Below are 287,036 nucleotides of genomic sequence, written 5' to 3' on the forward strand. Positions count from 1 at the left end.
GCTATGGAAATTGTTCCACTATAATAGTGGATTTGTCTTTTTCCTTTGAGTTCTCCTGATTTTTGCTTTATATATCGGGAGGCTAAGTTATTAAGTACATATAAATTTCAAATTATTAATTTTGAAATTATACCTCTCATCATTAGGAAGCATGCCTCTTTCTGTCCTGTAATATCTGTTGCTCTGAATTTTTACTGTCAGATATTAACATAGTTATAAGACCTTCTGTTATTTTAAAACTTTGCACTGTGTATCTTTTCATACATTTACGTTTTTATCCTTTGAATGTCCTTTTATATCATGTGTCTCTTGCATACATCAGAGAGTTGAATTTTATTTTGCATCCAGTTTGGAAATAATACTGATAGCAAATGAAAAAAAATTTTTTTAAAATATATCTTTATTGATTTCAGAGAGAGGAAAGGAGAGGGAGATAGAAACATCAATGATGAGAGAGTCATTGATTGGCTGCAGCCCACAACCCGGGCATGTGCTCTGACCGAGAATCGAACTGCCTGGATCCTAGGTCGACGCTCAACCGCTGAGCCACACCCGGTTGGGTGCAAATGAAAATTTAAAAATAACATTTATCTTGCTTCTCTCTCACATCGATGTTTCTCTCTCTCCCTCTCCCTCTCTAAAAAATCAATTTAAGCCTGGCCGGGCGTGGCTCAGCGGTTAAGCGTCAACCTAGGATCCAGGCGATCGGGGTTTGATTCCCGGTCAGGGCACATGCCCGGGTTGCGGGCTGCAGCCAATCAATGACTCTCTCATCATTGATGTTTCTATCTCCCTCTCCTTTCCTCTCTCTGAAATCAATAAAGATATATTTAAAAAAAAAAAATCAATTTAAAAAATACTTTTTAAAACTAACATTTTTCTTCCATAAAATATTTAAAAATCCTTAAAGAAGCCCTACCATCTTAAAAGTAGACAAAGAAATAAAGCCTTACCAATTTTTCTGCGTCTGTGTTCATTTCCCTTAATTTCTTGATATGTTCCTTCTTGATCATGAGGATTTTTGATAATCTGGTCTATAGAGAAGGAAGAGATATTTTGAAACAAATAGAGGCATTTAAGTACATCAGTTAGACATCAAATTCCCAGTTTTTCACTAAGATATTTTAGCAGTAGATTTTAGTGTTTCAATATAAATACAGCACAGGCTTTTTATTTTTTAAATCTAACTGGCCAATAGGAAAATATTATTTAAAATTCACTGCTACCAGGACATGTCAAAAAGACTAAGGAGTCCATCCGAACAAGCTTTCACTGGCCGAAACTGGGACAATTCATTGACCACTAATAATAATAACTGCAGTGGATTAACACAAATATGAACTCGTGGATTTTAGCACCAATATGTTAAAATCCATGACTGCATACTGATACTTAAAAAAAATTTAACCACTGTTAGGACTCTTTCGGCTAATAAAAGAAGAAGGGACGATAGAATGAGAACAGCACCATTTTACCATCCTAATGAGTGAAGGATCTAGGCAGTGATAAACAGTGCCAGCTAACGTTATATTTAAAAAGAGATAAAATAGTATGAATCTCCTATCAGAACACATAACAAAGTTCTTAAAATCAATACAATGATTAAAAAAATTTAAATATTTAGTCATAGAAAAAACTTTCAACTTCAATAACACAAAAGACACTGACTTTTTTAACAAACAGTCAATATATTCAAAAATATTCTTACCACTTGAATAAGGAATTCTACTGGAAAACCACCTAATGTTTCAGTGTCAGAACCTGAAATCTTACTTCTCCAAGGTGACTGACCTAATAAAGGATCATTATCCTATGGAAATAAAAAGGAATCATTTAACCACTGACTGTTCAAACGGAAGTATCTTATATTTACATAAAGAGTAAATTCTATTACATTTAATATATTAAAAATCCTACAACAAGTATTTCCAGAGTTGAAACAACTATTTACTTGTCTTATTTAAAATTTGACAACTCAAAATAATGTGGACACCTCCTGAGTTGCTGTAATGGATGTATATTTCATAAAAACATAGTTTACATTGATAGTAGTCATTTAAATTACTGATGACATTTCAAAATGGTACCGTAGGTGGTGCTGGGAGAAGGGGAGGATAGTGTAGCCGTGGTGGAGTCATAAAAAACCGAGAAGGCCGCTGTTTTTGTCCAAAGGCAGCAATTGGCATCGTCTCATGAGGCTCGTTACTCTGTGGGAAAAGAGAAAGGTCCACAAGATTTGTAGAACTTTGCCAGTCATTTTAGTCTTATAAAACATTATATCTCTGCATGATATGCACTAGCTCATATGCTATGATTTTTAAGAGAATATATTATCCTACGAAGATCAAAGGGCTAGAACTTAAGTCAGAGTATGAAAATACCACCAAAAGACTGAACCCACAAAACAGAATTAAGAAAAAGACCAAAAGATCAAAACAAAGGATCAAAGACGTTGTCTCTGTGTTAAAGACTATCTGAACGTTACCTACTGTAATGAAAGTCGACTCTCTGGCCACAGAGGAATCTTTAGGTGCTCTCATAAGAGAACTTACATTGATGAAACAGAAAGCAACCATCCTTTTTTGAAAAGGGAGGTTGAACGATCTCAACCTTTAATGAAAAAACTTATGGTTGGTGTACTTTGCTCTATATTTAATCCAAATTTTATTTCTCTTATTTGTCCTCTCTAAAAATTTGTTTAATAAGGAAACCCTCACAATAAACAGAGTCGTAGTTTTTAAAACGTACGTATCAAAAAAGGAAGATTCTTTATTTTTGCACTAAGGAGATAAAGAAGTTTTGATTTTTAATTGCAAGTTCATGAAACTTAAAAATCAAGTATAAACGAAATGAAAAAAGGGACACTAAAGGTGAATAATTTAATTTCATAATGCTTAGAGGCAAACAATTTTGCTATAAAAAGTGTATTATTGTCTTGGTGGGGTAGCTCAGTTGGTTAGAGCATCATCCCAATACACCTAGGTTGCAGGTTCAATCTCTGGTGTGGGCACATACAAGAAGCAACCAATGAATGCATAAATAACTAGAACAACAAATAGTTTTTCTCTCTTTCAAATCAATCAATAACATTTTTTTTAAAAGTTCATTATTCACTTTTTAAAAGCTTTGTTTGATTGCAGAGATTAGTTCTTAAAATTATTTTAACTTATTAGAAAGGTGTATAATTTTCATGACATTGCTAAATCTAGCATGATTGTGAAATAATGGCCCCATAGTTTAACAGACTGTATCAAAAATTCAAAGGCTCTGAATTCTAGTCTCAGTCCATCAGGAAACCAGCTCTAGAGCCTTGACTAAATTACTTACAGTAATTTGTAATTACTATGTCTCAGTTTAATCACGCAAAAAGTGGGGATAATTAACACCTACCTTATATAACTCTGAGGATAAAACAGGAGAACAAATTTTAAAGTGCAAGATGTTACTTCCTACTTTAAACATCATTTTGTAAGAAGACTGTACTTTAACAAAACAGCTGGAATGAAAGTGCTGCGCAGCTTATTCCCCAAGATGATCTCGTCAGAAGTGATCGGTTTTGTCACACTAAAGTGCTATGTGGTTAAGGTACAACAGAGAAATGACAGATTCTCAAAAATGTGGAAGACTGAAGTATAGTTCCGCTTCAGGGGTCCAGTAGGCAGGACTTGTACCCCTAAGGATCTCTGCCTCAGTAGAACTGAAATCTTGATTCTATCATACAGCACAATCTCTGAGAAAATTCTACATAATATGTTTAATGGGCATAATGTACAAACATGTTATGAAATACTTACAAGAACTTCATAGTCAGGGATAGTATGGGTTCCAAGCCCTGCCCTATCAAAAGTTACTCTGTAAGTAGCGTTAAGAGTGTCCACAGCATCTATTTGTCCAGTGAACAGACCGTCATGAACACCACGTAATCGTGCTGAGAAAAGAACCAAAAAGGAATTATGTTTGGAAGATACAAAGAACTGTCAAATATAAAACTGCTCAAAGCATGTAAAACATAGGAAGCATAGTATTGTTGTCTATTACAGATTCAAAAATTACACACTTTATTTTCAGGTTAGAGAAACAAAAAAATTTTTTGAAACAAAAAACAAAACTATGAATGTCAATCCCTACTTTGATATATGGATGAAATCACAAATCTACCAACCTAAAAACAAAATATTTTAAAATCATGGCTTTAAACTCTGAATTGCAAAACAATAAATAAATAACAAAAGGACTTTAGTCATTATGCTAATGGGGGGAGGAGAGAGACAGGGGTGCTGTGAAGAATGAGTACAGGAGGCCTGAGACTGCTACCCTTAGAAGGGCCCGCCTGGGCTGGCATCTGGGAACTTGAATTTCCAAAGTGTTCCCATACTGATAAAGGTGGTTTTCTGTGCCTAGAATGTTTGTGAAAACAATGAGATTTATGCTGTACACCTGCTTTCCTTTAGGAGTCTGAAATTCCAGTATGTGCTTTGCAAGGGTACCTATGTGACCTGTCCCCAATAAAAACCTTGGGGACTGAATCTCTAACAAGTTATTTTGGTAGACACCTCAAGTGTTGTTATAACTTGCTGTTGGAGGTATTAGGGAAGTCATGTGTGACACTACAGGAAGGAGATTCTTGGAAGCTTGCACTAGGTTCCTCTGGACTTCTGCCCTATGCACCTTTTTCCTTTACTAACTGTATCCTTGTCTGTAATAAGCCAAGGCCATGAGTGCTGAGCACTCTGAATCTTTCTAGTGAATCACCAAACTCGGGGGTAGTCACACAGATGAACTTCTGTATCACTATTATTGAAATCCAGTCTGAAATAACATCAGGAAAATCCAAGCAAGGACCAGCAAGAGTGAAAAAACATAAGAATAGCATTTAAGGCATTAAATTAGGCAAAGTGACACATTTTATATGGACAAAAAAAGTACAATACAGTATCATTTTAATTAACACAAATATTCAATGTAAAACTGCTGAAAAGAATCAACTGATTTAAAAAAACAATTGTAGACACCTAAAATATTCTCAGTCTTTGATAGATCAATGAAGGGAAAAGTAAACAGGTTATACAGAAGATATAAGTAATAAATAAATAAAGTTGAATAAACGAGCATAAACATAGAAAAGGACTTCCAGTTACAACAGCATGAAGAGGTTGGTGATTTTTCTCTGAAGGGACAAGTTTACACCTGCACGCAGTCGTCTGTGACAACCATCAGGGCCGTGTAAATGGATCAAACGCAGACAATTACGAAATGTTCAGTGTTAAAAGACAGCTGGGGCTTCAGTAAGGTCAGGGAAGCAATGGCCTTTTTGCACGAGGCTGTTCATGCCCCACATTACCTCCAACTTGGTTGGTGAAAATGGTTTTACTAGTGTAATGGCTGGTCAGGAAAACAAGCAGTGTTGTTGCCATACGGAGTAGACGGGATGTGGACCAGTGGGTAAAAATGTGTGACTTTGCCAGTTAAAAGTGGTGAACTAAATCAGGAAAGAATAAGAAAAACCTGCAGCTTTTGTAAGCCCATGGGGTAGTCCTGGCTGAGATGAGCAGCAGAACAGCCAGAAATTTAACAGGGTGATCCTGGAAACTAGAGAGCCATAAAAGGGCTGAAGTAAGGTCTCCATAAATCCTGGGCTAACTGGAAAACTACATGGATGGGTGGGGGACACCTAAGAGAGTCTGGTAAAAAGTCCCTGATTAATCCATTTCTCAAACCCTTTCAGTACAATTACCCAGTCACTTAACACCTTGCTATTTTTTGTACTACATAAGTTGCGATTTTAGTTTACCAAGTTCTTAAAGATTAATTTAAACTTGGTTTTGGTGGTACTTTCTCTCCATGTTATAGCTGAAGTGGATATATAGAATCACATCTATAAATTGACAAAATTTATACCCTTAGAAAATTGTGACCAAACTACCTAATGCATAATTTAGTTTTATTGAGTCATTAGAAATGGACTATTTCTAGACCTAAGGATCATAAGAAATATGGTGTTTGTGGACAACACAGAAAAGACTGCTTAAAAAAGGAACAAAATAGAATAATTTAAAATTTTGAAATTTAAACAATCCACAGATGAACAGTAATCTCTACAGTATATTGCTATAGAACTATAGTTTGAGCTTTCTAAATTTAAAAGCCATTTCTCTCATAGAGGTTATTTTAGAGAAAAATTACAAGTCAAAATATTAATTAGCTTATCTTTACTAACCTGTAACTTTGGTTCCAATAACCAGGGGCAAAGGAATCTCATCTGGGAGATCTTTGAATTGTGAAAGATCCGCAACTTTCCTTTGTTGTAAGAGCCGGATTTTCTGCCGTTTCTGTTTTAATGCTGATCTCTCTTCCTCAAAAAATGCAGAAGAACATCTAGGATAAATTATAAAAATAATATAAAATGAGAACTATCCTATACAAAAGTGTCAAATCAGACCATCCATCTCATTGTTCTTTCTTCCTCGCACTCTTGAGTACTGTATTTAAAAACGGGTTCATAGAAATATTCATTTCCTTCCTAAGTAAATTACATCTTTTTAAAACCAGGGCCTTGCAAGACTCAAAGATATATAAGCAAGTCTTGGTTATTCCTTCCTACAAAGCAGGAGGATCTGTTCACATCCTTTGACAAAACTGTAGCTGGATCCCAGGTCTTCTCTTAAGGACAAAGTCCAATTTTAATATTCTATTCAGGAGAACATGACATTTTCCTGCACATGGATGTTTATAGCAGCTTTATTCCTAATTATCAAAACTTGGAAGCAACTGAGATGCCGTTCAGGAGGTGAATGGTATATCCAGATAACAAAATATTATTCACTGCCAAAAAGAATGTGCTATCAAGCCATGAAAAGACATGGAATAAACTTAAATACATATTACTAAGTGAAAGAAACCAATCTGAAGCAAGATCATCTTTAAATACAAAGGATAAAACAAAATATTACCAGTTCAATTAAAATTTATCCTGTATTTCATCACTATCTCCAGAAATTATTAAAATTAATTTCCATTTCTACTTGGACATGTAACTTTATTATTTCTAGGCCTTCCTTGAATTTTCCCACCATTTAAAATAAAAAATCTTGCCCAGCCAGGCGTGGCTCAGCGGTTGAGCATCGGCCTGGGATCCAGGAGATCGTGGTTTGATTCCCGGTCAGGGCACATGCCCGGGTTGCAGGCTCAGGGGGCAGCCGATCAATGACTCTCTTATCATTGATGTTTCTATCTCTCTCTCCCTCTCCTTTCCTCGCTTTGAAATCAATAAAGATATATTTAAAAAAATAAATAAATAAAAATAAATAAATAAAATAAAAAATCTTGCACATGCTTTTTACTAAGGCAGGTAGACATAATATGAGAACTAATGATCTAATCCTAATATATTTCAAGAGTCCATTCAAAAGCAATATAAAGTTTTAAGATGTGTTAGAAAGCAAGTTAACACTGGAAAAGGAAAAGTCATTTCTAGGAAAGTAACTATTAGATAAATTCATTTAATTTGTTTTTATATAAAGTAAAATAAGGCTCTTGAAGTAATAAAAAGAGTTTCACAGAAGATTAAGTAACAATGTATATATAACTGTATAGCTCATTAAATACTTTTTAGTGCATTCTTAAATATTTTTGGAACACAGTGGGTATAGATAATTATCTATAACAAAATTATATTCAAAACCTATGATATAAACAAAACTGGAATTGCACATTTAGTTATAAGATGTGTAAGTACAAAAAGCCCTTACTTTAAGTTGGTTAATAGAATATATTTAACATATAATTATTCTGAAAACTTATGTTTTAGTACTAGTCCTCTTGAAGATTAAAACAAAATCAATGTAGTAATGATACTACTGACTTATTGATTTTATTTTAAACAAAAACTTTATTACCTCCGTGGTTTTCCCATAAGCCGCCTGATTTTTCCCCATTCTACTCTTGTTAATTTTCTTGTTTTCAAATTAGGAAAAGATTCCTTTAGACATACACAGAAATCATTATCACCTTCAAACAGTGGTCTATAAAATAGAAATGATATTTTAATGGTTAATATACAATATGTTACTTAAGAGACATAAAATTAAAAATATGCATTTCAATTTTCAACATCAAACCAATCACAAAATTCCAAACTTTCACTTCTACCCAAATCATATACACAACAGGTACACATTCAAAGTGTTAAAACGAAATTAAATCCTTGGCATTTGTGAAAAAAATGTGTAAAAGTTACTCAGGAAATACTGTCTGTGCTTGAGATGTCCAGGAGACCCGGATTTTTGTTAAATATCCTACAGGAGTATATCCTCTGGGGGGCTATCCTGGCCCTGGCATTGTAGCTACAAAGTATCTGCCCCAAAGGTAAAACCATCACCAAGGAATCCTCTTTGAGATTAAATCAATTTTAGAAAACTGGAGCTCTCCAGAGAGTTAGGTTGGAATTCAAGAACTCATCACACTAGGACACCCTCAGAGCTTGCTCAAATAAATACCTATGGAAAATCTGTGGACAAAAATAAAACAATTCTATTCAAGAGTTTGGGCAACCAGGAACCAGCAATGATACACAAAGGTTTGGGGCTTAAATATGAACACTCACGAGATTCACAAGATTCAGAGCAGGCCATTGGTGTGGAAAGCAGAGAAGGGAAGTAAAGGTAAGTAGCCAGCAGAGCAACCACCAGAGCATGCGTTAGATTAAGATGGATGAGAAATCAGAATTTTTCCTCAGCAAATTCTGTTGTTGAATAGATTTCACCCAAATCTCTTAATGTTTTATTTAAACATTTATGTGTAACTAAAGTACGTAAGTACTACCACATGAGAGACTATCTTCCTAAAATCTTACTGAATCAACTATTTCTCTACTACTATACAAGCACTTAAAAATCTGAAGATGTGTGAAACAAGTCCCATTCATTGCAAACAACGGTGCTTTGTTTCCTAGTCTTTGTAAATTACAACACAGAAATTATACTTTCATTTTATTTTTCACTAAAAAATGTAACATCTTCTTCCTCAAAAGAGGAAAAGGTGAGGAAAACTGTAAGAAATGGAAACGGATCAAACCCGAATGAGGAACAGGAGTAGTTTAGGACAAAGTAGGACCAAAATGGGCCACAGAAAAGATTGTAGCTTGTAATGTTTGAAAAACTTAAATTTTCAGCTCAAGTAACAGTCATGATATAACCGATGATACATACTTATCTATATTTGAGTAGAACCACTCATATATGCACCATTTATGTGCTTTGGGAAGCTTCAGTAGGTTACGTAATCGAAAACCAATCTTCTGTGAGGCTTTCTTATCTGGTGTTGACATTGTTGCTGTAAATTTCTATACAATAAAAAAGTAGAGATTAATTATAGTTCCACTAAGTAAAAATGAGCATCTATAACATTGAATACATTTGTAAAAAGGTAGATTGTGGTTAAGTACTCAAAAAAAATTAAACAGGCCGGTGTGGCTCAGTGGACTGAGCATCGCCCCCTGCACCAAGAGGTCACCGGTTCAATTCCGGGTCAGGACACACACCCAGGTTTCAGGCTCGATCCCCAGCAGGAGGCAGCTGATCGATGTTTCTATTTCTCTCCCTCCCTCTCCCTTCCTCTCTCTCTAAAAAATCAATAAAAACATTAAAAAAAATCAATATTCAACATGAAATTTTGGTTATTACTTAATAAACATTCTAATTAATTCTAACAGAGTTAATTAAAGCCTCCAGTTTCATAACATATTCTGACAAGGAAGGTGAAATATTTGCACTGTAGTACAGCTTAAATTAAGGTGTGCAGGAAAAAGATACTTGTGAGAAATATTCCTGGAGTTCTTGGGCCAGAAAAGACCAGTAAGAACTCTGCTACTCTTGAGAGGGTGAGAGAAAAAACATGCAAGCAAGCACTAGGCCTAGATGGTTTCCAACAAATTTTTATATCAAACCAGAGCTCCAATGCTATTGTTTTAAATCACTGATGAAGAGAAACAAAAGTTTCAAACTATTTTTATAAAGACAACATAACATAGATAATAAAATCTGCCCAAATATAATAAAAAAAATCTCAGCAAATAGTACTCATTTCTGTGAATTTTAAAAATGCTTGGAAAAGATATTCAGTGTTCATGGACTGCAAAAATTAACACAGGGTGGGACAGAAGTAGGTTTACAGTCATTCATATAGCAAATAATAATTAATAGATAATACAATACACTGTGTTTCACATACTTACAACTGTAAATCTACTTTTGTTCTACCTTGTATTGTTAAAATGTCCATATTACCCAAAACTATTTAGATTCAATATAATCCCTATTAAAATTCCAATGGCACTTTTCACAGAAATGGAATCAGCAATCCTAAAATTTGCATGGAGCCGCAAAGACTCCAAATCTCCAAAGCAATCTTGCTCGTGTAGGAGGCAACCAACTGACGAGTCTCTCTCTCACTGATGTTTCTCTCTCTTTCCCTCCCTCTCCCCCTTCTACTCTATCTAAAATCAATGGGAAAATATCCTCAGGTGAGGATGAACAATAAACAAACAAAAATGACAGGGAAATAGGGAATAACTAAGTCAAAAATCATGAATTTGATAGAAAAATTACACTGTTCTTGAAGTTCACATTTCCTTACCCAGTTTTCATTCACTGCTTTGATTCTTACATGTCCACTATAACTTTTTTTTAATAGATGTCAAAAATGAAAAAAGAGTTACGATTTCATGCCATATATTTTCCTCTTTTGGATAAAGGAAGTCTTCAACATGCTTCCCTCAGTGGTAAAGTAAAATCCCCTCTCATCTCCATGCCAAACCCCAAACTGATTCCATACTGCCATATCCATTTGCTTAATGTCCACTATCTATAACCGTGCTTACAAGAAAGTGTGTATTGTAAGACTGAGGATTGGCTTTCTACTCTGGTTTCAAGTCCATCAATAAAACAATGACCTTTTCTAGGTAACTAAAATAGGAGCTGAGCAGGAGCACTGATTTAAAGAAAAGAACTTGTGCCCTAGCTGGTCTGCTCAGTGGTTAGAGCGTCAGCCCACAGGCCAAAAGATCCTGGGTTTGATTCCGGCCAAAGGCACATATCTCGGTTGCAGGCTTGTTCCCTGACCCTGGTCGGGATGCATGCAGGAAGCAGTCCATTGATATTTCTCTCTCTACCCCCTACCTCCCCTTCCACTCTCCCTGAAAAGCAATGGAAAAAATATCCTCAGGTGAGGATTTAAAAAAAAAAAAATTAAAGAACTTGTTACTCAAAATGTAACAGAATAAATATAAAGTTATTACCCTGAGCAATTGCTCACTTTCCACCACGTGAAACAACACTTTAGCACACACATACCTGTGGAACCATTGCAACCCTCTGGTTTCTTTTAGGTGATCTTGTATTTATTTGTCTGTCATCTTCATCAGAAAAGAGTCGACTTCGTTTTGAATTTCTGAAAGGCTATGATATAAATTTTTTTATTTCATGAAAAGACTAAACGCTTCCATTTTTGTTCCAATATAATTCTATATTGGAAAATACAGCTAACTTTGAATTATCAGTGAGTAGTACAGAAGGATGAAGTATGGGTAATACAAAGTACACAAAATCAAATACAAATGATCTTAGATTTAGAAAGCAGTAAGATACATATTTATGCAATTTGTTTACAAATAAACCACCTAGCTAATGATTAAAACTAGAATCCAGCCCGGCCAGGCGTGGCTCAGCCGTTGAGCGTCGACCTAGGATCCAGGCGATCGGGGTTCGATTCCCGGTCAGGGCACATGCCAGGGTTGTGGGCTGCAGCCGATCAATGACTCTCTCATCACTGATGTTTCTATCTCTCTCTCTCCCTCTCCTTTCCTCTCTCTGAAATCAATAAAGATATATTTAAAAAAAAACAACAACAGAAAACTAGGATCCAAATCTCCTTAGTACACTGGCAGCCTGGAATGAAGATAGGAAAATAAATTCTGGAAACACCAGTTCTTATTATGCTGCTGTTTAGATTAACACCAGTTGGGTATATCACAAGATATGTCTATTGCATAGGGCTGGGCTGGGGCAAAGTTACTAGATCATTCTAGAGGGTAAATCTAAATGTGTATAATGTTATACCAGATCTTCTGTCAAAAATTAACAGAATTTCCATTTGTTAATGAAAATACAAGATACCTATAACAGATACCTGATAAATGCCTGTAAAACTAAAAAAAATTTTAAGTACCTGAAGTACATCATATTACTTAAAAGCCTATAATATAAAAAATTTTACAGTCCATTCTAGGTTCAGAGGCCTCATTAATAAAGAAGCATGACAGAAGTAACATTCCAATAGTACCTGCGTTCTTTTTGAAATCCTTCTTCCACTATTCAAGATAGAGTTTCCTGCCTAGTCAGAAGGAAGGCAGGTACAGAGGGCTAGCAACATATGGGCAGCATCCAATTGGGTCAATGCTAGAGGTATGGATCCTTGAAATTAAACCCATGGAAAGCCTCAACACTCCACAGCCCTGACGGAAAGTCCCTTCTCCCTCTCTCCCCCCTTCCCTGAGAGAAGGAAGGGAATGATGGTGGTAGAACTGACAGAGTGTAGAAAGTTCAGCACATTCGCTGTGGCCAGCTGCCCAAGTTACTGTGACCACTGCTGTCTATCTCAGCTCCAGGATTGTTTCATGATTGATCCCTAAAGCCTCCTGACTACCTAACTGGGCAGGGAAGTAGCAGAGGGCTCCCAAACCATTAGTCATGCCAACTATACACCCATCTCTACTTCCCACCCCTAAATGCAATTACCCGTGACCTACACAAGATTTTAATATCTTACCACTTATGTATATATCTTTTTGTAGAGCCATGAAAATTTTTACTAGCTAATAAAAGTATGATTTTGGGTTGTTGGGAGTTTTTCTGGTTTTGCCTACTTAAAAAAAACACTACAATTACTTAACAAATACTAATGATGAACAAATTATCACAGGCTACAGATTGTTTATCTATATATGAAAATATACTGCTCAATGACACTTAAGAGACTCAAATGCTTGCCCTGGCGGGGTAGCTCAGTTGGTTAAGAGTTCTTCCCGATATGTCAAGATTTCAGGTTCGGCCCAGCCAGGTGTAGCTCAGCGGTTGAGCGTCAAACTAGGATCCAGGAGATCAAGGTTCGATTCCCAGTCAGGGCACATGCCTGGGTTGTGGGCTCAATCCTCGGTTGGGGGCGTTCAGAAGGCAGCCGATCAATGACTCCCTCATTATTGATGTTTCTATCTCTCTCTCTTACCCTCTCCCTTCCTCTCCCTGAAATCAATAAAGATATATTTAAAAAAAAAAAAAGATTTCAGGTTCGATCTCCGGTCAGGGCACAAACAAGCAGCAACCAATGAATGCATAAATAAGTGGAACAACAAATCAATGTTCTTTTCTCTCTCTCTAAACTCAATCAATTAAAAAAAAGACTCAAATGACTGAAGTTGGGGAAAAACTTTGGAAAATTTTTATTGTGCTATAAGAACTTGCACATGACAATAATACAGACAATTTAGCTATCATGTTCTAAAGTGTGAGAAAACTAATTCCTTACCATTTCCACAGCAGAGCCTGTATTCCTGCCTTTCCAAACAGGTGTTTTTTGTAAAGAACTGAACTTTTCATTCCATGTGTTAGATAAGCTTCCCTCTGTAATAAATAATTATTACTAATAAGATTTAAGTTTAGTTCAAAGGATTTCATACTATGAACATTGCCTTTTTAATAACAGCAATATATCTGAAATATTTAGCAATATGAAAAAAATACAGATTGTAATAATTTTAGTCTATTACAAATAAAAATCTCTTCTGTGTTTTTTTTTTTTTGGTCCAACTCTAAATAACTTGGCAAGGCAATGCATCATGAAAATATTAAATATTAAAATGTGTGGCTTCTTTCTTCTTGGTTTTTAATAATTCCTCTATTCTAATTTTCCAAGAACTATCTCATAAATGCAATCTAACTGAAAGCAGGGCAATGAAAAAAGCTTCTTCTAACCTTGAATTTAGAGCATATTTCTAACTGTTTTCTGCCTCAATATATGAAACCCTTGATATCCAAAAATGAAATGTGTGGCGTTTCTGTTTTCCTTAATTCGAAGAAATGTCTTGAGTTGTATGCAACCAGAAGAGATTCAATCAACTGACTGATTAGTAATATTATGAAAAGAAGGATGAGTTTAATTTTTATAAAAAGAATATGTTTATACAGAGAGAGATAGAGAAACCTGGGATGAATGTACCAAACACAGTTAGTTTCATTTCCTTCTAGTTGCTCGCCAGCATTTTTTCTAATTTTTTCTATATGAAATTTATATCACTTGTATATATATATCTTTTAAATGATTTTAATACTGAGGAAAAATAATGAAATGCTTTTTCAGATGTATATTTTAATAAGTGCAAAAAAAGAGGTGGGGTGGGGTTGATCTTGGTAGGCAAATAAATTAGGGAAACTCTGGAAGATAAGTCTGAGGGATTTAATTTGATAAATTACCAATTCAAAGCACAACACAGTAGTTTTAAAAACTAGAAGTACTAAAAACTTTAAAATATCTATCTTGGTTTCAAATGTACTTACCCAGTAGAATCTTGCTCAAGAGGTAAAATTTCAAAATGAACTATATTAAGAGGGTTGGTCTAATGTACTACTTACAGAAAGAGTAAGACCAAGAAACATTATTTTTTTTCTCAGAAAATTACTATTGTTCTTTTAAGAGACTTGCATTATTACTTAGAAGGCAAGATTTTTAAAAAATAAACTATTATGCAAAAGTACAGCTTAGCACAATTGTTTAATAAATGTTTTAAAAATAAATGTTTTAAATCTAGTAAGGAAGTTCTTTAATCAATCAATAATTCTAGGGGAAAAAATTCTTAGTAATTTCTAACAACCCAGGACCAACTCTCATTAACAGTATATTAATTTAAATTTACCACCAGTGAAAACCAGTCCTTAAAAGCTATAATGAATCATAACTTAGAAAGAAAAGAGAAACAGTATATTCAAATTAGCTTAATGGATTAAATTTCTAGCTCATGCCATGCCTAAAGAATCATGCTGGGATCCTTACCTTTTAAACTGACAAGGGCTTTTGCTGAAGAGCCTGCAATTGAAACAAGTCAGTATTATTTCATGATCAGAGTAAGAGAAAAAGAACTTGGTTTGGGGGTAACAGTGATCCCCTTAGTTTTAGCAAATCATGTTGAGCTTGAAGTGATGGTGGGATGTGCAATTAGAAGTAACTAGCAGACAATTCAGGCTATGGACCAGAGCTCACAAGGTGAGGAGGAACTGGAGAGAGGCACTTGGGAGTCTTACTAACTTGTGAGACGCAGAGACCTTTCCTAGGGAGAGAAACGTGGAAAGAGGAAGACTAGGACAGATGCGATTTTGGATCTTCGTCCAGAGTGTGCTGTTGTTGGAGAAGGAAAGAGAAAGGGAACCAATATTTACGAAGGCAAAGACCAGAAGTGGCAATGGACTGGAGAAAGCAGAAGCGTCCCGGCACCGTCACAGCAGGCAGCGAGTCCCCTGGACGTCTAGAACGCAGGCGTGTGCAACACTTAAAGATCCAAGCTGCAAAAGGAGTTCAGAAAGGGCAAGAGGGACCAGCATGAAGTTGGATGGGCTCACTGACTAAAACAAACTTGAGTGTATATTAGAATAACCAGGAAGCTCCCCAAACACAAAGACTCTGTACGATGACAAAGGTCCTCAGGGATTCTGTGGCAGGTAACCCTGAGGCTCACTCAGAAACACCAAGCTTCTGTGTGAATACAGGACGGGGTCTATGGGTGGGGGGAGTAGGAGAATCGATAGGAGTTTTTATAAAAAAGGGAGAGCACTAAACTGAAATCTCTGAGTTGCAAAGAAGTCCAAGACATTGGAAAAGTAATAAAAGATGATCTCTGTCACTTACAGGTAGCATCTAAAAAACAAACAAACAAACAAACAAACTCAGCCAGGTACAAAGAAGAGACTGGTGGCTGCCAGGGTGGGGGAAACGGGTGACAAGGTTCACACTTTTAGTTGTAAGACAAATGGATCCTGGGGATGGAATGTTCTGCACAGTGACTATAGTTAACAATACTGTATTATGTACCTAAAAGTGGCTGAAACACATCTTAGAAGTTCTCATCACAAGAAAAAAATTGTAACACTGTGTAGTAATGGGTGTTTGTTAGACTTTTTGTGGTAATAACTTTTGCTATATATACGTACACCAAATCTTTATGTTGTACACCTAAAACAATACAATGTTATACAAGTTAATTATATCTCAATTTTAAAAATAAATTAAAAGGAAAAAAAAACCACACCCTTTCTATGCTCCAAAACAGGAACTGTTTAGAATACTTTTTTTCTTTTACTATAGTCAAATTATTTATCATTCTTTGTTTTCAATTTTGTTTTATTTTATAATCATACTTTCTCATCTCAGTAACTGTGACATCCATTTATGTTTGTAAGACTATAATCTAAACTCAGGCAGTAGTGAAGTTATTTGAAATGTGGTCAGTTACTTGCATTGAAAAAAGACAATTTTTTAAATAGCATGTTAAAATGTGTGCAAACATCTTTAAGGAGCCACTATGCCATATAAAAATCAATAAATAAAAGATGATCTCAGGGGATAAAGAATGAACATGGACTTAGTACAAAAATCAGTGAAGAAAGATTCTCCTTGGTGTTTAACACAAGCAGCAATGGGTTATGACTCATATAAATGGACAACAAATTTTAAATGAGAAGCAACAGATAAAGGATTGTAGTTCTGGCTATGAAATATTTTTATGTATCTCAGATCCTTAAACCTCAATTGACTTTTCTTCTACAGGGCAGAATGAGAGGCTTAAAGAACAGATATCCATCTACATCAAACCCACTGTTGCTTTTACTCTACCGTCTTGCCTAGATGTGGGGAATGGTTAACAGGACAACTTAAGAGCTTCTGTATGGCAAACTGAAGTTTAATGACCAAAGGCAATAAAGTTTTGAGGGAAGAAGTTGGGGAGAAATGCTGTAAAGTCTTGCTAAAAAACCTCAAACAACACAACTGGGAAGCAGCAGTAGTGGGCAGGATACATATCCATGTAGCGTAGCTACCATGAGAGATATGGTTCGTTGAGAAAAAGGAATAATCATGCACTCATTTGGTGAGTGTGTACAGACTGCCGACTGCATCCATCCCTGCTATAGGCACATGGGAGAAACGCCGAAGTCCCAGCTCTCATGGAATTCCCATTCTAGTGAGGAGAGACAAACAAACAAATGCTACATGAAAAAAATAATGCAGGAAAATAAGAACAGGGAATGTGGAGGGGCTGGGGGAGAGAAGACTACTTTTCTATAAAGTGCTTATGATTAGCTTCTCTGAAAGGTGATATTTGAGCAGAGATCTGAAGAAGAGGCGTGAGCAGCATGGATATCCATTTCTGCTCCATGAAGGCAGGAACTATATCTTAAGGAATCTGACCTACCACTTTTAACCTTTTATCTTTTTTGACAGCATTGCACAGTGGTTGAGAGCAGATTGAAACTAACTGTATTTGAATCTTGGCTCTCCCACATTCTTGCTGTGTTACCTTAAGCAAATTACGATACCTTTCTGTGCTGCTGATTCGTCATTTGTAAAATGGGGATTAAATGAGTTAATACATATAAAAGTGCTTAGAGAACAAGGCACATAGTACATGGCTGATTTTTATATCATGCTGTTAGTATTACTTTGATCAAACAACAATAACAACAACAACAACTATTAGGTTAAGAACATGAATTTTACAGAATTTAAGTTAGAATCCTGCTCTAACAGGGTATGTTCATTCATTCATTCATTCATTCATTCATTCATTCATTCATTCAATAAATATTCACTGAGTGCCTGACACAGCATTATTCTAAGGGCTGGGTTACCAGAACGAAAAGATAAACAAAGCGTCTGCTCTCAGGAAACTTACACAGTGGGAGGAGACACACAATAAACAAGCACAAAAAATGATAACTACACTCCTGGCAGTTGTTATAACCGAAATGAACAAGGTGATCTCAGTGTGGGGAGTTACTTTATACAGGGTAGTCAGGGAAGGCTCCTCTGAGGAGGGATCATCTGAAAGGGACCAACCATGAGAGAGCAGGAAATCAAATCTGGGTAGAACAGCAGGTAAAAAAGCCCTGAGGTAGAAAGTATTTGAGGTATTTAAGGAAGGAAGGGAGGCCACCGAGCTTGGGTAGTAGCTAGCAAGGGACAAATGGTACAAAAAAAGTCAAAGAAGTAAGCCAGGTGTTATGCATGGGACTGGAATGCAAGCATGAAGAAAAACAGTAATGTATCTTCTCTAGTGCAACGTCTAACCAAAGTTAACCAACCACAGTAACAAATGGAAAGCTGCAACTGTGACAGCTGCCACTGAGAAGTTACATAGGGGTAGGAAAAGATTTAATAAGAAGTAATCTTTGTCAGGGAGGACAGAAAATAGCTCTCTGAAGAGACTTAAAATGGGATCTAAAGGATAAGCACAAGTTAATCTGAAGTAAAGGGAAGGAAGAACATTACAAGTAGAGAGAAGAGCAGGTGCAAAGGCCCTGCAAAAAAAAAAAAAAAAAAAGGAAGCCTGGTGAGTATAAGGAATGAAAAAAATCAAATTTAGCTCAAATGGACAGAATGAAAGGAACAGTGCTACAAAATAAAGCCAGAGAGGTGCGGAGTGGCCAGACCATGAAGGGTCTTATAGCTACTAAAGTGTTTTAAGCAGCAGGATGACATATACATATATATCTATATATATATATGTAATTTTTGAAAGGATCACTCTAACTGTGCAGGTTGGGGTGGGATGGTGGGGTTGGGTGGTGGAATATGAAAGGCTGAAGTGATAGTGCAAATAATAGATGCTGACAGCTTGGGCTAGGGTGTAGTGAGAAGTAGGTAAACTCTTTTTTTTTTTGAAGGCAAAAGTTACAAGACTTAGTAAAGGCTTAAATATGGAAAGTAAAAAAGGGGGAAGTTCCAAATATAACCTCTAGGTTTCAGCTGAATGCATAGTGAAGCCATTCATTAAGACAGGAACCACTGGAAGTATCTCTGTCCTGGGATGGGGTTATGAGGTAGATCTTGAACCCGTGAAGTTTGAGGGGCCTCAGGCATCTAAGAGGAGATGTGAAACAGGCAAGAGATATCAAGAACAGGAGCTCAGAGGAAATATCTGGGCTGAAGATAGCCTCAGTTTCCTCATATATAAAATCAAACTAGTAAGAGTACTTACCTCAATTGAAATGAAGATTAAATGAGCAAATGCATATAATGTTTTGTACAGCAGCTGGTTTATACTAAGTACTCAATAAATGGTAGCTTTTAACCTTGATAATGTTATACTGGCTATTGTCTAATTTATTAGCTAGTACCCTTGATTAAAACTGGCAAAGAAACATATCACTCTTTCCTGTATCCCTTTTCAAGACTCAGCTCCACTTTCATTAATAATGCCTCTTACCCTACATTCAATTCCATATAAATCAAGTATTTATGTATATCTGGTTTCCGGCACTGTGTGACAAACCAGGTATGGCAATCCCTGCTTTCAACAAGCTGTGGTCTAGCTAAACAAGATATACCACACATATGCATGCCCCACCCCAATGTACCAGAGATGTGACAAAGTAACATAAATGATGTTATATAGTATGATAGTGTAGCTGGAATTTGAACCCTACTATGAGTCCCAAGTCTCTACAAAGATACAAAGTAAGTCCTCAATAAACATTTAATGATGAACAAATATTCCAAATGACAGTTGAAAGAAAACCACTTAAAACACCTCATTTTAACAGAATGAGTACAGTAACCAAATAACAGCTCTTGTGGTTGTGACTTCTAAGATGTGATAAAAAATTTTACAATAAAGAGAGCAAGGATTTTCAGATGACAAGCATACTGTGCTTAGTGGGCCCACCCTTACTTGGGAGCATCCTAAATCACAACCCACTGTATTCCCCAAACAAGAAACAGTAAAATTCCCCCGGTGCTCTACAGTCGCACGCTGTCCAACACAGTAGCCACTAGCCACATGTGACTATTTAAATTCAAATGAACGAAAATTAAGTAAAACTGAAAAGTCAATTCCTCAGTCACTCTAGCCACATCTGAAGAGTGCCACGGCCACATGTGCCTAGCGGCTACCCTATCGGACGGGGCAAGACATTTCCATCGCTGCAGAAGTTCCACTGGAACTTCGCACAGGCCTAGAGCAAATTTAAAATGCAAGCTCCTTAATACAACTTCTCACCAGTGCGGCAACTGAACTTTTATTTTAACTTTATAACACATTAGGAGTATATCACAAAGAAAACAGAACTGGCTGTCATTTGCCCCTTGCACAGATAACACTTAACAGTAGTGATTGAGCCTTTTTTTTGGGGGGGGGGGTTATACTAAAACTCTCAGAAGTGATATAAATACATAAACTGAATAGCGAGTGTGGGTCAGGACCTCCTTGTAATTAACTAAAATATTCGCCTTTTTTATACACTTCATGCGACGTTGTAAATTACATTAAGTCCTACCTACAGGGCTTCTACTAGGGCATTGGCGCTGTTACTGGCTCCACGGGAGAGCACGGGTCCGAGCCCGCGAGGGGGGGGGGCGCACCGCGCAGGGCGGGGGTCGGGAAGTGCGAGCAGCCCGGGCGCGGGGCGCACCCACGGGGAAAGATGCCCCGCGATTCCTAGGACACGATCGCGCAGAAAAAAGTCCAAGGTGGGACAGGGGCCACCTGAGCACTTGTGTACCCAGCCTGGGCTGCCTCGGGAAAGGTCCCCGGCCACCTGTGGTCCCGGGGGAAGGGGCCCAGCCCTCTGACACGGAAACACTTCCAGGGGTGGACACGCCGGAGGGGTGGGGGTGGCAGCGAGGACCACAGGTGCCTGCAGAGGCGGGGACTGTCACAGGACGCCATCAGAGGCTGATGCAAGAAGGGGCTGTGACCACCCCTCCCAGCCCGAGCCCTTCCCGGCCCCGGGACGGGCGAGTTACATAACCCGCCCCGCGTCCCTCCGCGCCGGGCGAGCGCTGCCGGCGGCGAGGACGGTGCCCGCGGCCAGGGGCCCCTCTTCCCCCGCCTCGGCCCGGGGCCCGAGTCGGGCCAGAGGCGCGGCCACCGCCTCCGCCCCGCAAGGGCTGGGTCCCCGGGCTTTCGGTTTCCGGCCCTGGCGCTCCCACAGCCCCAGAAACCAACACACAGACACCATAACAAAGGCGGCGACGCGGCGGCAACACCGGGGTGGGAGGGCTGGGGGGACCACGGTGGGGCTGGCAGTCAGCCCGCTGGCCGGGCGGAGGGCACGGCCGCCTGTCCCGGCCGGGGCCGCGGGCGGGAGGGCGGCGGGCGGGAAGAGGGGGGGTGCTTTGAGGTGCTACTCACTCTCGTCAGGCAACTGGTCGAGCTCCGCCATCTTGAACGAGCCGCGCCGCTTTTTCAAAGGCTGTCCGCCGCGGTGCATTGTGGGGCGGAGACTGTCTTTGCGAGGGAGGTTCGAATGCGGAGCTCGCTGCCCGCGGCGCCGCGTCCCGCCGCTCCCGCCGCGGCCGGCTGAGGGGCCGGGCCCCGCCCGCGCCCGCCCCGCCCCGGGAAGGAGGGGGCGCCGCGCGGGGGGCGGCGGCGCCTCGGCCCTTCGCCCCGCGGCCCGGCCGGAGGGAGGCGGCAGGGAGGCCGCGCCGAGAGGCCCGTCTCGCGCCGCCCCTGCCGCGGCCCGGAGCTGGAGCGCGGGGGGGAGCCGCGCAGGCTCCCGAGTCCCGCGGGCCCCGCCGCCGGCCCGCGCCGCCCGCCCCCTCCGGGGCTCGCTCCCGGCGCGCGGTTCGCGTCTCGCGCTGCAGCTGCGGGAACTGCAGGCTGTTTGTTCCGAGTGGGAAAGGGAGCGAAGGTGGGAGGGAGGGAGGCAGGGAGGGAGGCCCGGGCGGGCCGAGGCGAGGCGAGGCGGGGCGGGGGGGGGGCGGCACCTGTGGGCCCCGCGCGGGGACGGAAGCCCCGGGTGCCGGCTCGCGGTACCCCTGGGCGACTCCACTCCAAGTCCATTTCCACGGTTCCCCAAACCCACGTTTCTCCGGCGTCGCCGTCCCCTCCTTTCTCCCGAAAGCTGGGGGAGGCAGCGGGGAGGAGGGCTCAGGCCGCAGCCCCACAGCTGGTGCGTCCCGGGGACTCGGGGTTGCGGTCGGGGACACCCTCCTCCCCGGTGCGGGAAGAGAGACCTTGAGAGGTCACGAAGTTAGCCATCGAGGCCGGCAGCTCGAGAGCTGTTGCGCGCGGCCCTGCCGTCCGCTCGGCACCAGGCGCGCAGGGAGCCGGCAGCGCATCCCAGAGCCCGCCCGGGGGGCTTGGGGGCGTCCAGACGCCGGTGGGCGGCGACGCGACACGGTGACAGCACCGCGGTCCAAAGGGGCGACAGCACCGGAGGAGAATGCAACCCGTTTTGGAAGAAGCCCTGGGGAACGGTTTCCCCAGTGCTGTCGGTGGCTCCGTCCAGTAAATAAACCCCTGTTGCTTTTGTTTGTTTGTTTTTGATGTTTGTTGATCCTCACGTGAGACCTGAGGATCTTTTTTTTTCTCTCATTGATTTATTTAGAGAGGGGAAGGGAGGGAGATGGAAACATCGACGGGAGAGAGTCCAGGCTGGGGCGGGAGCGCGCCCGCAGCCCCGGGCCGCGCCCTCCGCGGGGAGCGAGCCCGCAGCCCCGGGCCGCGCCGCGACCGCTGCGCCACACCGGCCCGCGCCAACCCCTGTTGCTCTTCAACAGTTTAACCAATGTTAACTGAGCTCCAGTCCTCTCTCTCCAGGAATTTATGGGAGGGGGGTTGGAGGGGGTGGGTGGGTGGAGAAATGGGATAGTTAAGCAATGAAAATACAACAAGGGTGAATGACTGACTGCCAAAGACTAAAAAGTCCAAAACGGGTGGCCTGCGATGAGGGCAGCAGTGCACAGGCCAGCGCCAGCCAAGGACTCGCTAAGAGGCCCGAAGCAGTGGCCAGGCCAGGTTTTAAATAATGGTGGTGGCACCTTCCCGTTTGTATTGCAGAACAGAAATGTAGGTGATGGGTTGGCGTGTGAGACAAGGTGAGAGCCCTGGGCACCAGTCGGGGGGAAGCCTGTTGGGCAGGCCGGCCAGGGAGGGGCGGGGGGCCAGGGAATGTCTACACTGGCTACCCTAGAAGGTCAGAGAGTGGGCTCTGGAGTCCCAAGGACTGGTTGGGATTCTGCTGCTAGTCCTATGACCTCAGGCAAATTTGATTCTTAATTTCCTGTGCTTCAGTTTCTCGTGTAGAATGCAGATAGTAACAGGTTGTCTTGAGGATTAAATGAGTTGATGGGCAGGGGGGGAAAAACTTCTATAATAGTTTCTAGCACCCTTTCTTGCTCAAATGTTAGCTACTGCCACCACCACTTCCGAATAGGGAATATTATCGGTGATGCCAACTTTGTGCCTTGGGTGACTGGCTGCTGCTGCTTGCTGGGGGAGTGGGGTGGGGGTGCGGGGACAGGGTGTGAGCTGAGGTTTAAAAATTCAGTTTGACAAAGTAATCCTAGATAGCTAATTTACACCCCCACCCCACCCTCCTGCCATCTAAACATTCTGATCTACCTTCTAAGAACATGAAAAACAACTGACGATCCCTGCTCTCCGTCCCTGGGGCAGGCTGTTTGGCGTGGGGGAGAAAGATACTATCAATTTGGAGATGAATCTGAGAAAAGCTCCACCCTCTCTGAAAGTGAAAGCATAGAAACACGAAACACACAAACACAAAGTAGGGGAGTGGAAGTAAAAGTCTGAATGTAACCCATGCTACAGGTATCATAAGACCAAGGCAAATCATATTTTATCCTCGGGCAGTTTTCACACACAGTAGCAGGTCTGCTGTTTAAGTAATTTTAGGCCCCTCCTATGGTGATCTGCATTTCAAACAAAACCCCTAAATGATTAGTTCCCACACTCTGATGCCTGAAGTTGTATCCCAGCAGCAGATCTCCCACTAGTTACCTGTGTGACTGCAAACAAGGCCTTTGCTATCATTCTCAATGAGGTTCCTTATTGGATATTTATGGGAAGGGTATTAAAAATCATTGGCTTGGCCCGGCTGGCGTGGCTCAGCGGTTGAGCACCAACCTAGGATCCAGGAGATCATGGTCCGGTTCCCAGTCAGGGCTCATGCCTGGGTTGCAGCTCCGATCCCTGACCAGGTGCGTGCAGGAGGCAGCCGATCAAGGACGACTCTCTCCCTTCCTCTCTCTGAAATCAATAAAGATATATATTTTTAAAAAAGTAAAATATAATCATTGGCTTGATTCTCCCCCAAACCTGGTAACTGGTTCAAGGACAACATCCACCAGGCGAGAGAAGCAGGAATCTGGCCACTTTTCTGTGCTTCATTTTTTCCTTCCGTGATGTGATAACATCCATCACAGGGCTATTAAATTTTAAATTTTGTATTCTACTTTACAATGACATGACTGCATAAGAGTCATTGATTAAGAAAAAAAATTGGACAAGGACACTAAGTCATGAAAAACCTAGATGAAAATACACCATGAGAAAAACAAGCAGCCACATTTTAGGCCTATCAGGTTTAATCACTTCTAGTCCCATGGCCCATGTATCAACTATTGAGTTACTTCTGTGTAAACTTGTGTGCTTCAAAGGACATTATCAAGAATGCAAAAAGACAACCTTCAGAATGGGAGAAAAATATTTGCAAATCATATGTCTGATAAGGGACTTATATCTAAAATATATAAGATACTTATATCCAAGATATAGCAAGAATCTTACAACTTGAAAATATAGACAAATAATCCAATTCAAAAATGGAGAAAGCCTCCAAAAAGATGCAGTGTACCAGTAAGCACATGAAAACATGCTCAACATTATTAGTCATTAGGGAAGTACAAATCAAAACCACAATGAGGTACCACTTCACACCCACTGGGGTGGCTGTAATCAGAGAGACAGACAGTAGCAAGTGTTGGCAAAGTTGTGGAGAAATTGAAATTCTTGTCCACAGCTGGTGGGAATGTAAAATGGTGCAGCCATTATGATAGTTCCTCAAAAAATTAAACACAGAATTACCATACGATCTAGCAATTTCACTTCTGAGTACGGGTGTACGTCAAAGATACTGTGGGTTCTGTTCCAGACCACTGCAATAAAGCAAGTATCAAAATAAACCAAGTCATAAGCTTTCTGCTTGGAAGAGCTGGCTTTCAATTTGTTAAAAAAACAGAAAACATCTGTGAAGCACAATAAAACGAAGCACAATGAGACAAGGTATGCCTATAAATACTGAAAGAATTGAAAGCAGGGTCTTGAGATATCTGTACACCCTTGTTTATAGCAGCATTATTCATAACAGTCAAGAGGTGGAAACAGTTCAAGTGTCCATCAGAGGATGAATAGATATACAAAATGTGCTGTATATATACAATGGAATATTATTCAGTCTTAAAAAGGAAGGAAGCTCTGACACATGCTACAACATGGGTGAACCTTGAGGATATTATACTAAATGAAACAAGGCAGTCATAGAAAGACCAATACTTTATGATTCCACTTATATGAGGTACATAGGCTAGTCGAATTCACAGAGGCAGAAAGAAGAATGATGGTTGCCTGAGGCTGGGGGGAGAAACGGAGTTACTATTTAGTGGGTACAGCATTTGTTTGGAAAGAGAAAAGTTCTGGAGATGGACGGTGGTCATGGTTGCATGGCAATGAAGGGTAATGCCCATTTTCAAGGACTACTGAACACACAGAGTCTGAGTTGACATCGATAGTCATCGGCCTGAAGTCATCAAAACATCCCCTTAAAGATGGGGTGGAGGCAGCAGGTAATAAATGGAGTCCCGATTGAAGTCTGGCTTCCAGTAGGTCCAGGGGGACTGTGGATGCACTTGGTGGTCATTTCCCCAGGCTCTGAGACTAGAACCTGGCATTTGAATAAGCCCCTCATTGGCCAGTTGAGTCCTCATTGGCCTGTGGGGTGAGAACTACTGTCATGGGGAAGGTTAAAAGGGTAAGTGGAAGCCTCTGAGACTCCATTCTGCCTTGCCCAACAATATATTAAATAAAAAACAAAGTCAAATCCTGGGGGTGGGGATGGTGAAGATTAGTGCCACCATGAAAAGATGGTAACATCTCGGATCTGGTTTTTAAGTTTAACGTGGACAAGTTTTTCAGTACCTGTAAAATCACTCAGCCATGCCTTCACATTTCATGTCTTTTCATGTTCAACAAATTGATTCAAATAAAGTTATCTCACTGTATAAAGAGAAAAGTCTGTGCAGTCATTTTAAACCATGACACTATCTTGATTTGACCACGGGCTGCTTTTCTCAGAAGTTCTTGTAATTCTTCCTTTGACAGGTAACAATAGCTCTTAATCTCACAGGGATCTCAGTCTGAGGTTAGTCTTCCTCCCAAACACAATGTAGACAATTTCATGTTCACCACAAATATCATCAGACTGAACCTTGCACCTGTCCCATGGGAATTTTTAATTCGCCTTTTAAAGGGCTCTGTGCTACCCTTCTTACTCCAGTTGTCCAATTGCATTTTCTTCAAGTTTTCCTGGAAAACTTAATGGATAACTACAAGTATTGGTAAAACAACCTGAAAAGAAAGTTTTAGCATCTCACCTCTGCTGTAGTAGTAGCTTATTTTCTGTGTTGACTAAGATGGTGCTTATGGTCTTTTCTCAGTGTTTTCATTCAAGTGACAATTTGTTTTGGTTCTAGGTTCAATTTTATTGTTACTCTCATCAACAAGAATACACATCGGGCCCGGCTGGGTGTGGCTCAGCGGTTGAGTATCGACCTAGGATCCAGGAGATGGCGGTTCGATTCCCATGCCTGGGTTGCGGGCTTGATCCCCAGTCGGGGACGTGCAGGAGGCAGCCGATCAATGACTCTCATCATTGATGTTTCTCTCTCTCCCTTCCTCTCTCTCTGAAATCAATAAAGATATATTAAAAAAATCAACTTTATTGAGGTAAAAGTTATACATTATAAAACACACCCTTTTAAGTGTATGGTTTGGTGAATTCTGACACCTGTGTGTACATCACTGTAAGAAACACATTTCCATCACCGAAAAAGTTTCACTGGTTCTCCTCTGCAGTCAGCCCCACCCCTCCCCGTGCTAGGCAACCACTGATCTGCTGTGACTTTTTGGGATCTACATTCTTTAGCTCAAAGTTTTTGAAATTTATTCATGTAGTCACAAGTATCAGTAGTTTGCTCCTTTTAATTGCTGAGTAGTCAGTATTCCAATGTAGGGACATATCACAGTTTGCTTAGCTATTTGCCTATAGATGCTCATTTGGATTGTTTCCAGTTTGGGGTATTATGAGTAAAGCTGCCATGAATAATATGTATGTACAAGTCTTTCTGTGGTTATGTTTTTATTTCTCTTGGGTAAAAACCAAGGAGTGAAATGTCTGGGTCATATGGTAGGTGTATGTTTAACTTTATAAGAACCTACCGGATAGTTTTCCAAAGTGATTGTGCCATTTGACATTCCTACCAGTAGTGTCTGAGCGTTCCAGTTGCTCTGTATCTTTGTCAGCAAGTAGTATTCTCAGCTTTTTGCCCCCCTCCCCGCCATTCTGATAGATGTGTAGTGATATTTATTGATTTCTAGATTCTTTTGTGGTCAAAGAACATACTCTGTATTGTTTCTGTCCTTTTAAAGGTAAGACTTATTTTCTACTTGTTCTATCCATTACTAAGAGATGACTGTTGAACTCTGCATCTGTAATGGTGTACTTGTCTATTTCTTCTTTCAGTTCTGTCAGTTTTTGCTTCCTGTAATTTGAACCTATTATTAGAAAACACACACTTAGGACTCTTATCTTCTTGATGAATTGCCCCTTTTGTCATTATGAAATTATTATTTTTAAATATCTGGTAGTATTCCTTATTCTGAAGTTTACCTTATCTGATATTAACTTACATTGCTTATGATTAGTGTTTGCATAGTACAGTAACATCTCCCCTTATCTGCAGGGGATACATTTCAAGACCCCCAGTGGATGCCTGAAAGTGAGGATAGTACCAAATCCTATAAAATTATGTTTTTTTCCTTATACAGCCATACCTTTTCACTTAGAGGAAGCACTTTATGGCTCTCTTTGGCATATCCAAATTGCAAGCATCACTACTCTTGCACTTTAGGGCCCTTATTAAGTAAAATAAGGGTGACTTGAAACCAGCACTGTAATACTCAACAGTTGACTTGATAACCGAGATGGCTGCTAAATGACTAATGGGCGGGACATGCTGGACAAAAGGATGATTCACATCCCAGGCAAGTCAGAGCTGGATGGCTCGAGATTTCATCATCCTACTCAGAATGGTGGGCTATTTAAAAACTTTTGAATTATTTCTGGAATTTTCCATTTAATGTTTTCAGACTGCAGTTGAGCACTGGTAACTGAAACTGGAAAGTGAAACTGTGGATAAGGAAGGGACTACTGTATATCTTTTTTAAATGGATGAAAAAATCTGTCTATATATTCAAAATACATTTCTTTAGACAGTGTATGGTTTGGTCTTGCTCTTTTAATCTGACAATCTCTGCCTTCAGCTGAAAAGTTTAGGTCATTTACATTTAACATAATTACCAGTATGGTTGAATTTTAGTTTTCCACTTGGTTGCTTTCAATATGTCTCATCTATTCTTTGCTTTTGTTTTCTTTTTTGTTGCCTTCTTTTGATTATTTTTTATAATTCCATTTTTTCTTCTCTATTGACTTATTAACTATACTTCCGTTATTTCATTTTCTCTGATTGGTTGGAACCTGCCATAGACTGAATGTTTGTATCTCATCAAAATTCCAATGCTGAAACTGGGTTCCCTGTATTTGGAAGTGGAGCCCTCATGAATGGGATTGGTGCCCTAGTCAAGGACACCCTGGAGAGCTTCTTTATCCCTTCTGCCATGTGAGGACACAGAGAGGATACTTATGAACCAGGAAGCAAGCCCTCACCAGACACCAAATCTGCTGCCACCTTGATACTGGACTTCTCAACTTCCAGAACTGTGAAAACTAAATTTCTGTTGTTTCTGAGCCACCCAGTCTATGGCATTTTGTTATAGTAGCATGGACATACTAAGATAGAACCCAAATACCTCTCTGCACAGTGTGAGCTCTGGGAGTTGCACAACTTATGTTTCCCCCTGGTTATTTTTCACTAGGCAGGCTTTGTAGAGCTTCAGATTAGATAAACACAGTTTAGTCTTCAGCACAAGACTCTAAGAGATCCCTATGCAGATTTCTTGGATTTTCTCTGGGATCCTTTTTCTGTTACTCTGCCTTGCAAATTCCAGCTACCTTAGTCTCCTTAAACCAGTCTCTGTCCTTCAACTCAGTAAAACTGCCACTCTGCTTAGGCTCTCCTTGCACCATAGTAGTCTGGGAAGTATCTCCAGGCAGAAAGCCTAGGTGATCCTTGGGCTCACTGAATCTCAAGAATCACAGTTTTGTGTTGCTGATTGTACAATGTAGAACATTTGTTTCTTATGTTTTGCTCAGTTTTCTTACAGCTGGAGAGCATGCATGGTACCTGTCACTCTGTCATGACTAGAAACAGAAGTCCTGTCAGTAATTCATTAATTAAAAAAATATAAAAACTGCTAACACTGAAGAGTGGCACAAAGATTACATTAGTCACTCTCAAGCTCATACATTTTTCTGTGTGAACGGAATACTTTGCATTTTTCAAATTAAACACACTTAGTCACACACAAAATTCTACTGTGTCAATAATGTACTTGTCTTTGGAGCATAATAGGAATTAGCTGGCCTGAAGCAACTGCCAGGGACCCATCATTGAGAATTCACCCACCATGATGTCATTGTCTTTTACTTCCTATGCTCAAATAAATCCTCTGTAAATTTCAAGACCCTGCTCCCGTATAACACAGTCCCTTCCAGAATCCCTCTAGCAACTGTGCAGATTTTCCTTTCTCCACACTCCATAGACACGATAGTCCTGTCCCAACAATTTGCTTCTCCATCAAGCAGTTCGCCAGTTGATTCAACCAATATTCATACGTGCATCTTATGTGCAGGACAGAGTGCTCTCCAATTGCCTTTTGAAAGCAAATCTTGTGCTCTGGTTGCAAGTGTTCCTGGATTTATTGTGTCACCTGCATGAGCGAACACAGCAGGTATTTAATAACTACTTGTGCATTTACTGGCTCCCACCTCCGGTCCTGGAACTTGTTCTGTCTCCTACTACCTTTAGTTCTTTAACTCTAATCCTTCCCCTGGGCCTTTGTGTTCAGGAAACCATTTTACATCTCCATTAATCATCAGCATTTTTAACTTCTCCAAGTTATTTAGCACCTTTTCTTACTTAATTTCTTCCTGCATCATTCCAATTCCTCTTCTAAAGCATAATTTCTCCCAAACTATGTATATGGAATTTTGTCTATATTTAGCTCTTGGCTTTTTATGCCCCTCTCCTGCTCTGCCCTCATGTTCTGTTGCATCTGCTCCTCACATGTAGCTGTTCCTTTTGGGGGAAAACACACACACACTCTCTCTCTCTCTCTCTGAACTTCCCTTCAATGAGGAAAATCTTTTAAGTCCTTTATGCCTTGGCTGGTTTGGCTTTGTGGTTAGAGTGCTGGCCCATGTACCAAAGAGTCGCGGGTTCAATTCCCAGTCAACGGCCTTTACCTGGGTTGTAGGTTTGATCCCTGGCCCCAATTGGGGCACATGAGGGGGCAACCAATCAATCTCTCTCACATTGATGGCCTCCCCAACCCCTCCCTTCTTCCACACTTTCTAAAAGTCAAAGGAAAAAAATATCCTCGGGTGAGGGCTAAAAAAAAAAAGTTGATGTTTCATAGATTCCAGAGCCCCTTTGTGGAATCCCTAAATACAATACCTCTAAGGTTCCTTCTAGTTCCAACAGATATAATCTAATAACCCATGATTAGGAAAAACACAAGGGCAGGGGAAAAACTGGCCAAACAACAAAAACCTGAATACTCCACTCCTGCCCTATAGTTCAAGCTCTGATTCACACTGTACCTTTCTTTTCCTCCTTCTGGGTTTTCAATCCAAGGTCCTAGCAACTGACTTCGTCACTGTATTTCATTCCAAAGAACAGAGATGCTGAGCCACTGACATTTACAGATTGGGGAGCTGAGACTCCATTTCAAGAGAAAGATTGGCTGAGGTTTCAAGACCTCTCACTGTGAGACATGACACAAGTAGGGCTGTTGATGCTGCAAGGAAAGGTAGTTCTTACTGTCTAGTCTTAGACAAGGGACAGCTTGTTTAAGACACACTCAGAATCGTTCACTGATCCCTGACACCTTAACTCACTTGTCTATTAATTTATTTGCTTTCTATTAAATAGGAATAATTTCCATGATGGTGATTCCAAGAGTGTTCCTTGGAATTAGAAAGACCAGAATAGATTTAATTTTTTTACTTGGTTTTCAAGACTTTCTCCAAAATCATTTCTTGGTAATGATTTTGTTTTCAAACTGGAAGAAGTATTTAAAGACTTCTGGATATAAAACAGCTTTCTCAATTCAGTGCTTTGATGGATTCAAGGGGGAAAACTAATGCACTTGGTTCGCTGCCCTTGAAATGCCTGAGCACTTGGGGCAAAATACCAAGAGAGGGAAGGGTTTTTCGTACAGGATCCAGGTGTTTTTCCCAACCCGGAAATGCTGATTTTACTTTCTGTTGCCCCTTTGATCACTTTTGGAACAAGCAGGGTTGTGAAGAGTCAGTCTCAGGCATCGCCCGTCCGTTTCCTCAGAGATCTGAGTTTTAGTGAAAAGTGCTGGCAAAATGGCATCTGTCTGTGGGAGGGGCCTCCCTGCACAGGTTCTCTTGGGATGAAGGGGACAGTTTGCGGCTTGAAGACACTGCAGAAAATGAACGAGCCAGCTCCTTGGGAGACAGGTACTACATACCACCCGCTGATCTCCCACACGCAGGACATCAAACCTGTGTCCTCACGGCGGCGGGGGCCACTCACGGCTCCTGAACAGTGGGCATCCTTCGTCACCAAATGTGAAAGGACCTGGCCCGGTAGGGCCTGGGGGTAACTGGACACACAACACCCTAAAGGGAAAGATCCTTGGTGTTAAACCAGCCTTCTCAGGGGCCGCTTAGGACATGAGATTTATGTGAAAGGGAGGTTTGCTGGGAAATCCATCCTGGACTTGGCACCGCACAGGCCCTGAGCCCCTCAGGCCCACCAGCAGCCTTCTCCTGAGGGAGGCCAGCTCCCGTGCTTCCCTTTCTCTCTCGCTACTGTTAAAGACAAATAGGCCCTTTTCATTCTGAGAGTCTTCCTCTAACCTTTATGGGAGCAGGTAAGTTTTAACAGGGCCAAAGAGCAGCTCCCAAGGTTCCAGAACCTCACCAAGGTCTTATAGTGGGGGCCCCCGTCCCATGGTTTCTCTCTCATCCTTAGCAGAGCTCAGCGATTCCCTTTTTCTCTGTAAAAACCAACTTCCTAGTCAGAAAAAGGCAGCCAGTCCTTTGTAAGTGGTTCAGGCAGAAAACTGAGTGCCCCTTTGTCTCTCTCCAGAGGGCGATTACATCCCACAGGTGGATGAAGACTACAGTTCTGTTAGGAAGGGAGGCCAGCAGCAGTCTCTCAGGCATGTGTTCTGGAAGGCCAGCAGCTGCAGGAGCTGCCCACCTGCCTGTGCTGAAGTGCCTAAGGAGCCGGCAGATGACTGCCTTGGTGAGGAGGCACCAGCAGAAAGTCATCCACAGGTGCCCGAGGGCCCTGGCCACAGTGCCTTCTGTCTTGGGCTGAGGACATCCAGGGTCTGTCAAGGGAAAAGCTGATGGAAAATTCAAGGCAAGGGATGTGTGGCTGACAAGTGTAGACCAGGTGTAGGTGACCAGGGGGAGCCTGGAGGCACAAAGCAGGAGGTGAATGCCTGGATGTTAAGACCGCAATAGATGTACATCTGCCAGGTTCAAGGGGCCCAGTAGGGACCTCCTGGAAAGCTGATGAGAGCATTCTAAAGCCAGTGTTACCCACCTGCCAGAGCCAGGCTGGTCAGGCACCTTTCCTATTCCCCAGCCTTTGCCCCCTTCACCTCCCTGGGGTCCTGAAACAGGCTAGAAACATGGACAGGAAGTTGAAATGCTGAGAAAGAGAGCAACTGCCTCCCTTTCCCAGGGCAGGCCTCCAGCCTGAAGCAGGTCCAACTGAGCCGAAGGAGGGGGGGAGTCACGGTAATGCTAAATCAAGTTCAGAGATTTGACTGTAATCTTGCACTGGGCATTCCAATTGCTGAGCTGAAACTATGAATCTTAAGAGTCACCGTGGGTGTCTAAGACCATCTGTCTTTTACAGAGGGGAAGAGTCACAGGGCCTGCCTGCAGCTTTCCAGTAACAGGAGAGTCCCTCACAGAACAATCTTAAAAGGGCAGTGGGATCAATGGTTTTGATCCCAAGCTGTGCTTGTTCATCACAACGTAGGTAAGATGTGTTTTGTCAAACATCCACTAGTTTGGGAGGGGCGTTAGGTGTTTCCTCAGTTGCCACAAGCCAGGGCCTGCCTGGAGATGGTCACTGCACCAGGGAGGACGTGGGAAGTGCCCGACACCTGGCTGTGCCCCTGGGAGACCTGAGGTTGCAACAGCCAGTTGGAGCCATTTCCCGGTGTTCTGGGCACCGCCCCAAAGGATGGAATCACCACCAGTACAATTGGAATCTGGCAAAGGATTTCAACTCCAGACAAGCAGGGCAGGACCGTCCTCTAGGCAAGGACACGGGTTCACAGCACAAAATAAGCTAAGGAGAAAAAGCTGAGCTTGGTTGTCCCAGGGGTGCCTGACAATGGCCTCAGCAGTGACATTGAAGCCTGCCTTTGAGATTAGCACTAAGCACCACCATTGAAACTATTCTGGGCAACTATTTCTATTTCTGGGATGATTTACATCTTTCTTCACAAGTCACAGAATTTTGGAGGAGCTGAGGAGCCTTAGTGATTCTCTACAGCAGCATTTCTTAAAGTCCTTGCACTCATGGGCCACTGAGAATCTGATGGCTTCTACGGGCCCTCTGCCTAGAAAAGTGTGCCTGTGCCTAAAATGTATAAACTTCCCAGGTAGTAACATGTACTCAGCCATTCTTGACCCTCTTGGTCATTAATGGTAGAGCCCACCTCCCCCTAAACAGGCCAGAAATACCAAGTATTCCATGTCCAAGCTCCCTTGCAGCTGGGTCACTGGCATGTGTCACAACGCTCGCCAATGAGATTGGTCTACTGGGAGCAACGGACAGTTTTTCTTTCTGGTACAAATAGGATAAGGGCATAACTCTCTCCTCCTTTCCTGTCATCTTGCAACCATGAAGGGACAGCCAAAAGAAGTTATCGAGCTGAATTAGCCAATCCTGCCACAGTCCACTTCTTGACAAGAGGTCACGTGCATCCTTACTGTTGGAACTGTTGTTAGCTGGACTTTCCTTTCCTTGTAGCTGAAAGATTCCCTGATGACCATCAAGTATCCCATCTTCTATTTCACAGACCCAGCTTAGGAAGCTGTGAACTCGAGTCTGGTCTCCTCATTCTACCGATGTCTTCTCTGGTCTTCAACTTCCTTCAGTGATGAGTCATCAATGTACAGAAAGGCAAAGGTAGCTGGAATACAGATCTCTAAGCCCCAGTGGGCTGTTTCTCAACTTTCTGGAAGAATTTCATGGGGGGGGGGGGGCGCACGGCGTAAGAAACATCATTCAAGAAATATAGGTTCTCAACCTGCTCAATTCCAACCTGTGTTGAGACCTTGGACAGTCTCCTTCTCTGAGCCTCAGTTTCCACATCTGCCTACTTCATACAAGGTTGTCATAAGGTTCTTATTGGCATCTGTGGTTAATTTCTTTCTGATCACAGTTCTTCCACAGCATCAAAATGCAGCACATCCTCCTGAAATGGTTCAGAGGCTGGACTGGGAAGCTAAGCGGCTGGCTTTCTTCTTTCATGTTGACAGAGAGAGCAATGAGAAGTCAGTGTGTCCAGGATACTGAGGACCTGCCACCTGCCTGTTATCGGCAAGAGCAAAGCAGGAGCTGGTGTCACCATCTGCTTCCTCATGGCCCTCCATAAGCACTGTCTCCTGGCTTGTCCTCAGCATCCCACAGGCTTGACTGCCTGCTAGAGGTAGTCTGGGCTTTTGTTGGTTCAGAGAAACAAAATTCTTTAAAAATTTTATTTCTGGAATGCCTGTCAAGTCCTAGGCAGACACATAGATCACAGCAACTCAGCCTTGTTATTGGCTCCTAATCCAAGTTGCACACTGGCTTATTCAAATCTAAAAAGCCCAGCCTGGCCCCTGGGTGAGTACCACATGGCTAAAATTAGTCTGGCCATCTGCTGAGACAGCAGCTGGGCTATTCTGAGCCCCAGCAGGCCTGCCTGGAAAGTGGGGCTGGGCCTGGGGGACAGTGTTGGGGAGTTTGGTCTCTTCAGTCAAGGTGGAGGACCGGGAAGATCAAGCCACACTGAGAGGGAAGACCAGTGTTATTGTGAAGGTTCACAGGAAATTGAAAAGGAGGGCATAAGATCTCCTGTATAGCCAGCCTTACACTCTTCCTCCGAAGGCCGCCCAACAGCTCCCTACCAAGCACAGGATTCTGTTTGTCTTGGTTCCTGGTTTCTCCATTTTTACCTGGAGACTCATACACTAGTAAAACCATTCCCTGGGATTTTAGCAATAATGGCTGAAAATTATTGAGGGCACATCAAGGTCAGGAACCACACTAAGTACTTTATAGGGATTAGCACTCATTCTAAAACTACTCAGAGGCAGGTACCAAAAGATTTAAGGGATTCGGAATGGCCTGATTCATCTCTCTGCAGTCAGAGGCTTGGTTAAAAAAACATGACACTGGGAGCCCTGGCTCAGACGACCCCTGGGGCACAGGGGTTCTCTCCTTTGAGGCCTGACCTCTGCTTCTCCCAAGCTGAGCCCATAAACTGGTTTTGGAGGGGTGAGGAGTGGGGGCAGAGGAGTATCCCTTACAGAGTAACCTCTTCTTATAATCTAGATTATTTAGAAACTAGTAAACAATGAGAAAATTGGCACTACTCTCTTAAGGCAGAAAAAGGGGCAAACAGAGGCTGCTGTCTAATCTTCCAGGCAGAGACGAAATGGCAGAAGTGAGGATGCCATCACTGCACCAGACCTCACTAAACCAGCTATTAGCCCCAAATGGGGCACAATGTGAAAAGCCCTATCTGAAGAAGTGGTAAAAAATGCCATTCCTCAAAATAAAATAATAAATCCCAATCTTTTGGGAACTGAAACATAGAATTTAAAGGAAAGAAAATGACACCACTTTGGGAAATGAAATCCTTAAGGAACCTGGGTGACAAGGGAGCGAAATAAAACCAGTCCAACAGGTCAAAGAAAAACCATTCCTGATATTCAGATCTCCACAGTGAGAAGATACAAAGCCCAATGCACGTCCTGGTCAGGTGGTTCAGTTAGTTGGAGTGTTGTCCCGTACACCAAAACGTTCAATCTCCGGCCAGGGTGTGCATGAGAGGCAGCCGACTGGTCTCTCTCTCAAAGAGATATTTCTCTCTCCCCCTTACTCCCTAAAATCAATAAGACGACAAAAACAGCCCTGACATGGTAGCTTGGTTGGTTAGAGCCTCGTCCCGATACATCAAGGTTGTGGGTTCAATCCCCAGTCAGGGCACATACAAGAAGCAACCAATGAATAATAAATAAGTGGAACAACAAATCAATCTCCGCCCCTCTAATACCACTAAATCCACCCCCCCCCAAACAAAACCCCAAAAAACCAAAACAAAAACAAAGGCCAATGCACCTTGCAGGCTTTCAATGTGACTATTTAACAGCATGTACGCATTATGCTTATGACTGGGGCCAAGCTAACACTGGACTTCATTCAGGGGACTGCCTGTAACACACTGCTGAGGTTCACTCAAGATGAAGTTCCAGAAAAATCCCTCTAAGCAGCTTCACAGACATGCTCTGGGATGCTGAAGGAGCTGCTTTCTAACCTCCAAAAGGGCCACAGTGGATTCACAGCAATAGAACTGCCAATACAAAACCCACCAGTTAACACCATGCATAGAGCGTTTATAACCAGGCAAATGGCCACTGTGCGGAACAGTGTGATCTGAAATGTGAGCCACGTACTGCTCTGGGCAGCTACTGCCGGCCAAGGGCACTTCCAGGCACAGGAAGGAGAGAGGCAGCTCACCAGGAAGCAGAGGGCAGCACCTCTTCTTTCAGCCAGCACACTGTTCTTAATTTTAAAATTAATTGCACACATTTCAGCTGCACCCTGAGATAGGACTTGAATTTTTTTAAGGTGAAGAAAACCAAAACATGAATACTGAAACATAATATGGTAGGCTCCCTCTTTTAGACGAAAAATATGAAGAAATGCGAATCTCTCTTTAAGAAAGAAATCAGTTTTGATTACAGGGAACCCTTTAAGCAGTCACTCCAAAAAAAATTACTTTGTTTAATCAGGTACTGTGAGAGCAACTGCCTCTTTGTGCTGATAAAAAAATATTACTCTATAGAACAATATGCTGACATGAGTTTATCACCATGGCTGAAGTAGAGTGATTTCCGGGGTTTGGTGTTTGGTTTTCTGCCACTCACATGGGGCAATGCCCCATCTGCCACCTGGCACATTCTGGGGTTTCACAGATACGGGCACAATCTCCCTGTAGTCTTTGTGGACCTTGCATTGTGAAGACTAACTAGACTCCTAGTCAGAATGAGACACAACACACAAAACACAAATACAAAAGCCATTTTCATATTAATTGAGAATTATTATTAGCCCTTGGATATATCAGAGATATACTTTTAATTCGGAAGACAAAACTGCTCATAGGGAAGCTGAGAATTTCAAAAGCAACTTTTAATACACTACTTACTACATATTCTGAGAATGTCCACATTCAAGTGTCTCTAGAAAAGGAAAGCGCCGTTTGTTTCTGAGAAAAAAACTCTTAATGCTCTTTCTTTTGGTCTCCCCATACCCCTAACCAACCAACCACCCAACCAAAACCCCCAAAAGCTAAAAGGGTGACAATAAATGCAAAATAAAAAAGAAAATCTAAATAGTATGAAATTAGTTTTTATTTTTACCTCAAAATAAATGCTTAACATTTTTCCAAAACCAAAACTAAAAACGAACACTTAAAAGGATGGAAGATTAATTTTTCCTTCCCTGGGGAAACCAGTAAGTCAGAAGTTTTAACGTGGCTTGGTTCTTTCCTTAGGACTAGTCTAGACAAAAAACCCCTGCCTCTCCACAATTTTTCTATTGTCAGTTGTACCTACCAGGGTTACGGCTGGCAGGGAAAAGAAAATCCCCAAATACCCCCCCGACCAACCTGAACAATGGATTTGAGAAGTTGGGGAAAATTGTTTAACATGTGACCAAGTGTTCAAATCTAAGGAGGCTCAGTGGAGGTATGCCCTTGGCAACCCAGCTGAGGTCTCTGCCTGGTCGGTCAGTGCAAAGCACACCAGGCAAATTCATACCAGTCACTGGGCTGCGCCTTGGCCATGCATCAGTTCACCACAGGGACGTCTTAAAATTGAATTTCAGCTTCAGCAGATACTTCAGATTTACCTGAGCAGTGTCGTAGACAATGTACCTGGAGGGGAAGTGTGTCAAGGAGGAAATAATTTCATGGAGAGTGTGCGTGCTGCCCCCAATCTGGCAGAACGCTCCAGCTGGTCACACCCTGTAACCTGGGCTTGTACAGGTGGGGTGCTAGGTTTCACTCGGTAAAGGGAGAGACCAGTGAGGGTAACTACTTACCATGAGACCCACTAAAGGAGTCTCTCATCAGTCTGCCCCAGGTTAACTAGTTGCACAAGTGACTCGACCATCCCAGAACATCCCTTCAGGCTCACACAGCCTGTTTGTGAAAGGATACTCGTTATACAGCAGACAGGTGTCGTTGACACCAGACGAAATCCCAGTCCCAAGAGGAACCTCTACACCATCCAGAGTAATACTGGCTGAGGGGTCAGGGGTAGTCTTGCCCAAACCTGCAGAACAGAAGGCATGAATGAGACAAATTGTGAGAATAGATGCTGAGAATGTTCCAGGGAGATGAGTTCCACTTATGCTGGGTCTGTACACATTTCAAAGACACACGAATTCATCCTCTGGCTTTCTTCCAGATAGAAAACTGTGGGTTATAAATCAAGTTCCTAGGGCACCAATCTTACGTGATTTTAGTAAGAACAGTGCATGCTGCACCCCGTTCCCTTATATTTCTGCTGAGCAGATCTCCAAAGCAGTCACTTCGGGGTCCTAACTCATCAGGTGCTACTGGCTCCACAATCCAAGATGCTCGAGGTGCCACCAGGTCCTGGGAGGCCCCTCAATGCTGGAGCTAAGAGTCAGGTTAAAATGCAACACCAATGCACCTGGTTATTGGTGCTCAAACCGAGACTTTCCCATGGTGTTTATGACACTAGGTGCAGCCTTTCAGAGTGAAACTTTCAAAATGAACCTCTAGCCTGGCCAGGCGTGGCTCAGCGGTTGAGCTTCGACCTAGGATCCTGGCGATTGGGGTTTGATTCCTGGTCAGGGCACATGCCCAGGTTTCGGGCCTGGTCCCCAGTCGGGGGTGTGCAGGAGGCAGCCGATCAGTGACTCATCATTGATGTTTCTATCTCTCTCTCTTCCTCTCCTTTCCTCTCTCTAAAATCAATAAAGATATATTTAAAAAAATAAAATGAACCTCCAGTTGTTTTACAGCTAGCTACTGGAATGCTGCCTTTTGGGGAAAGAAAGCTCCCTCCTGTGCTGTCCAGGGTGACTGGGGGGAGTATAGCAGTAGCTTTGGAAACACATTACCTTTGACACTGTGCTTGCCCTTGGGTAACTTGTTGATGTGCAAAGCATGCTTCAGTTCATACCTATTCAAGAGAGGGCAGTCTCAGAAGAGCCTCCAAAGACACAGGGCTCTTCTGATTTGTACAATAAGGTCAAGTGAGAGAGTGAGATAAACTGCAGAGAATCCAGTCCATCTCCACTGCTAGGAACTCTCTTCCGCTCTGGCCTTAGAAACTGAGGGTGTGGTTCTTTTTGGAAAGTTTGTGCTAATGGTCACTGCTCTGGAGTTTAGAGCTATGGCGGGCCACTCTGGGGGTTTCTGTTCAGTCCATGATCCCTGAAACCCATGGTCTATTACATTACCCTGCTTTTTGGGGGTTACAGTTGATGGGACCAAAGTGGACTCAATCCAAGCTGGACCACCAGAACTGACTCCAATTCAATCTGAGTTGGTCTCTAAACATCAGTGAGGGCTATGGGGTGACCATCCTTCGTGCAAGTCAACCTGCTTCCATGCCTGACTACACTGGTCCTTTGGTTTGATAAGGCCTTCCTCTATCTCCCTTGTTCACTCACTTAAATAGGTTTCTGCTACTCAACACCTAATTGGTGGGTCCTGTAATTGTGGAGGGGAATTTCCAGGGTCATTTCCCAGCCAAGGGGAGATCTCTCCTTCCTAGAGCTCACCCCCTCCACCTCCACCAAGTGCCACCAGCCCCAAAGCCAGGTGTACTCACATGTTTCCAAGGGCAACTTCTCCCAATAGGATTAAGCCTACTGGGTCTCCCTGAGATGTGTGGCAGTAGTTGGCACTCTTGGAAACCATGTCAGCGAAATAGATCCCTTTGCCAAACATGTAGCCTGTCTGGAAGATTGGAAAAGGGACAACTGAAAACCTTTGGATGGGAAGTTAGCAGCACCACCTATGACTGAGTGCCAGTGCGCCAGGTGCCAAGCCGAGTGCTTCAACAGCCACTTCCAATTCTCTCTACGTGCCTAACGGGGCACTGAGGCCTGAACTCAAGGACAGCCTGTTCAGTTCCCAGGTCTGCCAGGTACGGAGAAGCCACAAGAAGTACTTCATCTATCTGGACCCCACTTTCTTCTCTGAACTGGGGAAAAGAACCTCATGGGGCTGTTGTGAAAACTAAGTGAGTTAATAAACGCTAGTGAAACTAGAAACTGGCGCATGTAAACACCCAATCAATGCTGGCTATTATTTTTATTCCCTTTTGTAAGTGAAACATGAGGTTCAAAAGTCACGTGCTATGGCACAGCACTAGAGAGTCATTAAACGTCTTCCTTCCCCCCTTTTTACAACCCTAAAATGAGAGGCTTGGAAGACCACCTCTAAGTTCCTGTCCAGCTGGTAACTTCCGTAATCAAGAAGGTGACATAACAATCCCTTGTGCCTGGGCAGGGCTTTACTCATTTATTACCACATCCTCCCGAGGAAGACAATGGAGCTTCATGGAGGTTACCCAGCTGGGAAGTGGTACAGGCAGGAGGGAACTCACCTTGGCTCATGGCCAAAGTCTGTTCTTTGCATGTCCACACCCCAATTAGCATTCACAGCAGGGCCTGGACACTTCACTTCTTTTGTTCCAGAAACCAAGCTTGATACACGTGCAGCCACACCACGGACAGAATTTGGGTCAGGGGAATGAGGGCAAAGCCACTACCTAGGGGCTGTGCTGTGCTAAAGATCTGGAGGGGGTGTGTGGCAACAGTCATCTGTCAGCCACAGCTGAGTCAACACCTACATCTTTAAACAAGGCCCCTTATTCACTGGGGCACATGCATTTCTCACCTAAACATCCATAAAGCTCTTTATGGAGCCCAATGCAGTGACAGGTACTGCCCACCCCACACTCTCCAGGCCAGGCACGTACCACAGGTGCTTCAGGTGGGGCGATCCGGAGACCCTGGGACAGTATCCCAGCAAAATTGGTGGTTCTAGACCCATGCCACAACAACCTTCGGTTATGCAGCTGCTTGAATGGCTTGTAGCGCTGATTTTCCCCTTCACGCTCAATCTTAAAGATCTGGTTGGAGTATTAAGTAGAGAGATGAAAGAAACCATCTGTTACTCTGGTTAACCCAAGGACCTGGCTAGATACAGGAGAACTGAGGTAGAAAACCCAACATCTTAAAGTATGAAAAGGGTTTCAATCAGGCTGGGACTAGTCAAGCAACCTGACTAGTCAAGGTCCCATCCAGCAGAGACTAGCTATGGAAATGAATAGGTGCAGTAGATGTACAACTGAGGCACTTCATTTTGGATATCTGATAATATTTTCTGATTCTAATATCAGGTTTTAGGACAGGAAATGTCCTTTAAAACAGAATAAAGTCACCCTCAAACTTTGAGACTACTAATTTTTCAGCTCAACAAATAAACTGGTCACTTCCCCTGGTTATTTCAAGCAAAGTTAACTGCTCTTTTCTACCCAGGCCCAAATTGGAGGAAGGAGCAGGAAGAGCTGGCAAAGGGCAGAGGGAGGAGAGATTCCTACCTCAAGGACTTTCAAGTCATATGCATTGTGTGTAGTCGCATGAGTGTTCTTAACATATTTCCTGATGATCTTGGCTTCCTCGGAATCTTTGTCCACCACCTAGGAGATAGGAGTCTTGGTATTAGAGCAAAGGAGACCTCAGGAGAGCCAGACAGAGGTGGGAAGAATAGGCTCAGGTGACACAGATCATAAAACCATGGCCTTCATAAAAACCCAGATGGGACTGAGGGCCCACGTCCGAGGCCCCACAGCTGGGGAGATCCCAGGCCCGTGGTCCCACTTCCTTGGGAATCGCCTTCTTTGGGCCATGAGGAAAACTAGAAATCTGGGGCTCACTGTGAACAGAGAGCCTTTAGAACAAGGAGCCAGCTCCCAGGTAACGGACCAATTCACAGAGTTAAGACATGGTGGCCAGGAGACGCCCCAAAGCAAAGACTTGCAATCAAAAGCAGCAAAGATCTGATCAATTGTGTGGCTTTTGAGGATGGGGCTCCTGACTCCTCAGGGCCATGCACACTATGGCTCAGAGCACTCGTCTACTACCTACCTGTCAACTAGTTAATATAATCTGTGCTAACCAAACGAGAGCATGTTATGAGAGGCTGTGTCCTATTTTCATATTCTTACCCAAAGTCTAGAAAACCTCGGAATTCTGCTCTTCTTCCCAGCCTCTTAACACAGTAACAATCCCTTCACACAGAACCGATCCCACAGCATTCCTATCCTGGAAGTGCCCCTAGGGGCAAAACAAATGACATTTGGTGTCTTACCCTGCTCGAACCCAAATCTATGCTTTGTCCTAAGCAAGAAGCAAAGGCTCTTTTTAGCAATGTACACAAGCCCTACCAGGTTCAGCAGACTCTAGTGAACTTGAACCCTGTAATTCTGCAGGAAAGGACAAAGGGGCTGAGTAGTGCACATGGGAGATGAGACCATGTTCAAGGTCAGGGCAAGCTAGGAGCCGAGGCAAAGATTCCTTCTCAGGTTAGCATGGGCAGGGTGATTTCTGCCTGAGCCTCCAATGCAGAAGTTCAAGGACTCTGTGTATCAATATGGCCACTTCAACCCAGGCATTGTATTTTTATTACAGTGCCATTAGGCATTATCCACTTCTGACATGAGATACCAGTAACAAACCTTCTAGGGTTCCTGCCACAGAAGTCTCCAAAAACAGAGATCCTCTCTAGATTAAGGAAAAAAGACCTTTCTGTAAAGCCCCCAAAAACCAGTCTCTACACCAAACTGAGGCCCTGGCTTGGAAGCCCACCTTGTAAACAATGTGCTTATTTGTAGGTGAAATGCTCTCAGAATCTCAAAGGACCACCAACAGCAACTGGAACTTGCTAGAGAGGCCAGTTTTTGGACCCCAGCAACCTGTTTTAGGAAGTTCTCCAGGAGATCCTGATGTACATTTAAGTTTGGAGACCAGGGCTCTTGGGAATAAGTGCTTAAGATGCTTCAGAGAGGCGGTTACCTTAATTTCAGTTTTGAGCTTCTCATAGTTGACATCGATGGGGTCCTTGCTGCTATCATCAGATCCACCCCTGAGCAGACTGTAGGCCACCTCAATGTCCAGCAGGTTGTCCAGCATTTCCACTTTGGCCTAGAGGAACAAAGAAAATCCTTGAGCTAGGTACCACAATGAGGGAGAGTCTTGCCCAGCCTTGGGACAGAAAACCTACACACAGGTAACAGCCCAAATGGACAGTGAAGGGGGGGAATTCCTAGCTGACTGGGGACAGCCTGTCATCCGTTCATAGTGAACATCACTGAGGATTCCTCAGAATGCCAAGGAGGGCTCCCTGTGGGAGGGGAGAGGCGAAAGCCACAAGGCTGTGGTAAGACTCCTCTTTCCTCTAGCACACACTGGGGGCAGGTGGCCACTTATCACTGGTTCCCTTGTGAGGCAGGGAGGGAAACCAGGGATGAAGATGCTATTATGAGGGCTCTCCCACTCCCAAAGCTTTCCCTGATGAGGAGGTGCAAGGGAGGAAAAACCATCTGTTCTGCCTGTGATCTGTCCCCACCAATGTGGGCAGAAATCCCACTTCAAAATGATGACACAGAAGCAGCCTTCCCAGAACCGGCCCCTGCCCTCAGGGACCATGACGTGGAGAGGGAGTCGCAGGGGGCAACACCATGAGCAGCACCACAGCCCAGCAGACCCAAGGGTCCCTCCTGGACCCCCGTGCTACCTGCACACTGTCTGTGTTGTTCAGGAGTGGAGGCTTCTTCATCCCAAAGTCGTGGGGGATCAAGGTGTAGAAGCGATTTGAGAGATCCAGAATCTGGGCGTCACTGCTGCCCTGGGACAATGCCTTTAGGGGAGGGGACAGATGGAACAGAGGCTGAAGCAGCAGTTCTGAGTCCCCAGCACGTGGCTGGGCTTTCTCCTCTAGAAGGTGGGTGCTGCAGTGGAGTCCTGAGGTATCCCGGTGAAGGAATGAGCCAGGAAACGTAGTGCAATTTCCAAGATGATCACCTTCCTGTTGGTGTCACATCACCCTGCAGCAGCAGGACCCCCATCCTCAAACTGTGAGACTCAGCATACAATTAGCTTCCCATAAAATTTCATTTGTAGAAATGAAAGAGCTGTAGAGTTTATAGATCCGCTATGCAAAATGTTAACTGTAGCATCTAGGTGGTGGGCTCATGGGAATTGTTGTGAAATTCTTTCAACTTTTTGTATGTTTAAAACTTTTTTAAAATCCTCACTTGAGGATATTTTTTCATTGCTTTTCAGAAAGGGTGGAAGGGAGGGTGGGGGAGAGGGAGAAACATTAATGTGAGAGAGAGACATCGACTGGTTGCCTCCCACAGAGGTACGTGCCCTTGGCTAGAATCGAATCGGGTCTTTCTGTCTGTGATCCCATGCTCTAACCACTGAGAAAATCAGCTAGGGCTGTGTGAAAACTTATCATAATGAAATGTTAAAAGTGAGAAAAAAAAAACAAACCCCAAAACCCCATTGCTATAAATTTCAGGCTCCCTTTATCCACTGAATTTCATCTTTAGGCAGGGAATTTATTTTCAGGAGGTCCAGGTGGCCAGCACGAAAGGGCTAAGTTCCCCTTCCTGCCACAATGACAATTAGTGCTCTGTATCCAAAAGGTGTTCAATAAATGCACAAAGAGATGGAGCAGCTGGACCACGAGATACTGCATACTTGGCAGACATCCTAGGTGGACCAAGGATGGCAGAGGGGCAGCAAGTTCGCATCCTGCAGCCGGAAGCCACAAGTCTGCTTCTCACAGGGACATTGGCTTCTCCAAACCATAAAATTTCTGTCTGCTGCAGTCTGCTCTGTGCAATGGGTAAGGACACTATCCCAGCCCTTCCACCTGAGGATTCTGGAATAGGAAAGAGCTTGGGCTGAAGAAAGCCTTTCACGTGTCAGTTGGTGGGTAACACAGAGAGAGGCCATTGCTTGACACCAGTTCTAAGTGGATTTAACTGCTATATGTCAGGGCCTCTACTCCAGCTCCAGCCATAAAGCCATTTTCCTGGCCCAACTTCAGCTTCCTGTGTGTTTTTCTTCTTTCACAAGCCAAGCCTGCCCCCTGACCCCAAATACAAGTGGGACCCACCAGGGTACAGTTTTAAAGCTCTGTGGATGGGGGGGGACGACGACGACATGAATGAAAGTAAGACTTTAGCTTTCTATTTGATAACTTTCTAGTAACTGCAAAATAGATGAAATCTAATTCTTAAGGACACACAAAATCAGAAGATTTTTAAGAGGTAGGAGAACCAAATTCCTCATCAAGTTCATAGGAAGATTATTACATATCTGATCACTGGAAACACTGATAATTCATTGGTTTTGTGATCATCTTTCGTTAAGTGGTAGCACTTGTCACACTTGTTGAATTGAAAAAAATCTCAATCATCATGAACTGTGGCCCAGAACATCCACTGACCTTGAGTAAATGTATTGCTGCACCCCAAAGATGAGGGGTCCGCCGGGGAGGTTGGCCCAGGAGACCCACTGGGCAGCTGGGACAGAGAAGGGGTTGGCTCCTCGCTTACCTGTTGGACCTCACTGAGGATTGAGTATGCGGCCTGGATCTGCCTTTTGCTCAGCTTCCCCAAGGGCATCTTCTGGAGGTCAATCTGAGGAGACAGGGGATTTCCCCTTTGAAAGCCAGGCACTGTGCAACATGGTGTTGGGAAAGGTGGACCGATTACCCTTTCAGGCCTCTTGAGGCCCTGATAGAAGCATTCAGAAGGCTGCCCCATCTTCCTGGGGAGATGCAGTGACTCCGCAGACTTTGCAGTCCGACCCCCACTGCTGGGGCCCAGAGTCTATGAGAAGATTCTCGCTACTTCATGTACGGCAGGGATAAGCCAACCAGGGCTCTCCCACCCCTGCGTTTCATGTGAAACAGACCAACACTTCTGGAAGATACAGCATCATTCCCAACTAATTCTGAAGTGAGGATGAGGGTGAGTCCAGGTGGCCTTCCCTGGGATCTCAGAGCCAAGGCAGTCCCCAGATGGAAAACCATAAAGTAGTGAAAATTATTTTTAAAAGAGCTTGCTTCTGAACATACATATTTATATCAAGTTGACAGTGTCTCTTTCACATCAGTCATCCCAGCAGGTTAAACATTTATTTCGACAATATTGCTACTGCTTACACCACCCTGGGAGAGGTGATAAGCTGTATTGGAAAAAAGCATGAGATTTACAACCAGAAGACCTGATCACCAGTTCTTAATTGTGCATCAACTTCTCAGTCTTGGGTTCCTATCTGTAAAATGGGGCCACCTTCCTCAAAAGGCAACCAATCCACTGTGAGTGACCCTGCCTGTACTGCTTGCCCTGCCCCCACGCACATCTGTGCATCAGGGGGACCCCACACTCTGTATCCTGAGACACTGTCTCTGGGGCTATTCACAATGGACCCTTCTGAGTTTCAAGGCCCAGACGATACCTTAGTCACCTCTGCATCCCCAGAACCTGCAGTGTCTGGAATAACGAGACATGGAACCACTGTGGTAATTAAATGAAATAAGCTGTAAAAGTGCTCAAAGTTCAGCAGGCACCAACCAGGGGCCAGCGGTGACAGTGTCCAATAGCTCCCATAAGCCATGACACATACGTGTGGCTATACGCTCAATACTCTTCATCCTGAGGGAGATCTGATTTCTGGGAAGAGTTAAATAGTTGGAGCTAACTCTGGGGAAGAAGGTGGATAATCTATTTTGAACCAGGAGATACAATAAGAGAGCAGACTCTTAGGATGAGTTATAAATTGGTTCTAAAGGCCATTCTAAATGAGGGACGTGGAAAGGTGTTCTGACGAAGGGCAGTGTGACCAGAGTGAGAGCAAGACTCTGAAGGGAGCAGTATTCCCTAAGCGGTGTTGTCTTGGTGTTTATTTAAAAAAGACTGGTCTCTCCAATCTGCACCCTCAAAACATACACAGGCGACTAGAACAAAGGGAGAGCTGAATCAACACAAGCTGCCCCCACTGCTGGAAAACAAACTCCAAGTACAGCCCTGCAACTGGGACAGAGGCTCCACAGCAGTTCAGCTTAGGGAGGAAGTGAAAAGTGGGAGCGATGCCCTGGGGTCCAGGAACCCCACCTGCAGCACAGGAAGGCTTCTAAGGCTGTATTAGTTAGGGGTTTTGAATTTAGCATCCCCCTTCCCCCATGCACCATTCTGCTCCAGGCTCAAAATTCACCTACTCACAGGGAGTGCCAACTTCCCCTACTGGGTATAAAGCTCCTAGGGTTTCCATGTTTACTATCCACCTGGTTACCTCAATCCTACGTGGAAACCGCAAGGCTAGGAGCACACATCCCAGTCTGCACACACTTTCACAGGCCCCCTCCAACCTATTCCAGCAGGGCCCCAGCCCTTTTCCTTTTGTGAAACTAGTTACTTATCTGAGTGAAAAACAGCATCACAATGTCATTTCACAGGAAGAGAGAGACTTGGGTCTGATGACAGGTGAGAACTTCCTTAAGTCACAGAAAAACCAGAGTGTAGGAAGCTGTAAACAACAAGTGGGGGATTCTGGCCTGGGCAGGAGAGGACTAATCTCACCACCAGCACCCCAACCCCACCCCACCTAGTCCAGTGACCAACCTCTTTCTAAAAACAGTGGATATGAATTTTATCTGATGAAGCGAGTGTCAGAAGTTCCCTGCGCTTCTGTCAACAGTGATCACAGCAGTTCTTTTACTGGAAGTGGGCTATGTACTGCACTTGCCAGGGCAACTCCAGATGGCCTGCTTGGGTGGGCCACAAAGAAGTATGCTACAGACCTTACCATGGCAACAAGAATAACTGTGAGGGGGACTGGGAACCCAGGGGACAGCTCTCTATAACACACCCTATATTCCACAGCAAGTCCAACAATCCTTCGCAAGCATTCCAGGCCTCAGCACACCTGCACCTTTCAGGCTTAAGCACAGGTAGAGATGCTGAATCCAGCAAGAACAGCCACTGAGCTCATTACCAGCTCAGTACTCCAATCAATGACCCCAGCAAACGCTCACAGATAAAAACAATAAAGTGCACTAACCTCAAATTCCACCATGGCTTTCTTCATACTTTCCACATCAAAGATCATCTTAATGAGGTTCTGCACTGGCTTGGGGAGCTTGGACTTGGTGCCAGGGTTTACTGTCAGTTTCTTCACAGCCTCTTCATCCTTTGGGGGAAAAGGAATGTTACGAAGGAAAAGAAAAACTGCAAAAGACCCATAGGCTGCAGATAGAAGACACAGGATGTAGTGCTACCAGCAAAAAGGCTAAGCATCAATCAACAGGGTTTGGGCAGCAGTTGCCAGGAAGAGTGTGTCTGAGTTTGCAGAGGGATCAGACACTTCTGGTACACTCCCAAGTCCTCTTGGTTGCTCCATAATCTTTTTAAAAAATATATTACTGACTTCAGAGAGAGGAAAGGAGAGGGAGAGATAGAAGGATCAATGATGAGAGCCATTCACTGGCTACCTCCTGTATGCCCCCTGCTGGGGATTGAGCCCACAACCTAGGCATGTGCCCTGACCAGAAATCGAACCATGACTGCCTGGATCACAGGTCAACATCAACCGCTGAGCCACGCTGGCCCGACCCTGCGCCACATTCTTACTCCAGCTGCAACTGCAGCACTCAGTCCTGCGCAGGCTGCCTTGCAGGCATTCAACACTTCCCTCACGCACACCCTTGCCACTTCCTGCTCATTGTCTCCGACCCTTGGGTTGCTGGTGTCCTGCATGGGAATTTGTTCAGTGCCCACCCATGTCCAACGCAGAAGTGGTTGGCAGCTATGAGGGCAAACCTTGGATCAAGGGAATACTGGACAAATTCTCCACTTCTCTTACACTACTTAATCCCAGGACTGATTGCCAACTGTATGAATGACTAAGTTCACACAGCTTTCTTTAAAGTCCCAAAGGACCAAGCAACTAGTCCCAGTTCCTGCCAGGCAGCTTGATAGTGTTAAAGTACATCCTAGCATTAACCACCCCCCCCAATCCCTACTCCCTGGGACTGTACCTCCTGATAAACTAATAGCATGCAGAGACTCAACCCCTACTGTCTGGACAACCCAGGCTAAGCCAAGACCAAATTATAATGGAAATGCCTTAACTCTTCTCACTTTTGAACCACATGAGGGCAGGGAGTATACACTGTCCATCACAGTGTCCTTAGAAACAATTAGCGTTTAAATTTGCTTTGACTGAAGGTAACTGGCATTGGGCTTTCCTGGGATCTGCTTGGCTAAACCAAGATGCAGAGAGAAACCTGTGCTGTGTTAGTGCTCATGGCTGCTGTTGTCAACATCACAGTGGATATACTCTTAATCCTGAAACACTGAATCTTAAATGCACTAATCTTCTGATTCTAACCTCACTGAAGAACAAACTATTAACATGTCAAAAAGCCTTATGTAAATGCACATACTCAGCAACTCCACCTCTAATGCTAATAGAGGAATAGATATTTATATCAGCATTGTCAAATCAAATACCTAAAACTAATCTAAATTCCTAATTGGGGGGCAACCACACATGTGAATTATGGCCACCCACAGGATGGAATTCTATACAGCCTTAAGAAATAATTCTCTAGATCAGTTTAATATAGTTACTGGTTTTGAAATGTGGCCAGTCTAAACTGAGATGTACTTTAAGTGTTAAAAACACACCAGATTTCAAAGATTAAAAAAAAAAAAAGTAAAGTATCTCCACCTCATACTTCACGGTGTGGATCTTACCCACGAAGGGTACTGGATTTTATTAAATGCCTTTTCCTTGTCTATTAGGACGGTCACGCGGCTTCTGTCCTTTATTCATGTTATATTACACTGATTTCCTGGGCTGAACAACCTTGCATTCCTGGGATAAATTCCACTAGGTAATGGTATATAATCCTTATGTGCTGCTAGATTCAGTCTGCTAGTATTCTGCTGAGGGTCTTGCATCCATGTTAATGGGGATATGGGTCTTCAGTTTTCCTCTCTTTATCTGGCTTTGGTATCAGGGTGATACCATATCTGGCCTCACAGAATGAGCTAGAACTGTTCCTTCCTATTACGTTTTTTAGAAGAGTTTGTGGAGGACCTGTATTAATTCTTTAAACATTTGGTAGCATTCACCAGTGATGCCATCTGATTCACGGCATGTTTTTAAAAGAATATGGTATCCCTTCCTTTTACTATAACTAGATAGTGTTAAGAGCATTACGCGATTACCTGGCCATAATCAATCTCCAAGGGGTAGAACTTTTTGGGATACTTTGTGAAGTTCTCGGAGTGCCAGGCATTTCCGGTTTTCTCTTCATATAATTTCATGAAGTGCTCAACAGCATCTTCCTTGGATGGCATTTGCTCCAGTTTGTTACTACCAATCACCGTGCCCACGCGGCCCCAGGACCTGAATATCCAATACCTATGAGGGCGGCAAGGGAGGGAGAGGAGAAGCATCAGATACAAATTTGTGGGTTAGCTAGTCACATTTCAGAAGGAGTTTCCCTTCCCTAACATTCCACTTGGGTCAGAAAGAACGGCAAATACCCCAAAATGATGGTGAGTGACACAGAGGAACAAAAGGAACTGACATTTCAACAAAGGACATTTATTTTACTTTTATTGAATTTAGAGTTATAATAAGTTTAAAGTAATTAAAGAATGTCCTTTCCAGTTGCCTATAAAAAGTGCCCAAGAACAGCTTAACAGCTTGGGCCTGGTAGCCAAGCTGGGGTCCTATAGACCTTTATTTAAAACACCCAATTCCACTCCCCAAAGAAATGTAGCAAGTATCATTTGGAAGTCATGTGTTTAAAGAGATGCAGCCATTAACAACATACCCTAAAGATAATATAGAACTTTTGGTTCGGATCAGAAGCTGAGATGCTATGAAATGGAAGGTGTGGGACAGTGGCATACAGCGTTAACCACCTTTGGACCCAGCCTATCATTTTATTTCCATCTCAATTTGGGGCACATGGGCACATATCACAGGTAACCTGTAGCTCCTGTGCTGCCTAGCTTTGGTTAAGTTAATTTTTCCGAGTGGAAGTAATGGATAAGTTAAATTTTACATCACCATAACTATTAATATATTAGAAACCCAAATATAAGACTTGTATGCGGTTTTAAGGTAAAACCAGAGTTCAAATAAAATTTGGAGCTTTCTGCTTTTTTACTGGGCTCTTGTCTAAAAGCATCTAAGTTTATTCTGTTGAGTTTTTGCCCCTCGAAATGTTTGGAAGACACCACACTGAATTACCTTAATAACCCACACTACCCTTTCACTCTGAAGACCAATAAATCCAGGCCGCCAGGAAAATGCACACATCTACAATCAACATTAGAATTTTTCGTTGTGGTGGAAAATTTTATTCTCATTGCCTGTCATTTAACAGACTGTGAGACTGTATTTCTAGAAAAACCCTATTCCTTGTCCTGCAGTACAATATACATCTAGCTTTTGGAAGCTGTATTTTACAAGCAAGAAACCATTTTTTGCTTTCAAATCTCTGACCAGAGTAGGTAATAAACTAAATGACAACTGAGGTTTATTTCTTTAGCAATTTTTAGTAGCCAACCAAATACTTTGTACTCTTCTTTATGGTAACCTCTGATGTTCACTTTTTAAATGAAAGGTTTGCTGAAAGATAAAGAGATAGGAAAACATGACAGTGCTTACACACTGAGGCTAGCAGGATTTACCAGGTGCTGATTTTTAATTCCCTTAGGCTACCATTACTACAGGGGTTTGCCTTTCCACCAGCAAACCTTTTTGGATCTCTTGGAGTTACAACGGGTAAATGGTTTTCATGTAATAAAAAGAAAAGGTCAGGTTTAACATAGGAAAGTAATTAAAAAAAAAAAGTCTTTTCACCATTAGAATTCATTAAGATCCTTCCACACAACTTTCCACCTACACACAGCTCCCACCCCATGTTGGTGGTTATGAGGGACGATCAACCAGTGGAGATGTGGATTATAAAAGCCAGTCCAGCCCCTAGGCCCTCCAGAACAGGCCCTTGCCTAGCTCAACCAGTTAAAAAAAAAGACAAATCCAAACCTCTTTAGTAACTAGAGAGGTTGACGTGAAATTAAACTTTATGTGCTTCGTAAGTTTAAAAACATGAGTAAAGGCATCAGAAACTCTAGAATCTTTAAGGGGCTATCAGAAATGAGTTGGGAGATTATGTGACACCACACCCTGTGAAGATGGTGACTGGACACAGAAGAGCAAGGCTGTCTGGCGGTGATGGCACCTTCCCTGTCTCACTGAAGGCCTCATTACACACCATGTTCTTTGTGAGGAGACCAAATTCCCCAGGTACTGAGAAAACTTGGGTTTCATGGGCCTACACCTCTCATGGATCTCAGCTCCCCTGAACACTCTCCCATCCCCAGAACACACCTGCTTCCTTTGTCATCCTCCAGGAGCTGAAGCTTGTAATAGGAATTGGTTCCTTTAACAATGTCCACCAGGCCGAGGGTGGCGCTGAAGACCTTCCCGCCTTTCTCCAGGACATGTGCAGTGTGTTCCAGACCTGTCATGGAGGGAGGGTTCCTATAGCTTCCTTCCTGACAGAGGGGCCAGAGCGCTCAGGGAGAAGGGTCTACAGGCATAGAGTCCACACCTGCTTGGATACTCTACCACCACCTTTGGGAGGTTCCCCACAAGATGTGCCTATTATCAGGACAGGACGGTTGGGGGGCCATGTGAGGAGGCACGAGCGCAAAGGAAGGCGCCACCCTGCTCACCCCATCCCTGTTTGCTCACCAGAATCAGGATCAACAGCAGCTCCTCCTTTAAGAGTTAATTTCACTGTCTTTTCAGATTTGTTGTTTCCTTGGGAGGGGACAGAGAAATGTGAACATTAAATTGAAAAGAGAATCTGGAAGGCAGACAAGTGGTCATTTTCACTTGTATCATATGCCAACATGGCACCTGTGTACTTTCCACCACCCCGGGCCATTTCAGGGGCATAAAGGGTGAAGTTCCGCATAGGCAGACATGGGACAGGCCAGGACCTAGGACAGAATGGGGCCACTAGCATAACTGGCTCTTAGCCCCGGGGACAGCAGCTCAGGGCCTCACCTTCCTCCTTGACAGGGCACTTGCTCTTTTTGGAGACTGCAGCTGACTTCCCTTTTGGGGCCACAACTGCAACAGGCTCGACCTTCACCTCAGCACCCCAGGGAGACAAGATGTGGGCTGAGACCAGCTCCTGAAAGCTCTTGGCTGAGGCGGCAATGTCCTGGAGGAAATCCTCAGACACAACTCGAATGTTGCCCTCTTTTACTTCCTCCATCTTTTTATTCATCTTTTCCACCTCCTCTGTTCAAATCAGGAAAGAAAAAAAGAAAAGCTAAACAAATTTAAAACAAATCTTAAATCCCAAATTACTAGTCATATTTACTGATTACTTCCAAACCCTCTTCACCCACCGCCCTCCATTCCTTCCAAATCTAGTGCTCTTAGGCAATTTCCACAACTCTTACCAGCAACACCCCCCTTCCTCTAAGGTGTGATGAATTAATGTCACCTTCTCTAGACCATTCTACAGAATAAGATGTTCAGAAACATTCCACAGAAAAAGGACTCTGAAGTCAAATATGTTTAGAAAATGCTATATATCACTTCTCTGGTCTTAGAGATTGATTACAACAGTCATCAATATAATAATGCTACAAAGAAACCTACTTACCTTTAACTTTAACTACACTTCCCAAATGTACTTAAGTTGCCAACTTTTGTTTGGGCAGCACGCCTACTAACACCTTGCAGCAGAGGGCTAGGTGATTAGAACAGTAGCCTCCAGTCTCTAGCAGGGACTAGAGGGCATGTGAATATGCTACAGCCCAGAGCAGCCGGATAAGGTGCACAGCTGGCCGCCCTTCCTACAGAAGCAGAGCAATGGCCCTGTCTGCGTGAGACACTGTGTTAAGCACATCACCACACTTAATCCCCATTGCAATCACAGGAGACAGAGCAGTATCTCGGGTTTACAAATAAGATTAAACTCACTTCTGGTGCTGATGCACAGGGAGGCTTTGTTGGCTGTCCCTGTCAACTTCCCCCCGAGTTTCTCGACCGTGGCCTTCACTTCATCCTTGTTCCGGGACAGTTTCCCAAGAGTCAGGATCCTCATGTTGGACAATGGCTTATCTGGGATGGCAGAACACAATCGTGACAGGCTGTTCCCCGGGGAAAACCCAGGACAGGCTATGGGGCCCCTGGGCAGCCTCAGCACCCCTCTCATCAGCTTCTCCTGAGGGAAGTCTATGAAAACAGAAGTAAAAGGCTAGTAGGAAAACAGAGGACAGGACAGCAGAATGCCACCGAAGCAGCTGCACTCATCCCTGGGCACAAAAAGGCTGTATTTGGAGCGTGGGGACCAGGGACCAGGAGGCTAGCAGTGGATGAGGAGCGAAGAGGTAGGTCACATGAACACCCAATTACTTTCATTCCTCTCCTCCTCTCCTCCCATTTCACATCTAAGACCTGCAATTTCTTATGCAAAGCCTAGTAATTAACCACACTAAAAAAATTAGACTTCTTCACGACAGTCACTCAAAGCTTTGATCACAATAAACGGAGACAACCGATTTCAGGCAAAAAGAAAACCCTAGCATTTGAGCTATCCAGCACTAAACCCAGGTCAGAAATCCCTGGGACAGGGGCATGCCTTATTTGTAGCTGATGGGAATGCAGTGCTGGCGACACATTCCTAAAACAAGAGGTGCCACAGGGAAAAGTCCTGCAAGCCCTCCACATGTCCCTTGAGTAAACAAAGGCAGTGGGGCTCTTCTCCTGACGAAAACACAAACTGACCTCACCATCTTTCTTGGTGTGGAGTATTTCTCACAAATACTGATCAGTAACTTCCTCTGCTACAATATATACAGCAGGTATCTGTATGCATGGGACCGCAGCACCGCATCAGGCTCAGGATGACTGATGGGTGCAGGGCTACCCAGAGGCAGGAAAGTGAGACCTGGAGAGATGCTCAGTAGGACAGTTGGGCAGGATACACTGATTACCATTCCAGGTAAGGCTATCTACCTGGCCTTTCTTAGGAGCTTCCCTCCCAACCTCCCTTTTCCTGCAGAGGGGAGTGTGACAGGGCTTCCTCACCGGATCAGCAATAGCGAACTGAGGAAGATATCCTGTTTTCCCAAAGAACAGGGCCTCAGCCTACCCCCCACCTCCACCCAGCCCTGGAGCTCTACCTGGTGGGGCAGAAGAGTTCACAGTAGCAGGCGCAGAAGCTGTGGAAGGCGGTGGTGCTGCCACCACTGGGGCACTGGTCTCTGGGGGAAATATACGGTCCTGCTTTTTGACCTTCAATTTCTTGAGGTAAGGGATTTCTCGGAATTCCTAAAGAATTTAAGTTTCAGTTAAGAAACCAGCTCTCCCTTGAAATAACCACTTGATAGAGCAAAGATAATTTCTCTTGTCCAAATTTTAAAATCTCTTGTTTCTTTTTACAATAAAGAATAACGTAAAAAAATGTGAGGCTTCTAGTATGAAATACGGTATTACAGATATGGTGCTTATTTCTAGTACTTCTAAGTTTATAATAGAGCTGCTACTGTGGATGCTGAAAAAAATAAAAATAAATTAAAAATTAGTTTACAATCTGGGAACCACTGCTGAAACCTGACTACCACTTCTAAGCCTCATTCTCAAGTTGTGCTCAAGAATCAACAGGCCTCTCTGAGTTCAGGTGCCCATCCCATGACCAAAAGCCCCCCAAAGACTGCACACAGCGGGAGAGAGATCATTACTCAGGTGGAAATCAAGGCAATTCCCTACCCTTCTTAGAAAAAAGTATGCACAAGGACAGAGAATCTGATAAAGATCAAATCCCAGGTCCTAGTTAGTGGCAGCCACGACTCTGCCCCAGGCAGCTGGGCACCAGCTCAAGCTGAGTTTGAGGACACAGATGGAGTCCTTCCAGCAGCCAAGTCCCCAAAGACATTGTCAGCCCCCCACCAACACAGTTCCAAATGAGGTTCCTCGATTGAGGTCTTGCACCTAAGAATTCAATAGGTAGTTCTATTACAGTAGAGATCAACAGATGATGTCTGAACTCTGGACCCAGCTCCCCCTCTAGCACCAAGGCAAGTAAACATCCTTAAGGAAAAGTCTTCTAACATAAAGGCAGAAATTATTATCCATTTATTCACCATATGTCCCCTGTGCCTATTAGATCAGTGCCTGGCACAGAGCAAGCACTTGATGAACACAAATAGAAATAACCCACGGTCTTTGCAAGCAAAAAGATTTTACACCAACTCAACAAACCTATACTCCAGTTAGAAATGCTTTGGTTCTACATTTGTGTAGTTTTTAAACTCATTGAACAAATAATATGTTATATTCTAATTATGAGGCTGGATCAGCTGTAAAGAAGTCTGAGGAACATTATCCTGCAGTTGTGGTGGCCTGGAGTGAGGGGATCATTGTTTTCCTGCCAACAGATCCCAGGATCTTGCCCCCTTACCTTTGGAGTCACCCACTCCTTCCGGTTGGGTGTCTGTGTCTTAACCATACACTTGGTCCAGGCAGTGACATCCCCGGTACAGTAATAAGCATCGCTCTTGAAGACCAGCTGGCCCGAGCATTCCTCGCAGGGAAGGAGGGCACCGAATACTATGCCATCAGCTACGCGGTCCAAGATCTGAAGCCAGTGAAAAAACATGTTGGAGAGAAAAGGAGTGGCTACAGAAAATGATGTTACCGATGTGGGATGAAGAATCTGCACAGACGGCACGAACAGAAGAGAGGGCTTGCCCCGAGGCTTGCTAGGATCCCTTGGCCAGCTGGTTTACAGGTGGGGCTTAGGTTTTCGTACTTTAAGTCCATGCATATTCCTGCAGTTCCCACTTCCCTCAGTGACTTAGAAATAAAGGGAGAGCCAGAGCACCCACTGCTTCTGCACAAGAAACAGAGCCAACCTTTCCACTAGTGAGGGAGAGGACAGGGCAGGGCCTGCTGGGGAAACTGGTCTCACAAGGTGGTCTCTACTCTCTCCGCAGACCTCACAGCTCTTGGCAGTGTGGGCAGAAGGCAGCAGAGAGAGTTCCTCAGGCAAGTGTGGCATGAAGATAGAAGACAAATATAAGGCCCACTTCACTCCTCAGCAAAATTCTAAACCAAGGGCTACCTTGTGTAAGATCCGAAAGGGCTTGGGAGAGCCTGCCCCCGGGAAATGGTGACCACGATGGTAATGACCATGCAACACAACTATGGAATTGTTACTCCTCCCAATTAATACCAGCAGGTGTTCAATCGGAGGGCCTCCCAGAGTCCGAAAGGACAGTCACTCCACAGCAACCTGGTTGCCTCCCACGCGTCTCACTTAACACAAAGGCAGCTCACCGCCGACTCCCCGGAGGGCACTTGCTGCTTGTTGAAGATGAGCAGCTCTTTCAGGTCATTCGTCGAACACACTTTCTTTAGCTCATCCTTGATGTTCCAGATCAGGTCATTCTGGGCCTATGGACAAGACCCAGCCGCTGAGAGACCAGCTCTTTTCAAAGAAAGAAACCCAACAACTGGAGGAAATCCCACCAGTCTTGCTTGTCTCCAACCACATCCTTAGCTAAGCTGCCCTCCGAAGATGGTCTCATCAATACAGAAGTGTACTTCCAGTCCTAGTCCTATGGATGCCAAAGTAAACCCAGAGCACGCTCGCTCAAGAACACAGTGGAAGGTGGGGAGGCGACCACTGAGGGACATAGGGAAGGCTGTGTCCAGGAACCAGGGTCCCTGAAATCAATCATTCACAAACACTAGGAGCCATAGGAAAGAGCCTGGAAGCCTTCAGGTTTATCAGCCCAACATCTGGTACCTAAGGGAGGTGGGTGTGACTGCTCTCCGCCAATCTGAGAGTGCATGGGGGGATGCCAAACACCTACTTACTCAGTGCAAAATAGCACCATAGCGCTATTGGAGTCACATCTGGACCATTTTTTACTAAGGGCAATCACAGCAATTTCTTACCAAACTGGAACAAGATCAGAAATTGCTTCTAATTTTTATACCACTGCCAAAAATTGAATACTCACATAAGAGCGCCAAGCAGACATCTCATGGAAATCAAGTTCCTAAAAGAGACTGAATGTTCTCCTCTAGTTCCCCAAACAGCTATCATTTTCTGATTAATAATTTGTGCTTTGTTTCAATGCACGTGTCAGAGTGATGAATCTCTGACAATGACTACTGATTTAATGGGTAGTCGCCTGCTCTTTACTATAATGCCTTTTATTCCTTTTTTAAAAACAAGAGATCTTCATTAAAAGAAAAGAAACTACTTTGTCTCTTCAAGGCATCTGTCTAAGCTAAGAACCTTTGGCTTCCTTAAATTTAATATTCAATTTCCAATGTTCACAAGTGACTCTACAGGTCCAGGATGCAGTGATGTACTGCGAGGTTGAAGGACGAATCTACCATCTCAGTATGGGGCTGGTAAGTGGGGAATGACTTCTCCACTCCTGCCTGAGCCTGGCTGCTGGTCTGGCACTGGAGTCTAAAGTGGCTTACCCTTCAAATAAGAACTGTGTCTTTGAGAGGAAGAAAACCACCTGGGGGAAAAGCTATGCTTTTATTATTTTTACTTATTTATTAAAAAAAATGTCTTTATTGGTTTTAGAGAGAGAGAGAGAGAGAGATAGAAACATCAATGATGAGTCATTGATTGGCTGCCTTCTGCACGCCCCCTAATAGGGATCGAGCCCACAACCTGGGTGTGTGCCCTGACCGGGAATTGAACTGCATCTCCTCGATCATAGGTTGATGCTCAACCACTGAGCCACGCCGGCTGGGCAAAACGCCATGCTTGAAACAACAGCTATCAATTTGGGAATCCCGAAAGGTCTTGGTACGTGGGACACACACCTCCTTGAACTTTTCCCAGAATGAGGAAAGAAAACTGAGACAGAATGGCGAAAGGAGACACACAGCTCAGAACTCACCTTGAGGGCCTTTTCAAGCTTACTATCCTTGTCTTTCTCTTTTTTAGATTTCTTCTTGGGAACTTGGTCCACTCCATCTACCTCATCGCCTTTCCTCTTTCTGAAAGAGATGCAGGATGTAAGAGAACCAGAGCCATGAAAACTCTGAAATCTAACAACTTGGGTGACACAGTATTTTGTTATCTCAACTCTCCTCTGCAGGCCCTACTTGAGGTCTTCTCAGGCAGTGTTTACACTAGCTTCATCCCCTTCAGAACATACTCTACTGCAAGGAGGGATCTCAGGGTTACTCCAGAGCCTTGTAACAACCCAGTCAGGATCCAGGGCTCAGGCTCCATCTGATGTCAAAAATCCCATGTACCTCTTGACACAAACGAGACAGCCTGGAAGATTCCTCGTAGGGATGATGCTAGAAGAAAGCCTGTAGCTGAGAGGCAGAAAGATATAGCCCAAGCGCAGGGGCTGAACCTTTCAAACTAAAGCATAGGGCTGCTCGGAAGGCCAAGAGGCTGTTGTGAGGTGAGGCTGCACTGCTAATTAAAAGCCCAAACAAATGACAGTCTAGGCATTGCTCACTAGTCTGCCTCAGCAAACACTGCTGACCAAATTCAGCAGTGTCATCCCTGATGTAAGGTGGGCACTAAGGGTCATCAGCAGGCCTTAAAAACAAGGCAGGACAACCATAACGTTTAAGACTCTGTTTCAGCCATCACACAAACCTGAGTCAAACCCTTACATTCTCCCTCATCCATAAAACCAGAAAAGAATACCATCTACCCGATAGGACTGTGGCGATAGTTAAATGAAATATCCCGCGTAAATTGTTTAGCACAATGCCTCACGTGCCAAAAGCTCCATCAATTCTGGTGGTTGCTCATGTGCATGAGCTTATGTATCCTTATACCTACACCGTGTGCTGCAATGAATGCCCTGGGGATTTACTCCACAGGCTCGATTTCCCGGTTTTTGTAGAGTCGTGAGCCACACATGCTGTGTGCTATGAACTAAAATGATGCAGGATAGCCCAGCCATCGTGACTCAGCGGTTGCGCATTGACCTATGACCCAGGAGATTGTAGTTTGATTCTCGGTCAGGGCACATGCCCAGGTTGCAGGCTTGATCCCCAGCAGGGGTGTGCAGGAGGCAGCAATCAATGACAACTCTCATCATTGATGTTTCTCTCTTCCTCCCTCTCTCTCTGAAATCAATGAAGATATATTTAATAATAAATAAATAAGTAAATAAATAAGTAAATAAATAAAATAATGCAGGACAGCCACCTGTCAATGTCAGGGTCACCCTGATCCTAATACAGTGGTGCATGGTCACTGTCCCAGGAGTCCGGTGCACACAATGGCCCTGCCACATCTCCCTTGGTGTACTTACTACCAAGCAATGCTAGACTGGGGGTAAAGGACCAGCAGAGGGAAACCTGGAAAGAATAAGAAGTGCCCATGGACTCAAGATAAGTTATTGGTAGGTCTTCCCATCCTAAACGTTACCAACATATGAAACCCATACCATTCTAAACTCTAAACCAGGGAATGTCTTATCGACTGCCCCCTTTGCACGCCATTAAAAAGCTGTCAGGATCCTCTCAGAACCTTTCTCAGAAACACCCAGACACAAAGGAAATCGTCCACACAGGAGGAGGCCATGGGGGCAGGAAAGTGGGTCATGCAGGGGCCACGGGATCAGACCACCAGAAGCACCCTGCAGCCCTTCCCTGCTGTCTTCCACTACCAGAGCTGGGGAAGAGGCAGAGCTGAGTTGTCACCATCCCTTGGTCTGCATTCCTGGCTTTCTCAAGGTCAGCAAGGGGAAACACAGGAGTGGCATGGAATCTGAGGGGTCTCTGGGCCTCCATCAAGCTCCTCACTGAACCCCCCTTACACTCCCCATGGCCCTCCACCCACCCTTCACTTTTGACTCCTGGGAGCTGCTTCTCCAGGGCTTCCTTATCCTCAGGAGCAAGCAGGCTGAAGCCCTTGAGCTGGCTCGCACTGTATTCGGGCCGGAAACCCAACTCCTCCCTGTTCTGAACAAAGCAGCCTGGGTGGTACCAGCGGTCGATCATGCCCAGCTGGGGCTTCTCTGGGTCCAGCATCTTCTTGGACAGGCGCACCTGGCCCTATAGGAAAAACCACACGTGGTACTGAGAGAGACAAGAAAGGATGGCGAGACATGAGGGACTGGCTGTAACCAAGCCAGCCCAAGCTCTAGCCAGCGAGGGGCCTCAGGTCCACCTCAAAGGTGACATGAGGACTGCTGGGAGGTTTTAGCTCTTTTATGTCACCAGTGATTATGTGTTACCCTCAAGTCCCTGCCCCCCCATTTTTAGTGGGCTCAACTTCAACTAGCTACCTATCTGGCTGGGCAAGTCAAGGAACTGTTAACTGAATCCTTAGAAGGAAGACACCTACAAAGAAGGGCTCCTGGTGGCTAACTAGGCTCCAATTTTTTTCAAAAAAAAAAAACCACAGAGCCTAGCAGCTATTTCTAGAGGGGGGCGTCTAATACACACTGCGCTTCAGAGAGAGGCCTGCACTGAACTGCCTACCTGCCTACACTGTGTTTCTGCCACCTGAGACAGCACTTATAAAGGAGTTCCTGGAATCCTATTTCAACCAATAGAACTGCTTTCCCCATCCAATCAGAGCTGCATGGTTCTGACCAGAGTGCCTTTTTCTGATCAATCAGGATAGTGCCTTTTGGACCAATCAAACTGAGAATTTGGGAGTCCTCATCTGCAGAGAATGGAACAATCAGGGACCAGGGATGGAAATGTGTGTCCATATAAGCCAGCTCCCCTCTGGCTAGGAGACCACCGAAAATAAGACTGCATTTCTCTGGCTCTTATGGTGCTGTGTTTCACAGCTGTGCTGTATCACCCACCATGAGTTGTTTGCACTGAATGAAGTTTCCTTCTTAACCGCACCCCAAATTGGGGATTTCTGTCAGTTAAATTGGCACCAACGACCATTGGTGGACATAACATTTTCATGAGAATGTTTTGCTGACTTGGAGCAGGCATAAGAACACCTAATACAGTAGGCTGGGGCACAGCTGGGACACTGTACCCCAGGCCCAGGAGCCACAATAGGCCCCTGTTCCAGCAGGGATTTTCTGCCCCCGCCCCCCATCTTCAGTCTGTTGCATCTAGTTCTTCCATCCTGCCCAGATTCACAGTTCCAGGCCTGACATTCCTAGGAGAGTTCCATGCCTGTGAGCCCTAGAAGGGTGCCGATGCTCCGCAAAACCCCATTTCAGGCCAAGCGATACTCAACAGCACACAGCTTCTGATATTCCCCACAGAACCTAAACTTTTGCCTCAAATTTACATTGGTTAAAGGTAGCTGGAGAAGATCTAACGATGTCATGATTTTCCTTTCTAAAACCCACTGGCTCACCTCCAATACTCCCAGGGAGCAGGAACCTTACACTAATCGAACAGAATTATTTGTATAAGCTCAGGGAAGGGTGACGAGGCTGGAGGGCATAGGCCAGTCCTTCCATTCCTGTCCCCCTGCTACTCGGAGAACATCTATTCTTCCCAAATGGCTGTCACACTTCAGGGACGACAACTGGTAGAAAAGGGTGGTTAATGAAGTTCCGCTAGTGAAGTAGAACAAACCTGGAGGCTCACACCAGGGAACAAACCCACTCCTTAAACTTAATCCTACCACAAAACACAGACCAACAACCTCTTCTCAGCCACTGCCAAGCCCAGAAGAGACCCCCTCGGGTAAATGCTTTCCAAACTTCCCCGCCCCACCCCCAATCCAGTTTCCTAAGAGTGGATGCAGTTATAGATACGAGGCCTGGACTGTGAGTTTTAGAGACCGACCTGACTGGAAGAAAAGTCATTGTCACCTCCTGTCTCTACTAAGATCTCCACTTTGTTTTTAACCACTAGTGTTGAGCTAAAACGTAAAGCCCCTATTTTTCTTTTGAGCTATCCAATGTAAGAAATCCAGAGTCAGGCATTTGAATTCCTAAGTTCTTACCTTATTTATCTTTTCCATACAGCCCTTGCACGTGCTTCTATTAGACTTGGCATACTCTGCGGCAAAGTCACCCAGTGTCTTCTCCATCTTGCCGCCAACTCCACCCTGGCCTTTACCTGAAGAATCAAACACAGCAACACTTATCTCAACAGCCTCGGTGTAGCTCCAGTGTCCCTATCCTCCACTTCCACCTCCCTGGGGTTCCTCTACTATGGCACCTGGTGTTCTGGGTGATCAAGGTTGGTCCATTTCATCTACGCCATTTCTAACCACTGTGGCTGGTTAACAGAGCTCTTCTGGCAATAAAATAAAAACCTTTCTCAGGTAGGCTCTTGGAAACAGCACAATGTTAGCTGGTGGTCATCCCACTTTCCCCGTCTCTCCACTTCCTCTGCAGCCCCCTTCCCTCACTATGGAAAGTATGTATATTGATTAAAGTTAAATGTTGAATTATAGGGGATATCTTTTTTTTAAAAAAAAGTATTTTTTATTCATTTCAGAGAAAGGAAGGGAGAGGGAGAGAGACAGAAACATCAATGATGAGAGAGTCATTGATCTGCTGCCGCCTGCTTGCCCCCTGCTGCGATCAAGCCCAAAACCCGGGCATGTGCCCTGACCAGGAATCAAACCGCGATCTCCTGGATCACAGGTCCACGCTCAACCGATGAGCCACACCGGCTTGCTAAAGGGAGTACCTTGATACAGACACAAGTATATGTAAGACAGCATACAGTATGGATGGCATTTCTAATTAATGGGAAAAGGCTGAATCATTCAATAGTCTTGGGGGTAAATAGCCAAGTATTTGGGATAAAAGCTAGATTCTTTTCTGATATAAGTTGTCTGTTTGTAGATGACACGAGTGAATGCTAATGTAAACTATGGACTTTGGGTGATGGTAATGTGCTAATGCAAGTCCACTGATGGGAACAGAATTACTCCTCTGGTGGAGGACGTTGATGGTGGGAAGGCCATGCTTCTGTGGAGTCAGGAGGAATACGGGCACTCTCTACACTTTAATTTTGCTGTGAACCTAAAACTGCTCTAAAAAGTACCCTATTAAAACAACATTTCAGGCATCTGGAACAATAAAATAACCTGCAATAGGACAAAGCTGGGTCAATGAGGTGTGGCTGAAGTAACATGGCCACTTTGTTCTCTGTACACACATGTGTGAAACAGGGAGGGGTGAGCTGAAGAACTTTTTCTTTGCTCTCTTGGAAAAGGCCCCCTGGAATCTCTGAGGTTGGGAGTCACACTCGCTGCCCCCCTTGTGTACACGCACCTGTCACTCCTCCAGCCTCTGCAGTCTTCTTAACTTTCTGCTGGTCGTCCCACCTCAGCTCAGAGAACCCATCCACCTCGACGTCAGGCTGCCAGATGGAGTGGCCAACCTTCCAGAAGCAGGAGAAATGGTACCAGTGTGGGACTTTGCCATCGAACATGGGTGACTAGAAAGATGAGAATCAGAGGGAGGTAAATGAACAGTTAGTTAATCTCCAATGCAACCTAAAGCCCCGCCCTCAGCACTGTAACACATCAAGCCCTTGTTTTATCTGTGAAACGAAGGCAGCCTTGCCCATGTCCCCACATGGCCCCGGGAAAGTTGCAAACAGATGAGAAACAGCAGCCGCCCATTCTACATTTCTCTTCAGGCTCTTCCCCTACAGCTAAGAAAGCTGCTGCCTACTGAGCCAACACTTGCAGGACATGGGACATCCATGGGAATGGCGGCATTTTTGAATAGGATTCTGCCCATGAACCTTTTTAACCACAGGCTAATAAGTTTCAATGACATACTTTACTTCTGAGCATACTAAAATGCACACAAGACCTCACTGTGTCTGCATGGGAGAGTCAGGCCTGGACTCAGAGGGCCTGTGTGGCCCCGAAAGTGCTCTGTAAGTGCCTCTATAGTTAGAACAAGGAGCCAGTCCCAGACAATGAGCAAGGCAGAGAAAATGTGTCAGGAGAGTGGCAGGCCCGTAGCAGTCACACAGATGCGAGTGGAAGGAGTGAACTTCTATGAGCGAGAAAGAACGGATTAGGGAGGCAGGCCAGTGAGAGCAGCCAACAGAACTCCCAGACCTGTAGCTAGACTGTCAGCTTGCTCACAGGCCTTTAGGAAGTTCCATTTCCTGCTGCAGGAAAGGGGGTTCACTTCTCACGGCAGGTTTTCTTTCCTTTGAAGCCTCACTCGGGTTGGTACTGACTAGACAGTTATCAGGCCTTTCAGTGTCACAGTGCCAGGCGCTCCCAGGCTTTACAGAAAGGTGATAATGACGGGGACAGTGGAATAAACACTGGTGTTTATTTGGTCTGTGGCACACACAACTGGGTCTGGGTGGAAACTAGCACTCCCATTTCATAGATGCCTGGGGGAGGTGGTGTCCACAAAGGCAGCCCTGACACCACGGTTCTTTCCACTATAATGCTGGGTAGGAAGAGCTACTTAAAAACACACAAGTGGTTCTGACTAAAGCAAGGGAGGCCTCAAACATATGCTTTTATATACTAACATAAAGCCAAATGTCACGCAGATGAAATAAAAATATTAAGATGGCATGAAAAGTAAATACCATATAGAACTTTTAGGATAGAGTTGTGGGGACAGGGGAAATATTGTGAAAAAGCAGTAACAAGGTCTCCCAACTAGCCCTCGCCCACTATGTGAGAGGCCTCTTTCTAGACTTAATAGATTAAAATGGAAGGTTAAAGGTGAGCATGGCAAGGACTCCTCAGCATCACACAGCCTGTTTACAACAGCATCAGCTGTTTCCTCAGCCCAGAATTCTCCCGGTCCTATTCAGAGCAAACAGTACTTTCTCGGGTAACCCTAAGGCCCCTCCCACAGTTTCCACAGTTCCGAATGATCCATTTGGGTGATTATTTGATCAATGCCTGTCCTGCACTGGGTTAAGCTCCCTGAAAGGCACAATGCCCACCTTGCTGGCATTGGGCAAAGCCTGCTCATAGTGGGCATTTGTGGAATATCCTAAGTCTGGAGGGAAGAAGGAAGGAGGGGGATCCCTGCTGTGGAAAAGAGGTCTCCCAAACCAAACAAATGGCACTTCAGAGTAGAGTCGTGTTCTGGCTCTCAAACTTTCACCAAGGCAACAGACACACCCTTAAGCATCCGGCCATCTTGTACACATCAGCAGTGGCCTCCGCCTGGCTCTTCTTCCTGTCTGGATACCCCTTGTCTACCCCTCTTCTGCAATGCCCATGCAAAGGAGGGCACATGGCTCAGTGGCTTTGCCCCCACACTAGAACTCGTGACTGTGCCATACCTTCTTGGCTCTGCCAGGGCCTCACACCTGTCCCTTAAACCTTGGTCTCGGTGCTGTGTCCCCATGCATGAGTGATTGGGGCCCTCCTCTCCCTCAATAGAAGAACCTTTAACCAAAGCAAAGTTTTACCCTAGACCTTAGGACTGAGAATGGTATCACAAGAAGCGAACTAGACCAAGGTCACAAGACTATGGCTATCATTTGGCAGCCAAATGGCTCTGGCAAGCAGCAGAATCTCTGTGTACTGAGCACCTATCCCATATCAGGGTCCTCATCTGGCCACTCCACTGCCCGCCGACCCCAAAGAGCAAAGGACCATTACCAAACCCTGCGTGAGGACAATGTGTGCCTTAACCCTCCCAGGACAGAAGAACAAATGGCTCACCACAACCTCCTCCCAGTTCATCCCCCTCAAGGCTGCCCCAGGGCACACCAGCTAAAGTATCAGGTATTTGATACTCCCAGAACAATCCTCCCATACAAATGTAAAAGAAGGTTTTTAAATCCTAGTGGGAAATGAATGGCTTCTTTCTTTCTGGTCCCCACCAGCTCAGCCTAGAGGACAACTTTACATTCTGAATTAAAACTCCATTCCCTAATTACAATTAGGGACAACCACACTTACTTTTAGTAATAATCTCATTCACAATTAAGTGTGCCAAAAGAGGGCCTAGAATGTTCAAGTTTATTTGGTTCTTGAACTGACTGCTCAATGGAGCCATCCCAACTCCCCCAGACAGAGTTACCCCCCTTCTTTACTCCCCACAGAGTCCTTGCTCATCTCACTGGCTGTACTTAGGTTTTCTGTCTGTCCTCAATAGACAGGGTCCTCTTTAGCCACCTAGCAAAGTCTATGGATGTCCCTTTCTCAGAATATTTAAAAATGCAGGACAAAAGACATAGGTTTACAAAGGGAACCGATTATATTGAAATAGTTACCAAAACATTTTAAAAGCTTCCTCTAATACAGTAACCCATGAGATTTAAAGCGTTAAATAACAAGATCCAGCACCCACTTAACTACTGTTACCTTGAAACAGTGATGGGCGTGCGTAAATGACAGAGAAATCCCCAACAAATGTAAAGTGACACGCAAATATCTGTAATTACCAATGGTGACAAAAATCACAAGTACTGCTAATACGCCTTTGTGGCTTATGCTCATAACTGAAGGAAATAATGACTTCTACCTAGAGGTTAATGAAAAGGGAGATGCAAATGGGTTCTCATCTAAACTCATGGACCTTCTACCCACACCCCACAGACCCCAGGTTAAGGGCTCCCTACACGAGAAGAGAGCTTCTTAGGCTCAGCCGCCCATACATTCAAAGACATTTAGTGGATATGTGGCTCTTCAGATGGTGGGTCTTCTAATTCATCCTCGCCTTCCAGCCACTTCAGTGTGCAGACTGAATGCAAGGACTCCTGACCAAGCTCCCATCCTGGGCACACAACGCCTAAGGCACCGCTCCATCAGGTGGCATCCACCCCTGGACAGCAATGTTTACGAATCACCTTTCTTCTAACCAAACTGAAGCTTCCCAACGGCTGAACCGCTCTTTGTGCCTCTAGTACCTGGAACCCAGTAGGTGCTCAGTAAGTGTTTATTGAATGATTAAGTACCATCTGTCCTGTACTAAGCTAGGTAAGCCCTGAGAGTCCCAGTCCCCGCCAGGTCAGGAAATGAGAAAACCTAAGTACTTATACCCACTCCCCCTTCACCCCAGTAGTACTGAAAATATAGTCATTCCCAAAACACATGATCCCCTCACCCCAGGGAAGGAAAATCAAGTTACCTTGACCGTGAGCACTAAGCTTGGATTATAAAGTTTTATGTTGGAGCTGGGGAGACAGGGCAGGTGAGAATCAAGATTACACAGGCAGACAGACATGAGCAAGATAGAAGCTGGAAGAGGCAGGAACCCCCTGGCAGGGCCTTCAAACACACCTCACAAAGCACTCCAACACCCCCCGGCTCTCTGAAGCCTAAGGGAGCTCGGGAGGGGATCCATAAGCTGTCAAGAGGTCCCGATGTGGACACCCCCCCCCCCAAGCCACTTACTCAGACCGAATAGCTGCAAATTGCAGCAAGAGAACGGGACTGTGAACCTGGAAAGTTTGGGGGAAATGTTATTTTAAATTAAAAAAAAAAAAAAAAAATCAGGCCCAAAGCAAACGCACTGGAGAGAAACAACGGCCTTGCATAGTTTTGCATAATTAAAAAAAAAAATGAGGTTGAGGAGCCGGCGTTGAAACGATAGCCAAAAATAGGTTTGAAAAAAGCCTCTCACGCCAGTCGTCGCCATCAATGTAGGACAAAAACCTTCCAGAACAAGGTCGGGAGAAACCGCACGAGCCTCCAAAGACCACGCACACATCCCACCCCCGCCCCCGCCCCGGGGCCAATGGTAATAACAGAAACGGTTCCTCATTTTTCCACAAAGCAAGACGCCCCCACCCTCACGCCCCGACTCCATTTCCCGGGCTTTTCCTGCAAACCCAGCGAAGCCGTCCGGAGGGTCCGCTCCACGGGCTGCGCGCCGGGCGGGGAGCGGCGGCGCCCACAGGCCCCACGCGGGCTCCCGCGGCCCCCGGCCGGCCCTCCCCCCACCGCCCCGGACGCGGAAGCCCCGCCGCGCACAAAGCGGCCCGCACGCGGGCACCTGCACCATGATGGCCATCCGGAGCGAGTCCTTGGGGATGCTTTCGCTGCATTTCTTGCAGGAGGCGCGTCCGCTCTTGGCGTACTCGACCCGGTAGAGCTTGTCCGAGGCCTCCGCCATCCTCCCGCACGAGCCGCTGCAGCTCCAGGAGCCCGCCGCCGCCGCCGCCTCCAGACACACTGCAGCCGCCCCGCCGCCTCGCCGCCCGGCCGCCTCACCGCCCCTCGCGTGCGTGCGTGCGTGCGTGCGTCCGTCAGCCCGCACCCCTCAGGAGCCCGAGCGCCCACAGCCGCCGCCGAGCACGTCGCGTCGACCACCCGCCGCTCCCGGATAGATTACTGCTGCCTGGCGGCCGGAACGCCCCCGGCGCACGCTTTCAAGGGGCGGGGCCTCCGGCGCGCGCGCCCCCTGCCGGCCGCGAGGGGGCGGTGCTTCCCCGGCGCCTGCGGCTGCGCGAGCTGGGCGGGCCGCTGGGGCTGCGAGACCGGCTTAAGTTTGCTCCGCGCCTGCAGCTCTTGGGAGCATCGGGCACCGCCCCTTTAACCATTTTGGTGGCTGGAAGGCTGACACGCTCTCCCAATTAATCCTACCCTCATTCCCTTTTAATAAGCGTGTCCTCTGTCCCCCGAGGGCGGCCAGGTCTGGAAGGCCCTGGGCCGGCTCGGGGAAGGTGGCTGGTTTGCAACCCTGGCTGTCCCTCGGAGGGGTGCTAACTGAAATCTAGCGTCGCCTTCATTATGAATTTTAAATGCATGAATACAAACCCCGGGAGTGTAAACAGTCCCTGTGACTTTGGCAGCAAAGTCATCACAGATGTCTTCATATCACTTTACAGGGGTTGGCGACCACTCAGTGTCCTTAAGCTCATCACTGCTTGAAGTTCGGTCATTAAAGGACCTGCTGCTACTAGATCTTGTTATTTAATGTAGGACTATATTTTTATATAACTGGTTTCTTTTTCAATCCTATGCAATTTATTCTATTCATTTAAAACGTTATAAAGGAGTGTGCTGTGTTTGAAAATATTCAGCTCTGTATTGGAGACGAAAAACAAATAGGGTGAATGAAATTCATAAATCTTGTTTAAGCAGAGAGGAAGAAGGCTAGGGTCTTCAGAGACATGGATGTTGAGTAGGCAAGCAGATTGTGACACAGGCAAGAATCTGAAGTTAGTGACCTGTTGGATATGTTGGAGGTAAATAGAATAAATGGATTATATCACAGGACAAATAAAAGAATTTCCTTAGAGAATAACTGAGTCAGGCATGATCATTTGGCCTCTGGCTTGACAAAGATGCCATTCCTAAATGGTCACTCGGACTATTGTCAGCTGTGTCCACAGCTGGCTCCCTCCCTCCCTTTCAGCTCTTCCTTGGCAGAAACTCTGTTTTACTCAACTTTTCCCCCCTATGCCAGCTTGATGCCTGTCATTTAGTTGGCCCTCAGAAAATATTTATTTAATCAAATTTCTGTTTTTAAAGCATATCCTCAATTTTCTCTGGATGTTTTAGGTGCCTGTTACTCTCAGTTGCCCATCCAGCTCCTAAGGAACCCCAGTTCCTGGTGTAGTGTGGGGATGGGGGTGCTGAGCAGGAGCAAGGAAATGTCCCCTGGGCTCACTGTCTCCAGAGATGCCTGAGGAACTCCTGAGCCCAAATCCTGTTGCCTTGCTGGGGGGACAGGATGTGAGAGAGAGACAGAGTCAGGAGCTTAAGGACTTTATTGTGGTTTTCCCTTCATAAAAGTAAACAAAAACAAACAAAACAATTAAATAAAATAGGCATAAATCAAATAAAGGGTGAAAGCTTTTTTTGCTCTCAATTTCTCCCTACTCCCACACCCAGGACATCATCACACATCAGTTTATAGTTTAGCCTATATCCTGTCGGATTCTTCCTACACACACACACACACACACAGTTTGAGATTTTATTATGTGCATATCATACCCTAATTTTTAAAATATCCCAGAGATATCCATTCCTGTCAAAAAAGGGGACCCTTCATTCCTTTAACAGCTATATGCAAATTCACAATATAGATGAACCATACTTTGATGATTTGTCTGGAGGGATGATAAGGTCATTTGCATTTATTTCATTTATAGAGAGTTTTCCTATTTCTGTCAGATATTGAGATCTGCTCTGTCCAATACAGCAGCCACTAGCAACATGGCTACTGAGCACTTCTGAGGGACGAGTTTGAATTGAGATGGGCTGTAAGTATAAATGCACATTGGAGTTTGAAGGCTATATAAAAAAAAAAAGTAAAATACCTCAGTCATTTCTTTCTATCAATTACACGTTGAAATGATACTATTTTGGAAATATTGGGCTAAATAATATTGGGTTAAATAAAATACATTATTAAAATTAATTTTGTTTCCTTTTACTTTTTAAATGTGACTAATAAAAATTCAAAGTTATGTATGTGTCTTGCATTGTGTTTCTTTTGGGCAGAGCTGATTTAGATCAGACAAAAGTGTACAGAGCAAAAGATGAAAGTTCTATTTCATCATCTCCCTCCACTCCCCCACCCTGAGTTGTCATTTATTTATTTTTATTTTTTCCCGATGTGTATTTAAGGCTATATACTTTATCCTGAGTTGAGCTCTGGCTATAGTCTTCAGATTTTGAATGCATGATGTACTTTGTTGTTTTTATATTCCATCGGCTATTTCAATTTCTTCTTCTGTGAATTTCCTGTACTACCTTTGTGCCCATTTAAAAATATTGCCCATGATGTTTACTCTGAGCTTTGTAGGTTTGTTTCTTTTAATGATGTAGACATGTCTTACTTTATTTCCCTGTTTGCCCCTAACTTCCAAATGCTCTTTACGGTGCATCATGTGGCCTGGTTTATTCAGAGTGAGCCTAGATGCTCTTGCATGATGAAGGAAGGAATGCTTAAGGGAGACTGTGGTGGGTGGGTGGAGGCCCAGTCTGTGCAAGTGTGAGAGGCAGAGAAGGCTCAGTTTCCATGGCTGCCTCCACCACACACAGGCCATTTGCTCCTGAGCACATTTCTCACGGAGCAAATAAGCCCAGTTATTTTAAAACACAAGGCCGACCTAAAGAAACTCACAATTGCCTCAGCCTCAGCAAGCGATGTCCCCTCCAAGCCCACGCAACCGTCCTGGGTGCTGCTTTTCTGTCAGTAACGGGGCTTTGTTGTGATGGAAGGAGACATTCTAGAAAGGACGGCCGGGGGATCACAGCGTGGGCTGCAGCTCTGGGGCCCACGTGGGAACTGAAGTGCTTGCAGCAAGTTCATTTCTCAAGTGAGAGCAAAGACATAGAAATGTAGATTTTTATTTCCTCTCTTCTACTTTGAAGCTCTTTGCCCTGTTCTCTTAGTTGACGGGGCCAATCTTATTTTTAGTCCTCTGTTCTTTTATTTATTTATTTTTAAAATTATTTATTGATTTTAGAGAGAGAGGAAGGTGAGGGGGGAGAGAAACATCGATTCGATGCTTCACCCATCCATGCACACTCACTGGTGGTTTTCTGCAAGTGCCTCTCAGCCAGGGAGGAACCAATAACATGCAGCAAAATCTACACACTTTTTAACCAGGGAGGGATCTTGGAGCTGTGTCTGGTCTCCTGGATTTACAGCTGAGGCCAGAGGTAATGAGATTTTTCAAAGGTCACCCAGCTGCTGAGTGTCGGAGTGGGAGAGAGCGCAGCTGCTCTAGTCCATGCCTTCCCCACACTGTCCCAATAGGAGCACGATTAATTTATGTGAATCAGGGCTAGTGTTCTAGAAAGAGGCATTCTCTACTTGTGAGGTGAAGGCGTGGCCAGGGGTATAAAGAAGTGGCAGTGAGCAGGTCTGTGATGATTCAGACTCAGGGAACCAGGTCTACCCAAAATGTGCTTGGTCACCTGTATTATACCGCAAATGGGGCATGGAAGGCAAGGCCCCTCCCTCTCTACAACCAGGGCCTGTGCCCTGGGATCATGACCAAAGAAGCCTTCTCTCAAAGCTGCCCAGAGCCTCGTCTAAACTCATGGATTCTCCTCAGCCATACGCCAAATCCTGTTTTATAATAATCTGCTCACAGAGCTGGTTTATACATCTAACCTGGGAATCCTTGAGGACAAAGGCAACTTGGCTCATTTTTGAAACTCTGTACCTAGCACAGTGGTATGTAGGGTGCCTGTAGGCTGTAAATCTCCTTTGCGACATTGACCTAATTGTGGGGTTACGAGTAATCTTTGCTTTTAAAATCTGGCTCTGTACTTAATACTGGATATTAGGAAGCTTGCTTAGGGCTTGAGGAGTTTATTCTACAGCCTGGAAATAAGTTGCCCTACTGTCCACTAGATGGTGTCCAATATACATACACTCTGCTGAGAAAGCATCCAGGGACCTTAGTGCCTCTTGAAACTTGGCTCACGTGTCACATCCCCCCAGAAAACCTCAACCCCCCTTGCGAGGACCCCGGTTGATGTAAGAGCCCTGCCTCTGGGCTCCCAGGACCCCCATAGCACTTCCCATACTGTCTGTGATTCCAGGGTCCCTCTGCTTGTGGGCAGCTTCAGGCAGGAACCATGTTTCCAGCTCCCACTCCAGAAACCTGGGCCTGGTGCACAGTAGGTGCAGTGTATGTGTTTGTTGAGTGAATAGAAGGTGCCATTTGCGCTGAGAGTGTTAGGGGCAGAGATGTTAATCATGTTCAGTTGACTGTGATTGTTAGCTATAGTTATAAAAATTATTATGTTGTTAATTGTGATTGTTCTGTTCTAATTAGAAAAAGCACTTTCTAACCTGGCTGGGAGTTGTACGCCCCAGGACATGGGAATTACCCTTGGAATGCAGTCCATTCTCTTTTTCTGAGAACTGCCTATTGTCATGGAAAGATTAACAGCCTTGTTCCCGAAACAATGGAATACTCCAGGCACGGGCCCTTTGCGCCCCCAGCCCACATGGATGTGACCTGTTAGCATTATACCTTGCCTACTTCCCCAAGCCTGTAATTCCTACTTTCCCAGGTGATCTTTGTCCTTCTACCAAAAAAGGAGCTGGCTTATGGGGGGTGGTGGTGGTGGTGTGTGTGTGTAGAGCAGGTTTTCGTGGATGACCCTCACTGCTCTCCTGTATTGCCAGCAATATTGGAATAAACTCTCATATACAATTCAACCCTGTCTGCTTAATTGGCTCAGGTGGTGACAGGCAGCCCGGACCCATTGTTGTCCGGTTCCAGGAGGACTTTAGAGGGTGAGGATGGTGGTTTGGGCATAAGGAAGTGGAAGAAAGGATACAAAGTCATGAGGCTCAGGCTGCTTCTGTGCCCCTTTCTCTGTTTACTCTCTGGGATATCTGAGCAGCAGGAGCCCCCACTCTGCCTCCAGAACCAATAAGTTTGGCAGGGCCACCTTTAGAGCCAGGTACATTTACTGTCCCCTTGACTTCTGGTGTTGGACATTTGCATGGCCTTGAAAGGGAGGTGTGTGATGGGCCGGACACCCCTTGGCCCAGGGTGCTCCCATCCTTTCTCTCCCTCCCCACCAGCCATGGATGGCTCTGCTGATCTCATCTCTGGGTGAACTTTAGAAACACCAGGGAAGCTTTTTAAAAATCCCAATGCTTTATTTAATTGGTCTGGGCTGGGCCTGGGGAACAAACGTTTTGAAAGCTCCTCTGATGATTCTAAGGCACAGCCAGCACGGGGCAGGGCCCTGCCTCCCACACGGACTCTCCCTGGCCTGCTTTGATCTGCTCCAAGCTTCCTTCACAGCAGTTTTATCTCAAACAGCACATCCCAGGGCCCTCTCAACACTGAATTATACACATCCCAGTAGACTGCTGCTGTGTGAGTTACTGAGGCCAGAGCTGTAGAGACAGTTCCTGGCAAATATATTAGAGCGTTCAATCATTCGGCTGAGAGCCAAGGCAGAGAGACTCTCAGCCCCTGGAAAGAAAGATGGGGGGTGTGAATGAGTGAGTGCAGGGTGGGGGAGAGATGGAGAGACCCAGAGAGGGGAGCACGAGTTTGCAGGGGCTGTCTCTCCAAGAGAAGCCTCTGGGGCAGAGGCAGAGAGGAAGGAAGTATAATAGGCAGCAGGTGCCACAGCGAAGGAAGAGAGCCCCCTCCCTTGAGCCCCTCCTTGGAAGGCTGGGACAGAAGACACTTGTCTGAGGTGTGGAAGCTGGAGGTGGGTAGGGAGGCAGGCAGGCAGCCCCCAGAGGTTACCACTTGGGTGTTGGGCTGATAGGTGTAGAGCCTCCCAGGGTGTGTCCTTAGTCAGATAAAAGTGGGGTATTTGAGTGCCCCCTCCTGTATTAGCCCTTTAGGGCCTGAGCTAGACATTTCTGTCCCAAGGATCAAAGATCGGGTATCCCGGCTCTGAGGACACAGACAACAGGGGCTTCTACAGGCAGGGGTTCCTGGGAGCTCTCAGTCATTGCTTTCATACACAGGCTGAGTGTACCTCCAATAGCAGGCCTGGCTTTGAGCAGAGGATGGGACATGATGGGGGGGGCTTGGCTCCTCAGCTTGGGGTCCAAGCTACAGTCCCTGGTTGGGGGCTCAATGCTTCTGTCTTGACCCCTGTGGAGTCACAGCTCATGAGAGAGGAGCGGGGGGTCCCTGCAGGGCAATGGGAGAGTAGGAAGGGTGGCGGTGGCAGTTTGCTCTTACTGGGACACATCTTGAAAGATGACCGTTCTTTCTCCATCAGCAGGTATCTGGGCCTTTGTCTAGGAACTGCCAGTGGGGACATCAGCTAGGACCACAGATTCCTCCCATGTGGCCGTCCCATTCATGGGATCTCGCAGGCAGTGTGGTGGGACAGCTGGTTAGGTGTGGTGACAGTGAGCCAGGCCTGGGTATTGCTACCCAGGGCGCTGCTCGACTCTGTTCCTCCATCACCGATGGTGCCTTGGGCCGGGGCCTCAGGCAGGCCTTTCCCATTTACCAGACAGTCAGATGCCCAAACACAGAGCCTCAAGCCAGGAGCATCATCCTAACCTCCCAGAGGCAGCCCCTTTAGGGGTCCCCAGTTCTGGTTCTGGATGGTAGAGGTTATCTTAACACCAACCAGAATCACCTCTTGGTGGGGGGATTTCCATGATCCCCCTAATGGAACAACCGCTTAGCCTCATCAATTTCCAATTAGCTGGAGGCTTGGCAGGCAGTGGCTGGCTCCAGGCTCAACCATATTAATGAAGGCAGTGCCCCTGTTGGAGACAGAGCTGAACTAGAAAGGAAGTCAAATTAGGTTATGCCATAGAGGGCCATCCAGGCTTCAGTTTGGGGCTGTTGGCTTACCTCTGGGAGGGCCAGGGTGCTGAGGTTGGGAGATTTTTACCCCTGGAGCTGAGCCTCAAGGCTCTGAGTCTTTCTTCCAGAGGGGCAAACAGGAGCTGAGACCAGAGCTGGGGAGTTTTCTGTCATTTTGGGCTTGTAGCAGAGAGGAACACTGGGGCCCAGAGCCTGGGAGGACACTAGGCAGGGGACTGCATCGTCCATCCTCACATAGATGAGGCAGGAGTGGGGGACCTAGGAATGGCTGGCCCTCAGATTGATGGAGGCAGCTCATACTCCGTGATGGAAATCTGACCAAGCCGCAGGCCCTGGCTCTGTGGACAGAACTGAGAAGCATGGAGCTGGCAACTCCCAAATCTCCAGGCTGCTCTTTGCCTTTTTCCTCAATCCTCGGGAAGATGGGGATAAGTAGGGGCCTTGACAGGCTGGGAACCTAGCAGAAGGAGATGGGCATGCAGCTCGGCCTGACCCCACCCTTGGCACCCAGGCCACTACCTCCATGACCACCGTGAACCCTATTTGCTGAGTGTGTCCAGCACTAGACAAGGAGATCTGGGAGGAAGGGGGAGAAGGGACGACAGATGGAAATAATACTTTTTCAGTGGAGCCTCAAGGCTGAAGAGCCAGGGACTTGGGCTGCAAGTATGTTTAACTTGATAAGAAACTAGCCAATTGCTTTCCAGAGTAGTTGTATCATTTCACACTCCCATCAATGAAGTGCAATAGCTTTACATTTTTATCAATACTTTGGACTGTCTTTTAAATTTTAGCTATTCTAGTGGGTATATAGTAGAATCTAATGTAGATTTAATTTTCATTTCCCTGATGATTAATGATGTTGAGCATCTTTTCATGTGCTTGGCCATTTATAAACTATTGTGAAGTGTCTTTTCAAATCTCTTTTCCATTTTTTTATGGAGTTATTTGTCTTCTGAATATTGAGTTATGAGAATTCTTTATATATTTCTCCTCAAGGGTTTAATTTGCATTCTTTTGTTATGTATGAGGTTGGGCATCTTTCACTTGCTTAAAAGCCATTTGTACTGCGTTTTCTGTGAACTGTCTATTAATATTCTTTGCTCACTTCTCTTTTGAGTTGTGTCTTTGTTTTATCGATTTCTAGGAGGTCTTTATATATTAGAGAGATTAACCCTCTGTCTGAGACAGGAATTGCAATTACTTCTCCTACCTTGTTGTTTGCCTTTGACTTAGCTTATGGTGTTCTTTGCCATGCAGAAGATTTTTTGCGTGTGTGTGTTTGAATTTGCCAATATTTTCTTCTGTGACTCCTGGATTTTGTTAGTAGAGACTTATTCAGTCCAAGATTATAAAGGAAGTCTACCATGCTTCCTTCCCTCATGTCTTTGCCCAGATGACCTTTCTTTCTCTTTCTCCAGGAGCCTCCTCTTTGCTCAGCCAAACTCCTCTCCCTTGATGTTGGGAAGGCACAGGCAAGGGCTCACATCAGACTTTGCTTTGGAATCCATTTTTGCTATCTATGCATCATGTGTGAACCAGTAACTTTGCCTGCTGAGTACCAATCACAAAGATGCTTTTTTTTCCAGCCAGAGTGTTGGGTGGTGACCTAGGGAGAGATGGTAGGAGGCAGAGAGAAGAAAGCTTGGGAGGTATCCTGTCGTGGAGTTAGACCTGTCCTCTGGGGCCACACAGCTAGTAGGCCATGGTCTATAGGGCTACCCTTCACATGTGACCTCTCTCTGTCTTCTCTTTTCCAGGCCAGATGTTGTGGTAGAATCAGGGGAAGCTCTCTGTCTAGATGTCATGGAAAGTTTCTCATTTAATGTTTTTAAGAAATGAAATAAATGTTTCTTCCCAGAATTGGCTTATATACACTGTTGAGCCAGCTTTGTTTTACCCTGTCTGTTTCCCAGTTTTATTCTGCATTACAGCATTTTAAAGACGTTTTGGGGGAATGTTAATATCTTATGATTTTGTGCTTCAAAGGAAGGAAGGTTGAAGCAATCTTATCTGGGAAGGGTGAGGCAAGAATCCAGGAGACAGACAGATGAGGCTCTGGGTGTCTTTGGGGGCTGACTTTGGCCAGTTTTTAAGAATAATATAATTATTGCTTCCTCTCTTTTCCCTCCCTCATCCCACTCCACGAAGAGCAGCAGAAGCCCAGCTCAGGCCTGAGACGCCCACCCCACCCCACAGGCTCTAACTCTGTCATTTGGTGAGCTGCTAGTAGGCTGGTGATCTCCTGGCCAAGCTGTCTTATGTAAAACTCTCAAGCTTTCCCCAGCACTAGTCTTCTTATCTCAGCTTTTCCACCTTTTTCTCTTGGGTTTGGAGAGCCTTTATGAATGGGAGGAAATAAAGGTTATGAGTTAGTTAATCAGAATTTGGTTGCGAGGGTCCTGGTTCCACCTGCATTGGTTCGGAGTCTAATCGAATCGCTTTGTTAAAGGAGATGAGCTTATTATATTCTGCCCGAGGAAACCAAACAAAGACATCTGTCTCTCCAAATATTCCTCAATGACGGAATGCTTCAGCCAGGTTGCCTGCGGCTGCAAGTAACAGAAGACACAGCTCCACTCACTTAAACCATAAAGGGAGCTGTCATCCCACACACTTAAGTCCTAGCCCTAGGGTGGGTGCATGTCTAGGTGGGTGTCATCCAGAGCCTCTGGCTGTTTCTCTCACTCAGCCCTCCTTTGGGTGCTGGCTTCATCTTCAGGCTGGTGCAAGCTGGCAGCCTGAATTCAGCTTCATGGTCAAGCAGGATAATGCTCGCAGGAAGAATGTGAGGCGACTTTCCCAGAAGCTGTGCATCTCATTGGGACTTCTGTCAGAAGGGAGGAGAAATGGGTGTTCGGTAGACAACTAGTGGTGTCCACCAGAGGTGGGTTCCAGCTCCTTTTTATTTTTGGTGACCCACTTCTGAGTCTTTTGTTGAAATTGGCCTTGAATGATGAGAACAACTTGAATACACAGAGAAGGAGGCAGAGATGGGAAGTGTTATGTGAATATGGAAGGATTTCTGAAGACATCTGCGGCTCTGTTGGAGGGAGTGTTCTGCCCTGTGGAAATGACCATCTGACCACTGGGCAAGCATGAGCCATCTGTTAGTCCAGTTTGAAAATACGCAACATGACTCTCTAAGACCATCATCTTGTTTCAGTTACCCAGTGGCCTTCTTGATTCAATTTCTCAAGTCGATTTTCTTACCAAGGAAACAATGTTCAGAGTGGACAATGTAAGTTTTCTGGTCATCTTCTTGTCAATGAAATATTAAATGCCATAGTTCTCATTCTAAGTTAATAAATAGTCATTCTGGTTTCTTGAGTAATTTCTTGGAAATTTCAATTAAATCAATTTGCCAAGGCCTGATCACCCCTGGTGAATTAAGGACATTTGGACCTCCTGAACTGGATAACTGAACCACATGTTAAAAAACCTAGACAATGCCCGTTGGTGTGGCTCAGCGGTTAAGCATCGACCTAGATTCAGGAGATTGTGGTTCGATTCCCAGTCAGGGCACATGCCCGGGTTGTGGGCTCGATCCCCAGTAGGAGGCATGCAGGAGGCAGCCGATCAATGACTCTCTCATCATTGATATTTCTAAATCTCTCTCTCCCTCTCCCTTCCTCTCTCTGAAATCAATAAAGACAAATTAAAACACACACACCACACCTAGATAAGTGTAAATGAGTAATATTATTATGATCATGATTGTAAATGATGGTGTTATGTTCTAGGTGACAGTAACATTGTGATGACAAGCTCGATGGACCCATTCTAAAAACAATTTCCTTTTTTTCAATCTGACTGCACAGTCGTGGTTGGCCAAGGTGGTGATTGATAAGTGAACAGGTAATAAGACTGTCCTGGGTACATTTGGACATTTTCTAGACACACGTTTCAAAAGAGTGGGGTAGGAGCTGCGGTAACCCACAGTCCATGGAACTCTGTCCTGTGGACTGGACCCACAGCAATTAGCTTAGCTGCCTTGTGAGAGCAACGTAGGTGTAGAAGAACTTTAGCTACTATATATCATCCTAATTAGAAAGTCAATGAACACTTATTAATCACTGCCTCTGTGAACACCATAAGGAGATACGAAAATAATAGCATGAATACAAAATCATCATATTATCAGAATTTCTGAGTTTAACACAAAAACCAAATTATCATATAAATAGAACCTCTATTTGCTTATATAACAGGGTTGCTGTCACTTTAGGTGCAACTAGATCCTATTGCTCAAACAAGGTTCTCAGGGTCTCTCTCTTTCCCTCTGGCCTAGCTCACCCCTGCTTGTGCAATTTGCATGTAGCTTCTAGGGCTGCTGATTGCCCTGGATTCACATTCTCCTGACCTGGCCAACTCCAGATGAAGGGAAGTCTCTCCCAGTTCATCTCAGGGAAGCCTATGTTTGGCCCCAATTAGGTCACATGTCTCTTTGTCAACCAATCACTATGGCAAGAGGCTAACGATTGGTCCATTCTGGGCCAGCTCTACCCAGACCATATGGGATTCTGGCAGAAGACATGTACTTCCATCATCATCCCAAGCCATTTTGCAGCCCTGTGCAGTTGTTTGCAGGGGATGTAGGAGCCAGAGGGACATGGTCCCTGCAGGCCAGATGTTTCCAAGCTCTGTCTTTGGCTGGAAGAAAATTGATTAGGGTCAAGTTTCAATCCACCTTCACTAAGGGCCTTGTTGGGAAGGGGCAGTTTGAGAAGAACTGGGAGAAACAGAACTGCCCTTGGAATTTCGATTCTGTTCTAAGAGAGACTAAAGTATACTTGTGTAGAATGAATGAATTATGACTAAAAAACAACCCGTGAGTCTGCCTGCATCCTAATGAAGGCCACCTCATCGTATGTGCATTAGCATATCTGGCTGGCTAATTTGCATCTCCGCAGAGCTACAACCAGATGAGTGGGGGTGACAGAGCCAGCACGGCCAGCTATCAAATCTAGGATCACTGGAACTGGGTTGCTATTTTGCATAGTTTCTCATGGAAGTCTCCACATGGATCCAACCCACAGGTTGGCCTGGGCAGCTGCTAGAAGAGAGAATATTCGTTTTGCAAGGTGACTTAAGGAAGTGTCCCAGACATTCACCTAGAGGCTAAGGTACAAGTGGCCTTAAGGAGTCGTGCATTTTATTTTTTTATTTTTTAAAAATATATCTTTATTGACTTCAGAGAGAGGAAAGAAGAGGGACAGAGAGAGCTAGAAACATCAATTATGAGAGCCATTGATCGGCTGCCTCCTGCACACCCCCAAGTGGGGAATGAGCCAGCAACCCAGGCATGAGCCCTGACCAGGAATCGAACCTCAATCTCCTGGATCCTAGGTCGATGCTCAACCACTGAGCCACGCCCAGCCAGGTGAGTCGTGCATTTTAAATAAAAAGAGTTAGTTTAGATAATTTAGTGCTGGGTAATCTTTTTTTGTGTTGAACAACCTTGTAACAATTATAAGTAATTTGAAAAGGCTGCCTCTGGTCTGTTCCTACTGGTTACATCAAGGTGGGTGACTCACCAGGGTTCCTGGAGGTTGATCTTCACCAGGCCCACCCCACTTTGCCTCGGATGGGGCCCCACATCACATCCACTTTGCTGAGTGAGGGGGTGAAGAGGAGGACCTTTGAACTCAATCAGCACTCCCTGGAGAGACAAAGGCCCACTCACTGCTGGGGCCCATGCTCTCCTCCCAGGAGCCACAGCAGCACAAAGACCAGGGCCACCTCCTCCAGCTTTCCTGGGGTCTGAGGCCAGTGCTCCAACTCCCACACCAGCTTCCACACAACTGGCTGAGAACAATCTATAAATCCAACAGCTTTTTTATGACTCTCTGTAGATGTTATTCAGAAGAGCTGGAGGCACTTAGAACATATGGTCTTAGAGGAGGGTGGAGGCACTGAGTGTGGGGACTGGGCCTCAGTCCCACATCAGGCCTTCGGGCAGTGGCCGAATGGGATCACCGAGTCATCTAAAATTCCAACAAGGAGAGACAGAGAGGAATTCCATCTGCAGCAGGCAGCCTTCCGCAGAAGGATGTCAGGAGCTGAGGGAAGATTCTGAAAGCAGAAGGTAGACTCCTGGCCTTGGCCGTGTCCTGCTCTCAGCATAGGGGCCCAGGCTGGGGTGTTGCTTGAGCCCATTAGAGCACTTCCTTGCATTGGACCCCATTAGCTCTCATGTCCTTACAGGGGGGTAACTGCAGACAGCAGATTGCGGAGAGCAAGAGGTATACAGATTCCAGCTCTGTAGACTGGCCTTTTCTGTTTCTGATGGCATTAGGACTTCAGGGAGAGATTAGCACATGTTAGGGCTTGTTGGATTGGCTATTTTTACTTCTCCCTTGTTAGCTTTTAGCCTGCAGAGCATTTTACCTTAATAATAGTGATAATAACCCCAACACCAGCAGCTTGCCTGTGCCAGGTGCTTTTCTTTTCAGCAGCCTCTCTCCATTGCATTTTAACAATCCTGGTAATCCTCTCTGAGGCCTCTCTGGGACCTGAGCCAGCACTTCTTTGGCATTTTGAGGCCCAGGAACCTGGGGTGGGGGTAGGGCAGATGTATAATTGGCCAAGGGCAGGATCTTCCCTGGAAGGCAGACCCTGGTGGGCAGAGAAACGCCAAGTGGAATATTGAGGAACAAGGCCTGGGCCAGGCCCTGACTCCGGGCGCATCAGGCTCTTAAGGAAAAGTTAAATAAATAAATTCAATGAAAAGGTGTAGAGCAAATTGATGGAAAAAACGAGAGATTCTTTAAGTGCTTTTTTAAAAGCAGGTGAGTGTAGGTGGTTAGGGAGGCGACTGAGCAGGAAGCAGTGACAGGTTCAACTAAGGCTGCACTGGCCCCAGGTGACAGTTGAAATTCGTGTTCAGGAATCACAAAAGGGGCTGTCAGGCACGTGGACCAAAAGCATGCTTTTTCTGGGACGGAGGAAAGGCAAGATTCCAGGGTAGTTGGGGAGAAACAGAAGTGACTCCAGGAGACTGTGCAGAAATACGCCAGTCATATGCCAATCAGGTGCTGGGGAACTTCAGACCTCATCTCACATGTGTCTCTGGACCTGGGGAAATGGGGCAGCTAAGGGGTGGCAAGTCTCTCTGTCTTTCTAGGGGCTCTAGTGGTTTCTGCAGCTGGCTCTATGAGCTGCAACGGGCTATCAGCTGGGCTGAGAAGTTTTCCTAGAAAATGTCATTTGCTGGGTCAGCGAGGGCCCCATCCAGGTTCTGTTCTGACTCCGCATTTGATAGAACAGTCCCTGCAGTGAAGAGGCAGGACCCCGGCAGCTCGTTTTATTGTTAACAGTACATCCTGGTATGTACAGCTCTGGTGTTCTGATGGTCAGATCGTGCTGAGTGGCGCAAAGAGCACTCACTTAGGAGTCCAAATATGTGGGCTCATCACTTGTGAGCAGGCGGGGGGGGGGGGGCGCAGCTGATCCTTCCTCTCTGAGCCTGGGCAGTTCAGGTAGAGGTAGAGAACATTGAGTCATCCCTCCCTCTCCCTGCCAACACCTTTAAGGCACAGGGACTAAAAATGCCCCCCTGGCCTTTCTCTCCCCCCAGCCATTAGAGCTTTGGGAAAGGCGTAAAATACCTGAAATTCCTTGGACAAGTTGTTTTTACAAGTTATTTCCTTTGTCAACTTCATGTCTGCAAAGCACGTTGAAGTAATAACCACTGCCACTTACAGAGGATTTTGCTTTTAGGGCACTTCTACCTCTATTATCTCATTTTAAACAGTCATATGATTCCACGAAATAACAACAAGTGTTTCTGGGGGAAGGGAACCCGCAGCTCTGGAGCTTTGCATGGTCCCAGGAGCTGCGCTGGCGCTCCACCTGGGTTCTCGTTTCATCTTCACTGCCTCACACCTGGTCACCTGGCCACCTGGTCCCTTGGCATCAGGAGCCCAATTTGTCAGATGAAGGAAATGAGATTCAGAGAGATTAGGACTTGCTTCATCTCAGGTCCTTTTTCTAAATTTTCAAAGAGCAGCCGCAAATTAATCAATACGAAATAAAGGCCACTTGCCCAAGGCAACTCTGTAGAAGCCTCGACCCCCACAGTTCGGACCTGGAGCTGGGTCACATCTGAAGAAGCGTTTACGAAAACAGGGAGTAAATAATTGAGTAATTGCGTCCTGTACTCAAATCTCTTGAAGGGCAAATCCAATTTATAATTCCCTGCTGTACCTCTAGTCTTTCCATTTCTGCCTCCCTTATTCTGTCCCTGGCATTGTCCAGAAGGCCAATTCACCACCCCCTCCCAGACCTCTAGTCATTCCACCCAGCTAGCTTTGAGACCCTCTTCTTCATTCTTTTTGCCCCTTAGATTTTTTTAATTTTACGCTTGTTGAAAGAGGCCTTTCAGACTTAGATTTATGTCACGTGTCATCCTGTGCATGCATCAAGAAGAAAATATAAGCGAAAAGAATTGGTTAAGGTACTTTTCAGGCAACAGCAACTACATCATCCCCGCCAACAGCATAAAATTAACCATTACAAACCTCAACCCCAATCCCAATCTTCATCCTAATCTTCTCCAGAAAGAATCCATTCTCGCCACCAAGCCAACTTTCCCTCTGCAGATGGGCTGGTTGACAGGACATGCAAGGGGGCCACTTGGTTGGTGGAATGAGTGTGGACACCACTGCCCCACGTAGCCCTGCCTACAGTGGGGTTAACAGCCTGGGGTGGGGGTGGGGGTGGGGGTGGGGGAGCAGAACCACAGCAGGAATGTCATCTTCTCAGACCCTGGCCCACCAGGCTGCAGCAATACTGCTGCTATTCACAGTCCAAGGTGGTGAAACTTCAGAATGCTCTTTCACTACTTTGGCTTTCTCTTTGAGCTTGAGTACAAATTGTGCTGATTTCTTCAGTTTTCAGTCCAAGATTCAGCAGTTTTCATAAGAAGACCGTGTTTTTCTTTTGGGGGGACTGTAATTTTTGTAGGTGGACTTTATACCAGCTCCTGCTAGCGCTGGCTTACTGGGCATGGGCCCAACAGGAGATTCAAATGAGGAATGAAAGAGCATTACTGAAATTCATAGGAACAAAGAACACTTTTTGGAGAGAAGAAAAGCAATAGATGGCCTTGATCTGTATAATTCAACAAATGTTTTCTGGATATGTGCAAAACATGAGAAAGATGGTTACCAGGCCTGGGGATGGGGACACTGGAGAGGGGACAGCAGACCAACACACCAATCATGTCTCACTCCCTCATTCTCTGCTCCAGTGTTAGTGTCAGAAAGGTGTCCCTGTGCACTCTGTAAAAAAGGGCAAACCCTCCGTTATGAGGGCAGGTCCCTTGGGAAACTGGAGGTAGGTTCCACAGGGATTTTGAAGAGCATTCATGAAGAACTGGAAGCAGAAAAGGAAACTAAAGATAGTGAGGCACACGGGGACCAGTGTCATTGAGAAGCCATTCCCAACCTAACGAGGTAGGAGGAGGGAAAGGTAGACATCTGCGGGCTAGAGCTGTACTCCTGGGGGCGGGCTGCAGTCCCTGCCAGGACTGAGGGTGGGAGGAAGGGGGAAAAAACCATCCTAGACCTCCCTCTCCTCCCACCACTGGTGCATTGAAATGGGCTCATGCTGGCTCAGGAGGACGGACTGTATGCTTCTCTTCCAACTCCAGCATCAAGTTGGTCCGAAATCTCTTAAGGTGGAGTATTTACACCACAGAAATGGGCACATGTACAAATATCTGAGTCTTTGCTTTCAATTCTTTTATGTACATATCCAGAAGTAGAATTGCTGGATCAAATGTAATTCTGTTTAATATTTTGAGGAACTGACATATGTTTTTCCACAGAGGCTGCCCCACGTTACATTCCCATCAATAATACACAAGGGTCTCCGTTTCTGCACATCCACACCAACACTTGCTATTTTCTGTCTGTTTTGTTTTGTTTGATAATAGCCACCCCAATGGGCGTGATCACCATCCCGATATTGACTGTACAATTCTTTTGCTTTTCCTTATGATTTACTATATATACGTACCTCTGAATAACACATCGTTTAATTTGTAAGTTTTAAAACCTTATTTCAAGAAATCAATTACTCGCCAAGCATCTGCTGGATGCAGGCACTGAGCTGGGTGCTGGGGAAATGACAAGGAACAGGCTGAGCGAGGCTCTGTCCCGTGGGGCTGGCAGCTAATGGGCATGATGGGGAATTATTTATGGGATGCCCACTCCAAAAGGGACTTGAGGGGAGCTTAACCCAGTTACTGGGGGCAGGGAGGCCTTCTGAGGAAATAACTGAGGGAGTCTGATAATAAAGAAGAGTCTATGTGGAGAGGGAAGCAGATTTCCTTTTGTTTTGTGAAAAGGAAATCTTTCCCAAGGAAGGAGCAAGGAGAGAGGGGTGGATGGAAGATGCCAGCTCTGTGTGCTGCATAGTTCCAGGGGAGGCCGGTGGCCTGGGGTGGAAGTTATTGAAAATGTGGCCTTTTGTGACAGTGATTCCTACCTTTCTGGAGGCCCCTTGGAGAAGTCACCTTGAGGCCAGAGCTTGCTCTCTGGGATTCCCAGATAGGGGCCTGACGCCTGAAGGGATGAGCTTCCTTGTGCTCATTCACCCTGTAGTCTCACTCCCAGAGGCCTTTGCAGGATCCCTGGGAACAGGGAAAAGGCAGATTGTGAATGAAGACGCTCAGTTCAAGTGGGCTGTGGGGACGGAGGGGAAGGGGAAGCGATGGTGCCTGCAGCAGTCTCTCACCACCACCCAAAGCATGACTGGGGAGCTGCTCCACCCACCCCTGCAATCTGCTGCCTGGTCACCCTTCTGCCTGGTTCTATAGATAGGCTCAGGGAGCACGTTCCACCTCAGCACAAAAACAAGTTGAGTCTATTGAAAATCTTCTTCTGCAAACAGTGTGTGTGTGTGTGTGTGGGGGGGGTGCAAGACAATGGGGTTCAAGCCTCCAGGTGCTCTTACCCCTTTCCTTTGACCCCTTCCCCTCCATGTCCAACGTGCAGAGTCCCATAGGATGCCAAGGTGACCAGACCCTTTTCCAGTGTGCTCCAGAGCCTGTGGGGTGGGGCTGGAAGGGAAGGTCAAAGGCATTTGCCGCTGAGGAGCCTGGAACACCTGGATGGCCACGACCTTAGAGGGAAAGGTACACATGGCAGCGAAGCCCAATAGAGTGAGACTTAAGTTCAGATCCTGGAGTGAAAGCTGTGTGACCTGTGGAAATTGTCTTCTCTGAGCCCTGCTTGCCTCAACTGTAAAGTGGAGATCACAATTCTTCTTTGTGAATGGATTTGAGGATTAAGAGATAATGTAAGTGCAATAATGGTACAGTGTCTGGCATATAGGAAGTACTTAACAAAAAGTAATTATATTTATATAATGAAAAAGCATTCAGCAATAACGAGTGAGTTCTGCCAGCAACCTGAATGAATTTAGAAGATGATCCTTCCTTAGTCCAGCCTTCAGGTCAGACCACAGTCCTAGCTGATGCCTCAGTTTCGGCCTGGTGAGCTGCTGCTGAGGATCCATGCCCAGACTCCCCACCCGTGACAACTGTGAGATAATAAATATGCATTGTTTTGAGGTGTTCAGTTTGTGCACTTTTTTAATGTAGCCATAGGAAACAAATACACTCTCGGAGCTGTGTCTTCTGGTATTTATCTCCATATTTCTAAGTAATGTGCTTGTGTTGCTTTTCTCAATTTACCAAATTCAGAAATTATCTATTGATGTCCTATTATGGAAGACAAGGATTTGTTCTCTTCACATCCTCTGTTGTCCTCCTACCCTCCCAGGACAATGGCTTCAGTATTTTTAGTTAATATCAGTAGGCAGTGTTTAATTATTATACCTGTGTAAATACTGTTTATGGCAGAGCAAGTAGTATGCAGTGATTATATTTCCTTTCTTCCTTTGTTTATCTTGGGGCTAATAATTACCTCATTTTAAATTTACCTAGTTTTCTATATACCTTGCTTATTTTTTCCCCAGTTGCTCCTTTAGCTCTTGCAAATGCCTAACAATATGATTTCAGAGTTATGAGACCTATCATTTAAAAAATCGATACCGTTTTTTCCCTGGTGTCTGTCTCCTGAGCAGATCTCCTCTTACTCCAAACTGTTTGCTTGTTCTCTTGGCCTGCTGCACAGCTGTCATTCAGAGACTTGCATTCACTGCTCTGTTCAATCCTAGCTCTGTTTTTCCTGAGTCAATATCCTCTAAATTGGTTTACAGCCTAGTTTTGGTGGAGCACATCCTTTAGCAGTTTTTTGGGGTGTTTTTTTTAAGACAGGATGCATGAGAGGTCAATTTGTTTGAATCCCTTTACATCTGAAAAAATGTAACACTTACTGATAGGGGCTGAAATAGAGAATCCAAAGTTGAAAAGTAATTTTTCCCCCCTCAGAATGCTGAAAGCATGGTTCCCTTGCCTCATGGTTTCTAGTGTTGCTGCAGAGAAATCAGTGCTATTTGGGCTCCTGGTTCTCTCACTGTGCCCTGTTTTAGCTCTCTAGAAGCTTTTTAGATCTTCTATCTTTGGTGTTCTGAAATTTCAAGATTGGTGTAGGTCTTTTTTTTCATTTGTAATGATAAACCCTCAGTTGGCCCTTTTAGTGTGGAAATTCATGCCCTTCTTTTCCAGGGACATTTTTTTGTATATATTTTAAAAATTATTTCCTCCCACCTATTTTCTTTGTTGTCTCTTTGATTCTTTAATCTTAACTCATTTGTCCTTTTCCTCTCTTTGTCAGTTCTCTTTTCTGGCAGGTTTCCCTTTACTGAATTTTTATTTCAACTATTATATATTTTTAATGTCCATGAGTTTTTTCTTGTTCTCTCATTATTTCCTTTTCCATAAAGGGAATGTCTTCTCTTATTTCTCTGAGAATTTGCACCGGAATTCTTTCTGAACTTGTCTTCTGCGCCTTGCACCGTCTCAGATACTCCCACAACCGCACAGCCCTGCCTCTGTTTTGATCGTGTTTTCATGTTGGAGTCTTTACTGAAATATCTGTTATTCCTTGACTGTCTCTTCCCAGTTCTGAGAGGCTCTATAAAGCTTATTGGAAGCTTAGCTTGGGTGCAGCATGAGGACTGGTGGGGCTTTGTACATTGGAAATCGCCAAATGTCAGTATTTAGTTATCTTTTCCTCCGGGGTAGGCCAGCTGCTCCAGCGGAGATTCCTCTAATCGCTTGCCTGGGGGAAGGATGCCTGCAGCAGGGCCAGAAATCCTCCACTGGGAATGTTTAGACTGCAGCTCTGAACCTCACCTGACCCCTCTCTTTGCCTGGTACCCCCAAATTCACCTGGGTAGGGGCTGAGGAGGATGGGAGTCGCCCAGTTGTGTTGGGCAAAGGAGGGAATCTGGGGGTCTCCCCACACTTGACCACACTTGCTGTGCCTGTCGCCTCCCAGTCCTGCAGGCCTCGGGCTTCCTGCGGGAAAGCTGGTTTGCTTCTCAGCTGGAACCTCCTCTGCAGGCACTTCAGACTACATTTTCTTCTGCTAAGTCCCCCCTCCACCTGCTTTCTGTCTTCTAAACTTGGTCGAAACCTCTTATCTAGAATTGCCTCCTCTCCGAGTCTCCTGGCCTTTGGGTTTATACTTGCAAAACTGCGTTTGCTTTCATGTTAGTGGGTTTTTGGAGAGAGACAGGGTAAACGCCTGCAGTCACGTTTGGGAGGAAGTACATTTCTTCAGACTGGGGGTCCCGGGCCTCTCCCTGGGTCCGGGTGGTTCTGAGCAGTGGCTGAGCTCTTGGGACTGGGAGAGCTGCTGGCCCAGTCCCAGAGCCCTGCTAGGGACCCCGGACGGTGTCCTATCTTTGGAGTCTCATGTCAGGAAGTGAGAACCTGTAAGAAATGAAATGCCATGTCTGCTCCCACCCTGGGGACATTGTGACATTGGTTAGCAGAAGCCAGAAGGGTTTCTCTGTCGGGGCTGCTTCTAGGCTGTCCCAGGGAGATGACGACAAGGTTTTGCAGGAGTGTCCCAAGCTCCTAGCTCCACGGCAGAGTGAACAGGAGGGAGGCGCACCATCCTCTGTGGGAAACCTATTTGCTGACAACTCTGGTGGTCTCGATGGCCAGGGCTGATGGGAGGGGATGAGCCTCTGTTGAGCAGGTGCTTTACAGGCTCCGTCTCACTTGATCTTCCCCTCAGCCCTCTGAGATGGTCTTGTCACCCCATTATACAGATAAGGAACCACGGTTCAGAGAGGTCGAGCAGTGTGACCGGGATCACACAGCTAATAAATGGCAGACCCATGATTCAACTCGGGTCTGCCTGAAGCCAAACACAACCTCTGCCCAATCCACCTGGCCACCTCTGCAGAAGTGACTCCTGTCCCTTCAAGGGACGAGTGGGGTCGCAGCCTTCAGGGCAGGATCTCCTGTAGAAAGACCCAGAGCTGCTGTTCAAGTTGAACGAGGCCTGGGGATTATGGCTGGTGGGTTTACTCCTCTAAAAACGCAGCTCGCCCCCAGAGCCTGGAGCGCCAGAGGCAGCTGAGCAGATGCCCCGTGTTTGTTCTCCTCAGCACCTGTCCCAGGGGGGATGGGGGTGAGGGGGTGCCCTTTGGAGCCAGGAACAGGGCTTAATATGCAAGCCTGTCCTGAGTGCGCCTAAGTCTGCAGAGTTAATTTGATCTGGGGCATCTGCGAGCTGGGCTGAAGCACCTACATCACCCTCTTAACATGTGTCCAAAGTCCCGAGCTCAAACCACCTCCAGCTGCTGCCTGGGACCACCTCTGAGTGGTCAGAGCTCAGAGCTCAGGCTCCGAGGGAGATTCAGATAAGGGGAAATAACAGGACTTTAGCAATGCTTTGGTGACGACGCTGGAGCCCTGGGTTTGATCTTCTCTGAGCTCCAGTGGTGGATCTGAGAGTGTCCCTGACCCAGCCCACTGCCTCTCCTACCTTCGGGGTGTGAGTCACCTCTGAAGCTCCCTCATGGGCATGAGCTGGGGGGAGCAAGGCTCAAAGAGAAAGTGTGAGAGAGATGTCGTCAGCAGGCCCTGCTGGGCGCTCAGTGCATCCTGCAATTCTAGAACCAGATCAACTCTGTTATTTCCTTTGATTAAACTTCTGTTTTCCCTCAGCCCACTGTATCCATCTTTCAGTTATTTAATTCTGACTGTAATAAAAAATCCATTGAACTGCACGCTAACACAATATGAGGCTGGCAGCAGGCCCAGAGGGCAGAATTGAGCAGAGTGGAACCTACAAGGCTTTGTCATTTTTATGTGCTCAGGTACAAAAAAAAATAAAAAAAATCTGATCATATTTTAAGTCAGAATGTGGGGATGGGAGACACACTCAGTAAAAGCTGGGGGTTTTGTGGGGCAGGAGGAGGGACCAGTGCTGTCCTGGCTGAGAGCAAAATGTTGTCCTTTCCTTAGTCACTGCTACCTTCCTTATGGCTTTTTGGGCGTCCAGGTCCGGGGCCTCCACTCACCCAGTCTCAGAGCCTGCAGGCCACGTACCAGCACCACGTGAAACTGGCCTTAGGCGCCCATATAATATTCCCATCTTTAGACTGGAACTATATCCTCTGACTCACCTTCCAAGCCTCCAAGCAAATTGCACTTATTTTTCCAGCTCTGTCTTTGAGGTTTATTTCCTTTTCTGGCCTTGCCCCACCCAACAGACTCACACTCAGAGCTGATTCTCTGGCTTCAGCTTCCTAAGCTTTTGGTCCCTGCCAGGGCAAACTGTGTGACCTTGGGAAAGTTGCTTAACCCCTTTGAGTGTTGGTCTCCTTCTCTGAAACATGGGGCTAATAACATTTCTCTCACTAGGGACCCGTAAGGGTTTAGTATATTAACAGTCTGCAAAGCACCTGGCATAGAGTAAGTGCTTAATCAATGGTAACTAATATTATTGTATTTAATTTGGCTCTGATGGTCCAAACTGGCTATTTTTCCCTCTTCAACCTGACCATGCTTATATTCAGCCCCAGCAACTCCTGGGAGCTTACCATGTGCCACGCACTGTGCTAGACACTGGGGTTTCAATAATGAACACCACAGACTGCATACTAAGTGCTACGTGGAGCTTAAATAAATACACAAGGGCAGATACCATCCCTCTGTTCCTCATAGCCCAACCCCTCACCTATCTTGCATGGAGACACCCCTAAATGTAGTGGTCCATTGCCCTATATTCCCATAGAGAGGCCAAAAGGAAGGAGGACCCCGGGCCACCACAGCCAGTGCCCACACAATGTCAAGGGGTTGTTGGCACAGAGGGCCTTTCACCCACCTTAAAGGTGGTCGGTCCTTGGGGAGGGGGCTCTTCACAGCTGAGCCTGGGGTGGAACAGCAGGGTTCCCTAAATCAGAGATTTGGAAACACACAGGCTCAGGACAGCCTCCATCCCCTCCCCCCAATCAGGGCAGGGTGAGGCCCAGCCTGGGGAAGGAGTCTCTCTCTTCCCCGAGGACAAGCTGTTTGCTTATTTCTTTCTTTCTCAAGGACAGTCCAGCAGAGCCTTTCAAAACGGCCACTTACATTAGAGCTGAGCTGTTTTACTGAAGAGTTTTTAAAATGTGTGCCACTTAAACAGACTAGCTAATCTGTCTCTCCCTCTACCTACCTATCTAGTGTTCAGTCAGATCACGACTCAAATCTGGTCTCCTGGTAAAACAGACTGTAAAATCTGCCATGCCTGGAAGAGTCGAAATCCTATTGTTGGCAGCCTTGGATGATCAACCAGATACTGCTAGTAAGAACAGCAGAGAGTTCTCCCACCTTTGAAATGGAGAGAATGGCCCAGTTTTCCAACATTGATAATTTGTAAACAATATTTGTATGCATCGTCTGAGGCTGGTGCCACAAGTTGACCAGGTCATTTTAGAGACTCCCTTCTCATGCACGTGTACCTGTGACCTGCGTCGGCACTGTGTCCTTGGTGAGTGGCACTTGCAGAGAGCAAGATGCCCCAGATGCCCAGAGTCCATATGTTTCTCAGGTTAGGAAAGCAGGGGGGTGAGGCTGCATTTCCTACGTGTCAAGCACGAGAGCTTAATTGGGCCAGAAATATTCCCTGGTTCCTGCTTCTGGAAGACATAGCTCAGCTGTCACTAAGCATCTGTGGTCCCGGAAGGGACAAGTGGAGTTCTGTGGGCTGGAGGCTTTGAGGAGGAGCAGATTTTTTCCCCTTTGTGCCAACTATGTGCGTCCTGTTTGGTTTTCTTTGTCTGAACCACCGTTTCTGAACCTTTGGCCCTAGGGCTGACATTCTGAGCACGCTTGTGTCCCAAGCAATGCTACCACCATGACCCCCGCAGGGGGGCGTGCCAGCTGAACCCCAATACTGCAGGCATTAGGGCAAAGGGGGGCTCTGAGCAGGGGCTGCTGCTCAGGGAAGCAGGAGAGGGGAGATTTGAAGGGACAATGATCTTGAAGTGGGGGGGCAGGCAGGAGAGCCAACATCCTTGCATCCCTTGTTCAATAGTATTTGCTGAGCACCTACTGTGTGTGGCAGCCATGGGGGGGAACTGTTCCTGCCGTCGGGGAGAGGGAGACAGGCAAGAAAACACATAGATTTGATGGTACCTGGTAGGGAAAATGCTTTGAAGGAAAATAAAACAAGGTAAGGGGAGAGGGAGGGAATAGGGGTGGTTTTGGCTGGGGCAGCCAGGGCAGAGTGGACCAAGGGCGACTCCCCTGAGTCTGCCAGGAAATGCCAGCCTCCCCTGCAAAGAGGAGGAGCCTGTCCCGCCACACATGGTACAGAGGTGGGCACTGGGGTGTGCATATTCCAGGCAGGTGCAGGGCTTGACTTTCTCTATTTATTGATCCTCACGGGCTGTTGGGCAAAGGCCTGCTCTGGTGGAAACAGCCCGTGTCTTGAAGGGCCTATCAATGCCGTCACAGGCCAAAGCCAGGCCATCGCTGGCACTGTAGCTGCCTGCTGGAGTGATCCTTCAGTCCACACGGAGGTCTGAGAGCCTCTCCTTAGAGACATTAATTAGCCCTCAATTAATGCAAAACAGAAGCTCACCCTCCACAGAGCTGGACTAGCTCTAGCCCTGGAGTCTGCCCCTCGTTTGTCTGCAAATTGCCCAACAAATCATGGTGAGGCTTCAGTCCTTTCTTATCAAAACAACAAAACAGCTGAATGTGAAAATTAAAGGGCCTTTGGAGAGGCATGTATATCCTTGGCCTGTCATCGAAGATGCCTCCCCCCACCCCAACCCAGGCCCAGAAGTGGCTCTGACTTTATCTCTGGCTCCCCACCCTTGGGAACCCTTGGGTCTTTAATTAGCAGCTTTGGACTAATCAAAGCGCCTCCATGGAACAGAGATGCTGAAGTTTCTCTAAGAACTATCCTTAGCGGGTTGTACAGAGTTTAAGGAGGCGAGTGGTGCTGTCTCTGTGACCCCTCTGTCCCCAAGAAGAGGAGTTTCCTGGCCAGTTCGGATGGCTGAGGTGTGAGCGGGATGTGGGGGCAGAGAAACCAGAATGTGGTTCCTAAGCAGGCTTTTGTTCACACCACAGGCTGCTCAGCCACCCACACTACTGCCTGATGCTTAGGGGCTGAGGAGGGTGGTCGGCCCTGCACACAGATGGCAGAACAGAAGGCGGAGCACGCAGAGGGGCTCACGCCACGTTTACTCCTGAGGAAAGTCTGAAGGTGGCCAGCTCGCTCACCCCCCCTTCTTTTCTTTCCTAAAATTAAAAAAAAAAAAAAAAAATGTCTTTATTGATTTCAGAGAGAGGAAGGGAAAGGGAGAGAGAGAAACAGCAATGATGAGAGAGTCATTGATCGGCTGCCTTCTGCACACCCCTTTCTGGGGATGGAGCCTGCAACCCAGGCATGTGCCCTGACTTGGAATCGAACCATGATCTCCGGGATCTTAGGTCAATGCTCAACCACTGAGCCATGCTGGCCAGGCTCCCTTCCTTTTCTTTATTTCAGTCCCAGGAACATGCTTAGTACTTTAACCCACAACCTGGGGTCCTCTAGTCCCCTTCAAGGCCCTCACCACACTCTGCCCCCTGGGCTTGGTTGGCCACTGTCCTGGGTTGGGGGATGTCTACAGTTTAGCCCCACCCTTGGGGCACCAGGGAAGCAGGGGCCTCTCCAACCCAAATCCAGAGTCTGGAACCCACCCCGCTGTTCCTGAGCTCAGGGCCCCTTGAAACCTGAGTTAGTGATGACATTTTTGTTATGAGCTATTGGTAGCAGTCCTATTTATTTATCTTCTTACATTGGAAAAAAGTAAAAGGTGTCCTGTGGGGCATAACTGTCCCCCAAAATATTGATGACAGTTGTCTCTGAGTAGTGGAACTACAGACAACTTCTCTCTTTTTAAAAACTTTCCTGTACTCCTCCATGTGTTCTCTGAGTATTTCTTTCTTTCATAACGGAAAAAATAAACATCACAGAAATGTTTGGGGACAGGCTGGGCTGTTCTCTTTCCTACCCTTGTGTCCTGATGAAGTCTGGTTAGAGACTAACAAATAGCACCTGAAAGGACATAGAGGCCCACAGGGCATAATGGAACCTGAGAGCATGGATGGCTGGGTTATGGAGAAAGTAGCAGTCAGGGACAAGTCAGGAAACCAGGGTCCTTGACAAGTCCTTCCATAGCAGGAACTAGTCTGGCTCAGCAAGTGCAAAACAGCCCTGAGGCTGAGCATTTGGCCCCCAGGGAAGGGTGTGCAGCCCCCAGCCCAGGGAATGGAGTGTCCCCCGTGGCTGCCAAATGTTACTGGCTCCAACCCACACAGCCAGTTTGCCTTCACCCTTGGAGCTGCCTCGGGGTCCTCACACTAACCTGACTAAGTGAATCTATTTCTTGTTTTCATAGAAATGTAAAAATCTGGGATTTATTTACTTGAGGTCCTTTGAATGAGGAAGAGGAGAAAGCACAAACCCTTTCTCTTAGGTAACCAGCAACCTTGTCTTATGATCCCTCTGACCCAGCCCTCAGAACCCCTTTAGGTCTTGGAGAGAGAGAGTCTGTGTTTAATACAAAGCTGAGCCTGGCTTGGCTTGGCCAGCAGGAGGGGCCTTTCTATGAGGGAGCCAGCGGGGGGCCTCATTTGGTGACTAGGCAGCCTGTCTGGCACAAATCTGAGCAGCCAGAAATTGAAAGGAGCAGAGCCAATGACGCTGTGCTGGGAGGCACCAGGCGCAGGTGGATTTTTGCTTTTGAACTTCACCGGGGGACCACTGCCCTGAGGGGTTCCTGGGGCCCCCGGGCTCACCAGGGGAGAGTTGGGCTGGGAGGGTGAGCCAGGTATGCTGATGGAGGTAGGGCCCTGCTGGAGAGGGAAAGCTGGCTGCAAGACACTCCTGCCAATACTGACAATGATGCTTTTTTGCTCCTGAGTGGTGCCTCCTGGCTAAAAACTGCTCTCACATTGGCTTGTCTGCCCAGAAGCCAATCTAGAAAGTTGTTTTTGAGTATAACAATAGTACTCAAAGGCCCACAGCTTATGACATCTTTGATGTAAAATGACTTTCTTCTAACTTGGGAGGACACATCACACACCAGCTGGCTCTTGGGTCCCCTAGAAGCCACTTCTCAGGTTGTGAGGTGCTGTGGAAGTCACACGGTGTATGGAAGCGCTACTATCAGTTGGCTGAGGAATTAGAGCTGCTGGCTACCGCAGTCACCTGGCCACCAGGTCATGTGGAGTAGCCTGCAAGGTTGGTTCATCTGTCAGTCTCTCCCCTTGAACAGTGAGCTCCGGGAAGGCAGGGGCTACAGGTAATCAACGTTTCTGGAGTGAATGCATGAAAAGGAGGCTGGGGCAGCACCCATTCTAGAACATTGGCATTAATTCTCCCTGTTCAGGATGCTGTTATAACTTCCAGTTGATCTCGCTATTTTTTTTACTTCTAAGTCTTTACCACGAACATGTCCCCAAACCTTTTTTTTTCTAAAGGAAAAAGCATCTCTTCCCAAGCCATGGGGATGGCACATGACTTGCACCCTCACAGCTTTGGACAACAATCAGCATATCCCAAATAGCATTCGAGCCTGTCTCGGTGGTGGTTTGCAGGGTAACAAAATAAAAAGTAGTTTATAAGTGGGGAGGAATTTGAATTGAAGCATAATTCCATTTTCTGCAGAAAGCCAAGCTGTTCTGCATAATTTGTCATCCAGCCAGGGCTCTCTGACTTGCTCAAATCAAAGTCTCCTACCTTCTCCCCATCAGTCACTGGTTCCTTATAATTTAATCCTAAGTGGCAGGGCTCCCAGTATCCCCAGTAAATATGTCTCAGCTGAGCCAGCTGATCTATGCTATTTGCAAATGACTGGCTGACCCAGGATGCAAAACCTTGGCTATACCATCCCAGAAACTTGCCCCCCTCCTCCAGTTCTACCGGTGGTTTCCAGTTATCTATCACTGCATAACAACCCACTCTAAAATGCAGTGGCTTAAAATGGCAATATATTATTGATCATGATTCTGTGGGGTGGCTGGGCTCAGTGGGGCAGTTCTTCTGTTCCATGTATATGGTTTAGATCACTCTTGTGGTTGCATTCAGCTGGGAGCCCATTTGTGGTTGGAACATCCTAAGTGTCCTCTCATCCTCCAGAGCCTCTCTCCATATAGCTTCCCATCATTCTGTAGCCTAACTAGCTTCCTTCAGCATCACAGCTGGCTTCCCAGAAGGAACATTCTAAGAGAGCAAGTCCCATTTTGCAAGTGTTTATCAAGCCTCAGGTATGCCAATATCCCATGGGCCAAAGCAAAAAGCAAGTCACATGGCCAATCCTAAAGTCACCGAGAGAGGGGAATATGCCATAAGCTCATAAGCTTCCTTTCAACTCTGAATCTATTTAAAAGCTCTCCTTGGCAGGCCAAGAACAACATTTGTCTCCCAGATAGCAAGGTCACATCTCTGGCGAGCCTGGAAGCCGGGGCCCTTCTGCTCCAGAGCACTTGGCTTTCCCTCAGGGGGAGGCCTCCTGGTGTGACTCAGGGAGACTACTCACAGCAGCTTTAGGGAAAGGTTTTAGGGTAGCAGGTCCACAAACACGGCCCCTATCCACCTCAAGAACAAAAAGAGTGGGGCCAGCGAGGAGGCCAGGGTGGAATATTTTGGCCTCAGTTAGAGCCTCTGAGTGTGAGAAGCAGACTCATGTGTTACAGTGGGAACCTGTCTCAGCACCTCCTACCTCTGGCTCCGGGACACTTTCCCTCCATTATATTAGTTTTGTATTGTCACAGATCACACGAGTTTAGTGACGTGAAAACACACACGTTATTCTATCAGAGTTCCTGGGTCAGGAGTCTGGGCAGGGCCTAACAGGGTCCTGGGGTTAGGACATCACTGGGCTGCAGTCCAGGCGTTAGGTGGCCTGTCTCCTGTGGAGGTTTGACTGGGAAGAACCCACTTCTCTGCTCTCCCGGGCTTGAGAACCCACTTCTCTGACAGGTTTATCTTCATGCCAATATATGACTGAGGGGTCCTGCTTTTGGCTGGCTTTTGACTAGAGGCTGCTCTCAGGCCCTCGGCTGCCAGCTCCCTGCCATGTGAGCTATTCAACGTGGCCGCTGACGTCATCACGCCTGCAAGGAGAGCCTCTAACCTCTGGGAGGGCCTAGTCCCCTTTTAAGGGCTCTCTCCTGATTAAGTTAGGCTCACCCAGGTTACTCCTCTTAGTTTAACTCACAACCAACTGATTCGGGACCTTAATTACACCCACAAAATCCCTCACCTTTGTTGTATTCCATTGGCTAGAATAAGTCACAGTCCCACCCAGGCTCAACTATGTTCTAAGCAATCTCCTTGCAGTCCTCACACCAACTTTAGGAGGCAGGTACTATTACTATCCTCACTTTACAAATTATGGAAACTGAGTTTCTGAGAATCTAAGTCTCTTGGCCAAGGTCACATAGTTGGTGAGTGATGAAGTAGGATTGCCCGCCCATGAAATGTCAGACTCCGAAGCGCCTGTGACAGTGCCTGTCCTTGGTATTGCGTGTGCATGTGACAGGCACACCTCCCTAGGGCGAAGCCATGCTGAGCTCTCTGAGGAAGCCCCGAGGGCCCTGGAGTGTAGGAGATGAGAATGGAGCAGGAGGAGCTGGCCTAGGGCACAGGCCTAAGGGCCTTTTGGGGGGGGGCGCTTTGCAGCACGGTGGCCCCTCTGAAGCCTTGGAGATACTGGCATAGTGCTGAGTGGTTAAGAGAGAAACAAACCAACCTACGCCCAGGAACTAAATGCCGAGAGAGACCTGTCTGTAATGCCTGCCAGAATAACAGCTTCGTGTCCCCATGTGTCATCACAGGAAACATGTGACCACGCAACAGTGCAAAAGCTGCCCCATAGGGATGGAGGGACTGCCAGTCTAGGCTTTCTGGTTGTAGAGCCTGAGAGAGTTCAGCTGGTGGACCTGGCAAGAGGTTAGTAGGAGATACTGGGTCTCTGCTGTCACCTGTCTTCAGTGATTTGAGGATGTCCAGGACAGATAGCCCCTGCCTCCTAGGTTGGTTGGGCTTTGTGGTTCCTTTTTTTAGTTTTGTTTTCCAGTAGGTAACTTAGCTAAATGCCAGAGTCATGAGTGTAACAGCACAGGATCCAGCCTTGTGCCCTGTGCAGATTACCTTTAAGGTAAGAGGCAAGCTCTCTGTTTGTCTGGCTCTCACTTCCTCTCTGCTTTCTTCTCTCTTTCCTGTTTCTCTTTTGGTTCCTCCTGGATTCTTTCACCCTCTACCGAGTCATCAGTTCTAGGACTCCCACTGCTTCCGAAGAGGCGCCAGGGAATTGGCTGCCTGGGACAGCTAAATAATACAAATTGCACGTGGGGATATGGGAACTGGCTGGTGCCTGAATGAGTAGGCGAACTCAATTCACATGGATCAGACAACCAGGATGTGCCAGCCTCGGTGCTCAGCCTGGTGTGGGAGGGTGTTGCAGGGAGGAAGAGTTGGGCTGGGGGGAGGGAGCTGCAGGACCCCAAGCCTGACCATGAGAAATATCCTCGGAGGGCAGGAGTGGTCAGCATCCCTGCCTCAACCAAGCGCCCCCTTGCTCCAACTCCACTGGCATCTCTGGAGAGGGACAGGGACAGGGACAGGGAGCTGGATCTTCAGTTTCCAGGGCATCTTCACCCTCTGCCATCTGTCCTTCTTAGCCATCCCTCCTCCATCTTTGGTCCCCACTGTCCAGCCCACCGCTGCCTGCAGTCCCCTTCTGTTTCTGTGAGAAACAGCCCAAGTCAAATGTAGAGTTTCCAGACTAGTGACGGGACTGCCATCTCTTAGGGAGACCTGTCCTGTCTCACTTCTGCACCCAAGTGGAGGGAGAGAAACCCCAGGAAACCGGAGGGGGAATTATTACCCAAGACCTGGAGGAGGAGGGGTGTTCGTGAGCGGGACCGTGAGAGCTCTGGAGGATTCTTGCCCACCTTGGAGATCCCCTTTTCTGTGAAGGTCAGGATCTTGACCTCCAGCCTGCGATCAGAGGTCTGTTCTGGCCTCCACGCCCTCAGCCTCGGTGAGGGGAGCAGCAGGGAGCCAGGTCATCCATGGTCAGGCCCTGGCCAGACTGACATCAGGAGGGAAGAGGTGTGGTGTTCTGAGATAACCCATTTGTCCTGTCAGCCGACTTGATTTACCGTTCAGGTTTTCAGCTGTAATTACAGGGAAACGCAAACCTAATCTCACCAGGTTTAATCAGGGGAGCTGATTTATAGATTGATTACAACCTAATAGATTTTCTGTATTAGGAGCTGAATGGAACCAATGAGCAACTGACCGAGTGAGGCTGGTCTGTTACACGGGGAGACAGAAAAGAAAAATGAAACCCAAGAATCGAGGGGAGGAAGGGAGGGGATGTAAGATGTGAGGAGAGAGAGGCCAGGGAGGGAACCCAAGAGGGAGACATGGGCCTGGGACAGGTAGAGAGGAGAAAGCAAGTGGAATTTAGTGGATTTAGGGAGAGCTTTGGGGACCAATCTGGTCCAGCTCATTATTGAACTCTTCTGAGCCACAACGTCTTCATCTGTAAAATGGGCATAATTAATACCTTCCTCGTAGGGTGGCTGTGAAGGTAAAATGAGACTGTGTATGTGGAAGAGCTGAGCATGGTGCCTGCTACACAGAAGGGGGTGAGGTGGGGAGGAGGGTAAAGGGAAGAGGGAGGAAATAGGAAAGTGGAAGGAGAGAGAGAGAACAGAAAGATGACAAGAAAGAGAACACTGGCAGACACTGATTCCAGCACTACGCACAATTGCCGTGGAAATGATTGCTACATGCCCTCAACATCCACACTCCCGTTTCCAGAGCCATGAACTCTGAACTTTGGACCAGGATAAAGTTTCCCAGCTTCCCTTGCTGTTCGGTGAGGCCACGTGACAAATTCTGGCCAATGGAGACTGAAGCTCAGAGAGGTTAAGAAATTATTCAAAGACACAGAGCTCTAAGCAAAGTCTATTGTTCTACTGCCAATGCTATAATGCCAGTCTGCCCAAAGGAGCCATCCCTGCTGGTGCATGAATTACTTGTACAGTTCGGAAGCTGACTTTAGCAAAATTATTATTATCTTTTTCAGCTAAAAGAAATCCAAAGCTGAGGTACTTTATTCAGCTGATGACAGAACAAGGCCAAGAAACAGGTTTTCTCTTCCATGCCTGGCCTAGATGTGTTACTTGGCTGATGGAATCAGCTCTTTGGTCTGTTTTCCCTGTTATGTTTGTGTCTGATTTTGAGGGAGATTATTTTTTAAGGTTTTAACTTTTATGTGGAGGCCTCTTCCTACCTGAAATAGCTTAGATCTTAAACTCTTCTTCAAACGTCAGCCACAGTCACGATGCCAAATGGATGTGGTATAAACTCCTTGCAAGAGTGATCAGGAAAAGAGAGAAAGCCCAAATGAACAATATCAGGACTGAAAGAGGAGACATCATTACAGATTTCACAGATATTAAAAGATAATCAGAGTATATTATGAATAATTTTATGCAACAGATTCAACAACTTCGATGAAATGGACAAATTCCTTGGACACAGTGGCTGAAACTTTTGAGCTGGGGCTCCAGTGAGCTGAACTTCTTAGGTGCCAAACCCAATGGGTACTTTTGGGGTCTTACTTGACCCCTCTGTGTCATTTGACACTGCTGACTGCTCCTCCTCAATATCCTCTTTTGGCTTCCATGAAACACTTTTAGTGTTTCTCCTTTTAGACTCTTTCCCCTCCTCCTTTGTGCTTATAGTATCCTCTAACGACTCTCCTGGGCTCTCCATTCTTTTAATTCCACATCTGTATACCGGGCTTTAACTATGCTGATGGCTCCCAAATCTGCAGCCCAAATTGCTTTACTAAGCCCCAAATGGACTAACTATCTAACTTCTGTCTGAACAATTAGTTGTCTATGCTGGACAGCAAGTGCCCACCACCCCTTGGATGCCCTTAGACCCTCAAATTCAACATTTCCTCTTTGCTAATAATATCCCATTTGCATTTGGAAACTATCCCTCCCCCATTCCCAATCCATGTAGGTCAGGAAGAGTCAGTCCCCTCTCAGGACCCAACTTGACCGTCTCTAGACCACCCTCCACAAGCCACATCCCATTTTGGTGGGTTTAAAGCCGGGGTCCAAATTCTTTGACATCGCTCCATTGAGAGGTGTGGCTCCCTCCATGTGAATCTAAGCAGGTTTGTGACTGCTTTGACCAATAGAGGTCACAGAAGTGACACTGTGTTGACTTCTGAGGTTAGGAGGGAAAGTCCATGCAGCTTCCACTGGTCCTGCAGTGCTCGGTCTGGAGGCCCCCTCTGAGGAGGTTTCCTCTCAGAACCCAGCACCGTATTGTGAAAAGTCCAATTCACGCAGAGAGGCCGTGTGTAGGTGCTCCAGCCAACAGTCCCAGCCGAGCCAGCTTTCAAATGATCTCAGTCCAGGAGCCAGATCTGAGAAGCATTTCAGAAGTGAATTCTCCATTCCCAGATGTTCCAGATGCCACTATTTGAGTCCTCGCAGCTGAGCTTCCAGACAGAATAGAGCCAAGAAGAGCTGCCTCAGCTGTGCTCTGTCCATTTTCCAGACCTACAAAATTTGTGATCATAACAAAATGGTTGGGCCAAACCGCTAAATTTTGGGTGGTTTGTTACATAGTACAGAATAGTAACTGGGACACTTATGCCACACACCTGCTTAAAATGTTCCACTGGTTCCACATCGCCATCAGGATGAAGTCCAAATTCCTTTGCCCTTCGTTATGAGCTTCCTGCCCATCCACCAGAGCCATCTCCTGTCCCTGCCCACAAGAGCCTTGGTCCCAGGCATACTGCAATTCCTAGAATGTTCCTTACTCTTCTAGGCTTCCATGCCTTTGTACATGCTGTTGCTTTGCCTTGATGTCTTTCTGACCTCCAGTTATTAAGTGAATCATCTGGGAAATTGAGGGATGTAAATCCACTTTCTTCCCTGAAATCCTTTCTTCCAGGAATAATCGAGTTTGCATGGTCCTAAAACAGTTCAGGTGCTCTGTGAAATAATATTTTAAAAATATTTTAAATATTTGCTAGGTCTCTGAACAGTTATATGGATTCTGGAGCTAGATTGCCTGCATTCAAATCCTTCATAGAGTTGTGGTCAGGATGAAATGAGTTAAAATGTGTAAAGCTCTTAGAATGATGCCTGCAGGGAGTGCTTGGATAAATAAGTATTTGTTTAAGATAAAATAAATCTTGCCCAGCCAGTGTGGCTGAGCTGTTGAGCATCGGCATATGACCCAGGAGATTGGGGTTCGATTCACGGTAAGGACACATGCCCGGGATGCGGGCTCGATCCCTAGCAGGGGGCGTGCAGGAGGCAGTTGATCAATGACTCTCTCTCATCATTGATGTTTTTATTCCTCTCACTCTTCCTCTCTCTGAAATACATAAAATTTTAAGGAAAAAAAAGAACTTATCTGAATATTTAAATTAAGTAAATAAATAAATCTCCAGCAAATAGTTAACTCTAGTCACTGCTCAGGCTTCATTCAGTATCACCTTCTTTGGGAGACCTCCCAAATGCTTTCCCCCCATTCTAGCTGGCTTCACACACAGGTTCATGTTTTCTTAGCACCTTCAGCTTCCCAGTTACATTTGTCACTGTCTGAAATCCTATCATTGGGGTTGTTAGTATCCCTCATCTATGAGATCCTTAAAGGCAGGGGCTGGGTTTTGCTCCTTTCTTTCTACCCATAAGCTAAGTCATATTAGGCCTTCAGTAAATGTGTATTAAATTGAATCTTGCTTTGATTTTACAATCACAGTAACTCAAGCCCAGAAAAGGCTAAATGAGTTCTCCTAAGTCATACAGGCAATTAGTGGCTAAAGAGAGACTAAAACTTTCAGTCCTGTTCTCTGATGACTGCCAGGCCTAAGCTGGTTACTGTGTGTGTCCACCAGTATCACCACTAACCCCTGTTGACCATCTACTTTTAAAATTATTTTAATCAGATACCAATAAAATAATCCATGGTCTTTTGGCATCCTTCCTCTGAGCCCCGGGACTGTTTTACTATTACTCCTGCAGAAAGAGGATTACTGGGAAGTGGATTTGCATCTTTCCAATTCTTCCCACGGTCTCCTGAATTTCAGGATAATTCCGATGCATTGAACCCTCCCTAAGGTAAGAGGCATTGCCTGCATCCGCTCACTTTTTCCCATGTGGAGGTGAGTGCGGCATTATTCAGAAAATCTAATTCAATGTGGGACCTCCTGCTGCCGAGTTGGACACAGGACGGCCTATTCCCATTGCTTCCACCAACTGCCGCACTGTCAACACCAGGAGGCGCTGTGTCCTCGTTGGCTTTTTAACCACCACGTCGAGCACACAGGCGGCCAGGTTGTCGTCCAGGACAATTCAGGGGATGGTACCCAGCATGTATGTATGTATGTATGTATGTATGTATGTATGTATGTATGTGTGTGTGTGTTTAAAAAACCCCCCACAAAATCCTCACCCGAGGACATGCTTAGAGAAAGGCAGGGAGAGAGAAAAACACCCACCAGTTGCCTCCCTATTTTCCTCCGCTCAGGATCAAACCTGCAACCCAGGGATGTGCCCCGACGGGAACCGAACCTGCAACCCTTACGGTGCACGGGACATCGCTCAGCCAGCTGAGCCACCCCGGCGGGGCAGAGGGTCCCATTTTAATCAGTTTGGCGGAGACCCGTTGGAAAAGCTGCCTCCTGCTTTAGGCTCTATTTCCAAGCCTGAGATCGCTGCCGCGCGGTGAAACTAGTCCGTTTAAATCAGAGTGAACCGAAGGCCTCCTAGGGCAGGCGCCCTGCGATCCGTGCCTGCCTCTCCCTCCTCCAGCTCGAGGCTTTCCCGAGCCTGCCCTCCGAGGACGCGCGGCCCGTTCTCACTGTCCTTGGCGGGGGTCCCCGCCCGAGTCACCTGTCGAGGGAGGGCGCGGTGTGCCCGTCCCCCCCAGTGTCTGGACAGCCCGCTCGCTCTGCGCTCCCTCTTCTACTTTCTTGCCCTGCGCCCTGATCTGTAAGTGGTATTTTTAGGGGGGTGGGGTGGGGGCGGAGAGAAGGGCGGGGAAGGGGCCCGGCGGGGAGGGGCGCCGGAGCGCTGTCGCCGAGTGTCACGCCGCCCTCTCCTCCGCTCACCGGGGTGTGGGGGCGCCTCGCAGCGCGCGGCAGAGGGCCGGGCGCGTGGGGACGCGGGGACGCGGGAGCGCGGCTTCCCTGCCAGCTGCGCCGCGCCCGGAGCGCACCGGCCGCCTGAGCTCGGCGCGGAGCCCGGAGCCCGGAGCCCGGAGCCGGTCCCCCCGCCCCCCGCCCGCTGTGCGCTGGGCGGCAGCCCGGCTCCCGGGGAGCGCGCCCCGCGATGGATCCTTCGCACAAAGACGCCGAGACGGCGGCGGCGGCGGCGGCGGCGGACCCCCGGGGGGCGTCCTCGTCTAGCGGGGTGGTCGTGCAGGTCCGCGAGAAGAAGGGCCCCCTGCGCGCTGCCATCCCCTACATGCCCTTCCCGGTGGCCGTCATCTGCCTCTTCCTCAACACTTTCGTGCCGGGTTTAGGTAAGAAGCGGCGGCCGCGACCCCCGCGCCCCGGGCCCGCCGCGGGAGGGCAGGCGGGGCAGGGCCGGGAGCGGTCCTCGGGTGGCGCCTGCGGCTGCAAGTGCGCCGGCCGCGCTCCCAGCGCCCCCTGGCCGACGGCGACGGCGCGTGGAGCAGGCGCCCCCCAGCGCGCAGGGCTCCCCCACCCGCCTTTCACCTTCCCCCACCTGTGAAAGCGGTTGTCCGGCCCCAAGAGCCGGAAACTTTGCGGGGGAATGTTGGAGCCCCTGGGCGCCTGTCAGGACAGCTCCCCTCCAGGTGTCCCCCCAAATCCCGCCCCTTCTCTCCGCCGCGCACCCCTTTCTCCAAGGGGCCCCGGACCGGACCGGAGCGCTGCGGCCACCGAGTCCCGGGAGTCCGAGAAGTCCGCGGAGCTGGGGAGCAGGGGGACGAGCCGGGCTTAGGAGACGCCGCAGCCCCGCCTGCGTTCGCGGGGTGCGGACGGGTGGGGGGCGCGCTCTTTAGCCAGGGACTCCTTCGCCTCCTTTCAGAGAGCCCGCCTTTCCACCAGCACCCCGCGGGTCGCCAAGGGGCTGGGGGGTGATTAGTTTGGATACCTGTGGGTTTTATTTTTTAAATTAAAAAAAAAAATTGATATTTAGAGAGACAGGGAGGGAGGGAGAGAGAAACATCCACGTGAGAGAGTAACATCGTGAGAGCGTAACATCTTCTGGCTGCCTCCTGGGGATCGAGGCCGCAACCCCGGCCTGTGCCGGGCCGGGCCGGGAATCAACCCGCAACCTTCTGGTGCGGGGAGGACACCCAACCAACGGAGCCACTACGGCCAGGGCGGGTACCTGTGGGTCTGGGCCGCACCTGGACAGAGGTCACTCCGAACTCAGCCCCCTTCCTTCAGTCCCTTTGAAAGTGGAGAGCGCGCCCATGCAATTCCGCGTTGGAGTCTGGCTGCCTGGAGGGACCCTGATGGCACCCCTGTTCCAAATTTTAAAACAAGGGCCCATCACAGAGATAGGCATGCCGAAGGGTGGGTAAGGGAGGGGGGATAAGTTTCCCTGACCCTCTTTGATCCCCAGCCTCAAATATCTGCAGGCCCTCCCCCCACTCCCAGGTTGCCTGCTTGGCTCTGGCTGTTCTTCTTGCTAAGAGGTGCCCCCTCTCCAATTCTGTGCGGACAGAGAGGGGGGCACCTTTGTGCCCTCTTCAGGAGCCAGCCTGCCCCTGCGGGCCAGCTAGTTGCCAGCGTCTGGCTCCAAGTTCCCAAGAACCGAGGTCAGCCAGAAGTGGTTTTCTGTTGGACTCTGGCCTTTCTCACGGCCTTGCTCTTAGCCAGCTTAGCTTGGGCCTGGCTGGGAGAGGGTCACACCCACCCACGCAGGACATGTCCACTTTCCCTTGCTTGTCTTTATGTCTGCGGGGATGCGGTGGCCAGAGCAGCACATCTGCCTGAGCAGGCTAGGTGGCCTCCAGCAGCCTAAGATCGGCCTTGTCCCTGGCTGGCACCTTGTGCATTTAGACGCCAGGAGGAGGCTAGCTGATGTTCATTTAGCTGTGTCAGAAATTCCACCTGCTGGAGTATAAACACATTGCCTGTCCCTCTCTCTGGGATGTGAAGATCACCAGCAGGACCGCATCCCAATTCCACTTTTTTTTCTTTTATTTTTAAAGTGGTGAAATAAATGCCACCCTATGGTCTTTTGAGGAAACAAACAAATTGGTGCCAGGTGGGAGAGGCTGTGCCAAGTCCCTGCTGAGCGAGGGAGCCACCCCCGGGAGGCAGCAGCCCACCTGTGCATCTGTGCCTGCCCTCCTGGGTCTCATCTCACTAGGTACCTTTGCTGCAGGCCCCTGTCCTCCGCCCCCCACCCCCTTAGGGACCCAGTTTCCCCCTCTACACGCTTTCCTTTGTTAGATCAGAATCCTGTGGGATTTTTGTGAGAAACCTTTCCGAGAAGCCAGGAGAAAATAAGGAAAGCACAAAAGTAATAAAACAGGTGGGTCATGGGTGTACAGACTTCTGAATTTTCAGTGATTGAATCCAGGCGGTTTTCATTTTGTCCCTGTAGAGTTGCCTGGGTGCACAGGCCCCTGCTCCTTTCGGCACGGAAGGGGTCCTGATCCTGGGCAGATCTGTGAACCAGGGGTGCCTGTCTCTCGGGGTTGCTGGGAGAATGGAATGAGATTATGCAGAGCTCAGGGGTCTGGCGCGTAGGGAGTGCTCTGGAGATGGTGGGTCCCTCTTGCTCTTTGTCCTTCTGTGGAGCTGACACTGGTTCCATCTCTAGGGGTGTGTGTGGGGGGGTGCCTTTCTGGACCTTTCTTCTGAGTATTTGTTGATTTCTCTGCTCCCCTTGACCTGTAGTGGAGTCCTGTACGACGAATCAGCTCAGGCAAAATTTGCAGGCGGTCCCTCCACCTCCGGACTCCCACCCCTGCCCTCCACATCTCTAGGTCCTCTTGGCTTAGCGGAAGCTCCTGTGAAAACTGAATATTCCCGTCTGGCTCTGCTCTTTGAGGAAATGCAGCCAATTTAAATCCATTCACTCATTCATTCCACAAACACAGAGCATCCACCGCAGGCCAGGCACTGGGGATGTGACAGTAAATAAATCAGCCAGGATGTCCTTGATTATTGAGAGCAATTGATGCAAACTTTGTTTAAGCTTGATAAATGCCACGATGGCAGCAGGAACAGTGTTTTGGCCACAATTAATTTTTCCTGGATTGGGGGCTAGAGAAAGCCTCCCAGAGGGAGTAGTATTAGGTTAGACCCTGCAGAAAAAACCCATCACATGGCCCCAAGCTCCTTCTATCCTCATGTCACTCTTACTGTCTGGAAACTGGGCAGATCATTGGCCCAAAGATCTTTTTTTTCTGGAAGCTTCCTTCCCTACAAGTCCTCTCCTCATTTGCAAATTGGACAAGAGTGCAAGTGTTGGGATGGATGAAGGCATGTAGGTGTCGCAGGCCCATGGAAGACCTGCCATGGAGAAGCCCAGTCTTTACAATTCCCTGGTGACTTCTCGATCCAAGCAACAGCGCTGTTGGGATGACACTCAGGCCAGGAAGAGGGATGTTTCCTCTTCTGGGGAGAGGATGGGAAGCAGAAATGATTTATGATCTCTCTGATTCCTCACTGGAACAAAAAAACCAAATTTTAAAAATGGATGGATGACGGTGCCCTGACCGGGTGGTTCAGTTGGTTGGAGTGTCGCCCCGTACGCTAAAGGATTGCAGGTTCGATTCCCATTACCAGGGCACATACCTAGGTTTAGGGTTCAACCCTAGTTGGGATGGGTATGGGAGACGACCGATCGTTGTTTCTCACATTGATGTTTCTCTCTCTCTCTCCCTCCCTTCATCTCTAAAAATCAGTGGAAACATACCCTCGGGTGATGATTAAAAATAAAGATGATGGTAAGAGAGTCACCTAGTTCTATTCAGTGACACTCTACCGATAAAGACCACTGCCTGTATCTTCATAGTCCAACAAGTAGGACGTTTATAAGGATATAAACAATTACTCATACACGTAAGCAAAGTTAACTGTGACGCCCCCAAATAGCCAGAGAGTTTGTCTGTTGGTCAGGGGTAAAATTACACTTTCAGTTTTAAAAATTATATCTATCTTGATTGACTTGGTGAAATGAAAATACTGATAACTTCGATAGTGGGAGGGAAAGTGGGACAGTTGACCATACTGTCAGACTAATGTTGGCCATTAATCTCCTGTTGAATATTCATAAGCATTTAATCTATCCCCAATATACTGCCTACTCTTTGACACTCAACTGAGGTCTTGCTTCCCCTGTAGGAGAACCAGTGGCTGGTTCAGCTTCTTCTCTTTCTCTCCCCTCTAGGCCTAAGGCTCAAAATGGTATTTATTATGTTCTACCTTGTGGCATCTTTTGTAGTGTTGGCTTTCTGTTACTCTTTCAAGAGTTTATTCTTTGTCGATCTATATGTAAGTTCCTTGAGAACAGCAACCATTTAAAATTTCTCCTTGACGTAGTATGTTATTTGTGAATACATATTAACTAGAATTATACTCCAGGAATAGGCATTAGAAATCATGTGGCCCCACAGCTTAATTTTACATAAGAAGTGAGGCAGGCCAGGATCTGGAAGTGTATATCCAGGTAAGGACCAAGGAAGTTTATATCCTATTTAACTTTTCAAAGGAAGTACTTTGAGGGTACATTTTAGTAAACAACAGTATAAATCAAGAAAGAAGATAAGAGATCCAGGAAATAATTCATCCAATTCAGGGCAGCCATGAAAGGCAACCCCAGGATAGAATCATTTGCAGGCCTGGAGAGCAGTCAGTCTTCATTAGAGTAGGAGGACAGGAAGCTCCAGGAAAGTGGTCTCTGAGGGCGGTGGAGGAGGGGGCATTTCACAGAGTAGAGAGTATTATTGCGATACTGTAAGAAATTAAAGTTGTGATAAAAAACAGAAAGTAAGCGAGAAAAACAAGAGGCAATTAGTAACTGCAGTTAAGCCAAAAAGTTATGCAAAAGCATTAGGATCCCCAAATGAAGGAACCTGCCCAGTGAGATCAGGGGGTGAGCAGGCTTTGAAAAGAATGAAAGGTTCCAAACAATGACTGGAAAATTTGGGAGATATTAGGGATCCGAAGAAGAAGGCATGTGCTTTTTCTACCAACAATATGAAAGAGAGGTAATCAGCAACTTCCGGAAGAACACAAACATTTTCATGAAAGGCATAGCTCTTATGTGAAGCAAATAAAAAAGTGGCCTAATTTTGAGCAAGTGGGGGAATGTGAGAAAAATTCTTTTAAGTGCATAGGGCCTGTTATTGGACCAGTGGTGCACAATACAGCTCTTAGGTTCTCTTTGACTCTGCAGCCTAGAATATTTGCTTAGTCATAATGCTCTGAAGGCTGCTCAGTGGTTTTCAACTTCTAAAACCAAACACAGACAAAGCACTGAAGACTACTTAAAATAGCTATAAAGAAGGATATGAAGATTTTCCACCTTGACAATATAAAGCATATATATTTTTTATATATCTTTATTGATTTCAGAGAGAGGAAGGGAGAGGGAGAGGAAGAGATAGAAACATCAATAATGAGAGAGTCACTGATCGGCTGCCTCCTGCACGCCCCCGACTGGGGACTGAGCCCACAGCCCTGACCAGGAATCGAACCCTGATCTCCTGGATCCTAGGTCGATACTCAACCACTGAGCCACGCTGGCTGGGCCCACCTTGATAATATAAACTGAAGAGCACAACCCCTTAGAAGTTGGCAGACGAAGGAGTAGGGCAGTTGGAAGAGAAGGGCAATTGTGATAGATTGAATTATTGCTTCCAATAACTCACTGTCCTCCTGTAGCTTGCCACACCTCCTGGGGGAGGGGAGTACTTCCTTCCCTGCCCATTGATGTCAAGCTTGGGCATGTGACTTGCTTTGACGAATTGAGTGTAAGTGGGAGTGACATAGGCCGTGCCTGAGCAGACACTTTGCCTGAGCTGACACTTTAAGAGGCATTGTGAGCTTCTGCGATTGTTTTTCCCCCCTCTCTCATGAGCATGGAAGGTCTCAGATGGGGACTGCTCTTCAACCTGGCTCCCAGAATAAAGAGGAAATCAGAAGCAGGGCCTGGCATGGCATGCGAGTGATAAATATGCCTGAGTTGCTAAGGTTTTTTGTTTTTGTTTATAGTATTGTTTTTATCCTAGCACACCCACCAGAGCTGAGTAACACATAGAGGGTAGGTTAGGGGTGTGTGAATACCCTCCTCATAAAAAGTGGGAGATCAAGAGATGCTGTGTGTAATCGATAGACCAAGAAATAAAGGTTACCAAAGTAATCAATAGATGAACTGAAATAGTGATATGTTGGGACTATGGGACAATAGCAGTGTGCTGGGACAATGTTGGGACAAGAGTAGAATAGAGTTGGGGGTAAGGTATTAGGCTACTTCTTATGTATCAGTGTAGAAAGTCAATAACTGATGTCTAAAGTTGATAAAACACGAAACGGCAATATAAGCATACTTTGGAGATTAGAGAAACATCAGAAGAATTCCCACCCTCTCTGGCATCATCAGTTTTTCTTTGTCTAATAGCTCATTCCTGGAAGCTAAATACACACATGCTAAAATTCTCTCCCGTCTTTGAAAAATAGCCTCTCCTGATCCTACCTCCTCGCTCCGGCCACTGCTCCTTTCTCTTCTGCCCCTTACAGCTGGGTTCCCTGAAGTTGTCTGGATTTGCTGTCACCAACCCCTCTTCTCTCACTTCCCCTTGAACCCCCTCTAATCATATTTTGCCTCTATCACTCACCTACAGGAATGGCCAGTCACCTCCAGGTTGCTGACTTCTCCAAGGTCAATCCTCTGCCTGGGTCTTCCTGGCCCTCTCAGTAGCACTGGGCACAATAGTCGCTTCTTTCTCCTGGAAATGCTGCCTTCACTTGGCATCTGGGACACCGCCCTCTCCTGGTTTTCCTTATACCTCCCGCTTCCTTTGCTCATCTCATCAACTCCAAACTTGGGAGTCCCCCAGGGCACTTGATCTCCTTTATCTCCCATCTTCTCTTTGATCTTGATCTCTTTTCAGCCTACACTCACTCCCTTGATGTTCATGCTCAGGCTCCTGGCTTTCAATTGCATCCTTAGGATGTTGACTCACAAATGCAGATCTCTAGCTCGGACCCCTCCCTCCAACTCCAGAGTGTTACATTCAACAGACTTCTCAGCATCTCCCCTTGGAATCCAAAAGACATCCTGGAGTTAACTTATCCAAAGCTAAACTCCTGATTCCCCCCCCCCCCCCAATCTTATCTGTCCCCATCACAGCAAATGGCATCCTTTCTGAAACTCAGGCCCCAAACTGCTACTCATCCTGGACTTCTTTTTTCCTCACATCCCATGCCCAATCTATCAGGAAATACTCTTGGCTCTGCTTTCAAAATCGATTCAATATCTGACTACTTCTCAAGCCTCCATTTCTTCCTGAATGATTCCAATGGCCTCTTAAATGGTCTGCTTGCCTTTATTGACTCTTATAGTCTCTCCTCAACATGGCAGCCAGAGTGATCGTTTTAAAACACAAGCGAGTCAGATCATGTCACTTTTGAGCTGGAAACCCTCTAGTGTCTCCCATGTCACTCAAGTAAAAGCTCAGGTCCTTATTATGACCAACAAGGCCCTAGGCCAGAACTTTCCAAAAGAAATGTAACATTAGCCACAGATGTAATCTAAATTTTCCAGCACCTATATTATAAAAAATAAAAAGGAACAGGTGAAATTAACATTAACAGTATACAGGGGTGGGCAAAAGTAGGTTTACAGTTGTAATACAATAATTAAGAAATAATAATATAAGAATAAACTCTGTTTTGCTTACTCACAACTGTATGCCTACTTTGGCTCACCCTGTATTTTACTTAACCCAGTATATCCAAAATACTACCATTCATTTTACACATGAGAGGCCTCCTCTGGCACTCAATGCTCTTAAATTCTTAAATGTCACCATCACTTACCCCAGCCTGAGGCCTTTCTGCCCACCATAGCATCCGCCTTATACTAGATGGTTTATTACTACTTGTTGAATTAAGTGAGTGCACCAGTGTTTTATAAAGATCTGGTGAGGGCTGCAGAGACCACACGTGACCTATCCGTGACTGCATCAGATCCTGCCACCTGGACCACCTTCTCACTGCCCAGCCTTTTCCCCTGCTAATAACTTTACTGAGATATATTTACATATCACAGAAGTCACTTTTTCAAGGTATAGCAAGTTCCTTCCCCTGGCCTGTCTTCCAGTCTCACTATTTGCTCAGAAGCTTAAGGTGACAAGAACACCTTGAGGTGCTTTGGGGGAGGAGTGACTGTTTGGGAGCCTTCGTGTCGCTGTCTGAGTTCTGTGCAGGAGCCTTCGTCCCACATTGGTGCCGCAGATGGGCCAGACGCAAGCAGCCTGGAGGCTTCCGGAACAAACACTGTTTGGGAGGTTGTCATATTTTATTTTCTGTTTTGTTTTGAAAAGAAGCATTTCACCAAGAAGGAAAACTTTCTCAATGAAAACGGACTAGCACGGCGCCAGGAGCATAACGGGCGTTGCTGAGGTGGAGACAGATGGGCTCTGGCCCTGGTTGTGGGCATTGCCTTGTTCTGAGAAGGGTCACCCTTAGGCCAAGCTGCAGAAGGGAGCGCCAAGAGAGGTTCAGATGGACGGGGGTCTTCCTGGGTCCCCGCTCAGTGCAGCAATGCTATTATGTTGCTGTTTTATTTAGTTATTTTATTATTTTTTTTTAATGTTGCTGTTTTAATAGACTCCTGTGTTAGCAGTTAAGCATATCTCTTCTCATGTGTCAGCTCTGACCATTCTTTTGCTCTGAAGTCTTCAATAGCTCCCCACTGTCCCTGGAGCCAACTTCATTTTCTACATTGGACCCACAAGGATTCAATGAACTTCACCTACGCTTTCCCCTCCTTTATTTATTTATCTTTAAAATATGTTTTTATTGATTTTTTAGAGAGAGAGGAAGGGAGAGGGAGAAGGGAAAGAGAGACACACACACTTCAATCGGCTGCCTCCTGCACGCCCCCTACTGGGGATTAAGCCCACATCCCAGGCATGTGCCCCGACTGGGAACTGAACCAGCAACCTCTTGCTGCATGGGTCGACACTCAACCATTGAGCCTCACTGGCCGGGCTTCCCTCCCTTTGTTTAGTCCAACTGGGCAACTGGCTTTTACTAGGTGCTGCCCATATGTTTCTGCTCCTGCCTGGAACTCCCCACCATCATCTCTAAATCCTACTCAGCCTTCAAGGCACATCTCCACTGCCCCTCCAAGCCTTTCTTGATCGCTCCCACGTGGTGAGCTCCCTGGGACTGTCAAGCCACTTAGGACACTCCTCTTGTTCTCCTTAAATTCTAGTCCTTAAATTCTGGTTCTTCTGTTTTTGTCTTAATCTTATCCTTGAATCATCTCCTTGAGGGGAGGGGCTATGCTTTCCTCCCCTTCTGCCTCCCCCAGCACCTAGCACCTTTCCAATAGGTATTGGTGGAAGTAGGCTATGCATGCATACTGACTTCTGGTGGTGGAGCCAAGGGCAGGCCCTCGTTCCTTTAACCTAGTGAGCCCTTATCCAAGGGACTTAGGCTTTTGTGTCCCTTCTCAGCATTCCTAGCTTAGAGGGAAGGGGCAGAGTTCTCAGGACTGCAGGCAGGGTCAGGGGTGTTGTACCACAGCACGTGTGTCTCTGAGGAGTCCTTGCTGTACTGGTCACTCAGGGGAGGGACATGGGCAGAGGCGGGATGTTGGCTGCCCCATCATAGAGACATAGGGCCTATTCTCTGGGGTATTTGTTGGGAACAGTCACAGTGTTACTGAGAAGAGTCAGGCCACCATCCATCTTTTTGAGTTGTAGAGCTAATGACAGATAAGTGGGAGGTGGAGAGAGATGGTGGTGATCAATCTTAGTAAACCACTTTAATAGAGATTGGTTTGGTCAACAGCCATCAAATTAAATCTAGGGGGAAATTTTGATGAGGAGCAGGATATTAGCATGATCTGAAAGGGTCTCTCTGCAGAATGCTTATAACTTGCAAGAAAAAAAGCCATCCAGTGAAGAAACCAGATAGCATCTTGACTGGGTGAAAAAAAAAACCCACCTTACCTGGACCTTGAAAACATTGTGCCAGGTGAAAGAAGCCAGTTGCGAAAGACCACGTGTTGTACGATTCCTCTGATATGAAATGTCCGGACTGGGCAGATCTGCAGAGACAGAAAGTAATTGTGGGGGGAGGACTAGGGTGATTGGGAGGATCTGGGGCAGGATTGTAATGGGTGTGGGGTTTTGGGGGAGTGATGAAAATGATCTAAACTTGATTATGGTCATAGTTACCTAACTGAATATACTGAAGCCACTGGATTATTAAATGGGTGAATGTTACAGTGTGTGCATTATATTTCAAGAAAACTGTTAAAAAATTAGCATCAATGAGGAGGGGCTGGCAGACCTCACATGCCTCCTGATGTGATGTCCTGAGAGGGACACACATCACTTCTGTAGTATTCAGGCTGGGGGTGTACAACCCGAATTGATTCATGAGGAAATATCAGAAAAGCCCACATTGAGGACATTCTACAAAATACCTAACCTGTATTCTTCAAACATATCATTGTCATGAAAGATTTAAAAAGACTAAAAACATGACAACTAAATGCAAAGCATGATCGTGTGCTGGAGGAAAAATGAATACCAATAAGGACATTATGGAGATAACTGAGAAAATTGGGAAATGGACTGTAGCTTAGGTAAAATATTATATCCGTATCACATTTCCTGAAGTTGAAATCCATACTATGACTGTGTAACAGAATACCTTTGTTCTTTGGAAACACACTGAAATATTAAGGAACAAAAGGCTATGATATATTTAGCCTATTCACAATGGTTCAGAAAAATAATAATACGAAGAAAGAAAGAGAGAGAAATAAAACAAATGTAAAGTGTTACAAACTGGCAATTTAGCTGAAGGGAGGACAGGAGTCCTCTGTATTATTCTTGAAATGTCTCTGTGAGTTTGAAAGTATTTTAAAATAAAAAGTTAAAAAATTATATGGTTAGCCCGGCCGGCGTGGCTCAGCAGTTGAGCATCGGCCTAGGATCCAGGAGATCGCGGTTCGATTCCCGGTCAGGGCACATGCTCGGGTTTCAGGCTCGATCCTCAGTCGGGGGCGTGCAGTAGGCAGCCGATCAATGACCCTCTCATCATTGATGTTTCTCTCTCTCTCTCCCTCTCCCTTCCTCTCTCTGAAATCAATAAAAACATATTTTAAAAAAACTCTAAGAAAAAAAAGCATATGGTTAAAAGCCAAACATGCTCATATAGTTTAGACACAGCAATTGCACCGAAATCCAAATTACTGTACCTGAAGTTTGTCACATTCACTTTCTTATCACCTACGGTCTATCTACCAGCTCTAGCTAACTCAGGGACCGTCTGGAGCCACAGGAAGAAAGTCATGGTGCAGGGTGGCATTGGCTTGCAGGGCCCAGACCCTCAAAAGAGGCTTTCCCAGGGACCCTTAGTAGTACAGGCCCATTGTCGCACCAAAGCTCATCGTAGCCATTTGGGAGTGTGAGTTGTCTCTGCTCCACCAGCACAGGCTTGATTATAATGAAAGTGAGTTTCCCAGGAGGCTGGGCCAGTGCCCACAACTAGGTTCCCTGCAGTGGCTGGTTGGAACTAAACGGGCTGCATTTGTAGCCATCCTTTGGGGCCGATCAGGAATTTAAATGCTTCAGCCAGAGCTGGACCAGATCCCGATGCAACAGAGCTATTTGGAGAATTCTTTTTATTCTTGGTTATTCCTCTTTTTGACATATCAGGATGGAGTCCAAGAAGCATTCATGGACCTCAAAGAAACCAACCTCAAACCAACAACCAATGACAGTGCCGTGCCAGGAGGGCATGGCAGAGCTGCCCCTTAGCCTTGGCTACCCTGAGGGGCCATGTGAGTTGAACACACAAGTGGAAACTTCCTGTGGCTTGGCTCAGAAGGGAAAAAGAAACATAACCATCTTAGGCCCAAATAATTCGAGTTCTAAGGCTCAAGGCAGAAAGGGGGGCATTGGAGGGTGAACCAAACCATGCAGGTTGGGCAGTGCCCGTGGCCAGACTCTAAGTCTGATACATCCTGAGAAGAGGGGTTTGGGAACTGACCTGGGCTAAAGGGAAGCGGAGAAAAACCATGGCTTTGGCGAGATACCTGATTGCTTGGGCCCACTCTTGGGCGGGACTGCTGTGCGTTTTATTTTCCCCACTAGCTTCTCACCTAAGCCCAATGCAGCTGATGTCGTAGGATGTTCTAGATCTCCCAGTGCAGGTTCCCCTGGAGAGTCGAGAGCTGGGCCTGCCCTGTGTCAGGGTGCTTGGAGATTGGCCAAAGCACTCCTTCAAGGCAGACCCAGGGGAGGGGGTGGGTGAGCAGTGATGTCTCCCCAATGCTGTTTGCATCCCATCATTTCATATTCTGCGTGGGGTTCCCCACCCACCACCCCCAGACAACAGGGGATCGTTACCACAACCAATCATGAGGGGAAACACACATGATTCTCAACATAAGTCTGAAGACAATTCATATCAATCGGGGGTAATGGGCGCAATGATGGAAATAAGAGGCACTGAAATCAAGCGTCTCCTCTTTTGGGTTATCTGGTCTACCCACCAGTCTAGTCTTGAGTTCTAGTTTATCATGTGGGTTAGTCTTATCTCTTGGACTACATCTTTTTTGTGTCTTCCCTAATGTGTGGGCCAGTGCAGAGCACACAGCAGGATCCCAGCCCTTCCTGCTGACTGATGATGAGCTGGGAAGAGGAGTGTGGCCTCTGCCGGGCTTCTCATTCCAGCTCTGTCGAAACAGCACCCTTGGCCCCATGGTTCTCCCTGTCCCCATCCAGGCTCCACTTTGTATCCATCTGCAGCAAGGGTGGTTATTATTCTCACTTCCTTGTTTGTGTGGAGATCGTAAAAGAAGTAAGGTTAAGGTTCTACGTACCATGTGCCTGTAAGTCAGAAAGTGAGGGGAGACTCTGCTCCCAGCCACGCAGCCTGATCTGAAGTCTGAAAGAGTGAGTCTTGCCCTTGCAGACGTGGCAGGCGAGGAAGCTTTCACCCGCTGTGTCCCCTCCCTCCCCGTCCATTCTCCACCCTTCCCTGGCCTGCTCTGGGCCAGGACGCTGACCTCTATGGGCTGCCTCACCTGCTTCAGGTGTGTCCCCCAGCGGAAGGCACTGGCAGGGATGGCGGAAAGAAGGAGAGAGGTTGGCTGTTGGCTCCTCCAGCTCCCTGACCATGATCATGGCCTCTGTCCTGCAGCCCCCCTTCCTCCACCTCCTAGCCCTCTCCAGACTCAGACAATACCCCCTCCCCTCTCCCTGCCCCTTCAGGCTCAGGGGTGGGAATGGCCTCCCACTGTTTCTAATCCTCAGCATTTCATCTCCTTGGGGGTTCCCTGGGCCTTCCTGGGCCTCTGTGAATAGTCCCTTCATCAGGCCCTGGCTCAAGCCTCTCTTTCCTGCTGGGACCCCCACTGGCACAGAGACGTCTGTGTTTAGCACCCTAACCGGGCACCCCCTTAGCATCACTGCCCTTCCCCCCACCTTCCCCCCTCCCCCCTAGTTTTCCTAAAGAAGTTGGTTTCTAACAGTCTTCCTCCAGGAAGCTCTGGAACAGCCTGTACAGGAGCCAGAGCCTCCTGCCGTCTGAAAGGTGTGGGCGTCCAGCTTCCAAATGGCTCTCAGTGCTCGTGAGATGCCACATTCCCACGTGGGCTGGGGGAGGGGCAAGGAAGAGGAGGGGCGGGGGCTGGAGACAGTGCTGAGCTTGGGGGGGGGGGGGGTGTTCAAACCAGGAATCTTCTTCCTGCGTTTTCCTTTATGGTTTTTCATGTTTTTGCACCAGCCACAGCTCCTCCTTGGGCAGTTCTGGCCCCTGTTGCTCGGCTCAGAGATCTCTCTGCTGCCCACCTGCCCAGCTCTTTCCCCAGCCAGGGTTCCGCCCCTTTCCCCCAGGAAACCCAGATGCTGGAAGCTTTGTTGCCCCAGGGTCACTGCCCTCCTTCACCCTGGAGCCCTGCCTTTTCTTTCTTTCTTTTTAAAATATATCTTTATTGATTTCAGAGAGAGGGAGGGAGAGGGAGAGAGAGACAGAAACATCAATAATGAGAGAGTCATTGATCGGCTGCCTCCTGCATGCCCCCCACTGGGGATCGAGCCCGCAACCCGGGCATGTGCCCTGACTGGGAATCGAACCCCGATCTCCTGGATCCTAGGTCGATGCTCAACCGCTGAGCCACACCGGCCGGGCAGCTCTGCCTTTTCTGAGAGATTCACTGCTCAGTCCACCTCTCTCCCTCTTCCCCCCATGTGAGTCCACAGACCCGCCAAGCTTCCAGAACCAGCTCAGCATTCTCAAGCGACCATGGGCTATTTTTCCATCTTTATCATCATTTTGGAAGATGCAACATCTGCCCGGCCTGTTTCCTCCTTCCCCTTCCTGCGATAAAAAAGATATTGAAGGCAAGTCACCGTCTCAGTCCAGTGTCCTTTCCACTCCCTAGGGCCCATGATTTAGCTTTTCTGTCTTTCATTTCTCCTGCCCTCTCCCCCGTTGGAGATGGAGACCAGCTAAAGAATAAAATGGTTTGTTCATAGTTTCTTTTCTTTTTTTTCTTCCACTCACAACAAGAACCTCCGCTGTTTGAGTTGGTAAAGCCCCGATGATTCCTTGTTACGAGACGAGTCATCAAAACACGCCTAGTACATTTTGTCTTTACAAAAGACACCGAAGAGTAATGCATCATCTACTTAAAAGGATCCCCTTTGATAGCCATCCCAATTATGTTTTTAAAAAGTTCTAGTTGGATAGTTGTGAATCTGCTCTCCCCCCTCCTCTCCTGTGTGATTTGTGTGCAGACTTCTGAGAAGCAGGTTTTATAATTAGAGATTCAGCCAGGCTAAATCACAGCAGCAGAAGCTTATGCAACTGCTAAAAACCTATGGGTTAAAAATGGAATTGTCTTGCAGAGTGGGGAAGGTAATAATATCGGTGATGTGAAAATAGTATTTCGGCAACTCAGGTCTCTTACCCACATTCTTCTGCACCAGAAGGTCTTGGTGTCATTTTCCAGAATAAATCGAAAATGCCACTTCTTATTAGGAAAACAATACAAATCAAACTTTACTTTCACAAACTCAGCCCTCTGTCCCGTTAACCCAGGGCCAGGAGCTCTTTTTACTGACTTTTGGCTGTCATGTCACAAAACACGTTTTGTATTTGTTAGAATCTGTATGTTCACGAATGCCCATAAGGAAACAGATTTTAGATCTTTCTAAGTGGGTTTTGGTAATTTGCTATTTTAAAAATACTTGTGAGACCTTTACAGTTGCCATGGTGATATAATTTCCATAAACATGATTTTCGTGGGGATTTTTGCACAGTAAAGGCTGAGGTTGGTATGCAATGCTGGGGGGTGGGGGGTGGGGGGAGTAGGTGGTACATTTGGCAGCCAGCCCATTGCTGCTTCCCTCACATGCTGCAAATCTGATTCCAAGAACTCATGTTTATGGCAGAGACCTGGCTCTCTAAACAACACAACTGACACGAGAGGCTTCTGGGAAGTAGACCTGGCCTGGGAGAGGCCAGCCCGCTCCCTGGATGAAGCCAACAGGGTGGTGGATCATGGGCACCTACCCTGCTGATCATGGTCCTGTCCAGGTCAGAGTGACCTGCAATCTTTCCCCAAACCTTGGTTGCATAAAACCTTTGAGGACAAGACACCCTGGAGTTGCCCAAGGGGTGGTAAAGAGCCTGAGGGTTCTTTTTCCCTTTTATCCATATTTGTCCAGGAAAAAAAAAATCCCACTTTAATGCACAATACTGCTGAAATGCTGAACATTTGCAATGGAAAATAATAGGAAGTGAAAATATTTGCTTAAACAGAACAAGAAAACATTGACTAGGAAATAGATATAAAGCCATCTTGAATGCCAGTGGTTGAGGAAGAGCAGCTTTAATTAGAAAAAGAGAAAGTCCCAGTGGCCCCAAACTTTTTATCAATATTTGTTTGGGTTCATAGAGGGGCTTTATTGAGCTCACTGTTAAACTTCATTTCCCAGGAAATGGAATATACAAAGGGATCGAGGGAGAAGCAGAACAAATAAGAGAGAGAATTTTCTAATAACTAAAAACATTTTGGGAAAGAAATGACCAGTAAAAGGAGTTAAGGGTGGGGGTGCGTCAGCGCCAGATAACTCCACCGAGGGCTCTCTGGTGAGCAGGCCGGGCACTCGGTGCCAGGTGCTGTGTAATTGGGCACCGGGGCACAGCCGAGGGGTTTGAATCACACAGAATTATGAATCACAAGGAAAAATAATTACTGGAAAGCCATTGTGCTCACTGTGATAATTTATGAAGTGCCGGAAATTTGAACAGGGCCACCCAGTGGAGGAAGTTCCAGTCTTCCTAGCTGACAAAGTGCTGATCTCTGTTCCTTGAGAGCCAAACTGATGCCCGGGAGAGGCTGTGTGTGCACATCTGGTGTGTGCACCTGTGAGCCTGCACACCTGGTGCCTTGTACGTGTGTTCGCGTGTGAGCCTGCATACCTGTGTGTGCATGCATGTGTGAGCCTGCAGTCCTAGTGCATGTGCACGTGTGAGCCTGCACACCCGGTGCCCCGAGTGTGCACAGTTCAAGGGTATGTTCAGAGGTTTGCACAAATCCAAAAGGCATCGAGCACCAGCTCCCCCTCGCACAGTGGGAAAAGGCCAGTGGACTGTCCAGTCTGCAGACTCTGTGGCGACAGCAGCCGCTGCGGACGCTGCTGACTTATGATTTAAGTGTGTTTATTGAAACCGAAAGAGTGATGAATGAAAGACGTCAGAGGATATTTTGTGCTTCTAGAGTAGCGAGGCTCTGGGTAAGGCTCATTCCAGGGATGACCCAGGCTGAGTCCTGAGGTTGCAGGATGGAAGGTGGGCACCTCTGCTGCTGGGCCTTCCCTGCCTGGGACACGGGAATGTGACGCCGTCGACCCTGGGAGGGGTGACTTGTCTGGGACCAGGCGCCAGCCTGCAGGAATGCCTTCCAGGGCTGCTCGGAGGGCTTCTCAGGCATTTATTTTGCCCTGAAATATCCCAGATGAATTTGACATGGAAAGCTGCCAGAAAGTGGCTCGCTGCCCATCCTGAGTGGGAATCAGAGCCAGAACGGTGCCTGTAGGGCCGCTCCACCCTGTTCCCTTAACACACATTTAATTTAAAGCTTTCAAAAAAATAATGCATCCGTAGCAGGCGGCTTGGCTGGGGCTGGTGGGCAGCAAGGAGAAGGCAGCAGCCCCAGGGTTGGGGCTTTTCTGCCTGTTGTCCCCTCCGAGGGCCACTGCCCTGCCCTGGGGAGGAGCGCAGGTCCCTCCCTTGACTTAGGGCTCTGCACTGAGACCCAGACACCCAAAGCATTGGGGAGCTGTGCCCTGGGGAATTGCCTTCTGAGGTGCTCCTCCATGCGCCAGGGTGCGGGAAGGCCAGGGCTGGCCCTTGCTGCCCCTGCCAGGAACGGGGAGATTTCATTCTCTGGGAGGGAACATTAAGTAGACACAGAACCACCTGCCACACTGCCCAGGGGTGGGACACGGGAGGGAGACACTCCCCATGGGTTCCAGAGCGAAGGGCATTTGCTGATGTAAAATTAGGGACCCAGAATTTATTTATTTATTTATTTCTGGGGTGCTTCCCTAATCTCTGCTGACCTTTTTCTGGGTATAACTTTCTTATTTTGCTGAGGGCTTAGATCCCACTCTACTACATGATAGTTATGTGACCTTGAGCCAGCTAACGAACCTCTCTGTACCTCAGTTTCTTCATCTGCAAAATGGGGGTAATAATAGTACCCACTTCACAGGACTCTTTTGAAGATTAAATGAGCACTTACGCATAAAGTGCTTACAATAGTGCTTGGAACATGGCGAGGGTTACATTTTATCTCCTGGCTCTAAAGGATATATATTTTTAAATCTCCCCCTTCACCCCTACAGCTCAGTCTCTGGTAACCACCACTATACCCCTCTGTTACCAGGAGTCTGGCTTTTTTTTTTTAAGGTTCCACATGCGAGATTATGCAATATTTCTCATTCTGTGTCTTAATTCACTTAGCATTAAACCCTTAAGTTTCACCCATGTTGTCATAAATGGCAGGATTTTCTTCCTTTTAAAGGCTGAATTATATAGAGATATATAGATACAGATACAGATATAGATATAAATATAGATATAGATATAGATAGATATAGATAGGATATTTTAAAATCTATTCATTCATTTAGGTTCTTTCCATATCTCGACCATAATGCTGTAATGAACATGGGAGTGAAGATCTCTCTTCAAGATAGTGACTTTCTTTCCTTTGGATATATCCCAGGAGTGGGATTACTGGATCAGCTGGTAGTTCTATTTTTAATTTTTTGAGGGAAACTCCAGGCTGCTTTGCATAATGGCTGAACCAATTTACATTCCCACCTACAGTGCTCAAGGGATCCCTTTCCTCCCCACCCTGACCCACCCTGGTTATTTCTTGTCTTTTTGCTGACGCCTTTCTAGCAGGTGCGAGGCGATAGCTCGTTGCGGTTTCGAGTCGCATGTCCCTGCTGATGAGCGATGCTGAGCACCTTTTCATGTACCTATGGGCCATCTGTATGTCTTCTTTGGTGAAATGTCTATTCAGTTCCTCTGCTCATTTTCTAATTTTGAAAAATTAAGTACTATTATTATCACCCTTGGAACTGGTCCGAGAGGGGCCACGCTGTGTGACCAGTGGGCCACCAGACTGTGCGCCCCGTCGAGGCAGGACCAGTCCTCAGCGCTGCACCTCCAGGTGCAATGCCTGGCTCTTCACAGATGCTCAGTAATCTGGGAACAGAATAGCTAGCCAGGGACATGGCTGATGTGTGGTCCTATAATCTCAGCGTGCACTAGAACCCTCTGGGAAGCTTGTTAAATGTCAAGTCCCAGTTCCCACCCTTGGAGAATCTGATTTAGTTATTAGTAGGAGTGGGGTGGGTCTGGGGAACTTGTATTTTTTAGAAAGAACCCCATTTGAGAGAAACTCTTGGGAGCCTCCTTGTGTGCCACTCTGTAGTGTCCTGAAGCCGGGGCTGGGGAAGAAGAGGGAACCCAGGAGTGACTGCTACCAGCATAGCTATCTCTGCCTTCGGGGCTTGTGGGGAGGGTGGTGCCCCCAGGAGCCCTTCTGGTAGAAACACCGGGAAGACTGGAGCCTTCTAGGGAGAGAAGTCGTGGTTGGATTTGGTCTAAAGCATGTTTAAGTCGGGGCCTCTCTACAGAAAATAGTGAGGTCAGTGGTTTCTAGAAATCCTAAAAGGAGCCCCCAGGATCCCCCAGGACAGGGCCACATCTCACTGGTCCCTCTCGGTGTCTCTGAATATCAGGGTCCCTCTAGTACCCTGGCCTGAGCTGGTCCCTCCTAGGAGGCCTCCTTCATGAGACCCCTGCTTGGAGTCTGCAGGCATCTTTAGCCAGGACAGTGCCCTCCTTCCTGCCCAAGACCATCACTCCAAGCTCTGAAGGTGGCTCCTCTGGTTTGGGTCATTGGAGCAGATCATTGGATTTTCCCGGAGGTTCAAATTGAGGCCTTCGGAAACCAGCTGTTAGTTAACCAAAGTGGCCCAAGAGAAGACACAATGGTGTTTAGGAGGAATGTGCTTTTATGGAGCTGGGTGTTTAAAGAAACTTCTGGGGTTTGTTTCTTAGCAACAGGGCTCATCCAAAGCACACTGGCAATGTCAGAACATCCAATGATGCCCGCAGGCACCATAAAAAATACAATAAAAATCTGTGGAATAGGAGAGGCAGTCTGAGCATAGCGCCTCCAACAGGTAGAAAAACGCAGAACCCTGAACAGGTGCAGCAGCCATTGGTTTAGACCAGAGAGCTCCAGGCGCCTCCCTCCCTTCCTCTGGCTTCTTTTGGGCCAGTGGAGGGAAGGGCTCACTGGGAGGCTCTGCTCTCCTCCTGCCCCCTCCTTCCCTGGCACCTGCAGCTCCTGGCTGGATCCAGGGGCTCAAAGATGTCCTCAAGACTCAGTTTCTCTTCCCAGGTCTTGGCCTTAAATCTTTTCCTCTATATTGTTTGATTTTTACCTGGGCTCTCTCTACACAGTGACTCTCAGGTGCTCTATAGTGACAATGCCTTTTAAACTAGCAATTCCAATGAAAAGAGGGCTTTTTCCTCTAACTGGACCAGTAGCGCTCCTGGAACTGAAGTTCATTGGTCTGGCTTGAGTCATGGGCCCCTCCCTGAGCCAGTCACTGTGGCCTGGGGAGCGGAACTCCTGGATTGGCCAGGCCTGTACCATGTGCCGCCTTGGGAGTTGGGGGCTAAGGTCAGTCCCACCCAAACTTCATGGCCTGAATGTGAGGGAGAGGAAGGTCCCACTGTTTCTAGAAGAATGGGAACTGATATGAAGTAGGTGAAAGTAACAGGTGACCAGACAGGATGAGGGATGTGGTGACCTCACATAGACATGTGTGTCTAGGGAAGGCAAGGGTGGGGATATTACTCCCAGAATGGAGAGAGCTGAGCAGAGGAAGGTCCATGGAGGCTGCAACTGGCCTGCAGGCCAAGAAAATGGACAGGCTTTTAGAGAAATTGTCCCTGATAGAACCCAAGGCAGGATAGAGGAGTTTCCTAGGGGAGTTACTCATATTGGTCCACTTGACCCCTGTCCCCACCTTAGGGGTTTTGTGAGGACTCAAGGAGACTTTGCAGGCAGAGCCCTTGGGCAGGTCTGGCACAAAGCAAGCCCTCAGGGAAGGTGAGGTTGTCACTGTGCCCCATGGCTCACATAGGATTGGGGAGACTCAGGGAAGGGAAGCAGAGAGTCAGGAGCCACCCCACCTCGGAGCTGCAGGTTCCCAGAAAAATAGATTGGCCTTCCTGGCTCTCTGAAAGCCCACTCTCTCTGGACCCCACACCAGCAGGGCACCTAGGCTGGGCAGTGTGGGAAGTGAGCAGGATGGAGGTGAGCCAGGTCCCTGAACTCGGCAGCTCGTCCCAGCTCGTCCCTGGGGCGTGGGGAGCTGAGTGGGTTGGTTAAGTGGCAACAGAGACATGGGGCAGGGTGGGTAAGAGCAGGCAATGGGCCAGCCTCTGACTACACAGTCCTGGCTGGGGACAATGTGGGGGTAGTTCTGGAATCTATCAGATTTCCCAAAAGTGCCATTTCCGAGAGGGAAAAGAACCAGCTGTTTCTACGGAGCTGCGTGCCTTACTCAGTCCCCCATTTCCAAGCCCCTTTCAGGGGATCAGAGCCTGGAGTGGCACTCCTAGCACAGATTCAGCTCTCACATTTGCAGCCTTCTTGCCCTAATAGGACATGTCTGGTGGTAAGTTTCTCCCTAGAGCCCGCCCTGGCGCCCGGCCTGGGGCCCAGTCCTGTCCTCCTGGCTCAGGGCCTCTACCTGTCATATTCCTGCTCGTTTAGAGTGTAGAAAGCAATGTGCTGCCCGAGGTTGCAAAACCCCAGATAAACCTCCTCCACCTAATAAGTTCTGCTTTGAGAAATCCATCAGCTGCAGAGGCGCTCTGTCTGACCCTGAATTCTCTCCTTGGCTCAGTAATCAGCCGAGCATCCCCAGAAAGGCTCCCAGCCTCTCTCTCAGCCGCTGCCTAGCAGGTGGATTGATGGTCCAGCTTCACTCTGGGTCTCAGAGGCACCTCATTAAAGGAGGTGACACACAGTCCTCTGAGGCTGCTGGTCAGGTGGCTGCAGGAGCATTGTTAGAGGGAAAGGGCTGGTCCTGGGGTCGGGGTGGGCATGCTGTGTGTTCTGGGGTCCCCAGCTATGAGTGCCCCTAGGGGGCCTGGAGCCTCCCTATGGGCTGGACCTCTTTAATCAGCTTAGCATTCAAGTCAGAGAAGAAAAAGAGATTCTTCCTATACTTTAGAAGCCATGATGAGATTAAACTTAGTCATGGAGAGATGACACACACTGAGGCTCCCAAGGCTGCTGCCTTGAGTGTTATGTCCCAGGTAAAGACTCACCACTCACTGAGGTTGCCAATGACTAGTGAGTTAGTAAACATCAAAGGTCATTTTTCTTATTGCGGTAAAATATTCATAACAAAATTTATCATATTAGCCTTTTAAGTGTACAAGTCTGTGGCATTAAGTATATTCACAATGCCATGCAACCTCCATTCATCTCCAGAACTTCATCATCTACTGAAACTCTGTACCCATTAAACAATAAGTCCCGTTCCTCCTCCCCCTAGTCCCTGGTAACCCCTATCCTACTTTCTGTCTCTGTGGAATCGTACAATATTTGTTCTTTTGTGACTGGCTTATGCAACTTTAGCAAAGTGTCCTCAAGGTTCATCCATGTTGTGGCATGTGTCATCATTTCCTTTTTCGAGGCTGAGTACTATTCCATTGTATGGCTACCCCACAGTTTGTGTATCCATTCATCTGTTGATGGACACTTGGGTAGGGCATTTAAAAAATGCAGTGGTTGTTCTAAGGGGCCCTAGATGTCTGGCTGTGACATCTCACCATGCTCTCTAGGGTAGACTTGGAGCATCATGGCTGACTGGGAGGGGGTGTTCCCAGAGGTGAAGAGGAGAGGGGCTCGGCTCTCTGGTAAGGGCTGTGTGTGGAAAGCAGTCAGGTTGATTCCCAGCATCCTTTGTACCAAGATGACTAGTGTAAGCCAGTCTTAGAATTTCATACCTCTGGTGGGTGACTGGTTTAGAAAAGGCAGGTGACCCAATGATCATTAAGAAGGGAATTGTTTTGTTAGGCTTAAAAGGAAGACCCTCTTTTTATTCATCCAGACATTGTCATGTCAAGATTGAGCTTTCTGGAGCTGCTGTGGCCATCTGGGTACTAGGCTGAGGTTGAAGCCAACGCCAAGAGTGCCAGTGCAGAGAGATGCAGAGAGCCGGGGCCCTTGGTGGCACAATTGAACTTAATTATCCAACCTCTGAACTACCTTTGGACTTCCTGTCATTTGAGATGATAAAAGCTTCATGTCACTTAAGCTAGTTTGAGTTGGTTTTGTGTCCAAAGCATCCTAAGAGACATCAGCTATGAGTAGTAATGTTCCTCTGCTAGACCCTCCCTCCAGCTGACTATCTTTGGAAACGAAGCATAAACATAGGGGTAATTTATCAGTCGCAAGAGTGAAATGAGCCTGCCGTTAACTGTAAATATAGATGTAAGGTAACAAATAACCAGTTGTGGTTGGTATATCAGCTGATTACACTGCGTATACACCCTGATGTCCCCAGAACCTCAGTTGGCATTCCTGGCATTGCATCAGGATGTATGGCATAAATGGCAGATGCCTCTCTGCTTGTGCCTGCTCCGTGGAGCCCTGGGGAGGTGGCCTGGGGCACTCCAGCAGGTGATAGGTTGAGTCTAGATGGGCAGGGGAGGCCTGACTCCATGAGCAAAAATAGTCACAGCATTTCAGGGAAGTTCACATTTACCAGATGTACTTTTATGGAGGATACTCTTGTCCTGAGCATCACCGGTCCCAGAAGGGCCGCGTGGCTCAGAACAAGCGGAGCACACGCTCTTTCCCCACGGAGGATCTGCTCTCAGGGTGGGCAGCACATTCTTTTGAAAAATTTACATCATTCCCAGAAGGCTCACCCAAGGAGGGTGACATTCATTTCTGGAAATAGCCGATCTGCAGCCAAGGGAGGTGAATGGAGGGGGTGACTAAGCTGAGTATCCTGATTTCCGTGAAGTCAGGGTGAACTGTGACCAACCCCTGGAGTCTGAGTCCTGATATGTCCCGGGGGGTCACTCCCACAGGCCTCATGTTCTGACAGTGTATATGGAAAATAGAAATAGCATTTCAGGAATCAACGCTTGTACTTTGAGTCTACTGTCTGTGTGAACGGATTGCTCACACATCTGAAATGTTTTGACATTTCACTGAGGGGAAGGGGTTGGGATCTGGTGCCCAAACCCTTTTGGGGAAATTTCCACTGATTTGTGTTTTGTTTGTGTCCACTTTGGGGTGTGGGGCAGTCTGGGACACAGAGTCCTTAATGCTGCTCACGTAGCTCTTTCTGGTCAGGGCTTTGGTCTCTTGTCAGGCTGTCCCCTGAGGGCTTCTGTCCCCTTTCTGTCCCCTTCCCAGACCCTGACAGGGGTGGGAAGCTACTTCCTGGATTGCACAGCCTCCCAGAAGCTGAATCATTTTCATTTTCAAATGGCAGAGTGGTACCCAGCCCAAGCGTCCTGGGGACTGAATTCTGCTGGGTGCCAATAATAACATGAATAATAACCATCCTAGGAGTGGGGGATGCTCTGTGAGGGGAGGTGAAGGCTGAGATCCTGCAGTGGTAAGTGCCCGAGTAGGGCTGGAAGCTGGGATGTGACTCCACTTACCTTTACCACATTGCCTTTCCTAAGCAGCCCAGGCCTTCAGAGGATGTGCAGGCAGACTGTCTTTGTGGGATCTCGGCCTGTCCCTCATCTGCAAGGACCAGAAAGCGAGATCATCTCCTTGGCCTGTGTAACCAGCTTCTCCGCTAAGATGGGCCATCTGTTCATTTGCTAAACCCCCACTAAAGTCCTGCCATGTTCCAGGCATTGCACTGGCCCTGGAACGTAAAGGGGAGCAAAATGCAAACCCTATTTCTGGAGTAACAGTAGCCGAGTGACAGGCTTCCTATGGTGCTTCCTGGGTGCCCTGTACTGTTCTAAGCACCCACACCTCCTGCAATGTCCAGGATAACACAGGGAGCTAGAGATCATTCCAGGCACTAGAATCAACAAATCCCTCTGTTGTTTAGGCCTGTTTGAGTGGGTTACTTCCAAAGTAAAGACCACAGTGGACACGCCCTGCCTGCAGTGTGGCACGTCCCTGCGGCCTGAGCAGCGACATCAGCCCTGCTCGTAGAAAGCCACCTGGAGCCTGATCCCGTGAGCCCTGGCAGGACGTTGTCCCTGGCCCAGGAGCACACACACACAGGCCACCCCACAGGGCACAGAACCAGGAAGGAGCAGGTGCGTCTTCTGGGCCTGTGGGAGTCCCCAGCCGAACAGGGGACACCTGACTACGAGCCGCACACACGCCTCCTTCCTCCTTCCCTCCTTCCTCCCTGGCCCTCGGGGAGGCTGAGCTGCCAGCTCCTTTTCTGCTGTTGTCATGTGGCCACCTAAATGAATCCGCAGTGGCTCCTCGGGGTCTCTTGAGCCTGGAGTCATTTCCTGGCTGCCAAACAAGAGCCCACGGTATCCACCCTCTGGTCCCACCGCCACCAGATGAGCTCCAGCCTCCCACTCGGCTTGGACCCCCTTTGCCTGATTAACTGGGAATGACGCCCTAGGGCATCCCAGAGGCCTTCCTGGGAGTTTGGGGTGTTCCGTGGCAGCCCCAGCACAGTCACACGACATCATTTATTTTTCTGTGTCAGGTGCCTGCGTGCCATGTGTCCCCTCGTTTGCTTCTCTGTGGCCAGTTAGAACCATCTGATGGCCAGCCTTGCCGAGTTGGATCCTGAGAGGTGCCTGAAGCTCTTTTTGAACCTGAAAAAGGATTTGCTTTTTGAAAAAAAGAGAAAAAGCTACCTATAACTCTGCATGGCAGAACTGTTTTCATTTTGCTTCATACGCTCCAGCCCTGTCCACGCACATAAATGTTTGTAAATAATCCCCGGCATAATATACATACTATTTCTGTCATTTCACTTAAAACGCTTCCCTGACTCGCTGCGCAGTCATCACGCTTACAGTATTCACTGGCTGCATAATACGGCGGCATATGGATTAGCAGGAGCCTCTGGCTACATGAGGCTGACGTGGTGAACTTAGCAACTATCATACAGTTGCACTGGTCCTTTGAGAAGGGGGGGGAGTAGTCACTTCGGCTACAAGCCACAGTGAGAGCAGGAGTCACCGAGGTCCTCAGTTTCATTCTCATATTCTTAGTGAATATCTTCTTATTTGCCAGGGATCTAGTCCAGCGTCGCCTCCTGGGGACGGCTTCCTGGTCCCCTGCCTCCCGAGTCTGGGACAGGGGCCTCCTTGTGCTCCCACATGTCCCTGATTCAGTGCACGCTGTGTTCCGAGGGCCTTCCATGCACTGGCTGAGTCCTTACGCCCACCCTGTGGGGCAGGCTACTCTCACTGTCTTAAGCTCCTACATGGGGAAACTGACGCCTAGAGAAGTATGTCACTTGTCAAGGTCTCAGGCCCTATGCGTGGTGCAGCCAGGATTCGGGCCCTGGCATTCTGATGCCAGAGCTCACCTTTGTGACCACAGTGTCATCTTGCCTCCTCCCCTCTTGCAGGACTGACCACACAGTGGTGGGTTCTGGGCCTGATTTGTCTTTCTCACAACCCCGTGGGATTCGTGAGGGCCGGGATTCTTCTTTTCGTTTGGAACCACGTGGGTTTACCCCGGTTCTTGGCACCCAGGAGGTGCTTCATGAATGCTGCCTGAATATGTGGACAAATGAATGGACAAATGAGGCCGAGGTGGCGTGGTTGGAAATGCCCCACTATCCCCCACAGGCCTCCACCGCGAGGGTGAGCTGCAGGGAGGTGCTGTCCTCCCACCTGCCTAGTGTGTGTGGCCACAGCTTGGGGCACCTGGGGACAGCTCCCCACAGCACTCCCAGGGCTGAGTGCCCCCTGGGGCCTGGCACACCTGGCCCCCCCCACACTTGGTGGCTGCAGGCCCAGGGCAGCCTTGTCCCCATGCTTGAATCAATAAAGAAAGAGGGACTCAATGTCAACAAGCTCGGTGCTGAGCACGTGGTAGGTGCTTCACAAATGTTATTTGGGTGATTGAATGAGGGTCACCCATGAACCTCAGGTCTTAGCCTAGCCCCTGAGGATGAAGGACATCCACTAAGGCAAGGGGGTGGATGCAGGCCCCGGGGTTCCCACCCTCTGCCCCTGGGGCAGCCGTTTCCAGAGAGTGCCTTTGGGGTTCATTGTGTTGCAGATTCTCACTGCGCTGATCTCAGAAAGGCTCCCTGGCAGCTGTGACCTTGGGCAGGGCCCCTCTCTGTTTTAATCTCAGTGTCTAGCCAGCCGTGGAAATTTCATCTTGCCAGGTTGCAAATTCTCAGGAGATGGAAGCTGTGTTGTCTCCTCTAACCAAGGTCACCACTGCTGCCCTGGCCCATCTTTCCACCCCAGTGACCATCCTGAGCACCCGTCCTGCGGAAGGTGGGTGGACAAAGCTCAGGCCTCCAGGGCTCCCCTGCCCTGGTCATTACACACCGTCCTCCCCATCCCATCCCCACTCTCTCAGTTCCCTCTCTGGCATTTAATTTAAGCCCAGAATCTGTCGTGACAAGGCTCAGAACTAGGGAACTGAGATTTTCCATGAGGTTATATTTCTGCTCAGGTTCAACACCCTGGGGAGATCCTGGGGCCTCCTTGGGCCCCCGCAAGGGGGGCCTGCAGTCTGCTCTGCAGCTCCCCTGCCCCTTGAGGTCCGTCCAGGGCTGGGAGTGCATCTTGGAGCTGGGAAGGGATCCAGCAGGGGGACAATGAAGGCAGAGGAGATCGCTAACAAGCGCAGGGAGCCTGATGCAACACCAACATCATTAAAATTAGCTACCAGTACCAGTCAACCAGCCTGCAGCAGGATAACCAGCCTGATGTCACGGTGGGAGGGGGGACAGAGGAGCTGGTCTCATTTTCTCTGTCCTTGGAAGGCAGGGCGACAGATTTATCTGTGACAGCCAGGGGGACTTCCTGTCCTCCTTTCTTTGTGCCATGAAGCCCTTTCAGTTGGAAAATTTAAGGTTCACCCCGTGGCGTGGTAGCAACTAAGGAATTTCCTCCACCGAGGTCTCACTTTAAGTTCCCTTATCTGTTTGAAGATGTCCCCCCACTGCCTTTTCCTGGGTTTCTCAGTCCTTGGATCCCAGGTAGCCCTGTAGTGGCTGCCTGATGCCCAGGGAGGAATACAGTGTGCACCCCGAACTGTTACTTTCTGAGTGGGGGTGGAGAGAAGAGGGGGCCTGGGCGTGGAGGGCCAGCTGGGCAAGGGCAAGGGCGACGTGGTTCGGGATGCCTCACACCTTCTCTTTGCAGGACAGAAGCTCGCCCATCATTATTTTTCTTCCATGAAACCCATGCTTGGAGGGATTTAAGTCATGCAATTCACAGCCTCATCTCTAATTGATCCAAAGTGGATAGAATGGCCACTAGGACCCCAGTTACTGCATTGAGATAATGTGCTTTCCAAATGCTTATGAGCCGGCATCCCGATGGGCTGGGGGGACCCCATTAGGGTGTCTGCGTGCTGTTTGGAGTGGTGAACACAGTTCACACACCCTTCGTGCCGCTGGCACAGGGTCTGTGGGTTGGAGGCACTGGCAGATTTGTTTGGAAGAACTTTGAGGGTGGCCAGGGTGACGAAGATACTAGAACTATGTTTTGACTTGCGCTGTTGTCTCTCGGTTTTATAATCTGGCTCCTCTCTGCAAGGATGTGTTGAGTCTACAAAACTTCCCAAATGAGGACACAGCTGTCCTCCAGGAGCTCCGCAGCCTTGAACCCTGGGCTGACCGTCCTTGACTCAGAGGCCCCTTCACCTTCAAAGACACACGGTCCCCCTCATGGGGGCCTGAGCACCTTCTCCTCAGACTGTTTCAGAATTTGTTGAGCTGAAAAAGCCAGACAGTGCCTTCCCCCACACAGTGTCCAAAATCTCCCCTTTCTGCCCTGTTTCTTAAGGAATCAGAACGGAAGGTGTAGATAGAAGGAGTGCGCCGAGCCCCGTCGAGGGTCGAGACCTCATCGTCTCTGCTCATTGAGCCAGGGGCTCCGCCCCTGTGCACTTTCAAACTCATTTCTTTCTTCCTTTTGTCCAGAATCACTTGTGAATTTAGAGTCACTTCTCCTGCCTTTCCATTTCCATTTCCATTTCCAGTTGAAATAATTGCTCAATGATGAAAAGCTGCTGACCGCGCCTTCTGAGTTCAGATCTCGGGGTGGCGGGACCTAGCGAGGTGTATTTTTAGCACAACCTCCATTGCTTCTTATGGCCCCTGAGGTTTGAGAATTGAAACTTCATAGGGCCGAGTTGGACCCTGAATGTGATCTTCCATTCATCACATCCTGGCTCCGAACTGGACAGCCGTCGGCAGTGTGGCCTGTTTCGTAGGGTGTGGCTTGTCCTTCCAAGTCAGCTGTGAGGTCCTGGCCAGGCCTTCCCTTCCCTTTCCTTCCTGTCCGTCAAGCTCCCGGTCAAGGTTGTGCTAGTAAGAGGGCTGTGCTCAACCCACCCTCCCTGGAGGACTGACGGAGGGCGTCTAGGTGTAAGTCACAGCCACTGACGAGCAGTACATCTTAATGACTGCAGAGCTAGCTGCAGGTGACATCTGGGCTCTGACTTGCCTTACTGGCCTCGGTCCCAGGGGAGCACTTTTTATCAGGAGCAGCTGCTTCGGAGACAGCTCTGCCCCTCTCCCCTAGTCCCAAGAAGCCGCACGATCCCCTTCCCAACGCAGCGCCTTCCACAGCTCCCATGTGAGTCACGCAAAAAGCTGACCCCATGGGACTCTTGAAAGACATTTCCAGCCCCCAGGCTCTGTCTCAGGAGCAGAGCTGCCCCCTCTGCTGATGGGAGGCTGCAAGCTCTCCCCCAGGACCTTTTGTAACTTCCAGGACAGAAGTGGACAGAGCCTTTCTCTTCCCTACTGCCTGCATCTGGAGCCTGAGCCCTGAGCTCCTTGGGGCAGCCAGAGGCTTCAGCAGTGACGGGGGTGGGGGGGCCTGTGGTTGCAAAGCCCACCGGTGTCTCTGCTATGAGTCTCCATGGGGTGGGGGTGGGGTTCTCCTTCAGCCTTTCTTCTTCGGGATCATGGGAGGGCTCAGACACACAAAGCACATGTCCCTGCCTAAGTGCCAGGTGTCATAACACGCTGATTTGGGTGGTTGACAGTACAGTTCATTTTTCTTTGTGCCAGCTGGTGTTGGCCAGGCCTTGACACCCCCAGGAACTTTATGCCAGTCCCCCTGCCTGTGCCACAGAAGATCACCCCCCACTACTCAGCACTGAGTCATATGGGGGACGCCGTTGGACAGAGTGAAAGGCCGGAATTGTGGGCTCATTTCTAGCTCTGGCTCTGCCTCTGCCAGGCCAATCTCTCCACCTCTCACACGATTCGCAAACCCGATTGCATGTTAGAAACAGCTGGGGGACTGTTTCTCTTATCTTCAAACAAGCAACCCCACACCTGTCCCTAGGCCTTTGGTGGTCTCCAGGTGGGGCCCTGGAACCTGCATTTTTAAAAAATATGTTTTTATTGATTCCAGAGAGAAGAAGGGAGAGAGAGATAGAAACATCAATGATGTCACTGATCGGCTGCCTCCTGCACGCCCCTTACTGGGGATCGAGCCTGCAACCCTGCATGTGCCCTGACCGGGAATCATGACCTGGTTCATAGGTTGATGCTCAACCACTGAGCCACGCCCGTCGGGCGAACCTGCATTTTTAAAAAACTCAGTTTGAGATTTCTGACGCACAAACCAGTTTGGAAAAGTGCTGTAGATCCCCCACCCCTCACCTTCTCATCTTATCAAGACCTTTGACATCCACTTAGCCCTGATCTGGTTATACTTTTATCTCCCCTCTGGGGCAGCTTCTCCTCAGCAGATAAACAAGCTTAAGCCTCTCCCAGGAGCTTTTAGAAACAGTGGTCCTCACCACGTCCTGGAATCCACACCTCATTGTCTCCCCTAACCTCTGACATCCTGCTCCTGCCACTCGCTCCCTCAGATTGGCTGCTCATGGCCTCATCAGACCTGTGATTCCACCCGGTCCCCTCACCATCTCTGCAGCAGGTGACCCTGGCCACCACCTTCTCTTGCTTGAGACTCTCCTCTCCTGTGTCTGGTCTTTCCTTAAATTCCAAGCCCTCCTGGGTGACCCCTTTCACTTCAGTGACTTCCACAGCTGTAGTTGACCCCTCCCGAGTCTCTGTCCCCAGCTTGGCTCCACTCAGCTGATGGACACGGCTTCTCCCTGGTTTATGGCTCCACCTTCACCACATAGTATGAAAACCAGGCCAGGGCAGGGCCCCTGTCCCTTCCTTTCCCACCATGCAGCTAGTCACTGATCCAGGCATAATTCCCTGTTGAAACCCTTCCCAGGGGCTGCCAGTTGCCTGGCTCTTGGGTCCCTCCCCAGCCTGTCCTCTGCCCACCCCAGCCTCATTCTTTGAATTTATGTTTTTTGTTTACTTTTTTAAACCAAAGTATGAACTAGCTTTGTTTCTCATCACTGTGTCCAGCTGCCCTTCGCCACTCAGTCCCCTGTCCCCCTGTGAGTTTCAGGACATACACTCCGGGTTGTCTCTGGGAACCCCTCTCCCCTTCCTTCCCATCAGCTTTCCAGACCTTTCCCCCCAATCACTTACCCTTCTGTGAAGTCTTTCTTGATATAACCAAGCAGAATTCGTCACTTCCTTTTGTGACCCAGTGTCCCCACCAGAGTGTGAGCTCCCCGGGGTGCGAGTGGGCCGAGCCTCCACTGCCTCTCTGGACTCTGTGTTCCCAGGATCCAGCACAGGCACATGGTCCGTGCTCGTGAAATAAACTACGACTAACACGTGGCGCTCATGAAACAAATTAGAACTAACGTGCTGCTGTTGGGGAGGGCTCTTTATTTAGCAGGTAAGGCTCATTTAGAATAATTAACACCTCCTCATATGAAAATGAGCTAAAATCATTTAAAAAATTTTCTGCTGAATTGATTAAAACAATGGTTTTATATTATCAATCCATGCACTTAGCCCTTACCTTATATGGCAAAAGGAACCTATTACCATCATTTCCTAATTAGTGAAATTATTTATCCAAATTAATAATAATTAATAAGTTCATTAATAATAAATGTATCTAAATTAATGAAACTTCAGGTACTATAGGTACAAATCGCACAAATCAGTATGTATACAATGTGCTTATATTTTTATACATGTTTTAAGAGTTATCATGAGTTTGTCAACGTGGGTAGAAGAGAGTATAGTGACCAAAAGCCCCCTCCATGCCACCCAGGTGCTGAGGTTGTCTCCTCTTTTGCCTAACACATTCCTCCCCCCCAATTCTTTCTACTGTGCTAAAATACACATAATTTGAAATTTACCTTCACGAGCATTCTTAAGTGTATAGTTCAGTGTTACCGAGTACATTCACATCATCACGAAGCCACCACCACCATCCATCTCCAGAATGTTTTCATCTTGTAAACTGAGACTCTGTCCCTGCTAAACAATAACCCCCTGTGGGGCCTCCTCCCCCCAGCCCCTGGCAGCCACCATTCTCCTTTCTGTCTCTGTGAATTTGGCTACTCTAAGTACCTCAGAGAAGTGGAATCATACAGTATTTGTCTTTTTGGGACTGGCTTATTTCACTTAGCATAATATCTTCAAGGTTCATCCATGCTGTAGCATGTGGCAGAATTTCCTTCCTTTTTAAGGCTGAATAATATTCCATTGTATGTATCCACCACCTTTTACTTATCCATTCATCCATCTAGAGACGACCTGGTTGCTTCTATGTTTTAGTTGTTGTGAACAGTGCTGCGATGAACGAGGGTGTACAAATATCCCTTTGAGACTCTGTTTTCAGTTCTTTTGGGGACTAGATCCAGAAGTGGAATTGCTGGATTCCATGGTACTTCTACTTGTAATTTTTCGAGGAACCGCCATACTGTTTCCCACAGCAGCTATACCAACTCTCCTTATTTTGAATGCAAGGGTGCAGCATCCCAGTCTTGGAAGAGCTTACGCTTCTAAACTATACAGATCTGGGTTTAAATCTGGGCTGTGCTTTGTGGGCAAGTCATTTAGCCTCTCTGAGCTTTGGTTTCCCCATCTGTACAATGGGGATACTAATCACCACCTCCAGAGGCTGGAAGAACCCGAGGGAATGCGGGTGGAAGGGGTAGTGCAGTGAAACACACTGTAGGTGTGCAGCTAACTGCATCTGTGTTATTTTTACTTAGTATTTTCCCCACACGTCTACTTTGGTAGTGTTCTTTGTTTGAATGGTGTCAGCTTGTGTTCATCTCATATCCCACATGCGTGATGCGCTAGCAGAGGCAAAGGATGGTGGCATACACTTTCTGATGGTCCCAAGCTCCCCTGTCTCTTCCTATGGCCTCTACCGAGCCTTCAGTCCATGTCCCTATCATTTCTCAGCTGAGTTCATCTTTTTCAGACTTTCAAACTACCCAACACCCTGCCGGCAAGTTAACTTTCTTCAATTCCTGCTTCTAGTGTATTGCTGTCTTGCTCAAAACTCATCAGAGCTCGGTTCCCTATAGATTGGGCCAAACCCCTTATCCAGGGGCCCTGCAGCCCTCCCCCTCTTCCTTCCCCTCCCCCCATGTCGCCACTCCTGCCCCCAAGGCAAACCCTGCCCTGCTCCTTAATAGAAGGACCAATTGCAATGCCATCTGTGTTCCTCCAAAGGCCCCTTGGCAGCCCCACGCTATGCCTCCTCCAGGTGGCACATTGGTCTCTCTAGTGTGGGGACAAGAGGTGGGCTGGGGTCTGAGCAGGAAGGTGCTGGACACAGGCTACACCTCCCAGCACCCTAACATGGCTGTCCCGTCCGGCCTCTCCCAGGGACATTCGTCTCGGCCTTCACTGTGCTGTGCGGAGCCCGCACTGACCTCCCCGACAGGCACGTGTGCTGCGTCTTCTGGCTGAACATCGCGGCCGCCCTCATCCAGATCCTCACGGCCATCGTCATGGTGGGCTGGATCATGAGCATCTTCTGGGGCATGGACATGGTCATCCTCGCCAGTGAGTAGCCACTGTCCCCATTCCTCCTTGGGGGGCTGGGGCCGGGCCGGGATGAGGGGAGCGGGGCTGGAGCAGGAGCAGGGGCCAGAACAGTCTGGGCATTTGTGATCCTGCAGGGCGCGGGCGCTTGGCAGGGAGACCTGCTGGGCCTGCTCCTGCTCTGAGGGCTCACCTGCGTCCCCTTGTCTCCCAGGCCCCCCACCGTCTTTATAGTTCAGACAGCCCCTCTGTTTTCTGTTTTCAGACTCTTTTCTCTCTCTCTTCTCTTTCTCACGCTGCCTGTATCCTGTGCCGCTCCCAAGTTTCCCAGGGTGAGTCTGTTGATGGGTGCCCAGCCTCGTGCCTGGGCTGCCTGGGACCCTCCCCTGCCACCCCGCCCGCCCCCTCTTTCAGTTGGTCAACTGGCTTCTATTCTTAGCTTTTTATTTTGGAAAATATTTAAGCATAGACAAACCTAAAGGGCCTAGTCCGATGAGTCCCTGAAAGCCCAACAATTGTCAACTCACGGCCACTCTTGTTTCATCAGTTACTGCCTACATCTTCCCCCACCTCCAGCACTGGATTTTTAGCACCTAAAATTGATGAATAATCTGATATATAAAGATAAAAAAAACCAACACGGTTAAGTCCACTGAAGCTCCTCTTCAGGCTAAGTCACCAGCTAATGGGGGTAACCACTCAAAATTCCAGAATCATAGTTTGATCCTTAAATTTTTCAGTAGGTATCTTTAAAAAACAAAACAAAAACATAACCACAGTCCCCTTTCATATCCAAATAAATTAGCAACAATTCTCCAATATCAGTAGTGGTCAATTTTTCCCAGTGGCCTCATAATTATCACCAGTGTTTTAAAGGCTCAGAACCCTCAGTCACGTTTGCGTGTGTCACAGACGTCCAGCTGGTTGAACACATGCCTGTTTATTCCCCCTGTAGGCCGCCTTCCTTCCTCCTCTCTGTCCACACACACCAGATGCCCATCACTTGGCGGAGCCTGTCTGGCACCTTCTCCCCAGGCTCTGCAGTGGGAAATCACACCAGGCCGGGCTGGTGGAGCCACTTGTGTGCAGGGGTGTGGATTTGGGGCTTGTTGACAACCTTCCGACCCCCACCCCAGACACCCGCCTCTCATAGATCCCCAGTTCTCCATTTACCCTTTGGATTCCCATTAAGAAGCCAATGCCCTTGGGAAAAGTTGGACCCTGACTATATGTAGCAGCCATTTACCTGTGTGAAGCAGATTCTAGTCTGGGGCACCTCGTGGAGAAATGCTGGAGGAAGGGGATGTCTCACCGTCTCCCCTCTGCTTCTTTCTCACAGGCTACAAGGAGCAGGGCATCCCACAGCAGCTGTGAGCCAGGGGAGCCGCCGAGAAGTCCAGGGTGGTCCCGTGAGAGCCGCATCCAGCAGCGGCAGGCACAAGGGCCTTACATGTTGTCTTCTGCTATTTCCTGGGGTTGGAGTGGAAAGGGGGCATTTAAAGATATTATTTATTTTGGAAACGCATCTACTTTTCTCAGCAGGCTCTGAGGGCTCCGAGCCCCCCCTGCTCCAGAAAGCCCTATAGGCCCAGGTACCCAGAGCATCTCCCGGGGAGTGGGGAGTAGGGTGTGGGGTAGAGACGGGGATGCTGACAGAGGCTGGGAAATGCTTGCCCCACACCCCCAGCCTTGTATCACTCACTGCAAGGGCAGGCCGAGCTGTGGGGCCGGGCAGCAGGGGCTCACCAAGGGGCAGGACTGTGGTGGACACTGCCTCTGGTCCCCAGCCCCTGCCAGAGTGGTCTCCTGGGAGCAGCACCAGGGTGGGAGTGAGAATGGACAGACTCCAGCCCGCAGTGGAAAGGCCTGCGGTGCCCTCAGCTTGGGGGGCAGGGGACACACGGATCCCCATAGGTGTGACCTGGCCCTGCCCTCCCTTATCACGTCCCCCATCTGCTTACCACTGAAATCCCGGGGCCTGGGTGTGTTTTGACTTTTGTTTCCCTGAGAAGGAGGGCAGTGGCCCCATCCCTGGGGCAAATTGCTGGAGTCTTCAGATGTTACCATGGAATTACCAACCCGGGTCTGCGTGGGCACAACCTGGCAGCTTTCCCCATTCCACTTAACACCATTTCTGGCCCACAGTCTTTTCTCTGAAATCAGGGGACTGGATGGGTCTCTGAATTCAGAAATGTTGGATGTAAGAAAGAGAATAGGAGACATCCGCAGTCTGGAACAGCTCTCCACCGTCAAAAGCGTGACACAGGGATTCCTCTGGTTGCAAAGGGACCATCGGGCCCCTTAAGACACCTCTGTGATGGTTACAGTCAGATCCCACGGGAGGCAGGAACCTGCAGTTGTCCAGGCTACTGTGGGTCACGTATCAACCTGAAATAAGGAGGAAGGAGCTCCAAAATGAGAGTGGCAAGGCAACATTTACATGTCTGTTTTCATTTTCAGTAACGTAGGAATCGCTAAATAGTGGGAGTGGGCCCAAGCCAAGTTTCTGACCCCACTGGACTTTGTGCCATTGAGTGTGTCCCTCTCTGAGGGGTTTTTCCTGCCTGTCAGGGGCTCAGTCAGAATTGGGCTCAGTCAGGGCTGGAGAACTGGCCTGCTTGGCCGTTTTTTCTATGCTGGATGGGAATGCCTGGGGGGCCCGAAGCTGGGGAGGCCCCTGGCTCTACCCTGAGCCCCTTTGCAGGGCACTGTTTGCATAGTCTCTGTTCTTAAACTTCCCACCTGGGGCAGTGGCCCACTCACCCCATCCAGTGGGCTTTTTAATTACAGTCCTGCTGAGAAGCAGGCCTTGGGGGTCCCTGTGGCCTGCACAGCTCCCTGGAACATCCTCCAACCACTCACCCACCCCTGGGCTCCCCCCTGGTTCTCTGCTCTTGGCCTGATCTTTCCTGCTCTCCCAACTCCCCATCTCTTAGTTTTTTAAAAATATATCTTTATTGATTTCAAAGAGAGGAAGGGAGAGGGAGAAAGAGAGAGTTGAAACATCAATGATGAGAGTCATTGGGGATCGAGCCCGCACCCCAGGCCTGTGCCCTGACCAGGAATCGAACCTCGATCTCCTGGATCCTAGGTCGATGCTCAACCACTGAGCCACGCCGGCCGGGTGCCCCATCCCTTAGTTTTGATGAGCATCTCGTCATGGCTGCCAGGGGCTGGGTTGCATTTTCTGAACACCTGGCAGCGTCTTCCTCCCTCCTCCTTTCTTCCCGACGCCAACCCAGGCCTTTGCTGCTGCTTTCATGTCTGGAAGCCTCTGTTTTCACAGCGTGGGACCAGGTTTGGTTTGATCAGAAAGCCAGACCCTTTTGCTGTGTGAAGACAGCACCCTCCAGGCCAAGAGGAGAGCAGGCTGGCTGCTGGCTGCCTCGAGGAAGCGGCACCTAAGCTCGGAGCCTCCCTTAGAATCAGATAAAAGGCCTCAGCTGGTGAAATAATAACATAAAGGCCCAGCCACCCCTCCACGGCCACCAGCCCGCAGCCCTCACCCCCAAGAGTTTGCGAGACTCCCTGGAGTGATGGCAGGTCTCAGGTGGGGGCTGCCCCACAGTGAGAGAGGAAAATCTATTTTCCTGGCTGGGGCTGGGGCTGGGGGTGGCTGCTGAGGGGGTAGAGAAGACATAGTAATTTATGTTGCATGTTTAGTGACACAATCCAGACACAGGTGGGATTTTTTTTGGAGTGACAGGTGTCATCCTGAGTCCCAGTGTGGAATGACATAATATAGGGTTTGTGTACTTGGAAGGACATCTCCAGACTTGAGAAGACATCAGGCTCAGGAGGAAGCCCCTTTCCAGGTAACTGATGTGTGCAAGAGACCACAAGGCCCCCTACTGGTCTTCTGAACAGTGAGCCGTGAGGATTGAGATGTGGGCGGAATCAGCTCAAAATAGTGCCATCTAATTAGCCCACAGTCATGGCATCATCTTCATTAGATAAGCTGTGGCCAGTGCACTCCCAGTGGTCTGAGCTGGCCATGCAGGCTGCTAGGTGGCCAGAGTTAATTTATTAAATGCCAGCCAGCTGAGATTTAGGGTTCTTGTGCCTGCCAGCGCTTGATTGACACACAGCCCTTTGGGGACAGATCTGGGCTTGCCTCGATGGCCAGCACAAGGGTGATGACCCAGCAGTCACAGGGCACGTTTTAGGTTTGGCTTTCCTTCAGTCACAATCCCACAGGACATTCCCCGGCCATGGGTGTTTGGGGGTCACAGACGCACAGAGAGCTTCATAGTAAATTAAATACTCCCAGTATTTCTCTGACCATCGGATCAGAATGGCAATTCTCTTGGGCTGGAGTGGAAGCCTGGAGTAAAAATGAGCTGCCTGGCGGCGTGGGAGTGTCCTGTGCATGTGGAGACTATTGACCTGGATCTTAAGCTGAGTCCGTTTTAGAGCCAGAACTTCAGGCTGGAGGGCCAGGGTCCTGTAGAATGAACCCCTGTCACAAGGGTGAGCTTGTGTCCCTTCAGTCGAGCCTGGACCCAGCTCCTCCCAGGCCCCTGGGTCTGAGGTGGGGGGATCCGACCCTGCGAGAGGAGCCTGGGCCCCATTAGCTCCCAGGTCCTCCTCAGGCCTTTATGACACTGGTCCTTTTTATCTGTTAGTGATGTTGGCAAAGAAAGCCCCCTGCACTGTGTAAACTGCTTTGGGATGTATAATTTAAGTGTAAATTATCCAGTTTGTTTCAGGCCTTGTTTACTGTTATTCCCTCTTGCCGGTTTGTTTGGAGGGCTTTCAACAGAGGGGTTGGAGGGGGAGGAGCACTTTTAAAGCACTTCCAGCCTCACCGACCCGCCCTAGAGACCATGACCTTGAATGTGGTTGGGTTCCTCAGGCTTGGGGAACAGTTTGAAGAGCATGTTGACCATCTCCTGACCCCCCCGCCCCCCAGAACCTGGGCCTGAGGCTGAGCAGAGACAGGGCTTCCTCTGTGGTCCCTGGTGCTGGCCTCCCACCTGTGGCACCCTGGGTTTGCATTTAGGCATTCAGCAACTCAGGGGGCACTGATGTGGGCCAAGCGGGTCCTGAGCATGGCCTCAGAGAAACAGATCAAAGATGCCACTTTCCTGGAGAGCATCCCAGTCCCCAGGCTCCCCAGGTGAAACAGCAAGGTGAGCAGAGGGGGGAGAGGGGAGACCCATTCTCCAAGGCCTGGGCTGGCCCTGCTCTCCCTGCAGAGAAGAAGAAGCCTGGCTGGCAGGGGAAGGGGGGCTGAACTCAGCCTGAGCAGCTGGGCGGCGCTCCGGGTCCTGTATTTTTATCAGTTTTCTTCCTGTTAGATTCTTAGAGTTTCAAAATGTTCACGGGATCCCAGAGGTGTGGAAGCGGTTCTCTCCTGCACAGGCCTCGCGGACTCAGCCTGGCAGTCCTGCCGTCGGGATTCTTTCTAGTTAAACAGAAACACTGGCCCCCAATTCCACTTTTCTTTCCTGATCCTGCCCCACTTGGGTCCCACTTGTATGTGTCTCCCTTTCTGGTACGAGCTGTCTCTCGCTTCGATGTAGCTGTAGAATCTCTGTCCCTAACCCCTCTCCCTCCCCCGCCTGGGTTTGACAAAATGCCAGCTACCCCAGCTGGCCTGGACTCCACAGTAGCCCCCGCCATACTTTCACCCTTAAATGGGCAGAAGCACAGACACACACGCACACACACATGTGCACACACATGTGCACACTCACAGCCCCTCTGACTGCTGGGTGAAGCAGGATAGGGTCTGTCCGGAGGCTCAGGACTGGGACTTGCCATCTTCAAAGGGGGCCCTAGGCCCGTCCAGGAGCCATCTCCTTCCAGCCTGGGCTCTGGCTGGTGGCACTTTTTGCCCTTGTCAAGGGGCCCAGGGGCCCAGATTTGCAGTTTCCTCTCTCCAGGGCACCTGGCCTTGGATCTCTTCTTCCCAGGGTCCATGGGCTCAGCACCCCACCCCACTCCACCCACTGTGCTCATCCCCCAGACCCCAGCTCAGCCTTCTGTGGGAGGTGAGTCTACACAGAGAACAGGGACAGTGGCTGCTTTCTGGGCTCTTCCTGAGCTGCAGACAAGCCTGTCATCTGAGGCCTTCTCTGTTCCCACAGCCCTCCCACCTGCCCCAGTGTAGGAAACAATGCGGAGAGAAGGGGGGCGGGGGTCGAGTCCACCCCACTTTCTGGGTTAGTGCTAGATCTGTGTTCAGGATGGAGGCAGCTGTAACAAGCCTGGGCGCCCTGTGGGGTCCCTTGGCTGTCCCTGCTCACAGGCTAAGTTCCAGGCCGCTGTACATCGTGCCAATGTTTTTGTTTTCTTTAAACAACATACATAAAAACTAGACTGGTTCTGTGCATATATGGCTGAGTGTCGTGCTGTGAACTGCAGTGTTTTGACGCCGTGACTGGCTTTGTTTGGGTCTCTTTTTTCTGTGACAGTAATCGCTGTGCATTTCTGTTGTTCTCTGACAAGACGTGCTCTCTGATCTCCCAGGCCTTTCTTGACTCAATTCTACCCAGGCCCACTGGGAGCTGACCCCACCACCAGCTTTCCCCAGGATCCAACCCAGCCAGGGGGGTTTCCATCCCATCCCAATGACTGGAGCCTTTGTGGTTCCAAGAGAGGAAGAAACTAATGTCGGGGACCTGGGGAAACTTTCAGACTTGCCCTGGTCCAAACCTCGCAGCCTGGACCCAGGCGTGCCTACAGCTTAGCTTTCCCAGAGCCCTCAGGACCAAGCCCCCCGCAAGCCTGCCTGCAGCTATTGGGGTCTCCACAGTGCTCCAGAGGCGCTCGGCAGGGTTCCAACTTCTTCATTCTTCCGCCAGCTTTGAACTTCATAACTCCAGCACCTACTGTACATGTAACGAAAAAATACCATGTATGACAGTGAAAACCTTTGTACATAGCTCCATGTACATATTTATATACACACACATTCCTATGATAAGTGTATAAAGCATGACATCTCTGGCATTCCAAGTTTGTGGTTTTTTTAAAAATCCTGGAAACATGGCTTTGGAAACCTTTTCTTCCTTTCCCTTTTTTCTATGTAATAAACATTCATGTGACCTTTTTGGTGGCTTCTCAAATCTGTGTCCTCTCATTTTCCCAATTGGACAGATCTCTGACTGCTTCCCAAACGCCTCCCTCCCTCTGTCTCGGCAGCATTTGCTGTCGGTGTCCCTTCCATTATGAAGGCCGCCCTTGCCCAAGGTGGGCCTTCCCTTCATTCAGACCTTCTTATGCACAGCCCTCTTCTGGGAGGCTTGTGCAAGTTACCCCCCCCCCCCCAAGGGCCATATCTTTGGTAATCTGATCCCTTTGCAACTGGAAATTTGCACAGACTGGGTTTCTTAAGAGTTAAGTCTACAGATGAAAGTCGTGTCCTTGTGTTGATTGCTCGAGGGGTTGAAAAGGCAAATGTGTGCGATGTACACATTCCTCCAAGTCTCCTGCATAAATAAGAAGCTGGGGAAGAGTGACAGCCCGGTGCCTGCCCACTTCTGGGCCTCTGGGAGTGACAGCTTTGCAGCGCTCCCTGTGGCCCGAGTGTCCTTGTGATAAACCTGAGACCTGCATGGCCCCTGGTGAACGCCTTCTCCACCCACCAGTGCTGAGTTCAGGCCCCCAGAAGGCACTGGCTCCGTGGACAGTTATTAGGCAGGAGCCTGCAGCTGTGTCTCAAGTCTGAGCAGTGGATATTTATATTTGCACCCGAAATAGCTACATTAAAAAAACAAAAAAACCCCAAATCAGCTCTAGAAAGCAAAGAAAGTTTTAAAACTTGCAATGTCGCTGGTGGGGGGAAGTAAACCCTTTCCAAACACTTAGAAGGTGTCCCCGTCTCACTGTTGGCTTCTGGGGAGCTTGAAACACATCCAGAATCTTTTGAAGGGGTTGAAGCGGTCAGGTACGGGTTTTCTTACAAAGAAATCAGTGTTGTTGCTTTGGGCCTCCTGTCCCCCTGCACGGCCGTGTCCCCAGAGTCTGCACCTGCTCTGTCGCTCTCTGAGTGGAATGCGGCCCTCCTCCTGTCCCCATCAAATGCTCCCTGCCTCCCCAGGCCCAGCTCCAGTCCACCAGGGTGACACAAGACCTGCTCCAGGGGCCAGCTCCTCCCCCTACTCCACCCATGTGATTTTGGGGGCGCCTGCCAATCATATATCCTCCCCTCCGAGCCAGACCAACAGCAGGGCCCTCTGATGGGTTCCTCCCTGAGATCTTTCTAAGTGGAGTTACGGGCCCGGAGGCTACCTAGGACCACGGATCCCACCTCATGGAGACATGAGGATGGAGTGAGACACGGGCACACAGAAAGCAGAGATGAGAGGGAGGGGTGATGGCGCTCCCATCGTCCCCAAGGCCACTGCTGGCCTTGCCCGTGCCCCAGTGTAAGTGCACAAGCCATCTGTGCGTCTCCCTCCATCCCTCTCTTCTTTTCCATAAACTTGTGCAAGACGAGCTTCTCTCACTAATAACAAGAAAAAATCCCAGTGAAATATTTGCTCCCAAAGCCTCCTCTGACTTTTTCTATCTTCATTGCTCGTCCCCCAAGAACAGTCACCATCTACTGAGTTTCTGCAACGTCCCAGACATAGACCAGATCTTTACACACACACAGTGTGCACGCCAGGCCTGGGCACACGTGTAATTGTTTTCCACGTGACAAGGGATGGATTTGGCACTTACGTGTGACAAGTTTTTATTCCTTCCAGCTCTGTCCTTCCTTCCGCCTTCCCACTCTACCTGACCTCTCCTGTCTCAAAGGATATTGGACAATGATTTCAATGAAAACTCTTAGAGTATAAACAGTTCCAGAAAAGGTTAATATACATTCACCCTTTCTTTTTCCATCAACTGGATTGTTAAGTGCAGAAGCCGCAGGTGAGGCAGAGCCTTCGGGGGCACTTGGTGAGGCACCTTGCTGGGACTTAGCTGGTTCGTGAGGGACCAGTTAAGGGAAATGGAGCCTGAAGTCTCAGTACCTACCTTTAGGTCTCTCCTTTCCGAGGCCTCATGAAAACCGAACCCGAGGTTGGCGTTCCTAAGTCCCTGGGAATTCTCCGATTCTCAGCTCTCAGCCAGGGTCCTGCTGTCCAGCCTGCAAAGTTCTCCACAGAGCAAGGCCTATGGCTCAGGTCGCTTCACAGAGGAAACCTGGTTTCTCAGACACGAAACTCTCCCCCAAACAGCGCCACCTCCTATCACATATTTTCCTCACGCCACCCCCGGCTCTGTTCCAGGCAGATGGAAAGGTGCAATTAGAAGCAGCAAGTTGCCAACTGATATGAGGTGCACCTGCACCTAGGCCCCCTCTCCCCACCTCCCACCTTCTACCTAAAATGGAAAATATTTTATGCAGAATCCTCTCTGTACCTAGTAGAGAGGCAGACTTTGTTTCCACTGGCTTCCTGCCTATCTGTAGGGTTGGCTACTTAGCCATGCAAATGAGCACAAACCAACAGGCCCAGGAGCTCCAAGAGTTTCATTTGGACCCGAAAGAAGCTAGACAGCAAGAGAGCAAACATTTGGAAGAAGATGAACAGCCAAGTCTCAGAAAGGGGTGGTGACGCTTTGGTGGCCTGACAAGGATTCCCAAAATGACTTGCAATTTCAGCGAAAGCATTTCACTTACAGGCCTTTAAAAAAAAATTGAGTTGAGAGAGAGAGACAGAAGGGAGAAACCTCGATTTGTTGTTCCACTCATTGACGCTTCACTGGTTGAGTCTTGTGGGTGATTGAACCCACAACCTTGGCGTATATTGGGACGACGCTCTAACCAGCTGAGCTTCCTGGCCAGGGCCTAGGCTTTGTTCTTTATTGTGAGACCCAGGAGGCATTGTTCAGTGTGGCCACACAGCAGCCTGGAGTCCTGGGGCTCCAGGAAAGTCCTGGGGGGCAAGTCTGGGAACATGGCAGGGGTGGGAGATGCTGTGTGTGACAAGGTCCATGGTGTAAGGAAAAAGTGACTGCAGATCGCTGGCCTCAACTGCTTCCTTGGCCTGGAGGGCCCAGCCTTCGGAAGATTTCCCAGGGCAGAGAGCCGGGAATCAGTCTGGCCTGCCCATGGAAGTGGACTTTAATCACATCTATAAAATACCTTCGCAGAAACACCAGGTTGACACTTAGAGGTGACCATGACCCTTGGTTTCTGCAAATAACAACAGCGTTTAAGGATTAATAAGACGACACATGTATAACACCTTCTAGAGCTGATACAGACCAAAGGATGAATGGTGATGACACACAGGAAAGAAATGTAGAAAGAATTACTCCCAGACACTAACAATGGCTGTGGGTGACTTTTCTCTTCATGTTCCAGGCTTTTAAGATTTATATTTGAGGTCCATTAATTTTTCAGTTAGGTTTTTTTGAGGAATGATTCACATACGGTAAAACTCATCCTTTGGGTACAACTTGTCAAACACATGCCCCTGTAGACCAGTGACCACAGTGACGACAGGGACGATTTCCTTCAGACCAAAGAGTTTCCTGGCCACCCCTCTGTATCCAAACCACACGACGGGTGATCCTTGGGGATGTAAGACCGGTTCCAAATTTGAAAAGTAATCAGTGCAATTCATCATATCAACAGGTTGTCAGGCCAAAGATGTAGGAAGGCTGGGACAAGTGACAAAAGGAAGGAAACTCTCTCTTCCCCTGGGCATTCCTGGGGGACAGGAGAGGAAGCTCGCCGAGCAGTGGGGTTTCCAGGCCTAAAAGGTAAATGAACATGGGACCCAGCTTTCTTTTTTCTGGAACCTTGTAATGCACACGACCGTCCAGAAGGGGGCGCCTCCTCTACGGGGTCCCCTCTCTTGATTTCTCTCCAGCACGTGTCCTCTGAAAGCATGACTAAAACTGGGCATTTTTTCCCACTGAAATAAAACAGGGCTGCTGGCGACAGCGAAACTGTCTCAGGCTGATACTGTCGGCCCATGATTTGCAGAAGCTATTTTAAAAATAACCCAAATACATGTTGCCACGTTGAAAACCACGGAGATTAGCGCTGCACCCCACCCCTCACCTCCACACCCCAAAACTGCTTTACCCATTCACAAGTCTGGAAGGTTCAGGATGGAAGGCCGAGCTGGAAACAGTCCGTGATGTTAGCAACAGGGGGCACCGTTATGGACTGAATGTTGGGGTCCCCCACACCCAAATTCGCATGGTGAGGCCCTAACCCCTAATGTGATGGTGTTTTTGGAGATGGGGCCCGTGAGGGCCTGATAAAGGTTAACTGAGGTCACAATGATGGGCCCTAACTGGATAGGGCTGGTGCCCTTAGAAGAGAAAGAGACCAGAGTGTGCTCTCCCCCCCCTTCCCCCCCATACACACATGAGAAGGAGGCATCTGCAAGCCAGGAAGAGGGGTTTTGCAAGAAATCAAACCCTGCCAGGGCTTGATCTTGACCTTCCAGCCTCCAGAACTTCAAGAACGACATTTCTGTTGTTTAAGCCACGGGCCTGTGGCCGCCCAAGCCGACTGAGACCGGTAACTACTCAGGGGAGCACTTCCCTTTTTTATATTATTGTTGTTAACATTATATCAAACTATTCTGTTGTTTAAAAAAGACACAACCCTGCAAGCCCTCACATCTTGCTAAGTGTGAGATTCCTCTTCTCACTCGGCATTTGCCATTCCCTTCCTCTGTTGAATGTGTCACCTCAGGACTGTGCAAGGGATGCACTAAATGCCAGGAGCGGGCCACAGCTGTTACCGTAAAGGGAGAAACGACACGCACGCTGTTCCTGGGTGTTTGCGAGAACCAGAGTGTGCTTTCTGGTTTTCTGTGGAAGGGCATGTGAGCAGGCCGAGAGCTGGCAAGTGAACTTGGGTCTGCAGCCTGTTGGGGGGGCGGGTTGAGAGAGAGGCGATAGCAAATCTGGGTGATTGTGTATCACAGGGCGCAGAGGGAACACAGGGCTGCGTGGGCTGCACTTCCCCGCAGGGTCACACAGAGCCTGGAACAAACAGTGCCAGTGTCAGAGAACTCCTGATCAGGGTCCCCACCCCCACCCTGACACCCCAGGCTGTCTGTTGGTCTTGGGGCCAGAGCCAAGGCCTGGGCTTTGCAGCTCAGCCCCCACCCCCAGGGACCTGGGCCAAGATTACAAGTCCTGTGCCCTCCACATGCTCCTCGGGGCAGGAGGAAGACAGAATAGGTTTAGAAAGAAACCAGGCAATTTCTGGACCTGAATCCTTGCTTCCCACTTATTACTCAGGTCAAGGTGTTTGATCTTTTAAAACCTCAGTTTCCCCATCTGGAAAGCGGAGACGATGCAGCCTTATCGAGTTGATGTGGGGATAAAAGGAGGCTACAGATGTGAGGCCCCCAAAGGCTGCAAGGGCTCCCCCACCCTGGGGGATGGAGGAATCACATCTTTGTGGATGTTCAGTGCCCCTGAGCTACTATGTAAAGGTTTTGTGGACGAGGTAGAGAAAAGACTGGCTTTGAAGAGTATTTTAATATTTTTTAAAAAATTGACTTCAGAGAGGGAGAGGGAGAGGGAGAGGGAGAGATAGAAACATCAATGATGAGAATCATGGATCAGCTGCCTCTTGCACGCCCCCTACTGGGGATCGAGTCCGCAACCCTGGCATGTGTCCTGGCCTGGTCCATGGGTCGACACTCAACCACTGAGCCACACCGGCCAGTCTGACGCGTGTTTTAAAATCCTTTGCAGGTTAAAATGTTATCCATTCTGACCCCATTCCCCGGGGGTGGGGGCAGGAAGAAGTCATCATAGCCCCAACTCAATCCTCCAGCTTCCAGAGTCCCCCCCAACCCCTCACTCCGGAGCCAATTCTCCAGGGCTCGGGGTAGAAGGACCACACTGCAGACGGCACTGTGGTCTCCAGGGCCTTTATTTGGGAAGGTACAGAGCGTCTGCAGTCTGTCTGACAGGCACTGTGTGGGGGTTTGTAACAGTTCAGTTTTCTCCACGGTGTCAAGGGGAGAGGGGTGCAGAGGGCAGGAGAACCCTCTGGGGAGTCCCCTCCTCCGCAAAAAAGGCACTGGCTCGGGGTGAACACTCTGCTCCTTCCCAAGAAGGGGCCTGGGTTATGTACACACAAGGGTTGATCGATGGATGCAGAGAAACTCAAAGCTAAATACAGCTCACGGAGGAAAGAGTCCATGGGGGGGGGGGGGCATCACCAAGGCTGCGTCCAGGCCCTTTCCACCAAGCAGGGAAGGGAGTTCAGAAGGAAGGCATAGCTTTAGAGGAGAAACAGAATCCAGCCTCTCAGTCTTAGTGTTTTGTGCAATTAAAAAAAACCCAACAAAATAAATATAACTTAAAAACTTCTTACATGACACTAAAGGCAAATCTGGGACAAGCAGTTGAGAAACCTTCCTCGAAGGCTAAGCAATTCTGAACACCAAGAATGCAGGGGTGGAGGGGCAAGGACAGGGCAGGAAGGACCCCTACCCTCCTGGCACCTGCATGGCCAGGACCCTAGGAGTCCCTGCCTGGACTGGGGCTGGGTGGGGAAGGCCTTTCAGACAGCCTGGGCAGGGGCTCTAGAAAATCCCATTCCAGGATCCATACAAGGGGGTGGGAGGTCAAAGGGAAAAAAGGGTTGAGAGAATATGTGTGGAAGAAGGGAACTAGCGCAGTAAATACAAAACCCGAACCCCTAAGTAATAGAATAACCCTAAAAAGATGCCACTTTATGCCACTTTCATGTATAAATGTAACCCAAAGCAAAGAATTGCCAGTAGGAGACCCCTGGGTCTCCTTTAATAAACAAATCATTTGCTAATAGCACATCGTTTGCAAGCAACTGGTGCCTGCTTAAAGTGCTTGTTTTCTCTCTTAAGTAGGTGAGGCTGGTCCCATGTAATTTTTGTTCATAGCATTAATTTGCTTTAACAAACTTTTTTCATAGACAGGGGGAAAAGTAACTTTTGGCCAGCCCACAGTTGTAGGACCTTGTCGTCTAAATTAGTGATGTCCCTTCCCCCAGGGAGCTGCACGCGGACCACCAGGGTCCCTCTAACCCACAAGTGAAGACAGCTGGGTGCCGCCTGCCTTCTAGGACCACGTGCTGTCACAAGGCCTCTCGCGCTCCGCAGGGGCGGGGGTGTGACCTTTAGCAAGTCAGCCCACACAGGAGTTCACTGTTTTGAACAAGAGCCAGGAAGTTGAAAAGTGATTTCCTTTTTTAAAATCTGAACTTATACATACTCGTGTCCCACCCTCCGCCCCCATCAACTGTCACTAACCCAGCATGAAAGGGGAAACGTGTCACGTGGGCGAAATGACAGTTCCCCCAGAGACCCTGAGGTGACAGGGGGGTGGCCCAGGAAGCCCTCCCTCTGGATTTGGTCCCTCCAGGTACACACTCTTGGGCACACACTGTCTCCACTGTGTCCCTGAAGCAGCTGCCTGTGGAGCAACTGGCCCCAGTGCCTGATGGCCTGGTCCCCAACTCTCCTCCGACAACAAAGGGGGACACCTAGGGGCACAGTTCTAAATGGCCATAGCCAGAATTCTCTTTAAAAATCATGGAAATTTCACATTCTTCTCAATAATAATAATTACTTGCTTTACAATTAGAATAAGGCTCACAATTGGGTCCCCACGAATCTTTAAGCAACCTAGAGACTCTAGAAAGAGATGCCTGGAACACCCTGGCATCCGTCATGTGCCCTGGAAGCTGCCCACGCCACAGTGGAAAACACGGGTCCGAGGCCTTCAGGCCATAAGACTTATTTCAGGGGAGAAAATAACTGATGCCAATAAGCCAGCTTCCTCCCTGCCCAGGGCTGGCTAAAGCCCTGCCTATAACTGCTGGGGACTCCAGACCTCATGAAAGAACCCTTGGTGTGCAGGCAGGGCCACCAAGTGTCACCAGGGAGGTGGGAGGCGTGAGGGTGTGTGAGAGGAGTGTCCTATGTAGATTCTGTCTTTCTCCCCCTGGGGCCTGCCTGTGCCCTGGCCCACTCCCACGCAGCCCCGGGCCTTGTCACAGCAAGGCCAAGGTGCAGAGTGAGAGGCATAAGTGACTCTGGGGTGGGCTGCAGCTCTGGGAGCTCAGGTTTGCAGAGTCCCTCAATCCATGGGCGATAATCACCGATGGAAGAACACAGCCCCTGCCTGCGCCCAACTGCAGAGGCCAACATCAGAGAACACAGCCAGGTCGGCTCCGGCCTTCTCCTGGCGCCTGGGTCTGGCCCAGAGCTGGAGGATTTCAATACCAGGCTGTAAAGGGCCTATAAAGGCCACCACACATCCCAGACCCCCTGGGCTGCTAATCAGAGGGCGCTTTACTCAGGCCCAACATGTTGTTCCCAGAGATTTTGTGCCCCAACCACAAGAAAGCCTGGCACCAGGAGCCTGCTGAAACGTGGGCTCTCACAGCCCCTGCCAGGGGGGGGAAGGAAGGGCAGTGCACTAACAGAACTGACCACCAGAGGGCAGCAGGCCCCCACAGGAGCCCACCCAGAGGTTGGGGGCTGGACCCCAGGGCCACCCCAGCCTCCATCCGGATCTAAACCCAACTGACCTCCCCTGCAGGCAGCGGAGCCTGGCTTGGGCATTGCTCTTCTAGAAGGAGATCCTATTTACAGAGAGAAGTGGAAGCCCCAGTGCCAAAGCCCTTCAATTAGGGAAATAACGAAAATCTCGTCTCCTCTTCTACAAAGTGTCCTGTAGTGCAGTTTGGGGAGGGTCAGTTCTGGGGCTCGCACCCAGGCAGCAGTGAAAGAAAAAGTTTAGAAGAAGGAAAGGGGGAGGAAAGAGGCCGGGGGCGCGGTGAGGCGGGCATGGGGCGGCCTCAGGCTAGAGGGTCCCCTGGGCCTGGGCACATTTCCGTCAGGATGTCGATGAGGTTGTTCAGGCCCGAGAGGTAGCCATCCTCCCGGTTCCCTTCCTGCCACGGGATGTCGTGCTTCAGGGTCTGGCCCTCGGGCAGGGGTGTGGTCTTCCCAAAGTCGATCATCCACACCTTGGCCTGTTCCTTCTTGTCGTGGATGAAGAGGAGAGAGCTGCCGATGACCTGCAGGGGAAGAAGGGAGGTGAGGAAGGGACCACCAGAGCGCCCACCCTGCCCTTCACACTACAACCTGGCTCCTGAGGGGACCAGGGCCCATCAATGACTCTCTCTCATCATTGATGTTTCTCTCTCTCTCTCCCTCTCCCTTCGTCTTTCTGAAATCAATAAAAACATTAAAAAAACAGCAAAAAACCTGAGGCCTGAATGAAATGGGGAGAGGTCACTCAGGTGAGGCCCAGAGCCTGCAACTCTGCCTCCCATTCTCACCAGGGCAGCAGAGCCCCCAGAGAGTGGCCATGAGGGGGGCAGAGGACAGTAGATTCCAGAACAGCAATAACCCTTCTGTGTGGGCAGCGGCAGGAAGTCTCAATGGCAGATTGCTGCCCCTTGTCGACCCAGCTCCAGCCTGGGCACTATCCCTATCTCAGACCACAGCTAAACCTTGGGGTCTCGCCCTTCCCCTCCTAGTACCTTGACTCCCCATCATGTGAAAGGGAGGGTACCAAGGATGCCACACTCTGCACCTGTCCAAATACATACACAACAGCCCTAGGAGGGCAGGCAGGGAGGCCTGGATTGCCCCCCATCCCAGCAGGACAACCCCCTGCAAACACCCCTTGGACTTTTGGAGCAAGTTGATCTGTTAGGGAGGGAGAGGTGCTCACAACTCAGGTGGCGGGCGTGAAGGTCATGGCCAGCTACGCGGAGCACAGATCTTTGTCCACGATGGCAATAGCCGAATACCTACCTCATGGCCCTTGAAGAAGGGAGAAACTTCTAGGGTGGCCCGGATGTCCTTCAGCCGGTCCCGGTAGGCGATCTGGGAATAGAAAGATGACCAGATTTTTATTTATTATTTACTTATTCACTATGTTTTTATTGATTTCAGAGAGAGGAAGGGAGAGGGAGAGAGAAACATCAATGATGAGAGTCACTGACGGGCTGCCTCCTGCACGCCCCCTACTGGGGATCAAGCCTGCAACCTGGGCATGTGCCCTGACCGGGAATCGAATGGTAATCTCTTGGATCATAGGTCGATGCTCAACCACTGAGCAACACCAGCCGGGCAAGATGACCAGATTTTTAAACACTTGGGACTGGGGGTGTGTGGATTTTAAACCTCATCTGGCCTATCAGAGTCGCTGAATGTCAGGGGGAGGGATCTTACACCCCGATGATGTAAGGGCAGCTGGGCTCCTGCTCCCGTGCTTTCTCCCATCTGCACTGCTCGTGAGCAGGAGGGGCTGGGAGGGACGGTTCCCGAGCACAGTGCCGCCTCCAGGAGCTTCTCACACAGGGTTAAGTTTATTCTAGAATGCAGTGTAGAGGCACGCAGCATCCTAGGAGCCTGGTTGCCATGGTGCCTTCCTGAATACAAACTGCAGTGCCCTGACTTTAGGGCACAGAGTAAGCGGACAGCCACAAATATCTCTGCCAGGGGCCTCTACACAGAGCCCTCCAAACCCGGGTTGACTGCGCTGGCCCTGGGGGTGCCTCGCCTCCCCTGGGGACTGCTGGGGAAGCCCGGCACACACAGGCACACACAGTCCCTCGGTGCCCATCTGTAGCAGGGCCAGCCTGGATCTCAGCACCAAGAATAAACCCCTCTCATGGGGCACAGGAAGCACGCGTTCTGAGCAGGCTCTGCTGAGCTGGTGGCCCAGCACCCAGAGGCTCAGGCTCGGGAAGAGTCGGGTGCATGCCCCATGACTGAAGCCTCGGCGCTTGCCAGGGGTCAAGGGAAGTCTCCCCAGTGGAAAAGGAAGGGAGGGAGAGTCCCCAGTTCCAGCAAGTGCTGAGTGTCCTTGGAGAAAAGGTGTCTGACCCTCCCCTCGCTGCTCGGAAGCCCTGGTAGCTGGTTTGGGAGAGGGTGCCTCTCTCGGTGCCCACGTCCCTGGTATGCCTGGGTTTCTGACTGTCACATGGCGCCCTGTCCCTGGGGTACAGTAAGGTGTGACACATGCTGCTTCCACTGGGAGGGTCGGGGTCCTGGTCCCGGTGGTCAGAGCATCTATCCAGCCCGCCTGCTGCTGCACTGGCAAAGGAAGTCACTGTGTCATGAACTTGGGCCACCCACACCTCCAGGCTCAGCGATGCTGGCAGGTTCTTCCCAGGAAGGGTAGTGTGACTCCTCCCCAGGCACACTTCCCTCGCTCGGCCTCACAGCCTGGGAGGATCAGGGGTGCAGGGACCAGCAGGCTGCCAGCCCATCTGGGTGAATCCCAGCTCCACCCTGTCCTAGCTGTGTGTCCCGGACCTGTCAGTTTCCTCATCTGTGGAATGGCAACAAGAATGTCCCCCCACTCCAGAGGCTGCTGTGAGGACTGGTTGAGCACTTGGCACAGCACCTGGCAGGCAGCGGGTGCTAAGGAAACCCAGCAATGGAAAGGATTGCTCTTAAGGGGAGGGAAAAGGCTTTGGGGAGCTGTGAGGCTGCCAGCTAAGGGAAAGAGTGAGTGCTCGCCGAGGCTCCCCATGTACCCGCAGAAGGGGGCTGACAACCACACCACCTTCCTCTTCCACCTTCCAAGCCAAAGTTTGGGGCCAGGGTTTTGTGTGGGCTCTGTGGCCACTGCTGCTGTGGCCTGGCTCGGTCTGGGGCTGGGTAGCACTCTCCAGAGTGGGCACAGCCATCCTGCCCGAACCCGCACTGCCGGCTCCCTCTCAGGGGCTCCCCTGACTCACCAGGATGTTCCGGTTTCCTTTAGTGAATTCTTTGAAGGCCTCGATGACCTGCTCCCGCGTTTTGGTCTTCTTGAAGTCTCGGTTCACGGAGCCATCTTCTTTCTGAGGAGAATCCACGAGGGGTCAGCAGAGGGCCCAGGGGTCTGAGAAGGCCACTCCTCGCACAGGCCCAAGGCCCTGGCAGCGAGGTGTTCAGGATGGGTAATGGGGCAGCACAGCACAGGGCACCCTGTCCTGGACCCCGGGAGGATGGCCCCAGCGCCCCAGCCAGAGTGAAGAGTGTCAGGAAAGTCTCCAAGGTGTGAGGGCCGCTTGGGCCAAGAATGTAGGGGTGAGGCTGGGGGGGCTGCCCCTCCTGCATGTGAGCGGCAGGGGCTGAAGGAGATGGACAGGTCTTGGCTTCCTTTAGGGGCCTGGCCCTGGAACCTGAATGCCAGGAGGTCGCTGCTATCCAGAGGGGGCCAAGAAATAATACTGCCAGCCCACCTCCGCTCTCTGGTCTCCCCAGCACTTCAGATGGCTCCATTTTCTTAGCCCATGCTATGTCTGTTCCAGGCTGTTCCAGGGCAACACATGGAGCTTACTTCCTCCAGGAGGAAATCAGCTCTTCGGGACAAAGAGTGAGAAAGGGCGGCTCCTGCAGGAGCCCCACACTTGGGCCTGGGTACCACCAGGCTGGGGTTGGTAGAAGCCCTGTGGCTGCCTCTGAAAAAGGAGGCAGGGCCCTGGCCCTGGGGTGGATGCGGGGTGGACTTCGCATCTCGGCTGAACCTTTCTCCCACAGGGTCTCCGCGGGGCATTTCCTGGGCCAAGGGGAGTAGACTGCTGGTGAAGACAGTGGCTGCTCTCAGAGCCGGTGGCCCTCACCCAAGAAGACCGGCTGCTGGCTGTCCCCGCAGCCAGACAAGGGACAGAGACCAGAGCACCCAGCTTGGGAGGGAGAAGGGAAGGGCAAGGTGGATTGTTTCAAGCAGATAAAGCAAAATGACCATGAAGAGGAGGAGCGTGTAGTTTGCGTCCAGTCTGAGGATTACATGTAAAAAAAGAGAGAAGCTGGTTTTGGAAGACAGGCAGGGAGCAAATGGCTTTCTCGGCCCAGAGCTCGCAGAACAGCTGTCCCGGGGGAAGGCGAACACTTTCCCAGGCTCGCCACCACCAGCAGCGAGGCACCACCGCCAACGGCAGAACCTCACACCTAAATGCCATCTGAATGAGGCTGCGGAGTCGGCCCTGGCGTCAGCTTGCCCGAGCAGGGCTCCCGGCTGCCCAGCCCTGGCTCTGCAGGGGAACAGCTGAGGGCCAAGAATGAGTAACAGGCAACAGAAAGCCAAGAACGGTGCAGGGGCCACCATCCGCTCTGGAGGGGTGACTGCCTGAGACCCCGAAGGGCCCTGTGCCTCACAGCCCCGCTCCTTGGGGTGACCGAGCTGGCCTTCAAATCTCACAGCAAGGGAGATGGCACAGGGGGAGCATTCTTAGACCCTTCTGGGGAGACCGACGAGGGAAGAATAGAGAATGGGGCAGCCCTGAACTCGGGGGGCTTCGGTGCAGCCTCACCAGAGCTATTTAGGGACATGGGGAAGCAGCGCTGGTCCTGCCTGAGCAGAACAAGGGTCACAGCTTGGATGTCAAAGGCAGCCAGTGTGCTCCCTCCCTGGCCTGCATCTCACTGCTGTCCCCAGTTTTCGGGCCATGGGCCATCAGAATGGGCCAGCTCCCCTCACTGGCATCCTACGACCTGGCCCCTGGGTGGGTTCTCTGTGCCCAGGATGGCCTGGGCTAAGGGTAGAGTCCTTAGCAGGCGGCTGGCTACTGGCAGAACTAGAAGCCACACCTGCTCCAAGGCCCCAGGCCCCTGCATGGCCATCTCACCTGCCCCCAGACTGAGGAATAGGACAATTTTTCCAAATGTCTGTCCCTGGCTGCCCACATCGTGGGCCTGTGTGGAGAAGAAGCTTATGGCCTCTGCAAAGTCCACCCTGAGGCAGGTGCTGGTGGAGCACAAGCCCCCATCCCTTCTCTACCTGGGAGCTGGGCGGCGGCCCAGGTAGTTCAGGGGGCACCTGGCTGGCCTTACCTTGATGCCTTCAATCCTGAACCCGAGGGTGGCCGTGGAGCTGATGGTCTCCCTCCACTGCATGTACCGCGGCTTGGTCACCGCCCGCTGGGCTTTCTCCTCCTCGGTGGGGGCCTCAGGGTCCACCTCGATCATCTTCTGGTACATGTCCTTCCGGAGGCTGGGCTTCTTCCGGGCCTTGGTGAGCTCCTCTTCCAGGTAGGTCCTGCGTGGGAGGGGAGGCCAGGTGAGGGCCACTGGCTAGACCGGCCCACCTAGCCAACCTGCCTCCTGCTCTATGGCAGGGATGCCCCCGGCTCGTCCTGCCCCATGGACACCAGGGCTCAGCCCAGCCCTCGTCTCCTCACACCTGAGCCCCCAGTCTGAAAAGCCAGAGAAAAAGTGTCCAACTGAAGGGCCCACTGTCCTGCCCTCCACATGAGCAGGCTGGGCCTGCAGCTGACCTGGGGAGGTCCCCTGGACACTGTCCTGTGGCCGACCTGGCAGGGTCTCCTAGACACTGGTGGGTAACAGGAGCAGGGATAGTACAGGATTTCAGTAGCCTGAGGCTGACTCCCTGGCCCTGGCTGCGTCCCTCACCCCACTGTGTGTAGCTCTTCACCCACGCAGCCCTTTCCCTGCCCCATTTTAAACTCCCCTCCTCTCCTGCCACACAGCAGGCTTAGCCGCTGCCCATGACCCTTCATGAGACAGAAATGTGAAGCATGACTGCAATAGAGGGAAGTTTTGTCCCCTGGCCCTGTGTGGGTGGGAGCTGCCCACAGGCAGCCTGTTGTAACAACAGGCCGGGTCCCCACTCTCCCCCATCTGTCCCCGGGGCCTCACTCTACACTTTCCCTCACACCTCCAAGCTGCTGGTTTGGGACCCAGAACAGACTGAATGTCAAATACATGCCGCCTTTAAAAGGTGTGTTTTCCGAAACTACTATATCAATTGATATAAGAAAAAACTCAAATCCTTGAGTGTGAACTTGGGCCTGGTCATTTAGGACCTTCTAGGAGGTGGCGATGAACAAAGGAGCACTGTGGGCCCTGGGCTGTGCACTTGCACACACTCATGTCCACGCCCACACGTGTGCTCACACTACTGTGCATGCAAAGCCAGGCCAGGGATGACGCGTCAGGGCAGACACTGGGAGCAGGATGCGTTTGCACGGAGCGTGCGTGCGGATCTGTGCGTGTGCTGTGTGGCAGGGCAAGGGGCTGGCCACCTCCGGGGCTCCTGATGTGCTGCAGGGGCCTGCAGGGTGGTGGGCGGCCACACTTCTGCAAAGAGTTCTCAGTAGCTCCTTAAACAGGAAGCAGGCCTCGATATCAAATCCCTTTTCACGCAGGGCTATTTCTAAAAAGGGCCCCCACAGCTCAATCTGGGCAGAGTTGCTCACCCTCTGGGAGGAGGAAGGGACTGGGCAGAGATGCCCACAAGGTGCACCAGCTGAACAGGACCAGGGGGCCCAGTGGGAGTGACCCACACTGCCTTGCCACCTGCCCTACCCCCAGGGAAAGTCAAACCTCCATCTCATATGGGGGTGGGGGTGGGGGTGAGGGTAAGAGTCAACAAGTGACACAACAGAGCCATCTACAGCTTCAAACAGGGCAGAGGTGCTGGGGACAGCGCTGGGCTCCACCCCCAGACCCTGGTCCGCATGCCTGACTTTGAGTGGCAGGTCACATAACACAGACTGACAGGGTCAAATCTCAGGGAACTCCCTAGAATAGTGTAAGCATTATGTCCATGTGGAACCAGGGTCCCAGGACACCTCCAGTTTAGGACACTGTAGGTTCCCACTGTGCTGGAGGCTGGGTTTGCCCACTAGCTCTTCCACCCTTGCTCTGTGACAAGTCTCAACCCCCCATGTCCAGTGACCCTGGGCTCCCACCTCCTCCCTTTGCGAAGCACAGGCCACACTTTGGGGGTGATTGTGGACTTATGGTCTCATGAGAGGCCAAGGGTTCTGGACCAATGCAGTTGGAAAATGTCCCAGTCCCAGCTCGGACACAGGGCCCACTGAGCCCCCTTGGCAAATGCAGGGTGAAGCCCAGGCTGGATCTGCAGGTGGAGGCCTGAGGCAGATGAGGGCTGAGCTGCTTTGGGGTTGTGGGGCCCTGATGGATCCCTGAACCTCTGGTGTCAAAGCTCAGTCCCAGGGAGGCCCTGAGGAGCACCTGGCACAGTGCTCAGGGGCACAGAAGGGCCCATCCTTTGAGGCAGAGAAGGTGGAGCTGGGGGGGGGCACTGGTTCTGGGGAGACCTACCCCTTCCTCTCCACAGGCTCCTCTCTTACCCCACTTTTGCCTCCAGCTCCTGCTTAAGACTGGTTTAAACGTGTCCCAGCCTCACTGGTCCACTCTGGGTCCCTTCCGAGAGCCCTTGGGTGCAGTGAGGCAGAAACTACAGGAGGCAGGAGGACGGGGCAGCCCTGGGCAGAGGGGGGTTCCTGTCCCCAGCAGCCTCCCAGGGCACAGACAGGTACTCCAGGCAGCCTTTCAGGACTGACTGGCTACGCGCTCTTCCCACAGGGTGTACTTTATTTGGCCACAGTCTGAGTGAACACCAACCGGATTATTTATATGTTTCCCCTTGGGGGGGGGGCGGAGAGCTTCCTGGGACAGAAATAAGACTCTGGGGGAGAGCAGTGGCCAAGTGGTAGCTGGAGGGACGTTCTGTCTCCTCCCTGTGGACTGGAGCTGGTGAGGGCCCTAGAGGGAGGCAGGTAGGAAGGGACAGTGTAAGAGCAAATAGTGGGACCTGCACCACCCCCCATCGCTGTCCTGGGGTCAATGCCAGGGGAGCACAGCCTCAGCCTGAGGGTCAGAATTTAGGACACAGCTCCCAGGATGGGTGAGGAGAGAAGGAAAAGTGGTGGGCTTAGCCTCCTGGCTCCCCTCTCCCTCCCCACCTCCCCCTCCCTTCCCCTTCTCTTCCCTTGCTCTCTCTCACTCTCTTTCATCTTTCTCAATCTCCTTTTATAAGAAATAAAACTGCTTAAGCCATCCAAAGCAAACAAGCTCCCGCTCCAAGCTCTGCTTCGTGAAGCCTGGCCTGCCTGGCAAGGGGCTAGGGAGCCCAGCGTCCAGCCATCCTATCCAGGCACCTGCAGCCAGGTGGCTTTCCCAGGTGAGCCCAGAGCACTGGACATCAGGAGGCTGACAGACCCAGAGGACTTCGCCACCCCTGGCCCAGCAGGGGAGGGGGCCACCTGGTGACTTCGGGGATTGATTAGTCAAAGTTTGGGAGGGGATGAAAAAACCATGCAGTCAAACAGGGCTCAGGGCTGAGGGAGGTGGGGTCTCAGGGCCTCCAGTTCTGCTCGCCTTGCACCCAGTCTCCTCCTGCCCGGTCTCCTTCCCTCCAGGGTCCTTTCCTGCGTATGTCTCTGGGCAGATGTCAGGGTGAGCCTGAGTCTTGGGGTCCCAATGCAGCTCACAGGCACAAGTACCTCTTTTGGCCAATGTGCTTAACCCAGGGCCCTGGAGCACCCTGCACTGAGCTAGGGCCACCTTAGCCCCAGTCTTCGGTGTGGGCCAGCGGTGCACATGGTCAGGGCCACTGCAGCTCCTGGGCTCCCTCCTCCGTTGCCCTCTTACACGGGCACAAGTCTTTTTTGGCAAACTGACATGTTCGACTGACCAGCTCTCTCCCCACTCACCGGCGCCAGGTGGGGTATGAGGGGAATGAGAGAGCCTCTGCTCCAGTCCCCCCTCGAACCTCACGTAACAGGAAGCCACCATCTCGCTACCTCCAGCAACAACCCCCCCCCCCCCCCCGCCCCGACCGGATGGGCAGTTCCCTCTGCCTTCTCCCTGGGGACACTCAGCACCAAGCCAGGCCCCACCAGCTATTGGCTCCTGCCCCACACTAGCTCACGGGAGAAGGAAGGGGCCATCAGGGTCAAAGCCAGGGTCACGGTCCCCTCTGCATGTAATGTGACGTGGCTGGGATGGGGATGGGAGCCTGGCAGTCCAACCAGAGCCCCAGGCCTGCCCTTGCACACACAGGGGGTGAGCCAGGGTGCCCAGCCTCTGGAAGCCGGGCATGCTGTCCCGCATCGGCCGCATGGCCCAGCGCGGCTCCAGGCAAGCGCTCCGAGGCCTGGCTCACCTCACGCCCATCTTGCAGTCCATCACGCAGGGCGAGTCGAAATCGGCCAGCAGGTCGTCCATCTGGTTGTAGCGCTCCCCATCCTTCACCACGTCCCCGTGATAGGCCGGCACGTAGGGCTTCAGCACGTCGGCCATGAGCCGGTCGAGGCAGCGCTGCTCGGACTCGCAGTGCTTCTTCAGGATCCGGCCGTTGGCGGCCGCCTTGAAGCTCCCTGCACAGCAAGGTGAGAACGGGCCCTTGGTCCTCCCGCTCTGCCCACTCCCGCCCCCGGGCAGCCCTCTCGGTGACAGTGCCTGTGTCCCTCGGGGATGCTTCGGGGCTGGCTAAGCACAGAGCCCAGGTCTCACCTGTGGACTGAGCACTTTAAGAGGAGTGGGTGCAAGTCCTAGTCCCCCCAACTGATTGCAGCTCTGAGCTGGTTCCCCAATTGGAGGGACACCAGTGCTCACTGCTGGAGGTCAGCAGGGCTACGTGAGAGGTCTGTGCCAACACTCATTCATTCCTCTTTGTATTACTGTTACCACCACCCCCATCATCAATCCTGCTTCTAGGGCAACCAAGGTGTCTCTGGTCTCAGGAGAGACTCGGATAAGACCTGGCTCAGGTCCAGGACAGGGAGACCGACTGAGAATCGAGGTCCCAGACTCCACCCACCTGGCCATGCCCCTTCCGAGCCACACCCTCAGGTGAGCATTCAGGAGGTGTGCCCATCCATGGGCCCTGGGCTGAGCCAATGTGGTTGGGGATATAAAAGAAACGTCACACCCTGTGCTGGCCTGAAGTGAAGGCCAAGCACATGGGCAGCCACTGAAATGCCCCTGCAGGATGAGGCACACCAAGGGCCCCGGGCCCCACATGTGGACTGGACAGCTCTGGGGCTTTGGCTCCAGGTGTCCCTCCTCCCCTGTCACTGATAAGCAAACTGGAGACCACATGGCTGACCTGGTGCCATGGCCACCATCCTGTCTTCCACCTCTGAGCTCCTTCAGGCAGATACGACACTTTCATTAATGTTGTGACCCCTGATGACGGGACATCTTGGGGGTATATAGTTGATGCTCAATGAAGGAGTTAGTTAGCATTGCCCTGTTGTCTAAGATGACAAATGGCGGGCAAGCCATAAGATCTATGACTTCCATCTGTTTTATTGAGTTAAACTGGAAGGGCCAGAGAAAGAGATGGAAAGAATCAGAGACCGAGGGGAACTGTGTGTTTTGGGGAGGGGATGTCCGTGTGCATTTTCAAGGCATCGTGAAGGTCACATCTCGAAAGGATGGCTGCAATGGCCACTGCCAATTCTCAGAGAGAACCTGTTTGGATACCTTCACCCCCAGGAGTGTCCAGGGCCAGGCCCCACCCCACCCCACGTGTGCTGGGCAACTCCCCAGGGTGCCCAGGAGAGCTGCGCTACCTGCATGTCCTGCCAGCTGGATCCAGGGGTACTTCTTCTTGAAGGACATGACAAAGGGAGACCAGTGCACCATGTTTTTTATTTTCCTCCATGATTTGCTCTAGAAACAAGCAAATGAAAAGCTCTACATTAGAAAGAGAACTGCTTTCTGGTTAGGGTGAACTCGAAGCAGGACAACTCACTGCCCGTGGCCACAGGATGCGAGGGGCCATGCCCACCACGCAGGTGCCTTCGGTGGGACCTCACCTCCGGCAGAGGGGGCTTTGCAAAGGCTAAGCAAAACGCCCAGAAGCGAGGGGATCTTCGAGGATGAAGCTCTTACAGGTTTTGAGGGTGGGAGGAGGGGTGAAGAGCTGACCCCTCCAGGGCTGACCCTGTCCCATGGCACCCTATCAGGGAACAACTGAACCCACACTGCCCCCCTTTCCACCCCTTCTCAGGGCCTCAGTTTCTTCATTTCTCTAGTGAGGGAGAAAGAGCTGGTCTATCAGGCTCCTTGGACTGACGTGTCCGTCCAGGAGGACTGTAGGACTCTGAAAATAACGTCCTATGTCCTAACAGACATGGCCCTTCAGAGAAAGACTAGGGCCACTATACCCGGCTGCCATGTGTCAGTTCACATTTCATTTGTAGACTCGGTAACAACAGAGGCACCTCTTGCCTGTGAGCGGTTTGAAGAGCGATTTTAAAGGGACTTCCCCAGGGATAGCGCCCTCACCCCCCACCCCATGGCACATGGGGTGAGCAGGCCTCTCCCCTTCACGGTGCTTCTCCTTCACAGGAAGATTTTGTGTGTGTGTGTGTGTGTGTGTGTGTGTGTGTGTGTGTGTGTGTGTGTATGTGTGTAGGAAAGGCTCCTTGGGCAGAGCACCTTCTTTCCCCAACAAGCATTCAAGGCGGTTATGGTCATTTGTAGAACCTGAGTCTCAGAGAAGTAAGCGATAAAACTGGCATTTAAACCCTCACCTATTCGACTACTTTTAAAAAATCCCCTTTCCCTCCAGCAATAAGCATTTCTTTAGAAAAAACATCCCTAAGTTAACTTTAGTAAAAACATGCCATAGAGATAAAAAAAGATTAAGTGGCCCCAAACATGTAAGCCCTTGACGGGGTGATGAGAACCTGAACCGAGAAGGATTTCGAGTTCCTGAGAAAGCGGATGCCTGACCAGCCAAGCCAAGAGTCAAAGCCACCAGGCTCTGTGCTGGGGGGAAGGAGGTGCTAGGAATTCTGTAGAAGGGGGTGAGGGGGGTCCTGCCTTGACAGGGGACCCTGAGGATAAGTCTCCTCGCTCCCTGTCCCACGGTGGCCAGTGGCTGCCCTGAGGAGGGAGACTGGACGGACTCCGGCTGTGGATGCTGCTGGAGCCCAAGGTTAAGTCAAGGTTAAGTCAGCCTCCTTTGATTTTTCTCTCTTTTCGGAGACTCAGCACTTCTGTCATCAGGTTTTCAAGTTAAAAGTCTGTTTAAGGAGAATTCTTCCCTCCTGAACCTGGCAATTTTTATTCCTACCCCAGAAGCCCTCACCCCACTGCCAAGACCTAGTCTATCTTAAGCAAGGGCAGGGCTGCCAGGCCATGTGACAAAAGGGCCGGGCCTTTACTGACAAGGGTGTTTTTCCTACATCCTTCTGATGGAGATCACCAAAGAAGGCGAAGGAAGGCGAGGTATTTCTTATCTAAGCGCCCAGAAGGCTGCATAAACAATCAGGGTAGACAATGCTGAGGCAACAATGGAAAAACCTAATTACATGAGATGAGCCAAGCAGTGGCCTGCTGGACGCATGGGGAAGACATTAAGGTAGGTCCAGAGGAAAAGTGCACAGCTGGCCACCACCGCTGGTCACGTCCCTGCAACCAAAGAGCTCAGAGGGGACGAGGGTCTGACAAGTCTAGGGGTGGGGTAGGGGGAGGGCAGAGTACTTTCAATCCAGGGTTGACCCCAACCCATACCACCCCATTAGGAGGCAGCTAAACCCACACTGCCTGCCTTCATGCCTCAGTTTCCTCACCTGGCTAGAGGGACAGACAGCTGGTCTACCAGATTCCTTGGATCGATAACACTCTAGGACTCTGGAAAATGACCTCCCACATCCCAACAGCTATGGCCACTCAGAGGAAGATTAGGAAGGGCCACTGTCTCCGGCTGCAGTGCATCATTGCACATTTCATTTGTAGACATGGAGGAAACAGAGGACCCAGGAAGATATGTCCCAGGTCAGGGAGGGGCCACGTACAGACTGATGACTGCAGGGAAGGAAGGCCCTGAGGCTGCATTCAAAGAGGCAGTTTGGAGAAAGACGGAGAGGAAAAGAAGACATTGGGGGATTGGTGGCTAGCGGGGACAGAGGCCTGGGACAGGGATTTGGAGTAGCTGGGACTAGACCTGCTGAGAATGGGAGGTGTGCAGGAAGCAGGCCCACCTGGGCCTGAGTCCTGGCTCGTCGCTCCTCACTGACTACCCTTCAGTTCCTGACCCTCCCTGAGGCACGATTATCCTACCTGTAAAATGGGAACAACACAGATTCCCCTGATAGCAGGATGTAAAGCCATGAGCAGATTATGGGGTGTCTGTGGAAGGGTCTTAGTTCTGTGTTCAGGGAAGAGGGGTCTCTCAAGTTATCCCCGGAGCTGCCAGTCCGGAGCTGAGCGGAGGAGCTGCCATAGTTACTAAGGAATAAAGACCACGGAGCCTTGGGCTGGGTCAGGCCCACTCTGTCGGGACGCAGCCCTCCAGAGACCCATGGCGACACACTGAGGCTGCAACCTGCGACCTTGGGAGGCAGGAGAGAACAGAGGCTGGGTGAGAAAGGGAGGCTTGGGCCAGCAGGGGCACTGGAAGCTGTGAAACCTCTAGGTGGACCTCTCTTCAGAGGCTGAAGACCAGGGGTCCAGCAAGGAGAGGGGTGCTGGGGGTTCCTCTGATAGTTCATGGGATCCAAGACCCTCCCAACATCACTGAGCTCGGACCAAATGGGGCATTTTCTGCTCGACTTTCCCTTTCCCAACCTCCTCCATCAGGAAGCATTTCTGCCACACGAAAAAGGGGCACCACATGGCCAAGGCCACGAGCGCCCTCCATTCCGTGGCTGCCCTGTGCGGGAGGGAGATGGAATATTCCACTCAGGCGGGCTTGCACACCAGGGGACTTCTGTTGGCAGTGGCATGCAGGGGTTTTTCCCGTGGTTTTTAATAGCAGCACCCAGGCAGTGCCTTGTGGCTGCCAAACATTAAACAGAACAGGCACTTCCAGGTCCAGGCCTAGGCCTGGGAACGGAGCCCACAGGGTGACCCACCCTCCCCATATCCAGTCCACAAGAGCGGAGACAAGTGACAGGGCAGAAGATTTAAGACCATAGCCCCCATTCAGGCATCAAACCCAATCTTGGCAGAAGCCGCTTTCTGGGCGGTGGGTGAGGGCAGGTTGGGCTAATGGTCTCCCTCCAAGCCCCCGCCGGAAGGAAGCCAGGGTCCTCAGAAATGGATGCCAGGCAGTTCCCCCCCAGCTACAACAGGTGACACGGCAAGAAAGGAGGGTAGCCAAACAAGCTGGGAGAATCCCATGCAGAAGAACTGATCTCTCTCAGCTCTGGCTCTACCCTTTCTCTCCAGGGAGGTTCTCAATAGCCTCATCACTTCTCTGAAATTGGACCACTGTCCCAGGTTTCCACTTCTCAAGCCGAGCTTTGTGAAACACAAAAGCAGCCCTCAGGTGCCTTGAACACGATGTGGCAAAGGGAACCTGGGCCCCTCCCCCAGGGCAGTGCTGGCCACCTACCGATTTCACTGGCCCTGTTCTTTCATCACCTCCCAATCACCACCAGGGGCATCTGGTCACCCTCTGCTGACCCTTCTTGGAATGTCCCCAAAGCTCCATATGCCTGAGAGGTCCCTGTTGGCATCTCACTGGAAGCTGGGAGGGTCATTTCCCCAGATGTGTAACAAGTATACCAGCCCACCCGCCAGGCAAACACCAGCTGAGCCATCTCCAGCCACAGACTGCCAGCCTGTCCCCACCGCCCAACTCCACGTGCCCCGCATAACCTGCCAGGAGGACCGGCACCCTTGGGAGGCTCAGGGCAGGAGTGACCCACTAGCCAGGGAGGAGCCTGGGCAGCGTCTCTGATGCTATGTTTTTATCTGAACCAGAATCCAAGCCCCCTCTTGCGTGATGCCCATGGCTCCTGGGTAAACGCCATCCTCTGGCTGGTTCTCCTGGTCTGGTGTCCCTACTCAGGCAGCAGGGAAACGCTGCCTTAGGCAAGTAAAGGGGCTAACTGGGAAAATAACCTCCAGTTTGGCCTCTGTCTTCTATAAAACCGGCCAAAAGGACTAGAGGAAGGAGGGGAAGCAGGGACCCAGAGCCCAGGCTGGGGGCTGAGGGGGCCTCTGGCCACCCCACTCACGCAATGCTTTAGCTACCGCCAGGATCAGCTACGTGCGGAAAATGCGTGCCCCTTGTCCAACACTTAGTAAGAAGGTCAAGATGGGGGTGGCAGAGCATGAGCCAAGCGTGGGACCCCTTCGAGAGCCCACTGTGGCTGCCCAGCTCTTGAACCTAGGAATCTGGCCCTGCCACCTGGGGTGGGAAATAGCCCTGCTGTTGGGTGGCGACAGGGGAGCCTGGGCCTGCAGGGCCTTCTGGATTCGGACCCACTGCCTCTCTGCTACTCCGCTGCTCTCCAGTGCTGGGGGCAGGGGAGGGCTGGAGGCCACAGGCACCTGAGGCTGTCCTTGGGGGGTCCCAGCAGCCCTCTGAAAAGGCTTGGCAGGAGGGACAAGGATGGTCGCCTGTCTTTAGCCCTCCGGTCACTCATCTTCTCATGTTCTTCAGGCTCTGGCCTTGCTGTCTCCTCCCTCGTGGTTTCCTCCTCGCCGATGAAGGGGTGAGGGAGCCCAGCAGCGGTGTCTGAGCCGGGGTCTAGGACAGAGAGCCCCCCCCTGCGCCCTCCCCCCCAGCAGCGCTAACTTTTACCCAGCTCAGCCCCCAGGGCCCTGTGGGGTCCACTTCCTGTCTCGGCCCAGCCCCCGCCTGCCCCTCCAAACCAAACGTGCGTTTCTCCACGCAGTGTGGGTGGGGCGGGAAGAAAGGGAGCGACACTGGGGACAGATGTCTGGCTGTGAGGACTGCTTCACACACTCAGGATGCTCAGCAGGCCTGGTGCCCCACCCCGACCCCCACCCCCACAGGGAAGTGTCTGCAGCTCACTGCACACACACATTTTCAGGTCTGGAAGATTCTGTGGGCAACTTCTGGCTCTAGACACCTCCCCACCCACCCTCAGACGCCTCCAAGGGTGTGAGTGTCTCCGTCGGGGACTTTCACAAGAATGGTCACAGAGGCACAGGGCTCAGCCACCCCCACTCGGCTCAGATCCCCCTTTCCTCAGCTCCTTCCTCTGCTCCAGCTGCCCCTCCCAAAGTGCCCTGTACCCCGGTTCTTATCTGGGTGAATGTAAGCCGCCCCAGAGTCAGGACCCCCAGCACCTGGCGCACCTGGCTCACCAGGCACTCGGCAAACCCTTGCTGGGTGTCCCTGAGAGGCCACCAGTCAGCCAAGCTGTACATGGCAGGTGCGAGAGGGGCTGCACCTGGTCAGAGCCTCCTGAAGCAAGTTCCAGGCAGGTGGAGGCTCTGCTCCATTTCTCATCAGGGCCCCTGCCGCCTGTCCTGTCAGCCACAGCGATGCCTGGACTGCCTCACAGGAGCAGGGCCCCTGAAGATAGCTGCTCAAAATCCCACGGTCACCCCCAGACAGCGGCCCTTCCTCCAGCTCCCCTTCCCGCTGACTTGGCCAAGCCGGCCCTGTTTCACGGCCCCTAAATTTAAGGCTGGAGCAATCCCCCTCCATCTGGATTCTGCGTCTGAGCTGAAGAGGCAGCGCATAGCATTGGAGTTCATTTCCAGAACCATGAAGCGGTGCAGCCCCGGTTTTGCTTTCCCACCTCAGTGTTCTCATCTGTAAACTGGGCACTATAACATGGCAATGCCCTGCCCACCATGTGGGGTCACAGTGAGAAGTGATGAGGCAATAATACATCTATACAGTTAATCTGAAGACTGTCAAGGGACCTTCTACGCTCACTTCATTTTAACTTCTATGTCTTTTTTAAAAAAAATATGTTTTTATAATTGATTTTTTAGGTATGTGCCCTGACCGGGAATCGAACTGGGGACCTTTCAGTGCATAGGATGACGCTCATCCCACTCAGCCACACTGGCCAGGGCTGTTGTTTTTTGTTTTGTTAACTGAAATAGTTTTCTCCTCCAAACCACTATAGATGGGCAAGAATCCAACTGGGCACTTTCAGAGGGTCAGATCATTGCTGCGTGGCAAGAAGGTGAGCTAACTGTGTGATTAATTACTTACAAAGTTTCCCCTTGGATGCTCAGGGCCTCTGGGAACTCACAGGGCGGCACCTGTGACTCAGGGAGAGTCAGCGGCCGCCAGAGCCCAGGTGTCTTCACCCCAGTTTCTGGGTCAGAAGGTCAGCAAAGTTGCCAGAAAAAGAGTTTGTAAAAGAACCCCATTTGCTACGTGGAACTCCGTAGTGAAGAACCGTATTTTGGGGGTAAATAGTGAGATTGCTGAACAAATTTCATTTTATAAAGGGGGTTTACATACTCTTCTTAACCTCATTTGCACCTGATTTGTGTCCCCAATTTGCTTCTTTTTCCTCTAGCATTTCCCTTTTTACTTAAATAGTTTGATCACTTGGCTCACTTTTAGATCATTATAAAAAGTCTCCATAATTTTTTAAGAGAAATGAGGGGAGATCTCTAAAGTGTCAGAAAAGGGAAATTATCTGGGGACTCTGTGACTCTCCTAAACCATATTGCCAGGATTTTTTGCTTTGCTGCACATGTGTGCACGTGACTGGTGATAACCTGGCTTGTGGGGGGAAAGAGGCAAAGAAACCACATTTTAAGCGCCTAACGTATTACTAGGCATTTGACTACGCTAAAAATCTCATGCAATCCTCACTCACAGAAACTGTTATCTCCATTCTGCAAAAGATACAACATGCTCAGAGAGGTTAAATGAGTTGCCCAAGGTCACACAGCTTCCTGGTTCCCACCACTCAATTCGAGATTTTGTTTTGTTTCAGCCAACAAAATAACTGGGCCCCCATCCTCTCTCCCTGCCCCGGGGCTATCTGCCTCTCACCCCCCCAGTTAAAAAATAGCCTCAGATAAACAGCAAGTGCTTTGTCAAAAGAGTGACCTTTCCGGTGGGGGAGGCCTGAATAAAGACCTGCCCTGCCTTCCTTTCAAGTCGGCTCCCAGAAGGCCTCAGTGACACACACTCAGGGAAGGCACATTCAACAAAGCCCTGAAAGTGGCTGCCCAGGGAAGGTTTGCCCTGTATCCGTGCCTTTGTTCTGCTCTTGCAAAAGTCTGAGCGAAAGTCACTGAGGTGCTGTGTTTGGAAAGAATGCTTTTTTCTCCCTTCTTCTTTGGGTCTTTCTAAAACACCAGTGAGGGTTTCCCTGGTGATCATTCTTTCCTTGGTTGGGGCAAGGCCTTGCTTCTCTCGGGCCCGGGCCAGCCAGCTTTGTTCATTGTGTGCGCCCTGGCAGGGCCCTCCTGTGACGGCAGCTGGGTGCAAGCCCTGGCAGGTAGGGGGCCCTGGCTCAACAGCTCCCTCCTGGAGTCCTGGTTAGAAACCTGGCTGGGGCCAAAAGAGAAACCTGTCGCTGCCAAAAAGTGAGCTGCGGGCTTGGACGGGAGGAGGAAAGGCCTTTCAAAACCAAGACACCAAGGATCGGAAAACTTAAGCCCAAGGACTTGGCAGGGCAGGTAGCTCCGGCTAAAAATAAGAGCCTGGATTTGAAGGTTAACCATCTGCCCCCTTCAACAAACAAGAAAGCTCCCCTAGAAACCAAATGCAAAAATGCTTTTTGAAAAAGACCTGAGCAATGTTGAATTCCCAGCCCTTCCCAGCCGCGTCACGTGATGGTCCCACCGCTGGGTGGTCCAGAACACCTTTGGCAGAGTTTATGGCTGGGCACCAGCTTTTCCTCATCTGTCTTTCCCAGAACCCACGAGTGGAGGGATGGGTGAAGCGCTCCCACAGAATCCACAGCTGGGCCAGGGCGGAACAAGGAATGTGGGCCTTCCCCACGCCTTGGCCGCTGCAGGCGTGAGAGAAACGTGCTCTGTTTTCTCAGGGCGACTGCTGTGTCCTCTCTACTCCTAATCGGATCAAAGGGGCTGCTATGCTTCACGTTGGGAGTGTAGGACCTGGGCAGGACCCATGGCTCCTGTTTAAAATGGGAGCCTGGCTGGCTGCTTCTGAGGGGAGCCACCTTGGCCAGTCAACTCCTGGCAGCAATTCTTGCCAAAGCCAGGAAAACCCGGAGTGACTGCCCAGCTGTCCTCTCTGATTAGCTGCCTTCTTCCTGTTGCAACTAGAGGCACAGTTTCTAGGCCAAGGGCAGCATCCAGGTTGTACACAGGGGTCCTCCATCATGGCCACTCCCCTGCCCCCACCATCAGCCAGAATCCCTGTCCCACGAGGCTGCCCCAGGGCCCCACCAAGTGCTCCAACTACCCACAGGAGGCAGCGAAGCCCCACCAGGAACACAGGGCCGCCCCAGACCCTCTTCCGTCCTCACTCCCCACACTCACTCTCAGGTGCCCTCTCCGATCCAGCGGGGCTGGCCATCCTCTTGCCGCACACCTGGCCCACACCCAGGTCCTGCTCATGCAGGTCCTTCGTCTGCAGTGTTCTCCCTAGTCACCTCATTGGCCCACATCCCACCCATCCCTCCGGCTGGTACTGCTGGGATTTGTGAGTTAGCCTTCCCTTCCCCATTAAACTCCACACACCACTCTAGCCACGTGCCATTTCTGGAACCCTCCCCATAGGGTTTGGGTGCTTTGTGGTTCTTCAGTATTGTATTGTGTCTCCCAGCACAGGGTAAGCTTCTGGAGAACTGAAAACTTGGCCTAATACTGCTGTACCCCCGACCTCTTTGGCTGGACATACAGTGGGTGTACAACACTATCAGCCATCTGACTGATAAGAAAACTGTACGGGGCCAGCACACAGCAAGGGTGCGAGTGCCACATCTCAGCTCCTGGAACCAGCTAACACTTCCTTATGCTCACCTGCTCAAGCCTGGATTTTTCCAGAGACATCTCCAGGGAGCAGGAGGGGTATGCTTGTGGGCACTTCCTGTGCAATCTGCCTGGGCTCTCTCCATGTCCCCAAGGCTCTGGGACAGTTGGCAGCCTGGCTGGCCCCAGGAGTCTCTTGTCCTGCACACATGAGGCTGTGGAGGATCCCCCTGCCACTCAGGTTAGTCAGCCCAGCAAAGAATACCCTTCCATTACAGACTGTTCCGGATCCGCCCTCCTTCTTTCTTCCTAACTTTACAGGAGCTGGCATCGAAGGGGCCCACTCTTGCCAAATGAGCCTTTTTTTGGTTATTCAAGAAGAGAGGTATCCTTCACCCAAAATGGAAACAACTCTAACACTCCCTATCGGGCAGGGCCCAGCAAGTGCTTCTTCCCTACTCTGGAAGGTTACTCCCTCCTGGATTCCACCCTCTTTAGAACTAAAAATAATGGAGGTCTGGAGGCAAGAGGCAAGGGAGAGGAAGCCGCAGAAAGCATAGGAAATGCTTTGGTGCATACAGAGGCCTAGCAAGCCTCTCACACCAGGAGCCAGTCAGGGCCTCAAAGGCTGCTGGGACCAGAAGCTGGGGGACCAACAATAGCAGGAAACAGGGAGTGGCCGGAGCTGGGGAAGAGTCCTGGGAGTGGGGGGCAGCCTCTAGCAGCTGGCTTCCTAATGGACAAAGCACACAGGACAGAAAGGCTGAGCTGAGCCTTTCCTCTGGGAAAGGGCATCCGGGGCTCTGCCCAGCTGGTGGGGGCCACCCCTGCAGCACACACCAGGCCCCTTCCCTCCCCAGAGATTTTATTTTTACTTCTGTAAAATGCAAAAAAATAAAGCCGAGTTACAGAGCGTGGAAATTTACTGGAGGTCCGTACTGGTCAGCAGACAAGTGGCACTGAGTCTGGGACTACCAAGCACTCCGTGTCCTGCCCAGGATAACTCCTGGGAAGGGCCCTCCCCACTCCCAGCCCCCCACACCTCTTCCAGCTTCCCTGGTCTGCGGGGCCTGTGGCTTTCAATCCCTCCTTCTCAGCCCTCTTGAGATGCCAGGGTAAGGCCAGGTGGGCGGCAGTAAGTGGCACTGTTTTTCTAAAACCAGCACTTGATAAGGATTATGTATGTGTGTATGTATGTATGAGCATCTCAATTTATCACACAGGCACTCTCATCCATCTTACAGATGGGGACACTGAGGCACACAGGGATTAAACAACTTGGCGAAGGTTTAACAGATGGGCAGTGGCACAGTCGGGATTTGAACCCAGGCAGTCTGGCTCCAGGGTCCAAGCTCTTCATCACTTGGCTAGGCTGCCTGGTTTCTTGTTGTTTGTAACCTGCAACCTTATAGCTAGAGAAACCCAGGTTCAGATCCTGTTTAGATCCTGGCTGGTGGTATTAGGCAAGTTACCAAACCTCTCTGAGCCTTGGTGTCCTCCTATCTGTAAAATGGGAATATCACCCATCCCGCAGGGTTATTTCCAGGATTAAATTCCATATGTGCAGTGCCTGCTACACAGACGGAAGCGCTCAGTGAAGGTGAGTATTGCCCACGTCTCCAGTGTTCTGTCTGGTGTCTAAGGCCCCTGAGGGCAAGAGCCTGTACGTGGGATGAAACACATGGGGGGGGAGGCTCTGTGCTGGCTCAGCAGATGTTAGCAGCAGGGTCTGAACTCTACCTCTACCCCCAGCCCTGGCCTTTACATCCCACCTTTCCATGAGGAAAGTGCAGAGGCGAAGGCCACAGTCGGCAGGAAGTGGGCCTCCAACAACAGTCCTATTCCTTGCCATGAAATGAGCCCTGGAGGAGCTTAGCACTTGCCTTTGAAGAGTTTTTCTGTAAGTCCAGAATGCCCAGAGGCTATTTTATATTATTTAATTTAATTTAAAAGTATGTTTTTATTGATTTCAGAGAGAGGAAGGGAGAGAGAGAGAGAGAGAGAAATATCAATGATGAGAGAGTCATTGATCAGCTGCCTCCTGCACACCCCCCACTGGGGACTGAGCTCCCAACCTGGGCATGTGCCATGACCAGGAATGGGACCTTGACCTCCTGGTTCATAGGTTGACGCTCAACCACTGAGCCAAGCCAGCAGGGAACCCAGAAGCCATTTTAATGCTGGGTACAACGAGAGACAGCCGGTGAGGGGGCAGCCTTGAGCAGAAGCCACCAGCCTGTGCCACCGATGGCTCTTCTGTGTCCTGCAGACCTTCCCTTCCCAACCCCATCTTTCCCGGGGACCTGTGGTCTGAAAGAAGGGACTCTGCTTGTTTCCTGGGAGACTGGACCAGGCATCTCTGCCCAGTGGCCCACGTGGAAACAGACTTCTTTATTCCATGCTGGAAAATGGAATTTAAAAAGCCAGGAGTCTGAAGGAATTCTCTGCAAAACAATGAAGAATCTGAAATGCCACCTTCTCTCCCCAGAGTTCTCACAAGCACAGCCTTTAAGGGAATAAACCTCTCCTGTGTTAGCAGCTCTGTGATTCTCTATTGCATTTCTGCAGGTTTTGCTCCAACTTAAAAACCTTCAGGTTATAAACTAAAAAGCCTAAGGGAAGGACTGAAATAGTAGAAGGGATAAGATTTCCCCAACCAGCTTGCTAAAAGCTTACTTCTCCAGGCTGAGAACATTAACAGGCAAGATACAGCCTTTTAAGTAGCTTCTGAGAACCCAGAGAGCGCCAGGAAGAGATTTGGTAAGGGGGTTACTCTAGACTAACCCCAAAGCCAGATTTTTGCCAACTCCCACGTAAGGAATTTCTATCAAAGAAACTTCAGGAAGAGCCTGGAAACCACACGCGAACTTCCAAGTGATCTCAAATATTTCACTATATTTAGAAAATATTTCCAAGCGTTGGTGCGATTCAGACTTCTGACAGATGACACTGATTTGCCTGTGGCGAAATGGCGCTCAGCAAATGGGAATGCAGAGTGGCAGAGAGGAGCAGAAACCCCGAGCTGCTTTCCCAGGGGCTCCTGCAGGCCTGCCCGGGCCCGGCTCTGCCTTCTGCTCCGAGTCACTATTTGGGCTGCATTCTCCCAACCAGAGCTGCTCAGCTAGGCGGTCATGCATCTGTTCACGAGCAGACCGCCGAAGGCACAGGAAACGGCTGCCAAAAAGACACACCAGTGAACCCCCAAGACTCTCAGAGCGTGGCTGTCCCCCGGGTCATCTTGACGTTTGTGTCGGTATGTGTGATTTTCATAAACAGACTGACTCATCGCCCTTCCCCGAGCAGCTCTGACAACTGGGGCCCCGAGTGCTTACTTAGCACTTTCCCTGCAGCATGAGCCTCCCGGGGGCTCCTGAGAGGCAGGCAGGCAGGCTGCACACTCACCTCCCATTCCCAGAGAAGCAACCAGGGACAAAGGGGCCCACCCAGGCTTGTGTCCCAATCGGGGGACACACCCTGAGGTCCTGCTCCAACTCCTACCCCAGGCAGCCTGCACACCCAGCTGGAAGCAGGGACTCCCCGTCCCCACTTCTATGTCTGTTTCTTTCACTTTTTGCTTTAGGCTACAATGAGTGAACATTTATTTTATATTGAGATATTTTACAGCAGCTCTTGGATGGGTTTTCGCCAAACTGCAGTGGGACCCCAGTCCTTCCTGTGTCCTCCCCCAGATTTACAGAGAAGCTAACCCACGACCGCGGCCTCAGCATCTGTGTATGGCAGCTCAATTTTCTACCTAAATGCTCCACCCTCTGCCTCAAAGCCTGACCCACAGAAGTGCCCCTCTTGCCTGCAGGGGTTACAGATGCTTCTGGTTCTCTTAGACTGGGCTGTTCTCCTTCCCACCGAGTTAGGGGAAATGAAACATCATGGAGATATGTGAGTGGCTTATCTGAAAAATGTATTCTGGAATGACAGAGTCTGAGGAATGGGCTTAATAACCTTGGAGAGTCCTTCCAGTCAGTGGCCCTGAACCAAAGGAGCTAGAGGGACAGTAGGGGGACTGAGCTGCTCAAGGCAGACAGGGTTTAGGTCTCACTGAAGTCCAGGCCTCTGGGCAAAGGGAAAAGGCAGGTGTTGAGGCAGTGCCTTCGTCTGCCAGTCTATGGAGAGAGTGGCTGCTGAGCTGGCATCTGGATGAGGCGTGAGAGCTGCCCTCTGGGGTGAACCAAGAGCTACAGGGAATCAGTCCCAGAGCGAGGGGCTCCAGAGTCTCACGGTGACCACAGCTATCTCGTGGGCCCCGCCCCTCTGACGTCTCTGGGGACGACCCACATTTAGGAACCGGAACATCACTTCTAGGGAACAGAACCAGCTGGCGGATTTCTTCCCCTTAACTTTTAATGTTATTCTTAGGGCACATCTGTCTCTCAGTGAAATCACCAAGGAAAAACCCAACTGAAGAAAATGTTTTCAAGCCGTCGTCATTTCAATCTTTGGGAAGGGAAGCAAGGTGAGGAACCGCCTAAGCACCCCCGAATTCAGGGTGACCCGAGGAAAGTGGAAAGTGTCTGCCCTGGAGATGCAGGCGGCTGGACTGTTCACACAGTGCTGGGCCAGTGGAAGGCGAAGGGGACCAGCCGCTTCTCAAGCTGTTTTCTCTCCCCTTTCCCCCAAGTCAGTGGGAGCTGACTTATTTTCTTTGGCTACAATATTCTAATAAATTAGTTGTCAACATTTAAAAATCAGGGCATTTCACACAAAATATCCAACTTCCTTTGAAAGACTGGGTTCGCATTCCTGGGTGGCATCCCTCCGTGGGCTGGAGCCGGGCAGCACACCTAGAGATGGGCCCTCCCTTCCTTGCCACGGAGCCCTGAGCATCTGTATCACTTGCCTGGCCCTGGACAGCATTTGAGCTGAGCCCCTGAGTTTAGAGACAAAGAGGAAAGAGTGCCAAGGGCAGCCTTAGGACTTCTGTTGGTCTTAAGCAGTCTACTCCTCAGCCATGTAAACGTGGACAAGTCACCTATTCCTTTGAGCTTCTGTTTCTCCACCTGCAAACTGAAGACAAGGCACAGCACCGCCCACGCCTGTAGGACTGCAGGGAGGGTTATGCAGGAGAACAGGGGAGTGCTTTGAACACCTGATTGCATCATATATTCGAGGTAAGACATGATCATTCAGGTCTCCAGGCTCAAAATAAAACGCCCAAACAAAGCTGGCCACTGATTAGATTAGTAGCTGGGGAGGCGGGAGTAGGGGAACAGAAGCACGAGAGATGGCTCAGTGGTCACCTACCTATAGGGGCTGAAATAGAAGCTGGGATTTCTGAACCACCCAACCATGCCACCCTGCCCTGCCTGCTCACTGACACCTCTTGGCTGTAAAATTCAACGCTCTGTTGAGTATGTGAGGGAGAAACCAGAGGGCACAGTGGCCCCTGAATATTTCACAATGTAGACTTCTACTGAACTTGGAGCGTTGACTTGCACCAGACCCAAAGCCCTTGGCCATCCTCTCTCAATGAGAAAGAAAGGACAGAAATGACCACAGAGGGCTGGCTAACCAACTGGCTTCTTGCAGACAAGGAAAGGTTTAAGTGATAAATGTCTTAGGCCCCTAGCTGCCCCAAAGTTTTCCCGAAAGCAATGTCTGAGGGGAAGGCTTTCTTCGGAGAAGGCTAGCGAGTGAGCGGCTATGATACAAGAAGGGAAGGGGGCACATGATCCGGTGAGATCTGGTGCCTGTGGCCTGGGTTGGGGAGGCAGCAATGACTCAGGCGACCCAATCAGGGCACCTCCCCCGGAGCCTGAGGAGCTGAGAGGGTGGTGTGGCAAGTGTTCAGTGCTCCCAGGACCAAGAGGGCATCTTTCTGCTCACCAGCTCCTTAGCTAAGCACCACAGATGGCAGGGCCTCCACCCACTGCCAGTCACCACATCCAACTTCGATCTCTTGGCAGCTAGGGACACCTGTGTGATGCTCTGCCAAAGCAAGAAGCAGGTGGAGTTCAGATGACTTTCAGGTCCTACATGCAGACAAGGCCCAGATAGGGGAAGGGACTTGCCCAGGGAACAGCTCAGCAGAGAAGAATCCAGGTCTTCTCACACCCAGGCCAATGGTGAAGACCTTCATCAGCCCTCCCTTCCAGAAGGGTCCATCCTGTTGAGAGCAAACCAGGCCTTCTCTGCTCTTTCCAGACCCAGGCCCTTTTGTAACTGTACAGCCTCCTCTCATCTCTCCTGTCTATGAAACCCAAACTCTGGTGGCCCCTGTAGCGTAATCCCCTCTCCGTTTGCACTTTACCACCTAGAATAACCTGTGCCCGTTCAAATCCCACATGTACCAGATACTACGGACTAGGTTCGGTGCTAAGACCTGGGGAGCCTACAGTCCATTACGGGGCATGAGCACAGGCCTGAATAGCTACAACGGAAGGTAGGTAATGTCAGTGGCCTTGTAGAGGCACAGATACTGGGAGGTATCTACAGAGAGGTCGTTTCTTTGGGAGACAGAGGAAATACATTAAGGAAGCTTCATGGAAAAGGTGGCATTTCAGCTAAATCCTGAAAGATAAGGGAAATGAGTAGGGTGTGTATGTGTGCGTACATTGGGGGTGGGATTTCAGGTCTGGAAAAAGCCTGAACAAAAGCAGAGAAACTGAAAAAGCATGAACAGCTAAGTTACCCTTGGCACCGAGGGCTGGGCAACGGGTGCAGTTTGCCCCACAGGCAAGCAACTTCCCTAAGTACCCAACCTAAGAAGGTAGATTGTCTGCAGGGAATTTAAAATAATAACAAAACTGATCAGCTTTTTTAGTATCATCAGGAGCTGGCGATTCTGATTGAACTTATGCCTACCACCCGCTCCCCAGGCCTTCTGTCTAATTTTAAGCAGTTGCTGCATTACTGTTTCATTTTACTAGTACATGTGAGCTTCCAATTCTCACTTATTATTTCCCCTTTAATAAATACCGTATTCTACATGAAAGTTAATTTCGAGACCTCCCAGTTATAAAGTCAGCCCCCCGCACACAAGAGACTCAGATACACGTTTCAAGGGCAAGATCACAGGATTCAGAATCGTTCCAGCCCAAGTCGGGGCACAGTTTGCTGTCCCCAAACCCTGTGGTACTGCGCGTTCCTGAACTTCAAGAGCAGACCAGAAATAAACTTCAGACCAGAAATAAACAACGGTGGCCCCAGGATGAAGACAAAGAAACAGAACCTGGCTACTTCCATCCTGTCATTCTACGAGGTCGCTTGGAGTTTTTATTTGTTTGAAGTTTTTCAACAGCAGAGACATGGACTCTGCTGTTGAAATACAGATAAGGACGGTATTTACGACTTTTGGATTTACTGTGAAATGGGAAATCTGTGAGTTGTGACAAATTTATCTTTACATTTAAGATTTTTTCTGTGTGTTGCGCCAACGGAGAGGAACTTCTCAAAGTTAAAACTGCTAACAAGTACTCTGCAACCAACCATAAGGAAAGACAGACATATCTGTCCGTCTACTGAACATGAATATGCAAAGGAGATCAGGTTCATGAAGACTGACACATTTATACAAGATCAAAAATAGAAACGATCTGCTATTACTCATTACAGCTGTAGACCATATGTAAGTGTAATTACCCCCTTTTTCCAAAACATGCACTAATAATGCATTTAACAAGGTCCATCACTATTCCCCCACCTTTTCTTTTACTGCTGTGACCATGTGCATAAAATTCAACAGAAAAGGTTCACTGTCTGCAGTTCTTTTCTGGCCATTTTAATGATTTATTCCGTGATTATTACGGAAAATATGGTTTTGTCATACAGAAAAGAAGACTGTTTACAAGAACTCATCCATGCCAAGTGCAAAATATGTGAGATACACCACTGGCTCAAGTTCCTGACAAGAGGGTTTCAAGAGGAGAACAGGTGAGGCTTCTGGAAAGGAGAACTGAGATGAAATCACCATGGCCTTGACTGCCAGGCTGATAAACTTGGACCAGTCTCTAGGTAAATGGGTAGAAATGACAGAGGAAATTAGCAAGGGCTGTGACTATACAAATGCAAAATTTTTAGGTATCAAAGGCAAAAATACCCCCAAATTAAAATAAAAGTCAAATAAGCTGGAGAAAATAGTTTACAAAATATATTATGGTGGGAGGGTTAATCCATTTGGTACACAGAAAACTCCCACAAGGTGCAAAAAACCGCTGAGATGCCAACAGATAGAACATGCACATAATTCAACATACACATAATGAAGCTATTTGCTTATTAGGTTAGCAAAACACAGAAAAGTAATCAATAGACCTGTTCCTGAGCCACGCCAAAATGCTGCTGGAGACACCCCAAATGAATGCATGTGACCCTTGGGAAAAGCAGCCCAGGAATGTATGTCAAAGGCCATAAAAATGTCTGAGCCTTTCATAAATTATTTTACCTCTGGAAATCTACTTAAGGAAATAGTCTAAAATGTGGAAAAAGTTACAAGCACAGAGATGTTAATTATGCCATTGTTTATTTAACAATAGCATTGAAAATAACCCAACATCCAACAATAGAGGAATGGTTAAATAAATTAGGGGCACATCCTTACAACTGATCATTCAGTCCTTAACAATAAGAGTTAGAAAGAAACAGGGGCATTTTTTAATTTGTGGGGGGGAGCATGAGAGGCTATAAAAATGTATATACTTTCAAAGGCTGGGAGGAAATACACCAATTGATAAAAATAGTTGTATTGGTATGCATTTCTGCATTTTAATGTTATACTGATTTCGACAAAATGATTTGACCCTTTGCTCTGATTTCTTAGCTATTTATTATATTCTAAGGTACTGCATGTAAGTTTGGAAGCATCCTCAAATCCTTTTTGAAGACAATATAAATTAACCAATTAATTAATAATCAACAGAATCAATATGTTTAGTTATAAGGGTAGGGTTATGATTCCATATATCATCATTCTTTATTTTCTAAATGTCCATAATGTGGCTAGTTTGCTTTTACAATTTAAAATGTGTACAGATCACCAAACCACTAGCTTCCATGAAGGAACAGCTGCTGTGAGAACACAGCCCCCTCCAGGATGTCCCTTCTTCTGAGAGAGAAAAACAGCTTCCTTCTTTTATGTGCAGGTTCCACGAGATCAACACTGAGCCCTGTCCCCTGTTCCCATGGAACTCTAGGAAACTGGGAATATTAACAGAGGGCCATTTTGATAACAAGCGGCTAGGATGGTACAGTGGAGGGGCCTCCCCCATATTTAAAAAGCATGTTCAAGGACAGGAATGGTGAAGAGTGTGTGAGCTCCTTGAGAGAGGGACCTTGAAAGCCATCTTTGTAGCCTTGTGACTCACATGATGCCCAACAAATAGCTCAGTCCATGCTGTTGCTAATGGACTCATCTGTTCGTTCACTGTTGGCCAACTATTCACAGAGTACCTGCCATGTGCCCCTGTCCTAGGTGCAGGGATGTTGCGGTGAACACAGCAAAGTCCCTGCCTGCCCCTTTTAAAGGAGCTTAGGTTCTCAGTGGAAGGAGGCAGACAATGAATAAATATTAAATACAGAGGACATCACACAGCAGCGAGTGTTTTGAAGAAAAACACAGGAAGGTGGAGAGAAAGGGGTGGCCCAGGGCAGGCCTTTCTGCAGGAAGTGAGGAGCTGGGGGAATAGAAAGCACGTGGGAAAAGGTAAAACCAAAAAAGATCATTTTTGAGGCCACTGTAATTGTCCAGGTAAGAGGAAGATGGATTTTTAAAAAAAATCCATTTGCTTCAGACCATGACTGTCCTTTGGTTGCTTCCCATCCCCCTGGAACCTGGAGGTGATCCCTGTGGAAAGAAGGTGCCTTCCAAGGATCCTGACAGTGGGCAAGCGGGAAGGATCTGGTGCTGCAGATGAAGAGCCTGGGGTGGGACAGCGGCCTCAGGCGAGCCTTGGTGGGAGGTAGGGTCCTGGAAGGAATCCCAGGTTTGAGCAGGTGGTGTAGCCACCTCACCCTCTTCAGGAGGTCCAAAGAGAGGTGTGAATTTGGGCAAACAGGGAGAAGGTTCCAGAAACATAGCCTGTCCTTGGTTTCTGTACCCCAATTCTAGCTATTAAGGAAACCTGCCGCACTCAGAAGAATGACCCTTTCTAACCAGCAGCCTGTTTCTGACAAGTGGAGAACACGCCTTGCCCTGTACCAAATGTATGACAAGGACCTTCTTCTAGATATCCCCATTTAAAACAGGGCTGCATCGAACACGTAGGTCCTGTCTGGCCTGGGAGTGGGGGTGACGGGAGGAAGGCCAACCCAAATCTGCCCGAGTGGCAGGAAGTGTCTGCTTATTCTGCCCAGAGAGCTCTGCCAACAACCAGCTCAGCCACCTCCCAAGCTCTCCTGAATTCTCTAGACGTGTGGAAATCTCTGACAGATCTTCTGGAGCCTGTAAGCATGGATGGGTACGTAATACACATCACATACGTCAGGTATATGTTATAGATGTAGGTTTCTTGGCCTTTCGGCTTTATCACCGATCTGCATGGAGTAGGAAACGTGCCGAGCCTGTTTGCATACAAGTTTCTATATCTGGACTGTCTTGCAGATCTGCCAGGGTTGCAGGAAGCTCCTGCTTATGCTGCCCAGAGATCTCTGCCAGATAGGCTCGGAGACCTGCTCTCTTTTTGTTCTGGTTAATAATGCAGAAAGGTTAAGCACAAACACACAGGGTGGCTTCACTTTTCCTCCCTTTTTGGGCTCAGTCGCAGGCGCGGCTGGAGCAGGGAGTCGGGAGGTTTCCCAGCCATGTGCGCCTCCAAGTCCTCTATGTCTCGCTCGGTCTCGCTGCCACCCTACAGAGTCAGGGGTGATCAGCTCCACATGAAAATAATTTTTTGGTGACGGAATTCCATGGTCTCAAAGGCTCTGAGAAGAACGAGGGGCGGGGGGGGGGGGCCTGGCTAGAGTGGCTCAGCTGGTTGAGTATCACCCTATGCACCGAAAGGTCGCAGGTTCGATCCCCGGTTGGGGCACACACAGAAGGCAACCAATGTCTCCTCTCTCTCTCCCCCCCCACCTCCTTTCCTCTCTCTAAGGATTGTCCTCTGGCAAGGATTAAAAGACAGACAAACTGGGAGGGGATATTCAGAAGCAGTTCTTGTAACCCAAACCAGCAATGACAAAAAAGTATTAAAGTATTTAAAATATCTAAAATGAAAGCCCCTCTTTAAACCTTTTACTGACCCTTTCCTTACACCCCCTACACCCTTTCAGTGCCTGCAGACTCCCTATTTGCTTCCTTGCCCATCAGCTAACCACCAAGTCCTGCTCTGCTCCCCTTGTTACTGTAACTACTGAGATGCCTGTCCCTCGGCACTGTAATGACCCCTGAGGCTGCCACCAGGTTGTTCACCCCCAGGCCTTGCCTCTGGCTCATCCAGAGACTCCAATAATTAATGACTCTATAACCCTCCTCAGCTGACTCCAACCCAAGTCCCTCCACAATGAGCCAGGATGACAAAGGACCTCACGAGAACCACATCTGACCTCCGTGTGGGTTTTCTGTTTCCAAGGCCACTGCAGGGTACTTGGAAAACTGTCAACCAGAGGGGAAGGAGACCTGTCCTTAAGAACCCTGTGTGTATGTGTGTGTGTGTGTGTGTGCACTTAAAACAAGAGGGGAAAAAAAAGGAACCCACCAAGGCTCTGAGAAGGGAATACATGGCTGTAACTGGTGTTTACCATGTTCCACTGGGTGCTGAGGAGGAAGTGGTTACTCTAACCCCAAGGGGGAAATGCTCGCTTGAAACAGGAAAATGGAACTCTTACTACTTTCCACTAGCAGCGTGCAAGCAGCAGCTACACTTGGAAACGCCTGTACAAGCACTCTCCTGGCTGAGAGTGTAAGACTCAGCCCCATCACCCCTAACGCATGGATCAGGACAGAGACATGGGTCCACTTCTTCCAGCCACATCTCAAGCACTGGAAAAATCCTTCTGATCACTTCCTTTACCTCTAAGCAAAGGGAATGGCTGGGAAGCCCCAGGGAGCTCAGGGGAGGGGACAGGAAGGGGAAGAGGGCTGGATGGCAGGTTGGAAAGACACTGAACTAAGTAGTTCCAGCTCTGCCATTTACTAGCTGTGGAGCTTTGGGCAAATTACTCAACCTTCCAGCTTCTCGGTTTCTACTTCCTCTATAAGACCAGGATGTTATTAACTGCTCTGCTCATGTCCTTGGCTGTCGTGAGATTCATATGGAATAAGGCATAGAGATGAAGGTTTTCTGGAAACTCTAATGTGCTCCACAAACGCAGGTTGTTACTATCAACAAATCTGAAGTCTTTATGAAGCTTTCTTGAGTGAACTTCAGCTTCTCAAAGTCATCCTCTCAGGTCCATTTCCATTCGTGAGTACTTCCCCAACTCACCTTTCTGAGGCCTTATTATAATTCGATCCCCATTTAGAATAGTCAATACGGTCTGGGCAGAGGAGTATAAATAAGACCGAATAGAAGAAGTGAGAGGAAAGAAATGAAACTATCTGAACCCGGGCCCCCTGCTCCCACATTCTCTACAATCCAGAGTCAAAGACGTCACCCTCAATGGCTTAATTTGCCTGCCTGGAGGGTCAGATTGGCCCCAGTTCTGAGTCATATTTTCCATTTATTAAAATGAACATCTGGCTGCTGCCTCATGCCTTTTGTGCACAGTCTTTTAACTCACAATTACCTGCAAGGTGGTTCTGATGTTTAAAGCAATGCAGAAAGAATAAAATCATGGACACCCCTAGGCTAATCCACGCCACTGAGGCCCGTGCAGAAGCAGGCGAGGTGGGGCCCAGTGAAAATCAGCCATCTGGGTTTCAATCTGACATGCAAATTCTAAGGAAGAAAACAAGGCAGCTCAGAAAAGCAACGACCAGCAGGTCCCAACACAACATAAAGAACTTGTGAGTTAACTTAAGTTCAAAGGGACCTTGGGTCTCAGGGACCGTCATGCTGTTTCATCTCAGCGGGGAAACAGGACAGTTACAGAAGGACTGAGCTTAGATGCTCTCTCCACCCCCGTGTGACCTTGAACAGACCACTCCACATTCCACAGCCTTGGCTTCCTCATCTGTAAATCAGGGACAAGAAGACAGGCCCTGCCTGGCTCCCAAGGTCATTGTGACGACCAAGTGAGAAAACAGATGTGAAAGTGCTTTGCAAACCACAAAACATCGTCCAAGTGCAAGGTATTCCCTAGAAAAAGTGCCTGAGAATAACCCCCAAGTCTGGAAGCGTTTTATTTTAGTCCCTCAATAGACGTACATCCTATCTGGATTTAAAAAGAATTTAAGGTAGCTTCCCAGAGAAAGTCTTCAATAATTTCTGAATAAGTTTATCCAAACAAGTTCCAAAACAACCCACTAAAGTGGACAGCAGGCTTTTGGATTTTTTTTTAATAGGAAAAAAGAAGATGTTTTACTTTTCTTTTTTAACACTTATTTTGAGGACTGATATAAGCGTGCTGTGTCACTTTTTAGGTAGCATGAGACATAGGCGCCTGACACCACCCTCCTTCCCCTGTGCACCTTGGCAGGTCCCTGGCCATGCCAGCAAACCCTCCCTTCCCAGGCCCCCAAGCTGCTTGGGAAGCCTAGAGCTATTTGAAATGATGTTTTCCTATAATCGTGAAGGCCAAGGCATCTCCTTCCTCCTTAAAGAAGGGTGTCGCCCTCAGGGAGGGACAGCAGGAGTTCCCGGGACACACAAAGGCTCATTCTGCTCACAAAGGGTTTTTACCAAGTCAGCCCCGCAACAGTCTGCCAGGACCAAGAGTCTGCCAGGGTCACGGTGAAGAGCACGGCCTGCCTTCTGATTCACTGCCTGGCAGATCTACCCTTCTCTATTATTAGCACCCCAGGCAAGGTGCCACCAGGCTGGGGAGAGACCTTTGTGTCAAGGTAGAGAAAGCAGGGAGAGGTGTGTGCGGAGGAGACAAGCAGAAGGAGCTGTTTGAGGTTTCCTTCAGAGAGAGAGAGAGAGGGGAGGGGAGGAGTGGGGTTTAAGGCAAGTCTCCTTCCTCCTCAGTTCTCTAACCTCATTTGAACCTCAGATAAGCCCAGCCCCTGGATCAGAAGGCCTGGGACTCAGATGCACCCTGACTGTGGCTCTAGGTGGGGGAGGCGGGCTCCCATGGAACCTTTGGGGCCTGCTGGAAGTCGTGCCTGCTGATGCCAGAGGCTGCAAGATGTTGGATCCCAGAGAAACAAAGTGAGTGGGAAGTTGGAGAACCCCTCCTTCCATGGCAAAAAGGCAACCTACGGCAGCCCTAATGCACATATGTTCCCTCCACTTAACAGGTACTATTTAAAGAGCATCGTCCTCAGTCCGTCAAGAGTGGAGAGGCTAAGTAAGGTGCCCCCGGGGAAACGAGGTAGCTAACACTGATTGAAAGGAAAAGGGTTGAGACACAGGCGATTAGCTTCACCTTTAGACATCTTATAATGCATTATCCCATCCGTACAGGTATTTAATTTGTTGTATTATGTGACTACTCTGAAACATATCAAAGGAGTTTAAAAAAAGATATGTTGCCAGTCAGTGGTGAAGTCTATACATGTATATATTTTTAAGTATGTTTTTATTGATTTTAGAGAGAGGAAGGGAGAGGGGGAGAGAGAGAAACATCGATCAGTTGCCTCCTGTATACACTCTGATCAGGGATCAAACCCACAACCTGAGAACTGAAACTGTGACCTTTCGGTGCACACATGGGATGACATTCAACCAACTGAGCCACATCGGCCAGGGTGATGGAGTCAATATTTTAAGAAATTTGTCAGATTCCAGAATACACTCCCTGGCCACACCTCCATACTTGTCCAAACCCAAACCAGGATGTGGATGCTGACAAGACTATTTTTCTAACATTATTCATATGGAAAATTTTACAAAAGAACTAATGACAGTTATTAAACATGACAAAAATGCCCTATGGAAAATCAAAGGACAAAAAAAAGAAAACTGGATGCCATGAAAATCTAGGACAGGGCACAGGAAATAAGGCCATCGGCTAGGGTGCAGGACTCCAGACTCTCACTCAAGAGGGAAGACAATAAAATCCCTGTGCAGATGGCCTCGGTGTGCTGAGCCCCTGTAGGAAACTCACTAGTCTAGTCTAGTGGTTAGAAACGTGGTCTCTGGAGCCGGGCTAAGTATGAATTCTGGCTCTGGCATTTATCAGCTATGTAACTGTGGGCAAGCTTGTCTGTGCCCTATCCATTTCCTTATCTATAAAATGAGCTCGGGACACTATGACATGGCATTAAACCCTCTCTAGGTGATCATTTTTATAATCATTATCAGTCCCAGTCAGAGGGCCAGCCTGGGCTAAGGCTTTGGCCTGGTTTTACATGGTCTTGACAACCATGTTCACAACATACTTACTCTAGGCTGCTCAAAGGAAGGAGGTCTCCTGTGCGATGAGTGATGCTTCTCAGGAAGTGACACACAGATGTCAATTAATACTCCCAGCATGTTAAACAGGGCAGGCACAGAGTGGAGTGCCAGAAAGAGAGGCATCCCCAGGGGATAGGCAGAAATGCTATTGATAAGAGGAAGAGAGTGGCGGCTGGCCAGGGGAGGGCCCACAGCTGTCAGGACCTGGGTTAGGGGACTCATGGGGCCCACTTCTTCAGGACCGGTCCACGTGTCCCAAAGAACTGGATGCCTCTCCAGGACAGAGCCCTCTGTCCCTGATGCATCTCCTTGCTGGTGTTTTCTTCCAATGGGGACAGGATCTACTTAAGAGTTTTAGAAAATGTCCTTTTGTTTCCATTTGTAAAAAGAAATGAGAATGCACCAAAATTCCAAAGAAAATTGTCCCTTTCTAATGTTTCGCCTCTTCCCTGCCATGCCTTGATTTTAAGTTTCCAACCTGCAAATAAGCGGTCATATTCAGTGCTCCTGGAGATTAGGGAGGAGGAGCCTGATTCCCAGGCTCAACCCTGGGTTCTTCTGGTGCCAGGTCTTGGACTAATTAGGCAACCCCTAGCAAGTCATGTCATTTCTGAGTCTCAGTCCACAAAACGGAAGGATTAACCACATAAACTCAAAAATAATACCCGGCTCTGAAATTCCGTGGTCTTGGGATAGTCTCAAAAAAAGCTGAATTGTGGGGACTGACCTGCGTTAATATTCCACTTCCCTTTTGAAGTGGTTTTTAAGGGAGAAGGCAGATAAGAGAGTGGAAATTTTCTTATCAGAGTAACCCAAAGGAGTATAAACTTAAAGAGCATTTTGACAGTAGGAAAGCAATTTTTAAAAATACTTAGGGAAAAAAAAGTCCAACTGGGTGAGTACAGGTGACTTTCATTTCTTTACAGCTTTCTCGATCTATCCAGTTACCTACAATGGACATATAACATGCTTTAAATAAACCTGAAAGTTATTGTTTTAAACTATATTTTGCTGGGGACAGGGTTAAGGCAGAGTCTGACTCCTGAAATCCCTCTTTTCCCCAATGTTAACTGTCCTCACTCCAACCTAGAGAAACCAGAGAAGAGTTAATGAGAGTGATACCCAGACGGGGAGAAAGGGAAATGCGAAAAGCCCCAAGAACCTGACGTTTTTCTACTGATATTGACACCTTTGCCCCGAGGCTGCCCCTCTGATCGGCCAATGGGGACCAGCCACCTCCTGCTGCTCACACCGGCTGCTGTGAGCGTGCGGTCAACTCTCGGGCAGCCTCTGTCCGAGCTCCGAGACCGAATTTTCAACTCGAAAGGCGGCGTTAGGAGCCTGGGGCACCGGGGACCACGTGAGCGCTGCACCGGGGACCACGCGAGCACCGCCCGGCTTTCGCCTTTTGGAGACTAGGCGCAGGGCGGAGCGCGGTGGGCGTGGCTGAGCGGGGAGGGTGTGGCTGAGCGCGATGGGCGTGGCCGAGCGCGGGAGGGGGTGGCTGAGCGCGATGGGCGTGGCTGAGCGCGGGAGGGCGGGGCTGAGTGCGAAGACCACCCCCATCCCGGCACCCAATGGCCCAGCTCAGCGGGACCCTCAAAGAGCTCCCCGATTCTGGAAATTTAACTCGCCTTCTTTCAGATTTGAAGGACAGCATCGTTCTAAACCCCTTTTTGGCAGAGGAGGAATGCAGGAAAGCTGGAGGGCAGCCGAGGGCCGGCCGGAGGAACAGAAACTCTTCCCCGAAAGAGAGAAATGCTGAATGTTTTCGGGTCCTTGTGCAAGGAGCATCGGGTGAAGGAGTTCCTGGGGAGTCGACTTGACCATGATTAACTGTATTAAGTTCCCGGCGATTCTCATTTAAAAGGATGGCAGCATCTCACTGTTTGGGGCGGAAGGAAAAGGGGACGCCGCGAGGACATTTGCAAAGAAACTGACATCCGAAGACAATAGCCTCTCAGGGAACAGGCGCGGCTTGGTTGGGATGCAACTCAAACCAAAGGAAAGTCAGGCTGAGGAAACTGAGCCAGGGCAATGTTGTCCAAGAGACATTTTAAATGCCTTCTCTCACCAGAAGGATTCATGGTGGCCTCTTGCCTTGAAGCCCACTGGGCACAAGAGAGCTAGCCTGCCCCTAGGATAAACAGGGAAAATGTTCTAGCCCAACCTGAGTGAATGCAAGACCTCACCCCACCCCCAACACACACACACACACACACACACACACACAGACACACACACACACCCCTTGTCAATAAGCTAAGCAGCTATGTTCCTCCGTATTGCTAAGAAAAAAAATCCCAAGTAGGAAATGGGCAGCCTGTGAGGTGAAGTCATTGCACCTGACAGTGCCTAGGAGAGGTATTGTCCTCTGACACCAAAATTCACCAAGGGTGGCAAAACTATTCATGCCACCCCAGTGGTCTTTCAGCTGAGCCCCTTGGTCAGATATGTAACCACCTGCCTCCTCTCATCATGTGAGACCAAGTGGTCTAGTGAGAAGATCTAAGACCGGGTACTTCTCAGCCCAGGGGGCTGTTGCAGTTTCCCAGGGAGAAGCCAGATGGTTCCTTTCTTCCCAGCCTGTGGATAACACTCCTGCCTACACTAGCCCTTCTGCTCTTGAGGGGGTTTTACTTCATTTACCACTGGGTGGACTAGCAAGTTTACTATTGCAGCCAGAACAGACATCCCTATCATTAAAGTGGGGCAGGGAAGGAAGGGAAGAGAATTCATATGTGTTGGGCATACGCTCTGTGCCTGGCACTATGAGAGACGTTGAGTCCATTCTCTTTAGCGTTCACAGCCACCCTGGCAAGGGCACAGAGTTGGTAAGTGTTGAAACTGTGATAAATCCAGTGCCCAGATCCATCCTAGGCCTACCAGATGTCAGGCTGCCTTCTTGCAACTGATTGCCAGGGCAACAAAGGAACACCTAGTCAAGGTAAAAGATCTGATTTAAAAATTAGTAGCGTTTTATTTTAAAAGCCAATTTTCATATTTTTGCATTATGCAGAGATGGATCTGTGCTTTATCCTTCAACACCTGCAACATTTAAATGTCCCAACCTGAGCACTGAAAACAGGAGTGAATGCACGTCCAGCTGGCCATCTTTTTGGAAAACCTGCAGATGCAACTCTCCCGACAATATCCCACCTTCCCCTTCAAAACAAATGCCTGTATTCCAGCACTGAGAAACCCAAGCTGGGAGTTCAGGTGCTGCTTATAAGCTTATAGACTGAATGACACCATTAAATAAAAAGTCTGTCGCAGAGCTATCTGGAAACAGCATGGCAGCCATGGAGGTGGGCCACCTAAAGGGCTGACTAAAGAATTTCTTGGCCTCCTGAAGAATCCCAGGCAGCTGCCACCATCTCACCTCCACAACTCAAAGGAGCAGCACCAGCTGAAGGCCAGGTTGCGAGAGGTGGGCCTTAATTTTGGCTTCCCCTCAGCATCACCTGGGAGCTCTACCACTGTTGCCCAGGTCCAAGTCCCAGGGGTTCTGGCTTACTTGGTTTGGACTGCAGTCTGGTACAGGGATTGGCTAGACCTCCCACATTTCTAACGTGAAGCCCAGGTGAGAACCAATGGGCTGGTAGTTGGTCATATTAGCCCCCAAGAGAGCTAGAAAAACATAAGTATATTCAGCAAGTTAGGTCAGGGTTCTGGAGAACAGGTAAAGCCCCAAAGGACTTCTGTTTTGGAGCCAAGCAAACAGAAATTTGAATCCTAGCCCACTTTGTGACATAGGCCAAGCCACTTAATGATTCTGAGCCTTAGTTTCCTCATCTGTAAAATGGGGATTGATGATCGTACTTCCGTCACAGGGCTGTGTTAAGAACCAGCTGTGCTAGGGCACTGCCTGGCATGTAGGTCCTCAGTAGATGATGCCCATGACTGCTAACACCCACTGCACCTGGGACTAACCTGTATGAGGTCTGAAGAGGAGACATGCTGTGGGCCGACAGTCCCCTTCCTAGAACTGTTTGGGAGAGTGAGATTCATGCCTTCTTGAGGAGGAGCTGTGGGAGTTAACCAAAGCTAAAAGTGGTATGGGAGACAGGCGGGGCAGCAGCTCCAGCCTCCAGGACACCTCCAGCTTTTGTTCCCCACCTCCAGGCCCTTTGCCACTGCCAAGTTCAGCCCCAGGAGGAGGTGTATATTTAGAGGGAGAGTCCAAATGCATTTGGCCACAACTCTACCTCCCAAGGTGGGTGGCAATCAGACTGGATTGTGTCACCCTGGATTGTGTCACCCCAAGCAGCTCTGCCCAAGACAGGTCTGTCCGCCCAAGGATCCACGCCTACCCTATCCCTCCTACTTTAAACCATGACGCTCTGAGGGGAGCCGGGCCCTAGAGGGGCAGCCAGCACTGGCATCTGGCATCTGTTCTGTACAAACGTGTGTAAACCTAGGTAGAAGAGACAGACGTTGGGGATCTATGACAATGTCCCAAGGCAGAGATGGGGGAAATCATCCTCTGAGCAGCCCAGCATAAAAGAACCTACTTTCAACGCGATTATGTCTCCTTTTCCTCCTCTCTCCTTTAACATCTGTAAAGCTGACGGAGCACTTTCACATACATTATTTTTTACGATGCTCTAAGCAGCCCTGAGGCAGGTGATGGCAGAGGCGAAGATGAACCCGACTCGCCAGTAAGAAAACAGAAGCTCAGCAGATCCCATGACTTGCTCAAGGTCACAGAACTCATCAGAGGCAGAACCAGGACTTGAATCCATGTCTGTGTTCCAGAACCCATTTCTCTCCACCATGCTATGTCCCCTGGTCCCCTATAAGCCAACTGTGAAATGGGGGGATGGAGTGGGGAGGCGGCTGGTTTGATTCTCAGTTCTAAAACTGTGGTTTAGACAACACACCATTCCCTCTTTTCTGTGCCTCTCTCCTATTCTCATTTGAGAAATGGCAAAGCCAGCTGCCCAAGGCCAGGGTAAAGGAAAACTCAAAAAGCCCGACCACCAGGCACCTTGCAGGGTCTATGCCCCAGAGCATGAGCTTTCAACTTACCAAATTTCACATTAAAAAAACTAAAGAAATGAGGGCAGCACAGGGCATTCCGCAAAGAGAGTTTATAAGTTGCTGGTCCAAAGTGGGAAATGTTCAATTCCAGCCAAAGAAGGCACGGATATCCTGCTAATACCAGAGGCATGCCCCATATTGACAAACCATCTGGCTTTCTGGGTCCCGGGGAAATTTCCAATATAAAGAGTAAATGAACTTGAACTAATAGAAAAATAGCCCCTTTACAGAACCCAGTTCTCACCAACTGAGAATTCTCTTACCCTTGGCACGAAGCACTGAAGTTGGGGCCATTACGAACAAAACCAAGAGAATGAAATGGAGCCAGCACAGTATTACAAGGAGGGAAAGTGGAAGTAAGTGCAGAACCACCCCGAAGAACTCACGCTAGGAGAAACCCTTGTTCTGTTACCAGGCACTCTCCAGCCAGCCTGCCTGGCACAAGGCTTCCAGAAGGAGAGGGGCAGCCAGCCTGTAGACACCCCCCCCCCCCAAAGCCTACATGGAATGCCTACGTGTGGAGGGGAGGGCAAAAGGGAGCACCAGTTTTTAAAACCAGAGAAGAGACACTCACGGGTGCAGTCTATACAAACCCAAAGTCATTCTTGTCCCAGATCTGGGATCTCTAAGAGTCCTTCTCAGGCAAGAAGTCCTTTCCACAGTGAGGAGTTGGGTGAAGCAGCCCTTGGGAAGGCCAGCTACAGGGATACAAGTCAACGCATGCGAGGTTCTCGGGCCTCATGCTTTTAAAATTATATTCTAGTACAGCATTTCATTTGCTCTTCATGGAGATTCCAGGTTGGCAGACACTCACTTCTAACTGATCAGGCTATTTCTAAAAGACAAGAAAACAGGTACAGAGGGTCCGGCGGCTTCTCTGAGAGCACACAGGTGGGCTCGGGAGCCCAAAGGCACCAAGGCCACAGTGCTGTTCTGACCATCACAGCACCCATCCTCCCACCATTCTCTCCCATGGGTCCGCATTCCTGGGACGGCAGAATAGGGACCTCAGAATGGGGCTGATTCACAGGTCCTACCCAGGGACATTGGAATGGGGTCAGGAAAAACTACTGGTCCGTTTGAAGGCCTGAGTAGACACTGAAACCAAGGTGGGGAATGAAGGGAGGTAGCCTTCTACGTCCCAGGAAGGAAACAGTCCATCGATGGGAACACGGTAAGAGAGGTAATAAAATCCCTGTCATCAGAGTTACCTCTCTAGGCCTAGGTTTATTGATGCCACTTTAAAAACTCCACATGTCCACTTGTCATCCACAGGAGATTTTAATTTCCTGACAGTGTGGCACTTCAAAATTCAGCTCATGCTGAGCTCAACAGTCAGGACACTCAGCACACACGCTCCAGTTCTTGCCCCACCCGTGTCCCAAGTCCTGGCACCACCGGCCCACTCACCATTTCCCGGTCCCGCCACATTCTCTCAGGTCCCTTGGCTGTTGGGTCTTTTACCTTGGAGTCTGACTTCCCTCCCTGTCCAGCCACTGAGGTCTAACTCAACAGTGAAGACCTGGCTGACTGTCCTGTTCCTGGGAAACTTCACAGAAATAGCTCCCGCCTGGGGCTTCCCAGCACACCCCGGGGCAGAAGTCATCCCTGCCTGGCTGTGCCACCGCCCTGTCCCTGCACGCCTGGCTCTGGATGATTGCACACCTCTGTGACCAGCTACACCTTCGGCTCCTCCATCCAGGGCAGGCACTGGGGCTTGCTCGGCTGGAATGTTTAGCACGTAACGTGTTGAGTTCAGTGTTTAGCACTAATGAGAAGCCCAAACACACAAAATAAAAATTAAAAATCGCCCTTCTAGGGCACGAGGCTCTAGATCTGGGGAAATGAAGCAGCTTGCTTCTGAGTGCAAGGGCTGATGGGCAGTTTTTAGGAAGAGGCTGTCCCTGGGCACATGAATGGGGAGAAGCCCAGACGCTAATGATGGGTGCAGGTCATGGGGTAAAGAGTAGGCAAGGATGGAGATCCCCACCCCAGGGCAAGCTGCTACAGAAAAGAGAAGCCCATCCAGCGTGGCAGATAAGGCCACATGCCCACAGGGAACTTCAGGGGAACCCAAGAGAAAGCCATGCGGGCCAGCAGGCTTCCCAACCGGTTTTGTCTGCTGTAATGAGGTGACAGAGGTGGGTGGACAGGGCACAGGCCACCGAAGCACCTGCCCTTGAATCAACAAGCGAGGCTCTGGTTGGCTGAAGGAAGTCTCCATTTCCCAGGCACCCAGGGGGCCGATTTCATTTCTGGCATATCTGGTGTTGATTGAAAAGGAGGTCGCGGTTAGCTACCAAAGGAAATGGAAAAATTCCCCTGGGTTCACAGAAATACCATGACGGGACTGGGGTCCCCTCGAGTATTTCACAGGCCAGAGCTGAGGATGCATCTGGGGCTTTGGGGAAATGGGAAAAATTCCAAAGGATCAGCCCATTCAAGCTTCCTTAAGCTCAGGGGGCAACGCAAAGTTCCTGAGAGACTCCAACCCCCTCCAACCTGTGGTGTGACGTGCCCTTTACTCCAGCACAGACCAACACAACAGACAACCAGCCGGCGGACTCTCCATTCTGACCGCGTGCCTCCTGCATAACCAACGCTGCTTTTTGAAACAAGAGCATGTAGCCATTGCAAAGGGCTTGGGTGTGTGTCCATCTTCCTAAGGGTTGTTCTGCGTGGTAAGTGTGACCCTGCCACCGTGCCCTGGGGGCCACATGTGGCTGCTGGAGCAGAAGGTCACTGACGTGCAGAAGGGCACAGAGGAAAAGGAAGAGGTGCTGCTCAGCAGGCTGTGACATGTGCGACAACAAAAGTCCCCAGAGTGGCTGAGACTCCAGGCTGGGTTGAGACCTTGGACCAACTCCAGCCTCTCTGATGTGGCACAAAATCATTTGCTGCCTTAGGTTTGCAGCATTGTGGCCAGTGTGCAAAAAGGAGTCCCTAAGAATGGCATTTTCTTACAGCATCGCTTACACTTGGCGGAAATAAGTTCAGAGTGGAGCAAAAGAGACTCTGGTCAAGAGAAGGCAGAAATCGGGCAGAATGCTGCCGGATATATATGTGAACCATGAGATACAGACCCGTGAATTATTCGTGAAGAGAGAGCTTTCAGCGTCCTGAGTCTACGGCTCCCATCCTTGGAGACAAACAGAAATCTCACCCACTGCCCACACTGAGCCACCAACAGTGGGCCTGAAAAGGGACCAATAGGGCCTGGGGTCTAATGTGCCAGCTGCTGTGGGCCCATGTGACACCCAGCTCCCTTGTCTCTGTTCTCCAGCTCAGGGGCCAGCCTGGAAAACACGCTGCCTTTTGTCCCAGGAAAACTTTCTCCACTGGGACCACAGGGTCCATTTGTGACACCCACAGTAAAGGAACTTGAGTGAGTTTTGAGACAAAATCTTCTTCTGAAGTTGACAACCTGAGGCCAGCAAAATAGAGGAGGTCCTTGAAACCCAAGTGCCACCAGCTCCACTCACCTGGAGACATGGCATCTCCCATCCCCTTCGGAGACTCTGCCTGGCACAGAGACAGGGCCACACAGAAGCCAGTGGTGGCAGGTTCTCTACCCCAGGCAACACCAAAATTGCTCCTCGCTTTGAAGGGCTACTTATGTGTGGCCCTCTGCCCAAGACAACAAAGACTAAGGTTCAAAGACACCATCCCTGCACCTCCCCAAGGAGCTCACGAACTCCTACAGGTGCTCAGCGACAGGAAAGAGCTGCTCCCATGACCCAGGAATCTGCCAGGACCAGCTGAGGGAGTTTCTGCGACAACCCTTCCTTTTCTTTCCTATTTTTTTCCTTTCCTATGTTTAATAAGGAACAGGAGAAAGCTCTCGATCTGCCTGAGTTTTCCTTAGGATAAACATACCTAAGCAGAAGGCAATACCAAGTCTGGCCCAAGTCCAAGGCAAGGAAAAACACTGGGCTTAACCCCTTATGATCGTCTTAACTCTTCTGATAGGGCTAAGCAACGATTCGAGTCCTTCTGAAATGACAGATGAGGTGACTGATGTTATTGTGAAAAAGATGTCTGTAACGCTTGGGGTCCCAGAAAAGATGAGCACCCCCTAATTGCAGCCCTTATATGTGACAGGTGCCATGCTTTACAGAGCTGTTCCTGGAGACCCAGAATGAAATCCCCAGGCTCTTTCAGGATGGTCCCATCTGTTTGGGGTCCCTTAAGACAAAGAGAAGAGTCACCCCCATTCTGTTATATTTGGCATTAGATAATACTAAGGGACACAGGAGAAGAGAGGAAAGGAGGTCTTGGTGGCCACAGCAACCCCGACAGCAGCAGGAGCCCATCAGGATTAGCAGCTCCTCAGGGGCCTTCGGCGGGCTGGAGTAGCCTGTCCAGTCCACACGGAGCTTGATGCTAGAAGTTTCTCCTCTGTCTTGCACCTGGCGTTTGGATCCCCACCAACAACGCTTGTACCCTTCTATCTACCCGAGCCACAAACTACCCATGGAGGCTGGTATGATTCACTGGTCAAAGCAAAGACAGATGCTCTTGGGTGAGTGTGGGGGAGGGGGGAGGGGTCCAGAAAGGATGATCTGAACTCTGTTCCCATCGCCAACCATTCAGATTCCCCCCAACACACAAGCCCTCCCCACCTGACTGACATCCATGCCATCAGCTTGGGACCAAGTCGGTCCCTCTGACCTTCTCAGGATATTCAGCGACTCTTGATCAAAACAGCTCTCTCCAAGGAGAGACATTTCACTTTATGAAAATTCCTAAAGCCATTGGGATATGTTTTCTTGCCAAGACATCTGACAACTGGCCTATTTTTAAAGTTCCAACTAATAATCTTTGAAAAGCACTTCACGTACAGACAAGGAGGCGGGTATTTAAACTCAAAGAAGTAATGAGGCCACTATTAGGTTTTTGTTTTTCAAACAAGCCAGCATTTACCCATCCAAATAAATAATGCTTTCTTCAAAGCAGTCCCCTTGGGAGGCCCAACACCCATTCCACTGAGGCTGTGCTTGCTCAGGTCATTTTTTAAAAGTCTTGTCGTGGACTAGCTTTTGTTTCACATATGGTGTCCAGCATAATGTTAATAGGCCTTCAACTGGCAGCCTCTACTGTGTTGAGCACAGTTTAGGCCCTGGGTGCCACGTAAGTATAAAACAAGATCTCTCCTGGCAAAGTGTTCACTATCTGGTGGAGAAGGGAAGAAAAAGGGAATAAAGATTTGTTTTTAATGCATACCATAAGCCAGGTATTGGACTAAGAGTTTTTGATATATTTTGTTTAATACACACACACACACACACACACCCCTTAAATACAGAGACTGAGATTAAGAGAGGTGAAGTGACTTAACCAAAGTCACACAACCAGGAAATTACAGGACTGGTTCTGGCCCAGGACTGTCAGGGTCCCAGGCTGGACCCCCCCCCCCCCCCCCACAGTGGACCCTGCAGTAAACAGCTCATCCCATACAGGAGGCACCAGGCGAGGCTGGGAGGGAGAGGCAGAGGCTGCTCAGAGCAAGGAAAGTCTATGTGGGTCCAGGACCCAGGGGAGGAGCTTGTCACCTCCCCTGAGCCTTCTCTCACGTCAATACTGTCACGCGTGCCTCCTGTTTACCCTTTCACCAAGAGTTTTTGACGAGCCAGGTGGGCAGGGAGTTCCTCTAGTTTAAAAACAGGACTTTTATACCCTATTTACATAAACTCAAAAAGACAGATGGACACTCAGACACATTCGCACAAGCCTCACTCTCACTCGTACGGAGACTACCGGCTGTTCGACCTGCCTACCTGCCTCTCAAGGAAGCAGAAGCCTTCGTCTCAACACGTCAGAAGGAGTTTCCCACATTCGCCAAAAGGTGGAAGCAACCCAAGTGTTCACCGACAGGTGACTGGGCGAACAAAATGTGCTGTGTCCACACAATGGAATATTATTCTGCCCTAAAAGGAAATTCTGACACATGCTACAGCAGGGATGAACTGAAGAGACTAAGCTAATATAATGGATAGATGCTGTATGATTCCTCTTACAGGAGGTACCTAGAGGAGTCAGGCTCCGAGAGGCAGAAAGTAGACTGGTGGCTGCCAGGGCCTGGCGGAGGGAGGAAAGGGGAGTTCTTGTTAAAATGGCACATCTTTCAGCTGGGGAGATGAAAAAGCTCTGGAGATGAACGGTGATGGTGGCCGCATGACACTGTGAATGTACTTAATGCCCCTGAACTGGATGCTTAAAAACGGTTAAACTGGTAATAGCTTACCGCACACATTTAAAAAACCCAGGTTCTTCTCTTTGGGGGTAAGGATGAATATTCTCTCCCTCGAACTAACTTCAGACAGGTTTGTAACATCAGCTTCTACTGTGCTCTTCCCAACCTCAGAGCATTAGGCAGCAGCAGGAGGCAGGCGGTGGCCAAGCATGGCCAGGGAGAGCTCTGCATGCACAGCAAACATGCATTTGAAAATCCCCAGAAAATCCCCCAAATGTATATGAACGCCTTAGCCGGGGCCTGAGTCAACAGCAGGAAGGGGAGGGCCCAGCATCAGAAGATACCACACACACACCCCAATTTGCAAAATAGTATCTTTTTTTTTTTTAAATATATCTTTATTGATTTCAGAGAGGAAAGGAGATGGAGAGAGGGAGAGAGAAACATCAATGATGAGAGAGTCATTGATCGAGCCCACAACCTGGGCATGTGCCCTGACCAGGAATCGAACCCTGATCGCCTGGATCCTAGGTCACTGCTCAACCGCTGAGTCTCGCCTGGCCGGGCGCAAAATAGTATTTTGGCTAGTGCATTTGGCCCGATACAGAGCAGAGCAAATAGTTCCAGTGCAGGAACAATGAAAGGAGACTGCTAATCCTAAGCCTGATGCCTTAAAGGAAGCTGTTCTCTGCCCGATTCCAACTTTCCCTGATAAACGATGACGCTGTAATGCCAAGCTGTCCGTTACGCCATCTCAACAGCGGCGTGTTCTCCTTCCAAGTATGTTCCGTTTCTGTTGCCTCCGTTTCTCCCCATTGCGTCGTCCTACTTGATGGGTTCAATTTTAATGACCCCAAACCGAAAACAAACACGGAAGAGCTGTGGGAGCAGCACCAGATTGCATCAGCCCTGATCCTGAAGGCAGTTTCCAGTGGGTCCCCGGAGGCCCGCCCAGAGCCCACCCAGAGTCCAGAGGACTCTCTGTTCTGGGCTCCCAGGCACCTGCTGAAGCCCAAATGGATGACGTACTGATTGACGGCCGGTGACAAAAAATAACAGTCCTAGGAAGACAAGGAGAACAGGCCTGGGAGGAAATCGGTATTTAGCAAGCGCCTAGCATGTACAAGGTACTATCTTTATTTTCCATGGAGCCTTCACAACCCTGTAATTGTCAAGTTTTATAAAGGAGAAGAAATTCAGCAATATGCCCAAGGATCAGAGCTAGAATTCAACTCTAAATCGTCTGACTCCAAAGTCTGTACTCTTTCCATTACACTAGGGCCGCCTCTCAGAATGACATAAAAAATATATATATATCGCCCTTGCCTGGCTTTTTAACTCCTTTAAGTTTTCCCTAGGCCCTGGCCCAGCCCAACTTTCCATTTGGGTAAAAAGAACATCATCCCAGCTGCTCTGTCCCAAGTCACATGAAACGGCGGGAAAATATTTCGTAAACACACGTTCAAAAGCCTCTTAAAATAAATAGGAAAGTGGAAATCATTTTTCAAGGAGTAAGTTTCTAAAGAAAGCACTCGTGTTCCACAGCCCTGGAATCCTCAATGTCAACCAGCACTGGTCCTCACCCCACCAGCCACAGAGCTGCTGAGCTGAACTTGGCCTTCAAATCCTGGTGTCTAGGCGATAAGCGTGCTGGCTATTTCTGAGCCAGCCCCCATAGGAAAGTCACATCAAACTGCCACCCGGCCAGAGGGAGCCTGGCATTGTTCAAGTTCAAGAGCTCTATCCTTCAAATGTAGAATTGCCCAAAATATAATATAAATATCCAGGTTGGAGAAAGTTGGAAGGAAGGAAGGGGAAAGAGAAAGAAAAAGAAAGAAAGGTAAGAACAAAGGAAAAAATAACTCTCCATGAAACAACACTGCTTTGCCCTGGCCAGGTAGCTCGGTTTGTTGGAGCGTCATCCCGATACACCAAGGTTGCAGGTTCAATCCCTGGTCAGGGCACATACAAGAATCAACCAATAAATGCAGAAATAAGTGGAACAACAAATCGATGTTCCTCTCTCTCAAATCAATAAATAGAAATTTAAAGGAAACAACACTGCTTTGTGTAAGTATTTTTGCCAATGTGAACACTGTCTCTCATTTCTCACTTTTCTCCCACAATTAGCAGGCAACAAAATCTCAACATCTGGCTCCCAACATCCATGGCTTTTGTCTTCTCCTGTCTCCTTCCTCAGCTGAAATCCCTGACCAGCTGTCCCAGGCCTGACGGTAACAGAGGTCAGGGAACAAAGCAGGCATTTTGGTCCTAACTCTGGTACTGATCTCGTCCAGGGATGGGGGGAGCCCTTCAAGGCAGCACTGTTACAACAGACCCTTCTGGTCAACTTCTGCGAGCAGACAGGACAGAGCCCTGCTTTCCCAGGAGCTGGACTAAACGTACTGATGGGAATGGGGAGGGCAGGAGCCAAAAAGCAGAGTGTGGGAGACACTTTGCTAAGACTGCCATGGGCTTCTGGAAGCAGCCAGGCCCCTCCATCATTTACTTCCCCCTCTCCTGCCTCCTCCTGGCTGGTCTCAACTGAACAGTCATGGAAGGCTGAGAACCTCTTTACCACACAGAGATTAGGGAACGCCTAAGAGTCACCGCTTTAGAACGTAACTTCTAGACGTTAGAACCACTTCTGATGTGGGTCTGTAGAGACCATCACCTGCTGCTCTCCCAACCTTTTAAATTATGACCCATTGTAAGCAATCAAACAGATAGCACGCCCCAGTATTTTCTCAAACACACACACATAAAACTGAAAACAGCAGTTTCACTGAACAGTACTTAACCACTGCTTTGTGCAATGCAGTCTAATATTCCTATCCTACGTGATTATATTCTATTTCATTAAAACAGGCTGCCTGTGGCCGCCTAAATCGACCTCCAGTTGAGGGTCATGATCTATACTGGTTCATGGGAGGCAGTCCCACCTTTTTTATGAACATCATGTGCTGACATCGTGGGTCAGACAGAAGGTATAAATTAGTTGGTTTGTATCTTACTCCTCTCTCCTGGGTAGTTCAAGTTTAGCCATAAAGCCCCACACCGGTGCTTTTTGGAGAATCTAAATTATTCGATGGGCCAGCCACAGTAGGTTCCCACATCACGCCTCGCTCGCCATCCTGGTCCTCAAGGCGGCCACAGAGCTCAGCTATGTATTCCAAGAACCACTGCTCGTAACCTTTAAGATAGCCCAGAGAATATGAGAAGGGTCAGAGGACTAAAGATGGGTAAATATTTGCCCTACTGTTTGGCCAAACTGGATTCTGGAAGCTTCCGACTGGCAAACATAGCGCTGGATGGCAGAACAAATAATTTGTGAATGTTTACAGGGAAAAGCAGAAATCACAACAGTCAAAACAGGTTCACTAAGAAAAAGTCCCAACCAGCCAACCTCATTCCGTCTTTGGAGGCAGACTACCAAGCCAGGAAGGGTGCCACAGAGAACATGTTTGGGTCTCATCAAGTTGCATGAAATGACAGAGAAACAGAAATCAGCATCAAAGTGTGGTTGAATACTTTTGAACAACTACGCCCTGGAAGCTGTTGATAATGGGCCCTTAAGAACCTGGAAGAAGCTTCTGTCGGGACCCCAGAGGGTTCCTTCCTGAGCCCAGTCCCAGTGGCCTTTTAATCAATGACTTTAATTTGTGAATAGCTTCACTACTCATTGGTATGGAGTGCCCATAATCGTAACTGAAAAGTGCATGAACCGGGCACCTATATAGCACTTTACAATTTTATTAAGTGTTTTCATATATCTTATCTCATCTGAGCCTCCCAAGCAGAGGGCCAGGTATCATTACACCCATTTTACAGTTGAAACCCAGGCTCAGCCATCCTGGTTTCTCAACCTCGGCCATACTGATGTGTTGGACAGAGAAATTCTTTGCTTCCCTGTGCACTGAAAAATGTTAAACAGCATCCCTGGCCTCTCCCTGCAAAGTGCCAGTAGCACGCCCCTTAGAGTTGTGATAAACAAAAATGTCTCCAGACACTGCTAAATGTCACCTAGGGGTCCAAAGTATTCCCGGTTGGAAACCACTGGGTAAAGTGTCTTGATCCAAGGTTCAGGGTTAAAAAGTTGCCAGGGCAGCATTTGAACTTAAGTCTGTTCCTTCCCCCTCCCCTCTCAGAAAGCAGGGAGGGACAGTGGACAGGATAAATCACAGAGATCTGAAGTCAAATGACCTCCACTGAAATGCTGGGCCAAAATCAGTAAGAAAAGAGAATGAAGGTCCATATTTTGGTTTTAAATATATCTGTGTGCAAAGTAAGGCTGGTGCTGGTTTTTACAGCAGTTATGTATGACAGATTAGGGTCCATGGCCGGGGGCTCAAACTCAAGTTCAAGAGCAGCAGTCTGGGTGTCTCCCACCCTCCACCCCAGACCAGCTGCCCTACCATCGCCCTGCCATCCTCTCTCTCCTCCCCACTCACAGCAGTGAAACACAGAGAAGGGAAAGAAAGGGGACCTAGGACCAGGACCAGGAAAAGAAGGGAACAGGGCAAAAGGCCAATGTCCCCCTCAGCCCTCTGATATTTATCTCCACCTTAGTTCTTTGTCTGTCTAGCTCCTTACTGTTCCTCACCCTGGGCACTCAGCTTAGCCCATTACTCACCCATTACTGCCCCTCCTGTGAGTCTTTGAAGTCAATATACTTGGTTAAAATCCTGGCTTCACCAGTTACCAGCTGTGTGATCTGGGCCAATTATTTAAACTCTCTAAGCCTTAGTTTCCCTGTCTGTAAAATGGGTCTAATATCTCTCATAGTTTTGCCATGGGGTCTAATGAGAATTAGACCGGCACATAGAAAGTGCTCGCCCGTAGCTAGTGTTTAGCTGTAACAGACAATGCTGGCATGTAGCTAGTAGCCATAATCTACTTACCTGAGTGCCAGCTCCACCTGGCAAGGCCAAGGCTTAGTGAGGAAACGGTGGCAGGCCTGGCCTTGTACTTTCTCCTCTGTTTCCCAAGGACACATTTCCTAGCTGGAGCATGAGCTGCTATTATTTCCCAGGATCCCTTTGGAGATAGTGACCCCTGAGATGACTAACTTTCTCTGGAGATTTCAGTGCTGGCATGAGCAATGAGAAAACAACACTACGATACCTTAACATCCGGTGAAGGCTGTGAATTGTTCCTACATTTTCATCACACTTACTAAGGTCACAGATTCTCAGAGCTGAGACAATGCAGAGGGGATGTGGCCCAAGCCTCCGCCTTAGGCTCGAGTCCCCCTGCAGCTCCCTGCTGGGGTCAGGGGGGTTCCCATAACCTGTCCCCACTCCCAGGAAACATCCTCAGCATGGATCACACTCAATGATGCCAGCTTCCTATAGGAAGGACAGATACAGTGTCTCTACTTAAAAAGAGGACACACCGTAGCCGGTGTGGGCTCAGTGGTTAGAACGCTGGCCCGAGGACTGAAGGGTCCTGGGTTCGATTCTGGCCAAGGGCACGTACCTCGGTTGCAGGCTCGATCCCCAGCCCTGGTCACGGCACGTGCGGGAGGCAACCAACTGATGTGTCTCTCTTACATCAATGTTACTCTCTCTTTCTCCCCCCTCCCCTTTCACTCTCTCTGAAAAGCAATGGGAAAAATATCCTCTGGTGAGAATTAAAATACACAAGCAAACAAAAAAGACACAACTCTGAAGTTCATTCATCCAGGCCTCTGGGAATAAATCACACCAGCGACCCCTAAACAAATTCATAGTTGGAGGCACTATGAATAATATAACATAATTCACTTAACCAGAAAACATGGGGAAACACTGACTAAGAGTTGGTGGGTCCAGGAAGAAATCCACTGATGCCGGCTACGTGCCCGCTGCCACCTGGTTAACCTTTCTGAACCTGCTTCCTTGTCTGAAAGGTGATGGAGATAATTGTCGTGAGGCATTCAAGGGCACGGTGCAATGTCTGGCAAATGCTCAACAAATGTTAAGTGTCTTTCCCTTCTCTCTACCAATAAGCAAATCTGAAAAAATCACAAATACGTGCAGAAAACATGAGAAGCAGGATTTCCCCCTTTTAGATGGGTGAGCACTTGCAAAGCAGACAAAGACAGCCCTGGTGTCAGGGAATCCTCCCTCTGCCCGTCACCCCCACTGCCTGGAAGTCAGGTGAAGGACTCCCTTTGTGCCTGAAGACACTGGCAACCTGCTTCAGGTGGTGTTAGTGAGAGAGACAGAACTCTCCAGGTTCCTGGACACAGAACCCAGAACTGTCCTAGCGACAGGCGCCCCAGGAATGCTACGGTTCTCTGGCCTTGCCTGGCACTTTGGGTCCCAGCTGTGCCCCGTGCCAGGGCACTCAGCTAGGGTTGGTAGGTGTCTCCTGGGAGACCTCCCAGGGGTGGATGCAGGTCCGAGGGCTTGGGACAGAGAGGCGACAGACTTTCAAGCCTTCCTTTCCCTAGCCGAGCCATCAAGGAGGAAAGTAACCACCATAGCCAAACCCTGAAGGAAAGGCAGGATTTGGTGATGTAGTCAGTCCTCCACCATACAGTCTCCCCCAAAGTGCCTTTCCCCATGTCCACGAAAGCTGAAGCAGCCCCTCAGAGATCATTCCAGGGGAGGGTCCTGTCGGACTGAGCAGGAAAAGGCAGCAAAACCGATGTGCCTTTCCATCTAGACATAAGAGGTCCCAGAGAGGAGCTAAAACCCTCCTGGCAACCCAGGTCACAGCCACCAGGCCCAAAAGCAGGGTGTGTCCTGCATGCACTCTCTAGAAAGGTTGCTGACACTGCCCCGGGGCAGGACAGCGCTGTGAGCTAAAAGGCAGCTTTGGGTTTCTCTGCCCAACCGGTTAACTCTTGTTTTCTGTCCCCTAAATGTCATGGGTGTTACTGTCAAGGGGCCAAGGGGAATAACCACTGATCAAGTTCCTTAAGGGTAGATGCTCTCTGCTGGATTTCTCTTTGTTTCTGCAGCACCCGGCACGTGGTGTGGCACACCCCGGATGGTCAGGAAATCTCTGTTGATGCAAAAGATGAGAGGTCTCTGACTCCTTAAGGCCCCTAAAGCGGCAGTTTACAGCTCATTTCTGCACTGAACACAGCTGACCTCAGGGTCGGGGGAGGGGGACTAGGGAGGCTGAATGCATATGTGACCAGAAACCTCTTACATGAGTGCGGGTGCTGAGCCAATTAGAGCAGGAGAAGCGGCCTTTCAGAATCACAAGGCTGGAAAGCGGATGCCTTTCCATTTCATTTTGTATCTTCTCCACAGGCTCAGAGCAGGGAGAAGACAGAGGCCCAGGGGACAGGCACTGTTCACCCACATTTGAATGGGTCATGACTAGTTCCCCAGAATCACCCAGGCGGCCAATCCCAAAACTAGGGAGCTGCTGACCCAAGTGGAAGTCTGAGGTCCGAAGAGGAAGAGCGAGGCAGCATCTGCGGGAGGTACAGAAAGCTGCTCCTGGATGGGACAACCCCTCCCCGCCAGGGCCCTGCTCTGGGCCTGGCTTCTCAGCCCGTCCTGCTGACCCAGTACTCACACAGCTGCTGAAGGTCTCTAGGGAGAGCCCTGGGCAGCGTCCGCTCTGCTTCTCTGGTCATATCTCAGGCTGGTGCCCTCTCCAACCTGTTGCACTTATATGCTTAAAATTAAAGAAGGCTGAGCCTGGCAGCGCAGGAAAGAGCTGGAAAACCAATGCCAAGCCAGTGTCATCTGGAAACTCTAACAAACGGCTGCGAAGGACCCAGGGAAGAGCTGCTGGGCAAAGAACAATGCCTTAAGTTTTCCTCTGATTCCTTGAACTCTCCATGGCCCTCTGGCCTCCTCTCACCCCCACCATCTCTCATAAAGAACAGCCTTGGCTTTCTAACATGTTGATAATAAAGGCCTATCAGGCCAAGAGGGAGGGAAAGGTCTCAGCCAAAAGGAAAGTGCTCAGTGGGCCGTTTGTTCAGTAGGAAAGCTGACTGCAGCAGCCTCCTGGTCACAGTGGCACCGTGACAGAGTGAGCAAAGGTGCAAGGGCAGGACGCCTGGGGGATGACCTCTGAGGGTCTCAGCAGGCACCCACAGGCTGGTGACAGTGCTGATTCCCTAATCTGACCACCTGTACTGAGAGGCAGGGTGGAGCAGTGCAGTTAAGAGCCCAGGCTAGAACCAGGCTGCCTGTGTTCACATACTAGAATCGTCTCTGACCTTGAGAAGTTACTTAACTTCTCTGTGTCCCAGTGTTCTCATCTGCAAAATAGACATATTAAGAGCAGTTACCTCACAGGGCCATTTAGGAGGATTAAGTAAGCCAAAATACTTTAGCACTTAGAACAATGCCTGGCACATATTAAGCATGAAACAGTAAGCCATTATCATATATATATATTTATTTATTTATTTATACGCGTGTGCGCGCGCACACACACACACACACACACATATATGCACACACACGTTTTTATTTATTTCAGAGCGAGGAGGGGAGAGGAAGAGAGATATAGAAACACCAATGATGAGAGATGGTCTTTGATCGGCTGCCTACTGCACGCCCCCCACTGGGGATTGAGCCCGAAACCCAGGCATGTGCCCTGACGGGGAATTGAACTGTGACCTCCAGGTTTATGAGATGACACTCAACCACTGGCCACACCAGTTGGGTGAGCCATTATCTTCACTGACAGCTTCTGAGAGCAGTCCTTACTCAGATACTCTCCACAGCACCCAGTACAGCACAGCCTCATTAATTTAAAAGAAAAAACACTCAGTAACACTTACCATGCACTTTGCTTCCATCCCCCCATTCCCGTGTAAACCCAGTGCAGGAAGTGTTTTTACTGAGAGAAACACCTTGCCTAGAATGACATTAGTAACTGGCCAGGCTGGGATGGAAACCCAACCTCTAACTCCAGAGCCTGACCCCTCTTCCCATATGCTACACTGCCGGACCCCTGGATACCGTCTACCCTGTGTAGAGCCAGAAGGGAACAGGAGCCCAGAGAGGTCAAGCAAGAGAGGAATAGAATATAAGAAGCGACACTGGGGACCTCAGAAGAAATTCACTATCTGTAAGGCCTGCGTCTTTTTCTGGATCTAGGTTTCCCTTTGTCTCTGGATTTTAGATTACACAGGGCATTACATGGCAGCATGTAGCACCTGCGATTCTTCACGGGAACACATCTCCAAGAACTTCAGATGCTCTTGGCATTCTGATCAGAAGCCAGCCACGCAGGGTCTGTGTGCGTTGCAGCTGAGTCTCCCTGCTGTGTAAGCCAGAACTCCTGCTTTGGGAAGGAGTGTACCCACAATCCCAAAGCTAGTCCTATAATACTCAGAGAGCTCTAATATCTTGCTAACAACAGCACCTCATCAAGGACTTGACTTTCCTTGTTTTCTCCAAGGACCTCATGTCTTAAGCTCCACGGATACATAGAGACCTACTCAGTAAACTGTCAGCAAGGCAGGGAGTAGGAGTGGGGAGTCTTCCCAAAGCCTGCTGCTGACTGGACACTCAAGAATCCACCTGGTTGTGATGAGAGAGCTCAATGTCATGACCAATCGAATCCTAACTGACCTCCAGCATCAGCACCATCAACAGCCCCTAATTCTGAACAGTAAGTACCAAGTGGCTACTTCCTGCTCCCCAATTGCTCCTTTATCAGAAACCTTCCTCCTCTAACCCATGCTACACACGAACTGAGGACTGGAAAAGGCAGGAAACGCTTGGCCTCAGACCAGAGAAAATACCACGGAACAGAGAGACAAGAAAACTGTATCAGACATTTGTTGAGCAGCTCAATTATTTCCCCAACAGAAAGATCAACTTGGTGGCTTCCCCTATTTCTTCACGGTGAGGTTCCCAGAAAGAATTACCTTCTGGTTGGCCTACCCATATTCTTCTTAGGACCCCACTCTATCTGTTAAAAAGGCAGGAAGCAAAAGGCCGTATGGCTAGAGAGAGGTGAGCTGGGTTAACCACACATGCACATAAGAGCATAGCTTGAATTCAATCATTAGGCTCCAAGAAACCCAAGACACGCAGCTCCTCTCAGTCTCTTTACTGGGCAGGTGGTAACGAAGATCAATTAACAAGGTGCCTTCCCCACTTCAGGTCTAGAACCCTGTAAGACCAGAGCGGGTAGAACTGGGAAACCTGGGGCAGTGTCCTAAGAACAAGAAAGTAAATTTAAGGAAAGTTGACCATCAGGAGCCAAGAGATATTGCATCCCAATAGTGATTTCTTGGGTCCCGGTATATTTTGAACTTAATATACCAGCTCCCCCCAACTTCAAGGAACTGGAAGTCTGAATCATTTTACTCCTTTCTAATGAAACATGTTTTTCCTCCAATAGATAATCGACACTGACCCTAGAAAGGAAAAAAATCTGAGCTGGTGTAACTGCAGGAGGTGGTTTATTCTCACAACAGTAAAATATCTAAGCCAAATATGCCCTGTGCTTGGGCAGCTTTAACACAGAGGCCCCACAAGGACCCCAGACGACTCCACCTGACTCGCCAAGGGCTGGGTGCGTGTTTCAGCAGAGAAACCGATGTCTGATGTCTGAGCAGGTGCGGGGGGTGGGGTGGGAGCGGGGGGAAGGGGCAGGTGTTGCTAGAAAAATGAGCTTTGCACGCGATCCCTACCACCTAAGCATGAGAAAAACCAGGTGCGCGCACCCCTCGGTGTGAAGGGCTGAGCCGCCCCTGAAACCGGCGCAGCCCTGCACCAGGGACCCAGGGCATCGGCCCGATTCCATCTCTCGCTCAACTTGTTTACAATCAAAGGAGCAGCGGCGGCCCTTCCGCCCCGCCCTCGGCCCGGCCCGCCCCGCCCCGCGTGGGGGGGGGCCGAGGCGGGGAGCCGCCCGGGGAGGTCGGAGGGGAGCCGGCTCTGCGAGGACGGGGGGCCCTTCCTCCTCGCGGTTTCTCCCGGGGCCCGGAGCCCCAGCAGGGGCGCCTCCCGCGCCCCGCCCGCCGCCCACGCGCGGAAGCTCGCGGCCGGGGAGGGGGCGCTGCTCCCGGCATGCTCCGCGGCGGGCGCGCGGCCGCGCCAGTCACGTGAGGGGCGGGCCCAGGGGCGGGCCCAGGGAGGCGGGGGCGGGGCCACCCCTGACGCCTTGGCTTTTACCCCGAAAGTGGGAAACACCGCTGCCGCTCGTTGCAGGGAGCCTCCCGCGCTGCCTGCCAGCTCCGGGGTCCTGGGAGAAGGCATCTAAATCTCGGTTCCCTCCTTTGTAAACTGGGTAGACTGCAGACATTTGTAAAATGGGGAGAACAGCTCTTTTGTAGGGATTTTGTGAGACCTGGAAAAGGGGCAGTCTAGGCCTGCTGATCTAATTTATTAAGTTTTAGCAATAATTTGTAATCGGTATTTTATGGCATGCTAACCAGATTTTCCTGAAGTGTCTGGAAACCAATATGTATGCTAATTAGCTTACAGCCCTGTTTTTCCTCCTGCAAAGTCTGTTGCATTCAGCCTGATTGAATTATCAAAATTATCAGCTCTTAGTTCTTTGACCCATCCCTCTCACTCAAAGAACTACAACTTTGGGTCCCAATATTAGCTAACTTGGTGCAAGGACTGGTTACACTCCTCCCCCCCCCCAATACTTCATTTCTCAGACAACACTGTGCTCAGCTCCATGGAGAGCTTGGAAAGGGTACTGGTTCTATATCCAGAGCCTCAGACTTAAGCTTGTATTTACTTAGACCTCAAACAGTGAAAGGGCAAGGCTCTCATACTGTTTGTTGAGATTCCAGAGAACTTTCGATAATTCAGTCTTAGGCTGAATTCAACATACTCTGCACTATGATAAAAAGGGGCTGCTAAACTAATGAGTAATACATTAACAGTACAAATACTTCATAAAAATCTGTTGGGCATGTCATACAATATTAATCACAAATGATTAATTCTTATTAAACTAAATCCAATTTAATTGTATGTGACTAAGAAAGTAATACAACGACTTACCCTTTTAAAATTATTACATAATCTAGGCTAGCCACACCACAACACCCACTATAACTGATCAAATTTCCTGTACGAAATTTCTTGTGTGTGCTGCTGAAGATATATGAGGCTGGAGAAAAAAATCCAGCTGGTTTCTTTCCTGGGTCACTATGAAATTGAAACTCAGGCAACAATGAAAATTGTCTTTCTGGAAGACTTTCTGGGGAATGCAACATTTTCTCACTCTGGAGAAACAAACAGAAAGACTGGGACAAAAGCACTGAGGAAGGAGAGTTTACAGTGGCTTGAAACAAAGCAGTGCATCATTTTGGCAACGTTACAGCCGGGCTTTTTTCAGAGACCATTGGCTACTTAAATAAGTGAGTGATGGGACAGTCAACAAGGCAGTGCCTAGTCTCACAGTAAGAGGCTTTCGCCTCCACAGCTGATATGGGAAAACCTGTGACTTCACACTGCTTCAACTTCATTTGAAATCTTGAGTTGGAATGAACTTTCTTAAAGTGGTAGACTCCTTTGCATTATAAAACTTAGAACTGGAAGAAAGAACTACTGGCAAAATTGTGTTATATGCTTTTAAAAAGAATAGCTCTTGTTTGGTCAAAAGTGTTAAGTGTTCAGAGATGAATTCCAGAACAGGCAGGAAACAAGAACATCACTAATACCTATGACAGAACTGGGTCCAAAGGTTCCCAGGTTCAGGTCCTTCTCCCACACAGCAAAATCATCCTAAAACTTTGTAAAATATGTAGGAACTAATTCCTTTATCACTCTCTCCACATTTTACAGAAACATTCTGGTGGCCTGAGGGAGGGACGGAAGAGATTCCAGGAACATAAAATTGGGGTTGACAGTTCTGATCTCTCCCTCCTGCCGCCAACCATGTCAACTTCTTGGGTCTAATCAAAGATTCAAAAGCGCCTGTCAACATAGATGCACACACACACCTTCAACATCCCACAGACAGACTTGTACCTGTGACTGCCTCTGCCCCATTTGAGGGGGCAGGGCTGGCCTCCACCAGCTGGAGGCTGTGGGCATCCCCGTCCAGCTAAAGTCAAATTACACTGGCAACTTTTTCCTAACCCCTGAGAATGGATCTTTTGGTTCAAGAGTCATTCCTCCCAACTCCCTCTTAGGCAGATCACTTGAGGAATTAGGAAAGTCCCAGGGAACTGAAGCAAAGCCTCTTAACCAAGCAAGGCCAGAGGTGCTGGAAAAAACACTCTGATCAACCAGAAGACATTTCTCCCCCCCATTTGCTCACAAAAACATCGACTCCACCAGTTCATTCTCTCTCTCATGTTCCAAGCTGCTAAAAGACTAAGGGATCAGCAGGCAAAGGCTGATAGCTGCTGACAGTTGTCAGGAACATCTGGGCAGATGTTCTCCCTCCCTGTGATGTGATGGTCAAAAAAATATTCGGAACCCATCTCCCCCACACACAGCACCCCATGAAGCCAGAACGATTGCAATAGTTTCAGTCAGAGGCAGTACAACATTTTTAAAGACTAAGATGAAGGGAAAGAACATGGTGTCACAAAGTTGAACTCAACCCTGGAAAATGAAAAAAACAAATAAAAATATCTGATAGTAAAGCCCTTTGGGCTGGGCAGCTGTTTCCTCCACTTCATCCCTAGGTTTTTGGCCTGGAAATTTTCTAGAACTGGGGCTTTCTGAGCTGAAAGGGACCTCAGAGGTTAACAACCTGCAGACTGTAGACTGGAAGTGAGATGGGCTTCTAGCCATACAAGTCCTGAAAGGCACCCAAATTGGTTTGTAAAATATACATTTCCCAGGGAGAGGTGCACCACTTCCAACCACTTACCAAGACGGCACAAGACCCAAAAGGGGTTAAAAACCACTAATCTGGTCCAGCTCTTGGAATTTACAGATAAGCCCTAGAAAACGCAATTGAGTACTTCGGGTGACAGAGCAAATTATATGTCACCTTTTAAAGCTGGTTGGGGCCCGTGGGAAGAGGAGGGCACCACATGAACTAACAGGCCTTTTCCCTTTCTAATTATAAGGATTCCGTGAAGTTTCCAGCCGCCACTCTGTCTGGCTTTCTGGGTCTGGGAGTGTTGGTCACCACTCTGTTGTCAAGGTGTACCAGATGGCCAGGGGACTGGGGTTGGCTGGATATAGACAGTGGCCAGCTAGCTAGCATCCCAGCACCAGCTCATAGCCAAATTGCTTCCTGGGTGTTCAAAAAGGGGTTTTTAAAGAACCCAGTCTTCACAGGTGAGGCACAGTTCTATCCTCTAAGAACCCATCACAAAAGTTGGTTGCATTAAGAAAAAATACTAAAAACCATTGCCCTCAAGTACCAGATGTTCCCTATTTCCAGGCTAGGGCAATGAAGAACAATTTCACAAGGGAAATAAAAAGGATCTGTTAGTAAGTTGGAGTGAGAACACTGTTGCAAAATAAAATAGGACTTTAAGAGAAAACCACAGAATAGACAGATATTTGTAAGCAACGATGGAGAGCTTACTATCTGAGAATGCTTTCAACAGGTGCTGTTGTTACGTTCAATTCCATGGGTGCTCCATGGGGGTGAACAAGCAGTTTACACAGGAAACATGCAGAATCCCCTTTGAAAACGACAGGATTGCAAATTAAAACTTTAAGGGACAAGAAGACAATACCAAACTACAAAGAAAACCCAATGGTGGTAGAGAAACAGGAGCATCTAGACTTTGCGGATGTTGCTGTAATTGGCTCAGTCGTCCCAGAGAGTAAGGTGGGAAGATGACACAGCTATGCACTCTGCTTGGGCTATGACGATAATACCACTGAGAGGAGCATTTCCCAAGGAAGTTACTAAAGTGAGGCAGAAAGGGTAATTTTTATGAAAATGCTCACTACTGCATATAGTAACAACTACAACTATAGTAGAAGCATGACGATGGAAATTAGGCAGTGGCCCAAAGTGCAGGCTCAGGAACCAGACTGCTATCTGTTTCTAGATGCTCTGTGCCTCAGTTTCCTCAACTGAAAAAAAGAGATGCTATGAGAATTAAGTAAAATAATGCATGTAAAACTCTGAGAACAGTGCCTGGTACATAATAAGTACTCGATAAAAGTTAGGTGCTGTTATTATTATCCATTCACTTAAAATGACAAGCAGATGACCTATGTCAATTCATGAAAATATAAGATGACATTAAGATGATCAAATTAGTACAGTCGGATTACAATTATGTAAAACAAAATGAGGCAGCTTATCAGAGACTTAAGTAAACTTAGAGGGAGCCATGGTTTTCATTAGATTCTTTCTCTGTCATGTTTAAGGTTATGTTAAAAATAAAAGAACAAAGAAAAAAAAATCAGCCCTGCCTCAAATCCTTTCTAGGTTGAGGTGGGGAACGGAGTCAGGTCGGGACCTGAATTTTTTGGGTGTCTATGTGAACCCTAAAGGAACCCAGCAAAATGTGTGCTTCGTTAGAGCTACTCCAGGAGTAAATACGAAGTGTTTTATCGCTCGCATGCCAGAGGCTGACCTAGGCATGAGCATGTGACACATTCCCATCAATGAGACATAGAAGATGTCTGCTGGGTATCTTCTGAGAAAGATGCCTAGACATGATGCCTCTTTCTCCTCCACAGGACATTATTGTGTCCACACAGGACACTTGGACCTGCCATCCTGTGACCCTAAGAAGAAATGAGTCAATATGCTATGGGGGCGGGGACAGGCCCTTGAGCGACTTGGCTGCGCTGATGAACTACCCAGCGCTAAAGCTGCCTATTCTGGGACTAATGAATGGAGGTGAAATAATACATTTTCTTTACTGTTCAAGCCAGCAGAGTGGCAGTTTTCTGTTTCTTGCAGCTGAGGGCATCTTAACCAATGAGGAACGAGCCTGGGCAGCCTTCTGATGGAGACCTGGGAGCCCTCGAATCCCTGGGCCTCGTGACTCTGCCAGGATTCCTCATTGTAACCCATCCTGGGAGAGAGCCTAGGGGAGACGGAGGAAGAAAGGGACCTGGTATTTCCATCTCTATGTACAAAAGAGCCCTTCCCAGGCCTAAGGACAACACAAATGGCACAGCAAGTAGGTGACTGCACTGGGCGGCAGAGCCCCAGACATCTGGACACTTAATAGGGCACCTCCAGAAGCCTCCTGACCACGGCTCTCTCATTTCTGGATTTACACATTTCACAAAGGCTATGGCAAAACTGCTCTCTGGAGTGGGGCTGCTGGAAAAAGTTAAGTCTGAATTCCAGACAAACAACAGATAACTTTTTAGTGTAAGTACATCCCCTGCGTGACAGTTCTGAGCCCTCGCCCCAGCTGTATCCCTTCTCTGCCAGGCACCAGACGACAAAGGCCTCTCTCTGCCTGCACACTGGAAACAGAGGTGACCTCCCTGCCCCCCTGATAGTCTGGGCCACTTGGGTTATGTCTGGCCCAGAGGTATGAGGGTGGCCAGTGTCTGGCTTCCCCAGGTCTCTGATGTGTATTTTATAGTAACAGACAAGAAGTGACGGACACTTAAAATGCAAGGGTGGGGCGGGTGTGACTGCGGTCCTGAAAGGCCTGGAAACTATGCAGCAGACTGTGGGAGGAGGCTGGGGAGGGAGCACAGTGGCTCCTGACAGCCAATTTCCCCCCACAAGAACTTCTTAGCTGAAGTAGAAGAGACGATACGTCCCTGACCTACCTTGTTTCAATATGGTTTTTACGACTTTGGTAAAGAGTGGCTGCAGGCAGGGCCCTGGCCTGTGCACTGTCTATAGACTCACCTTATGGGTCACCTTGGGCTAATGGTCTTTCTCCAGCAGGCCATGTCTTATAGCACAGTCCCCCTAGCCAAGGACAAGGTCTGTTTGATTTGCACTATCTACCTACTTGCAAACAATCCCTTTGTGAAGCTGACAGGTAGCAGTGAGGCCTCACTGCCTGGAACCGTTCTTTCTGGTTCCTGTCTGGTACCCCTGCAGGGTTCTGCCCAGGGCCAGCACCAGCCCAGGACTGGCACATAGTAAGCGCCTGTGAGGAAACAGCTCACTGACATAGAAGATTCAGAACCGACTGGCCAAAAAATTCAGTCAAGTCCCAGCAACAGACAGGCCGATGGCCCTTTATTGTCTCTCTCTGTCCCCTGGTTTGCTGCCTCTTGCAGATGGTGCTGTGCCAACAGGCATTGTGGGGAAAGAAGTTTGGGGTGGAGCAGCTGGTGACTGTGACTTTCAAAACAGAAGGGAGAAAACACAGGGAATCTCCTAAGTTTAGAGTGATCCCTTTTAATTGTCTTTTATTTCTTTGGTGAGTAGGGCCTGCTACATAATTTGCAGGGCCCAGCGAAAGTGAAGACGCAGGACCTCTTGTTCAAAGAGCAGGAAAAAGGGCCATGATAGATAGTAAAATGTAAAACGTTTTCTTTCTTCCACAGTTTCTCGACCTGATGTAGTGTTGCTTATTTGCTGTTTAATGTCTCTGGGCTAGTGCTGACCCTCATGGGACCCAGGACCCTCACCCCATGTCTCTGGTCACTCAAGGGGGCTGTGCGTTTCCTCCAGTCAGCTGCCAGGTCAAGGGCAGGGAGGCCTCTTCTTCCCATGGGCCCACCCAGGGATGAGGGCACGCAGAAGGATTGCCACCTCCGCGTGGGACATGGTACACCCAGATCAAGGGTGACCTGCCTGTGCCAGACAGTCGCAAACAATGAGAACTATCCTACCCAAAATGCCAGTAATGCCCCATTTAATAAACTGCACAGGGAAATTTCAAGTTAACCATGGGAATCTACCCATCTGGCCTGCCTCTAATTTGTTATGGAGGCAACAGGGGCCAACAGAAATCCCTCAGTATCGCCCATCGTCTCTTTAGGGTTGGAGCTGAACCTCCTAGGGTGTCTGCCATTACTTAGCATCCCTCGCACCACCATTTCCATCCCTAACCCAGAGGCCCCACGTATGTAGGCAGGGAGAGGAAGAAAGAGGGGTTTCACGGCAAGCTGGGACCATGGGTGTCCCCCAGATCAGTTAGTGGGAGCTCACTAGTGTGAGGTTGGTTGCTAGACACCCATATTTTTTCTAGACACCCATATTTCCCTCCCTCTTCCCAAGCAAGCCCTGCAGCAGGCCTCCCTGGGAGAATATTCAGTTTCTCAGAAGTATCCCCGGCCAGCCTGGCCCCCCTGGGTCTGGGAGAAGGGCTTCAGGAAATCTCCGCGGTGGGGTACAGTAAGCCACCAGGGTGGAAACTTAGCAAGAGTGAGATAATAGTTTTGGTTTATATATAGCACCTGTGTCTTCCGGAGACCTCAAAGCACGGGGGAAGAGCAGGGTTGAACCTCCTTCCTACCACCCGAGGGGTGGGCAAGGCTCACTGGAAACAGCCCTTCTCTGAGCCCTGCTCCTCCCTGTCCCCAGCAGATGGGAGCCTCTTGCTGGGGACTGTCAGGCCCTTGTGAGGTCCACAGCAGTCTGGTCCCTTGCCTCCATGGTCACTGTGGCCACAACTCCAATCCTAGGGTAAGAAGGGTAAGCAAGCCTCCGCTCACTATGTGGGCAATTGAGAAAGAAGGTGATGAAAGCCGAGCAACGAGAACCGCTTGGACAGGCCTCGGTTTCTGAAACAAATTCCCAGAGCTGGTGCATTTGCAGACGCTTCGTGCTCAGCTGAATGCAACCTGCCCATTTCCCAGCTGGGAAAACTAAATGTTGAAGGGGCAGTGGCCTTGGTGGAGGGAGCACCGGACTGGGAGGAGGGGGAGCTGGCCTGGCCCTGGCCCTGTGCTCAGCAGCCTGTAACCTTCAGGCCCTCCTGTCTATCCAGGCCCATGAGCTCTAGGGCTTACTCTATTCTTACATGATCTGGTTCTGCATAGCCTGCTGAAGCTTCTAGAAGGGCTCTGTCAGCCTTGCTGCCCTCTGAGAAAAGAAGAATACAGGCTGGGGTTGGGGGGTGGTACGTGCATTACTGAGCGCCCTAGAGTACCCAACAGAGGGAGGAAACACACACAACCCACTGAGGCAGCTATCAGCAAACCACAGGATGGTCAGTAACGCTCGCCTGGCTGCACAGCCTCCCACTGAAGCCCTCCCTTCGGGGGCACACACATGCACATGTACCACTACACTGACATGTGCGCACACACATACACACATGCACAGGGCGCACACAAGTGCTTGCACACACAAAGTCCAGTAAGGCCCCTGAGGTGAGGCGACTCTGGACCTTGCTAGCTGTTTCAGGTTCTTCTCATCTGTGGAATGCCCCAATCTCCAAGTTTCTAGACTATTACTAATTCTGTCCCCCTTTGAGTCAATGCCTGTGCCCTACCCCCCACTCAACTCTCCCATTTCTATCCACCTCACTTGCCCTGGCTCCCTACACACCACGGTGAGGAATACAGTGGAAACCAGGTCTGGAAAGAGCCTCCACTGGGGAGGGAAGTGGCCAATGACTGCTATTTTTATTTCTATTTTTCTAAGACCTCTGAGTCCCCTCTGTCAAGGGGTGACAAGGGCTGCATCTTCCCCACAGGTTTCCGGTTTTATCCCATTTTAGATCCACGGCAGCCAGGCTCTGTCTCTATCTCCTCGTCCCAGGGCCTGGGACAGGGCCGTGGTCTAAACGAGTTTCCAACAGGGCAAATGCTCCTGAGTTTATAAGGACTTTGTTTAGGCTTTCTAAAATCATCTCGAATGTTCTTGGGGGCTACTGCTCGCATCTAGCACTTTCTTCTATTTCAGAACTGCCTCATAAATGTACAGGTCACAAAGGACACCATCTTACTACATGACATTTGGCTCAGGCTTGAAAGCTGGTCTGTTTATTACAGAAACAGTCAGAGAAAGCATCCTGGGTATTCAGATAACTACCACTGTCCTGAACAACTACCCCCAACTCATTAAAACAATCTACTGCATCCAGGCCACACTGACCTGAGTAATCAATCTCTCCCACTCCCATTCTCACATCCCAACTCTAAAAATGAGGGCCTGTGACCCTGGTCCTAACAAACAGGGACCTCTTAGACTTATTCAGAGAATTAGATTTTTTAGAACCTTGATAGCCTAATTTTCCTCTTTTTGCTCAAGTTCTTGCTGAGTTTGGCAAAAGGCCATTCTTTAAGGCCAAGCTAGGAGGCCCTAGAGATGGAGAGTTGTCCATGGTTGCATGTCCCAGGTATGGGCCTTTGACATCTGTGGGAGACATTAATGCGGCCCCCCAAATAGTTCCAGTCCTTCCGGGCACATGGTAGGACCCCATTCCCCTTCCCCCTTAAAGTTAGAGGAGAACATTATATGAGCAGGAGTGATTCATGCTACTTCTCTGGCTGAAGCTTTACAAGCCAGTATGTGATTTGCCATACTCCTGCTCCCTCTGCCATGGTGACCAGCAATGCTCCAGATAGTGGCTGCGCCATCAGCCTGGGTCATAGGGTAAGGACAATATGTAGCAGAGGCCATGGCCGACCCAGATCAGGTATGTAACACGGGCAAGAAATAAGTCGCTGATTGTGGGGTTGTTTGTTACTGCAACATATTCTAGCCCATCCTGACTAATATAACACCTTTGACTGAAAGTAAGAATCCTATGGCTACTGTGAACCTGCCTTGCTGATTGAAAGGAGGAAACAAGAAAACAGCAAGAAAGAGGGAAGTGAAGGGCCCATAATAAACTGACATCCCTTAAACCTGCCGTTTTCTCCTGCTTTCATGCTTTTGTGCATGTGGGTCCTTTCCCTCCGAATATGCTTCCCCTTTCTCTGTCTAGGTAAGTGAATTCCTTCCAAATCAACCCAAACAGCACCATTTCTGAGCTTTTTCTCCCTAACAATCCCAGATAGAGTGGCAACTGTCCTCTGCTTCCATCAGGACTTGGGTGGACTTATCACCCTAAGCACACAGACACTGAGCTACAGCACTTACTACCTGGGAAACCAGGATGAGCAGTGGTTATGGGACATGCTCTAGAGCAATGGTTTTTAACCGGGGGGTATTTGGCAATGTCTGAAGACATTTTTGGTTGTCATTTGGTTGTTAACAACTGTGGGGAGGTGCTACTGGACCAAGGATGCTGCTAAACATCCTCTAGCATACAGAACAGCCCCGCAAAACAAAACAAAAAATTATCTGGTCCTAAATGTCAATAATGCCAAAGTTGAGAAACGCTATTCTAGAGAAAGAATGCCTGGATTCCTGTTCTAAGTCTTCTATTACTGGTATTTTAGGCATGTCACTTAATTCTTCATTCAATGCCTACTACATAATAAATGTGTAATAGATGTCAGACATTGTAATCTGCCGCCTCTATTGAAGTGAAAATTCCTAGAAGGTAGGGACAAAGCTTTACTTATATACAGAACCCTACCTGCCAGCTTAACTTCGATGCAGTCAGCACACAATAAAAATTTGTGGACAGTCTGAGAAAGGAGCTCACTGTTTCCCAAAAGCTAGCTAGTTACAAATAGTAAATAAAACCCTCTGCCTGGTCCCAGAAAGACAAAGTTTGTGCATTTAGCAAAATCTCTGCTAGTTTTAGTGTAAAGTATTTTATTACTTCTAGTTCATGGCAAATACAAGTATAGTAACTCTTGGCCAACCAGAATATTTAAGAAACGAGATCAGCACACACACCATCCTGCAAGAATGCAAGTTCATGGGAAATAAATTTCATAACAGTGATGCTATCTGGGGAAATGACTTGAATTAAAATGAACTGCTCACCAATGGCCCTAATACACTTTATTTATTCAACCCCAAACCAAGTACAAATATCAAATTTTAATTGAAACCAGGAATGTAACAGGAGGTGTTTTTTTTTCTTCTTTTAAGTCTACTGAACAAGTTCAAACCAGAATCAAACGTAGGTTTTCAAAAAGTGACCAAGGAAGAAAAATATTCTAATCAAATCCATCATGTGATTTAGCTACATCTTGGGTCTTGGGCTGAATCAAAGGACCATTAAAATGTGCTGGAATATTCTAACGGCCCACAGGGACTGTGTGGAAAGCCTGTGGCCATCCACCTTCACGAGTCTGTCTCTACTATCTGGCTCAGGGAAACACGTAAAAACTCCTCTGCCCATTTCCCAAAAACCCTCCAAGCCCACAAAGAAAACAATTCCTTCTTTGTGATAGATTGTCTGTACAAATGCATCAAAGGAGATTTTGCAAATATTATACTGCATTATGCCAAGGAAGAAACAGCCATGCCTTTTCATTTCTGATGACTCACTGAAGTGAAGACCAAGGATGCTTATTCCACGCACTGTGAAACCCCTGCACATCACCAGGCAGGAAAACAAAATAAACACACTCTTAAGCAGATGACATCGACCCTGCTTCCCCGTGGACCCCAAACCCTCCAGCAGGTTCTGAAACTGGAACAATCCCAGGAACACTCAGGACTGCTTCCTGCTGCCCCTCCTGAGGCAAAAGGCAAAAAAATGAAAAATAATAAAAAATCAACAGCACTGCCAAGCAGCCTAGGGTGAAAGGGTGCGATTCAGTCTTAAAGAGAAAAATTCCCTCACTCAATACTGTTCTTAGTTTTAAATTATACCCAGCTAGAGACACTCTCAGAGGGAAGTGGGAAGGAGCCCTGCAGAGAGGGGGCCTGGTCCTGGTCACAGCCTTTCAGGGAGGCCCGGGGGGAAGCCAGGGAGGTGGCAGGGAGACACTCTACATTTGTTCCTTTGTTTTTCTGTTTATGTCCAGGCCCAACAATCCATAGACAACTTTCCTTAAATACAGCACCTGTGAGTCAGCTTTGGTGGGATCCTGTGGAGACAGAGCTGGGCCGAGGGGGGGGGAGAGGGGGATGATGTGTGTGCGGGGGTGGGAGCCCAGCCTGGGGGAGGCTGCTCTGGGTCACCACTCTATTTAGGAGTGAGAGAGGGTTGGGGCAGGAAGGGACCCCAGAGGTGACCAAGCACCCTCACCTGAGGCCTTGAGAACACAGCTCACACAGGGGTGGAAGTAGGGGTGGGGGGTGGAGGGTTAACGCCCAAGCTTTTTGACGCCTGCCCACATTCTCACAGCACCTCTGTGAAATTATTTTTTTAAGTCAGATCACTTCATTGAAGTGGATACACAGATGGCAAATAAACACACGAAAAGATGCTCAACACCATTAGGGGAAAACAAATTAAAACCACAACTAGACAGCCCTGTGTAACTATCAGAGTGGCTGAAATAAAAAAATAGTGTCGTGTCCCCCCCCCCCCCCCCCCCCGGTGCTGGCAGGGCTGCAGAGAAGCCGATCGCTCAGACGCTGCTGGGGGGAACGCACAACGGTGCAGTCGCTTTGGAAACGGTTTGGCAGTTTTTTCACAAAACAAATAAATACGCAGCGGGACCCAGCAATTGCATTCCTGGCCATTTAGAACCAAGAAATGCAAGCTTATGGTCCCACAGAAACAACACAGATGTCCCCTCCTAAAAGTGACAGTTTAATCAGAGTCTCAGAAGACAAGGCCATGGGTGAGTGATTCAATTTCAAGTTAAGGAATCCCTGAGAGTGGGGTGGTCATTTCTCTGACTTGGCCCCATGATGGGTTGATCACTGCCCCATGTGGCACCTCCACAGTACCCACATGGAGGCCACCTTTGTGTGGTGACACTGCTGTGCTCCCCTCTAAAGAGGCACCATTCTCAGCGTTCACACCCTTTAGTCTCACCTCTGCCCACCAAAGCTGCGCAGAGAAAGGTTATTCCTGTAGATAAAGAACCGGGAGACCACCATCTATTGAAAGCCTGGGCCTCCTGGGCACCTGCCCCTCGCAATAAACTTTCTCCCTTTGTGCATCCAGTGTCTCTAATTTAACTGAAGTCAGGTAACTGACTTCAGTAATTTAACTGGAGGCAGGTAGTGCAATTCGATGCACTCAATTCCAATTCAGGTGCTAATGTTATGTCTAACATGGAAATCCACCTGCATCATTTAAAAGGGTCCAGAGTGCCCCAGGACTGTGCAAAATAACCCACCCAGGGAGCCCCAAAGAGTGAAGAGGCCCAGATGCTCTCTCCGGGTGGCCTGAGGAAGCTGGACAGGTACAGACCTGTGCTCTCTACCTGCTGAGAAGCCCTGGCCTGCAGGCACCGACCTCCCCCTCCCTGCAGGAGGAGGCAGGCAGAGTCCCCAGGGCCCGGGGGCTTCGGAACACGTGGCTGAATGCCCTCCCCTCTCTCCACTGTCCCGGGCTCACTGCCCAGCTCTGTGGCAGCGGTAAGGAGCTTTAAAACTTTTCGTTGCCCTTTTGGGTTAGGAGTTCTCCACTTTCCTCTCCACCAGGCCTGGGGGCCGCCAGGCAGCTCCAGAAGCTCACTTCGCTGTGGTTCCATCTCCTGAGTCTGTGGTTTGTACAAAGGCCCATTCATTTAGAAGGAAAAAAAATCCTCTTTTAGTTTTGCGAATAGAAAACTGATCTTGACCAGACTAAAACGCTACTCCGAGGCAACTATGTGAAGACAATTCCCTGCCTCCCCCAGAAGTAATACGTCCAAGGCAACAAGCCACCCTAACTCCCTCAACCATCTCCAAGGCTGTGGTTCAGACCCCTCCCCAGCCGCCCATCTTCCTCGGCCTTCAATACAATTAGTGCCCATCCTCCTAATGCAGGAGCCCAGAACTAAGCTCAGTCCGCCCTGCACAAAGCTCTGCCACCTTCCTCTGCTGTCCAGGTGACAGGTGATGGGTGGCAGAGAGGAAGGGGCAGGGATCCCAGCCTGACCGCTGACCAGCTGTGCTCCTGGGACAGGCACCCTCATCTGTGATCCTCAGTCTGCCCCGTCTAAGAGGAGGAAAGTAAGATACACCTTGCAAATAATGAAATGAGGTCATTTATGGCACACGTGTGACACACATCAGACACTTTAGAAGCCATACCTGCTATTACATCATAACTCCTGTGCAGCCTAAGACGGCTCGGCCTTTTTAACAGCTGCAGCACAGTTAATGCATGCCGAATGTCTGTTGACATTGTAACTCCCAGTGAATGTCAGAAGAAATACCCATGAGCCAGGTCCCCTCCATCCTTTCCCGTGTGCAACGGAATTTTAAAAACCTGGATTCAGGACTCACAATCTCTTTTACAAAACCTGGTCACAGGGGTCATACTGAACTATTTTCTGAAGTTCTTGAAATCAGTTCCCATGTCCATAAACCGCTGTTGGGAGGCCAGGCTAATAATCCCCAGCAATGTGCCACCTGGGACATTCAGGGCACCTCCCTCCAGGCTGACCCACATCCACCCTGAGGGCCCCTGTAACTCCTGGGTGAGACTCTCCTGCCTTCCCCTGGGGATGTGGTATTTGAGGCCAATGGTGACAGGCCAGAAAATCTAGGCCAGTCCAGAAGGCCAAAGAAAGGATGCCGGGAAGAATCTCTGGACCTGCAGGACTTTGTCAGCTTCTCGGTGTGAGCCAGGGGTCTGCAGGGAGGTGGGAGGGGGCTCTCGGCTGATTTAACGTACAGTGTGATACCGAATGTAAACAGCGTCCAGACGCTGCTCCCTATGGCTTTAGACTGGGATAGAAACTAATTACGTCCTGTATATATTTCCAGGTTGGGGCAATAACGGAGTCACTGTCCTGCACACTCCCCGTTCAGACCGCCTTTGAGGTCAAGGCTGCCACATGCTAACAAGTTCTTTTGGTGGTTTTGTTCCTCCCAGATGTCATCCCCTCCATACTTGCAAAGAACAGGAGGAAGCTGGAGCTTGGAGATGTTAGTGTAGGCCAGATCTCCAAAAGGGTGCCTGTCCCAAAACCGTCACATGAAGGAGCCTTTTGCTCAGTGCCTGGACACCTAAAGGCCATCTCAGGGCACTCGAAGGCTAGGCAGGCAGGAAAGATGTGAACCCCAAGGGTTAACACTGCAGGCTGCCCGCCCTGTCTTACAGCCAAGAAGGAAAGAGGGATTTCCACATCACACATCAACTGTCCAGCAAAGTAGAAGCCCGTGATTGGCAGGCAGGGTGCCCAAGACTGTGCTGATGTCTGGCCGGGGAACAGCCTAGCTGCTGTGGGGGAACCTGTCACCACCCAGCCCCACTTCCTGTCAGACCTCAGGGCTCCAGGGCCTTCCTGGGACTCCAAAGTGAGCTGCTATGTTTGGGGACAATCCAGCTGGGCCTGGCCACCTGCCCGGTTTTCCTTCCACACTGCCATCCATCCACCATCCTGGCCTTAAGGAACAGTCCAGGGGGCCAAGTCCTGCCTGGGCTCCCAGCAGCTCATCAGGACAACGGCAAAGAGCGGCCTTGTGACACAGGGCGCACCTGAGAGAGGAGGTGGGGGTGGGCAAAGTGGGCTGCAGAGACCTCCAGCCTGGCCTCAAGGCCTCAGTGGGGTGTGCAATGAAAGAAAGCATCTCTTTAACCGGAGAAAGATTCTGTTAATAAACTTGTGCCCAGCTGCACCAGATACAGCGCAGGGAAGTGATGTGATGCAGGTCATTCAGTCACACAGATGTTCAGAGTCCCCCTGGCAAGGAGAGCCACAGCTGCACAGAGTAGTGGTGATATATATATATTTCATTCTCTCAATTATGAGTCATGGTGACTCTAAAAGATGCACCAAGAAAGCAGAGGAGTGAGGGGAGAGGAGAGAAGGGATGGAGCCTTCTAGGGCCCCCATAGCTGCGCTTTCTGTGTCTGGATGACCTCAGCCAGTTTCCACCTCCAGAGAGGCTGGGGAAAAGGGGGGTGAGGGGTACAGGGAGGGGGAGCGTAAGCTGACACCCATCACGGCAGTGAATACAGTGGATTGTTTTTAGACTTCAAGTTCTGAGCCCTGGTAACAAAGTGGGGCCTCTCCTGAGACTGAGAAACTTCTTTGGAAAAACAAATCCTGCTGCCTATTTTGTCTTCATCGGGGACAAGGAGCTGCGCTGGGATGAGGTGATTCAATGAAGGCAAGTTGGTGTCACAACCAGGGAAGAGGGAAGGAGGGGCTGGGACAGGGGGCTCCCTCCATCCACGCCGGTTCTGTGCCAGGTACTTGAGCTGTATGATCTCATTTTATTTTCATAATAGCCCAGGAGAGAGGGTCGTTATCCTCATGTTGAAGCTGAGGAAACGCAGGCTCAGAGGTGAATCCCTGCCAAGCTCTGGGACCCAGAGAGGGTGTGAATTCAGGTCTGGCTGGCCCCAGCCCCCCTCTCCAGCGGGCAGACCATCTCACTCCTTTGCTCACCGGAACGATCCTACTCTAGCCCACACCTCCTACGGACCTCAGCGTCAGAGTCCCCAAGCCCCACCTGTTCAACTGGAAGAAGGGCACATACTCATTCCTTGGGTAACACCCTTCACTATCACCTACACAAAGAGAATGGTGGAAATTGTGGGCCCAGCTATGGGCTGCCTCTAAAGTCTATGTAGGTTAGTTACTGTTTATTGAGCATTTAGGATGCCCAGACACTGTGCTAGGCACCTCACATATTACCTCATTTAAGGCTCACAACCTTAAGGGGGTATTATCAGTCCCATTTTACAGATATTGAAACTGAAGGGCAGAAAGGTAACACAGTCAGCAAGTGGTAGAGTTTAGACTCAAACCCAGGACTGTCCTGACTCCACATCAGGGCTCTCTACTTATCCTCGCCTCCCTTCCATAAGTTCAGGCCCAGTGAACACCTACTGAGCAGAAGTCCTTCTCCAGTTGTCCTGACCATGTCCCTCTAGTCAACTGGGGTGGGGGTAGGGGATCTCCTGAGGCCCCATTTTAGCCTCACAACAGCAAATTGACAATGTTGCTGCCAAGTGCTGAACCTTGTCAGCTGAGCCACAATATGTGTGGAGTTCAATGCAGGGCATAAAGGCTTGAGGGTGATGCGGGGAGTTACCCTCTTTCTTTCCTACCTCCTGGAGTTTTAGGATCCAGAATAATCCCTTTGCTTGACCACTTCTAACAGAGAGCAAATCCCTCAAGGCCTTTATTCAGGCTCCTTCTCCAATGGCTGTTGCCCAAATTTAATTCCCTCTTCCCTGGTCCACAACACGCACCAAAGCTTCCCACGTGTCACAGGCCGACACCAATCCATTATTAACTCATATTTCATATTTCATGAGCTTGTTTAACGGCTATACAACTTGTTCTTGAGTTTTGCAAATCTCAGATATGTCTGTTGGCATCAGCTTTCCTTAGAGGGCAGAACCCCAAGGACAGGGACAGCGTCAATTAAGCCATTCTCTTCGGCACAGGTATGTGCAGACAGAGGCAGTAGGTAAACGCCTGCTGTTTGGGCAGCCACGGGGGTGCAAGTCTGCTTTGCAACGGGGGCGGCAACCAGAACAGAGGTCCAGTTCTGTGCAGAGGTTTCCGGGTCTAGCCTGGTGCCCAGTCATATTTAGAAAGTGCCCAGTATATATTTGCTGACTGTCACGTCTGCTTTAAAAGCTCGAGACTTTGCTGAATTGCTCTCTCACTTCCCAGGATACAGAAGAAAGAACCACCACATGGTATTGGAAGAATCAATGCTCCCTTTAAGTGTCCTCAAACAGTAGGTGGAATGCAGTCTCCTCTCAATTATTCAGGAGCTGAGAGGCCTGTTCCAGAAACATCTGACTCCCCCCTTGCATGCTCCGTTCTTCCCTCTTGTCCATCATTTGCATTCCCACCGACAGGTTAGCAAACCACAGGGGCAGGAAGCTTCGGCCACAGTCCACATTGGTCAAGATGGTCACTCAGGCAGGAGGAGGTTATACCGAGCCGCGGGAGTGGAATCAGGATGGAATCCAGAATGTCTGTCTACTCACCCTTGCTTCCCACCCACACTACAACGTCCATGTCAGAACAGGCCCTGCTGTGCACAGAACGATTGTTTTTGACACAGTTCTTACCAATTTCTCTTTCAGCAACACAGAGGCGGGACCACCTTGTGTGAGTACAGTGCTTGTCCCTTTCCATTCTCCTTTGGAAAGCTCTCAAAGCAACTCATAATTAAAACTAATTTGGGCAGAAAGAATACACACTCTCTCAAAATGACTCTACAAAGACTATCTCATTTGAGACTCACGAAGACCACATGAAGTAGGAAGACTTCAGCAATATACCCACTTTACAGATGAAGAAACCAAAGCCCATAGAAGCCAAATCTGAGAGTCACTAGTCTTCCCAGCTCACTGCACTCCTAGAGTATGCCCAGCAAAGTTCACAGAGGAGGCCCCAAGTCTCCTAAGTTACTTGGAGTTACCCAAACGCTCAATACTCATAAGTACTTAATGCCGTGATGACCATGTTGATGATGGCAAGAGAATGGAAAGATTTCAATGGCCTCACATAGACTAAACCATCAATTATAACACATTCAAAATGTCCCCTGCATTAGCCAATTTTGTTATCTGTAAGGAGTTTTCAGCAGTTTCTCAAACCCGAACATTGTCTTCCTAACCTCCCAGCTCTAACACACAGCACCCAATGGGTCTCAGGATTTGCTGTCCCAACAAAACCTCCCAGCCATTTCTTAAGCTATTGGCTGCGGTTGGATTTTCCACTTGACATTGTTAAGAGATTAAACTGTTTATCTCATTGTATTACACAGGCCCTTTCAGTTTCCTGCTAATAGATTCAGGTTAGATAAGGATTACAGAAGTGATACTCCCAAGTTCCTCACCATACCCCCAGCCCAAGTCCTTTCCCCACAGCTCTGAGGCATATTTTATTACATCTACTCTTGAGAGAGCTAACTGGCAAGAAGAAACGAGCACACAGTCCTGCAGAGCAGGGGATAAGATAAACCCCAGCTCCTCTACCACTGGGGAAGAAGCACTTAACAGGAGATCCTGCTGAATTACATTCTACCACTCAGTCATCAATTGCCATAGAGAAGGGGAAAACAAATTGTGCTGAGCCTGGAAAGAATGTCAGCAAAATTGGAAAAACACTTGCTGGGAACTGCCTGGGGGTACAGTGACCTCTCCTGTAATTGCCCAGGTCCTACCAACTCCCAGCATACCAAGAGAGATTGCAGATTGGGCTGGTGGACGGCCAGTCACCAGGGAACCAAATCCCTCTGCCCTGTGGCAGGCTCAACACTCCCCAGAGTGTCTGAAAATATTAAGTGCTGGTAATATAAAATGTATTACAGCTTCTTCTTGGACAACAGTACAATCAGTTTATTCATTCTGATTAAATGGATTGGGGGCTGCAGAATTCAGAGAATCCCTTAAGGGGGGTAAAAAACCAAACAAAGTACTGTCAATGCCCCAATAAACAAAGGCAAAAGTACCTCATTTCTGCCCTCTGATGCATGAAAACCAATTTTATGAACGTGAGCAAATGGACCATCCTTTTGGAAGAGCTCTTCTTGGCCAAGATGGGAAAATACCCTGCATTGTTAATATATATTATCATTCCTGGGTTAGGCAAACCCTAATCTTAGTCACTAGGTCAACGGAAATAATCTTAATGTCTTTGTTTGAGATGCTGTATCGCTTGATTTTCCCTTTCCACCCAGAATCTTACCACAAAAGTAAAATGCTAGATTAACAGGATAATACTGAACTTCATGAGGGAGGATCCTCTTTAGTCGAAAATTAACCGTTACCACCCCAGGTTGAGTGCAAAGTTCTTTTACATATTCCAAGATGGGGAAATAAAACCATGTGCTCTCCCACCACCCCGTTAAAATGCAGTACATAAATATCAACTGTAGAGGTTCATTCTGTTTGTTATCTGTAGCTCCTACTTTTTAGTTACTTGTGAAGATTATCAGCTGGTTGGGAGCAAAATAGAAATAAAAATTTCAGAAAATAAAAAAATGTAGTGCATATTGACTAGCAGCCTTTTGTTGAATGGATTTTCATTAAATGATCTCGTCAATAAAATAAAGCTCAACGGAGGAAAAAGATCAGGTTTTTAACAATTGAACAACATGCCAGACAAGTTAGTCAACAGCCTGCATGTTGCTTACCAGTAAAATGATGACGATGATGATGGTGACTACAAGTCCTTTCTCATCAGAGAAAGCTTGGAAGGCCCTGCCTTCCAGTACGAACCATTGGAGTGGTCTTACCTATAAAAACTCTGCAAAAAGGTGTCATCATTGACTTTACTCCTTGAGGCCTGTATACAGTGTGGACTTCTGCTGCAAGCTATTCACCCATGTGTCTCTCTGATTTCCAGCCTTAAATAATCCCCAACCCAGCAACTGAGCAAAAGAAAACTATACCAGGAAACAGTCTAGAAGGAAGGTAAGGCCAGCCTTACTCCTTACTCCTATGGGTCAAGGTGACAGGAATAAGCTTGCCTTTAGTTTCCCCCCCCGCTTTCTCTGTTCTTCATCTGCCAGATGGTTCAACATTTCTTCTATGCACAGGTAATGAGCTATTGCCTCTCATCTATTCCTTCATTCATTCATTCATTCACCCATTCCTTTCGCAAATGTTTTAAAAACATGTACTATGTTTCAAGCCACGGTAGATCTCCCAAGTAAGGGGTTAATCAATGAATGAAGTTTTTTAAGTGAAAAGAAGAACATCAGTGTGGGTCCTGTAACTATACTGAATACTTCATTTACATTATGTTAAGTATATAAGCTATAGAAAAGTTTTTGGTTTTTTTTTTAATAGCAAAAACAGAGGCCTAACTGCCTAATGAGGTCATACATATTTATAGTGCCTTTCAGCCAAGGAGACTTGAATTGTCTTTAGAAGAACAATCCACCCCTGGAAAAATGAATGACCAGTTGTCTGGAAGGACCACCATGAGACTCAAGGTTGGTGGCAGAACTATAGCAAGTCGAGTTTGATTCTAGAGTCATGTGACCAGATCGGTGGACCCTTCCAGACCTCAAGATAGTCTCCACAGCCAGGAAGAGTGGACCCATCAGTCCGAGGGAAAGCTGCAATTCTGGGTGTTTCTGCTCCATGATGCTGAGACTACTTATAACACCACCACCCTTGGAAGACCTGGACATATAAAATCCCAAACACCCAGATAACAAAATGGTACTTGATATTAAATAAAGGGCTTTTCATATTTCCAAAGAATTCTCAGTTGGGTTTGTTGAAATTTTGTAAACAATGAGCTCCCCTGAATCATGAAAATTACAGCTGTGCCAATTCTACCTAGTCAGGAAAAAAACATTGCAAGGCATACTGGTTACGGATTTGAGGGCTCAACATGCATAACAACCTAGGTCTTGTCTCCTATCAAAACCCATAGAACCTTCTATGTTGAAAATATAATAACCACAACAGGATTTAGAAGAGTTTCTGAGTTCATTCAGGTTCCTGCCGATTACCTGAAGTCTACAATGTTTTCTCTATCAAGATATAAAATTCTTTCCATTAAGTATTTTTAAATTCTATCTTTAGATAACAAAGTCAAAACCTGACAAAATAAAATAAGCCTAAACAATGTTATCAATGCTCCTAGGAATATAAATAAACTACACAGAACTAATCTAATCTGTAACTACACGTGACAGGTATGTGCCAACAAAATCACAAACGTGACTCCACAGCAATTCAGCACTTAAAAACAACGGTCCTGAAAAGGATCTTCCACCTGAAATACATTTTTCTCAAGGCAGCAACTGACTGGTTTAATATGTTCTTCTTATACAACCTAAAGGCTAGATGAATCCTGGGCTGTGTTTTTGCAATGCCTAAACATCAATCTCTTTTTCTCCCTATACGCCCCCCTTTACTTGAAAGAATTTTCAGCTGGCTTAATTACTTTTATCTTTGATTAAAAAAAAAGACTTTTTTGAAGTGATGTTTTGGTTCTGTATAGGCAAAGCCTCAGTTTCCAAACTGAAATATCCGAGGAGGCCAAAGCTCTCAGATATCAGCTTTTTTCACTTTTCAGGTTAATGTCCTGGCATCCTACCAGCACAGCCTCTAATATCAGTCTAATGATTAATGAGAAACTTGGGGATCACGCTGACGCTTTATTTTGATGATGCTTTTTTCAACGTGAAATTACAAAGAACCAGTCTTCCAGTAAAGAGAGAGAAGAGAGACCGATCAATTAAATGGTCTAAAGTAAAAGCACAAAATTAAATGTGTCCAGTTTTGGCCCGTGTACCTAAGGTCTACACCAAAGGAATCTTGTCACACTTCCAGACACCCTGAAGTGTCACATACACTAAGTTTTAAATTGAATGCCTAGAATTATACAGTCACAGAGAGAACTTCACAGACTCCATGAGATCTCCTCATGCAACAGGTACATTTTAAAAGAAGGAACTAAGTCAGATATAGGAGCCCAAGAGTGTGTCCTTGGGTCCCTTTGTATCTAAAATAGATCAGAGTAACACCCAGAACCTCACATAAATGACTCAGGGTCCTCCTAGATCTGAAAGGTGCTGAGGCCTTGCCAGAAAGATCCTCTCCGTGTACCCGACAGAGAAGGAGGGGGCCCCATCTCAAAACTGCGCAACCAGACTCAAGATGATCCCCCCAACTCAAGATCTGGGCCTTCAACATTCTCATGCAGAAAAGAATTTTCTACTTCAAAATACTCAACACTCAATTCATTTTTTAAAAGTAATCCTCTAAGGCTTTGAAATTTTAATTTGGTTTGCCCACAAATAAAAATTTTATACATTTCAAAACCACATAGAACCCTTATAAACTGTTTGAATTTTTTAAATCTATGTATGAGTTAGTCATTCACTCAACAAAGACGGTGCTAGACTTATTGGGGTGATCACTGTGTAAGTTACAGAAACGTCTAATCATTATGTTGTGCCCCTAAAACTAATGTTGTATATGTCGATTGTAACTGAAAAATAAAGAGACAACAAAACTAGTCAATACAAAAAAAAAAAAAAAGCGAAAGAAACAAATCTTCAATGGTCCTTAAAAAGTAGTAAGCACCAAGAAACCAACAATTTTGTACTACCCTTCTTTATATACACACCTCCCTCCCTGCCCCCCGCCCCGAAGGTAACCAGGCCAACGTTTTATTTTGTGTTCTGTACCTATAATTGATACTTTGGAGTAACTCACTAAAATCTACTTTAAAAAGTAATATGCACACATATTTTACTATGATACTTTAAGTTTCAATAGCTCAGATACTCTTAAATGGACTAATAGAGGAAAGTAAAGAACTGCTGATTAATTCTGAGTTATTTTATTTTATTTGCCATTGCTTTTCAGAGAGAGTGGAAGGGGGAGAGAGAGAGAAACATTGATGTGAGAGAGACACATCGATTGGCTGCACCCCGCACGCACACTCGGGGATCGAGTCTAATTTTGTTATTGTAGAGAACAGAAGAGAGAACAGCACCCTTGCTCAGTGCAACGCACTTCTATTCAGATCCCGGGGAAGAAAAAATGTGCCCGAATTTGAGCCACTGAACACAAGGCACGTAATACAATTTCTCCCGAGCAAATTTCAAGTGACCGATCTTTTATAAACAGACATCAGATGCAAAAACTTGGAAAGTTCTATTTGGGGGACAGACGCATCTGTCCGGCTCATCAGAAGGCCTAGAGCACTTTGCATGTTTTTGAGAAGTCTGTAGCTCCTTCCCATGGAAGCAAATGAGGAGAGCGGGCCTTCTCACTGCATTCCCTTCCAGTAAAAAGGCCTTTGCTAATTTGCATAATCTAAATGGTGAAGTAATTTGCAGAGTGCATTTCCAAATGACTTGCTTTTCACTGTGTATTGAACTATAGGGAGGTCCTCTGTACTCCCCGTCACACCGGCTCTGAGACTTCCAACAGGGAAGAGCTGCAGGGAGCCCCGACAGCAGGAGAGCTGGCAAAGCAGCAGGGCTTCAGGCTCCTCTGGGCTGTCCCCTCCGCCTGCACACAGCATCACACAGCGTCACACAGCGTCACACAGCGTCACACAGCATCACAAGGCCATTCCCCGCAACACAGGCCGCCCAGGCACAGAAGGTTTAACTCTGGGGAAAGGCAGAGCAGCAGCAAAACCCCTGAGGGCCTGAGGCTGGAAGGCTGAACCTGCAGTTTCAAACATGTGTACGAGTATGTGTGTATACCAGTGCGAGGTGTGAGTGAATGTGAGCACGTGTGAGGGTGTGTGAGTGTGAGCGTGTGTGCACCTGGAGTGCAATATAAAAACAAGCGGCAAAGGCCAGAGACGAGAACAGGGCAGGGCGTTGGTACTGTAGCGACTCAGACAGAGCTGGCTCAGGTTTTATCTATTAAACGCTGAAAAGCCCAGCCAAAAGGCCCAGCCAATCAAGATGTCTGGCTTTCTGCAGACAAAATATCAATACCGGGTAATCAAGGGATTTTTGACCCAATGAACAGATGTTACGGTGTCACAAATACATCTTCACCGTAACAAAAGAAAACTTCGCTTATCATGCAAACACTCAACCAAAAGCTCAAAAGTCCCTAGGATCCCATAATTTCCAGTTGGTTACCCACCCTCCCCTCCACACACACTCAGCGTCAGCCTCATGTGATTCAGAGAGCAAAGCTGGCAGGGGACTCTTCCCTGGCCAGACACCCAGGGAAACCTGTTTAAAGGTGGGAAGGAGGCTGGACAAAAAGGCAGGCCTCAGTTCTACCTCTGGACCTGTTAGCTACTTTAAAACCACCACTCAGCCCTCTGGTTTCTCAGTCAGCTCCCCTCTGGCATATGAAAAAAACAACAAGCATCTCCTGTCATTACTTATCTCCCCTTTAATTCACTCCCAGGCAAGAGCCCCTTTCAAACATCGAGACGCAGAAACTGTTTTGAGAGCCAGCCAATAGGAGCTGCGAATTCGCCACTAGAAAGGGCGAATGGAAAGTTGGAGAACAAGTTGAAGCACCTTGGCTGTGCCAGCGATGCTTCAGGGTTTAAAAAGCAAATGGGAGGAGTAAACAGAACACCAGTTTTTTACCTTTAATTATAGGCAAGAAGGCAGAGGAAGCTGGGCCCCCTCTTCAGTGAGAAGCACTTTCCACCCCCCCTTCCAGGTTGACTGTCTGTCCTCCACAGGTGGTGCGCCCATGCCTGAGGCCCTGTCCTGGCCACAGAATGCCAGGCTGACTGGGGCCAGATCATCAACAGAAAGCGCAGTTTCATGAAAAGAAATGCCTAGGCTTCAAAAATCCGGATTGCGATTTTTAAAGTGGGAATGAAAGAGAAACATTGCTTTGAGGTCCAAAATACCTTAGACAAGGATTCAGAGTAGAAATATAAAGTTCTCAGTTGCTGTGGTTTAAGTCATAAAGGTACAACGAATAGTACTGGATATTCAAGATGAAATCGGAAGGCTACCTACTACACTAAAATGCAGACTTTCCCAAGGTAGCACAAGAACCCCTTGCACGGGAAATTCCCCACACTCTGGAAGAGCTGAGAGAAAGTCCAGACCTTTCAGAAGTGCTAGCTTCAACTCTTACGTCTTCCGTAAAGACACTCTGATCATCCTAGGAGTGAAAACGGCCGAGGACTGACATGAGCCACAACAGAAATAAACTCCTGTCTACAGTCACAGCCAGAACAAGATGTCAGTAGGGTGATCACCTGGACCAGTCAATAAGCATATCCATTAGGTGGGGTCTACCCTATCTCAGGCAATTTGACCTAATATAACATTCTGCGATTAGAGAAATGCAAAGCATGGTTTTCATTTTAATTGATACAACGAACTGTATCTTAGTTATGCCCAATGTCCTAACTTAACTTACTGAGGCTAAGTGGTTATTCGCCCAATAGACCTGCCACAACCCCATCTACAGGTTTCAGGGCCCTGTCATAGAATTACATCACTCATTTTCCTGGCCTCTAAGCAGAGAGGCTGAGTTAATTCAATCATGTCCTTGTCAGTTTTCCTCTGTCTAAAAGAACCACAGCATTAAGTGGTTCACCTGATCTGACAAAAGCTACACTTAGCAGCTCTGTTCACTATCTCTGGGGACTAATCAGGAAGATTTTGGTAACATTCGTGAAGATTATCTTCCTAAGAAGTGACTGGTGACTTACCAGAAAGGTACCATGAAAGCTGTTTTTTAAGATGTATACGGAAATAGCTACAAAGTGCATGTTCAGTGTCTAAGTACCTGCCCAGCAAACACACACCTGGAGAGAAGAGTAAGTTGTGACTGCCCCAGGGTCCCGGCAAGAGTCGTCATGACTCGGTAGAAAGTCAGAGAAACAGGGTGGACACATAGGGCATGAAAGCAGCTCAAGTTCTAGAAAAGCTCAGGGCAAGACTTACCACTCTGGGCTTCTGCTGGTCCAGGGTATGCAGGAAGGCGGAGTTGGGGTCCAGGCAGCGCTCAGGGTCGCTGGAGATGTCCTCCTCGGAGTCCTCATAGGAGGAGGAGAAGCCAGTGGAGGAGGCAGAGGAAGAAGACAGTTTCCTCAGGGGCAGGATGCCCAGGGGGCTGCCCTGTGCCTCCTCCAAGACCCCATCCTCCTGGGCACCCATGTCTGTAATGATGACGGCAGGTATATTGCTGGGGCTGCAGGCCTCCCTCGGGAAAGCCTTGTCCTTCTGATCTGGGGAGAGCAGCTCTGGGCTGGAGTGGGTGGCTCTGTCCCGCGGTGGGCTTCCCCAAGTCCCCTGGGATTGTACCCCAGTGCCACACGTCCAGGCCAGACGGGCTTCCTCCATGGGGTCCAGCCATGCCCTGGAGCTCCCAGGCTGTACACCCACCCTGTCCCCAGGAAGGCACTGAGGTTCTTTCACATCTTTTGCTGCTTCCCAACAGGGCAAAGGTTCCAGCGTTTCCCCCGCGGGGATTCCGTGCTCCCCCTTCCCCGTGCCTGGCTGGGCTGAGCGGCTGCCCCCTCCCAAGCCCAGCGTCGCAGACCCTTCATCCACTTTGTGGGAACGCTGCGGAGGCTCCGGGGCCACTGGCGCCCCACTCTGGGTCACCTCAGGTCCTACCCAGCCCAGGTCTCCTGACGGCCTGAACCAGCTGGGGGCCTCAGAGGGCTCCGAGCTTTGCGCGTCCACAGTCCTCTCCTCTGGCCTTTTGCAGGCTTCAGGCTCCCCGGCTTCAGGCTCCCTGGAGCCGGGCATGCCACAGGGCGGGTTTCCTTTCCCCACCTTCCCAGGGGGCTCTCCACCGCGAGGCCCACCCCTCTCCGGGGCAGGGCTCGTCTCACGGCCCAGAGACTGACCCTTACCCTCCACCAGGGCCGGGGGCTGTGACCAGGGATGCACCCCCCCAAGCTCCCGGGGCCTCTCAGACAGCTCCACGGGGGCAGGGCCGTGTGGATGGTGTGGCCCAGTGGATGTAGCTCTCGCTGCCACTTCTGTGACCACCACGGAGTTCGCTCCGACCAGTCCCAACGAGGGAGCTCGGCAGCTCTTTGTTTCCAAAAGAGAGGAGACCCTTGTGTCAATGTCCATAGCTACGGGGGAGCCACAGTGGGGTCTGGCAGGGACAACACCCTTCTCAGTTCTCACCGAGGCTGCACCCTGAGCCCGGGATCCCGACGGGGAGGCCGGGCAGGGCAAAGGTGCCGCTGCCTCTTTGTCCTTGGAGAGGCTCAGGCTGGGCGCCCTCGCGCTCCTCCTGAAGTCGGCCTCTGAGGTCTCTGGACATTGCTCCCCCCAGGACTTGGTCCTCCGTTCCTCGCTCGGAGCCAGGACCCTTCCTGGGGGCTGACTGCTGCTGCGGAAGGGGCACGGGGAGGGCGAACGCGCCCTGCCCAGACGCGGGCTGCGGGGCGCTTGAATGGCGGAGCTCTGCGCCTGGATGTGCGCCTCGAACATGCCCACTTTCTGGTTCACCTGCACGTTCTGCAGCTCGCGCTGCAGGATTCGCAGCTTCCTCTGGGCCTCCTCCGGCCCCGGAGGGGAGAGAGAGCGGGCGGTCACCACCTGCTGCCCGTCGCCTCTCAGGCGACCCGCCCAACTCGGGCTGCCCACGCTGCTGCTGCTGCCGCCACTGCCGCTGCTGCTATTCAGCCTGCGCCGGCCACTCCTCCAGCTCCCGGGGCTCCCGGGCTCCTCGGGCGACAGCGACTCGGTTGGGGGGAAGAGGAAAGAGGAGTCTCTCCCGGGGCTGAAAACGCTGCCGGGGCTCAACACGGCGCTCCCCGGCGGCGGCGGGGGTGTCTCGCTGCTGCTGGGCCGGGGGGCGCCGCCGCTCTTCACCTGGTTGGCGCTATTCATGATCACCAGGCTGTTGAGTGCATAGCAGTACACAGCCATAGTACTGGGTCCCGCGCTGCCCGCCGCCGCCGCGGCTCCCGCTCCGGCTCCGCCGCCCGTGCCTCCTGCTCCCGCGGCTCCCGGCTCAGCCCTGGAGGCCCGGCGGCCGCGGCTCCGCGCGCAGACGTAGTGGCATGGCCTGGGTGGCGGGCGAGGGGCAAGACCGCGGGCTCAGCCCCCGCCCAAAGCTCCATAAACAACAGCACCGCTGCGGAGACACAAGGAGGAAAGTCAGGACCCCATAGGGCGGGTGTGGGGAACGCGGAGAGAACCCCTCGACCCGGGGAACCCCAGTCTGTCGGGGGATCGGGCGCCGCTGGACGTCTCACCTACTGGGGCGGCGCGAGCACACAAGCCCTGGGGGTGTCCGTGGCCCCGCTGCGGTGGGTGTGCCTTTTACGAGTGCGCTCCCACCCCTCACCCTAGGTTGTTATTGCTTTGGAGGTGCCTTCAAATCCCAAATTCTAAAGCTCGTCTCCCGAGCCACGAGGATGGGCAGGGGCCGGTGAGCAACTGCTTGGTCCCTAAGTGCTCCGAGCGGGGCGCGGCTGCCTCCGAGGGGACACCCATCCACCCTCTCCGGGTCTTCCGCCTGAGCAAACACAGGTTATATTGGGTATAACGGGGCCTCCCCCGCCGCTGGACGTCAGGATCTCCCCGCTCCTCCCTCTCCGGTCACCCCGGACCGACTCGGAGGGAACCTGTGCGGGACCTGCCTCCTCTCCGCCGCTGTCTGCGCTCGGGTCTGGGAGGCCCCCGCGTGCCTGCCGTTTACCTTCCTGACCCTGGCTTGGGGCTGTGTCCCTCGGCCTACGAACGTCTGGGCGCGCGGTGGGGCCGCAGCCGAGGCATTTTTCAGGACCAGCTTTGTCGCCTGTCCCCAAACAAGTGTGTTTTGTGAGTGTGGGCGCGCCTGCGCGCGCCCGGGGCCGAAGAGCTGCACGGCCCCTGTACCGGAACCAATACTCGCCGCCCCCCTGCCGTCGCCCCCTGCGGAGGGGCGTGTGTGTGCCCGCGCCAGGACGCGGGGTCAGCCTCCGCACGCCCTGTGCGGGAGGACGCGGCGTCTCCGCGGGGCTCCGGGACCCGCGCTCCCTCGGAGGAACTCCAGGGTGTGCGTGGCTGCAGCCGCGCGGGAGCCCGGGCTCTGCAAACCTCCCAGGGGCCGGAGATCGAAACCCCGGGGCAGCACGGCTTTTCCGCATCCCGGGCAGCCTCCCCCGTTGCGCACGGAGCCTCCCAAGCCTGGGGACGCCTGGGGACGCCTGGGGACGCCTGGAGCGCGCGGCCTGGAAGGCGAGCAGGATAAACGCCGGGCTCGCCTCTCCCTGCTGTCCCCCGCGCCCCAACTCCGCGCCACCCTCCCTGATCAAAACCCCTCCTCCGGTCTCCCCAGCCCATCTCTCGGCGCTTTTTCAGAACCCAGGACGCTCAGAGTCGCCCCAGAGCTGGGAGGGTGGAAAGAGGGTTCAGAGGCGAGAGCCATTAAAAAAGCCGCCAAACTTACCTGCAATTTCTCAGATTCCCGGGTCCGGTTGCAGGCTACATGGCCCAGGAACAAGATGGCTTTAAAAGTTAAAAAGCTCAGAAATGATTTCCTCCCCGAGCTCCGGCAGACAAAAACGGAGAATGCGAAAGAAAGGAAGAGAAACGCTCCGGATCTGGGGCCGGGCGACCCGGCGGTGGCGACGCGGGGCCGGCCCTGCACGCCCTTCGAGGCGGTGGAGATAGAAGCCCTGTCTGTCTGCTCCCGGCTACTTCAGTGTTTGTTCAATGTGCGATTAAAAAAAAAAAAAAAAAAAGTTGGGGGGGGTGCGGTGGAGGAGGGAGGAGGGTGAAAGGCGGGGGCTTTGGGGGAGGAAAGCAGGAAGGAAGTTGTGAGCCTGTCTGGGGTTGAACTCAGCGGAACAAGTTTTTCTTTTCTTCTTTTTTTTTTTTTTTTTTCTATTGCTTGGCAAGACCGAGGGAGGGAAACACTTAAAAAAAAAAAAGTTTCCATTGTTAGCTAACAAAAAAAAAAAAAAAAAAAAAGCCTTTTAACTTCTGCGGGTTAAAGATATACGATCCATTTTCCACCCCTCCGTAGAGCTTGCTGATGTCTAGCTTTATGAAACTCTTTTTGAAAAATGTTTTTAATAAAGTTTTGAGTGTGCATTTTAAGCAAAGCAAATCATGGGGACCTTTTTTTAGCATTTAAAACGGGCCAAAATCCCATTGAAACGGTTTGTGTTCTTGTACACAAATATGCAAATTCAAAGAAGAGACTTTGTGGGCACCTCCTTGCAAAGTTGCAGGTTTTAAATGCATCACTCTAATATTTTGGAAGACTGGTTGGGCTGTGAGCTGTTGATGGTTTTGCAGTGCAGTTGCTAGTGATATAAATGTTGCACATTTATCTGTTACTAAATTCACAGAGCAAATGTGACCTTGGCATATTTTTGCACTTAATTCTCAAAGTGATTAAAAAAAAAAAAAAAAAGACAGTGCTGGAACAAAGAAAGCCTGAGACCCCTTGCTCAGGCTCCTGTAGCTCATTTTCAAGAGCTTTCCTTCCCCCCTCCCTTCCATCCAATTAGAAAAAAAATGTGAAGGTGCATCAGCCCATACACTGGACTGGGGATCCTACCCCATTTAAACTCTGGTACTGCAAGCGTGTTTTGCATAATTCTCTAAATTCTAAACTACAGTATTTAGTGAAAAGGGAAAACAGAGTCTCCAGACTCAGGAGATTTAAAAATCTAAAGCCTGAATCAGTCTTGATATTCCCATGAGTTAGAATTTAAATAGAAATTTTGACTTTGCTGTTAGCAAACTTGTCTCTTGCTTGTTTATGTAACTACTGTTTAAGTGACAAAACAACCTGCTGCTCAATCAGGAAAAGACTCATGTTTAATCTAAAACCAAGAGATCTAGCTAAGAATTCCTGGGAATCAAACATTGTCCAGTCCCTTTTTTTTTAGTATTTTATTGATTGATTTTAGAGAGAGAAAGAGAGAGAAACATCAATGATGAGAGTCATTGATCGGCTGCCTCCTGCACACTTGGGGATTGAGCCTGGAACCCCGGCATGTGCCCTGACCGGGAATTGAACCGCGATCTCCTGGACCCTAGGTCGATGCTGAACTGCTGAGCGACACCTGCCAGGCTATCCAGTCCTTTTAAAAAAATTTTTTAAACAGGCCATGAAAAGATTGAGACTAATTCCTCTCCCACCCTCAACTGGGCTCAATGAAAAGAGCCCAGTGTATATTCAGGTGTTGACTTAGTCTCTGGGTAGTTGTTGAAGCAGAAAAGCCAACCCTATCCTTGTCCCTAATTAAGTTCCCTAGTGGCAAGAAAGAGAAGCTCCCAATCCCTAGGAAACTCACTCCATGGAGTTTATTTCTGACTATTCTAAAAGATGCAAACACCATGTCAAGTGTCACGGTGAAAGCAACTGGAGGACCTAGCGGTGCAGACAGTGAACACAGAAACTTAGCTTCCCAGCTCTGGGAAATCTCACTGTCACCAAACAGACATCATCGGCCTTCCCCAGAATTGAGAAATTCTGGCTTCCTGAATGTACAGTCAGCCTGAAGAATTCTTACTCACAAGGCAGCCAGCAGCTGGTCAGGTGCCACATACAGAAGGGGTTCCTGCCTTGGTTGGGCTGGAGGTAGAGCTAGATGGTAATTCTACCAGCCTGAAATTCTAACTGTGCCACCAAGAATGGCAGGGATTGGGGGAAAGATGGAGCAAAACCAGCATGGTTGCCTTGCATCCAGAATCTAGCTGCTTTTCATGAGTTTTAAGTGAAGAAAAAAAAATTGTGTAGCACTTATTAGCCAGTCACTGTTCTAAGCATACGACAAATATTTATACATTTTAATCCTTCTAACAACCTAATGAGGTAGATACTGTTATTACCCCCATTTTACAGATGGGGGAATTAAAGCACAAAACAGTAAGTAATTTGCCCCAAATTTCACAACAGGTAAGTGGCAAGGCTAGGATTTGAACCTGGGAAGTCTGGATCCAAAATCTATGCTTATCACTATTTCTCTGTATTCCATACTAGTTCCCTACAGTTGTAGGGAAAGTTTGCCTAACTTCAGGGTTCTTATTTTCCCACTGTTAGGATGGAATTTTTAAAATCATAGCTATGAAATTAAGCACAGAAAGGAACTTCCTCAACTCGATAAAAGACATCTATGAAAAAACCTACAACTAACATCACACTTATGGTGAAGTACTGAACACTGACCCCCTATGATCAGGAACAAGGTAAGAATATCTGTTGTTGCCACACTGCATGAGAGATGCCTGTTTGTAGCCCACTTGCTTTTCCAAGTGAATCTGTCTGCCCTGTTCCCTACTAGAAACGCTGGGAATCAAAGGACCACTCTAGGCCCACAGCTAATTAGACTAAGGTGGACAAGGGCCCCACAGACAGCTAATCCACAGGCTAGTTAAGGACCTGGCATGAAAACATGAGGCAGTCAATTGGATTCCTCTCGTGGGACTTTGGAATCCTTATTTCAGGAACAGAGCAGAAAGGCCATGTGGTAAACCTGGCGTTCATGGAGCATGTGTGAGAGCTATAAAGCAGAAACCAAGTGAGCCAAGGGTGTCTGAGTGAGTAGAGGGGGTAGTGAGGAACAGACATGTCTAGACAAAGGAAGCCACAGCGCCTGGTGCAAGCGCTGGAGAGGGAAAGGCAGGGAATCCCCTGGCTTGCTGGTGGCTTCCCAGAACCCAATCCCAGGAGGCTGGCAGGTTCTGTGCCTGCCCTCACATTACATGAGCAGCTATGGAATTTCTCTGAACAGCCCCGCCCTCCCCCAGCCACCTAAAATACCTTGCCCTACACACAAATATTTATTCATGATTAATTCCTTAATCTTTTAAAAACATGATTTTAAAAAAGATAGTCTTATTTATTTTAAACACACACACACAGATTCTTGCTGCCTTCTGCCATTACTGATAAACAAGTGACCGAAACTGGAAGAGCAAAGAGCAAATGTTATGATTCCAGGTTGATCTAGAAGAAACAGTTCATTTTGACACCCACCTTCCCAGTCCAGGTTAGATGTCTTCCTGGACACACCCCAGAGTATTGGGGCTTCCCTGCACTATAATAGATGTGAATTTAGTTATCCACCTATCAAATGTTTTCCAAACACCCTCCTACTACACATTGTTGCTTTAATGTCTTATTCCCATTGGCACCTGCAGCGCCTGCTGTAGAGAGGTACTTGAAAAATGTTTGTTGAATGATCAGTGTCTCCAACTTGGGCAAGGGCAACAAGGGGAATTTTCTTTCACTCCTAAATCCAGAGGGTATTTGGGGGGGAGGGGGTGGCAGAAAGGGAAAACAAGCTGATTGGAAATATTCCTGCAGCAAAGCATAAGAAACAGGTATACAGGGCTCCGCTTACATGTGGACACTGAAACAATGATCTAGTTTCAAATGGACTTTTCAGCTGTTCAAACACCTGATTCTGCACAGTTGGATTGGCTCTGTTGCAAGTCTGACTCAAGCGCAGAGACTCAAAGCTGTGGCTCAGCCATTATCTGAGCCGGTGGTTTTTATATATACTGTATTTTTCACGGTCTGGAAACAACCATGAACTGATAAGAGATGGACCGAAAGGATGCAACCCTGCTTTTTATATCTAACTTAAGCGCTCATGTTGAAATGTGGAGTCAAGACTTTGTTTCAATTTCAACCCAGTCTTTAGTTTAAGATATTGGCTCTTTGGTCTTGCAGCACATACACCCCTTCTCCAGGGATCTCTCTCCCCTGTTTGCAGGGCCTGTCTGTGACCAAAGGCTGCTCTTGTTGTGAAGCTTAAACGGTGAAGGAGTGAGGAGCAGCCTCAGCATCTGCACCCTCCCCATGTCCCCTTCTCTGGATAACTGGACTGGTGTGCCATCTGTGCCCCCCCCCCCCCCCCCCCCGGGACAAAAAGAAGTCATGAGAAGAAGCATCAAGGACATGTAAATTACATGACATTTGCAAGACATTTTCTTTGAGGTTTGGATATAGTCAGTCTTGGGTTTGAGTGGTCTCAACCAGCAAGTCCAGGAGAGCCCGAGAGGGCCATTGAGTCAAACCTGTCCCATCGCTTAATATTTTAGGAACAGAAAGGAAGTGTAACGTTTACACACAGGATTGTTAAGGACAAAGTCTCCAAAAAGGTCACCGCGTAATGTTCTAACACAAAATAGACGGCTATCTCCAGCAGAAAGAGGAAGTTTCTCAGGCCTCCATTTCTCCTGTCCCTCACAATGAAGGAACAGTATTAGTAACATGAGATTTTATCTCTAGTGTTTGCAAACCACGCTCCAGCGGTACTTCAGGTGTCTACAGAGTTTGTCCTGTGTACCCACCAACACAGCCTTGTTCAGCTCTTGTTTTGGCCCGCGAGCGCCTTGTTTCGGCCTGGGCTGTTGTTATGAATGCTGTTCCTGGGTTTTTCAGGCAAGGAGAGGGAAAAGAGAGGGACCTGAAGAGGAATACAAGGAAGGATAGGAGAAGGCTATAGCATTCTTCAGACAACACACAGACTAAATGGGGAGCCAAGGTTAAAAATCATTGTAACTCGCTGTGGCACATGGTATAATAGCACTTCAAGTACCAAAAGGACCTGGTGGTGGCTGCCCTTGGGCCAGGGGAGGAGCAAGGACAACTTCAGGAGGGGGTGATATTTGAGCTGGGTCGTAAAGGATCAGTAGGAATTCACTGGGCAAAGGAGAAAGGCTCTTCTAGGCAGGGACACAGCATGGACAACTGCTCTGACCCCCCCGGAGGAGCAGGTGGAAGAGTGATCAGTTGATGTGGTTGGAGCTTTTGGCGGGAGTGGTGAACAGTGGGAGAGAAGAGCCTGGAATAGCAGTTTGGGGACATGTGATGAAGTTCCTTGATTGCTCTGCTACATAGTTCAGATTTTTATTAAAAATGATAGGGAGGCCAGGCCGGGCGTGGCTCAGCGGTTGAGCATCGACCTAGGATCCAGGCGATCGGGGGTTCGATTCCCGGTCAGGGAACATGCCCGGGTTGCGGGCTCGATCCCCAGTCGGGGGTGTGCAGGAGGCAGCCGATCATTGACGTTTCTATCTCTCTCTCCCTCTCCTTTCCTTTCTCTGAAATCAATAAAGATATATTTTCTAAAAAAAGTGATAGGGAATCACCAAGGGGTTTGAAGCAGAGAGTGACACAATTAAATTAGCATTTTAGAACGATGTCTCTGAGGCAATGTGGAGGATGTGTTGGGGGGTGAGGGAGAGAGAGGCCAGCTCAGGGGAGCCACAAAGATTTCTAGAGCCCCTGTGCTGGCACTAGCACCTCAAAGATGACTATTACACCATCCGGGCCTTCTAGGAGTATGCAACTAAGGAAATGTATTAAGTCTCTGTTGCTATAAGAATACCAGAATGTTAGTGGTTTAAAACAACACATCTTAATTATCTCAGAGTTTCTATGAGATACACTGTGGCTTAGCTGAGTCCTCTGCTTCAGGCCACAGTAAAGGGGTCGGCCAGGGTTAGGGTTTCATCTGAGGGTCGACTGGGGAAGAATCTGCTTTGGCCAGAGGCCGCCCTCCGTTCTCTGCCACGTGGACCTCCTTAGCACGACCACATGCTTCATGAAAGCACACTAGCTAAGAAGGCACTAGAGAGAATGTACTCACAAGACCCAAATTGCAAACTTACATAACCTATCACAGAAATGACAGTCCATCATCTTTGCTTAGAAGCAAGTCCCAGGTCCTACCCACACTTGGGGGGAGGGGATTGCACCGGGGCATGAACACCTGTAGGCAGGAACACTTTGGGACCATTTTAGAGTCTGTGTCTACAGAGGGAGACATCTTAAACTATCTCTGAATAATCAGGGAAAGATAAGGTGGGATGCTCTCCACGGGCTGTGAGATCAGAGAGGTTAGATGGACCAGTCCAGCGATTAAGGCAATGCTTCCTCAAGGAGTTCGATTAGGAGGTTATCGCTGTGGGCTTATGAGGTGTCAAATACCTGAACGTTCTCTAGTCATCATTTTATTCTTATTAGCCATAGGGTCCTTTAGTTTAAAAGTCTGTGATGGACTCAAGTGTAAATCCCAGATCTGCCATTTACAGCTGTGTGAACTGGGGAGTTAGGTAGCCTCTCTGAGCCTCAGTTTCCTAATCTACAAAATGGGAACACTGTTGCTTACCCTCTTGAGGGATTAAATGAGATGGCATATATGAAAATATCTAGCACAGGCCCTGCCACACCTGAACTCAACCAGTAACCAGGCTACATCTTAGCTAAAGCCAATAGGGCACAGCAGGGCATTCAAGGAACAACACAGCCGTTGTGCCTGGGGCAGAGTGAGTGAGGGGAGACTGGGAGAAAGCAAGGTCAGAGAGATAGGAGAGGTTTCGCTCAGCACAGGCGAAGGAGCTGATGAAAGGTTCTAAACAGAGAAGTGAAATTATTGACTCCTATTTTAGAAGGAGCCCTCTGGCTGCTGGTGGAGAACAGGCTGCAGAGAGGCAAGAGTGCAGGCAGGGGGAGCACGTAGGAGGCCCCTACAGTGACCCAGGCGGGAGGGCCAGAGGCAGGGCCGGGTGGCAGGGTGGCTGTGGTAAGAAAGAGGCAGATTCTAGATGCATTTTGAATGGAGAGTCATCGGGATTTGATGGATTGGCTATTTCATACTTTCATATATATATACACACACACATGTATATACACACACACATACACACATACGCATATATACATTTATATGCACATCTATATATATATCTGTGTATTTAGGCAAAATGAGAAAATCTTAATCTAACCAGAGTGCTGTTCCAAAGTTAACATGACATAGTAAAATAAACAGAGATAACAAAGAAAAAAGAGATTAGTTCAGTTATTAAGCTAAGAATTGATTAGCACAAGCTCTCAATCCCTGCCTCGAGGTAATAATCATCATAATGATATTGAAATTGTTTGAGTACTTACTGGGTTCCAGACTCTGACCTAAGCACCTTACATAAGCCATTTACATGTATTAATCACTTCATTATCACAGCTGCGCCATAGGTGGGTAATATTATTATTCCCATTTTCAAGGCAATGAAATTAGTTATAGAATCGTTTAGTAAGTTAGATAAGAACCACTTACAGAGAAATGAGGTTTTCTCTGCAGTGAAAGATGGAGTAATTATTAAACAACCACCTGAACAAATACACTCCTCATTGGGGCTTCTTTACTCATCTGCAGAATGAGGGTGTTAGGAGGGGTGATTGCTAAGGTCCTTTAGCTGTGACTATCTGTGAATCCTTCATTGCTAGGAAAGAAAATATTGTCCCTTTTGCTTCCCTTGCATTATAAACAATTCATGCTTTCTCAATGCCTGCAATGAGCAATTAAAGATTATTTTAAAGAATAACTTGATTTCATGAACTATTTATGTTGTCGCTGAAGTAATTGTTACGGATAATTAGTTTGATAGTGTTCCTTTATTTAGAAATATTGTACTCTTTCATATAGAGAGCCAAACATTCCCCAATATGAATGAAAGCCAACAAAGAGTGTTACAGTTCAGGCAACAGCTATCTGTGGCACCCCGAACCATCCATCCACCCACGGGGAGCTCTAGAGCAAGAATTACAGCAGAGTTTGTCCCACCTTGACACAAGAAGGAAGCCATCCTTTCGTACCTCTATGTGCCAGTGAGTCATTGGCTATGGGCTGCAGGCCCCATAGCCCAGGTCCCATTTGGCCAAGGCAATTCCCTGGAGAAGAATTTAGCAATAATTAGCCATTCATATTATTAATGATTATAATTGTGGTGTTGGTGACCATTGCAGTAAAGCTTACTCTGATGTCTCAGCTAGTTGGTGAGTTGACTGGATGAAAATTCATAACAGGGCCTCCTACCTGCGCGATTGGGCCAGACTTTCTGGCTCAGATCTCCACGTGGCTATTCAGTAACTAAAGCCTTGTGGAGTCCAAGGAAACTCCACTTCAACCTGAATTCCTAGTGTTCAATTCCGATGATGACACCCACGGCTTGCACGGGTCAGCTCACAGAGATGGGACTCAGAGATGCAGGATGAAATCATCACCCCAGCCCAAAATTTAGCCCAAGGCTACAGGATAGAGGGGCTGCATGCAGGGGAGGGGGTAGGCTGGGAAATCAGTAGAAATGTCCTCACTCTTGGGTCTCTGTTCCAAGCAAGCAGAGAGCTGGCTCCATCTCCTAGTCATGACTTGTGCTGACATCACTGTTTCCAGACTCTGAGTTGTCACTGAAGGTGAACCTTCAGAGATCTTCCCTTGTCTGACGCTCAGCATTTCCTGCCTGGTGCTTGTCTACACCCACCTCCATTTGCCCCACTGATTAAGGCATTAAAATGCCTAGTTCCTGCTGAATTTTCAGAACCTCAGATGACTCATACTGTGCACGTTAGTGAATGCAGATCATTCCTGCTGCTAAAGGCAGTGGTTTCACATTTTTTTAGATTATGTAAATCTGCATTTTCTCTGAGTATTGTGGAAATGCTTGATGAGGGGGTGAATGATGGCAGGGCAGAATGGGGAAGAGGGCAGACCTTGGAGGAAGTCAAATTTGGCACAAATGTGACATATATCTGCATAACCATTTTTTTTCTGTTTCTAGAAACATTTTCTGGGACTTGGAGCTTAATGGAATTGGTTTGTGGTTGGTTGTTTTTGTGTGTGTGTGTTTTGCCTCTGATCCGTTGCCCATCTTAAATGCAGATAAGTGGTTCACTCCTCTGCCCCTTTTCTTGTCTAACTCCAATGCTTCAACCCCCACGTTCGCTGATGTCACCCCAGGCTCTGTCCAGTCCTGTTCTCTCCGGAACATCAGCCCCGTGGCTAAGGCAGCTCAGTGATATCAAACCCAGTGAATTCAAATTGAACCCAGTATCTTCTGCTCTTGATGTTCCCTCTCTCAATTAAGAATCTAATGACACCACCCATTCATTCAAGCTAGAAACCCTAGAGCCTTCTGTTTACCTTAAGGGATAGACTTTGCTTTTTACTCACAGTTCCTTGTCCACTTGCGTTATCAAGCTCAGTTCTACTCCAGCTTTCAGTGTGTCTCAAATCCTCCCCTTCCTCTCTATTTCTGCCTCCCCTGTTCAAGCTCACATCACCCCTGCAGGAGACTATGGTGATAGCCTCCTAACTGACTCTTTTGTTTCGTCCATCCATCCATCCATCCATCCATCCATCCATCCATCCATCCATCCATCATCCTACATATTTATTGAGTACCAAGCACTGTTTTAGGACCTGGGGACACAGGGATAAACCAAGCAAGATTCCTGTCCTTACGGAATTTCCATTCTAATGAGGTAGTCGGGTAACATACAACAAATAAAGGACTTCTGGACTAAGATGGTAGATTGAAACTTTCTCATAGAGTTTTGTTCCACCAATACCTCAAAAATAGCCAAGAGAACAAAATAACCCAAAGAAATTCATCCTTAGTACAATAAACTTCAAAACTGTTAACCAAGGAAAGAAACAAGATTCTGGGGTAGAGCAGAGAAACCTCGCAGGCCTTTGCTCCTAACTGGATTCCTACTTCCCTGGAAGCTACCAAGGAGAATCTACCTAGTCCTTTGAATTCTCATGAGAACCCACAAGGCTGAGAAAGGTCAAGCATGTCAACATCTGTATTCATTTCTTCCACTGGCTGAAAAGTGGTCCAAGTGGCTATGGGAGAAGAAATGGGTGACATGCGGGGGGACAGGGGTGTAAGTGAACAATGGGGCTGATTCTGACCAAAGGGAAGGCTTTAGAGCAACAAACTGAATGTGGACAATGCAAGTCTAAGGTTCGACCCCAGGGAACGTATATACTACCCAACCGTGAGGAGTAGATCCTGACATGGCTCTGAAATCACAGCAGGTAGAGCAGAGCCCAGGTATTCAAACCTCCGCCACTCTGCCCGCTGCCCACCCAGTTCCCTCAACCCTCCCAGTGAAACTGAGAAAGACAAAGTGATCTCAATCACAAGGGGAAGAGCGTCCAGAAGTCACCCACACCCTATCAGAACAAGTCAGGCCAATGGATGAAGTTCCCTAAGCATTACCAAAAAGAAAAGAAAAAGCATGACAACACTAAAATCACACTACAGAGGTGGGGAAAATTCTTTAAGCATCTTGGACAGAAAAAGCCATTCATCCCAGGGGAGCAAACGACCAGCAACCCCAATGAGAAGACGTCAAGCAACAGAAGGCAATTCCTCCCAATTTCCTCATGGATCCCATGAAACACAGACTAACAGATGAGATGATAACAGAAATGAGATGAAAAGGGAGATTTCAGATTTAAGAAAATGGAGGACAACATTATTATAAAATTAAACTCTAAATTATAAATAAGAAGAAACAAATACATGCTGCTGAAATTTGAAAACTGGTGTAGAAGAAAGGCTTAAGACACAGCGAATATAAATGAGAAAGAGAAAGAAATATATATGGAAGAGAGAAAAACTTAAATATAACTGATGGCCCTTAAGTAGAGAGCCCAACATATGGGACATAAGATGTATTTAAATGTATAATCAAGTTAATTTGCATGAAAGGGAGGGCTGAATATACAACTAAAAAGATCAAACTCTATTCCAAGCAAACGGGATGCAAAATATTAAATACCAAAATATATCCTAATTAAATTGGTGAACTTGGTAATAAAGAAAAATTCTTTAAGCATCTTGGACAGAAGAAGTCATTCATCCCAGGGGAGCAAGACTCAATAACTAATGTTTATTGGAATTTATTATGTGTTAGACACAGTCCAAAGTTCTATGGGAACTTCTTTACTCTTCACAGGCCTACCATGAGGAAGGTATTATTATCCACCATTGAACTACTTCTTGAATCAGTTAATAAAATTAAGTCATAGTTTAAAGAAGTTACAAATGGAACCCCATTATGGAGCTCAAGGGCTGTCTATTATTACAGTTTAAAGGACCTGGTGCTGTCAAAGAGACCTATTGTCTTATGGGTACTTCCCTGAAGGTAGCGTGTGTGAGGTCATAACAAGGGTGGGATGACCTCCACCAAAGAGACTGGGCCAAAACCAATGACGCTGGCCCAGAGGCAGAGGGCCCCAGCTGCCCCAGCTCCCCCATAACAAAATATCTGGGTTCCCCCTAAAGCCAGCAAACAAAAGAACAATTGCCTTTTGGAATAAGTAATCCTGAGACTGGATATTGTCCAAGACACACAGAAGGAATCCTTTTGGAAGATAAATCATGGCATCGCAAGCAAGAGGGACCTTAAAAATCATCCAAGACTATGGTTTTGTTTTCAAGTTGAGGAAACAGAGGCCTGTAGAGGTTAAAGAAATGATGCAAGGTCGGACAGCAAGTACTGGAAGTAGAACTTGGGTCACTTTCTGTGTTCTCTGAGGTTTTATACATGCTGAAGTTCTGCTGAGATGATTCACAGCTTCCAACTTCAATACTTAAAGGCAAGATCATGAACTGGGCAGGTGGCCTACATGTTTTCTCTTTAGTTTATTGTAAACAAGCTCTGGAGAAGCCTTGGTTTGAGGCCAATCAGAGGTGGGGGCTCAGGACCGGGATGCAGTCCCGCTGGAGAGGCCCACTGCATTTCTCCAGAGCAGGATGTGAAGGGCTTTGATTTCACGTTCTGATCAGCAGAACAAATGACCCTCTGACCCCAGCAGCTTACCGAGGATTCTTTCCCTGCCATGGCATCACAGCCACCATGGATTTTCTGAACCTTTCCACTCGCAGCTACCAGCCTGCCATGGTGGCCCTTTCCAACCTTGGGACCACGTTTAGCACTATTGTAGGGGAGTTTCTAGCTTGATTTGAGGTTCTCTCTCATTCTGAGATTTGGGGCTACACCTGATCAGAACATCAGAATATCTCTTGGCTGTGCTGCTGCTTCTTTTAGATGCAAACTCCAAAACCCCCTAACACTCTCAGTCTCCATAGTAACAGGCCCACCCTAATTGTGTGTGGGCCCAAGGGCAAGAGCACGAATAGAACTCCATACACCATCTGTCTAAATGTAAGAAGCAATAAGTCAAACCAATAAACTGTTAAATAAAATGTATTCCATACTCCTATCCTGATAAATTTATCTTTCTAACAACAAAATATTAAAATATGTGTAAAGTTTTGATTTTTATATGACTACAAGTCAACAAAGTATCAAAGGTATCTAAATTTTTTTATTGTAGGACATGTCTGGTGTTTAGTTGATGGGCTGACAATATCTAGAAGAGTAACAAAATAAAGACATGTATAATTCACATATTATCATAGTATTTATGCCATATAATTAATTTTTCTTGTTTTCATTTTAGCTACATTGTTAATTATATTGTTGTAATAAAGATGTTCACATAGTTTGTTTTCCATAACAGGAATGATCTAAAAAGTAAATGATAAAGGCAATTCAATTCAGACCTCAAATTTTAATATATTTTCACAAAACTATAAGGAAAATGTAAAAAATTAAAATTATGTTTTTAAAAGTTATTTATTTTTTTTCTTAAAAACTTAAACTTACCTATTAAAATTAAAAGCCAAATTATAATTAAGGAATATAAAAATTTTAATCAAAACTCTTTAAAGATAACATTTTTATTTACTCTTTTCAAAATTTAATGAAATCTTATTATACCTTTTAATAAAAATAAAACTGCATTTTAGCATTCTATGCCCAACTAGTTAATACAAAAAGTTAGTACCTCTCACTTCACACGTTACATCTAGATTATGTACAGTTGACTTCTTTATTCTTGAGTCCTGTATTTATGAATGCACCTACTTGCTAAAATTTCATTGTAATCCCCAAATCAATACTTACAGCACTTTTTTGGTCATTTGGGGACATACACAGAGTTGCCTCATGCACAGCTGAGGTGGGACAAGGTGACACTCTGCCCTCTTGTTTCAGCTCTCGTACCGTAAACAAGGGTCCCTTCTGTGGTCTATTTAGTAGCCCCTTGTGCTGTTTAAAGTAGCCGCCTGACAGTGCTACAATGCTGCTGAGTGTTCCTAAGTGCAAGAAGGGTGTGGTGTCCCTAAGATCGAGAAGGAAATAATGTGTTAGGTAAGCTTCATCCAGGCCTGAGCTATAGAGCTGCTGGCCATGATTCAATACTAATGAATCAACAATATCTATTAAATAAGGTGTCTTTAAACAGAAACACACATAAAACAAGGTTATGCATCGATTGGCTGATGAAAATGTGATGCTTAATATTGCTAAATATTCTACGACTGGCCTGTGTAACTGTGGCAAAAGGTTCCAAACCACAAATGAAAATCCAAAGACAAATAAGAAAATTATTGTACAGGAATCTATTGCATTCAGGCTGAGCACAGGACTTAAGTTCATTAATTCGCCTGTTATCTAAATTCTCCCACTGCTCAAATCTTTCCTCACTCCCAAAACAGCACCCATCTCCAACGTTGACAGTGATACAGCCCACAAACTTCATGGCATTCAGACGTAGTCACTTTTTGTTTTGAAAACCCAGGGCAAGAGAGGTGGAGAAGCGCTTTTCTGGGGCCTGAATGGTGGTAGTCAACAGGACGGATGTTTAAGGTTACAGACCTTGCTGAGCCAGCACTGGGCACGAGATCCTGGTGACAAAGCCTTCTTTCTGTGTGTTATTTCATGCATTCAGTTTTGGTGCACGTGTTTGAACAGAGCACTGTCTGAGGGTGGAACTCCCCGGTCACCTGCAGCTCAGCGACCCACTTCTGCCCAGGAAGCGTCCAAACCAAATACTGTGTTCATATGGTCCTTCATCCAGTCTTTTATTACAAGCCAACTCTGCAAGCCCTGAGGTTCCAGTAGGGGAGTGAAATATTGTATGCGAGTTTTTTCAGAATAACTTGTTTGTGTTAAAGTTTTGCAGTCATCTTCTCACAAGAGGTTTGTTTATTGTTTTGGAGAAGGGACAGCAGATAGTCAATGTATTTAAAAACCAACAGTATTTTATTTTTAAAATGATTTTATTTTAAAAATTATTTTATTATTTCATTTCATTTATTTTATTGTATTTTTTAATTATTTTTATTTTATTTTATTATTTTTTACAAAACGTACCTTACTTGGCATACAATCTCTTGCACTAGTTCTGTGCCCTAGATTCTAGAAGATCGGGATTGTCCCGCAATCTTAACTATTTTTCCAGGAGGAGTTACTCTGCCGCTCTATTGCATTTTCCTTTTATTTTTATTTCCATCCTTCAGGGTTTAGCATCCAAGGCTGCCCTTGCTAGTTCTGTGATCTTTGGAAAGTCCCTCTGTATCTCCATTTCCACATTGACGGAGTGGAGCTACTCGTGGCCACCACATGGGATTGTTGTGACAGTAAGTGACATTCTCGTACCACGAGTTGAAGACCAGGTCAACCTTGTTGTTGTTATTGTGGTGAGAGGGTTTGACTAATCCCTCCACCCTCTTCCATCAGAAGAATTTCATTGAACTTGGAGCCCTTCCAGGGTAACAAAACAAGGAGTCATTAAAGATTAATGTTGCTCTTTTATGAGCCAGGTGGGCCCCTGGGAGGAGCAGGAAGAAACCAAAGCTGCTCCTTGCCACACATGGGTTGACTGACAACATGGGTTAGTTGGGCTCCTATTGAACTAAGAAAATAATTGCTCTTTACATATAGTGTTGGACAAGAAAAATAAACATATGAACATATGGAAAACAAAACGAATACGTCTTAATCTAATAGCTCCTCTAGATTTTGGTTCTACCTTACCTTTGGGGAATACCAACTAGGAAATTCCAACCAGAGTGCCCATGTCCACTCTCACCCAGGGTGGGGCAGCGAGCCTGGCTCCTCTCCTGGGTAATGAGGGCAGAATTCCAGTGCAGCCACAGAGCTTGGTGCACACAGGGGCCATGGGAAGGCTAGGAAGAGACTCCTGTGCCTGCCCTTGGAGGAGCAGATGCCTCAGCCCAGGTGGGGAGAAGGGTGCAGCAGGCCAAGGCATCAGAATTAGGGCAGTCATCTAGGGTACTAACACCAGCCAATGGGCTGCCTAGAACACTCGGTAGACAAGAATTTTTAGACTAAATCAGGGCTACATGGAAAAGAGTGCTGTGGGTAAGGGAGTGGGGACCTGCAGGACACAAGGCAGGTAATCATCAGGTCAGTCTTAGAAACCAATCAGAGTATCCCCAGTTGATGGGTGAGTAATGTGGGAAGTGAAACTGTCGCTGGGACTTTGCTTGGTAAACACGCTGAGGAGCATGGGGAACTGATTAGGTTCATTAAATTAAATGGTCCTATTATCTGCTCACTCCTGTGGCTCAGCTCCACACCTCTTCAGTGCCCCCACACGGGAGTCACACCAAACAACCTGAAGGTGCCCCATTCTCTATTGTGTACATTATTTGGTTCCCTACCCAGCATCTTTTCCCCTCTGAACAGCACTCAACTTTTTATCCAGCATCACCCACACACACCTGATGGCCTTCAGGGAGACTGACCACCCCAGCTCCCACTCCAGAGTGGACCATGATTAACTCCCCCCCAAAAAATCCATAAAAAAGTTTGTAATCCACGTAAACCAGCAATAGGGGTGGATATGTAAGTTCATCTCACCCAGTCAGGGTGGATCTCAGGAATCTTGCTGGAAATATGGGGGCAAGTCTGTGGATACATGCTTCTGAAACAGCTGCCACCAACTTGCCTCCAAGAAGGGTAGGCTGAGGATTAAGCTGACACACAGAGGAGGGCAGAGCTAAAAATAATAGTGGAAAATAAATCTGCAGCCTTGATCAAGCCATGCCTGAAGCTCACATCCTCTAGACAAGTGGTTTTTAATCTGGGGGGATAGGCAGGTAGTACTGCTCCTTGAGGCATTATGGAAATGTATAGGGTTCTTTTGGTTGTCATAGTGATTGGGGATGTTACATGTTACAGGCATTTAGTTTGCAGGTGCTAAGAATGTTAGGCATTCTGTAATGTGTGGACTATCCCACGTGCCAGAGAACTGTCTACAGTCCAGTAAGACTTGCATATGTCTCATTCAACATGAATGTTGATGAAAATCCTATAGTTTTAGTTTTAGTTTTCCACAAAGCAGAGCTTGAAGTATAGACTTATGTGTGGTTTCTTTAGGAAGCAATTTCAGTAGGCAGGAAGAATGTAATGGTTAATTTTATATATCAACCTGACTGGACCATGGAGTGCCCAGATATTTAGTCAGACATTATTCTAGCTGTGTCTGTGAGGGTGCTTCTGAATGAGATTAACATCTGAATTGGTAGACTGAGTAAAGCAGATTGCCCTTCCCAGTGTGGGTGGGCCTCATCCAATCAGTTGAAAATCTGAGTAGAATTAAAGGTTGAGTTGGGTGTGTCCAACTCTCTCTCTGCCTGACTGTCTTTGAGCTGGGATATTGGTCTTCTGCTGCTTTTGAACTTGGATTCAAACTGAAACTTAGACCACTGGCTCTCCTGCTTCTCAGGCCTTCAAACTTGCATGGATCTACACCATTGGTTCCTTTGACTGCAGATCTTGGGACTTTTCAGCCTCCATAATCACATGAGCCATGTGATAGATAATTATCTATCTATCATCTATATCTATCTATCTATCTATCTATCTATCTATCTATCTATCTATCTATCATCATCATCTATCTATCTATCATCTATCTATCAATCATCTATCATCTTTCTCTCTATCTATTCCCTCCATTTGCTGTCACTCTGGAGAACCCTGACTAATGTAGAGAGTGAGACTAGGAAAGAGAAAAACACAGTAGTGACTAGGACTCAATCCCACCTGAAGAATAAGAGACAGCAGCATCTATTTCTTATTTCTTATTGGCCAAGAGTATCCCAGAGGCTACTCTTACCTCCGCCTCCTAGCTGCACTTGTGCTGGTGCCCCAATGATATCCAGGGTGGGAGAAGCCCAGGAGAGAAAACCAAGATGCTTGGGGTGCCCCTGAGGCGAGATGCTCTTTACTGAAGGTCAAAGTCTTCATGGACTTGCACACTGCAGCAAGAGCTGGAATCAAAGTCTGGTAGGCAGAATATTAGCCCCCCAATATGCCCATGTTCTAATCCTTACTACCCATGAATGTTACCGGGCAGGTGTGATTAAGTTAAAGATCTTGAGATGGAGAGATTATCCTGGATCATCTGGTTGGGCCTGATGTAAACACAGCACTCCTTATCAGAGGGACACAAAGTCAGAATCTATGTGATGACAAACAGAGATTGGAGTGATAAGCTTTAAAAATTGAGTGGCCTCTAGAAGATGAAAAAGGTAAGGAAACTGATTCTCCTCTCAGTGTCTCCAGAAAGAACCAGTCTTGATAACACCTTGACTTTAGCACAGACACTGGTTTTAGACTTCTGACTTCCAGAACTGTAAGAGAATAAATTTATGTTGTGTTAAGCCACTAAATTGGTGGTAATTTGTTACAGCAGCCATAGGAAACTAATACACAAAAAGATATGTGTGAAGGACCCTGGGGCAGTTTCACCTGATTATAATTTATTGAGCCTAAAACTTAATTCCTTTTTATGTACAAACCCAAGGGCTTTTTTCACAGTGTTGGAATAGACAAGATTTTCCAGGGAAGACTGCTCTTCACTTTATTCAGAGTGTTACCAAGAGTCATTCCCCATGTCAGAAAATCACATCAATTATGGCAAAGCTGCTTTTGATATCTGAGTCGCCAAAGCAACATATCTATCAGCCTGCGTTTGTCACAGTCACATTTTTGGCGATTCTAAGTGCAAATGCCAACGTCTCACCCTCAAAAGTTCACCAAATGAAATATATATTATTTTATTATAATTATGTTCCCTTTTTTTCCCCTCTGTGAGACCTCTATGGCCTAGTTAGGACCTCATATTGTGCTTTTTAAAAACGTATGTATACATGTAGGTTTATATGCATTAATTCTATTCCAGGAGATACAAACTGTTAGAAAAGGGACTTTGGGTCGGATAGGGTTGATAATAACAGTCCTCCAATGCTGTTCTCTGAATCTGCTATCTGAGTAATTACACCTTTCCTGGTGACTCCTCCTAGTGACTGTATTTCTCACTTTGAATTGGCAACAGGGCACTCAGATTGGAACCTGAAGCCAGGTTAGTGTTGATTGGCCCCTGAAAAATGGACAACCCTCATGGGGAGTGACATTAGATGCCTGAGCCTGCACCACTGAACCTGACTGTGGTGAACTTGCTAAGATAACTGACCCCAGGAGGCATCCTGCTGGCTGCCCAGCCAGCCCCCCTGGTGAGCCCTCTCCACGCTGCCATGTTCCACCGGCCGCCCACCTTCTGCAGTGTTCTTAGTCTGAATTGCAGGTGAAGAAACTGAGGCTCAGAGAGGTTAAATGATTGTCCTGGGGCACACACAGCCCATAGAAGAGGAGCCAAGAGTTGACCACACAAGTCTCCCATTATTATTACTCCCCTGCCTCTCGGTACATTAGCAACAGCTAACAGGACAGACTCTGAGGCTCCAAAGGCCCCTTCTCACCATAGAAATAATCAACTATATTCATGTAAGCGACTGTGCCTAATAACACAAGGACAGGGGTAAACAACCCCTGCGCCGGCCGCATGTCATCGCCTTACCATCCAAGTCCTTTGTCCCTTTGTTTACATTCCCCCAGGGAAAGTGTCCTCTTCCAAAGCCAAATAAGGGGCTGCGCCCTAAAACCAGCAATAAACTCCTTAAAGTTTAATAAGTGTAAAGGAGGAGAAACAAGATGGCGGCGCACGGAGCAGCGGCACGGGCCTCGTCCCGCAACCACATCAAAATGACAACTAAAACACAGAACCGCCATCACTCAGAGCCTCCTGACATCTGGCTGAGCAGAAGCCCCGCAACCAGGGAGCTGAGGAAGCACCGAGACCGGGAGGAGGGGCGCAGACGCGGGCGGATCGGGGCTGGATCCCCGAGAAGCGGCCGCGGGTCCACACCCGGTGCCCCGGGTTAAACCCGGGAGGGAATCTCGGCAGCAGAGGTTTCCCGGAGGAGCGAGGGGTCCCAGCCCCACGGCAGGCCCCCAGCCCAGGGCTCCAGGCCAGGAAGAGACGTCCCCACAACTCTGGGCTGTGAGACCAGCGGGGACTGTCCCTGAGGGTCGCGGAGGCTGCGGGAGCCCCAGCAGCTCCTCTTAGAGGGCCCGGCACGGACTCACTCGGACGCTCCCTCAGCCCAGCGCCGGGAGCAGCCTGAAAGGACCCGGGACACTCGGGGGGAACTGACCTGCCTGAAGTCGGGGCGAGAGGCGGAGGGCGGCTTCCTCCCAGGCTGAAGAGCTGGCGGAGGCCATGGCTCCTGTGGCGAGTCCTCCCTGCACACAGCCGGCGGGCAGGCGCCATGTTTGAACCGCCAGCACCTGACTCACACCGTTGGCCCCGCCCCGTGATCCCTGGAGGCCCCTCCCCTCCCCACCTGCAGCTCATCCAGGCCATTTCCAGGGGCTTTTCTGTGCAAGGGGCCTCTCGAGCCTCATGCTTAGGACTTTCCTAAAATCTCTCCAACAAGCAGCAGCGGGCCCCATACAGCTTGATAAGCGGCCCCAGGCCTGGCACTAGCAGCAGCTGCATTGGCTCATAGCTTGGCCTCTCCTGGACAACGAAAAGCCCAGCACAAGTAGCAGCCAACTAGTTTGCTGTGTAGCTCATGCTGGGGGGCCCTGGGCAAGGCACTGGCACAGGCTGACTGTGCACCTCCCGGGAGGCCCCAGAGACAGTGCACCTGGTGGTCAGACTCGACCACGCTGGATTACAACCCTACCACATCCAGGAGTGGCACACTCAAGGGGCGCACTTGGTGAACACCAAAGCCCCACTGAAGGAAATCCTGCTCCATAGGGGTGTCTCCAGCACAGCAGTTCTCTGGCTGTAGTTGCAGCTGGTCCTCACAGCTGACTGGCCTGGGGGTCAATTCCTCCCAGGGATGCCAACAGCAACCAAGGCTCAACTACAACAGGACAGTGCACACGGCCCACACAGGGGAGCACCTAGAAGGCCCAGCTCAGGTGACTGGGGAGGCGGAGCCACTGGACCCTACAGGACACCTACTACGCAAAGCCACTCTACAAATTCCAGGAGACATAGCAGCTCTACCTAATACATAGAAACAAACACCTGGAAGCAGCCAAAATGTGGAGGCAAAGAAACATGTCACAAAGGAAAGAACAGAAGAAATCTCTAGAAGAGGAACTAAATGAAATAGATCCAAGCAAGCTAACATAAAGAGTTCAGAATTTTGTTTATAAAGATGTTTAAGCATACTATTAGGGAAATAACTGAGAAAATCGATAACATAATAAAGTACCAATTTGAAATGAAGGCTAAAGGAACTGAAATGAAGAATAATTTACAGGGAATCAAGAGTAGAGTAGAGGACGTTGAGAATCAAATCAGCAATTTGGAACATGAGGAATCAAAAAAACCCAGCCAGAAGAGAAAAAAAAAAAAAAGAAGAACCAGAAATATGAAGATAGTATAAGGAGGCTCTGGGACAATTTCAAGAGGCCCAACATTCATATATTGGGATGCCAGAAGGGAAAGAAAGAGAGCAAGAAATTGAAAACCTATTTGAAAAAAATAATTACAGAAAACTTCCCCTGCCTAGTGAAAGAAATAGACTTACAAGTCCTGGAAGCACAGAGAGTACCAAACAAGAGGAACCCAAAGAGGCCCACAGCAAGACACATCATAATTAAAATGCCAAAGGTTAAAGACAAAGAAAGAATCTTAATAGCAGCAAGAGAAAAGCAATTAGTTACCTACAAGAGAGCACCCAGCTTATTTGTCAATAGAAACTTTGCAGGCGAGAAGGGAGTGGCAAGAAATAGTCAAAGTGATGAAAAACATGGAACTACAACCAAGATTGCTCTACCCAGCAAAGCTATCATTTCGAATTGAAGGTCAGATAAAGAGCTTCACAGATAAGAAAAAGCTAAAGGAGTGCATCACCACCCGACCAGCACTACAGGAAAAGTTGAAGGGTCTTCTTTAAGAAGCTAATGAATAAAAGAATCTGACAAACTAAATAGACCCAGAGACATTGATGCATGCAACAGACGATCATATTTCAGAGGAAAGAGGGAAGGAGGGCGGAGGGTGGGAAGAGATTAACCAAAGAAATTATATGCATATATGCATAACCCTTGGACACAGTCAATAACGGAGTGACAGCCTGGGGAGGGGGGTGGGAGCGAAGGGGAGGGGGTCAATTGGGGGGGAAAAATGGGACACCTGTAATACTCTCAACAATAAAGATAAAACTAACTAAATAAATAAATAATAAATTTAAATTTAAAAATGTAAATGAAGTGTAACACATGGTAGGGAGAGTTCCTAGGGCCATAAACAAAGCCCGTATGACTCCCAAAGGGAAAGAGAGAGAAGGCCCCTGCGCACCTCTGTTTATTGCAAACAGCCCTTCCTGTAGCCCAACCACATCTCCATAATGGGGAAAAAAGAGCAGCCTTGCAAGGCCTTTTTGTTCTTAGGGCTGGAAAGGAGCAGCTGATATTTCTTTGGTCTGTTATATGTCAGCCACAAACTTTTTTCATTTCCCTCTCCTCTCCCTTTCCTTCCCTCCACCCCACCCCCAGCCCAAGTGTTTTTGGTCTTTTGCTTGCGTAAAAATTTATTTCATGTCTTGACACTGTTGAGATGATCCATAGCACCTTCTTAGGGATGAGCCGAACAGGAAGCTGCAGGAAATGGAATCAGAATTTCCACTGTCTGAGCAGCTGAGCTTCTGGAGCACTAGATGGGAAATGGGAACCTTGCCTTGTGGGAACACAAAGTCTGAAGGGGCTCTGTGTCCTCAGAGTCACTGAGGCCCCCATTACAATGGAGGGGGAGTCTGCTCAGGCTGTGTTCCTTCCAGAGGCAAGAGATGGCTTGAGTCCCGAGAGCCTCCAAAGTGTGAAGATGGCCATTGATGGGTTTCATTCTGCGCCTGCCAGTCTTTCTTCCCTAAAAGCTGCCTGATATCATTATAAACACCTAGGGGAGAGCTCTTGTGTTTTAAGACTGAGAAAAAGATCTGTGAGACCACTGGTTTTGGCTTAGGGACAAAAACAGCTGAACAGTTTACTGCAGGTGGCTGTGACATGATGGACGCCATTTGACGAAGGCCAGATCTTCTAAGGCCACCTTGTCCTTGTGTGATCAGGGCTTGATTCAAGATCCTCCACAGGCACCGAGATGTAGGCTGGGTCAGGCTCCTTTATTTGTTAATAGGGCCTACCCCCAAGGGATGTGTTAGTTGGTGTGGGCGTATGCTTGCATATATGTGTGTGAGTGTGCATGTGTAAATGTGTGTGTGACTGTGTATGGATGAGTGAGCATGAGAGTGTATGCGAGTTGTGAGTGTGTGTATGTGTGTATGTTTTGGGGGGCATTGGTATCCCCCCTGAAGTGAAGTTGAAAGTTATATGAATCCCTGTATTGTCAGAAACTTTTCTAAAAACTCCTTGCATTTATTGCCCACTGTGTGGAACTGAGTATCTTGTATACAATTTACCTTTTTTTTTTCCTTAAGTGTCAGAGGAGACAAGCTGTGTGGGTTAATGAGTATTTATTGCACCCAGGTCATGTTTGTTCTCATCACTCTCAACGGTTCCTTTCCAGACTGAGGGGGTCTTCCTCCCAAGGGCAAGCTCATGTGCATCCTTCAAAGTTGACTCCCTTCCATGTGAAAATGGAAAGGCAAGTAAATAGCTTCTAGCCAAGAAGAGAGGCCTTCTGTCTGGGAGTGGAGTTGAGCTGTCTATGCTGTCTTCTAGAAACAAACTGCAAGCACATGGAGGTGGTGGAGGTTAAAGATCTATTGTCCCTTTCTTCCAGGACTCAGAGCCAAACTACATTTCCCTGCCTCCCTTGCAGTTAGTATGCTAATGTGATGAAGTTCCTGTCAATAGGATTTGAGCAGAAGTGATACATGTAATTCTTGCTGGGCATTAAGAGAAATAAGTATTCTTCCTCCATGCTTTTTCTCTTTTCACCAGCAGGACAGTTGGAACTTGCAGCAACCAAGCTTTGGTAGGCAGATGACAACAGTGTTGCAGAGCAATGACTGGGAAGGAGGCTGGGTTTCTGAGTGACTAGGCAGAGCAAAGATGCCCATCAGCTTGGAATGCTCACCTGAAACTGTACAGGAGAGAGATTTGAACACATTGGTTCTTTAAGCCACTGATATCTTGGGGATTTTGCTACAGCAGTCTAGCCTCCACCCTAACTCAAGCACATAAGAAAGCTCAGAGGGCAAGAGGCAGAGGCTCTATTGACAGTCACTGTTCAGTAGAGATTTTTGCTTTTGTTTTCAATGCAAAAAGAATGAGCAGCTTGGCAAAAAAAGTTGCAAAGTGCTTTGAATCATACTCATTCATTCATTCATTCATTCATCCATTCACTTCACAAACATTGCCTAAGCACCTATGTGTGTAAGAAGGCCATATGCTGCCTGCCTCCCATTCCAAACATTCTCTGCCCACCCTGTGCCCACCATGTCCAGGATGCCATCTTCCAAGGTCTTCAGGAAGCAGGATCCACAGAGATGAAATCTGAGTTCCTGGTCACATGCTTTCATGTGTGGGCAGTAGGGAGAGCAATGAGGACAGAGTGTTGGGTAAAGAAAAACATTCTCCAGATTTATTCCTGACACTCAAACCTTCCTCCTAGCCAGCGGGTTTGGCTCAGTGGTCAGAATGTTCACCCTCGGACTGAAGGGTCCTGGGTTCAGTTCTGGCCAAGGGCATGTACCTCTGTTGCAGGCTCAATCCCTGGCCCCAGTCAGGGAGTGTGTGGGAGGCAACCAATCAACATCTCTCTCTCACATCGATGTTTCTCTCTCTCTCTCTCCCTCTCTCTCTCTCTCTCTCTCCCTCTCCCTCTCCCTCTCTCCCTTCCACTCTCTCTGAAAAGCAATGGAAAAAATATCCTCAGATGAGGTTTAAAAAAATAATTTAAAAAGTGGCTAATTTTATGTTATGTGAATTTCACGTCAATATAGTTATGCGCTGCTTTACGAAGTGAATACATTCTGAGAAATGCATTGTTAGGTGATTGTATCAGAGTGTCTAGCTTACCGCACCCCCAGGCTATTCGGTATAGCCTGCTGCTCCTAGGCTGTTAGCCCACACAGCGTGTCACTGTACTAAGCACTGTAGGTAACACCATGGTAAGTGTTTGTGTATCATTCACTACCATGAATGGAAGTTGCTCTGGGTGAGTCAGTGACTGAGCAGTGAGTGAATGTGAAGGCCTGGGCATTACTGTCCACTACTGTAGACTTTATAAACACTGTACACTTAGGCTGCACTCAATTTATAAAACAACACCAGAAAATGATGCAATCAGAGGTGCGGTAACCAGAAGAGGTATGAAGCTGCTGGAGTAACACAGGCCACTGTTTACAGCAAACTTTCTAAAAATATATAAGTAGAAAGAGTACACTCTAGAATAACCGTAAAAAGTATAGCATAGTAAATACATAAACCAGTAACCTGGTCGTTTATGATCAAGTATTGTGTGCTGTGCTTTTATATAACTGGCAGCGAAGTAGGTTCCTTTACACCAGCGTCACCACACATGTGAGCAATGCGTTGCACAGCGACATTACGACGGCTCTGATGGCCATAGAAAATGTTCGACACCATTATAATCTTATGAGACCACCATCGAATGTGCTGACCGGTGTTGATGGAAAGGTTATATGGTGCGTGACTGTAATTTTTTTAAATTAAGAGAACTAATTAAGTGATAGCATTTCACAATGGAACCTCAGCAGTGGCTGCCTGGGAACACTGGGATGAGTTATTCTTTAAACCCTATCTTTCTCTCTCCCTCTCCCTTCCTCTCTCCAAAATCAATAAATATTTTTTGATTATATATATTTTTTTAATTAAAAAAAAAAGATGTAGCATATACACTCATAAAAATTATATTCATTCATTAGAACTTTAGAAGCCCATGTACATGTGGCACTTGTAAAAATAAGAATGCCTCTGCTCTAAGAGTGTTCACAGTGACCATCACCTTCCTGTGACACTAGAAGCATTCACAAAGCTATATGGAAGCACAGCTATATAGAAAGATGGATTAATTCTACTCAAATGAGTCCGGAAGGGCCTTATAGAGATGTCATTTGAGCCAGGCTTCTGTTCCAGCTAAGTGGTTCACCCATCTCCTTCACTTTCTTAGTCTTCATTGGATTTTGCCCCAGTTATATCATAATCTTTTTGAGGACAGGCACTGCTATTCTATACATTTCAGTCACCACAGCACCCTAAAAAAGTGTGTTATTGATGGTTATGATATTATACACATATTATGAATTTATCAATAATATAATGGACATGCCAGAAGAACCTTTACTATTTGGTTTTTAAAATTCTTCAGATGCTTTCTCAAAAGAGTTACTGTCATAAATTAAGAGCTGTTGACCACAAAGCCAGGCTGCTCTTAAATGCTCTCTAGGGGAGACCAAAGTAGACTAAAAAAGTGGCTGAAAAATGAGAGTTTCCAAAAGTTATCAAGTTTATTAGTCAATACTCTGAAAAACGGAAACTCTGAATAAAATATGTTCCCACACAATTCACTTTGTTTAAATACTAGATAGAAGGTTAGGCACTAAAAGAGTCACTGTCTAGGTCTGAAATGATTCTTTCTCTAGAATGAGAGATGATTTCTGGAAATTCTTTAGATAAACAACGCCGTTTTCAATTGATCTTCAGCAAGGCTTCTCGCATTCGTTTGCTTTAGGCCTGGTGACAAGTAACAGAGGCTCAGAATAACAGGAGCTTAATTTAGCCAGAAGTTTATTTCCTTCCCATATTTTAGAAGTCTGGAGGTAGCCAGTCTAGGGTTGGTGCAGCCCTCTTCTCTGTCAGGGGACCAGGCCTTCTATGTTATTTTACTATCATCTGTGGCTTCCATTCCCAAGGCCCAAGGTAGCTGCCAGAGCTCCAGCCATTTTGCTTATAATCCGGGAAGCAGAAAGAAGGGAGAAAGAGAGAGAGAGATTCCCATTTTTAAGGACTCTTTGAAGAAGTTGTAAACAGCATTTCTCTAACACTGTATTTGTCAGAACAAGCTCGAAAGTATGATCTCTATTCTAGGCAGCAACATACACAGCTAAACATCAGAGTTAGAGGAATTTTTAGGCTTTTTTTTTTTTTTTTTGGTGCCATGAACCCCTTTAGCAATTTAGGTAAGCCTATGGATCCCTTCTCAAAATAATGTTTTTGAATGCATAAAATAAAAAAGATTACCAAAAAACTTCCAATTGAAATAGGGTTCTCTTGACAAACTCTTTGAGATCTGAAGGCCCCAAGTTAAGAATCCCCTCTACAGTAAAGAAAAAGGGAGACAGTTCTCAGCCTCTGACACTTGACATAGGAAAAAACCCTACAGAATGAATTTATTTACTCATTGAGGTCCTATTTTCAGCCCCACTCTGTGTTGTAGAGTGTGATGGATACAAGAAGATCTGGCTTCTCCTTCTCAGTCATCTAAATCATCTAAGTTAATAAAATAGAAATGTTCAACTTCCAAGCGGATAGTCAGATAGGCCAGGTAAAGGGTCAAGAAATGTCTATGGGTACATAGGTTGGTTAGGTTGGTATGTAAAAATATTTAAAATGGTCCAGAAGGATAGAATTCAAATTTCTGAGAGTGGTGGTTGTTGCTTCTGGGGAATTGAATGGAGTGATAGTTAAAGGGACTGAAGTTCTTTCGCAAAGAAATCACTAAGGTCCTTGAAGGCCTAGCCTCTTATATTCAGGATAGCAGTAAGGGGAGATAGCGTTCCCCATTCCCATTCCATGCTCAGGGCAGACATAACTAATCAACCGCATCATTCCTCCCCCCCCACCCCCAAACTTGGACATGGCCTCAGAATCCTTCTTCTTAGAGCCCCTGGGGTTGCAATTGCCGATTGTATAGACGGGCAGGCAGAGACTCCTCTTTCCACCCCTGCCTACACACCTCCTATACTTATTCCAGAGTACCAGAGTTGTCCACAGAAGAGACTCAGAAGGAACCAGCATCATCCTGAAAACCCAGAATTATGAAAACTTAAAGCACATAATTTTAAGAAACTTTATAACTCATTTTGGTGATACGCTGATGGCTGAGTCAACTGTTTGAACGAGTCAAGGAGCAGGTTTGGAAAGGAACTCAGAGAACTTGGAACAGGGTAATAGTGCAGAAGCCCAACGTTGTCCCAAACGCCCAGGCACCTCACTAGGAAAGCTCGGCGGCCAGGCTGCAGGCGAAAAGCTCAGGTCCAAAGGCATGCCATCACTTCCATTAGGGAGTGGAAGGACAGCCTTCCCCAAGCTCTTCTGGGCCATGGGAAAGCCCTAGGACAAGGGGGGAGGAGAATTGTAGGAATGGTTTCTTGGTGAATCTGAAAAATAGCTGCAAGTGAGGCGACTGGGACAGAGGCTTCAGAACAAGTCTTCAGGCTGAGGCCCTGGCAATCTTACTGTGTCCCTAACAGATGTCAGATTCCTAAAGAAAACATGCCAAGGAGCTGATGGTGCCCAACTCAGTGCTGGACATGTGGCACAATACCTTCCTGGGGGTAGACAACTGGCAGACTGAGTCTTAAATGATAGAAACTTGGGCTGACCCGTTTTCAGCTTATAAATTTGCTCTGTGATCTTCCCTAAGGCCTCCATTTCTCCATCTGCAAAGTGGGAGCAATAGCTGGGCACTTCATGAATTCAGAGAGCTGAGAAGAGAAGACAGATCAGGGCTCATCAGATCTTCAGCGGCTGAGGGGACACAGGATGAAGACAAAGGGGCGGAGAAGGGGAAGGTAACAGGTTCTTTGTCCTTTGATCTTCATGAGTTTACCACAGGAACTGAGAAGCAGTTGGGGCTGGCTGCTCTGGGGAGAGCACCTCTCACAAGGGCGGTCCTTATCTCTTTGCAAGAGCCACCTCTTTCCTGGGCCCCAGCCACTTGTGGTTGAATGAAGCTCCCAAGTGAAGTTTGACCCAACCGCACACCCCCAACCTGAACACCGCAAGAGGAATTGGATTTTCCAGGGCAGTAATGATTTTGAATCTTGCATCTCACTGTCTGAACATGATATCTTTGAGCACATGTTCTAGGTTGGGCCCCAGAAATCTGATCAGCTACAGATTGGGGGTCTCTAGGTGGAAGGTTACAGTGGACACTTTCCATGTCCCTCGTTATCCACTGCCTCTCTGACCTGTAGCCACATGGGGCCACCTTTCTCGCTGCTCCTCCATTTTCTTAGCTCTCAGCCTCGGTGACATAAGCCTGAACCATACCTCACACTGTCACAAGACTCACCTGGCTACTATGCCAGTGGCCACTGGGGCCCTGGGGAGACCAAAGCCCTTGCTGTCTAATATATTAGGAACCATAACAGGAGGACTTGCGAGTCTTGGGCAGCTGCTGGGAGGTGAGGGGGATGCTGTGGGGTTGAGGGGTCTTTTGATGGAGGGCTCTCCGGCCATATCAGGTAGAAGCCAGGAGAAGCCCCTCTTCCTTCCCATCTTGCGTGGGCGAACAGTAACAGGAAGCAGAGGGGTGTGGCTGGGTTTGGAGAGGGCAGAGCCGAGACCAGCAGCCCCTGCCATTTCTTGAGGGTGGGGGACCCGGTTCTGCACAAGTGTCCCCCCCACTGATTGATCTTGGCAGCCTCCCAGGCAGCCCTGTGGGAGCCCTGCAGAGGCTCTGAGGTTGGCCCTGCAGAAGGACCACACCCACTGTACAGGAGAGTGGCTGCAGAGAGACACACAAAGGGACTCCCAAAGGGACACACAAAGGGACTCCCAGGGCTGAGGGTCTGTCGGGAACAGGACAGCGAGGAAAACTGCGAGTAAGCAGAAGCCACGAGGCAGAGAAGGTGGATGAGGAGAGATGGAGAGGGCAGGGGCAAGGGGACCAGCTGCAGGCACTGCAGAGATCTGGGGAAACTGAGTCACATCTTGGGCAGAATCACTGGGATGGGGCCCAGCACATGCACACCCGCTGCTGTGGGATCCTGAACAACATCCCTGTTTCCCTTGAGGTCGCATTATCTCGACACCCACAGATATCCTGTGCTTCTTTTCTTCTAGTGTGTCTTTAGGGAAAACAGTCCTCCCTGGCCTGGTGTGAACAGCATTGGCTCCATCTCTTGCAATCTGAAAAAGTGAAACAAAGTCCTACCTTGTTATGAAAATCAGTCAACACCATATATGGAAAATGGTCTCTGAGAGGCCCACAGGCTCAACAGGTAATCAGACGGTAGCTGTTATTGCCAAGGAATTGAACACACAGCCTGATGGCAGAGCCCAAAGACTCTTTTCAGCAGGCCGCACAGCAGCCAGGTGTTAACACCTCGAGTAGAACTGTTTTTTCACCAGTGATCTGGGCTGTATGGACCCAGTTCATTCTCCTGTTCTGTCCCTCTGGCGACCTCACAGCTACATGAACAGGATTTAAAAACAAAACACAGGACAATGCTGGCACAAGTCACTCCTGTGCTAGTTCCCCGGGTTAGAGGTATTCTGAGAGTCATTGGATGGATGCTGAAACTTTGGGTTGCTCAAGCATTTTTTTAAAATATGTTTGTATTGATTTCAGAGAGAGGAAGGGGGAGGGAGAGAGAGAGAGAAACATCAATGATGAGAGTCATTGATCGGTTGCCTCCTGCACCCCTGAGGATTGAGCCCACAACCCGGGCCTGTGCCCTGACCGGGAATCGAACCGCAATCTCCTGGATCCTAGGTCGATGCTGAACCACTGAGCCATGCCAGTTGGGCTGCTCAACCATTTTGATGTTGTATGAGGCTCTCTGCAAAGAATATTTGAAAAGAAATCAGGATTATCCTGTCCTGAAAATCCCAGAACACATATGATAAAGTCTTCTGGATTGTCCCTGTCCTTGGCCTCATTGGGAAGGTGGATGGGAAGGGAAGATGCATTGACTGAGCCCCAGGGGGACCAGGGCTGTGCAGGCAATTTGACAAGTGATTCCATCGGTGGTCTGTCTTGATGCTGGACTTTTTGCTGTGTTTCTTTACTCCCGGGACATTTTCATGGTGGCCCTCCCTCTCCTGTGCTGAACAGCATTTGTCACTATGCCATCCAACCTGAAAAAGTCAACAACTGGGCTTGGTGGTTCAGCTCAACTTTACAGAGGAAGAAACTGGGTCAGAGAGGTTAAGCCACCCACCCACGGTCATGTGAGTGGTAAGTGCTGGAGCTGGGATTCGAACTCAGATCTGCTTGATTCCTTCCCACTGCGCCCAGGTATTACTGCTGGAAAAAAGCAAAACCTAGAATTTTATAGCAAACGGGGTAGAGGTGAGTTCCAGGCACGACCTGGTTTTCACATCACACAGATTCACTTTGAACCTGCTGGTGGAAAGTGGAAAAATGCCAGACTGGTTAGGGAAGGGGTGGGGAGAGGAAGCGGCAGGGGGGTGGGGTCAAGTTGAAAATGTTCTCTGCTGCATCATTAGGAGAAAGGAAAGGGGTGCTCATCTCATTTTTCTTAACAAAAGAAACACAGGAAGAAAACAGTTCATCGATACACTGCATACTCCAGCAAGTAAGCAGAAACACTTCAGTTCTTGAGAAGAAACTTTTGCAAAAGACGAGAAAGGAGTAATCAATAGCTTTTTTTTTTTTTAAAAAAAGACAAAACCTTAAATGGCTTCCGGTGAGTGAGGGCATGTTTGTGGCACTTTGCTTTACCTGAGATCATGGAAATTGCATATAATAAGCTGTCATGTCTCAGGGCTGAGGGCTGGTTTGCTTCTACATGGATCCCGCAGCCTAGGACGGGGGTTGGCAGCTAGGAGGCGCATAGTAAGTGCTCAGTAAACGAAAGTGCCACTTGATTACCCACCGGGCTCCAACAGCTTGCAGGGGCATTGAGGTCACAGACTTCAAAACAAAAGCTACTCATGTCTGTTAGCTCTGGAAAAGCTGCTGCTGGGCCCCTGCTCTGCCTGGGGGAGCTGAGTCCCACCCCAGGACATCCCTGCAGAAGTTGCAGGAGCCTCCGGGGCCTGGGCTGTGCTCTTTCTCACCCTTGACTGTGTAAGTATCTAGTTCAGACAGACCAGGACTTGACCACTCAACAGAGCCACTGTTGGAGTATTCTGGGAAGAGATGTTTTATGATAAAAATCTTGCTTCCTTCTGTTTTATGTATGACATTTTCCCCAAAGCAAAAAAGAAGTTGGAATAACTAGTACCATTATTCTTTTCTTGCTTTTAGTTTCCACCCCAGAACCATCTGTCAGCAGAAAACAGTTTACTTTACACCTCTCAGGCTGATTTCCACATCCAGAGGAGACTGGACAGGGGACAGCGGTGACCTCTGGATGCCCCGTTGCAAAGGGGCTGGGAGGTGTGGGAGGGGAGTGAATCACCAGCCCTGGAGGTTGCTTAGGAGAGAGCTGAGCGGAGAGTCTGCAGAGGCAGGCAAGGGACTCTCGCCATTGCACTGGGTGGTAGGTGAGATGGTGAGACCTTGTGAGACAGGCATTTCCTCCCAGAGCCCTGTCTCCATCCACTCAGTTGGGTGAAAACATAGTTGAAGTTCTGCCACTGTTGGTGCAAACATTATCTGTCAAACCGGGCTGAACCCTGTGTCATATTTCTTTGGCCTAGGCTAAAGATCAGTGCACCTTATTTGCTCTAAATCCCAACTGCAAAGTGGAAGGGGGAACCTTTAACATGAGGAAAAGCCTCAGGGCAGCCTCAGGAGGGAGAGAGGGGTAAAACTTGTTTGTCCCATGAAGGGTCATGAGTAACCTCAGGATGGCACCCACAGGGAATCGTGGCCCAGTCAGTGATTGGGAAACTGACTCATTAGGCCAACATGCTTTCTCCTGGGAAAGAAGTGAGGGAGGAAGAATCATCTGGGGGAGGAACAAAGAAGGAGTGAGGCCCACAGAGGAGAAAGGAGAGAAGAGAGAGACCTGCATAAGCTGTAGAACCGGTAGGTACAACGGGATGAGATCAGCAGTTGGAGGGAACCCTGGATGCTCCCTGGCCAGGGAGCCTCTGTGGATGCAGGTGCCATTCACTGGGGTGGGAAACTCAGCAGTTTGGAAGGAGAGGTTTGTCATGGCCGGGCATGGGGGAAATCTCGTCTGCAAAGTTCTAGAAGCCGGCATTGCTCATGTCTTACGGGAGGCCAGAAGGATCACCAGAGCTAACCAAACAGAAGAAACCAACAAAGCTGGGTCCATAGAAGCAATAACATGTTCAAAGTTTGATTTGCTTGACAGACATTCAGTGAGCACCACTGTATGTCAGATACTGCACTCAGGCCTGAAGACATAGTCAGTGATCAACAAAAAAACGCTTCTGGCTCTGCCCTTGGGAGTTTATCAGGGTCTCTCCAGTTTCACCTTGTTTGCTGGTTCCTTCGAGGGCTGGGGAGTAGAAGTTCTCCCTTTCGGGGGACGCTTGTCAATGCCGAAGTTTCGAGTGTGTTGACTTTCTGTTGTTATGGGCCTTAGGGAGGTGCTCGGGGGAGCTCTGACTAGGGAATCTGCACCCAGTGACAAGACATTACTCAATCAGCCATAATGGAAAGTCTAAGTGCTGACTTTTCAGTTCTCCTTCTGCAGGATTTAAAAGCTTTGTGTGAATGTTTACGTATATGTACATCTCCTTAGGGGTGTGGACAGTGGGGCGTGCCCAGAGCCCAGATCCTGTGCTAAATAAATGTCAGCCTGTCCGTTTCCTTTCTCCTGCCTGAGGCCCGCTGAGCCCCAGAAGGAATCATACCCTGGTGATCGCACCAAAGGGTCTTCTTTGGGGATTCACTTCGTTTGGAGAGGAAAGCACCTGGCTGCTACCAAAAGTTGAGTGGCAGCAGTGAGACCTCTCACTGAGATCCTAGGGACTGTCTCCAGGGGATCCCACTGGGCTGCACATCAGAATCCCCTGGGAAGCTTTTAAAAATACAGATTCGGGGCTCTACATTTGGGGGTTCTGATTCGCCCAGTCTGGGGTGAGACCTGGGAGTCTCTATTATTAATAAATAGCCTTTCTTTTCTGGTGATGCTGATGCAGTATGGAATCCTCGGTAAAAACAGCCCATCTAAGCTGCACAGATCACATGGGCTTGTGACGAGGGAAACAGAGGACACCTTGTGGCCTTCGGCGAGGGTGTCAGGATGGCTGTGGGCCTTTCGATCTCAGAGAAGGCGCAGTGGGCAGTCAAGCGCCTGAGAGAAGATGAGTGAGACAACTGGAAGCCCAGCTTCCTCCTTCTGTTGTCTAAGGAAATAAGTCAGGCCCATCCCTTGGGGATGCTCCTGTGCATAGCTGAGTCCCAGACGCACGTGTCTGGGGGACAGGGTCTCTAGTGGGCATTCCCCTTGTTGGGAGCCTTGGGATGAAGCTCATCACAAAGTTTTAGAACAGCAGTCACTCCCAAGGGCTTCTAAAAAAGGTTTCTTCTCCCTGCCACTGACCACGCGTTGGCAGGGACCAAGCGCTTCCTTCAGATTCCTATGGAGACACTTTGTAGGCCCTTCCTTCTGCCAGAGCCCTCAGTTTCTCCATTCAGAGTGAATCAAGGGAGAGATCTGATCAGGCCCTCTCAGGCCAGAGCTCCAGCCGCAGTTTGCTGGTCCATGTTCACATGGCCCCACTGGGTCCCATCCACTGTAATCAGGGACAGGGCCACAGATCTAAATTATGAGAGTGGCTGGGTCCATTTAGCAGTGTTGTGGGAGGGAGGTGGGGTGACAAGCCATGATTTGCACCTCTAAAGAGACCTCTGTCGCCTGCCTCATGGTGGGTGTTTGAGCGAGGTAGGGACCAGGGAGGGCAATACACCCAGTATTCAAAATTCATATCAGAGAGATTCTGGTGAGGAGATCCAAGACTTCCTTTGTGTTTTGAGGCAAACTCTGGGTCTCAGCATCATGTCCCGCATAAGAATGCCAGCAGGTGGTCACCAGGAGGTCTGTGTAGATATTGCCTTCCTGGGAGACCAAACCTTGGGACAGGTGAACACGGCTGATTCCAGGACAGGGATCAGAGTGGGTGGGCAGAGGCATCAGGAGCATTTGGGGTGCCCTGTTATTGTCGCCCTCACTTGGAACATCTCCACGGTGCTGCTTGCTGTGACCTCCTGTGGCAGCTCCGTCTGCAGGCTGGTGGCCTGGCAGGGGTGTGCCGTAGTCCCTGGAACACAACCCAGGCCCAGCTCGGGGTGCAGGGAGGCTCCCGAGGGCTGTTTGACTTGGACACAGTCGTCTCTTCAAGGGAGTCATGGGAAGGAGCGTGAAATGATTCTGAATTCCTGATTCTCTGTGGTATGGTGTGAGTGTTCCTATGAGCCTCCTCCGACCCCCTTGGGCAAATTCTCTGGTCAGTTTTTACCTCCCTGGCTCCTTTTTGAAGTGTCCCTGGCCAAAGCTGCTCTGAGGGGTCACGATGCTGTCCTAGCAAAGGCTCCCCAGGAGGCAGGGGCTGAGCTCCAGCCTCCTTGCAGGAATGGAAAAACTGGCAGGTCATTAGACTCCTACAAAATATCCCCCGAGAAGACTGCTGATTGCCAGCTAACCACTAAAAACCGGAGAATGCATTCCAAGCCAGCTTTAGCAGTCCCCAGGGAAATTGCCTAGTAACCGGTGGCAGGGGCTTGATTGTGTGACGTTCTGCCCAACACCACACATTTGAATAGCTCGCTGAGCAGCTGAGCAGGAGATGACCTTGAGCCACCTCGCTTTTGATTTCAGGTGTCTTGGGGACACAGCCCAGGCGTGATGGCTGCACACATTCGAACGGAGATTTATTATCATTTCTGCAACCATCCCCCTCCTGTTGGACGCTCTGATTTTGTTTTTTGAATTTTCACTATTAATGACCCTGTGGTACATATACCATGTGCACACAGTGTCTTCTCTGAAAGATACAATCAATCCCCCAAGTGAAAACATTGGGTCAAGAAATATAAGCATTTTTATGACTCCTGCCAAATTACTTTCCAAAATATGTGTTCCTCTTTACAATGTCACCATCAGCGTCTGAAAAGTACCAATTTTGCTCTGGCCCCACTCAGTGTCATTATTGTTTAAATATCATTCTGATTTAATAGTTAGAAATGTGTTACCTCATGGATGTTTCAGGTTGCATTTCTTGGATCACTAGCGAGACCGAATATTTTCCTACGTTTGTTTATTGGTTACATTTTCTCTTTTCTACATCGTCTTTTCCCATCCTTTGCCCGCACATCTGTTAGAAGTTTGGAGTGTTTTTCTTGTCAAAATATCTGATATTAACACTTTGTGATATTTGCTATGTACGTATGGTAAGTTGTAAGGCTATTGTTTGTCTTACAACTTCACTTGGATGTCTCCTGGGCCATTCAAATTTAACATGTCAAAATGGGACCTTAAATTTTCCTCCCTAAACCTCGGCTATGTCTCTGGTCTCCCCCATCTTAGTAAATGGCACTACCCTCGGCCCACACCTTAGTCCTTCTAGATTCTCCTTGTTCCTTGACATCACATAGCCACCAGCCAGGCTCCCTCCTCCAGCCCTCCTACCCCCCAACCTAGGCAAGGCCTCTAGCCCAGTCACTAATCGTCACGTAGCCCTGTGTTTTCTTCTTTATGGCATTTTTCATAATCAGAAGTCCTCTTGTTCATTCATTCACTCGCCTCTTCAGGGTGTATAACCTGTCAGATTCTCAAGTCTAGAATGTAAGCTGCATGGACTCAGGAGCTTGCCTGCCAAGTTCATCACCATGTACCCAGTGCTTAGAGCAATGCTGATCCTTTAGTGGGAACTCAATAAATACATGTTGAATGAATGAATGAATGAATGAATGAATGAACTTTGCCCCTTTAAACCTATTTAAATTTGTTTGAAGGAGACCTCACGACATAGAGGCTTAGAACATTGGCTGTGGGAAGACAGTTCCAGGTATAAAGCTGGGCTCTACCATTTACTATATGATCTTGGGCAAGTTACTTAACATCTTTAAAAATGAGACTAATAATACCATCTTCATAAGGTTGGAAGAGTCATTAGCTAATGTGGACAAAGTGCTTAAAAATAGAGACAAACAAGAAACAGCACTCAATAATTGCCAAGCCTGCTCAGGGTTTCTTTATGATGTTTCCCCTGTGATTTCTGGCCTTAGAAGTCATTCCTTCTTTTTGCTAAAACCTTAATTAACATTAAATGGCATTTTTATGTTAGCTTTTATGGTGTACTTAAAAAAAAACTTTAAAAATTGTTTAACCTTTAAATGCTTTGGAACTTACTTTGGTGTATTAAATAAATTGAACTTCTCAGTGGTATCGGCACCATTTGTTAGTGAATCTTTCTCATTTGTTATGCTTTCTTTATGACACATTCACCTTTTGAATATGGGGTGGGCAAAAGCGGGTTTACAGTTGTGAGTATGCAAAACACAGAGTTTATTCTTGTATTATTATTTATTAATTATTGTATTATTTATTTGTGTTGCAACTGTAAACCTACTTTTGCCCATCCCTGTATAATAGGGTATTTTTTCTGGCTGTCGGTCGAGTCTGTCTCCCTGTGCCCTCCTGGGCTGGGGCTACACTGGTTGGCACTGGGTCACTGAGTGGGTCAGACTCCCAATTTGTTCGAGTTGTAGAAGACCCCAACATCCTCTGCTCGCAGACTCAGAAATGTGACGCCCTTTTGGATCTCATGTTTGTGCTGGTTCCAGTCCCTCGCAAGAGTACTTGTCCTTCCTGCCCTTGGGTTCCTTGGGACACAGTATATCCTGATATACATGTCCCCTTTTTACTTGAGCCAATTTAAACAGGTTTCTGTGACTTGTGCAAAGGTAAACTTCACCTTTATAATGGCCTGAGGAACATCCCCGGCCAATGAGACTGCATTCTTACGTCACAGAGATTAAAATGCTGTCCCTAATACGTCTTCAGAAAGTTATCTGCCAACAGGGTCAGCAAAAGACAGGAAAGTCTTCAGGACATTGGTGAATCAGGCCCCACCTACCCACCCTCCTGCTGCCTTGATGTTAACAGGCACCCCAACACTGAGCTACAGGTTCAGACAAACCCAGAAAGGCAGGCTGTCCCTGACCCGTTCAAGACTCTACCAGTTTACCCTGGCTGGTGTGGCTCAGTTAGTTGAGCGACGTCCTGTGCACTAAGAGGTCACAGGTTCAATTCCCAGTCAGGGCACATGCCAGGGTTTCAGGCTCAGCCCCAGTAGGGGGCATACAGGAGGCAGCCGATTGATGTGTCCACCTCTCTTTCCCTCTCCCTCTCTAAAATCAATAAAAACATATTAAAAAAAAAAAAAAGACTCTACCAGTTCAAGTGGCCTTTGTAAGACCAAAGAAATAATATATGTGGAAGTATTTGCAAAAAACCATTAAATACATTATTATCATTGCCTTGTTTCATTCCAAAAAGAATGTTGAACATTACATAAATTAGATATTAATAGTAAAATATTGTTTTTAATATGTCTGAGGATCTGTGTTCTGAGGTTAAGAATATCTATCGTTTTTCAGCCTATAAATGTACTACGAGCAGAGCGTGTTCTGTACTTGCCCTTGATCCTAGATTATATCCCACCCCTTTGTTTAAAAATCCTTGATAGTAGCTTGGTTTTTGCTGAGTAGCTGGTTGTTGTTTTGGGGGGGGGTGTTTGCCATGAGACCCTCTTTCTTAGTCATTGAGTATATAAGGGAACACTTCCTATCAAAGTGAGTGTTCTGAATTTTTGTTACCATTAGTTTGCTGTCCTAGAGGAGGCAAGAGCGTCAGGGAAAAGGGAAAAAAAGGCTGGCAAGACAGCAGAATATTTGTCACCACCCCCCAGGCAGAGGGAAGAGTGACTCAGCCGGACGCTCCATCTAGGCAGGAAAACCGTCCAAGCTTGCGCATTTCCCATTGGCCCTGCACCTGCTGGGATCTCTTGGCTGGCATGGACTCTGCAGTCACCTGGTGTCCCCAACGCAGGACACCCTGGGGCCTTTTTCCTACTCAGTCAGATGCCAGCGGGTGTGGCTGTCTTCCAGCTACAGACGGAGCTGGGAACAGCAGTCGCTCTGCCTTTCCAAACGCTTGCGCGCAACTAAGATCTTGCATAAGCAGAGAGTCGGTCTTTTCCATTTATTCACAGAGACCCGAACCCACTTAGCGAGGGAAAACTCTGCCTTTTTGACGCATCCTTGGGCTGCTCCCACATTTACTGCTGGCCCGCTCCCCGGCCTTCCCTGTCATTGCCACTCACCCGTGGCCTTTATCGCAGGCAGACTCCTGGGGTTGCCACATCCTCTCCCTAGGCTTTCTGAGAGGTGACACTATGAAAACCCACCTCAGTGCACGCACAGGGAACACAAAGACCCCAAAGATGGGCTGGGACATTGAAAAATTAAGCTAGAGGGGCAGGTATCCTTCCAAATACAGGACATTTCTTTGTCCCCTGGCCTTGTTCTCAGGGGCTCAGCAGCCAGTGGAGACTTCAGGCAAAGTAGTTTTGCTATCGTTGCTCACTGCATCCAATTCAAAACAGCCTCTGCTAGCAGCTCCCACCTGTGTCTATCAGGAAACGCTGTCCCCTTGTTTTGACCACGGGGCTATTCAAACATTTAGAGCGATGATTTGCATACATTCCACTAGGAGTTCTCCCCAATTCAAATGAGTTACTGCTGGAGGAGATCTTTTTCCATGACTCGGAGATTGGGTTGAAGACCATAGATCAGATCTCCCAGGAAAGAAAGGACAAGTGATCAGCTTATGTTGATGTCCCCAGCTCACCCCACACTATGGTTCCATGGTAGGTGAAGGCCAAGCCTACCACAGGCTAAATAACTCATCTCCAGATTAAAGTTCCTATTGCTCCCTCTGGCCCGGTGCACTATGATCCAGGAATTGTCAAGCGGATTGTCCGTGCCTGGTGGGTACCTGAGTACCAGTCTCAGATTCCCTGATTCTAATGGGCTTGTGGGAATATCAGATAACCCAGGTAACTCGGCATAAATCGATTTAACAAACACTTCCATAAGTAACTATCTCTTGCTACGGACCATGCCTGGACTTGATCATAAGAATTCCTGAATTGTTTCTTATCTGGGTCTTCCTAAGGAGACTTGGCTCTAAGATGTTCTTAACCTCATAAAGTGTCCTAGGTCTCCATAGAGACTCACATTCTTCAGCTATGACTCTTCCCACCCTGTGAGACTCTCCCTTTGAAAGCCACAGAGAGAAAGGGAAGAAAGAAGACCTGGAGCCCCTTTCCTCCTAGAACCAACCCCACATTGAGTTCCTGAGAGCCCCTGATGAGACCCCTGTTGGTCCATGACTGCACCCTGGGCTCTGGTGCCTTCGGTGGGAGCAAGTTTAATGAAGTGGACCTGGGAATTCACAAAGGCGCCCACAGTGCTTTGTAGTATTATGGAAGCTGGGTGTTCTTTTCTTTCGCCGATGTTGGCTTCAAGTATTTTTATGAGGACATTACCTGCCATCAACATTCCTGATTGCATGAGCTGTCTGTTGCTGTATAACAAAATATCCCCAAACTTAGCGGCTTAAAACAATAAAGATTCGTTATTTCTCATGCTCTGGAACTGCCAGAGCATCACTTCCCCCACATTCTTTTGGTCAAATCAGTCACAAAGATAGTCTAGGTTCAAGGGGAGGGGAGACAGACTCCACTCTTGTTGGGAGGCGTTGCATGAGGTCATAGGGAGGAGAGGAATTGTTGGTGCCATTTTTGGAAAAAATTTACAACACTAACAAAAGAAAGGAAGGCAACAAGGGATAAATTATATGTGGCTCAGGTAACATACAAATTGCAATTTTTTCCAATGCTCAAATTGTCTCATGTGGTCCACTTGCAAGGTTTCAAGTAGAAACATGCAGAACTCCATTTTATTGAGTACAGGACATTCTCATTAAAATCAAAGCCCTTCAAAACTAACCTATAGTGACAGAAAGCAGATCAGTAGGTGCCTGGGGCTGGGGGTGTGGAGGGGGGTTGACAGTAGGAAACTTTTTGGGGTGATGGAAAATAGTCTATATTTTGAGTATGTTGGTAGTTAAATAGGTATATACATTTGTCAAAACTCATTGAAGTCTACACTTGAAACAGGTGTATTTTATTATATGTAAATTATACCTCAATAGAATTGGTTTTTAAAAACCCACAAAGCCAGCCCTGGCCAGGTGTTCAGTGAGAGCGTCATCCTGATACGCCAAGATTTCGGGTTTGATCCCTGATCCAGGCACATACAGGAATCAGCCAGTGAGTGCATAAGTTAAGTGGAACAAAAGATTGATGTTTCTCTCTCTCTAAAATCAATAAATAAAAAAATCAGAGCCAACCCACTTAGAACTATCAGAAAGGCTAAGTTTGAAATGTGGTTAAATAAAGGCTGGTATTCGGGGTATACTATATTTACAAACAATAGCACATTCCTTCGGGGAGGGAAAGGAAGCAGAGGGCTAAAGGGGATGTTTTGTTAGTTCCAAAGCAGGATACACGTTCATGTTACCATGTCCTCCTGCTGTAATTGTACTTAAAAACGTTTGCTATCATCTGCAGAATGTTGAGTGGGTGATTCTTGGTATTTTATAGATTATTGAAGAGTGACTACATCCTGCTTCCTGGGGTGCAGGAAGGGCTGGGGTCACCTCGAAGCAGAAACAAACAACAAAATGTTGTGGGTCACTCCATGTTAGGCCATCTTGGAATGAAACCGGTGCCAGCACTGGGGAAAACTAACTGGTGACAATTACAGTTTGCTCCAGGGAGGTCCTAACTTCAGGAGTCAGGGTCCTGAGGCTCAGGCGATCCAAGCAAATTTTTTGCACATTACTTGTGTTCTGGATGTTAAGTTGGGTTCTAAGAGTGTCAAGAAGGGTTGTATAGCAGAATATGAAGATGAGCTGGGTAGATGGGTGTATAGTTCTGTCTGCTAAATGCACCCCACCTGGACACATGGAAACAGCAGCAGGGACTGCCTGGCTCTGAGACCCAGATTTGAGGAAAGAGATGGTTTGGGGCAAGCAGGAGAGGAAATAATGTTTAGACTTTCTGGAGGGTACAGAAGCTGGCCAAGGACACCCATGAGAAAGGCAAGACACTTGCTTCAGGAATGGAATGGGACAGAGATCATCCCCCATGGGTGAACTGGGTGGCTGTGGGGACAAACGGACATGACCCAGGGAGCCCTTGGTCTCCTGTCTGTGTTTACTACATATACCAAGTGGTTGGCTGGAACCAGAGCTGAAGATCTTTAAAGATTCTGCTTTAAATGAACGTTCACTTGGGAAAACAAGCGTTAAATCGAAGTTATTGTTCCGATGAAACTCAGTGTGGCCACATCCACAATGATTTTCATTTATTGCAGCCATATCGGCAAAGGACAATTAACATGGACCACTGATTTTTATGTTACACTGGGTAGTAATCTTAGTTATGATCAGAATTCTACTTGAACTTTTAACTGGTAGGGTCAGGCCCAGGACAAACTCTTTCTAGGGCTGCTCTTCCCAGTGTAATGAACAAAGCACACGCACCATTAAGGGAGGGACAAAGTACCCAGGACACCTCCCCAGCTTTCCTTTCAAAGGACTTCCTGTTTATCCATAAGTTTTTCCCTAATTGTACATAGCTCCTCAATTAATATCTTCACGTATTCCCGCTTCCCCAATCAAACATAACTATTCAAATTCATTACTTGGGAAACTGCCCTGCTGAAGGGACCTTGGGAAGGATCTGATAAAATACTTACATTGATGATTATTAAATTATGAATTACTGGCAAGGCCTTAACTTTTACCATTCTAAAGACTTTGGATCGGGATGCTTTAGCCTTTAAGCCAAAGAAATAAAAATGTCTAAAGGTGGATTTCAGGCAATGGCGATCAGAAAACATCTCCTCAACAGTATTTTGTGAGGAAAAAGATCTTCCTGGGATTAGCATTCCTCAAACGAGCCATATATAACGCCACTCCACCATTTCTGTCCCTTGTAAGATCCAAGAAAACGCAAACAGCTTTCCCCAGAGGCTGGGGGATCCTTTGGAGATGTGGGCTTTTTGTCATAGCAGCTGAAATTCCTATGCCTTCCTGAATGCCCATTTACTTGCCCTTCTTTTATGCTCCTTAATCCTCAAGAGCCTCTGTAAACCATTTAATAGTCTGGTCAACATTCTTGGTCCAGGGTTTCCAGAGCAACCTTAGGAGTGAAGAAGGCACAGGCTAAAATCTGATTTACAGACGCTCACCAAACACCTCTGGTTTCCACAGTGCTTCAGAAACTCTCAAGTGACTCAGAAATACCAAGGACGAATCCTGATAAAGTCCAGAGGGAAAGGATGACTTCATCTGACACTGACCCAAGGAAGAAGGCACATCTGTTTTGTCCTTGACAGTGTTCCAGGCTGAGCACGAGCTCCGGGAAGCGGGATGTATGTCAAGTCTCGGCCCACAGCTCGGTTGCCTCATCCTGAGAGCTCTCAGCTCCAGAAAGGGCAGGAACACATCAGGGGCTTCTCCCAAACTGGAAATGGGGACCTGCTACCCATGGGGGAGACCGGCTCTGAAAGATGCTTCTAGCGGCTCCCTTACCTGTGTTTGAGGAAACTATGTTATTTATCCCTTGCTTCCCCCTGGGCCCTTCTGCAGCCCATCTGAAAACCCTCACTTGTCGTCTGGACCCTGGTCCCTCCCCATGGCCACTCAAGGCTTAAAGGGGACCAGCTGTTCTGTGGTTGCCGTGAGGCTCTGCAGCTGTAATTGGTAGTAATGTGCACTTGGACTCTGTTTCCTAATCTCACTGACCAATTCTGCCCAGCTGGAAAAGCAAAACATTTCACCTTCCAGCGCTAAAATGGACAGGCTACTCACTGCCACGCCAGGAGGCGGCATATCCGCCAGAGTCCTTCATTGCAGGAGAAAAAAACCAACACTGCAAGAGTAAGGAGCCAGCCCACTTATTAAAGAATATTGTGGCTTGAAGAAGCTCTAGGAAGGCCAGAAAATCAGGCCTGGAGGCTCTATAGTCTGAATTGATATACAAATCATCTTCCCACGATTGCTGAGTGCAGATGCCATTGGCACTTCAGATACTGAGATGGGCCACCACCTCCAGAACCTCTGCCACTGCTGGGCCTGGCACCCCCAGAGCTCCATGATTGCTCCCCTGAGCCCCCTAGGAAAGAACTCCTCCAGGTGCATTCTCACAAAGGTACATTTGATTGGTGAGGCCCAGGTCACGTGCTTGTGTCCTGGCGGCAAGGGATCCTGGGAAACGTAGTTCTGGCCGAAAAGTCTCTAAAAATAGGAAAGGTATTTATGCAAAAGATGCTAAGCAGTCACACATATGACATTTTCATTCTACATGGCCCTTCATTTTAGTCACTGTTGCCTGAAAATAGGCATTTAATATATACTGTTCATTTATTTTATATTAATATATTATTATATTATTCATTTATTTGATTTTATTTTAATACACTTTTATGCTAATTTATTTTAAACATGCTATTTGTTGTCTCAGGTGAGGTAGTGCAGTTGGTGTGTGTATTATTTTCTTATTATTGCTGTAACAGCTTACCACAAACTTAGTGCCTTAAAACAACACAAATTTATTATCTTATATTTCTGGAGGTCA

General features: G+C 48.2%; 4 protein-coding genes across 7 annotated transcripts in view; 1 reads left to right on the plus strand and 3 right to left on the minus strand.

The window, feature by feature from the left end:
- LIN9 (lin-9 DREAM MuvB core complex component) overlaps positions 1 to 21,545 on the minus strand; it is a 27,163-nt gene extending 5,618 nt beyond the window's left edge. Inside the window, exons 1-12 of one of the 3 annotated variants that reach the window (XM_081124039.1) lie at positions 21,449 to 21,519; positions 19,050 to 19,176; positions 15,100 to 15,132; positions 13,579 to 13,673; positions 11,349 to 11,453; positions 9,207 to 9,340; positions 7,896 to 8,021; positions 6,218 to 6,375; positions 3,795 to 3,928; positions 2,088 to 2,207; positions 1,709 to 1,810; positions 954 to 1,034 (exon numbers count right to left, since the gene is read on the minus strand). In XM_081124039.1, the coding sequence (XP_080980165.1) occupies positions 954 to 1,034; positions 1,709 to 1,810; positions 2,088 to 2,207; positions 3,795 to 3,928; positions 6,218 to 6,375; positions 7,896 to 8,021; positions 9,207 to 9,340; positions 11,349 to 11,453; positions 13,579 to 13,673; positions 15,100 to 15,132; positions 19,050 to 19,083 (1,122 nt within the window). In that variant the 5' untranslated portion in view covers positions 19,084 to 19,176; positions 21,449 to 21,519. Of the gene's footprint in view, positions 1 to 953; positions 1,035 to 1,708; positions 1,811 to 2,087; positions 2,208 to 3,794; positions 3,929 to 6,217; positions 6,376 to 7,895; positions 8,022 to 9,206; positions 9,341 to 11,348; positions 11,454 to 13,578; positions 13,674 to 15,099; positions 15,133 to 19,049; positions 19,177 to 21,448 lie in introns of all 3 variants that reach the window. The other 2 variants (XM_081124038.1, XM_081124040.1) reach the window with 2 other exon arrangements.
- Positions 21,546 to 38,165: 16,620 nt separating this feature from the next.
- On the minus strand, positions 38,166 to 70,232 carry PARP1 (poly(ADP-ribose) polymerase 1). Its single transcript, XM_081124132.1, has 23 exons — positions 69,861 to 70,232; positions 65,193 to 65,358; positions 63,908 to 64,023; positions 61,817 to 62,031; positions 59,901 to 60,000; positions 58,306 to 58,422; positions 57,428 to 57,604; positions 56,151 to 56,298; positions 54,946 to 55,086; positions 54,016 to 54,255; positions 53,698 to 53,766; positions 53,332 to 53,464; positions 51,150 to 51,345; positions 48,976 to 49,104; positions 46,467 to 46,550; positions 44,633 to 44,755; positions 43,912 to 44,040; positions 42,438 to 42,536; positions 41,814 to 41,966; positions 40,659 to 40,786; positions 39,943 to 40,004; positions 39,011 to 39,125; positions 38,166 to 38,725 (listed from the first exon to the last, which is right to left on the minus strand). Exons 1-23 carry the CDS (start codon positions 69,978 to 69,980, stop codon positions 38,644 to 38,646), a joined length of 3,042 nt encoding a protein of 1,013 aa, XP_080980258.1. The 5' UTR covers positions 69,981 to 70,232; the 3' UTR covers positions 38,166 to 38,643.
- A 36,650-nt stretch (positions 70,233 to 106,882) lies between these two features.
- On the plus strand, positions 106,883 to 147,503 carry STUM (stum, mechanosensory transduction mediator homolog). Its single transcript, XM_081124196.1, has 3 exons — positions 106,883 to 107,105; positions 140,280 to 140,459; positions 141,778 to 147,503. The coding sequence occupies exons 1-3, from the start codon at positions 106,913 to 106,915 to the stop codon at positions 141,810 to 141,812; spliced, it is 408 nt and encodes a 135-aa protein (XP_080980322.1). The 5' UTR covers positions 106,883 to 106,912; the 3' UTR covers positions 141,813 to 147,503.
- Positions 147,504 to 153,273: 5,770 nt separating this feature from the next.
- Positions 153,274 to 243,165, minus strand: ITPKB (inositol-trisphosphate 3-kinase B). Of its 2 annotated transcripts, none has more exons than XM_081123998.1 (8): positions 242,892 to 243,165; positions 239,435 to 241,592; positions 166,705 to 166,804; positions 165,291 to 165,504; positions 161,189 to 161,393; positions 159,112 to 159,213; positions 157,175 to 157,246; positions 153,274 to 156,429 (listed from the first exon to the last, which is right to left on the minus strand). In XM_081123998.1, the coding sequence occupies exons 2-8, from the start codon at positions 241,382 to 241,384 to the stop codon at positions 156,208 to 156,210; spliced, it is 2,865 nt and encodes a 954-aa protein (XP_080980124.1). In that variant the 5' UTR covers positions 241,385 to 241,592; positions 242,892 to 243,165; the 3' UTR covers positions 153,274 to 156,207. The 2 variants fall into 2 exon arrangements, with proteins under 2 accessions (XP_080980124.1, XP_080980125.1); XM_081123999.1 differs by lacking the exon at positions 242,892 to 243,165 and adding an exon at positions 242,160 to 242,274.
- Between the last annotated feature and the right edge of the window lie 43,871 nt (positions 243,166 to 287,036).

Source organism: Miniopterus schreibersii (genome assembly GCF_964146895.1).
Source record: "Miniopterus schreibersii genome assembly, chromosome: 21".
Lineage (NCBI taxonomy): Eukaryota > Metazoa > Chordata > Mammalia > Chiroptera > Miniopteridae > Miniopterus > Miniopterus schreibersii.

What these genes read in the sequence shown, in the direction of transcription:
- ITPKB (XM_081123998.1), bottom strand. Translation starts at nt 241,384, where the DNA reads ATGGCTGTGTACTGCTATGCACTCAACAGCCTGGTGATCATGAATAGC. An exon ending in AAGGAAACCGGAACATCCTG is followed by an intron (nt 157,247 to 159,111) that starts GTGAGTCAGGGG and finishes TTCTATTCCCAG; the next exon opens with ATCGCCTACCGGGACCGGCT. An exon ending in CCTTCTTCAAGGGCCATGAG is followed by an intron (nt 156,430 to 157,174) that starts GTAGGTATTCGG and finishes CTTCCCCTGCAG; the next exon opens with GTCATCGGCAGCTCTCTCCT.
- STUM (XM_081124196.1), top strand. Translation starts at nt 106,913, where the DNA reads ATGGATCCTTCGCACAAAGACGCCGAGACGGCGGCGGCGGCGGCGGCG. An exon ending in CACTTTCGTGCCGGGTTTAG is followed by an intron (nt 107,106 to 140,279) that starts GTAAGAAGCGGC and finishes GGCCTCTCCCAG; the next exon opens with GGACATTCGTCTCGGCCTTC. An exon ending in GGACATGGTCATCCTCGCCA is followed by an intron (nt 140,460 to 141,777) that starts GTGAGTAGCCAC and finishes TCTTTCTCACAG; the next exon opens with GCTACAAGGAGCAGGGCATC.
- PARP1 (XM_081124132.1), bottom strand. Translation starts at nt 69,980, where the DNA reads ATGGCGGAGGCCTCGGACAAGCTCTACCGGGTCGAGTACGCCAAGAGC. An exon ending in TGCCCTCCGGGGAGTCGGCG is followed by an intron (nt 57,605 to 58,305) that starts GTGAGCTGCCTT and finishes CACTGGCTTCAG; the next exon opens with ATCTTGGACCGCGTAGCTGA. An exon ending in TCCTCAGTGAGGTCCAACAG is followed by an intron (nt 44,756 to 46,466) that starts GTAAGCGAGGAG and finishes CCTCCCCTAAAG; the next exon opens with GCATTGTCCCAGGGCAGCAG.